The sequence below is a fragment of the Neofelis nebulosa genome, chromosome 17, assembly GCF_028018385.1.
Source record: "Neofelis nebulosa isolate mNeoNeb1 chromosome 17, mNeoNeb1.pri, whole genome shotgun sequence".
In the NCBI taxonomy this organism is placed as follows: domain Eukaryota; kingdom Metazoa; phylum Chordata; class Mammalia; order Carnivora; family Felidae; genus Neofelis; species Neofelis nebulosa.
This window is the reverse complement of record NC_080798.1, coordinates 59,656,277-59,939,814: the sequence shown is the minus strand read 5'-3', so window position 1 is coordinate 59,939,814 and position 283,538 is coordinate 59,656,277. Positions and strand designations below refer to the sequence as shown.

Here is a 283,538-nt window from a genome sequence, read left to right as displayed (position 1 = left end):
CGTGATCCAGCCACTCTCTGGACTCTTCAGGGAACCTTCAAAACTTTGCCGTGTTCTCATTTTGGAAAAATCTGAAGACATTTGAAAGCAGGACCACTCGGCTCTGCCCCCTGGCTGGCCCCGGGCTGTGCCTGCTCCCCGCTCGGAACCACCTGCCTGGCCCTCCAAACCTTACTCCACCACAATTTATTTTTTTACCGAGGGGAAATGTTTAGCATAATAAATCATGCGGTTCCAGCATTCCCTGAACCGTTTCCACGAAAAGGGGCTCCTTCGCCAGTCTTTGGATCAGTACCCACTGTCGGCAGAAGCACCGGGCTGCCGTGGTGGCTCGCGGAGAAGGTCTTGCCTGGGGCTTCCCAAAGTCAGCGGAACCAAACAGGCACATCTGCTCTGATGAACTAGGAAAAGACTCAGGGACGGAGTGGTGGGGGCGGTTCCAAACCGTGTTACAGATGTTTTAACAGTGATTTTGAAAGAGAATTCATATAACCCTGGCAATTTAGATGTTAAAGTCTCAAGGCTCTAATGGGCCTAAAATAAATACGTACATATTTTCCACCAATTTAAAACATAATAATCCTAAACCCGGAACTCCGTTAGTCTCGTTTCTTGAGTTGGTTTGCTTCCTTACCAAATCCGAGTAGATTTAAAGAAGCAGGTCAGAGGACAGAAAACAGCCCCCAGCTCCCCACTTGAGCCAGGCCCTTTGACCTTCCACTTGAGGTGGATTCTAAACAAAGGTTTAGCTACTTTAGAAACCAGTTAAGTCACAACATCCTCTGGAAATGTACAAACCTGACAGTGTCTTATCCCCTCCCTTCCCCGCCCCGCCCCGCCCCCCCCAGAGACGACGTAAGTAGTGAGACAGTCCCGAAGGCTTGGCTTGGGACCTTTGGAATTACAGTCTGGGAATGGGCTAAGGACTTCCCAGTCCTAGTATTCTCAAGCTCCCTTATTGACACAAGCCTCCATGAGCCCCATCGGGCTTGGCTTAAACCCAGGTGAGGCTGGACACTGTCCTTTGTTGACCGACCTACCTCTGGGTCTCCAGGGAGATGCCAGTGAAACAGGCAGAAGATGCACAGCCTCTTCCCAGGTCCCCCGAGACCCGACTTGTGATGCTGTGTCTCCTGGGCGTCTTGCATCATCTGCGTTGTCTGGGTTTGTGTGCAGAAGCCCCAGTGCATGCAGAGCTTGGACAGAGGTTTCAGCGAAGTGACGAGGCCGGCCCTGGCTAGGGAGGAAGGCGGCCCCCAGTTGGAGTCCCAGCTGTGCCTCTTGTTATCTCTGTGAGCTGGGACGCAGCACAAAGAGGGACAGTGACAATAATCAGAGCTGTCATCCTGTATCTTCTGTTATCTGTGAATCAGGTGGAAACGTTTTCGTATCACTCAGGAAAGGCAGAGATTCAATTCAGAGGGTCGGGGGCACTCAAAGCTGTTGGAGAACGAGAGGAGCAAGGGTCACATTGTCGCTCATGTCCACGTTTGCCGCCGATGTGTGGCAAACCAAGAGGTCGCAGGAACCTCGGGGAATCGCCACGGGTGGCCTCAGCCCACGCAGCCCCAAGGTGGGTGTTTGGCGGGAACCCCAGGCAGCGGCTGCAGGAGCTTGTCAGTGCCGAATCCCACGTGTCTGCCCACTAGTGCCCAGGGAGCAGTGCCCCCAGGCTGTCCCGTAGGGGGTGGGTGCGTGGGGGGCTCTCATTAGTGGAAAAGTCGTCCCCAGCCCTCCAGCCCCTGCAGGGTGAGGGCTGGGCGCCGAGTGGCCATCACCTATGGTCCTGAGCAATTAGCTTGACCACTGGCATTTGAAAACAAACCATAGAGCCACACGAGCAGGACCACAGTGGAGACTCCGAATGGCTGGAAATGGGCTTCAGAGGCTTCGACATCACATGTCAAAGTGCTGTTGGCGGTCAGAGACGTTGGCAGTCGGGCTTCGAGGCCAGCTTTGGGACCGGGAAAGTGCGGGAGCTGCGGTGGGCCCGCGGAAAGAGGACCTGTCTCATCTGGGGCTCAGACGCCCCCCTGACCCTGCTCAGCAGAGCCCCGCCCTGGATCCCCTTCCTCCTCCGAGTTCCCTTTCCACACTTTGAACCGCACGCGAGCTCCTTTGCTGATGGTTTACCCTATAAAGTATCTTTTTCATAAAAAAAAAAAAAAAGAAATTTTTAACGTTTATTAATTTTTGAGAGACACAGACAGAGCATGAGCGGGGAAGGGACAGAGAGAGGAGGAGACACAGAATCCGAAGCAGCTCCAGGCTCTGAGCTGTCAGCACAGAGCCCGACGTGGGGCTCGAACCCACAAACCAGGAGATCATGACCTGAGCCGAAGTCGGACGCTTAACCGACTGAGCCACCCAGGCGCCGCTAAAGTATCTTTTTCCTCGATAGGGTTTTTAGCTTTTGAGGGTAGGCAACATGTCCTCAAATCTTCAGACCCCACAAAGAGACGTTTCTTTAACGTAATGTGAGAATAGGCATTTACCAGAAATAACAGGAAGGACAGGGAAGCACAAAGAACACAAAATCTTCCATAACCCCACCTCCCAGAGTAATGTGCTGCTGGCACTTTGGTGGCCAGAACTCTGCATTTCCCCAGTACTCACACACATATAAATGTGGGATTATGTTAACGCATTAATAGCCAGTAACTGGTCATCTGATGCCTGCGAGGCACTGGCCGTGTTCTTCGTTTTTTATAACAATCATAAAGATACTGATAGACCGTGGGGACATGTATCACTGGATCTTCCTCGTGGTCAGGCTCGGCACATCCCCTCCTCCTCTGAGGGACTCAACAGAGCAGGAAGCACCCCTTCCTGGCCCTCCATGCCAGGACCCATATTGGGACAGATTCTCCCCACCCCCACCCTAAGGGGACTTGTGGTTTTGCTCATTGGGTGAATCTGTGCAATTAGCCTCTCCATAAACCAGCCGAGCTAGAACATGTTCCCCAGTGAGCTTTATCAATAGTAAAATGGTCTGTCCACACATGCTGATCTCTGTATGGTCCACGCGTGGGGTCTGGAGACAGGGGCTTGTGTCCTGACCCCTGGACACCTTGCTAAGTCTTCACACACCTTCTCTAATTAATCCTTGAGTAACAGAACGGTTGGCATTAAATAGGCATTCTTTTTGGGGATAAAGCTAACGCACAGAGAGGTTAGTCACCTGCCCTCAATCACACAGCCGGTACCTGGTGAAGTTGGGTTTCCCCAGCTCTGCCTTTCTTTCTTTCTTCTTCTTCTTTTCTGTTTCTTTTCCTTTTTTTTTTTTTAACAGCCTTTTGAGCTGTAATTCACATACCACGCAGTCACTCATTTGACTGGTATGAGTTAGTGTTTTTGGCGTACTCACGGATAGGTGCAACCATAACCACGGCCACTTTTAGAACATTTTCATCACCTCAGAGGAAGCCCTTTCTCCCTCTTTTCCCTTTCTTCCTCCCCACCCCCAGCCTTAAGCGTGACTAATCGGCGTTCTGACTCCATGGATTTGCCTGCTCCGGACCCTTCATGTCAGGCCATGCATGGTCTCTGTGTCTGGCATCTGTCCCCGAACATGATGTTTGCAAGGCCCATCTATGTTGTGGCCCAAATAGCTCTTCATTCCTTTTGTGGACGAATAGTATTCCGTTGTGCGGATTTCCACGTTTTGTTTATCCGTTTCTCAGCGGATGGACATCTGGGCTGTTTTCACCTTTTGTCTAGGGTGCATAGCTCTGCCTTTCTGGAAAGACTTCCCTGCGCCCTTCTAGTGGGTTGGTGGCTTCGAGTAAGGGCAACCCGGATGGCAGGGAGCCTGGGCCGCTCCTGCCTTCGCAGACAGGCCGATGACAGTCACTTCCCCAACCTGCAAGTTAGGTTCAGGCCAGAGAGGGGCGCGGCTGGGCCCCTGGAACCAGATGGCCAGGGCAGCCTCAGTTCAGCTGAAGTCGTTACTCCGTCCAGGAGGGGGAGGAGGGGGGAGCTCAGAAGCAATAAAAATAGATGTCACAGTCCTCTCCTCCTCCAGGAAACCCAACTTGGAGGTGCAGGGCTGTTGCCACAAGGGACAGGTCCCAAGTGATACTGTGCGGTGACATGGACCACAAGACAAGAGCTCTGGTTCCCTGTGAGTTCTGAGCACCTGAGCGGCAGAAGGTCCTGGATGGGTTGGGGGAGGGGAGAAGACTTTCCCTCCCACCCCAAAGAGACATTAGTGCCTGCCGGGACCAATGATCCCAGAGAGAGGGGCCCTGGTGGGGAGCCTGACCCGGTATCCTGGGCCTTGAGGTTGAGCTGGAATTGGCGGCCGGTGTCCCAGAGGGGCTCTGGCCTCCACACGGGATCTGTGTGTTCCTGGAGTCTGTGGTGAATGGGAATTAGGGACCCATGTCGCCACTGTGACCCGTGTCGCCGGCGGGGCTTGCTGTGCTCAGCAGCGGGGGTGGCCAGGCAGGCTGTTTCTGGAAAAGTCACCCTGCTCATTACGGGCTTTGGGGGGGGGGTGCTCCCAAGGGTCATCGTGGGTTTGTTTGCCTGTCTTAGGAGTTGAGGACAATGTGGCCCTTTTGCTGCTGGTTCAGCAAAAGAGAATCTCCGAGATGCTGTCGAGATGCTGCCAGGGGCAGTAGCAGATGTAGAAGCGGCAACCCAGGGTGGAGAAGGGACCGAGAACGCGGGCTGGAGAGGAGGAGGGCTCGGGTCTCCTGTGTGTGGGGACCGAGAACCTGGGCTGGAGAGGAGGAGGGCCCGGGTCTCCTGTGTGTGGGGACCGAGAACGCGGGCTGGAGAGGAGGAGGGCCCGGGTGTCCTGTGTGTGGGGACTGAGAACCTGGGCTGGAGAGGAGGAGGGCCCGGGTCTCCTGTGTGTGGGGACCGAGAACCTGGGCTGGAGAGGAGGAGGGCCCGGGTGTCCTGTGTGTGGGGACTGAGAACCTGGGCTGGAGAGGAGGAGGGCCCGGGTCTCCTGTGTGTGGGGACCGAGAACCTGGGCTGGAGAGGAGGAGGGCCCGGGTCTCCTGTGTGTGGGGACCGAGAACGCGGGCTGGAGAGGAGGAGGGCCCGGGTCTCCTGTGTGTGGGGACCGAGAACGCGGGCTGCAGAGGAGGAGGGCCCGGGTCTCCTGTGTGTGGATGTAGCTTGTGAACACAGAGGAACCAATCTGGCTGAAGTACCAGCACCACTGGCTGCCAGGTGGTTCTACCTCTTCTCACACAGGGAGAGTGGAGACGAGAGCGCTTAAGTGACCTGCTGGAGGTCACACAGTTGGTGGCAGAGGGTAGCTGAGAGCTCAGGCTGCTGGCCCACATGCCAGCTTCTGACCAAGGCATTCCCCTGCAGTCGGGCTCCCGGCCCTGGCCAGGAACTCGTGCACTTGAGGGTTCAGGGAGGTGTAGGCGGGGAGGGCTCCCATGTTCCTCTGCTCCCCAAATACCTTTTGTTCTTCTTTTTTAAAAAATGGGGGTAAAACACACATAACACGCAATTTTCCATGATAGCCATTTTGAAGTGTGCAGCTCAGGGGCATGAAGTACACTCGTGTTGTGCGGCCATTCCCGCCATATGCCTCCAGAAGGCTTCCACCCTCCCAAACTGGAGCTCCGTCCCTCTCGGCCGCCCAGCCCCTGTCCCCAGCCCCTGGCATCCACCGTCTACTGTCTGTCCTGGTGAACTCGACTCTTCCAGTAAGTGGAGTCGTGTAGTATTTGTTGTTTCTGACAGACTTATTTCACTGAGCATGATGATGTCCTCAGGGTTCATCCATGTTGTGGCTGGTGTCAGAATTTCCTTTCTTCAGGCCGAAAGATACTCCACTGTGTGTAGAGACCACACTTTGCTCACCCGGTCATTACCCCAAAGGTTTTCCGTGTCTCTGTCCCAGACCACTTCAGTGAGCTGGGCAGACTGTGGTGTGTCTGCCAAAGAATCGTGTGGTTGTCTTTGAGCTATAGACACAATAAGGCCCCTGAACTCGTCTCTGTCCTAAGCCCAAAGCCTGTGAAAATGTGACTTAACGTGGTAAAAGGCACTTCTCAAATGTGATCCCTTTGGATCTTGGGATGGGGGACGATCCTGGATGATCCAGGCGGGACCAGTGTGATCACAGGGTCCTTGCAAGGAGGGAGGGGGTGAGGAAAGAAGGGGATGGGGTCTGGAAGCACAGGTCAGAGTGCCGCCCTTGCTGGAGAAACCGCCAACGAGGGACCTGGGCGCCTCTAGAGGCTAGCAGGGCAAGCTCCAGAAGGAGCACAGTGCTGTTGACACCCAGACTTTAGGACCTGTGACCTCCAGACCTGGGGGGTGACTTTAGGACTTGTGACCCCACAGGTGGAGAGTGACTTTAGGACCTGTGGCCCCCAGAGCTGTGGGTGACTTTAGGACCTGTGACCCCCAGGGCTGTGGATGACTTTAGGACCTGTGACCCCCAGACCTGGGGGGTGACTTTAGGACTTGTGACTCCACAGGTGGAGAGTGACTTTAGGACCTGTGGCCCCCAGAGCTGTGGGTGACTTTAGGACCTGTGGCCCCCAAAGCTGTGGGTGACTTTAGTACCTGTGGCCCCCAGAGCTGTGGGTGACTTTAGGACCTGTGACCCCCAGAACTGGGGGGTGACTTTAGGACCTGTGACCCCCAGAACTGGGGGTTGACTTTAGGACCTGTGACCCCCAGAGCTGGGGGGTGACTTTAGGACCTGTGACCCCCAGGGCTGTGGGGTGACAAATATGTTTTAAGCCACACAGTTTGTGGTCATTTCTTACAGCAGCTGCGGGAACCGCATAGGCTCCTAAGTCTGCACAGTACATGCCCAGGCTTCCGGAAGCCTTCCTGAATGCCCATTAGGGGATCCCAGGGTGGGAACCACACACGGAGGGCAGTGTGTGGCCCTGCAGCCTGCGGCATACGACATACACCCTCCTTTGCCTTCAGCGGCACGGGGCTCAGTGGGGTGGCAGCCGTGTGACGAAAGCACACGGGGCGCGTCCAGGGTCTGGTCCTCAGGAAGTCTCCTTCGGCCAGAGGGGGCCATTTATACTTCTAAGTAAACTTCCCAATTTCATTTACCCTTTCGAACTTGAGTGAGAAAGTTGTATGAAGGGGAAAAAACCATAAAAGTTGTATGTAGGACTCTGTAAAGACTTAAAATCTCCCTGTGGATGTGATTTCCCTTTTCTGCCCTCAACGCTTTTTATTTCTGTGTTCCCTTCTCTTTCATTGGTGATACTCGCCAGGGGTTCTTGTCTGTTTTCTTGTCCCTAACCGAGGAATCCAGAGGAATTCTTCCTTCCCAGTCTCAAGATGACTCATTAGAAACAAATAGAATCTCAACACGTGTTTTAATTAGGTTTGGGTTCTGTTTTTGGTGACCTGGGACTCCGCGGTGAAAAGGCTCTCCTCTGCTGCTGCTTTCCTTCACCAAACCCGATGGCGGACAGTGCGTTTCAAGCAGGGCGTGTGGGCGTGAAGCCCCAGCTTTTGTGCTTGCGTATGTTTGTCGGTTACCCTGTTCGGGGAAGTTGAGATGGTGATGATGCATCAGCCTGGGAGGGATCCGGCGCTCTGGTCCCGAGATGGCGTGGACCAGCTCGCGCTGCCCTCTGAGATGGAAGTTCAGAAGCCCAGGCTCCCAGAAGCCACTGTTGGCTGGGGTGCTGGGTTGATTTTCCCGGCCGGGGGTGATGGCACTGCTGTGTCTCCCCAGGTGGCTGGAGAGATGTGGCTGTGGCTCTCTGAGCCCGGCAGGAGCCGATGGGCTGACGCTGAGGAGGAGCGGGCTCCGTGTCCGGGAGATGGAGGAGCAACCGTGTGGCATCCAGAAGCTTCCACCGGCACCTCGCCCCAGCCTTGGTGTCTCATCCACGTCACACACTTGGTGTGTTCCCTGTCCGTGTTCCCTGGGCAGGGTGCTGGAGTTGAGGTGAAGGCCCCAACAACTCGCGTGTAAACAGTCAGCTGCTGGTGCCCCAGAGGGCAGAGAGGGCAGTCCTTGCCTACCCTTGGGAGAGGATTTCCAGGGGGTGCAGCTGGTTCTGGCACAGGCCGAATTTGGGCTCGAAATGCTCGGAGGCATGTTCAGCAAGACCGCCACAAAGGGCACTGGCCGAAAAGGCAAACTGAGGCAGGCATTCAGAGGCCACCTCCTGACCCGCAGCTGTCCTGGTGGTCAGGGGACCTGGAATGTGGGAGGGACAGCTCACCGAGGCTGGCGGGAGGGCCCTGGGTGCATGAAAGCCCCTGGCCTGCTCTCAGATGTCCCTGGGGCTGGCCTCAGGGCCAGGTCCCTGCTGGGTGTGAACTCTCCATGTCACCGGGGGTTGGGGTTGGTGGTTGGGGAGAGCAGACCTCCCTGTGGGGTCTGGAACTCAGCCTTGGCCCACCTCTGTCCTGGAGGCTGGCCCACTGGGAGCAGCCGTGAAGCAACGCCGCGATGGGGGTGGTTCTGACCCCTGAGTGACCTGAGCTCCGACCCAGGAAGGGAGGCTGTCCTCTCTGGCTGTCCCCCTCGGCCCCCTGGTGCAGCCCAGTCTTGCAGACTCCTGTCTGCCTTGGTCCCCAGGCTCCCTGGCGGGAATCAAGAGGCCAAAGGTGTCAGATCTTCTGAGACCAGTTTCTGCCTCTAGAAAAGGAGGGCTGTTGTGGGGGCTGAGTGGGCCTGTTGCCCCGAGGGTTCCCTCTGAGACACAGAGGCTTGAACAAGCTTCTCTGATAATGAAAATAAGCAGCCCCATTCCTGCTGTGGTTGAGAGGGGCCCAGTGTCTCTCTCCACACTGCAATGACCAGACTGCACCTCAACCGACTTGGGTCCTGGCAGTGGTCCCAGAGCACGAGCCCGTTCGTGGCAGAGTGGATCCCGGCCCGGGAGGTTGTTTTAGGGAAGATCTTTTGGGTCCCTTTCTCCAGGACAGCTCGCTGAAGCCCACGGTGAGGGAGGGTGTGCGAGGACCCCCCAGAGGTGACCTCATCTGGCGATAGGACTTGGCAGATGCGATTGAGTTCAGGATCTTGAGACGGGGCTGATCCTGGAGGACCCAGATGCAATCATGGGTGTCATGGATGGAGGGAGAGGGACAATGATTTGGTGGGGTGGGGAGACTGGAGGATGTGGCCGCCAGCTGAGGGGCTGGAAGGGGCGGGAAATGGATCTGCCCGGAGCCTCTGGAAGGAACCAGCCCCGTCAACACCTTGACTCTGACCCAGGGAGACTTGCTTTGAACTCCTGGCTTGCAGAACCGCAGGGTGTTGTGAAGCCATTCGGTCTGTGGTGATTTGTCATAGCAGCCATGGGAGGTGAGCCCCAGGGGACAGGCGGCCTTCGTGGGTGGGAGCAGGGAAGAGCAGGGCTGAGGAGACACACAAGGCGCTCAGGGAGACCCTCTGAGCTAGTGTGGCCACCCTTCTCCCCCTGGGGAAACAGGCTTGGGCAGAAGCAGCTTGCCCAAGATCGCACACCTGCTTGGGGACCAAACCCGCATTACCTTGTTAGTGCCCGACCCTATGTTTCCTCCACCCCCTAAAGAAAACACATGCGACAGTCTGTGAGGGGCTCTTTGTCTAGAATCTTCCCCAGTGTCCTTCTCGGATCCTCAAGAACAGGGTCCGGCTTCCAGAGTTCATAGCCTCGGGGACGCAGAAAAGGAGAAAGAGCCTCTGTCACCGCTCGCCCCAGAGCAGCCGGGCCACGTCACACCCTGACACCCATCTGCAAACCTCACTGGGCCGTGGGTCCCAGGGTGGGGCCCGGAGTGAGGCCAGAGAGGCACCCGGAACACAAATCGAACGTGGGCCCACTCACAGGCGCTGACTCACATTGCGTGGCCCCGAGGGTGGCAGCGGCCTCGCTCCCCTCACCTCGTCGGCCCAGTTGGCTGCTCCCCCTGCAGCCAGTCCCACTGGGTGTGAGCAGACCCTTTGGATCCTGTCAGTGGACTGGGTCGCCCCCGTTCTGAGCCTGCTTCTGCACAGATCCTCTGGCCGTTCTCCCTCTAGGCTTCCGCATGGCCCTGCGCTGTTGACGGAGTGCTGAGCACTGGCGTGGTCCAGTCAAGAGGGAGGGAGGCTGGACCGGGATAGGTCAATGGGAGGTGGAGGGGAAGGAGAGAGGACCGCGGAGGAGGCCCTGCAGACATCTGGTGCCCGCAGGCTTCAGCATGGCACGATGGTGGTGCTGAGGACAGAGTGGGGCCTGGGAGGACCTGGCGCAGGTGCAGCGATGGGGCAGGGCCAGCCCTTTGGCTTGCGCGGTGCTGGACGGAGGAGGCAGAGGAGGCAGGTGCTGGGTAAGGCACTCATGAGAGTGCCCGCGATACATCTGAGCGCAGGGACCCTCACGTCATGCTGTGCTGCGGTGGGTGACACTTGGGCCAGCCTCTCTGGGGAGATTTTTCTGGAAATGACAGATGGCACACCCTATTCTCAGCCATCCCCCTTGGCCTATTATCCCGGGACTGGATTTGTGCACGTCGTGGGTGTCACGTGGTCGTCTGCAGCCTTACAGGATGGGAAGCAGCCAGGGCGTCAGTTGAAAGCACTGTTGAATCATGATCTGTCCGCACAGCGGAGGAACATGCAGCTTGGGACGAGAGAGGGCATCCCTTGTGTCCTGACTCGGGAGGGCTGGGTGACGGTGGCCGTGGTGGCGACAAACGTGGCATCCCGCCACATGCTACCCTCTTCACGTGTGGAGACTCACTTCTCTGAGATGCGCCGTAAAGTGGGAAAACCTCGATGTGGAATTATTCCTGGATGACCAGCTACCTTTTGGTAGAAAAGGACTTTCCAGAATGGAGGTGGGAACAACTGGGGTGATTGGGGACCGGTGGGGAGAGAGTTTGCTGCTGGGTGCTTGGCTCTTTCTGCGTTTTCTATCATGTAAGTAAGACTTGAACCTGCTCAAAACTAGTTAAAAGAGAGAAATCAAGTAAGGACCATTGAATGCACTATTGCCTTGGAGGGAACCACGTGAGAAGCAGCTCAGGAAGCTGTGAGCCCAGCAGCCACTTTCCCATCCAAGCAGACTGTTTTCCCTTGAGTGGGATTAGCTGATGTTTGAAAAGGAAGGAGAAAGACACACACAGAGACAGAGACAGAGACAGAGACAGAGAAGAAGAGAGGAAGGAGGAGAGAGGCAGAACATCCTTCGTGCACTCCATACGGCACATAAGTCTCCAGCCCTCTGTTTTCCTGAGGACTTTTTAATGGGCTGTAACATGACATTTAACAGCGAGAGACTTGGTGCCAGAATTGTGAGCACTGGTATGACAGAAATACAGAGGGAATCCCTGCGGGCACGTGCTTCACTAACCGTGGCAGAAGGCACACCGTGGTAGCTGAGACACGGGGCTGTGGATGCTGGTTCCAATAGACTCACCAGCCGTGTGACCTTAGACCAGTCGCTTGACGGGCCTGGTGCCCTGTCTCTTCATTGGCAATGGGAACAATAATAGTACCATTCTCGGGGTTGCAGAGGGCGCGTGGCCGCCGATGCTGACGATGATGCTCTCGTCAGACCCACCGCAGTGCTCACTCCGTGTCCCTGCGACTGCGCTTCTGCACCTGCACCCAGTGCCCCTTGGAGACAGTGTGAGAAGGGACACTCTGGCCTTGAGGCTCTCGTTGGGAGCTCAGTGCTTGCTGGTGGCCTCCTGTTGTGCGCACACAGTCCTGCCCAGAACGACGGCCCTTTCCCTGGCCCTCAGCTCACTTAGCACCTTGTTTGCTTCTCTCTGGGTTCTTCACAGCTATGCTTGTGCGCACGTTCTAAATATTTGCCTGGTGGAGCCCAAATTCTCTTGCCCTCTATCCCGGCTTACTCCTGGACGATCGCACAAGGGAGCTAATTAGCACCACATTTAATGGTAGCCTCCTCCTTGAACATGGGCCCACCCGAGCATGGAATCCTTTTGGGGCTGGGCTGTGTTCACTTCACTGATGGACACCAGAATAGATCTCGGGTTCACTTTACATCTGCAGCCCCACTGTTTCCATCCACACGGAGGGAGTTCTAGGGGATCCTGCTGCGAATGTTTTGTGTAGAAACGAAAAAAAAAAAATCTTCAAACTTGAAAGAGCAAATTGACGTTAACAGTGGGTGATTTTTTTTACTTTTTATTCATTTATTTTTTTTCACTTAAATTCCAGCTAGTTAACATATAGTGTAATATTAGTTTCAGGCCTACAATATAGTGATTCAACACGTCCGAATGGCACTAGGTGATCACCATGACAGATGCCCTCCTTTGTCCCCATCACCTGTGTCCCCTGTCCCCCCACCCCACCTCCCCTCTGGTGACCATCAGTGTGTTCTCTGGAGTTAGGAGTCTGCTTCTTGGTTTGTCTCTCTTTTTTTTCCCCCCGTTGCTCATTTGTTTCTTAAATTCCATGTGTGAGTGAGATCATATGGTATTGGTCTTTCTCTGACTTATTTCACTTCCGTGTTGTTGCAAATGGCAAGATTTCATTCTTTTTTATGACTGAGTCATATTCCATTCTTTATACACCACATCTTCTTTATCCATTCATTAGTCAGTGCACACAGGCTGCTTCCATAATGTGGCTGTTGTCGATAATGCTGCTGTAAACGTTGGGGTGCATGTATCCCTTCAAATGAGTATCTTTGTATTCTTCGGGTAGACACCCAGTAGTATGATTACTGGATCATAGGGTAGTTCTATTTTTAAATGTCTGAGGAACCTCCACACTTTTCTACAGAGCAGCTGTCCCGGTTTGCATTCCCACTAACAGCACAAGAAGGTTCCCCTTTCTCCTCATCCTCACCAACACTTGTTGTTTCTTGGTGATTTTCTTTTCAATGTTTAGAATATTATGTTCACCGACATACTATTTCTGTGGGTCAAGGAGCCCCAGGCATGTCTGTGGAACTGAGATTTTTCTAGAGATTCCACATCTCCGGCACTGAAGGGGAAAACTGCCCTCCCTCTCCCCCCCCCATCCCCATTGCAGCAGCCAGATGTGTTGGTTATCTATTGCTGCGTGACAAATTATCCCTAAAGCAGAGCCACTTAATACAACCCCAAACATTTCCCATCTCCCACAGTTTCCAAGGGAATTCGGAGCAGCTCAGCTCCTCCTCTGGTGCCTCCGGTTCAGGGTCTCTCAGGAGATGGTAATCGGGATGGTCGTCAGGGTGTCTGTGTCATGTGAAGGCCCAACCAGGGCTGGAGTCTGCTTCTGAGACAGCTTCTCGTGTGGCTGTGGGCAGGAAGCCTCAGTTCATTGCCACGTGAGTGCGGGCCCCTCCACGGTGCTGCGCTTTTTAGATTATTATCTAAAAATAATATTGTATTATAGCGAATGCAGATTTGGAATTACATTTCAGATAATGGTTTATTTTATTTTGTTTTAGTAGTTTGGTTGGACTTTAGTATTTTACTTTAGTAGTTTGCTTGGACTTCAGTTCTGAAACCTGTCTTCCCAGCCATGTGCGGCTGTCTCTGCTCAGACCTACTCAGTTCTGTTTGAATTTGCAGCCTGGCCTCCCGTGACCCCTGGTGTCTGTCTGCACAGCTGGTGGGCAGCTGGTGCACGTGGCCGAGGGTGTGCACGAATTGTGTGCGGGGGGGGGGGCGGGGTGTCTGTGGCAGCATGTGCACAGTGCAGGCCTCAAGATGCCTTTGCTTTCACCATCCTCTGGGCTTCGTGGTTCTATTTCCCGGACAGGCAGGGACGAGGGGAAATCCTAACCTTCTGCTCCACTCTCATTTCCAGAATCCCCATTCAGCTTCTGGCCACGGAGCTGCTCATCCCCCGCCCTGAGACCACAGCCCCCGGCCACTGGAGCCAGGGCTCCCCTGCAGGCTTGTGGCTCATGGCCATTAGCTGACCCCACCCCCAAATTGGATGTGCTGCCTGGTTTCCAAAGCCACACGCCTTGCCCATCAAGGGTTGGGGGGACGTCGAAGACTGAACCTGCCTTAGAGTGCGTACGAGTGCCCTGGGGCTGTCGTGGTAGGTGGCCACAGACCGGAGGCTTCCAGCAGAGCTGGCTGCAGGGGTCGGCTTTTCTCCGCTCTGTCTCTGTGCTGCGATGGTCGCTCATCGTGGCTGACAACGGTAGTGGCCTCTTACTGTCGCCTCTGTTTGCTTGGCCTGATTTTGTACTTGTACGAACGACTCTGAACTTTGGTGAACCATCTTCCGGTTTTCCAACTCGCTGCCGTGGCCCCGCTGGCTAGGATAGCTGTGGGGTGGGAACCCTGTGGGAGAGGCCCCCTCCATTTGGGCAGAACACACATGGGAGGCTTTCTCCCCTGGACGCCTCTGCCCCTGTCCTGCACATACTGGGTGCTTGACAGCATTTTCTTGAATGCTTGAAAGTTCAGAAGGCCAGAAAATGTAAACTTCAAGAATAAGTGTGGCCCCAGCTACAACCATTACAGGATCACCAGGATAAGGGTTCAGACATGTCAGTGCAAATAAGTAGAAAGTCCTGTATTTAAGTTGAAAGGACCAGTTGCCACAGTATTAGATCAGGGTGAGTGGGCTCAATTGTGGAACAAGCTGCAAACTACAAACGAATCAACAGCCAAGTTGCTGGAATATTGCAATAGCCCTGATCACACTGGTAATGGTGGAGACCACTCTGGCTAGAGCATCATTCTCCAAAGTGTGTATTTGGTCTCCAAGGTGCTTGTGATAACAAGTCCCAAGGTTAAATCAGCAGAGAAAATATGACATCCCTGTGCCCCTCTTGGTGGTTCAAACCCATGGTGCTTGTTGGCACGGTAAAGTCACTGAGAAGTCCCACAGAAAACACTGGTAGATTTGTTTAGCCCCATGTTTGCCAAATGATTTGACCTTGGAGTCCTTCAGTAGGTGTGATGCCCACAGACATTCTGTAGGACACTTTCCTATGGAACCCACTCTGGAGAATGCCTATCCGTAGGGAGGAGTCTTTGACGAGAGGTGTGGACCCAGTTGAAATGGTGGTTTGGGACCAGGGTGTCCAGAGCCCAAAAGGCGGGGTAGGTTGGGACGCCTGAATGTAAGGTGGGAGCCTTGCGGGGATTTTGAGAAGGGAATCCGTGTCACCAAGTGGCTACAGGGCTTGGGTGTGAATTGGGGCCACACGAGAGAGTCGAGGGCCTCCCAGGGGGATCCGTGCCTGGTCCGTGCCTCATATGGCCAGTGATGCTGTGAAGCGCTCGTCACTCCCAGTTACCTCCAGGTCCTGTGTCTGTGTCTGCCTGAGTCCTAGCGAGGGAACAGCTGGGAGATGAGTGTATGCTCGGGGCTGCCCGAGGTGGAGCGGGGTGAGGCCCAGAGGAAGCTGGAAAGTCCAGAGGCCAGGCCAGAGAGAGGCTCACTGCTCACACCCTCCGTCCTCGCTGGCAGGGACCCTGTAAACACCTTTGGGCCTGGCCCTTTGCAGTCAGGATGAGTACTGTGTGGACGCCTCCACCCAGCCCTCCATGCTGGGCCCGCGGCGGGGCATGGAACGTGCGTGTTTTGGGAAGCAGCAGGGGCCTGTGACTTCCCCAGGGTCCCGGCGAGGGGCATGTCAGAGCCTGTGTGATGAAGGGCGGCCTGCAGGCCCCAGTCCCTGCTCAGCCAGAGCCCGAGTAAACATGGCTCCAGTGATCCCAGAGCAAACTAGCTGGAAAGAAGCCTAGAGAATGCTTCTAGCGCCAACTTCCTCGGTTGGACAGTGGGGAAACTGAGGCTCAGAGTGGGGAAGGGATCTCTGGCAGCCGAGGTAGTTCTGGGACCCTGGGTCTGGGCCTTGATTCCGGGACTCCCTTGCCCGCCCCCAGGGTGCTCCAGAAGCCCAGCCCCCTGGGAGCAGAGTACCAGGAACCACAGCCTCCTTATGCCCGTGGGGTGATTTATGTTGTTGGGGGGAGGAAGGACAAGAGTTGTGTCACTTAGAATTCCCTCAGCTTAGAAAAGGAAAACACATCACTTCTTTCCTTCCAGAGTCTTTAAAACACAAAACTTGATTCTTCTAGAACCGTGATTACCTTGTGTGATTTTCATTGTTCTGGCTTGGCCAGTAGACAGTTTATTTTTTTTTAAATTTTTTTTTTTTTTTCAACATTTTTTATTTATTTTTGGGACAGAGAGAGACAGAGCATGAACGGGGGAGGGGCAGAGAGAGAGGGAGACACAGAATCGGAAACAGGCTCCAGGCTCCGAGCCGTCAGCCCAGAGCCTGACGCGGGGCTCGAACTCACGGACCGCGAGATCGTGACCTGGCTGAAGTCGGACGCTTAACCGACTGCGCCACCCAGGCGCCCCTTTTTTTGTTTTTTTTTTTTAAATTTTTTTTTTTTTTTCAACATTTTTTATTTATTTTTGGGACAGAGAGAGACAGAGCATGAACGGGGGAGGGGCAGAGAGAGAGGGAGACACAGAATCGGAAACAGGCTCCAGGCTCCGAGCCGTCAGTAGTAGACAGTTTAAAGGAAAAGAAGAGCTACTTAAAGTGTTTTGTTAATTAAAAAAGGTTAGCATTTCAAAATGTTTTATTACAGGCAATTCCACGTGTCTGCAAAAGTAGGAGGATGTTCTGGGAGCCTCTGCTACCCAACCGTGGCTACAACCAGCATTGACGTTACTTCCTCTGCCCTCGCACTCGCTCCGCCAGCCCCAGCGGGGGCTGTCTGTTTCTTTGTGTCTTTGTTTGCTTGCTTGCTTGCTTGCTTGCTTATTTATTTATTTATTTATTTATTTATTTATTTATTTATTTATTTTTGAGAAAGAGGGCGCAAGCGAGTGAGGGGCAGAGAGAGAGAGAGAGAGGTAGAGAGAGAGAGAAGCGGGGCTCACCTGAAGTGGGGCTCGAGATCACCAGATGTGGGACTCGAACTCCCAAACTGTGAGATCGTGATCTGAGCTGAAGTCAGATGCTTAACTATGAGCCACCCAGGCACCTGCTGCCGGGCTTATTTTGAAACAAATTCCCGATACTGTATCTTTTCATCTCTCACTAGGTCAGTATGTGTCTCTGAAAGATACATACCTATTTTTTAAATAAAAATTTTATGTTGAGATAGTTGTAGATTTGCACACCTTGCAAGATATAAAACGAAGAGATGCCTTACACACTCGTGATCTCTTCTGTTAGACACAGCCTTGGTGTCATCATACCCAAAATGTTTAGCAGTCACTACTCGATTTCATCCAGTATGCACACAATGTTTACATCTCCTGAATGGCCTAGCGTCTCTCTTTTTAAGTGTTCGATTGGTTAACTTCAGTTAGCTAGTTGTCCAAGTTTGTCACGTACATCCAGTCTGTCCCCAGTGTCTAGTTAGTTAATGAATTGAAAGAGTTAACAGCTTTTATTGAGATATAATTGTCATACTACAGGATTCACCCATTTGAAGTGTACAATTCAGTGACTGTTTAAGTAGCTCTTAATTTAAGATGTGATAAGATCTCCACCCATTGTGGAAAATGCAGACAGTGCTAGCTTGTACAGTGTTGGCATGAAAGCTTTGAGCCACCTTTCTCCAGTGAATCCCTCCTTTTGTTATGTTAGTTTAGCAACAATTAAAAATAAGACACGTGCAGAAGACAGAGGCCAGAGAGGAGGAAACGTTTATCCTGTACCCTGCATCTAGGCCAGACCACCAAATCTAGTTCAAATTCTTCCCCATTCCCGGAGGTATTCTTTTAATTTAAAAAAAAAAAAAAGTATGAAATTTTGAATATTTAGCACTTCGCAAACGCTAGCCCCAAAATGGCTGAAGACTCATTGCCAAATGCTCTTTGCTATCTCTGTGAGCGGGACCCAAATGGCATCCAGGAACCTTATGAGGCCCCTGGGGCCCCCAACCAAGGTGTCCGTGGACAGAGCTCAGGGGACCCACAGACTGGATGGAAAAATATCGTGTCTTTATTTTCCCCAACTGCTAACTGAAATTTAGCATTTCCTTCCATTGTGGATAAAGGGAACAAGCCAGTAGCGCTGACAGAGTCTGAGACTTGGTCATGAGCAAAATCACAGACATTTCCTCCTCATGGGACGGTCTTGGCTGCTCAACTATAATCTGAGCTCAGGGCTACTTTGAGTTAAAGGAGCCGTTAGGCTGTGAGATCTGTGTTCCTGACAAAGCACGTATGTGACTATATCACGATTGAAAATAGTTTGATCGCTGTATTTCAGCATAATTGTTTCCTTTGTAATCCTGCACACTTGATGTATTTAAAAACATTCTGAGAAGGGGCTCATTGGTTTTATAAGACTTCCAAAGGGGTCTTGAGTTCCCCCAAAGGTTAAGAACCTCCAGATTGGAAAGAAACTTTTTTTCTGAGTCACTGATGATTTACTCTCAAGTTTTAATGTTTAAAAACTCAGGACCCCTTTACAGAGCTCAGTTGCCTCCTGCTTCCCGGCCAAGCCTGTTCTCATTTTTCAGGGCCAAACGTGAACCCGGCGCCAGGGTCCGGGGGAGAGAGGCAGCGGGAAGACAGATACTGGGATGTCTCTGTCGTGCGGGGAGCCGGGCAGGGCTGTTTCCAGTGGCTTCCTGCCCTTCCCTCAGCTGCCTCTCCCAGTGCCGAACCCGCCCTCCCAGAGGGACGGTTTCAGGAGACGGTCTGTCTCCCTGTCCATGTGTCCTGGTGTCCTCGGAGGTGGGCTGGATGGAGGGGGGCGCAGCCCCCGGATGGGACGGAGGAGGCCCCGGCTCCCCCATGTTCTGGAAGTGATTTGCCCACCTCTTTGCTGCTGGGCAGGAGGCACTGTGGGTGCTGGGGGCTTCTAGGGCAGCAGGTCAGTTCAGCACAGAGGGACAGGTGGTGCGGTGTCCGCGTCCCGTGTCCGCCTCCCGTGTCCACGTCCCACGTCCACGTCCCGTGTCCGCCTCCCGTGTCCGCCTCCCGTGTCCGCATCCCGTGTCCGCCTCCCACGTCCTGTGTCCACGTCCCGTGTCCGCGTCCCGTGTCCGCCTCCCGTGTCCGCCTCCCGTGTCCGCGTCCTGTGTCCACCTCTCATGTCCGCCTCCCGTGTCTGCATCCTGTGTCCGCCTCCCGTGTCCGCCTCCTGTGTCCGTGTCCCGTGTCCGCCTCCTGTGTCCGCATCCCGTGTCCGCCTCCCGTGTCCACCTCCCGTGTCTGCCTCCCGTGTCCGCGTCCTGTGTCCACCTCTCATGTCCGCCTCCCGTGTCCGCATCCCGTGTCCACCTCCCGTGTCCGCCTCCCGTGTCCGCGTCCCGTGTCCACCTCCCACGTCCTGTGTGTGTCCTGTGTCCGCCTCCCGTGTCCGCCTCCCGTGTCCGCCTCCTGTGTCCGCATCCCGTGTCCGCCTCCCGTGTCCATGTCCCATGTCTGCCTCCCGTGTCTGCCTCCCGTGTCTGCGTCCTGTGTCCACCTCTCATGTCCGCCTCCTGTGTCCGCATCCCGTGTCCACGTCCCGTGTCCGCCTCCCGTGTCTGCGTCCCATGTCCGCCTCCCGTGTCCGCGTCCCGTGTCCGCGTCCCGTGTCCACCTCCCGTGTCCACGTCCCGTGTCCGCCTCCCGTGTCCGCCTCCTGTGTCTACCTACTGTGTCCGCGTCCCGTGTCCACCTCCTGTGTCTACCTACCGTGTCCGCGTCCTGTGTCCGCCTACCCTGTCCGCGTCCTGTGTCCGCCTCCCGTGTCTGCCTCCTGTGTCCGCGTCCTGTGTCCGCCTCCTGTGTCCGCCTCCCGTGTCCGCCTCCCGTGTCTGCCTCCCGTGTCCGCGTCCTGTGTCCACCTCTCATGTCCGCCTCCCGTGTCCGCATCCTGTGTCCACCTCCCGTGTCCGCCTCCCGTGTCCGCGTCCCGTGTCCACCTCCCATGTCCTGTGTCTGTGTCCTGTGTCCGCCTCCCGTGTCCGCCTCCCGTGTCCGCGTCCCGTGTCCGCCTCCTGTGTCCGCATCCCGTGTCCGCCTCCCGTGTCCGTGTCCCATGTCTGCCTCCCGTGTCTGCCTCCCGTGTCTGCGTCCTGTGTCCACCTCTCATGTCCGCCTCCTGTGTCCGCATCCCGTGTCCACGTCCCGTGTCCGCCTCCCGTGTCTGCGTCCCATGTCCACGTCCCGTGTCCGCCTCCCGTGTCCGCGTCCCATGTCCGCCTCCCGTGTCCGCGTCCCGTGTCCGCGTCCCGTGTCCGCGTCCCGTGTCCACCTCCCGTGTCCACGTCCCGTGTCCGCCTCTCGTGTCCGCCTCCTGTGTCTACCTACTGTGTCCGCGTCCCGTGTCCGCCTCCTGTGTCTACCTACCGTGTCCGCGTCCTGTGTCCGCCTACCCTGTCCGCGTCCTGTGTCCGCCTCCCGTGTCTGCCTCCTGTGTCCGCGTCCTGTGTCCGCCTCCTGTGTCCACCTCCCATGTCCACGTCCTGTCTCTGCCTCCTGTGTCCGCCTCCTGTGTCCGCATCCTGTGTCCGCCTCCTGTGTCCACCTCCCATGTCCACGTCCTGTCTCTGCCTCCTGTGTCTACCTACTGTGTCCGCGTCCCATGTCCGCCTCCTGTGTCTACCTACCGTGTCTGTGTCCTGTGTCCGCCTACCCTGTCCGCGTCCTGTGTCCGCCTCCCGTGTCTGCCTCCTGTGTCCGCGTCCTGTGTCCGCCTCCTGTGTCCGCCTCCCGTGTCCGCCTCCCATGTCCACCTCCTGTGTCTGCCTCCCGTGTCTGCCTCCCGTGTCTGCCTCCCGTGTCTGCCTCCTGTGTCCGCCTCCCGTGTCCACGTCCCGTGTCTGCATCCCGTGTCCGCCTCCCGTGTCCGTGTCCCGTCACCGCCTCCCGTGTCCGTGTCCCGTCACCGCCTCCCGTGTCCGTGTCCTGTCTCCGCCTCCTGTATCTGCGTCCTGTGTCAGCCTCCCATGTCTGCGTCCTGTGTCCGCCTCCTGTGTCCCCCTCCCGTGTCCGCATCCTGTGTCCACCTCCCGTGTCCGCCTCCTGTGTCTGCCTCCCGTGTCCGCATCCTGTGTCCGCCTCCTGTGTCCACCTCCCATGTCCACGTCCTGTCTCTGCCTCCTGTGTCCACCTCCCGTGTCCGCGTCCTGTGTCCACCTCCTGTGTCCGCGTCCTGTGTCCACCTCCTGTGTCCGCGTCCTGTGTCCACGTCCTGTGTCTGCCTCCTGTGTGCCCCCCATGGGGTCTCAGCAGCATAGCCAAGGGCACATGCAAGTTGGTACAGGCGAAAGCTGTCCCCCAGGCCTCCTGCCACGGGCCCCCAGTCCACGGTTTTTCTGTTACAGCATGACTGTTGATGTGCAAAAGGCTCTCTTTGAAGCAGGGACTTAAGGAAGCCAAATTTATTTATTCATTTGCCAAATACTGAGCCTCAGGACATGGTGTCCAGCGCCAGGAATGTGTGGGTGAGAGAAGCAGGGGAGGCGCCTGTCTGGAGGAATGTGAAGTGAGTGGGAAGATCGACTATTGGAAAAGAAACGTCGCCATCAGAGGTGACGAGGCCCCAGAGGACAGGGCACCCTGCTGGAAATTACTGGAAGGGAGCTGGCACAGCCTGGAAAACCTCTCTGAGCAGGTGACATCTGAGCTGTACTGGAGGGTGACAAGGACCCAGACACGAAGGGGAGAAGGAGGGATGAACATTGCAGATGGAGGGCAAAGCTTCTAGAAGGGCCCAAAGGTGAGAAAGGGACTCTGTGTGGGGAAAGGCCAGCACAGCTGCAGTGCAACGAGGGAGGTGGGCCGGGGTCAGGGGCCAAAGGTCACGGGAGCTGGGCTTTGGAGGCTGGGGCCGAGTTTGCATTTCTCGGCTAAGTTCCAAGCAGGGTTGTGGCATCATCGCACGGCGTGCTGCCATGTGGGCATGGCCTGAGCTTCGGGATTCTTGGTGGTGCCGGCACCAGGCCTGCCGAGAGAGAGATGCCGCTAGGCACGGTTTTGCCTGGAATTACGCTGGGTGGAACCACCCACCGTCCGTACTCTCGTTCTGCAGCTCCCGCTGGCTGGGTAGCCTCCACCCTGCCTTCATACCCTTGATGCTCACCTTCCCGGGGCGTGCTGGTGACCGTCTGCAAGGACCCCACATTTCCCACCCGGCGGCCCCTCTCAGCCCGCCAGGGCACACCGGAGATGCTGGGGGTCCTTAGTGGGCGAGGGATGGGACTGGAGAATAGATAGCCCAGACTCCTCCGCCCGGCTCGGGGGTGGGCCCGGGCTGGTTCTGAGCCGTGTCCCCGAGGTCCCCGGCAGGACTGAGCCGCTCAAAGGTAAAACAGGATTTCAAGATGCAGCAGCAGAGCATTAAACCGCGTACCGTCCGGACACCCGTGCAGGATGCCCTGGGATCCCCTCCATCTTTTCATATAACAATTCTGCTTTCTTGTTTGTTTTTACCATTTTGCTTATTTTCGTTTTCATTCTTCTTAGCCTAAGGGAGTTGCCTCTGTGGTTTTTGTCAGGCGCCCCCAGAAACGCTGACGGGGCAGGTGTCCTGGGTTCGGAGGGCCCTCTCCCGGGCAGGTTTCTTCCGTGTCATTAGCGCTGCTTGGGGGTGACGCGGGGTCACCCTGATGGCAGAACCCTCAGGAAGGTCCAGCTCAAGGGGTGGGTGTCGGTGAACCGCCCTCCTCCACCAGCTCTGTTTGGCGGGAGAGTCTGCCTGTCCTGGCGCCGGCCGTCCCGCCTCCGCACGGCTACATCTTGGTTCCTGGGTTTGAGCGAGGCTTACACATGCCTTTCTGATGGAAGGAAGTGGCTCACAGTGAAGGCAGCTTTTGGCCCAAGAGCCCAAGGCTGGAAACCCTCAGACACAGTTGGCACGTCCAGGGTTCCAACCACGTAATTCAGAGAAGACAACGTGATCCTCGGAAAGTGTTACTATAGCGCCCGCGGCCCGGTTTGGGGCTGTGCAGGAGGCCACGGAGCCGTGCGTGGCAGCCCAGAGGATGGAAGATCGTGACCAAAAGTAACGTCGGAGGGAATTAGGAGGGGAAAAACAGATCACCTGAGCAGAGCAGACGTAGCAAATGGGTTTCTCCTCACGCACGAACGCGGATGGATTGGTAGCCCTATGGAGACGGACTGTGATGCGGGAGGAGAGTGGATGGCCAGTGGTCACCACTCCTGAAAGCGGTTTTATCCCTCCCCAGTGAGCTTCTCCCGGCCTCTTCTGGGGCTGGAATGGCGGCCAGGCTGGTTTCACAGGAGAGCTTTGACTACCGGGTGACAAAGACACCAGAAACCGTGTCATGCCCCAGCCTCCTGCTTTGGTCTTTAGCCGCCCCGTTTAGCTCTGCTCTTGGCTCTGGCATATCCTCCCCGGACGCTTGTGTCCCTTGCTGCCTGTTGCCTGTGTCACGGTCAGTCCTGCCTCCTCCTTGACACCCCTGCTGGTGGCCTTTGCCGACTGCTCAGGAGCCTTCCCTTGTGCAAAGAGGCCATTCATGCGTGGTGCCGGGACTCACTCCCACGTGCCTGTCTCGCCTGTGATGTCCTTCACTCGGCGACGCTGCACCTCGAAGCGTGCAGCTGCATCACATCCTCTCGGGTTCTGCACCCCTCTGCCCACCAAAGGGAGACCCAGAGGTCGCCCGTCGTGTGCTGGTGCGACCTCAGGGACAACCGCTGTGCCTGACCCCCGAGGAGGGGAGGCCGAGGAGAGGGGCACAACGTGAGGGCTCTGAGCTGAGGAGTGGAAGGGGTTTGTGAGTTTTTTTAAGGAAGAGGCAGCAGGGGCTTGGGAGCAGACGTGCTTGGATTCAGATTCTGTCCGTCTGTCTGTCTTCCCATCTATGAAAGGGGGCTAACAGCAGCACCTTCCTCTGTGTCTGCAGGACTGAAGGAGAAGGAGGGCTGGCGTCACAGTGCCAGGCACGGAGCAGGTGCCTTACATACCCCCTGCGCCCGGCGGTTACGTGGTGCTTGTGCTTCACGTGTGGCGAATGCCCAGTAAATTGCAGTAGTAACAATTATATTAATTACCAGTGATAGATGGAGTATTTGCAGTTTGGCCTGCCCTGGGAAGTCTGGGTGAATGGTCCCGTGGCTCACCCCCATTTTGAGGTTAATTCCTGGGGAGCAGGGACCGATGAGGAGGAAGTGACAGAAGTGAGCCCAGCCCGCCAGTCCCCGCAAAACCGCCTCAGTGACAGGGGCTCTTCAGCCTGGTGGGGAGGCCTCGGCCCGGGGAGCGTTTCCTTCCATTCGTCTCTCGGAGACATTGCTTGCCAATCAGGGCGTTGGGAAGGCGGGTGGGGAACAATGGAACGCGTTGTCCTGCCGCCCGGCAGAGTTCACTCAGCGTGCAATCCTTGAGGCACGCGGAGCCCGCGGCACGGCCGCCAAGTGGGGAGGATCAATGGCCCCCTGTGTCAGGGAATTGGAAACAGATTGCGGGACGGGCCCTGGACAGGCACCCTGCCGTCGCCCTCCCACGTCCCTGCTGCCGGGCCGGCAAGGCCTGCGGGGGTCAGATGGGCTCACCCAGGCGGGCGTGGGCACCGCCAGCGTGGCGTCCTTTCCCTCTCGTCCACTTCCATGTTCCGATGCTTATGTACCAGAGGCTGCTTCCCGTGGCACAGGGTTCAGCTTGGAGCCAGGGGCCAGCAGGTAGGGGTCGGGGGGCAGTGAGCCTCGTCATTGACCCACGATGTGCTTTGGCCCGGGTCTTAGGTCCTTACCTACGATTTGGAATGAGGCATGGAGGCTGCCTTGTGCTGCGTTGCAGAGATAGCGCGGGGCTGTCTCCCGAGAGGAGGCAGGGGGCCGGGGTGCTCGAAGGGAACAAATTCAGAGCAACTGTGGTCCGGTAGCCGCTGCACAGCTCAGTCACCCAGGAGTTCAAGTACCACTTCCCGGGCTCCCTGAGGGCCGCTCAGACTGGTGGGGGGCCGGGGGCTGAGGATGGAATGCAGACACCCTCCCTTGGTGATACCCGAGGCAGAGTGAGTTTGAGGGGCCGGATCGGCCTTTCGCTGCAGAGCTGAACTGTTGTAATGGTGTCAGCACGATTGTGTTTGCTCTGTGCGCTCCCTGCACTGTCCCCTTCCCTCCTTCCTCTTGGCTGTCCATGTCGGGTGTGACTACAGGCTCATGCTGAGTAGGACCCCATCCTGCAGGTGACTCCCGTCCTACAGGTGACCTCAGTGCTACCAGTGACCCCTGTCCTACAGGTGCCCCCATCCTACAGGTGACCGCCGTGTCTTACAGATGACCCGCATCCTACATTGGCCTCCCTGCCTCAGACTCTTCACCTGTCACCGAGGGGAGTTAGCAGGCTTGCTTACGGGCTGGCTCTGTGACTGAGGAGTGAATGTGTACAGCCCTGTGCATCACACCCCCCCATGGTTTTCCTGGTGCTGCTGTCCTTCCTTGGTGTCTGCTGGGCTCAGAAGCTCTGGGCAGACATTTTAACAGAGTTGTAAAGACAGATTCAGAGAGACAGGTCCTGGAGCCCTGGCTCCTCACTTTGAGAAGCCTGTAGGGTGGCAAGGTGGGCACGATGGAGGCAGAGAGGGGAACGCATGGGTGTCTGCTTCCTCAGGAGTGGGACCCTCTGGGACACGGATGGGGTGGCCCCCCGTGGCTGTAGGAAGTTGGTTCCCAGGTCCCTCACTTTTCAGAAGAGGAGTCAGCTTTTCTGCTATGGAGTTTTAGACTGGCACACTCCATTTGTGATTAGCAGGAATTACTAGCATTTAATAGTGACGACGACAGGGCTGCTTATGGGATGTGCTGGGCTCCAGGCGGATATTTCTGCAGGGCTGGGGTCTTAGTAAGCCATCCGAATGACCCCAAGTCAGGCTGTCAACACCATCCTGGTGGCCCAGTCACATGCAGTCCTGCGTGAGATGTACTGGCAACATCAGTGGTGCAGGCTTGGCCGTAGAACCCCGGGACGGCCCACAGGGGCAAGTCCCCGCGCTCCTGAGAGTGTCTGGCCGACCTCCGATGTGGAGGGTGGAGGGAGGGGGGAATGAGGTCCGAGGCTCAAGTGGACCCCCTCCTGGCTTGTGGTGGCCCGCTTGGATGGCACTGCCTACCTGGCTGGTCCCAGGTGCTGGAGGGAATTTGGAAGATGTGGGGGAAGGGGCCCCCTGAGGTTGGGCCCTGGGGTAAGGGCCCTGCTCGTCCAGGTCTAAGTGATAAGATGTTATATGAGTTATACAATTATAACAGTTTTAATTAGAACTCTGATGTTTATGACAGTAAGTAATATTCTTGTTATTGATTGGGCATGGTACCAGTTGGGAGTGGAGTCAGCCAAGAGCGGTAGAGACTGGAAAAATAGTGCCTAACGACAATGGACGTTGATTTCTCTTCTGCGTCTCAGGAGTCCCGGCATGGGCTGTGGGGGGCTGGTGGGCACGGCCACCGCACAGTCTTGGGGATCCAGGCCCTTCTGGCTTACCTCTCTGCCCTCCCGGGACGTGGCCCCTATGGACCAGGGTGGTGGCCATCACGTCCGAGTTCCAGGCCCTGGGGTGGAGGGGGTTGCTCTTTAGTTCCTCTGCCAGAGGGGCACCCTCCACATGGCTCTTAATTAGAAGGCCAGTTCACCTCGGTCAGGTCCGCTCTGTGGGGCCCAGGGTCTGTGGGACTGCTTCATCCCGGGACGCAGGTGACTCTGAGCCCCTCACTCCTGGCGCCAGCCAGCGCCCTCGGCCAGCACAGAGCTGTCTCCGCCGTTCCCACGCTCCTGGCCGGCCTCCCTCTCCCTCTCTGTGACTCAGGCTCTTCTCTCCCTCACCTTCTCCCTCTCTCTCTGGTGTTTATGATTTGCTCTGCTGGAAAGTAGTGGCCCTGACCCTTCCCCACAGGGAAGAGGAGAGATCGGCGGGGGTTGGGGAGAGGGCCCTGCTAGAGGGAGAGGTGACCACCCACCAGACAGGAAGGAATGTCCCTCCTCAGCCCCGGACTTGCTCTCTCTCCTGCGATGTGATGCGTGTACATTTGGTTATTTTCCTGAAGGGTGTGTGAGTCATGCTCGAAGCTCACCTTTGCCCCCTCCTCTGCCGGCCCCCTGCTGCCTGGAGGTCCAGCTCAGTTCAGCTGAGTGACTGTTTATTCAGCCCTTTCCACGTGAAGTATTTGGGACTATTTCCCTGGGAGAGTTTGCCAGAACAAATTAGGGGTCCAGAATGTCCAAGGGTTGTCAAGGTTCTTGAGACTGGTGGCCAATTTGCTTTCTGTTTTCATGGGGAGGGCAGGAGGCTGCTGTTTTTACCACATCCTCACCAGCACTGGGTATTCTGTCTTCATGTTTTACAAGATGTACCCTTTGGAGACCAGTTTGTCTCAGTTATCCTCCAAGATGAGGGGGCCGGGCTCTCCTAGGTCTTGGGCTGAGCAGGGCTCCTTGAAGGAAGGCAGGGGCGCTGAAGGGAAGGAAGGAGGGAAGATGGGGACTCTGTGCTCTGCTGGACAAAGTATAAATCGGTACAGACCTTTGGGAGCTCAAGCCGGTTCTTTCTGCTTGGACGGGTCAATCCTGTGCATCCTTGCACTCAGCACACCCTCCCCTGACATGTCCGTCAGTCCCCAGAACCTATGAGTGTGTTACCCTACACAAAAGGGACCATTCAGATGTGGTTGAGTGAAGGACCCTGAGGTGGGGACTTGGTCCTGGATGACCCCGGCCCCATGTCATCATGAGGGTCGCTGTAAGACATGCACCCAGGGGTCAGAGTTGGAGAAGGACTGTGGTGTCAGAGGCAGAGTTGGAACGAAGGATGTGGCGTCTCTGGAAGCTGGAAGAGGCGAGAAGCAGGTTCTGGAGCCTGGAGCCTCCGGAACGGAGCAGCCCTGCCCCCACCCTGACTTGAGCCCACTGAGGCCTGCTGTGCACCTGTGCGCTCCAGAGGAGGTTGGGGGCGTCAGGTTGTGCCATCTTGGTCACTGAGTGTGAGACCATGTGTTGCAGCCGCCGCAGGAATGGAATGTAGCCAGCAGCCTGTTTCCCTGCGTTTGCTGAGGTCAAACGGGGTGCTCGTGGTGGAGGGGGGGCTGGGGAGAGTGGTGAGACCCCGGAGGTGGGAGGGCGTGGCGTGGAGCAGGCGGCAGGGCCGGGAGACGGCAGACTGGCTGTGCATGGGGCGCTGTGGTGGGGGGAGCCCCAGTGCTGAGCAGGAGGACGAGGCGACACTGCGGCCCGTGATGAGGGCGGTGCACTTGGAGGGGAGGTGGAGTGGTGCCTGCAGGGGCCTGCGGCTTGGCTGCTGCTGGCGCTCGGTGCTTCAGCCCAGGTGCTGCTTCCCCGGCCGCGGCCCGTGTACCATGCGCTCAGGGTGGGTGCGCTTCTCCGTACGAATGTTGTCCTTCAATCAAAACGTTTACACATTTTTTTACAATCCACACGCACAAAACCGCGACATGCACATTTCAAGAACAGCTTCAAGTCTGCAGATAACATGAAGCGCAGTCGAGTGCAGCCCGTGATGGAGGCCAGGAGCCGGGCGCAGGGACAGAGGGCGTTCGTGACTCCAGATCCAGGATGGTGTTGCACCAGGGACTGGGGGTGGGGGCTGTCAGGTCCAGAGTGCGGCGGAGGGATGCTGCCCGCCCTTCCGTCCCAGAACCTTCAGGTTTGGCTACAAACACTCAGAGTACAGGGAGGAAGGCTCCGCATAGGGCGCAATGCTGTGGGTGTGGCTGGAGCTTGCCCCAGAAACCCCTCCCTGTCATGGGGACGGTGACCTGGCCTGAGTCCCTTGTCCCAGAGGGTCCGAAAGGGCCCCTTGAAGTCTTTAGCACCAGCCGAGTGCCAGAGAAGGGTCTGGGTTCCCTGCATAAGAGGTTTGTGTTGTGTCGGACGTGTTAGAGGCCTGGGCTATAGCAGGCAGACCGGAGCAGAGGAGCCCAGGGTGTCCGGGCCCCCACGTTGATGAGCCGGCCCCAGGCAGCTGGGTCCAGGTGGCCGCCACCTTCCCGGGATTGCTGTGAGCTCAGGCCGGAGGCTCCAGGTCCAGTGTCCCCAGCCCCTGCTTTACCCTTGCCACGGCCACCTGCAGAGAGGGGCCGGGCCTCGTGCTCGGAAGATGACACCCTAGCCCACTCCAAACCGCCAGCCTCAGCACCGCCTGGGCCAGCCTTCCAGATAAACACAGCAGTGTTTCAAGACTCCGCGGGGAGGTGTTTGGGCCTGGAGTGGGGGAAGGTTTCGGGTCGCCCTCTGAGCCCAGCCAGGACCCTCCCGCTCCTGGGACAAAGTAAAGCCACAGACTCCCCTGCATCTTCCTGCTGTTTCCGGGTCTCGCAGGCGGAAGGCGGCTCGGCCCCATGGAGGCCCTGGTCCCCTCCTGGAATGCGGGGTGTTGTGGAGAAATCGAGCCCCGAAGTGCTCACCGAGGGAACGCCAGAGTGCCCCTGGAAGGCAGCCGGTTCCATCGGCTCCCCCTTCCCACCCTCCTACTCCCCAACTTCTCTTTTCCCTCAAAAGAAAGAAATATCAAAGCCAGAGAGAACCCTACTTAGTCGAGAAAAATGACAGACCCATAAGGGCGTAGGACCACCAGGACCTTTACAGGCGCTCGTCTGTTTGCTGGTTAAAAGAAAGGCGGTCCCTGTGCTGAGGACCACACACAAGCACGTTTTAAGCGGTTGACTTTTGAGTACCTACAATTTACCAGATTTTTTTTTTTTTTTAACTGAGGCACAGCTTAAATATAATCAAGTGCTGTTGTGTGAAGCGTGCCGCCCGGTGAGTCACCGCATGGTGTGCCCCTGAGACACACAGAACTTGCCAGCACCCGCGGTGGGTCGGGGAGCCCTCGTCCCCCTTCCTGGTCCACACCCCTACCCCAGCTTACCACCGTCCCGACTGCTAGGCCCGTCGCTTTGCTGCCCGCGAACTTCATATCCGTGGAATCACACAGTGCTTCCTGTTCTCGTCGGCTTCTTCCACGTGTCCTAAGTCCGACATCCATCCGTGTGGCGGGGCGTGGCGGGTCTGCCCTTATATTTTGCTGGACAGAACTCTGTTGTGAGAGCATGCCCCAGTGTGTTTGCATGTCCCCCTGCTGCCACACATTGGGGTTACTTCCACTTTTTTGGACACTTTGAATAGAGCCTCCGCCAGCCTTCTTGTTCAGGTCCTTCATTGTGTCAGTGCTATGGGAGCCCCATGGCATGCGTACAGTTGTTAACAGCCCTGTGTCATGGGTGGGGAAACCGAGGCACGACACACTTTAGTGCCTTGTCCAGAATCCCAAAGTAAGGAGCGGGGTTGGGATTCCAGCCAGACCCATGTGCTGGAGAGCCAAGCTCTTTGCAAAGGCACAGCGTTTCGGGAGCAAAGTGGCCAGAGACTCAGAGTCCAGGGTTGTGAAGCATGGGCAGTTTATCTGTGCTGAGGGTCCCCCTCCTCCTCCTTGGCAGAGGGACGTCTGGCCCACTCCTCACTCTGCATCCTGTCTGTCCCCACCCAAGCCCAGCTGTGCCCCCGACAGCTGTATTCGATGTTCCGGGGAAATTCAGGCTCTCTCTCAGCTGCTGGGGAAAAGCCTTGCAAATCCTGTGACAAACAGCTCTGATCCCGTGTTTAATGTGGAGCCTGATGTCGGCAGTGGCGAGCGAGGGCGCTGGCTTTGGGAAACACGATCGGTGCCAAGCCTGGAGCGTGCATCTGGCCCTCGCCAGGCAGCCAGCCCGCTGGTCCCCAGCTGAGCATGGCTGGAGGCTGAACAGCTTCACGGTGGCCTCCAGGCCGGGTTTGCTGACCCTGGGTGGACGTGAGCAGTAATGAGATGGGCACGTGAAACGCCAGCACGGCCCCCCTGAATGCGAGCCGGCTTGTTGTTTTCCGTTGTTCACAACTGGGGCTCATGGCCTGAGCCGTCTGCCCCACAGGTCCCTTATCTGAGTCCCTTATCTGAGACCCTGGGGGCTGTATCTGTTTCAGAATTCAGGATTTGTGGGATTTTAGAATGTTAAATCATTGCTTACATTGTATATCATTAACAGCCCTGTGGGACTCTGGGCATTCTGGGTAACGAAACTCCCTCACTTTCTGTAGCACACTGTGTGGGTTTGCAGCTGTGACCAGCCTCCCTACTCCTGTCAGGGACGGCCCTGTTTCTGAGTGGGTGTGCTGCAAACTGGGGAGGAGACTTGTGTGATTTCGGAGCTGGTGGTAGGGGTTGGGCCATGGCTTCTGACCACTGTGACCTGGAGGGGCTTATCTGTGCGAAGGGCTCAGAGCAAATACAGGGGACACACAGTCCATAATCACAGTGTGTGTGTGTGTGTGTGTGTGGGGGGGGTTGTCATTTGATTTTCTTGTTATTTTGATCTGGTTTTTGCTCAGGTGTCTGCAGCTCGGGGAGGGCTCTGTGGGGACCGCTCACGTGGCGTGGGGACCACTGGGGAGGCTCGAGAGCTACAGGTATTGATGGCTGGGTTCTGGGGTCACCCTCGGGCTGGCTCTCCCATGTGTCTGGGGGGGTAAAGCTGGCCGTTAACGGGGGGCCTCCGCTGGGCTCTGTTAGCCCTGCCCCTGCACTGGGCCTTCCCTGTGGCTGCTTGGCCCTCCCAGCACGGGGGCAGCACACTAGCCATACGACGTGGAGGTGAGTGACTCCTGGTCTCGGTGGCCGTTTCCACCGTGCTTTATGGGTGGAGACGGTCCCAGAGTTCCCCCCAGGCTCAAGAGGAGGGGGCATCCCAGCACGGGGTGGGAGGAGTGTCAGCATCGCGTCCATGAGAGGAACGTGGGATCAGTTGTGGTGGTCGTCTTAGAAAAATACGTGCCTGCCACACGACGCCCTCTGGGTCTCTCAGGTCCCTGCAGTCTGGACACCCCTCCTGCTGAGGCACAGACCAGCAGTGCTGCCTGGGAGCCCATGGCCACCTCCGGTCTCGGGAGCCTGGAGGCTAGAGACGCTTGCTGGTATCCTTATTATGGTGATCTTGAAAGTATTTAGCTTTATATTTATAAACAAATATTAACTTTATATACTTTGTTTATTATGTACTTACAACACTTCCATATCTATGTTATATGTGTATGTTTTATTTATTTAAAATGCATTTATTTTACACAATTAATGTATTTTTATTAATTATATACAACAGTTTTTATATTCTGCATATACCATATTATATATAATAAACTTAGTCAAATTTATGCACATAAAATATATTTGCTTATACATAAACATTTGGTAATGATTATAAAATTTGCCACCTTAATTAGAGGTGATCCTCTAGTAAAGGCTAGAAATTTATGATCATACTGGGAATGTCTGTCAAAATGTTGTTTTTTCACAAGTAGTTTCAGGAGGAATCACACCTCTTCCAGGAGGAAAGATTTTCTGGGAGTAATTTTAGGGGCTATTTCTGGGGATATTTCAGCAGAAGTGGGAAGAGTTGCTGGCAGTGAAGTCTCCAGCTAGTGGGTTATTCTAGGTTAGAATGGTTAAGGAACACAAAAAAACAAAACAAAAACTTTTTGTTTAGGCTCGTAGGTTGCCTAAATGCAAGGGAATGGACCGTCGAAGTTAAGTTTTTAAGAAGGCTGTGGGTACCCAGAGCTGAGGGGGGCTTGGGGATCAGGTGAGCGTGTGCCTCTTAAGTCGGGGTGCACATCACCCCGAGGGTACACAGAACGGGAGAGAGAGTTACAACGTAAACACATTGGGCTTCGGTTTCTCCTAGATGCCAAGTATGTAACACATTTTCAATATTCAAACAAACATGGATATATTTTGGAGCAGAATATAGAATCTGTAATTTTTTAGAATAAAACAGAAGACTTCAAAGAAATTCCATCCTGGCAGCAGCCTGGCTTGGGGGAAAATCACGGATACCTCCCTTCCACCCCCTCCAAGGTCCTTGCTTGCTCTCTGCCATGGCGGCGGGGCGGGGGGGGGTGCGGCTTGCGGGAAAAGCAGGAGAAGCCATGTGCTAGCTGGCAGTTCCTGCTGTGCGTGAGCGCTCTGCAGTGCTGGTTCCTGGAGCTGGATGTGCTGAGGGAAGGGAGGGAGGGAGGAAGGAAGGAAGGAAGAAGGAAGGAAAGGGAAGGGAAGGGAGGGAGGAAGGAAAGAGAGAAGGGAGGAGGAAGGAGATGAGAGGAGGGGGCTGCTGCCTATCAGTCTCCCCGAGGAGCGGGAGCTCCCCCCACCTGGCCTCCACCCCCCAGCAGCACGTGGCCGCTGACCAGAACTCCGAGTGTAGACACACGGTGCCTTTCGAAGACTCACCGTGTTCTTTCTTCTCAAAGAAAAATTCAGACTATCTCATTAATAATGTCTACTGATTATGACAATATCTTGGGTATACAGTGTTGGATTAAATACATGCATTTCATTTATTTCTCTCTATTTCTTTAACACGTCCAGTAAAAAGCTCAGAATTATTTATGTGGCTTGCATTACTTTTTTACTGGGTGTGTTGGCTGGAGTATAAGGTAATAGGCCTGACATAATGGACCACGGAACCCTGTCCTTCCTAAAACATCTGGAGTGACTAGTTTTGGGCACAACAGGCTACTGATAAGGTGTTGTAGGTAAAGTCTGTCTCTTTACTCACCTCCAAGCCAACATGGGCTCTCCCACACCTCCGCCCTCTGGCTGGCTCCATCCTGCTGGGAGCGCCCCCTTCCCTTGGCGCTCCAAGGCAGCCCACCCTTCAGCACACAGCTCAGGTCTCTTTCCTGTCAAAACCATTCTTTGTCCCGCGTCCTCCACCCAGCTCCACAGAGGATCGTTGGAGGCCTTAGAAAGCTTGCTGTCTCAGTAATTAACGTGACAGATCAATAATCCACCCCTCCGCATTCTTGATTGTCTTTTCTTACGTGCTTAAAAGCATCGGCATGATGTGTTGTTTATGGGGAGACTGCTCAAAGCCTCTCATTGTTCAGGGGAGGCTCAGAGGGCCAGGTGCTCGCCCAGGCTCACGGGGGAAGTGAGCAGGGAGGCCAGACCCCGACGGAGGAGGCAGTGAGTGTGCCACACTCCTTCCCCACACCCTGTTCATTCAGCGCACGGGGCAGGAGAGCCCCGTCTTTTCACCACCGCACCACACCCCGTAGCAGAAACTACTGCTTAGCTGTGTCACCGTCCCCGCCAGTGCCTTTCTCCAGCTGCAAAGGCCCGCAGGGGCCAGATAGGTGCTTCCTCTGCCTCCCTTGAAGCCGGCGGTGGGTGGGTGGGGGAGTGATTCCATTCTGGTCAAGAAGCTGGAGGGAAGCCAGCAGAGAATTTCAGGGAAGAATTTTATTCTTTGATAAAAGAAAAGAAGTCATGTGAAGGGTCATGAGAAGAGATTGTTTTCTTCACTGTCCCGGCCCTGCCGCTGAATGCGGTTGAGGGTGACTGGCGTTGCAGCAGCCATCTAGGGACCAAGAGGTGATAATGTGAGGGAGAAAAGTTGAGGGCGCTGGAGCAGAGAGACGCAAAGGGCCTGGGCAAGGATGACATTATTGTGTTGCCAAGACAACCTCAGGACCACCTACTTAGGGACTTTTAAAAATATGATACAATTACGTGTTTGTATTACTTAAACCATCTTTATTTGAGCATTCTTTTCCTTGCACCAGAGTGCCTCCTAACTGATGAGTCACAGAGAAAAAGAACCCACACAAGAAACAAAATACGTAGTATAAATTAATGCCTCCAGTAAAACAGAAAGTGACAGTCTCACCTTCCCAAGCACTGACCAAGCACTGAAGTCCTACAGCTACAGCTTCCTGAGGCCAGGCCTGGTGGCACTGGACCAGCAGTGTCTCATTTAAGTGTCTTGACAACTCTGTGAGGTAGGCATGGAACCACCTTTACAGAAGAGAGAACCACGGCTCTGAGGGGCAAGGCCGTGTGTCCAGATCACGTGGCAGATATTGAGTGGTGGGAGCTGAGCTGGAGCCCCGACGGCCACAGCTGACCTATCATGCTTCTGTGACCCGCTTTTCTTGTATGTCTGTTGTTTGTAATGAAGCTGGCATATACTCTCAGCCTAGTATTTCTCAAGGTAATACCAGCGAGGATGTGGAGGAAAAAAAGAAAGAAAGTGGGGGGAGAGAAAGGAGGGAGGGAGGAAGAGAGAAAGAAAGAGAAAAAGAGGAAAGAGAAGGAAAGAAAAAGGGAGGAAAGAAAGAAAGAAAGAAAGAAAGAAAGAAAGAAAGAAAGAAAGAAAGAAAGAAAGAAAAAAGGAAAGAGAAAGAAAGGGAGAAAAGGAGAAGAAAGAAAGAGAAAAAGAAACAGAGAAGGAAAGAAAGAAAGGGAGGAAAGAAAGAAGAAAGAGGAAAGAAGAAAGAAAGGGAGGAAAGAAAGAGAAGGAAGAAAGAAAAGAAAAGAAAAAGAAAAGAAAGAGAGCAAGAAGGAAGAGAGGAGACCTAACTTGCCCTCCGTCGAAGGACACGCCGGCCGCCCGCTCCCAGGCAGGCTACTTACTGTTTATTTGGGGCTGCGTTAAAGATGTCAGCTGTTGTAAGTTTTTCTTTCCTGCAGGTAGGCATTTTCTAAATGGACACATCACAGTCTTGATCTCAAAATAACACATGAAAGACATAAGAAAGAAAACACGTTCAGCGGGTTTATAGTCTTTGCCTTATGCCAATAAACAGAGGAGGCAAGAATGTAACCATAAAGACAAGGTGACCAACCTCCACACACAAAACGTGCTCATCAGAGGAGCAGAAGAGTGCTCGTGAGAAGGAATTTGGTTCTGCTCAAATTTAGTCTGGGAGAAACTTGTGGAATGAATCAGTCTTCTTGCCAGAGCGGAGATGGATTTGCTCTTCTGAGAATCCCCTAATCTTGCACAGCCTGTGGTCTCTGTAGAGACAGCGTTTTAGTGTTTTTTCCCCTGTGGGTACAGATGTGCCAAGAGCTACCTTCCCCAACATCTTTTGTCCCAAGTAGAATTACAGATGAATTTCTTCTAAACTCTCAAAACAAGAACAAACAAAAAGAGCCATGTATATAAAACATAAGAAATAGTTTGAGTTTTCTGTATTGTAGAATGAACATGACCTGATGCCAAAGTTCAGTGACGCTAAGGATGTTAAGCATTTTTAAGCTGTCACTGTGACGTGCGTTGCATCCTTGCAAAAACCGTGTAAGTTGGTTCCAACGTTATGGCCATTTTACAGATGAGGAGAATAAAGTTAAATCCCCTGCTTGAGGTCACAGAGCCAGGATTGGAAACACTTGCATTTAGTCTGAGGTCTGTCTGACTCTGGAGCCCTTTCCCTGACTGCTGGTTGCCTCAGAAATGAGGTTGTCTTGTGTTGGAGTCCCACAGGAGCAGACCCAGGACAGGGGTCAGGGACGCGGGTGCCTTCGTTTCTCACGCACACCCCCAGGAATAGGATCGTTCACGGGTGGCCGCGTATTGCGTTTTGTAGAAATCGACAGGCAGGTAACTGGAATGGGGGCACCATACATTCCCATGGTGCCGTGTTTCCATGGCAGTTGACGTCATCCGTCTTTTTGGACTTTAGCCATTCTGGTGGACGTGCGGTGTTATCTCAGTATTCACGTTTTCTCAGTGGAAAGTCATGTTCAGCACTTTTTCATATGCTTGTTGACCATTTACATCCTTTGCAAGTTGCCTCTTCGAGGTTTTTGCTTGTTTTTTTTAATTGACTACTTTGTCTTTTTTTTTTAATTGATTTGTAGTTCTTTATATATTGAGTTCTTTCTCAGATACGTGTATTGCACACATACCCTCCCGTCTGTGGCTTATGGTTCTTCTTGTAAAGTTGTTACCTTTGCATGAACAGAGGTTTTAATTTTGATGAAGTTCAACTTATCAGTCTTCCTTTTTGGTTAGTGCTTTTTGTGTCCTGTGTAAGAAATCTTGGCTTCTGCACTGATATTTAAAGCAGCAGTCTGCGTTTTCCTTGAGGGTGTGAGTTCAGCTGTCATCCATGAAGGACAGAAGAGCTTGCTTATTCCCTGGCCCCGCATTCCCTCCTGGATTCTGTATTCGCTTCCTCAGAGGGAGAGCCACATAATGTGGGGCTCTGGGAAGGAGGCCTGTGTTTGTGGCTTTTGGATGAGTGGGTGAGGTTCCCACCTCCACTAGAAAGTAGATCCATGTGGATGAAAATTCCTTTGAAGGAAGGTTTTGCTTCATTTTCAGATATAAAAGTGGAAGGTAGTTTGGTTTCACTGGAAAAGTGTGTCTTTGAGCTCCTGGACTTTTCAGACACTGTGTCTCTGTTTGTAAAATAAACAGTGAAACAAGGAAAGGAGAGAATGAATTTTAATGGGATCGTCGCTGGGAGGGGCAACGAGTCTTTGTATTTCCCGCTGCGCAGAAGGGAGGGAAGGACGCGTCCAGCTGCCATCTTAGGAAACCAGCGGTCGATTTTGGATGGGAGCCGGCCCAAGACCCATTCCAGTGACAGCTTTTCCAAGAGAAAAGTTTGCGACATGAGAACCCAACATTCTTTAATCATAGAGATAAAGATAGTAAAGGACACGAAACAATTCCCTTCTGGCTACAGAAGTGGCCATTTTTCCTTCTTAGTGACCTCGCCCTTACCCTTCAAAAGGGAAGACAGAAAATCGGGAAGGAGACGGTAGAAACCTTAGAGGCAATTCGCGTCTTTCCTTTCTGCCCTCCCTCCTTATTTCCCCCTTGTTTTGCCTTCCCTGCCTGCCCTGTTCTCTCTGGGTTACCTCCTTGGGCCTCCACGTCTCGGCTCACTGCTCCTTAAAGTGGGGGTAACAGTGGAGCCATCTCCTGGGGCTGTTGGAGGGCTGGGTGAGCCGTCCTGGTGCTGTCCTTCCTGCTCCGCGCTTGCCCCAGGAGGGCTGGACCCTGCTGTGTCCTCTCTTCAGATGCCTTTTCAAGCTACACACCTTCACTGTTGGATTTGTGGGGAGCAGATTGATCCTTTGTCTTCGGGTTTTGCGGCTAGTCGTGAGGCTGACGTGTGACCTGACATTCTTCTGTCTGATTCTCTGAGCTGCTTTTGATCTTTGGCGATGAACCAAAGCCAGCTGCTTATGACTCTTGCCAGCAGTCAAACTGCCCTCCAAGAAATACCAATTTCCAAAGACGGGAAAAGTATTGAGAAGTGGCCGGGAGGTGGATGTCAACACCGTGTAGCCAGAGGTGTGAGTAGGATTCACATTTAGGAAGTTAAGCAGATAACAAAAATACTGTGTCTTTTCAGCTGCACTTTTGTGAAATGCTGTTAAAAAAAAACAAAACAAAACAAAAACAAAACAGTGAAAAAGAAATGACAAATCTGGCCAGAGCGTTTGTCTCAAATGCTTTGTATCTGTGGCCCTTCTTGAGTACCAGTATTAATATTTTGAGTTTATAGATGAGGAAACTGAGCTCAGAAGTCGTGTGACTTTCCTGAAGGAGCCACAGCCACATTAGTATGGTGAGAAGGTGCTAAAATATGTTATGATTTACTGAAATAAATCTAGAAACGAGATCTTTTGTAGTGTGACGTTTTCCGACCTACAAGCTCCCAGGATTAGACGTGGTCAGTCGGCTCCTTCCGCTCCTAGGAGTTTCAGGTTATCGTTGGGCTGGGGCAAGACCAGAGGCCAGAGCTGGGGCTGTGCAGATCTGTTGGGGCCCCACCGCTGTTCATATTTGGCCAATGACATCCTGATTTTCCCAGGGAGACCCTTTCCTGCAGTTGGGTTGGGCTGGCCGTCCTCCATCACGTACCAGGTCTGAACACTTTCCCAAGACCTGTCAGTGACCACTGTTTACACCTGAGCATACGGGTCAGCTGGGGGATGGTCACACGACCCAGGTCATCAGTCACAGCTGGCGTTATTGGGGATGTCATCGGCACAGAAGGGCAGAGCCACAGACAGTGGAAAAGACGGGGTCTCCACACCATGTAAGGCTCTGTCACTGACAGAGTCCTGGCCAACCCAGAGTTTGACTTGGATGGTGGAACTGAGGGTTGAAAGAACACCACTCAGACACTCGTGTCGCTCTTCACCCTGTAATGACAGAGTTATTAAAATGAAACTTAAAGTGTTCAGATAATGCCACACTTCAGAGAAGATCCGGACAGCTACCACCCCGGGAGTCCCGGCCGTGACTGTGGGAGAGCCCACTGGGGCCCCGGTCTGGCTGTCCATTCCCTGGACGAGGGTCCAGTCCCCTTTCCGAAGCTGATTCTCAGCTGTGAAATGCAGACCACAGCACCGTGTGGAAAAAGCGCGAGGAATCTGGTGGCCCCGAGAGCTGTCCAGATATTCGTGGGACCGATGACCCAGGGCCCAAGAGGCCTGACTGATATCACTGCCAGTGAAATAGTAGCAGTAACAGCACCTGCTACCAATGATCGATCACTTGCCTTATCAATGAGATCTGAGTGCATAACAGACCTCTGCCAGTGGAACAGTTTCAAACACCACCATTTACTTTCTCGTGATTCTACAGCAGCTCGGGCTGGGCTCAGCTGGGAGGTCCTTCTGATCCTGGAGGGGCTCGTTCAGCGTCTCTGGTTGTCTGCCGCATCGGCACGGGGTCCCTCGTCCTTCCGCAGGCCAGCCGGGCTGGCCCACTGGCGGTGAAGGTTCTGGGGGCAGGGCGCAAGACCCTTTGAGGGCTGCATTCAAAACTCCAGCACCCCTATTTCAGGTGCTCTCTGGGCCAAAGCCAGTTGCCGAGCAGCCTGAATTCAAGGGCAGGGAAGCAGACTCCTCCTCACCGTGGAAAGCCGGGGCCATTCCTCCAGTGTACTGCTGCCCTCCATGCTTGTGGTGCACCTGAACTCATTCAGTCCTGCCACAGCCCTCGCAGGCGGTTATATCACCTTGTCGTCGTTATCGCCCCATGGTGATAGGGTGGGGTGTGACGTAGCTGTGAGGTCTCAGGGTTTTTAGGCGAGCACTGGGAAGAAGGGGCCGAGACATGAGCTCTATTACGATAGCTGAGCCTTGCACCCCTCCAGCCTGTGACATCCTGTGAATGGCCAGCAGCCGTGATGGGCTGAGGGCTCGCTGTGACTCCTCACAACAGCGTCCCCAGTGCTGTGAAGGTGCCGTCTCCATTTGCCAGAAGAGCAGACCGAGGCACAGACGGGCAGGTGGAGTGTCAGGGGCACACATCTAGGAGGAGACAAGGGTGAGACCGTCTGTGCTGAGTGTCTTTTGTGCGCCCTTGGGACCCGCCTCCACCTCCCTGCCCTGTTCCGGGGATCAGAGGCTGATTGGGTGGGCCGTACCAGTGGCTTCCTTACTCTCCACCTTCGGCTTGGGTTGGGCCACCAGGAGGCATGGCAGGGGCGGGGTGGGGGGGGCGGTGGGAGGAGAGAGGTTGGGATATTTGTTCCCTCAGTTTTCTTCTGCGAAGCTCCTACCCCAGGCCCTGGCTCCCGTCAGGGGGCCCTCACTGTGCTGCTCCCTTCCCTGGGTTCTGGTACCTGCTCCCTCCCTTCCCTGCATGCCTGCTGCCTGGGGCTTCTGCACCACCCCCCTGGCTTCCTTCGATCCTGCCTACACCTTCTGCAGTTCCTTTGTTCAACTTTACTCAAGTTGCCTCTTTTTAATGTGCCTTCTGATTCTTGCTGGGACCCTGAGTGAAACACCACCTGACTCAGCACTCTCTCTATTTAATATTTATTGGAAGGATGGAAAGACTGGAATACTAACAACAAAAGTGCTAGGTGATACCCCAAGCTGAGCTCCTTGAACGATGGGATCATGCCGGCCGGAGGCGGGACGGGCTGTTTCTGTCTGGAAGGACACCAAGCTTTGAATGCTATTTCTGTGTCATTTCCAAAGAGCTTGGATTGCATTTTAATTAATTTGCCTTGAAATTAAGATGCCTCACTTTTTTCTTGAGCTATAGGCTCAAAATTTCCGGCATATCGTATTGCAAGGAAATGCTTCCATAAATCAAAGTGAATGTGGCATTGGAGACTGAGAGAGGTAGATATTTATATGTGGGTGTTTTATATTCTACTCTTGTGCAAAACTGTAGATGTGTATTTTGCAAGAGGCAGTTTTCCAGACTGGCAGCCACTAAGTCCTGAGGACGTTCTGAGTGTGCTCCCTCTACCTCCAAGTGATGTGCTGGCAGCCAGGCACCCCCGTTCACGCTGGGCTGTGGGTGGAGGAGATGGAAGTCCGGTCAGACCTGGGGTCCTCCATCTACTAGCTGTGTGACCGTGGGTGTGTTATCTAACCTGTGAGCCCGTGTGCTCAGGTGTGAGCCGAACCGAAGCCTCACAGGGGCATCAGTCCTCAGGCACCCCCTTCCCACTCCAGCCACCACTGGATGGTTCCTGGTTGGGATCTTGGCTGCTCTGGGGACCCCCAGACTCTCAGATCTGCACTTCTCCTGGGAGGAGCTGGAATAGCTCAGGGCCCCCTGCAGAGCCGGATCGTCTTGTGGAACCGGTCGGGAAGTCGAATTTGCAGAGAGGATGTCTAGTGGAGGAGTATGTTCGAACTCGGGTTCGAATCCTGACTCCCTGTCTTGTTAGCGAAGGACCAGTGGGGATGCTTCCTTCCCCGGATGGTGGTTTGGGAACAGAAGTAGGTCTCTCAGAGTGGTGTTCGCCATGCCCCTGAAGCCCACAGCTGTTGTCAGCCCCGGAAGTGCTCCGAGCAGGCGCAGAAGCCAAACAAAAGGAGAAAAACGTGTGCTCACGCACTCAGTGAATAGTTGCTGTGCTGCTGCGTAGTGTGTTATGTGCTGTATTGAGCAAACAATAGAGTGATGAATGACGTGAGCAGAGCCTCTGCCTTAGAAGAAAGACGTTTTACCAATGACACAGGCAGCTACAGTTACAGTTTTTAGTAAGGCTGAAAAGGAAACAAATAAGAAAGAGAATCAAGGGAAGGTTCCTCGTTTAGGGAGGGAGCGACCCAGAAAGGAAGTGGCATTTACGTAGGAGGCTGTGTTAGTTAAGGTGACGGCAGCTGCTACGCAGATGCCCCCGACCTCGGTGCCTAACACAGCACGTGTCTGTGCGTTGCTCACGTGCACTTGACCGTGGACTCAGCAGGCATTCCCCACGTGGCTGTTCAGGAACACAGGCTCCTTTGATCTTGGGCTCAGCCATAATCATAATAAAGAGTTTGGCAAGGTTGTAGAATACAAGTTCAATATACAAAAATCAACCGTGTGTTCATACACGAGCAATGAAGAATCTGAAAATGGAATTAAGAAAACAATTCCACTGATGACAGCATCAGAAAGGATATAATACTTAGGACTGGGGTGAGCTAAGGAGTGCAAACCTCGTACCACGGAAACTGCAGAATATTGTCGAAAGATATTAAAGAGGACCAGAACACGTGGAAGGACACCCTGGGTTTATGTCCCGAACACGTATGAACAGACTCGCCAGGTCATGGGATAACGTGGGGGATATTCAGCAACACGGTGTGTGTCTGATCATACGTACGCAGTGAGTGCATATGAAAACTACTTCTTCTGAGGTCATACGACAGCTTGGACGGATCAATGGTGCAATTATATCTGAACATATAGAAATTTTATATTTTTGTATTTTATATTATTAAAATGTATTTGTATTTTGCATTCCATATAACTGTTATGTGCATGAAAGCTTCCTAAATCATACGAAGATGGGGGTTCCGTGATACAGTTTGTATCTGACCGTGTAAATTCAGTGTATATGTATGAACACTGTGTCCTACATTAAAAGACAGCTGGGGTTTCCATAATACAACGTGTGTGCGCGTATGAACGTGTGTATACAGTGTTTCTGTACGAACGCTCCTTGCCTAGATCTTAGGCCAGTGGGGCTGCAGTTTTTGGACATGTGTACGTAATGTATGTGCATAGATACTTCCCAGATCTGGAGAGCAGAGGGGTTCAGCGACTGCGTGTCTGTGAACCGCACAGCATAGGGCACATAAAGTGTATCACTGAGACATAGCGTTATCTCGTGCAAAGTTCCCTCTCCCTGAATTTCTGACTGTTTTATTACCAGTGGACAGTGAGCGCTGTGTGGTGCTCTCCCAAGCTTTCTACATGTGTTATCCCAGTTAAGCTTTTCCAAGAAACCTTTTTAGCTGTTCTTGTAGCACTCAAAGCCTCTGAAAGGGTAGGTAAGTTGCCTAAGGTCACACAGCTAGTCATTGGCTGAAACTTGAACAAAATTTGTCGGACCTGTGAGCCCTTGGCGCCACTAGCTGGAAGGCCAGAGATGCTGTCACTGTGCTCCCCGCTCCCTGCTTGAGCCCCAGGGGAAGGGGGAGGGCCTGGCTGCATCTGCTTTATCTGTGGGGCCCAGACCCTGCACCCCCCTGCCGCTCCCTGACTGGCCACATAGGAGGTATCGGGCTGGGCCAGCAGGGTCTGTGCCGCTGGCTGGGTCCCAAGTGCTGGTGAAGCGCCAGGGCGGCCTGCAGGGTAACATCCTGGGACCACCGTGCAGACCTGGGCTTTTCCTCGGGCCACAGGGTGTCTGGGAAATGCTTTCTGTGAGCTTCCCCGGGGAGGACCATCTTCACAGACTCTCATGTGCGGAGGGAGAGGTGTGTTAAAACAAAACGGGACCAAACCAAAAACAAGAACCGAACTCCAAACAAGCATGGAGTTTCTTCCCGGCGTTCCTTCCTGTGAGTTCAACTCAGGAGGAGGGGACCCTGGTGCCCCACCTCCCAAAGGTGCCGTTAGAAGGGGCAGAAGGTGGCACAGCACTCCGGGGTCCCCTCCTCCCGGTCGGCGGGTCTCACAGCCCCGCCTGCGTGCGCGGCCCTGGGGGTCAGAGACACCTGACTGTGCATCTGGCTCCGCCACCGTCCTGGCGGGTAACCTGGCAAACCTCGTGGCACCCACGAACCCAAGCATCGCCATCCGTGGCGTGGGGCTAACGGCTATTAGACGTGACAGCTGTCAGGAGCATCTAAGAGAATTCTGGGGTGACCTGGGGGGTTGGCACAAGGAGGATATTTGCTTCATAAATGCCTTCCCTTCTGAGTGGTTCGTAAATCTGCAAGAATAAATGTAAATGAACTTGGGGCCACGGGCCAGCCTCTCTGGGCTCCCTGTGTGGTGTTCTAGAATGGGGATTCTCCACCGGGGTTCTTTCCACGCAGCACTCAGCATTCCGTGGCAGTGTGGAGGGGTCGAGAGAATGGAGGAGTGGGTCTGTGGGCTCAGGGCTCCTCACTCCCAGCAGACCAGCTCTGTTTTAAAGATGGGCTTCATACCCTAGGAGAGATTTTATGGAAAACACGACCCTGCCCTGGGTGCTAGACGGAGGCTGCCGAGTTCACGTGTTTTGTGAGCGCTGAGTCTCTGAGGTCAGCCAGTGAACCGGGTGCAGGGTCTGGGTCACACCGAGGAGGAAGATCCGGTATTTGGATCTGGGCATGATGTCCAGTTTGCATCCTGTCTGCGAGCAGGCAGGGCCTTCAGAAGTTCAGCGTGTGATGCTGCCTTTGCAGCAGGGTCCGCTGGAGTGAACAGTTCGGGAGTCCAGTGCATAGTGAGAGGTGGGGTGGGTATTCCTCAGGATCAACCTGTTAGGAAGGAAAAAGGAGTGTGAAGCTGAGGGAACTCGAGACAATGCAGGAGGCCTGGCAGGTGCTCCCTTACTGTGTCCCTGCTGGGTATTCCAGCTAAGGAAATCGGCTACGGGTGGCCAGTGGGTGTGGGGGTCACCCCGCCCTGAAGGGCACGTTGAACGGTGTCTGCGGGGAGTCTCAGGGCAGAGTCCTCCCAGGGATCTCTCAGCATACAGTGTACCCGGGTATGGGGTTAGTTCTGTGAGGCAGCGTGGAGAGCGTCTCTGCTGGGTGCTGATGGGTCCCTAACAAGTCCCCAACATGTGGTGACGTCTCCTTTTTAACAGGGAGAGCCTCAGCTCAGAGTCATAAGAAGGCAAACATAGCTGACTTTGAAAAGTTCTATTTCTGTTATCTGGCTTTAAAGAAAAATGATGTTGGTGTTTCCTTTATGGCAGAGGTGTGGTATTTCCTCTTAATTAAGCAAAAAGTGGGACTATTCAGAGAAAACCTCAAGTTTTCAGGCTAACGGCCTCGATGGTGAGTCTCTGGGGAACAGGCATTGGCACTGCAGACAGCCTCCTAATTACAGGGGAAGGAAGGGGTGCATTTATGGTGGAGAATCCAGGGGGCCCCCACCTTAGCCAAGTGGTCAAAACTCACATCACTGTCCCTGGTCCCCCGGTGCGATGTCCTGAGGGCACAGCACCACTTCTGGGCTGTTCCTGCCCCAAACGCATAGCCTGGGTCAGATAGCAAGGAAACGTCAGACTGACCCAAACTGAGGGAAGTTTGACCAGACGGTTGGCTCATACCCTCCCAGAATGCCCGTGTCATGGGAAACGGGAAGAGGGTGGGATGTCTCCGATTCAAAGAGGCTGAACAGACAGGTCAGCGGGTGGAGAACATCCCCCCAGCCTGGGGAACGCCGCAGCAACGAGGTCAGGGGACCTGTGGGCCAACCTGAGTCTGCCTCGTGCGCTGCAGGGCAGCACGGTACTTGTCCCGTGGCGGTGTCCGAGACTGTCGCCGTGGTGAGGACGTGTGCCAAAGCAGGCTTGGCAGCTGCCGTGGCATCCGCAACATTCTCTCAAGAGTCTCGGCGGCCATGGAAGCGAGCGTGCGGCCGTGTGTGGGTGAGTGTTGTGTGCACCAGGGTGTGCGTGTGTGGCCGTGTGTGAATGCGAAGAGGGCAACGCGGTAAAAGGGGAATCTAGGTGAAAAGCCACTTTACTTGCAACAATTTTCCAAACTAAAATCTTTTTAAAGACAAAGCAAGTACCTCGCGGTTCAGCGTACGTGTGACGCGCTGGTGTGAGGTGGCCGCACACTCGTCAGTCCGAGGTCTGCAGCGGGCGGTCGGGGGGGGGGGCGGGAAGGGAGTGAACACGTCTCTGAGGAGTCCCCCCACCCGCCGCCTTCACTGCTGAGGGCGCCATCCCCCCAGCGAATAAACTGTGTCCATACCCTGCACCAGATAAAGGAACGTGGATAATTTAGCTGGGAAAACCAAACAAACCACGAGATTCGGCAAGTATCGTACAGGGGCCCATAAAGGTGCGCGTTCCTCTCGTAAAGAGCGCACATGGAAACACATGTTGACTTCCTCCGTCACCAAATGCTCTTGCAACTCAGAAACCGATCTGACCGAGTCTTTCTTCGTTCCCCGCCCCCTTCCCCTGGCGAGGTTTACTAGTGAGTTCTGTTTGGTTCTTGCTGTTTTGCAGTCAGGGTTTCTCCAAGTGCCCATTGTTCCTCCCGGCTGCCTAATTGTTATTTCTTGTGCAGAATAAACAGCCCCCACAGGCATCTGTTTAGTTTCCAAGGGGGTCCTGGTGAAAGGCAGAGGCCCCGGCCCCAGCCTGCAACCTTAGACAGCCAGACAGCCCCAGAGCAAAATAAAACCTGTGCCCTGGGCCTCGCGTCGAAGCCTGAACACGTATCCTCTGCAACAAGAGCCCCCAAATGCTGGCCCTTGCTGCTCCCAAGTCCAGCAGAGAGACCAGCTGTCCCTGGAGGGTGTCGTCAGCCCAGGACGTGCCACCTTGTTGCAAGTGGGCTTCGGGAACTGGCTGCGTATGTGGAGATAGATGCCTGAGGAAGAGGCCCAGGTTCCAGGGCTGTAGATCTGGGAGGGTGGGGGATCAGCATCCGGATCCTTCTCTCGACTGCACCAGCCTTCAGCTGTTCCTTCCTCAGCCCTGGCTTCCCAGCCCCTCTTCAGTGCCCAGGCCTGCTGAGTACTTAGGCACCTGGGCAGGCCCTACCTCTGCTTCTCAGGTGATGGGCGTGTTTGCGGGGAAGCTGGGAGTCTGAGCGGTATGTTCTTAGGGGTATTTGCCAAGGAGAATGGGCTTGAGGTTTTTCCAGCTTAGCCATTTGTTCTGTGCCCTTGGACAAGCCACCTGCTCTCTCTGGCCTCTGTGAACAAATGGGGTTGAATTGGACTGATGGCTTATCCAGTGTGTCCCGTGGAACAAGGTGGGTGTCACAGCACAGGATGTCACAAACACATAATAGGACGTAGTACAGAAGCTCTGGTTCCTCAGGGGCACATGGGGCTTTCTGGAAGTTACCTGAATATAGGTAGTTTAAGGGAGTGAGCTTTCATGGAATTGAATTTTGCCTGTCTTCCTCTTTTCTTTCCTCTGTTCACCTTCTCCTTCACAATGCACTTCTATTTTATCAAATAAAAGCATAAAATCTTAGTATGATAAATTACCTCATGGTTTATGACAAAAGGGGCCTTTGAGAGTCCATGTTCTTTAAGGGTGATCCTCAGGAGAGAAAACCAAAGAGAACTTCCCTAAGATATTTTAAAGCCTTTTTTTATCCAGGTGACAAAATCAAGGTCAAGTATATCCCTTGCCTGTCTATTCATCTGTCCATCCATCATCCATCCATCCATCCATCCACCCATCTATCCATTGATTATCCATCCATGATATATCCATCCATCATCCGTCCATCCATCATCTATCCATCTGTCCATCCGTCATCTATCCATCAATCCAATCATCCATCCATCCATCCATCCATCATCCAACATCCATTATCTAATATCCATGTATCCATCATCCATCCATCCACCCATCTATCCATCGATTATCCATCTACAATGTATCCATCCATCATCCATCCACCCATCATCCATCCATCCATCCATCCGTCATCTATCCATCCATCAATCCCACCATCCATCCATCATTCACCCATCCATCCATCCATCCATCCATCCATCCATCATCCAACATCCATTATCCAATATCCATCCATCATCCATCTGTCCATCATCCATCCATCCATCCATCCATCATCCATCCATCCATCCATCCATCCATCCATCCATCCATCTATCCATCCAAACACCCATCCATTATGCATCCATCCATCCTTCTTCATTCCTATTTAACTAATCATCTGTCTTCTCTCTACCTTAGAATTTCAATATAAAGTGATTGTCTTTGGAAGCATCTATTAACACATTTGAATGGACAAAAAGAAGACAATTTTTTTAAGTGAAAGTACAACTGATTTGGATGGTTGATTTATTGAGGAATAGCTCTATACTTAGGTTATATGGGAGCATTTCACTTAAATTGAATGGGCTCCATAAATTTGCAGCTTCAAGGTTTGGATCAAAAGGTACAGTGTGCACTATGCCATACAGATGTGGGTGGGACACAGAGGTGTTTTTGATGACTCTGTCATTGACGATGTGTTTTTCTGACATGGTGATCAGCCTTGAGAAAGTTCGTCATAGATATAACACAACCTTCCTTCCTGTGACGTACACGGTAGTCATATTCCTGAGAAATTAAACGCATATTGAAGCATTTTATTCCTGTGCAAAATAAGATGGACTCAGATAATTATGAATAGGATTTAAAATTTTATGAGTGTCCAGGGTGCATCTGAAAGTCCTGTGGGATACAGGACAATTTACCTATATAAGCTGCGAATTTGCTGGTAATTAGTTTTGCAGCAATGCGAACGAGAACACACGTCATGAGATGTGACTCTGAAGCAGAAAGTTATCAGAGGAACTGAATGCTCCTGGATGCCTTTTGCCAGGTGGGTGAGAAGCAGAGTTTGGCGAGGCTGAGGAATCTGCTCCTGCTCGTGCAGAAAAACGGTCAGAGGGTCCAGGTTTGAGCTCAGCCCCACTCCTGCCCTGTGTGTGCTCTCCAGAGGTGCTTCTCAAACCACCGCGGACAGGGCTCACCTGGGGACCAAGTTTAAATGCAGATTCTGATCCCAAAAGACCTAAGTTTCGCATTTCTAACAGGCTCCCACCCTGCATTTTACGTGCCATGCAACCCTCTTCTGGCCTGTTATGGGGAAACCTGTTTCCAGCACAAACCTGGATTTCCTTGGAGTTGTAAAACCCACTTTTATTGGTTTACAGTTTTATTGAGATATAACTGACACAGAACACTGTGTAAGTTTAATTTTACAATGTGATGATTTGGTATGTGTATGTATCGTGTAGTGATCCCCGTGATAAGGTTGGTTAACACCCATTACCTCGCGTAGTTTGTGTGTGTGTGTGTGCGTGTGGTGAGAACACTTAATATCTACTGTGTTGGCAGCTTGCGGTTACACACTGCAGCGTCATTAGCTGTGGCCCCCATGCCGCACCCTAGACCCCCCTCCCCAGAACTTACTCGTCTTATAACTGGAAGTCCGTACCCTTCTCCTGGTGTATCGCCAGCCCCCACCCCAGCCCCTGGCAACCTCTGTTCCACTTTCTGTTTCTGTGAGTTTGGTAAAACCCACTTCTGAGACGGGAGGCCCAGGGCCTGAGGGAGATGCCATTTTCACACACCCCACACGTTTTGCCGCAAAACGGAGCTACTGAGTTCGTGATGGGGCCCCACACTGAGTTCAGTCAAACCCACTGATTCCATCCAGGCAAGGTGGGGGCTCCCTGAGATGGGAAGGGAGGATGCTTTGTCGGTGATGATACGCTGCAGACAGACAGGACCCCGCGCAGGGTGCCGTGTTTGCAGGGACTGTCTCCAAAGTGCCCACACCGTCTGTGTGTTTGCTGCTCCTGGAGGCCGAGGTGCTGGGGACTTTGCTGTCCTGGGTGCTGGTGGGATTTGCCGTGTTCCTCACACGCGTGTTGTGAGAGAGAGCCTCACACGGCGGCTGTGTGCACCTTCTGGGGCCCTTCTAAGTGGTGCCATGCCACTTTCCGTTGAGGCAAGGGTCTTCTGTGGAATAGCAGATGCTTTGGAAGGCACACCGGCTGGACACTGGTTGTGACAAGGGCCTTCCCTACGAGGGTCTTGTCCAGAGACAGTCCTGATGTAGAGAAATCGGAAGCCTCATACACTGCTGGTGGGGGTGTAAAATGGTGCCGTCTGGAAGTTCCTCAGTAAGTGAAACACAGAGTTTACCCTCCGACCCAGCAATTCCACACCCGGGTGTCTGCCCAAGGGAAATGAAGACAGGAGCTCACACAGAAACTTGTCCAGGGACGTCCTTAGCAGCGCTATTCGTCACAGGCAAGAGGTGGAAACAGCCCAAATGTCCATCAACAGGCGCTGGCCAGACATATGTGGTCTGTCTACACGACAGAGTGCTACTCCACCATGAAAACGGATGAAATGCTGTCACGCAGCACAGCGTGAGTGCCCTTAGGAACATTTCACTAAGTAGAAAATGCCAGTCAGCAAGGCCACATGTTGTGGGTTTCCAGGTACAGTAGGTGTCCAGAGCAGGTAAACCTGGGGACAGAAAGAAGGGGAGGGGTTGCTGGGGGCTGAGGAGGGGATGGGCGTGGCTGCTGACAGGTACAGTCTCCTTTTGGGAGGTGAAATGTTCTGGAACTTGGCAGTGGTGATGGCGGCAAAACAGCCCCAACTGCTGGGTCTTATGGGCGTTTTGCCACATTAAAAATTGTTTTGAACAAATAATTCTAATCACAGTGGGAACCACAAAGGAGCATTTTTTGTTCACAGATGCATGATTGGGACTTGCTTGTCCTGGGCATCCTGTTGACAGTTGGGCTCCTTAGACTTACAGGCACCCAAATGAACAGAGGGAGCACCGGTCACAGGAGTGAACGCACACTGCTGCACCCCACGTGCGGTTCTCAGCGTTCACAAGCATTATTGCTCTTAATGCACACAACCGCCCCAGAAGGGAGGTTCGTGTTTTGTTTTTGCTTTACGTCTAAGGAACCCAAGGCAGAGAGAAAGTATCATACGCCACCCTAGGTCGTAGAGGAACTGGGCTGCTCTGCTGGGATTTGAACCACAAGTCCACCACAGAGATCTGTTCCTAAGGGAGTGAATGCCTGGCAGGGTCTATATCTGGGGCTTCCAGGGCTCACTGTCACTGGCAGGAAGATGCCCCTTTCGGAATTACCAGAACATGTTGCAACTGTCACGTGGAAGGAACCACACATATGGACTCCCTTGACTTTAGTGTCTTCTGGGAGGTGGAAAGCCTAGACCCAAGAGCCAGTGACCAAGATGGCAGCCCTGGGACAAGGACAGGCCGGGGAGGGGAGGTGACAGGTTCTCTTCAGCAGATGGACAGGGAAGCACTGTTGTTGTTCCCAGTCGGGACGTTAGGGATAGAAGCTTGGAGGGGCCACACGGACCGCAGACTCCATGCTGATGGAGGTGGGAGCACCTGCCCCATGCACCAAAAAATGTCGCTCCAAGCCAGTGACATTTTGTGTCCTGTTCCTTATACACTCGAGTTGAAGACTGAAAACAGACAGAAAGGAAAACCACACAGAATAAAATAGAAATCACTCACTGTTATTGTTCCAAGAAATCTGCCATCACCCCTTTGATACACTGCCTGCGATTTTTGTCTGCGCACGAACACATATTTGTATATCCTTACAGAATTAGGGTCATGCTAAATATAAGTTGTTTCATGCTTTTTATTTAATATTTTGTTTATTTTTTCTATTGACTGATCATGAGAAAACTTGAACTTTAATGTCTGCAGAGTCTTCCAACATCTGGATCTTTTGGGATGTAATTATCTCACTAACAATGGGTGTGTAGGTGGTTTTATAATTATTGATCTTAAAATCAACACTGTTATGATGGTCCTTCAACATACACGTTGTGAGGGGCGCCTGGGTGGCTCAGTCAGTTAAGCGTCTGACTTTGTCTCAGGTCGTGATCTCACAGTTCGTGAATTTGAGCCCTGTGTTGGGCTTTCTGCTGTCCGTGCAGAGCCTGCTTGAGATCCTCTCTCTGCTCCTCCCCCTTCTCCAAAATAAACATTTACATTTTAAAAAATAAATAACGCATTGTGAGTATTTGGCATGTAGCAGGTACACAGTTGATAATTATGAATTAATTAATGATGGATGAATGAATGCATTTCTTCAGGGTGGGTCCTTGATGTTGACTTGCTTGGTCTCACGTGGGCTTGCCCATATAGTTGTTGTCCTGATCCAGTGAGCACAAGTGGTATGAATCTCTTTGAGGCTCTTCATGCAATTGCTAAATTGCCACGCAGATGTGTCGTTCACACCCAATCTGTAGCATATCCCTAAGAGATGAGGGCTTGATGGAAATAGGCATGCTGAGAAGTTTGGGAGATAGAGTTACCCTTGTGAGAGTGGAATTAGCTGTGTGAAACTCAGAAATGTCTAAAGTCCTTTTCCCCCTTAAATCTCACATTCTTAGAATCCACACTGGTCACATGTAGAGCTTATAATTTATTATTTATCAGCATTTCGGATGGGAACAGTCATGGTCCTGAAGCTATTTGGCTTTGAATCCTAGCTGTCACTTTCCAGTAGCTGTGAAACTTGGAACAAGTCCCATGACTGAGTCTCAAGTTTCTTCCTGTGCAAAATGGAAATGCATGTACCCGCGTCTCAGAGAGTTGTAAGGATTAGACATCAGTATCCAGACCAGGAAAGCCGATTTCGTGGACTCGGTTCAAATGCGGTCTTTTGCCCTAACAAGCCATCCACCCCAGTAATTGAGCAGTGACGCCTGGCGCTTCCCGGCTTTCCACACACACATTAGCAGTTCATTCTTATAACATTCCAAGCTGGTCCTGGAGCCTGGAGGGACTTCCCTGCTGAGTTAGCTTGTTGGAGGGCCAGTTGGGTGCGTGCATGGCAGTGGTGAAAGGCTCCTGGCTTCAGCGCATCCCAGGTGCAGATTGTCACCCTGAATCCCAGTCTTCCAGGGGGTTAGCCCAGTAAGTTACGGCCAAGAGGACGACATGTTAAGGACATGGCTGCCCTGGGGATTGTGGCACAGCACACCCTGTGACTGACTTATCCTGTGGCCAACTGAATGTGACATTTAGGGAGCTGTGGTCACTTCTCCTTCCTCATGCTAGCAGGGCAGTAGGCTTGGGAAATAGTCCAGTTATGATCAACAGGAGAGGTGAGTTTTGAAATAGTCTCTTGGCAAGCCTTCAGATGCTGGACAGAGGAGTTGCTGGTACGGAGTACTTCCTGGGTCAAAAGGGAGGGCTTAAAGGGCTCCTACTGCAGCCAGAAACAGGCGTTTTAACAATTTAAGTGGAATGAATTGAACCCTGGCGTTGGATTTCTCTTGTATATGATGGTACCTAACACTGAAAGGAAGAGGGCTGAGTAAACACCAGAGTGCATCTGGCTATGATGCAAACATTCTGACGTGACCTTCGGAACATTCTAGCAAAACCCAGACTGGGGCCAAAGCAACTTCGAGGACAGAATCCTCAGCTGCCTGGATTTTCCAGCTTCCACTCACCTGGAGTGAAACCTGGCCAAGTTCTTTCTGTTATGACACGGGGGGAAAAATTACCTTGGCAATTGGATGGGGTGGGTGTCTTCTACTCCAAAAGATAATCACGAAAACACAGTTTCATGGAGTCTTCGTGTTCCTAAAACCAAACAGGGAGAGTGTGGTGAAAGTGTGTCTTCACCTTCTCTCCCACTCCTCCCCCAGGGCGACGAGACGATGTTGCTCCAGAGCGACTGAGTCTAGAGAAAAGGCTTTGCATGTAAATTTGACCCCAGGTGAGAGCCAGAGCTGTAGCGCCAGCCGTGTCCTGCACGGTAAGCCTCTCTCTTCCTGAAGAGCTCACTGAAGACCAAACCTATAGTCACGTTCCTCAAGCTTGTGCTTCACAGGACCTAAATATTTCCACATTCTTTCAAACCTTCTCCACTTGCTCAAAAACAACTTCATTTGCAAGAGTTGGATTTGTCTCCTACTTCGTAGAAGAAATAGAAGCTCCTTAACTTGTCCTCCCAAAGATGTCCTGGTAGATTATATTATTGTGACACAGATGCCCGTGTCCCACTCCCCAGCCCCCACCTCCCTGTCCAGTGACTTTGAACTTGGCCAGGCGACCTGCTTTGACCAAAGGAATGTGGGCAGAAATGATGGCACGGTTCCAAGAAGAGGCCTTGAGCGTCATGAAACCTTGCTCCACCTTTTTTTTTTTGTTTTTTTTTTTTGTTTGTTTTTTTGTTTTGCTCCTGCCACCTGCATGAGAAAAACAAGCCAAGTATGTGTTGCTCCTTGGAATCAGGGACATTGGGAGAAGACTCCAAACTGAGCCCAACTGAGCTCAGCCAAGCCACAGGCTCACAAATGAGGAATCAAAGTCTGCTAGTATAAGCTACTGAGATGATGGAGTTGTTTGTTCTGCTGATTACCCCAGAAGAGCTCGACTAATACAGAGGCCAATTTCCAAACGCCATTGTTCCATTGGTGATTGTGCCCGTTGCAGTGAAGAATGGCCTGTTTTCATACCTGACACCCATCCTTCCACCTGACTTTGCAGCTCATCTTCTCAGAAACCTTAATGGTCAACGTTTCTCTCTCTTCTATCCTCTTAACTGGATCCGTGCCATTGAAAACATGATCAGCTCATTCTGGCTTTCACTAGGATATGGGGGTGGGGTTGGGGCGGGGAACTGAGGAATAAGAGAAAATCTTAAAGGCAGGCAGAGAAAAAGGACACATTATATACAGAACAGCGATGAGAGTGACAGCAGACTTCTCCTTAGAAACTATGCAAGCCAGAAGACAATGGAATGATATCTTCAGAGAAATAAAAGGGGGGAAAAATGATCAACCCCGAATTCCATTCCCAGTGGAAAATATCTTTCAAAAATGAAGGATAAGTAAAGATTTTTTTTCAGACAAGCAAAAAGTGACAGGATTTATTGCCAGCAAACTTGCACTGCAAGAAATGTTAGAAGAAACTCTTGAGGCAGAAGCTCTATGAAGCCAGGCAGAATCTTGAATCCACATAAAGAAAATGAAAAGTTCTGGGCACAGTAAAAATGAAGATAAATACAAAGTTTATTTTTCTTGCACTTAACTGCTCTAAAGATATTTGACTGTCACAGTGGATAGTGCGTTTATATCATATGGGAGGGTGAAAGGTGTAAAAAAAAGCAAAAACAAAATGAGGGTGGAATTGGAAGTATAGTCTTGTAAGAATCTTAAACTCCCTGTGAGTCCACATGATAGTATTTGAAGGTGGACTGTGGTCAGATAGAGATCTATATTTCAAATCGCAGGTAACAACTAATGTTTTGTGTGTGATTTTTTTAAGTTTATTTATTCTTGAGCAAGAGAGACAACAAGTGAGTGGGGAAGAGGCAGAGAGAGAGGGCAAGAGAGAATCCCAAGCAGGCTCTGCACTGTTAGCACAGAGCCTGACGCAGGGCTCGATCTCATGAACCGTGAGATCACACCTTGAACGGAAGTCAAGAGTTGGATGCTTGACTGAGTGAGTCACCCAGGTGTCCCAAGTGATTTTTTAAAAAGGTGTATAAACATGGCCAATTCTCTCACGTTAGGAAAAAACAAACATTATTCACCCCACACCATCCTCTGGCTACCACACGATTCCTCTTCTCTCCTTTCACGCTGTGTCTCTCAGGAGTGTTGTCGATACCTGTTGTTTCCATCTGTTCCCCTCTCGACTCTGCAGACTAGTGCAATCTGTCTTCCGCTTTCACCGTCCCACTCAGACAGCTTTGCCAAAGTCGCCAGTGACCTTGACACCACTCCATCCAACTAGACAGTTTTCACACCTGACTTCAGACCATGGGTGGCTTTTACCATGTGGCGACCCCATCCTCCCTGAACGCTGCCTCTCTTGGCTCTCGTGGCCTGCACCTCCTGGCCTGCCTTCTGCATCTCTGGATGTGTCTGCTGTGTTCTCCTTGCACACTAAGTTCTCCTCTGTTTGACCACGAGATGTTGGGATTCCTCGGATGTCTTTCCTAGGCCCACTTTATTGCATGCTTGACACTTTCTCCCCAAGCAAACCCATCTGTACCCACACTTCTGTGGTTTCCTTTAGCCAGAAGATATACCCATCCTGGAACCCTCCTCTGAGCTTTGGTCCATATTCTCCACTCCTGTGTGCATCTCAAAGGCAACTCAAATCTCAACATGTCTGAGAAAAAGGTCACCATTTCTTCTCTTAACTTGATTCTTCTCTGAGGATTCTGTCTCAGAAGATGGCCCTCCCACCATCATTGCCACCATCATTCACCGTCTTTGAAAACCGTTCATTGAGCACCTACTCTGTGCCAGAGACCGGAGATATGATGAATAGTGGACCAGGTCCCTGTGGTCATGGAGTCGATGCTCCAGGGGTGGAGACAAACATGAAACCAGCAAAGAAACAAACATACCGCATAATTTCAGGAAAGGGTACGTGCCACGAACGGAGTGAGGGCTGGGCAGGGAGAGACTGATGGGTGGCATCAGTGGGGGTGGCCGTATCAGCCAGAGGCATCGGGAAACCTTGTCAAGGTGACACTGAGCGGGCGGTTGGATGACAGGATGGAGCCCGCAAGAGCCAGGAGGAAGAGGTGAGGGCAGGGCGATTGCCAAGTCAGCGAGAAACCTGGGGATTGTCCTTCACTGCCAGCTCCGGAAGCCCTGCTCACTCTGTCTCTCGGGTCCCATCCCTGAGCCAGGCTCCCTCATTTCCGTCTCAGGCTGTGGTCCCAGCCGCCTCCCTGGCCTCCCTGTGCCTGGCCTTCATGCGGCAACCCAGTCATCTTTCCAGAGGCGAATCGAAACACCCTATTCTGCATCCTTCCTTCACGCTTTTCTACTGTGGTGGATTTAAAACATAAGGTGGAATCTTTCCTCTCTTTGAACACGGGCCGGTCCTCATGATGTGCTCAGTGGAAAGACTGTGGCAGAAATGATGTCTTCAGACTGTAGACCAGGGGAGGTGGCTTCTGGCGGGTTCTCCCTCCTGGGACACAAGTCCCTGGAATGCACCACGGTCTGGTCAGGAGGCCTTGGACGTGTGGAGAAGCCACTGGACGTGTCCTGATGAGCAGCCCCAGGCCCCCAGCCTTCCAGACACACCCTCCCCCTGACCCCCCAACCTGATGCAGTGGAGACGAGCTGCTTAGATTGCAGATTCACGTGCAAAATAACCCTCATTGATTTAAATCACTAAAGTTTGGGATGGTTTGTTTCACAGCGAAATGGAAACAGAATGTCTGCTCATCAGTTAAAAATATATTTATAACCTGGCCTTCTTCCACCAAATGCAAATCTGATTATGTGTCACTCCCCCCCCCCCCCCCCCCCCCCCCCCGGCCACCCCTGGCTCTTCCAGTCCCCTGTGCAGGTTACAGATTCTGACCAGCCCACCCGGGCCATCCTGCTAACCCTCGCCCACACGCGGCCCTACAGGGACCCTTCTGTGACCTGACCTGATGTGCCTGTGGTTACTCATGATGTGCCCTCCCTGCTCAGTGAGCTCATAAACCTAACTTGGGTGCCTGCAGCTGTGTTTCTGATGGCCTTGGGCTTGGGGCTTGAATGTGATAATGTGCAAAACGATTAATGTGGGTGGTAAGAGTTCCTGTGCTCTGCCCCGTTTCTCTTCCAGCCACACCTGCAGCCACACTTGTGCTGACTTCCTTTGCTTCCTCTGTTGGGTCCTCAAACCTGCCGTGCTCTGTCCCTCCTACCCCCTGAGCTCGCATGGGGCTCTGTGCTCGTGACGCCCCGGGTTTTGAATAGTTGCTAAGTCCTACCATGTGTCCTTTCTGTGTCACTTTGCACCCCACCCCTTCCCCCATGTTGCTTCCTTGGCAGGGAAGCCATCTGGATTTCTCAGGCCAGGTCAGCTCCGTGTCAGGCTTCACGGTGCCCCATCCGCCCAATTTCCTGACACTCATCACAGCTAGAACTTCTCTTCCGTGTGATGAGTTTAGCAGTGTCTGTTTCTGCCACTGGACAGGCTTCCAGGAGGGCCAGAGATGGGTCTGCTTTTGCTGACCGGTGTGCAGCAGGTGGTGCCGTGTGTACGTCCCCGTGGCCTGCCGCCACAGGAGAGTGGCACAGGAGAGTGGCAGAGGCCTTGCTTGGTGGGCGACAAGTGGGCAGGTGTGCCGGGAGCCAGCTCACGGATTGGCTCGAGGGTTTGGAGGCGGATGACAGGGCCTGATCAGAGGTGTCCTCAGAAGGGCACTCTGGCCACGTCCTCCATGGGTGAGATGTGGGGAGACAGATGAACACGTGCCCGGGAGTGCAGCGCCTCATCCACGAGCCCCGTTTGGCCACCGGGACCTTCCACACGTAACTGGGAAGGGAACGAGAGCCAGCACCGATCAGAGGGGGCAACGCATTCTTCCTTTGGGCTCAGACATGATGTGGGGATGGGGCTGGTTCAGATGGATGAAGATATAACAGATGGGCAGGCCCTTGAGCTAACATGGGGAGAGATGGTCGCTCACACATGGCTGTGGCGGCGACAATTGCTGCAGGTTGGCGAGGGCGAAGGCCGTTGTTCTGGAAATTTGAAATGCACATAAAATCCGACCCTGCATCCAACTTGGAGGAATTGAACTGCCAGATGGAGAGCAGCAGGGTGTGTGGACCCCCTGGAGAAGGGCTCTGCCACGGGGCGTGGAGGGCACAGCAGCTGAACCCCTGGAGTCTTTGTCAGTGGGTGGCCCCGGGTGGATTAGGGCGCATCCGAGGTGCCAGAGGCCGGCTCTGCTGGTACAACGGGGGCGGCGCACCTGTGCCCCTAGTCAGTGAGTCAGTCGGCAAAGTGTGGAGGACCTTCAGAAACAAGAAGCCGTGGGCGTGCCTGCAGGGGGTCTGATCAGCCAGGGGTAAGTGTGCGGGGGTTCTCGGTCAAAGGGGAGTTGGGGAAGTAGACAGAAATGTTGCTAGCTGCGGGGGGGAGAGGCAGACAAGTACTTCCTCTTAGAAAAAGAAAGGAGAATCCCCCAAATTATACTAGGGCGAAGTTCGTTTATTGTTGATCACAGTCATGTGGCTGAGAATCTGGAGGGGAAGGGTTCACTGGGCAAGAGGAGAATTGGATTCTGTGCGGGTCTCCCGTGTCCGTTCCGACCGGCCCGGGCCCCAGGCTGCCCTGCCACCTGCTCACACCCGTGGGCGTCCCGGGCCTTCTCTGGCTACGTGGGTGGACTGCGGCTGCCCTTCTGCCTGACCACTGCGGGGCGAAGTTTGGGGTCTGCCGGCCACTGTTCGGACACGGTTTTGTTTGTACCATGTTGTCCATTTCTGGGCCTGGGGTTTTCCATCTGTGAATTCCCTCCCGATGCTGGAGCGTTTGGTGTGCTTTTCGTTTGTTTGTGGTGGTGGCTATTTTTAGTCCTGTGGTTCTGGTGGGGCTCTGGAGACTGGGGGAGAGGGACCAAATGCGAAACTTCGCACCGCCTGCCAGGGTGGGCTGGTTTTCATCCTCACAACCCGAGATGCTTAAAACAGCGAACCACCAGAGCTCCCAGGGCCACCCGGCTCAGGCTCCAGCCTGCGTCAAGGGGGTAGGGGTGTGCAATTTGGATTTTGTCCTCCCTTGGGTGCCCATCTGCAAGGCCAGGCTGCATTCTGTGTGAGCATACTCGTTGCATCACTGTTGATGATGGCGAAAAAGAAAGAGAAGGTGTGGAGAAACGTCGACATTCTGACAGTAGGGCAGGGTGCACGGGGTCCTGGCCAGGGCAGATGGTCTGGCTGGCACCAGAGCTGGCATGAGGCCCTGGAACACCCCCCAGAGGGCCTCACAGGGCCGTCTGCAAACCTAGAACCCCCTGTCCTGGGCGCGCAGAGGAAGGCCTGCAGGGACAGGAGGGGGCCCTTCCTGAGGAGCCCGATTCTGGCCCCAGCAAGGCTTACGGGTGTCTGAGGCTCTGTGCCGCCGTGACCGTGGGGCCCCATCACCACCAACTACTTGGGAGATGACTGTGGGTCAGGAGAAGAAAACCATCTATTTGCCTCTGATTTATATTTCTTTGTCCTTTGCAATTTTCCCTTCTTTATTACCGAAGCAGTGAGAACACCGAACACCGTGGAAGGGAAAAGAGTTCTCAGTAATCTTACCACCAAAACAGCATTACTGAGGCAAGGTTATGCATTTTGGTGTATTTCTTCCCAGACTCTATGTAAGTGTCAGTCTATTTTACACAATTAAAAAAAATTTTTTAATGTTTATTCTCGAGAGAGACAGAGTGTGAGCGGGGGAGGGGCAGAGAGAGAGAGAGAGAGAGAGCATGAGAGGGAGAGGGCAGACAGAGGGAGACGCAGAATCGGAAGCTGGTTCCAGGGTCTGAGCTGTCAGCACAGAGCCCGACGTGGGGCTTGAACTCACAAACCGTGAGATTATGACCTCAGCTGAAGTCAGATGCTCCAGCGGAGTGAGGCCCCCCCCCAATTTTGCATAAATTTGCACACATTTTATACTGTAGGCACTTTCTTATTCTTATGCTGGGTTTCCCATTGAAGAGACCACATGCAGTCAGGTCAGGATGAAAGCCCAGTGGGGTCCCCGGGGGACCAGGCAGAGGGGGAGGGGGAGGGATTTCGAGACCCCAGGGCAGGAGTAGTGCTTCTTGCCGAGGACATGGCCTCGGTGGGACGGTTTCTCTCTGCCTGGTGCCACACAAGCCCCAGAACCCCGATGTTAGTTAGGATCCCATTTTACAGACGGAAAAGCTAAGGCTGCCCCAGGTCAGGCAGTGCGCCCCAGGCGAGTGGAGGAACAGGAGTGTTTCTGCCCCCGCGGCCTGTGTGCCCACCCCGCCTGTTTGCACACCTTCTCAGTGCTTGTGCTGGGCATTCCTGTCCTCTCATGGGAGCGTCCGTGCGGGGGGGTTGCGGCCTCCGGGACAGCCTGCTCCGGGCTCTGTGGGAGAGGGCAGCTCTGGGAGACCCTTCCCAGGCGAGACCCCACACCGGCACCCACGCAGGACAGCAGCCGCACAGGGCTCGGGGCCCGCGAGCCCACCCGTGTCCGTCTCCTCCTCCTCCAGCCCTTGTCCGTGGCGCTCCTGTTCCTAAGTCAGTTCTGGTGGGGACACGGGTGCTCGCTGTCCTGGCGCTGGGGTTACCTAGCGGGAGGCAGCCCCTCGGTGGCCGGCTGACAGGTGGCTGGTGGAGACGGGCCGGGCTGCGGGCTCCCGGGTCAGCCACTTACCAGCAGCACAGCGACTGCGTGCCGCCCTCTGACCTGGGAAACGGGCCGGGGCCTGGCGGACGTGCCCCTAAGCGTCGGCTCCGACAATTAGTACTTGATTATGGTCAGTACTAACTGAGTTCACCTTTAAGTTAAGAAGTGCCATAAACACATCTGCGGCTCGGTCTAGAAAATCACTGAGGAAGGGCGGGGATGGACGGACGGGGCGCCTGTCCCGGCTGAAGATCGAATATTAACTCACCTTTTTTGGGGGGAGCTCATGTTTTCTGCTGGGTATCCTCTACCCGCCTGCCCTCCCAACCCCAGGGTGGGTAGGTGTAATTTCAAGGGTAGGGCGCCTGGGGCCAGATGCTTGGACAGTGGCTGCCCCTGTCGGGGCCGGCGGGGGCAGGAGACAGCCTGCGATTTGGGCTGCTGGGTCCTCCGAGCCCCCTTCCTCGGGATGTCAGAGACGGGACGTGTTCCCCATGCTGGAGATCAGATGGCACGGTGGGACCACGCAGACCTGAAGCTGGTGGCAGGGTTGTATTCCTGGTTTCCCCCTGGGCATGGTATTCGAGACCCCAGGAGCCCTCATAAAAACCTCCCACAGAGGAGCCAAAGGGCCAGAACCTGAGTTTGTTCCATCTGGCCTGGTAGCGGCCCCGCAGCTGCAGGAGGACCCAGAGGGTGTGATGGTGTTAGGGGGTGGGGGGGGCTGTGTGCACTGTCACTGTGGCCGAGGCTGCAGATACCAGCTCCCCGCGAGCACGCCGGGTGGACGGCCAGCCCTCTCTCTTTCCCTTGTCTCCCTCAGGAGGGACAGGGCCCATCCCTCGGCAGAGGCTGGTGTTGAGGCCCCCCGTTGAGGCGGGAGGCTGCCCAGGCCAACCACCCCCTTGGAGTCTACACCCCGGGGCGGTTTCCCCTCCAGCACCTGTGCCAGGTTTGCGGCCTCGAGGGCGGGCTCAGTGGGCAGGGCCAGAATCCTTCCCCTAATCCCAGTTGACAGGCTGACAGGCTGACATTCGTTTGTCAGCCAACTGCAAACGGAAAGCAGGATTTTGGTGTATTTATGGTGATCCTGTCATTACACTCAGCGCGATGAGACGTTGGTGTAAAAATAAAACATAAATGGGCACACGGTTGAAATTAGCCTGGCTCCGACCCAGCCCAGGACGGCCCCCAAACGGGCGGCCGAAATGGCTGTGCATTGGTGGGATTTTTCTGTTTTGTTTTGAATGTTTCTACTTTCTGAAAATCCTGTCCCAGGAAATACCAAACGGGAAGAGAGCAGGCAAAGAACATTCCTTCTGTCACTTCAGCAATGAGGTTCTTTTATTAGTAGACTTCTGGTTTGAGAGTGGTTTTAGGTTTGCGTAGAAATAGAGTGGAAAGCCCGAGTCCCCACCTCTGTCCTGCCTCACCACCTCAGTTTTCCGGGTTACCGACCCAGCATGTGGGTGTGGCACCCCCAGTTCCTGTGGACACGCCATCATCAGGTAAAGCCCATACTGTACGTGAGGGTCATTCCTGGTGGTGGACATTCTGGGGGTTTTGGCAAACGTACGCACCATCTCAGAGTCACATGGAGGAATCTCACTGCCCTAAATATCCCCTGCAGCGATGAAACGTGAGAGCACCTTTTAGAGAAACAGGGCTGTCCCCACTGGCAGGGACCTGGAGAGCCAGGAGGGGCTAGAGCATGGCTCTGGGAGGAGTGAGGATTATATGGGCGCACAAACGTAAACATGATGTTGGTGCACGCACTTAGTTTACGTTTAAAAAGAAAGGCACAAAGGGGCGCCTGGGGGGCTCAGTCGGTTAAGCGTCCGACTGGGGCTCAGGTCATGATCTCACGGTCCGCGGGTTGGAGTCCCGCGTCGGGCTCTGTGCTGTCAGCTCGGAGCCTGGAGCCTGCTTTGGATTCTGTGTCTCCCTCTCTCTCTGGCCCTCCCCTACTCTCTGTCCCTGTCTCTGTGTCCCTCCCCCTCTCTTTCAAAAATAAATAAACATAAAACAAATTTAAAAAGAAAGGCACGGCCTTGGGGAGTGTGCTCCAGCCCGCTGGGTAGGCCTACATCTTCCTCTTGGCTTTAGGAGGGTGATTTGGGGGGCGCTGGGCTTGCTGATTCTGGTTTACAGAACATTTGCTGTCAACAGGTTGCCACGTGGGGGATGGTGCCACACACAAGGCCAGCTCTGAGCTGGGAATGCGACAGGAGACAGTGTTCCCCTGTGCGTGTTCTTGCTGACACGTGTGGGGCTGACACGTGTCCTCCCTCCCGTGTGCCTGCCCTGTGTGAGCACACACCTGCCAGCAGCCTTTGCCTCTGGGATCCAGAGATAATAAAGCTCTCCTGCTTTTGGGGGGTTCAAGCCCAGTGAGCTGGGGGGCCTGGCCGTGTCGCGTGGGCCAAGCATGTTCTCAGGTCCCCACGGCGTGGCCCACCAACCTGGCCACTCGCCACCGTGGTGCATCAGTCAGGAGAGGTAGGAAGCCTCGCTTTGCGCTGGCCTCTTCCTGAACTAGACCCTCCTAGCCCCCACTTCCAGAGTCGAGGGCCCCTGGAGGTGTTTGCAAATAATGGACACCTTGTCACGTCTGCATGCGCTCGACTTGTTTGCTGTAATTCTTGCATAGACTTCTCTTCCGCGAGGTGGGCGCTCTGAGATTCCTGGATGGTGATGGCATTCCTTTCCCACCCAGGGTCGGGCAGGGTCACTCTCCGGAAGCCCTGTTTGCCCCAAGGAGTGCCCTTTGCCGGTTTCCCTTCTTGCACTCCCTGGCTTTGGCATTAGAGGAGGTGAAAAAGTACGGGCTTATAATTCATTCCTGAGAGCGTGCGGTGGCACATTGCTGGCCACTCAGCTGAGATCCAGCATCAGGAACGCGGGATCTTTGTGGGAACTGCTGTTGTCCGCCAGAATGGGTCTAAATGTAGTCAAAGTAGCTGAACTTACTATGCTTCCTGCATTTATCCTTTTAGCTGAAATTTCCCTGACTTTTCTTTTCCTTTTCATTTTATTAGGTTAATAAAACTTGGTTTTTGAGTGTTTCGCCACCCCAGGAGGACCGTGGGCTCCCCGTCCAATTCATCAAGTGCCTAATGAGCGGCCCCGGAGGTCCCGGCCCATCCATTCCAGAAGCTCTCTCTGCCTTGTAAAGGTGAGGCCCACGGGCTGCACTGTATATTTTGTCTGTTGGTTTCCCAAATTCTCCTGCCTGCTTGACTGTCACTTCTGGGGATTTATACGAGGCAGCGGCACCGCGGGCAGCCCCCCCTCTGCAGGAGGACCCCTCCTTTGCCTGCTTTTCACACACACCACACTCTCCGTGCCATAAAATAACGTTTCTGTAATAAAATGGAGTAGAAATGTGTCGATGCTAGCATTTTAGAACATTCCAGCTCCAGTGCTGTGGGAAATCCCTACGTTTACATTAAGGAGGGAAGCTCTGTGAGAGTAGGGGCTAAAACAGTGTGGGGAAAAAAAAAGGCCCTTAGTAAGAAGACATAGTCTGGGCTTTAAATAAATGACACCAAGAAGGTGTGTGTGTGCGTGTGTGTATGTATGCAGCCCGCACGCTGTTTTTACACATGTGTTCCCGCTGCCCCTGGTTTATTGTTTGTGTTTCAGAGAAAGACCAGTAGAAGAGTGTGTGGATGCTGCCTGCATTCTGGCCCAGAGTCTGGACTCTGTCCTCTTCTAGAACATTCTTCCTCTTCCTCCCCCTGTAGGCTCTCTTGCCTTCGCCAGCTTGTCAGGATGCTGCCAGCTCCGGGCATGGGGCTGTGTCTGCCCCAGCGTGGTGGAGAGCTGGAATCTGAGCACTCGAGCTCGGGGACAGGTCAGCTCGGGGAATGGAGACACGGCCATGGGAGGTACGAGGGCGGGGCGGCCCCGGGGCTGTGGGGGCCTCCAGCCACAGGGCCCCTGACTGTGCTCACTGCGTGGCCTTGTCAGTATTTGTGGTTAGCGTCCCCAGCTCCCCTGGTCTGGTTGAGCTTCTAGTAAACGCACGGCCTCTAATTGACTGCACTCTCGAGGGCGTTCATGATTGCTAATAAATTACCCCATCCGACTGTAACTTTCTTCCCTTCCTTGCAGCTGCCCACCTTGAGCCCACAAGAGGAAGGAGCACGGGGAGGAGGTTATGCTTGTGGGGGGTGCAGAACAAGGGAAAACAGAGAAGCCGGCTTGGAGCATCTCTTGCGATGTGCCCTCTGCATTATCACCCGCTGGCCCTGATGCCAGCTGACAGACCTCATCCAAACACTTGGCTGGGCTTTGGGGACTTCTTTTAACGCCTGGTACGTGGGCAGTGGTGAGGAGGTCTGTCCCTCTTCTGTGGTCTCTGTGCACTTGAGGAGGAGGGGTCTTGAGGGTCTCTGAGGTCAAGGGGAATATCCATGGGGAGACAGGCATCACTCAACACCTCCATTCTCCGACGTGGGGAAGACACAATTGTGTGGCTCTCAGCAGTGACCTCAGAGTGTCCACATGTCCCGGAACATGTGTCCTAGGTGTGTGCATCCTCCTGGTTCCTGGTGGCCATGTGTCAGTGGCTCAGAGTCCACACACGGAGGCCACAAGTGGCTGTTCTGATGGGGCTTAGAGGGAGTGGGCCCGGCTTATGCCTGCCCCGTATAGCCTCTCAACCGAGGGCTGGCCTTTCTCAGTTTCCCGTTGCCTGTCGAGGGGCCTAGAGCTAGGCTCTGGTGCAAAATTTCCCACAAGCACCTGGCCCTTCTCCCCGCCTACCCTTCTTACCGTGCACTCCCTGGGCACTCGATGATCTGAAATCCACTTGGAAGGGTTTTTGTTTTGTTTTGTTTTCCCTCCTTGACACCTTGGAATGCAGTGGGCCGTCTCTTTCTGCTGAAGGATTTCCCATTACCCTGTGGGCTCGAAGGGGGACCCCAGGCCCAGAGCACGGAGGTAGCGTACGTGGTTCTCATCATGGGTTTAGTCCTGTCTTAACTGCCCCGGGGATGCTGCCCTATTTGCCCCCCTCTCTGTACCGAGTCCCCCCGACAGCAGCGCCCCGCCCCCTCAGGCCAGCCCACCTCCAGCCTCTCTGACTGAAAGGAACGTTCATGCCTGGGCCATCTGTTTGTTTAAACTCACCCCGTGCCAGTCCATGTTAAATGCAACAGAATGGAGAAAAATGTCATTCTTTGTCGGCTTCTGATCAAAGAGAGGACATAAAAAAAATTCAAGATGGATTTCTGAAGGACAATGTTGTACACATTCCTGTGCTTCCGAGCTGCGGTGGTTAGTTGATTTTGGGCGGAAAAAATCTTTTTTCCCCCCTTTTGATCCCGGGGAGAAAACACTCACACAAACACATCTTGGCACCACAAACATTGCAAGGTGGGCCCTTGTCTGTGGCCTCCCCGGCTGGCTGGCTGGCGGGTAGAAGGTGCTGGCTTCTCATTTATCAACAACACGAGAGAATTTGGAATACAACTCACTGCAGCGTGCAGACCCTTTCCTCCTTCCGTGGGCATTCAAGGCGAGGTCACTGTCATCTGGGGTGACTCAGGACCCAGGATGCTCCCCCCGTGCCCAGAAACTGCCAGCCCGGCTGCCCCCTCCGTCTCCTTCACCCCCAGCCATTAAGAGTACGTTTCTCCCTCGCTCCTCCAGCCGTGGAGCAAATGCAAATAAAAAGCACTTAAAATGGTTAACATTTCCTGTCACTGAAGGCATTCGTTAGGGGCGGGGGTCGCTGAGTTTTCAGTGTATTTTCATAGGAAAACTCATTTCAGATCTGCGGCAGGAACTCGGACAACTCACACAGCGGGCCTCGGGGTTTGCCGGGAGCCCGAGCCCTGAGTCAGCCGGGTGACCCTTTATGTCATGTGGGTACAGGAGAGCAAATACCCGGCTTCACACTGAGGCCAACCTGGGGCCCAGCTCCGGTCACGGGAAAAAATAAAATAGGCTCCTGCCCACCCCCTCTCCCCTTGACGCATTTTCTTTTCCTTTATGGGAGAAACCCTCTCTCCCCAAATTTGGTAATTTATTTTGTTGTGTTTCTCTATTGATCGTTTAGCTAGTGAGTTTGCTGGCTTCCTGGATGCTCATTTCTGGTTCTGCACAAAAGAGCCACATTTCCTTTTGGAACCGGGACCAGGAGACAGACAGCAACAGACATTGGAAATTGTGAGTACTCTTCCTCCAGCGCCTCTCTGCCCCCGTCCGTCCGTCCGTCCTGCCTCCCCTTTCTTTCTCTACCAGCACACTGTCTGTAGGGCTCCTCCGTGAACCCCTCTGGCAGCCGTCGGCACCACCCTGGCTTTTGGAAAAGGAACCTCTACAGTTTCTGCACAAACATCCATGGGGAGGGGAGGGGTGGGGAGGGTGCTTACCAGCGTGACTCCCTCCACTTCTCATTTGGAGGCTCCGAAAGATGGCGAAAGTACACAGAAGGAGGCTGGCTTATTTCAGGGCGAGCAGTGAGTCCCCGCTGAATTTACCTAATAAAATGAATTTTAAAATTTTCATTTTCTCATTTTGTTCCAGCAGAAAATGAGCTTGCCTTTATAATGTCCAGATCTTTCAAACTGAGTGAGAAATTAAGTTACAAAATGTAAATACTTTGGTATACATGCACGCGCGCGCGCGCGCGCCACACACACACACACACACACACACACACACACACACACACACATATATATGAAATGAAGTAATCCCTGACGGTAACGCAATAGCAAGCCTGACTTTAGGCTCCTAGGACACTTAAAAAAATTTTTATGACGTGCAATAAAGAAAAGTAAGGTTCAGTAAAAATGTTTCTCTTTAAAAATGGATGCTTTGTGATACTTAATAAATTTAATTGTAATTTTCATTTAACATGAGTTGCTTATTTCTTAAAAATCTTCTGAACGTCTTTGTGAAATATTGGGAGGATTGTAAGAATGTTAATATTCTAGTCTACAATTTACTTCTTTTCACGAAACTATTCCAGGGAGTCAGGGCAGTTTTGAAAGGACACAGTTCTCCGATGAAAAGAATACCCTGCGCTTAATTACGAAGAGAAAGTAATTAATGCTCAAATTTCAAGGCAAATCCAGCGAGCGGTTAGGAGCAGGGAGAATGAGAAAAGCAAGCCAGTTATTTGCGTAAGAAAATCCAGAAATTGACATCATTCGGATGGATAATCGGAATGTGATTATATTTTTAGGGAAGAGTTACACAAACTTCAAAAATGGTAGTTGTTTTGCTTAAGTGCCTGGAAAGGGGATTCAGAATAATATTTGGGTTATCCTAGTTTTGTGCTCTCTCGTGTTCGTGAAGCCTTGTCAGGTTAAAGAACCCCAGGGTGGGTGTGAGCACGGGTGTGTGTGTGTGTGTGTGTGTGTGTGTGTGTGTGTGTACCCCCTTGCCCCCAGCCCGGGGGGAGTGTGGGGAGGAAAAGGTGGGTGCCGACCACTGGGAAAATAAATCTTCACCCCAGAAATTCATAACTCATCTAAAACTCTTAGAAATTAAACATAGCAACGCTCTCACTCTCTTTAACCTTCTCTTTGGGGGTGACAGGAGAGGGCAAGGGGCTAGAGTGTTTTCGAAATTGCTGCAGACCAGAGGCATGTCAAAAGGCTGTGGCCACTTTCCTGCGCGTCTGCCTGGAGTACCCCGTCCTTGCCCTCCTGGCTATGAGACCACGGCACAGGGCGACTGAAACACATTTTTGAAGCTTTCTAATTGGATCGCCAGAGCAGAAACCTTGGCCTTCTGGCGCGGCTGCCTCGCTGCCCGGCAGATGGCGCTGTGACTTCTGGAGTGGCCCGAGGGGGTGGGGGTGGGGACGACACTGAGATTCAGCCCGACATCCCATCAGGTCCCCCCATCAGGTCCCCCTTCACCTCCCCCGGAGTGCGTCCAGTCAGCTATAAACGTAAGAAGTAAAGAGTTTTTGAGGCCTCACTTGAAACACGCCGAGCTGTCAAAGTATTTAAAGTCTTTAAGCCAAATGCTAATTAGCAAATGTGTCGCCCTCCTGGAATGGTCCGAGACGGCTCCCAGCTAGCGTTCAAAGAAGTATCTCCCAGAGATGTTTGCGATAAAAATGGAAGAAGCTTAGTAGCTATTTCAAGATCTGATCTATGGCCTGTTTATATTATACAGGAAAAAAGATACCCTTACGATACTCCCGTAATAATCACGCAGAGTGTACATGGCCATAGCACTGCGTGGAATTTTATGTGCAGACAAATGGCCAAGGAAAATCAGGCATGTGCAGATAGTGATGGGATCAGAGTGTCACCCTCTCAAAAACGGCTTTTCCATACGTGTGGGAATACGCGCCCTGGACCTTGGCTTTTATTCTGCCGGCACCTGCTAAAATGGAGCTGCCAGATTCTTAAGGCTTCTACCCTTCCTCTCCCAGGAGTGCTTTCAGGATGACTGTGTCCTCCTCCTCCACTGGGAAGACTGTCTACTTTATTTCAAAAGTAAACAAATATTTTTTGTCCCTGTCTTTTGCCAGGGAGAATCCCAAAATATGGTGAGCACATCCTTCAATATATTTAATGTTAAAATTAAAATTAAGACAATTTTGGATGATTCCAATGTTTTTGTTCTTCACGGGACAACAGGATTCCTTAATTTGTTTTAGGTAATAATTTGCCACATTGTTTTTTTAATTTGAAAAAAAAAAAAAAAGCATGCATGTTGAAACTACTTGAAATGCATACCAAGAGAAAGGTTTATTTCTTTTCCTAAAAATGATGTTATCGTTTGTTTTTGGGGAAGAAAAAGATGGTAAGGGAATTAATTTGACTCCAAATGTGAAATAATATTTAAGGACATAGATATGAGTACATGTAATATAGTAGAATGCCTTCATTGCGTCTAGTAGTGATAAAATATTGTTCTTTAAAAATTTAATCGAATGATGTGCTGGCTTTTTTTTTTTTTTTTTTTACCTGTATGTATTTACAAACTGCAAGTTACCTACTGTTCGTAAGTCTGCGTATTAACAAGATGATCGTGCAAGAAACCCAGCTGTTTAAATAAATTCTGTTCTGCTTTAAAGATTTTGCCCTTTGGGGGGAAAGTCATTTAAGTATTGAGTGGCAGTGACCAGCTAACAATAGTTAAAATGAAAATAAATCTTCCCGAAACTTAGTTCTAATTTTCTTGAGCAAGATACTAACCCATAAAAAATAAACATTGTTTATTGAGCCACATTTGTATCAAGTGAACCTTTGTAAATTGATACGGAGAAAATATGAACTTGTATGTCCCAAATACTTTGGTCTGCTAGCAGAACAGAGAGAGCTATTTGATATGTAGAAACTGAAGAAAATAACATTAGTGATTCTGGAGAGAGATCCTTTCAGATTTGTGCAGACCCAGGGAGGTGATCGTATTAGAATTAACACAAAAATTTTTGTGTCACTGGGCACCGTGGCTTAAGGGATAATTTAATGACACCAGATATTAATGCTGACTTACATTTCTGCTCCGGCCAACCTTCTTACCATCTTGTTTATTTCCAGAAATCACATTCGTGACAGTTCTAATAGGCCATTCAACAGCGAACATTTTCTCATTTAGCCGAAAATATTTCAGGTTTCAAAAACCCAGCAAGGAAAAGCGCTTTCAGACTTCATGTATATGAATAAGCTTGTTTGGGGCAAGACTTTTGTGGAAAATGAACTCAACCAGACTATTTGCCCAATTTCAGTCTAAAATATTTTTATGTTTCCATTTGCCGACCGACCAGGCTGCTGGGACCTGAGTCGATGCAGGGGTGATTGTCTCTTCTCTTCTGGGCTTTTACTGTTTTAATTTTTACTTCTTAAATACCTTTTTTATACTTTAGTCTTTACTGTTTTATTTTGGTGAAAGGGTGGAAAGTGGCCCGGGTGCCACGTTTGCCTGTGGGTTTCCAGAGACGCAGAGGCCTGGGTGGCCCGCAGGGAGGACAGGCCGCACAAATCCCTGGCTGGGAGGAGGTGCGCCATTGCAGAGTCTGAGTCCTGTGTTTGTAAACTTTCCACTTTTTGTTTTTTGAGAAAGTCACGTCTGATCTCTGCCAGCAGAGGTGGGGAGGCGTAGTTACTTCCCTCCTAACAGCTGAATGCAATCAGAGCTCTTACTCTGTGTTGTGTTTTAGTTAAAAGGTAAAAGAAAAGAGAAAAAAGATACCCAAACAAACCAGAAGACACATTCAGCATCCAGTCTCGGACCGTGAATGGATAGAGCCGTCAGTGGGGGGACAAAGCCCACAGGACACAATGCGTTTGGCTCCTCCTCCTTCCCTCCCGTGAAATTCTCTCAGAAGGAGATGGGGAATCGTGGGATTCCATTCAGGGGTCAGCGAACACGTTTAGGCTGCATGTCAGGAGAAAGAAGGCTGAGATCCTTTGTGCAAACAAGTGCCAGAAGCTCAAATCCCTGCCTGTCTCTCAGAAATGCTCTGAGTGTCTCTGAGCGGTTTGGGGAAACAAGCCTTGCGTGCCACCTTTCTCAGTGGCCCTGCCACGGCCGCCTCCAAGGTGCCCAGCAGGAGCCGTGCCAGGGCCCCAAAGTTCCACGCTGACATTCCCCTGGAGGGGGTCTGGACACGCAGGCGCACCCCCAGGCTGCGGCTGGGCTTGCCCTGCCGGGGACAGAGCCACGTTCCCAATGGGAGCCCTCGGATCACCCGGCCTCGCGGCACGAGCACCTGTGGCCACGGACCCGGCCTGGACAGGGGCTCAGACAACAATGCCATGTTGCCGTTCTGTGATGGCTGCTCTCGCTGACCACCCCGGTGCCCCACCTTCTTGGAACCCTAATCTTGGACACTCAGCCACTTAACAAATCACTGTGTTTTCGTTTGCTGGTTGACTGTCTCCCCTGCCTAGAATCTAAGCATTGGGATTGTTGCAGACTTACGACAAGGGTGGGTGTTAATCCAGAGGTGGCCATGTGCCAGGCATGGCCTGGGACAACTGGATACTGCCTGCCAGGGTAGGGACTGCTGTTCCCCTCGTCTGACGGTGGAGGAAACTGAGTCCCGGGGAGGCCGAGTGAGACCCTCGAGGCCTCACAGCTGCTGTGGACTCGAATCCAGGCCAGGGGATCACAGACCCCACGTTGTGCAGCAGGGCCTGAGCACTGTGCTCAGTCAGTATTTGTCGAGTGAGGTGTCACTCCTGGAGCAGGAGATTGGGGCTCACGTGGGGCTCTGCCCTCACTCGCTGCTGACCGTGGGGGATTCCTTAAATTTCCTGAGCCTCGGTTTTCTCCTGCATAAAATGGAGCTGACAATCTTCCTTTTCCAGGTTGTGAAGATTTGAGACTGTGAATGCAAAGGCGGGGCCCATAGAACGTGCTGGATAAAGGTCTCTGGGCCAGTCCCTGGAGCCCCGAAATAAACGGGCAGAGGGGGCTGCCTGGCATCGCGTCTTGGCCACCTACCAGCCGGACACCCCAGGTGAGTCTCTTGCACTTGCTGGATCTTGGTTTTCTCTCCTGTTCCTGCTTCAGAGGCTCACAGAAGGAGGGAGAGTGGAGGCCACGGTCTTTACGAAGGCATTCGCACACCCTGTGACCCTCCCATGCCAGTGCCTTGTGGTGGGAAGCGTGGCCCACAGACCAACGGTGTCGGCGCCGCCTGGGGGTTGGTTAGAAATGTGGAGTCTCAGGCCCCACCGAGACCTCCCACATCAGACTCCGGGTGTGTGTGCCCTGTCCTGGCCGCTGGAGAAGCACTGCTCTGGAGCACACGGGGGACGGAGGGGCAGATGCCCCATAGCTGGCCCTCTGGGGGCCCTCGGCCCTCGGTTCCTCCCCTCTTCCCGTCCTTGTCCGTCCTGTGCTGCAGGGCCCTGAGCGGCTGCCTGCACAGCCTCCCGCGTCCCTGCTTTCGGCTTGTCTCGGGGGGAGGCGGGAGCCACAGGGCATTCAGCCCATGGTGTTGCTTGCAGGGACAGGCCCTTGCCTGCCCTCCCGTCCCGCAGTCCGGGGATGCTCGCTGCTCCCTGTGCCTGCGTGTCCCCTGGGCCCCACTCTGGTGGGCCTTTTCCGTCCCCGCAGCAACCGGTTCCAGGTATTGAATTCGCTCGTTTGAAGTGCTCCGCGAAGTTTCTGCTTTTCTTGGTGGGATCTAGTACCAGCCACGTGGGGCAGGGGTCTTGAGGTCAGAAGGTCCGGGCAGGGATTGCAGCTCTCCCACTGGCGTGTGCCATAGCCCTGGAAAAGTCAGCCCCCCCCCCCTCCTCCCCCTGCCCCCACCTGCGGCAGGTGAAATGCATAAATGGTCCTCTGCTGAGGATTTGCAGCTCCTTCTACCGAGAGGCAGGTGGGTTTCCTCGCCCCTGGATCCAGGTCTTGCCGTCCGACTTGCTTCGGTCAGTGGGATGTTAGCAAACTTCACACAAGCAGAAGCCTGGAGACACACGTCCCTGTTTCCACCAGCACTCTAGCCGCCCTGCTGCCAGCATGAGACGTGGCTGTGCCGGCCTGAGGAAGGACGAAGAACGCGCAGCCCGCTCGCCCGGTCAGCGCCTTGGAGCTCCTGCACATGTAAGTCAGCCTAGCCAGTGTCGGCGGGGACGCCCAGCTGACTGCCCAGGCGCAGGGCCAGTAAATGGTGCGCTCGCGTGTCGCGAGGCTTCGTTGTGCAGCCTGCTGTGGGGAAAGCTGTTACCCAGTTGCCAGTGTGACGAGCCGCTCGCGTGGTCTAAGATGGCCCTTGAGAACACGGTCGTGCGGCCAGGCCGACGGAGACTGGGATTCCGGCTCAGCCATTTCCGAATGGCCGTCCTGGGGGAAGTCGGTTTCTTTCTCTGGGCCGGGGTGTTGTCCTCTGCAGAGTGGGGATGACAGTAGGACCCACCTCAGGGGGCTTGTGGGAATTGAGGTGATATGTGTAAGGCACAGCAGGTAATAACTGTCGCCGTTGTTCTGAGCAGGATTAGTGATAATATTGTTACAAAAGCCAACAACCACGATCCAGCCTTCACTCTCCTCTCTCTGATCCCTGACACGTGCCCTTGAGGTTTCAGCCATGCTCACGACTGCCTGCTCCTCAAAGGCTCCATGCTGCCTCGTGCCTCAGTGCCTTTGCACATGCTGCTCCTGCCCCTGGGGTGCTGAGACTAGCGAGTCTCTTTTCTTCAAGACCCCACTTAAGTGCAGTGAAAAACTCAGGGTGGTTATCTGAATATTTCCCGTCTTCGTCCTGTCCTGTCCCGGCCGTCATATGCACGAGCATATTCTCAATTCAACTCTGGGGTCCCCCTGAGTTAGCCAGATGCCCTCACTCATTCATCTAGCCGAGAAGCTACTGTGCACGGGGTGCTTGGACGGCTCTGGTCTCCGGCTGCGAACAGCATGTCTGTCGGGGCCCATAGTCCCCTGGGAAGGCAGACACGTGCGTGGGCAGCCACAGGCTTTGCAGGCAGGGTTTGATGGGGCCGGAGGTGCACAGAGTTTCAGGGAAGCTGTCCAGATGGGCATCCGAATGGAGGTGTGAGAGGTCAGCCTGATGTGGGTGCAGAGGAATCCGGGCCTCTGGGTGAGGGATCCTGGGAGGGGCACGGGGCTCTCCTGTGGGCCCCAGTGGGGAGGGGACTGTGAGGGCTGGTGTGGCCTGAGACCCGGGAGGAGGTCAGGGTGCAGGGGGCTGCTCTAGCTTCATGCCACTTGTCCCCAACCGGGCAGGCGGGGTGTGGCCACCCTGGTTTGCAGATGCAGACGCTGAGGTCCCTCCTGGGAGGGAATCCCTGTCACTCACCACCCAGGGTGGGGGGGAAATCAGCTCTGGGCATCATATTTATGTCTCGGGAAACTGGGAGGCTGGTTTCACTGCAGGAACAGATAAGATAAAACAAACAAACAAAACACTTGTTTCAGGGCATGGAGGGAGCCTGCCATTCCATGCCCCCAGGAAGCCAAGAACATAGCGACTGGATGGCGTGCCTTTCGACCGTCTCAGACGGGCGAGGGGGGATGCGGCTTCCATGGGGGCCACCTGGCTGCGTTCTGGTGTCCCCTCGTGCAGGAGTGGTGGGGCCGCAGCCCTTCACGCTCAGCGAGCGCGTCAGCTGGGACCACGTTGGCGGGCAGTGACGGGATCGGGCTGTCTGAGGCCCCGGGCGGCTGGAGGAGGGCAGTCTGGGTGGGGGCCCGGCTCCCCCGTCTTTGGGGCCCAGAGCCCGTCGGCTCTCGGTCACGAGATGTACCCCGCACCCGTGAGGCTCAGGGCCGCACCAGCTAGAGGCGCGCTGTCCTGTCGTGGCGGAAGGGTTCTCTTGGGCAGCTTACCTCCGTCATCCTGGCTGCGACGCCGTCACCTGACCACTCTCGCTGCAAAGGAGTCTGGGAAACTGCATATTTTTAGTCGGGTCCACTGCCAAGCCAAATAACACCAGAATCCTGTCAACAAGGAGGGGTGGGGTGGCGAGCAGATGTGGTCAGGCAGCCAGCAGAGGGCTGGGAGCGCGGCGTGGGTCATCGGTGACTGCTTCGGACGCCCTCCCAGTTCGAAGGTGAGGGACACGTTTCTCTTTGCAAAAACCCTTCTGGCGAGACGTTTATTTCCTCGCATTCTGGAGATTTCACTCATGAAAAACAAAATGAATTAACATGTTTCTACCGGTTGGGAAAATACGGGGTTGGGTCTTGGCCAAGACTTCCCCTGAAGTGGGTGGCATCTTTTTGGACGGTTGTTCCACGGAGAAGGAAATGGGGGCACCGAGAGGTTGGGGGTTCACCCAGTGGTTGGTGACAGAGTGGGCTTCAAATGGCAAACCCCCGCCTGGCCCCACGGTCCCGGCCGCAGCCCCTGAGGGTGTCTCTGGGCCTGCGCAAAGTCTGGGGCCTGCAGGGGCCTGGGGTTGGGGTCGTGCTGGGGATGAGGGCTCCCCCTTCTCAACCACACCCTGGGAGGTGCCACTGCCTCCCTGGTCCTGCTGTAGCCCCCACAACCCTCAGGCTCCTGGGTGACCCGGGGGTTTTTGCCAGCGGGCTCTCTGAGCTCAGAGCCTGGCCCTGGGAGTGAGCTCTCTCTGCTTCTGGCTGACAGCCTCCTCCTGACCTCGTTGCACCCTGTGGGGCCAGAAAGGGCTCTGGGGTGGCAGCTGGTGGGACTGGGGTTCCTGGTGGGGAGCTCAGGAAGTCTGCTGGCCGCCTGTGTTCACACACCCTGAGACGCTGGGCACGGCGCTGCTCCCCGCACCCCTCCTGGGCTCTGAGGTGCTGGGCAGGGCACTACCCCCTTCCCCTGCTCTCGTGGCTGGTTCCTCTTGAGAGTAGGCAGCTGGGTCCCTGCCGGGGCTGCTGAGAAGAGTGTGAGCAGGGTGGTGCTGGTGCCTGGGAAGAGCATGGGAGCAGTGGTTGTCCTGGCAACTCGACCCGGGTACCAGCCCTTGGGTGCCACAGGGACACTGCTCAAGGGGAGCGGGACACGGGTCCCATTCTCATGCTGTCACTGAGCCCTCCTCAGCCTCGGACTCCTGGCCCGTTCTTTGGGAACATTCCCCAGGTTTCCCTCCCAGGGTTGCCGTGAGTTTTAGAAAGAAAAACATTTCAATGGTTAGCGTTTACGGAGCACGGATCACCGGCCAGGCCCTGTGCTAATCCGCTCACGGGACCGTGTTTCTGGTGCGCAGCTGGGTGTCCGAGCACACTCAGAGTGAGGATCAAATGTGTGCCCTGCTTCTCCAGCCCGTCCTGTGCCAGGTGACCCTGAGCCGGGTTCCCCTGCCCATCACAGAGCAGGAGGGCCCTGATGAAGGTTTTGTGGCTTCCGTCGCAGGGTGTGAATGAGCAGAGGCAGCCCCGCATCTCCCTGTGGCCCTTCCTGGGAACCTCGTTGCAAGACAAGTGATAAAGGAGATGGGGAAACACGGTGCGGAAATGACGTACGGTCAAGCTGTGTTCCCCAAACGGGGGCTCTTATCAGGGGTGAACACCCTGCCCCCCCTTGAATCAGAGAACACTTGTACCCAGTAAAAGTAGGCGGTTACAGACACGTCTGTGTCCCACGGACCCTGCCACGACACCTATCCAAGTTGACACTTCTGTGTGTCGCACTTAGCTTTTGTGTCTTCGGTTCACGTCGGGGTTCGGTAAACATGTGGTTAACAACCCGTCTCTCTCTTTAGAGTGCTGAGGGGCTTTAGGGCATTCTGTGGGGGGAAACCGTTTCTTGAGAGCCTTGCTCAAGGAGGTCTGGTCTTACTGCACCTTCCTTTCTGGGAAGAGGCCCGGAGCCACTCAGAATTTGTCTTTGGACCCGGTAGTGCGGTCATAGGCGGGCATCTTCCTCTCTCGCAAGAAGGGTTCCGAGATGCAGGCTTGCCTGGCTGACACGGATGCCAATTGGGAAGGCGTTGGGCTTCCAAGTCACGAGTGGCCCAGCCTGAAGTGGCTGCACCACGCACAGGGTCCCTCCGGCCACGTGAGGAGGCTGTCTGGCTGCTGGTGCTCGTGCGCTTGCTCTGTGCGGACAAGCCAGCATCTCAGGCAGCTTGCATCCACACCCCGTGGCTGCTGTGGCAGCTGACCACCGGCCCGGTGGCTCCAGTCTTCAGTCCGGAGGTCAGAAGTCCGAAGTCAAGGTTTCGGCAGGGATGAGTCCTTCTGGAAGCACCGGGGGTGAATCATTGCCCTTCTCAGCTTCTAGGGGCGCTGGCACCCCTCGACTCAGGGGCCCCCTGTCCCTTCGCCCAAGCCGGCGGTGTGGTGTCTTTCCACCTCCCTTCCGGTCACATCTGCCCCCTACTGTCTTCTTCTGCTGTAAGGACTTGTAAGGACCCCAGTGGCTACACTGGGCCACTCAGATGTTGCACGGTACTCTCCCTCTGTTAAGGGCAGCTGATGAGAGACTCTTCATTTCACGTGCAGCCCTACTTCCCCGTTGCCACGGAAGGTAACGTTTTCACAGGTTCTGGGGACTAGGATGTGGACAGTTCTGGGGGCCCATCGTTCTTTCTCCTACATTGCCATGACCTGTCCCATTATGGTCTCAAGATAGCTGCTGCATCACCAGACATCACGTCGGCATTCAGAAGAGGAAGGAAGAAGGGCTCCAGGACTGCGACAGCTGGGTCTGTGTCATTTAATCAGGAAAGCAAACTGTTTCCCAGGAGTGTTCCAAAAGATTCTATTTACAGGCGGCCAGGGAGAAGTGGGTAGGAAGACCCCGGCAAGTGCACACGTCCGTGGTGACGGCTACAGTCCCCTTTCCAAGTTCCTGAATGCGTTTCGGCAGGTCTTGGTGGACCCACGGCAGGAAGCGGGACATGGTGGCTTCCAGAGCGCGTCTCCAAAGTTTTCCGTGGGCTCGTGATGGCAGCTGTAAAATGAACTCGAGGACCTGCCCCCGGATCAGTGGGGCAGGTTCTGGGCTTTACTGGTGATTTCTCCCCCAAAACACACTGACTCTGCCTGGACTCATTCAGCTAACCTGGAGGTGAGGACACACATCCCACGGGCAGCGTGGGTCCCTGGTGGTGGCAGGAGCTACTGAGGACCCACTAGGCCACCCCTCCCCCACCGACGCCCGTGTGCCCCAGCAGCATGGCGCTCCCCCAGACACCGCGTGCTCACAACATACCTGGGAAATAGCTGACACTTTCGAACCCTCGAAGGCTGGTTCTCCCAGGGAGCTGGCGTCTTGTGGGAACCACAGAGAGGGACAAGGCGAGACCCCTGCCCTCCACAGGGACACAGCTCCCAAGTGTCGGGCCCCTGCACTGTGCAGGCTGTGTACTACTCTGATTGCGGCTGGGTGACACTGGGCAGGTGACTTGACCTCTCTGAATCTCATTCCCTGGCCTGTGAGGGCCACGGGGAGGATCACGCGTGGAAGGGGCGTGGGAGGGTCCGGGCACACACAGCACACCGAGCACCAGCTTTTACCTGCTTGTCACCCTTTCCGAGGCACGCAGGCCGCACCAAGGCTCAGTGTCTGGAGCTGACCCTGCGGGGGCGCCACACACAGCAGGGGTGGAGGGTGAGTCAGTTGGAGCCGCGTTCTTCGCTCACGCTCTCAGAACGAGCCTCGCGCGACGCCGCTGAGGGTGGCCTCTGGGTCCCAGCCTAACGCCCACCCCCCCCACCCCCCACCCCCCGGCTCCGTCCCACGTCTTCTCCGCGAGTGTCTGTCTCTGGATGGAAGCCACGAAAGGGGCCCACGAGCCGCACCTGCTGGGCCTGGCTGGGAGGGCTGACGGGGCAGAGCAGTGGGTGCCGTGGCCGCCGGGACCCTCCGTGCGCACCAGCTGCTTCTCTGCACGCGCGACCGCAGCGAGCCCCAGGACTAGGCTGGGAGGTGGTGTCCACCTGCAGCAGCCCAGTTCGCAGGTGGGGAGACTGAGGCCCCGAGCAGCAAAACCGCTTGCCCAGGGCCCCACAGCCAGTTTGAAAGTCAGCCTGAGGCCTGATGTCAGGGAGGACCACCGGGCACCGGACGGACCCAACGGACCTGTGGCCCCTCCCCCCAGGTCCTGTCCCGGAGCTTTGAGGGGAGGCTGGGGGGCCGAGGCAGCTTCCCTGCGGTGCGGTGCTTAGGGGCACCTTTCTCATGTTCCCCCAAGCCCCGGCAGCCCCACCGTCCCCAGGGGGAGGTGAGAACCTGGGAATTCTCTTATCTCTGCCCAGCAGGATGCGTCCTGTGTTGTGGCCCCACCAAGGTTTCCAAGCTCCGTGATGAGCTTGCAGATTTCTGCCTGCGATTGCTTGGCTGCCCTGTGGCCGGGCTCCCCGTGGCCCTGGCCTTTTCAGCTGCTCCTGGCCCTTGGATCCTCTGGCAGGCCGGTCCCATCGGACAGCGGTGTGAAATGCAGGGGTGAATTCCTGCCCTCAGCGTTTCCGCCCATTCTTTGCGCGGAGGCAGCCTGTGGGTTCCCTGCCAGGGCCGGGGGGCCTGTGGTGGACGCAGTGCCCTGCGTGGCCCTCGGGGGCGCTGTGCAGGCAGGCGAGGGCAGGACAGGCCTGCCTGCCTGGGCTGGGCTGGGTTTCCGTCCCTCCTTTCCCATCAGTGCCACTTCTGAGAGGCGCTGTCATCCAGCTGGGAGAGGATGGAAAGCGTGTAATTAATGCAGTTCTGTGCTGCAGTGTGGCCGGTGGTCTCAAGCCCACCTCCAGGGATGGCTGTTTGAAAATGCAGATTCTCATGGGGCGCCTGGGTGGCTCGGTCGGCTGAGCGTCCGACTTCGGCTCAGGTCATGATCTCATGGTCCGTGAGTTCGAGCCCCACGTCTGGCTCTGTGCTGACAGCTCGGAGCCTGGAGCCTGCCTTGGATTCTGTGTTTCCTCTCTCTCTGCCTCTCCCTTGCTCGCACTCTGTCTCTCTCAAAAATAAATAATCATAGGGGCACCCGGGTGGCTCGGTCCGTTAAGCATCTGACTTCGGCTCAGGTCATGATCTCACCGTTCATGAGTTTCAGCCCCGTGTCGGGTTCTGAGCTGACAGCTCGGAGCCTGGAGCCTGCTTCGGATTCTGTGTCTCCCTCTCTTTCTGTCCCTCCCCTGCTCATGCTCTTACTCTCTCTCTCAAAAATAAACATTAAAAAAATACTTTAGGGGCACATGGGTGGCTCAGTCAGTTAAGCGTCCGACTTCGGCTCAGGTCATGGTCTTGCGGTCTGTGAGTTCGAGCCCCGCGTCAGGCCGTGTGCTGACAGCTCAGAGCCTGGAAGCCACTTCGGATTCTGTGTCTTCCTCTCTCTCTGCCCCTCCCCCACTTGCACTCTGTCTCTCTCAGAAATAAATATTAAAAATTTTAAAAAAAGCAGATTCTCAGGCCCATGGTTCAGAGTCAGGCTAGTTAGGCCTGGGGTCCCAGGAGGGACTGTTCATACCAGGCCCCAGGTCATTCTTGTGAGCAGGCTCGTCGGGAAATGCTGGCTGGCAGCTTGGTCGGCTCTGGAGTCAGGCTGAGTCTCAGCTTCGCTGCGCCTCCTGGTCTCTGCTTGTCCTAGAGCCTCTCAGAACCTCAGTCTCCTCCTCTACTGACTGGGGGTGATGTCACCTCTTACAGGGTTGTTGGGACAAAAGATTAATTCTTAATCATAATGATGTTCAAAGACATGGCCTTCCTGGCAAAGTTTCTGATTGTCACGAGCACCGGACAGACCCCACCCAAGCGAGTCCAAAGCAGAGACCTTGAGCGTTCGGAGCCTCCTCTGAAGCCTCATTGTGGGACCAGTGCTATTTGCACTGCAAGTTCCCAGATGTTGGCAATAAAGAAGGGACTCAACTTCTTTGCTGTCCCCTGGGGTCCAGGAGCCCTGAATTGGGACACACTGCGTAGTCCTGGGGTTCTCAGGGCTGAGGGCCGACTCTTCTCAGGACAGTGCAGGCAAAGGGCGGGAGGGGCAAACACTCGCGTGTCCCACGAGGAGGCTGCGCGACACTGAGCTCCCCTCCGGAAGCGCCCGCTGAGGTCGCGTCAGGCTGGGCTGCAGAGACAGTGCACACCAGTCCTCAGTTCCCTCCTGCGTAGGGTGGGGTGCTACAGCTCCCACTTACCCTCCCTGGAGGGCTCGGGCTGACGTGCACTATTTGAGGGTCAGTTGGCGGTCGAGGTGGTGGACACGCGCCCTCTTTCCCGGGCGAGAAAGCCGGAGGGGCCGGGAGGGACTGCTCACCTGGACCAGCACCCCTGGCTTTGAATTTGGGCCTGTCAAGAGAGCCTCACCCCTGTCAAATCGGCAGGGAGGTGGCTGCAAAATTGTGGAAGAGACCTGAGTGGGTGGTGGGGGTGGTGGTGGGGGTGGGGCTCAGGTAGGTCCACTGTTTGTCAGCTCCATGGTACTTTTTTTTTTTTTTTTATTGTTTTAAATGTTTACTCATTTTTGGGAGAGAGACGGAGAGAGAGTGCAAGCAGGGGAGGGGCAGAGAGAGAGGGAGACGCAGAATCCGAAGCAGGCTCCAGACTCTGAGCCGTCAGCATAGAGCCTGACATGGGGCTCGAACTCATGAATCTTGAGATCATGACCTGAGCCACCCAGGCGCCCTGTCCCACGTTCCTTTCTCAGAGTTGGTGTGAAGGGGAGCCCGGGGGGGGGGTCCTCAGAGTTTTGGGGTCCTTGTCTTCTGTGAATTTTCGACTGTGTCACAGGGAATCCCCAAGTGCGATTCAGGGTTTCTGTTGACCCAAGGCAGGAAACTGCAGGCTTGGGTCTGGCTTTATGTTTATTGGCTTATGTTTTCCCAAAGCAGGGGCACAGTCCATTGCGGACTATGGTGGCCAGACCGAATGGCCTCGTGCTGTCTTCCTGAGGCTTTCTGGGGGGAGGAACACACACACACCTACACACATTCACACACGTTGATTCACATGCACACATAACACACGAGTGCACACACGTGCATGCACAGATCAGTTCACACGTATACCTACACACGCAAGCACACACACGTGCACACACACATTTACACCCACCTACGCAGACATTCACACACATGCACACACACACACACACACACACACACACACTCAGTAGGAGACCAACTTGGGTCTTAGAAACCAAGGCGTCCACCTCCCACCCCTCCGTCCCATGCTCCTTCCTTCCTCGTCTTGGGGACAGGGGTATCGTGGGTGTCCTCCAGGCCGGTTCCTGTTCAGATTCAAGCTCTGCCACCGTGTGATCTGGGCCATGTTGCCGGCTGTCTCTGACCCTCAGTTTCTCGTCTACAAAGGGGCACTGTAACAGAACCCACCTCAAGGCTGGGTGCAGACTGGGCATGGGAGGTGTCTGGGGGAACGTGGGCGGGCCGCCAGGCTCGCAAAGCCGCGAGCCCTTCCAGGCTGCATGGCCACTACCGTCCCCTGCCCAGCTCTCTTCCGACGCCTGCGGTCAGGCGTCACCAGCCTGGCATTCTGTCCGCCTTTCCCGGGAGCATGTCACTGTGTCCTTCTGGGGAAACTAACACGTGTTACCTGTTACTACATGTCTCGTTTCAACTTAGGGGTAAACGGGGGCCCTGCTCTCAGAGGCAGGTCTGTAGACAATGTCTTCTTGAGGAACTAGTGTGCCTTATTCACTCCCAACCTGATGGAGCCCACTGCAGCCAGCCGGGCACTGGGTAGACCCAAGCCCCGCCCACCAGGGCCACGTGATGATGGGGAGGATGAGGACATGAGGCGGTGAGCAAGGAGGTGTGTGGGAAGCATCTGTGGTCACCAAGCACTGTGGGCCACGTGCCCTCCTGGACATGGGGACAGAAGGGTGAACGGGAAGTCTCCAGCGCCCCAGCGGGGAGGGTGCAGAGTGACCCCTGTAGTGAGGAGCTGTTGTCCTCCAGGCAGACGCGGGAGAAAGAGGGGCCCACGCTAAGGCTCAGAGGCAAGAGCTTCCTGAGCGTCCGGGGCCGCAGGTGCCGTGGCTTTAGCGGAGCTCCGTGGACGGCAAGGTGGGTCAGCCCGTGATCTCCCAGCTGAACACTGGACTGGCTGGAGCTTCTAAGACAGGTGGGTTTCTTGTAAGCATCTAATTACAGGTGGCTTCTGGGTCCTGGAATTGTCACCAGGAACCCCCAGCTCATACTGAAATGGAGCCATCACATGCTGGATGATGTCACCACTGGAATGAATTACTTGTGTATTTAAGGCCTTGTTCCTTAGGATGTTCTAGCACTGAATTGTTAACAGAATAGGCTGCCTTCCCCGGGAGTGGGGACCAAGAGGGAAACCTGCCTAAGGATGGCCTTCTTGGGCATCTCTTCACATTAAAAGTCTATGCCATCATTGCTTTGCATTCTGTAGTATACGCAGAGGGACTTCAGAAAGCCATTGTGTCCCTCCCATTACGTTAGCACAAATGATGATGTTTCTATACTTCATGTTTATCTTGGGCCTTCTTACAGTCTCCTTATTTGAAAAGTCAAGTTGGCCTTAAGGTGATAGATGACAACCTGAAACACAGTCCCTCTTCCTAAATGTCAGTCATTCACACCTTAGTAAGAATGGCAACACAATCTTAAGAGTAGGTTTTCAGTGACAACCTAAGGTGAGACCATTACAACCCAGGATCTCCATGAGGGTCAAGAAGAGGGAACAGTGATGTCCCCCAAAGAGTCAAATATAATGAGGAGATTGGAACAAAGACATCTCGCCAGTTTCCCCATTGGGTCTTACTCTCCCATGGTTTTCTGGTTTGTGGTCTGCTCTAACCAGGCCCTGGCAGAGATCAGGGACAAGATTCTCCTATGGAAACTTCTCCCCCTGGCCAAGAGCTCAAGTGTCTTGTTCCTTCCTCCATCAGCCAGTGTTGCAATCCATTGCAGAGAAGGCTTCTGACTGTTCTGGTCTCTGTGTCTTTCCCTTTTCTTCAGATCGCCAGGGCACTGAGAATATCAGTGCGCAGGCTGTGCTGGGAACATTTGGCATTTTCCAAACCCTTGTGCAAATCCTTAAACTTTGTTCAATACATATAACATGTTATCTTGTGTGCATATCATGTTTTTAATTAGTTAAATAATTAAGTAACTTAACCTTTCTGCACCATGGTTCTCTAATCTACAAATGGGAGATAAAAACAGCACCTAGGCTGTGTGAGGATTCAATTAGTGAATTTGTGTCAAGCCCTAGGAAAGGTGCATCGTGTGTACATGTGAGCTCCATAACTGGTAAAGGACTTTGCCCCGTGCTGGGAAGGACCAATTTGACTTTTTCAGAACAGACAGTAGGATGTGATCCTTTGCAGCGTGAGATCGTTTCTTCTCTGTGCCGACAGCTTCGCGGGGAGTTTCTCTGGCTTGTTTACATGCAGAGGGCCTGGGCAGCTCTGTGGCAGCAGGGTGATCCCCATGTTGGGGTGCCCACCTGTTGGTGCTGATGGGGGAGGCAGGACTAGAAACACTTCCTCCCGGGTGGGCTGCCCCGGGGCAGACGGCCCCCGGACAGCAGCCTTGGAGGTAGTCGGTGAGGTCTGAGCCTCCGGTTTGCTGGGATCTGGCTCCTGGAAGAGTCCGCCCGAGTTCTCGGGGCTGCTGAGCCCCCCAGATGCACTCTTGGATCTCTCAGGGCGTCTGTGATTTCCCCGGGTCGGCCTCTGGGGGCCTGTGCATGGGGGCCCTTCCGTGTGTGGGGGGACACATGCCATTTGTCAGTGGCATGGGGTGACTCACTGGGCACCCCTCGAAGATTGCTTACAGAGTTCAAGGCTGGTCGCCCGGGCACTCATTATCAGATCTAATTGTGGGCTCGGATTTCACAAACCGGGGGGCTGTGCAGGTGGAGGATGGGCTGCAAAGGTCATGCCTAAAAGCTTATTAAACCACTGGTGTGAAAGGTAAGACCATCTGGATGCCATTTGACAACTTAAGCGGTAATTACACCATTTGGCGCAGGAATTAGAGAGAGTGGTGGCTTGCACTGCGGCGGGGACGGCCTGGCTCCGAGGGGGTGCTTCCTTTGGGGCGAGCCCGTCCTGGCATCTGCGGGTCCCCGTCCTCTCTGTGGCTCCTGGGTTCTCGGCCGAGCCCCTCCCCCGCCGGTGGAGCGCAGGGCGGGGTGCGGCTGGCCGTGCTCCCCTGCTGCCCCGCGGCCCCCTGGGATAACCAGGAGCACCTGCTTCCCAGCGGCCGCCCGGGGAGGGAGGCGGGGGCGGCTTCCAGCAGAGCTCCACCCCCAGCAATATGGAAGCGTTTAGCAGGCTTTGCACCAGGCAGGGTAGCTGAGACCTGAACCTTCAAATTACAGCCATTCCCGGCCGAGGAAAAGTAAATAAACAGTTCACAGCTGCAGCCAACTCAGCCCAGGACTGGCTATCTCTTCTGATTGCGGGACGAGTAATTAAGTGGGAAATGTGAGCCCTCAGCGTCAGGGAGAGATGATAAAGGTCTGGGGGCAGTAAATCCCCCCAGCTCCAGAGATCTTCCGATTAACCCGCGCAGGGCCGGCGGGGGCGAAGCCGGAGCAGGAGCGCCTGTAGAGCGATTGTCAGTGACTAACTGAAAGCTGCCATCTCACTGTGCCTTGTTAGGGGACAGGATTTGTGTGACTGTGGATTCCCCACCAGCGCGCCCTAGAAAACACCTCAGAACGGGTGCTGTCTGCTTTAACCCATTGTCCTGGACCGAATCGTGTCCCTGAAAAGTTCACGTTGCAGTCTCAACCCCCGGGACCTCGGGATGAGACTGTGCTTGGAGACAAGGCCTTTGAAAAGGTGCTTAAGGAAACCAAGTCAGTGGGGTGGGCCCTGGTGCCCTTAGGACAGAAGAGATGGGGACACAGACACGCACAGAGGGAGGGCCATGGAGGATGGAGGGGCACGGCCACGTGCACGCCCAGCAGAGAGGCCTCGGGAGAAGCCAGCCCTGCCCACGCCTGGATCTCAGACTTCCAGCCTCCTGGGCTGGGGGCGTAAGTCCCTCAGCCGCCCGGCCTGTCGTGCTTTGTTTGGGCAGCCGGAGAAAACAGTGCCCCGATCTCTGCACCGAGAGCAGCATGTGCCTTAGAGCGAGAGCTGATGGGTGGGGGGCGACCCAGCCGGTGCCAGACCCCTGCAGGCGCGCAGTCACCACGGCAATGGCGTCTCCAGTCGCGCATGTGGACGCAGAGGGCTGGGGAGGCTAAGCCAGGAGCCCAGGCCACACAGCTGGGACCCGTGGGGGAACCCGCCGCCGAGAGTTGGGGTTCTCAAACCTGGCTGCATGGAGTGGCCTGGCAAGTCTTAGAAAGCAGGGGTTCCTGGGCCCCACCCCAGACAGAGAGGTGCTGGACCTGGGTAGCGGTTTCCAAGGTACCCCGGGGGATTTTCACGTGTGGCCAGGGTTCAGGGCCGTTGGTTCACACCTAACCTTGCTGGAGTTCCTTTGTCAAAAGCAGCGGCACAGCAGGGGCTCACGTCCTGTCTTTATTCCCATTTTTCTGTGAAAGATGTGGGGTCCTCCTCCATGGTCAGCCGGCTTGTCTTTACTACCAGCGCTATCTCTGGAGCCCAAGTGCCTGGGTTCAGATCCCAACTCGATAGCTTAGGTGTAGCTGTGTGACCTGAGGCAAGTCACTTGACCTCTCTGGGCCTCAGTTTTCTCATCTGTAAAATGTGTCTAATAAGAGTAACTACCTCCTAGGGTCGTTATCAACCACCTTAATGTTTGCAAAGCACCTGCACGTGGACAGTGCTAGTAAAACGTTTGTTACGAACAAACTGTCTCATATATTTGCCCCTGGATGGTAGGATGCTGAAGAGTGGGGGTAGGAATAGGAGACAGAAACCTAGTATGATCAGTTCTATGTCTCTCCCAGGGCACCAAGGGGGCTTCAGGGAATCTTGGTGGGAGGGGACAGGGCACCATCTGTCCAAGGTGTCCACCACCTGCCCTCACCCCACCCACAGTGTGAGGGGCATTGTGACAGCTGTCTCGTTCTGTTCGTGTGGGAACCATGATTTTCAGGGTCCAGAGGCCATAGAGGGATGCACACACGAAATCTGTGATGTCACCAAAATGTGGTTTCTCTGCAGACGTTGAGGTCCGATCCCAGAGCAGGGTGGGCCTTGCCTGGTGCGAGTGCCGACCAGGTTCCAGACAACGCTGGTGGCTCGTGTTCTCTGCGTCGCATACCCTTTCACCTTCTGTACCGAATGCCTATCCCTTTTGTAATAAAACATTTTTAAGAATTTGTTTTTGATGTTTTATTTTTGAGAGAGAGAGAGAGAGAGACAGAGCACGAGCCGGGGGCGGGGGGCAGCGAGAGAGGGAGACAACAGAATCGGAAGCAGGCTCCAGGCTCCGAGCCGTTGGCACAGAGCCTGACGCGGGGCTCAGACTCCCAGACCATGAGATCGTGGCCTGAGACCTTGTCTTGGCGGCTGATTACCCCCCCTTCCGTAGTAGTAGAATGTCAAACCAGGTCCCTCGCCACTCAGAAGAAAGCCCGTGTCCCCAGCCTCCCCTGCCGCTGTGGTGTGCGTGCCCCAAGCCCTGGCCCAGGAGCCGTGAAGTCTCCAGAGCGGGCCTGTAAGGTGAGGGGCAGGCTGTCCTTTTGCCCCTTTGTCCCCGCCCAGTGGCTGGATGTGTCGCCATGTGGATGGACCCACAACGTACGGGAAGGAGGAGCCCTGGTGATTTTGGAGAATAGATCTCAAGACCTTGTGTGAGAAGAGTGCATGTACCAACACCTCGTTTCAGCCGCTGACACTCGGTTTCTCTTAAGCGCAGTGGAAGGCGCTTTCATGGTGGGGCTAGAGCAGTGGCCAGGAATCCCCACCAGAGCTGCTCTCTGGCATAATCTGGGGAGTCAGTCCTGGGCGTTCAGCCTCTAACCCTGCTGCTGGCGCTCCCAGAGATAATGCAAGCCATCCTCCGAGGTGGCTCGCCCTGAGTTCAGCCAGGTGAACTTCAGTTACGTGGGAATAATGCCCTTGTCTACAGCCTGATAGGTCATGGGACAAACTCTGACGTTTTCCTGGAGAGCCACAGGCAGCCCGGTTTGAGGACTGGTCTGCAGTCACACGGGCAGGACATTCAGGACCAGGGCTCGGAAGCAAGTGCACGGGCCGGACCTTCTCTCTGGGAGTTCTCGTCTACGCTGAGGAATGGCGTGGGTCTGGAGAGACGCTGCAGCCAAGGTGTAGACCTCTAACCTCTCCCCCGTCCTACCAGCCACCTGGGGGAATTTGCACCCTGGGGGAGCCCCGCTGTGGTTTTTCCGGCCCTGGGAGCTTGGGCAGTCTCTCGGGTCCCGGGGCAGCTGCGGGTCTCGTGGAAAAAGGCTTCTCCCCTTCTTAGCGCCGTGGGGGTGTGTCTCTGGACTTCCCCGGGACATCGTCACAGTTCTGGATTGGGGCCCGGGGGTGGGCAAGGGCCAGGGACCGGCCCTGACAGGCACCGCCGTGCTGTCCCATCGTTCCCTGGACCCTGGCGCATCCCAGACGCAGCAAAGCCAGTTTCCATCGGGGTTTCTGTTGCTCGCCACTGTGGCGTCTTAGCTGGGGGGTTGGCGTGTGCGTTCGCCACCTGCACGTCTCCTCTGCAGGAGTGCTGTCAGGATTCTCAGAGCTGTCACTTCTCTGCACCCTCCTGACTCTGACTTCCATCAGCCTTTGCTTCTAGAAGGCTCCATCTGCTTGTGCACGAGACACGTTTTCTTCTGTTTCTGATGCTACCCACAGTGAACAGGATGGAATCGGGTTGCTTTTCATTCCAAAGGGGGTCTCTCATCATCGCTGGGGTCATGCAGATGGGGAGTCCCTCACTCCTGGATCTGGGAGCTCCAGTTCCCCATCCTGCAGAGGCCAGCCCCTCCCAGGGTCCCAGAGAGCCCCCCCCTGCTAGTGGAGCCGGGGTGTCCCCGTGCCCTCTTTGCCTCAGCTCCTGCCCCCTGATGCCCCTTTCTCTTCCGGGGAAATGGTCCAGTCCCTCCCTTCTCCACGTCTCTCTTGGTGACACTGAGCTGTGTTGAGACCCCACTCAGGCTTTTCCGGCTCCTCCTCGACCCTCGTGGGAGCAAAAAAAGACAAGTTTGCATCTGGTCCTTGAGTCGGCTTCTTACGAGCGGTGAGGGCTCAGGAACGCTGCTTACAATCCCTGCACCCCACTTCCCATGTTTGCAAAACAAGGATCAAAACTAGTCTCCCAAACTGGGGTCGTTTTGAGGGTCTCACGAGATCTTGGCTGACAGGAGGTCCTGTGGGAGGTCAGCGATGGGGCAGGACCAGGTGAGGTGAGGGAGCCCCAGCTGAGTGATCTTGGAGGTTCGAGGTCCAGGGCAAGACGAGATGGGGGCCTTGCTGAGACGTTGTGACGAATTCCAAGTTGCCCCCAGCAGAGCATTGGACCGAGTGCAGGGTCCTTCTGAGCGTGGGCCCCTGCACCTTCTCACACACGCCAGATCCCGACCTGCAAAGGCTTAGGAAGTGGCTGGCGAGAAGCAATTGTTCGTTCACTCTGGAACCTTTGCTTGTCAATCCAGGACCCAAGGGCAGCCGTGTCCAGACATCGCTCTCCAGTGCCGGAGGCCCGCCTGGTGCCTGAGAGATGCTCCATGTAGGGAAGGGGCACGCCCGTGGGACAGTCTCCCCTTGAGTCCTGACCAGGGACTGGCCCAAGGGTCGCAACCCCTTGTAACTGGAAACAGCTGACTCCCGGCTCCGGCTTCCAAAGTGGGCGGCCCGCCCGGCAGGAGGGCCTCGCACAGACAGACCCGTGGACGTCATTGCGGAGGGGATTTTTATGCAAGCGGGTGCAGGGCCATGAAGCTGTCAGGGCGGACCCCGCTCTGTCGCCCCCTTCCTGCCGGTCCCTGTCGTCTTGCCCTGACAATGCCCAGCCTCCCTGGGCTCTGCGGTGACCTCTTTTGCGCCCACGGGCAAGGCCGGGGCACAGCGGGCACACTCCGCTGGTCACATCTTGCCACTTGGTGCCAACAGTGCTTCCAGGTTAAGCACCTCATTAGGGTAATAAATGGGGTGAAAAAACAGTATTTCAGTGTATTTTTTCCTGGGGTATCATGACAGATTGAGGGCCTGTGGCTTGAGTCACCGGGACGATCCCAGCTCCTGTGACCCCGAGCCCGGGGAGCAAATGGCCAGGCTGCAGACTTCCCCGCTTGGCCCTGCCTCCTCTCCCTGGCCGTCCTGCCAGCGGCACCTGTGGGAACGTCGGGCCCGCAGGAGCCAGGCCCCGAGAGCGTGTGGGGGCCTCGTAGATCCCAGGGGAGCCCGGCCCACGGCCGGCCGAGCTGTGTGGGGATGGGCCTCTTCCTCCGGCACCTGGACAGGAAGGAGCGCCGACAGGGGTGTCTTGGAGCCTGGCGCCTCACCGGTCCTTCTGGAAGAGTGGCCGCATGGCTGCCGTGTGAGGGACGGCAAAATAAGACGGACGTTATACCTGTGTCTGCTCTCCACCCACCCACGGTCCACGTTCAGAAGTCAAATCAGCCCAGGAGCCAGGACGCTTGTCACTGTAAGCACTGACACCAGCACTCACTCTCGGAGCGCTTTTCCTAACAGCTCCGCGTAATCACAATGGTGAAAACACCTCCCGCTACGTGCCTGCCAGGGCCTGCATAGAGCCACTCTTTAAACCCTAAACAGCAACCCTACAGGGGAGGCACTGTTGTATCATCCCAGTTTTCAAACAAGGAAATGAGGTCCAGAGAGGTGAAGTGACTTGCCCAAGGTCACACGGGTAGTAAGTGTCTAGGCCTAGAATTTTCCTTGGTGAGTCTCCCTCTGCAGCCCATGCTTTCAACCACTAACACACTATGTCTGCAGCATTCAAGCAATATTTGGGGTAAGAATGTACCGTCAATCATATCACTAGAGGCCGGTGCTCAGAAGGGAAAGGAGCAGGTTCTCCAGGGGGCTTTCTGGGGCAACCCATGAGCCCGGCCTCTAGACTTTGGCAAAAACAAGTAAAATTAAATAAATTAACAAATAAAAAATAATCCAATAATCTTCTAGTAAGACGATTAGGTGGCATTTGTGGATTTATGTTCTACAGCTCATCTGGGACTTACTCTGTATACTTACTCTGCGCTCTGCTGCCCCGGGGCCTTTGCATATACTGTTCCTTGTGCTCGGCACACTCCCTTAAATCCTCCCCCTCCCCTGGGGCTTTAGTGCTCATGCTTTGGATCACTGCTGAAGTGCTCCTCCCTCAGAGCCCCCGCTGTAGGGTTCAGTCACCCCATTTTATGCCCCACAGCACCGGGCACGTCTGTGATTTGTAAGGTCCTGGAACACGAGGACCGTGGCTGCCCAGTCTGTTGATGTGTCCCTCTCCTGTGGACCCGTGGGTGTGTAATCTGTATTTGTTAGGTGCTTAATAAGTCAGTGAATAAAGACAGGAATTGTGCTTGTCCTAAGGGTAGCCCCAGTTTGCAGCTGGAGTAGAGCGGTGGGTGTTCTTGGGCCTGGGGCTGTTTTCATCAGGCCCAGACACACAGCCCCCCAGGAACCCCCCGGGCGGCCACATGGGGCTTGCTCTGTAGCAGGATCTATCGCTGTGAGACACAGTGCCGTGGGGCTTAGGGGCTCCGGGTCCAAGTCCACGTGACCGAGTCCTGCACCAGAACCTGTCTGTGTCATTTCCGTGTCCCAGCGAGGCGTGTGCCTGTCTGCACGTGAAACCGAGCAGAGTGTCACATCTCCTTAAGGCCCAGAGCCCCACTGCTGCCTCCCCTCACACCCACGCATCCGTGCAGTCGTTGATGAGGACGCATGTTCTAGTGTGTCCTTCCTCCCTTGGGATTCTTAGCCACCTGCTGGCAGAGCACAATCGGTCGCCGTCGGGTGGAGACACGGTGATCGTGAGGACAGCTGCCCGCCGGCGGCCCATGCGTGCTGTCCCAGCGTCCGCCTCCACGAACACAGCCACAGCCACAGTGAGGGCTCCCAGGTGAGGGGGGGTCGCTCCCGTGTCACAGACGGGGGGACACGGACTCAGGGACCACAAGTAGCTTGCCCCAACTCACACAGCCACTCAGTGGGCGATTTAAGTCAGATCCAGCCGCAGGCTGGATGCTTACACATTAGGGAGAATGTTTCATAAAACAGAACTATAAAATATCTGGCATTTTTCATAGCATTCTGCTGAAAAGCCTTACTTTCTGTGTTAGCTTGGGCGGCTGTAACAGAGCATCACGGCCTGGGTGGGGCGCGCACACACACACACACACACACGCACGCACACACACACACGCACGCACACACACACGCACGCACACACACACGCGCACACACACGCGCACACACACACACACACACACACACACCAGCGTTTCCCAAGATGTGTTTGAAGCCCATCCTGTGAAAGGAACCAATATGTGTCTCACGGAGGAAGAAGGTTTTGTTTAAAAAGTCAAATAAAATATGCTTGTGAAATAGCGTGTTAAACAAGTGGAGTAGGTTTCCTCGGGGCAGGATTTCCTGGAGCCACGAATGTGCTGATGTGATTTGTCAACCTCTAAGGCGGTCTTAGAGCAGGCGGGGGTCAGCAGACTTCGTCTACAAAGAGCTGCTGACAAGTACTCTAGGTTTTGTGGGTCACGTGGTCTTTGTGGTTGCAGCCTAAAGCGGCAGTGAGTGGGTGTGGCCCTGTTCCAATAAAACTTTATTTACAAAAACAATGGTGAGCCGTTTGGCCCCTGGGCCGTAGTTTGCTGTGGAGCATGAAGTATTTCCCAAACGTTTTGGAACGTGCCCTTCTTTCAAGGAGCGTTTACGGCCCGCGGAACAGCCCCTTCACCCAAAGCCCTCAACCGGTGTCCTCGGGCACCTTCTCCCTGTTCCATGTCCGTTGCTCCTGCCAATGCTGTTGGACAGCGGGATACTGTTCCCTGGACCGGGACAAATCATCTGCATTCCCGTTCAGACTTTACCCAAGTGGTCCAAACCACTCTGGGCTGGGCCGTCGTGTGAGTTTTCAGTGCTTCTTGGGTTCAGCAGAACTTGAGACGCACTCTGACGCACGTTATCGCAGTGTATTGAGTAACTCCGGGGAAATCACACGGTGCGGGAAGACTACTCTTTCTTCTTTCAGATTAGCGCTTTCCACCTGTCCCTCTGGTGTGTGTGCGCACGTGCGTGTGTGTTTGACAAGGGTGAAGGGGGAGGTGGGTAGAAGGGTTCCAGTGCACGAGGGGGCGTTTAATGAAGGTTCACATTCGTCAGCTACTTTCACGTACGTGTAAAAGGTGTTTAGTCTTCGTGTTCAAGCCGATGGCTCTAATTCATTTTGGATGGAGAGTTTTGGAAAAGGGGGACTGTTTGTATTAAGGTGCACGTGGATATAGTCTTTCAAGGTCCAAAATCTGTGCTGACTTGGTCCAAAACACAACCGCATCTGCTTATGTCTGGTTTTGACTCCTCCAAAAATGTCCCGAATTCCAGACAACCTCTTGGGCTTAGAAATAAAAGTCATTAATCCTGCATTTGAATTTAATATTTGAAATTTTATCCTAATCTTTTTTTCTTCCACATGAATTAACTTTTGAAAAGTTGGAAAGAAACATTAAGAGGTTTTTTTTTTTTCCCTTTTTTTTTTCTTTTTTAAGGGAACATTCTTAACAAAAGGGTATAAAATTAAACTGGGCTTGACCTTTGGGGTTTAGCAGATTTTCCACCTGGTCTGAGCAGGAAATGAACTTCGCGGTGGGAAGGCCTGCTCTCCCACTTCTGGAAAGGGATGTGGCGTTCGCTCTGGAGGTGGAGGGCTCCTGGCAGAGCAGGAGCAAGGGCTCCTCCCTGACCGTTCATTGATACGTGCTGAGATGGGGCGTCCGGGAGACAGCCCGTTCAGAGAAGGGCTCCAGCCAGCCCATTCGCATCATCTGAAATATTTAAGCCACCCCCCACCCCAACAAAATCACACATAATTGTGCAGGAATCTTGGGCATGGGTGGGTGGCTCTATTGAGTTTCATCAGCCCAGGGCAAGCTTCTTTCTGGCATGAGGGCTGTGAGCCTGGGGAACAGGCCAGCCACCCAGGTATTCCAAATGATCTTGTGGAAGAGAACGAATCTGGGAAGGGAAGGGTCTGGGAGCCTGCTGGTGGGTGGGACGTGGGGTGCTGGAGGGGAGAGAAGAGAGAGGAGGGCTTGGGATGTGGGTGCTCTTGGAGCCGGGATTTGGGGAGTACGTTTTGGCTTCTGTCACAGAGAGTTGGGGGCAGAGAATGGGTCCCCTTGGGGTTCCTGCCTGTCGGCCACAACGTGGCTCAGAGGGTCTGTGAATTCCAGAAGCCTGGGCTTGGATCCTGGCCCCACTTTTTATGGAGTGAGAGACTTTGGGCAAGTCTCAATACCTCTCCTAGCTTCAGTCTCCTCATGTGTAAAATGGGAATAAAATAGCACCTTCCTCGGAGGGCTTCCGTGAGATGACACATTTCCTTGTCAGCGTGTGGGGGGCGGGCACCAGGGATGTGCTTGGAAAGCAACCCCCTCCCATAACTCGAGAATGTTTCTATTCTTGAGAGGACCGTGCTGGCCATGGCAAAGGAGGGGCTGGCCCCATCCCCTTCCACCCCCCTCTGCCCTTTCTGTGACTCACTTTTCCTTTCAAGGGCGGTCTCTGCTCCTTGCCCTGTGATGTCACTGCCTGACAATGCGGGGCGCAGGCAAGGGGAGGCAGAAGAGGCGCTCGCCGTGATCTCTCCGTGGCCAGGCTCGAGCTCCCCAGGGGCAGCGCCGGCTCAGCTCAGAGCCGCAGGCTCCCTCCCGGCGGAATTTACGATTCCCTTGGCCAGCACCGCTTTGCTCCTCCAGAAATGAGACAAAGCCAGCCGCAGCAGAAGCTGAGGAAAGCCCTGGCTTCCCTCCTTGTTTCCTCTTTTCCTTCCAATGGATGATCCGCCCGGCTGCGGATGGGGGGCGGGGGCCGCCCGACCGTGTGGGGCCTCTGTTTCTTCAGTGGGGCGGGAAGGGGTCTGGACCAGCAGACTTGCAAAAGCTCGTGGCTGAGTGCGTGTTAGGCAGGTGAAATGAGTGTGTCCCAGAGCATGAGGACACGGAGAGCTGTCCACACGGAGGTGGCGCCCACAAGGCTTTAAACCTTTATTTTGTGGAGCACACGGGCTGGGGCAGGTAAGGCCCTTGCAGGTTGGAAGGGAGCAGGGAACAAACTGCACCCATCAAGATAAATAATAACTTGAATGCAGCATTTAAAAAACTGAAACCCCCAAAACTTGGATGATGAACAAAGGATCAGAGTTTGAAGCGAAGGCAGGAGGTTCAGTGAGGTTTTCTTGTGCCTCAGGCCCCCGGGGCTGCTTGCATATGCGATCTTGCGAACATTTCCAACAACCCAAACCCACGGGTTTGCAGATGCTACTGCCTGGAGAATGGCCACCGTGGAGGTGAAGTGAGTTTATTAGAAGAGACAAGGAAAGGCTGTCCCGTGTGTGTGGGGAGGGGCGTGTAGCTCTCTCTCGAGAGGATGAATGGGGATAGATAAGAGCCGTTTACAGGGAACACTGTGAGCTGGGGGGGGTGTGTGTGACCCTTGAACACCTGCCCCCACTCCATGCCTGGAGTGCCTAGCTTTTGCTGTGAGCATCTGTCCCTTTGGCACAGTGGCCTGGTCCCAGAGGCCCCCTGACCTGGGCTGGGGCCATCAGAGCCTCCGGGACCCAGGCCGACTGGGGTCCTCACCAGGGGAGATGTCCCACTTGCGTCCCAGGTGTGGTCCTGCTTTGCTCTGGGGACAGAGGACAGGCAGTGCTGGCTTGCGGAGAGATGACCCAGATACAGAAGCAGCAGGGAAGGGTCCCGGGACAGCCCTGCCCTTGACTTCCACAGACATCCTGTGTCTTTATCATTAACTGCCCCCCCCCACCCGCCCCCCTTTGGCATAAACTAGTTGTATTGAGCTTCTTTTAACATGAAATAGTCCTGGGGCGCCTGGGTGGCTCAATTGGTTGAGCGTCCCTCTTGATTTCAGCTCTGGTCACAATACCAGGGTGATAGGATCGAGTCCCAATTGGGCTCTGTGCTGAGTGTGGAGCCTCCTTAGGATTCTCTCTCTCTCTCTCTCTCTCTCTCTCTCTCTCTCTCTCTCTCTCTCCCTCCCTCTCTCCCTCTCTCTCTCTCCCTCCCTCCCCCTTTCTCCCCATCTCCCTCACTTGTGCTCTCTCTCTAAAAAAATAAAAATTAAAAAATAAAATGAAATCGTCCCAACCAATGTGACAAGAAAGGAAAAGATAGTGATGTGGGACTTACACTTGAACCCGGTGGTTCTCAGGCCTGGCTGCACATTAGAAACATCAAAGGGATCTGTAAAAATACAGACATCTGGGCTCCATCCTGCCCTGGCTGGGTCAGACCCGCTGGGGGGCAGGCCCAGGCAGCTCAGGTGCCCTCACCAGGTGGTGTAACTGCTGCCCTTGCAGACTGACAGCCCCCCTCAGCCGGGTGCAAACATCCCTGCTCTCTCTAGAAAGTTCCCTGACATTTACATGGGCCTGTCCACGTCGAATAATAAATGTTAAGTGTTGGTTTTCCCATCAAGTGTATTGAACACCTACTATGTGTACCAGGGATTCAGCAGGAACAAAATGGGCACAAATCCCCCCCCACCCTTGCAGAAGAAGCAGAGCCTGAGACGAGGGTTCCGATCTCAGGGAAGGGGTCCCAGGATGTTCCGTCGGGGTGGGCAGTCCAGGCAGGACAGGGGAGGTACGGGCGCACACTGATGAGCATGCCGTGGCTGTGGGCAGCAGGACTCACCCTTGGGGGGACTTGTGGGGGCCGCAGAGAACCCACTTTGTGCCGTGGCACCGGCAGAGCCCTGCCTCGTTGCTGGTCACAGAGGGGCGTCCCGGCTCCCAGGCGCCGTGGCCAGCCTTCTTTTCCAGGCTATCGGTGGAGCTGTCCCCGGGGGTGGACGTCTGCCTGTGGTTTGGGGAGTAAATGCCTGTGGATGGAGATGTTTGCAAGCCGATAGCGCTGGTTAGCCGCCAGAATTCCGTAGGAGCAGAGCGGGCGGCCCGCGGGGCGCTGCGGTGTTGCAGACCCTCCCATACCTCCCATGTCTGCAGAACGCCCTGGTTCCCGCCTCCGAGTTCGCGGGTCTTCTCTCCGCCTGGAGGATGTGGAAACCAATCTTTCCCTAGGGAGGTCCGGCCTGGGGGGCGCGTCCTGGCTCTTCGGCTTCCGTAGGGTTCTCTCACCTCCCCTCCGGTTGCTTCAGGGCGACCGCAGCCGGGACGTGCTGTTCTTTCTGGGCCGTCTCTTCCACCGCTCACCCACTGGAAGCCCTCCAGACCTGGAAGGTGGGCCTCAAGACCCCTGTGGGGCTGAGGCCGTCCCTCATCTTGCCTGGAACATCGCCCTTCTTCCACACGAGCTATCCGGAGTCCATGCACGGGTTTTCCCGGAAGCTCTTGGAGTGTTCCGTCCTTCCTCGGGTCCGATTTTTCTCAGACTCTCCACATTCAGAGGGGATTCGCTGCCGCTGGTCTGGCAGGGGGCCCTCTGGTTGTGACAGGGTGACCTTGTCCCTGTGGGGCGGAGAGCATTTGCTCGGCCTCACCTCCTTTGGGGAGTCCACAGTATTCCGCAGTCACCTGTGTAAGGCTGGCCCCGCTTCCTGGCCTGTGGGTGGCTGTGACCCAGTCCTGGCCGCTCTGAGTTCTCCATGGAACACCCCCCCCCCCAACGCCCTCCCCCAGTGATGGATGCAGAGGTGGACGTGTTGCCATCCCGAGCTGACCCGGGTCTTCCCCAGGCCGCTCCCGGGGCTCCCTTCTCCTGGTCTCATGTTCTCTGGAGCAGGATGACCTGGGACTGCTGAGGACCGTTTGCCCTTGAGAGCACACAGATGAGCAGCGTCAGGAGATGGAGAGAGACAGATTCCTGGCAGCTTCATGGGATCCCCGGACCCAGGCACAGCCGAGGCCAGACCCACCCCGTCAGTTTTCCAGTTGAGGGAAGAACCAATGCATTTCTGGTGCAGGCGGGTTAAGACAGGTTTCTAGCCCTTGCAGCGAGGAGTCCGGCTGACTTTCCAGCAGCAAGTAAGCAACAAGAACCCAGAACAAGGGCTCTCAGAGAGCACTGGGGGCCAGTGGATCCAAAGGAGAGCTAGACATTCAGACTGAGCAGGGGGGACCAGCCAGAACCGGGCGTCTGGGCACCAGGAACCCCGGGATCTAGGTCCTCGGCGACCCCCGTCCACGTGCTGGCTCCTGTGGATTTCCGCTCCAACTCGGTATTCCAGGAAGAAACAATGCCCGTGGCTCGGCTTGGGTCCCGTGCCCGACTGGCAGCTGGGGGGCTGGATGGACGGCCCCTCTGGGCCCTCACGTGACGAGGTAGTGGTCGCTGCCCCCAGCGGGAGGTGTTCTGGGGCACAGAGAAGGCTGAGCAGTCACATGCCCAGATGCCACTGTAGCTTGGGAAACGGCACACAACCCCGAGTCAGTTTCTCTCCAGCTGGATTCAAATACCCTTGAGGGCTTTTGCTCGATGGCTTGGCAGAGGGGCTGGCCTGTGGCAGAAGGGATGTGGGCTTGGGGTGAATGCAGCCCTCCCCAGGTCCTTGCTTGGACGCAGTGTGCCGTTGGGTTTTCTCCCAATGACCAGACGGTAGCAAGGTTGCCCTCTCAGAGCGCGTGGGGCCGCCGAGAGAGCGTGGGGCTCCGCCGGCTCGCTGCAAATCATGCGTCAGCCCTTTCCGGACAAGGGCCGCGTCTATCTTGCAGGAGTGCCACTCGTGAGCACCTGTCCCATCGTGGTGGCCTCACGGCCACCGTGGGTCAGGCTAACGTGCCGCATGAACATGTCCTTCTGATGACGGACTTTCAGCCCAACCTCGAGTTGTAAGGCCTGGGCTCCCCTTGGAGAAGGTCAAAGACGCCAGTCTCTCCTTGGAAATTTACTGGAATTCAGATACTACGATCAGAAACGGGGCCCAGAGGGTCTTCGCCTTCAAGCTGCACCTGACGGCTTGGGGATCCCAATGCGCAATCACGTTTCTGAATTAGTCTATAATGATTCAAAAAAATAATGTCTGACTAAAAAAGTATAGAAGATTTCTCTCGATTTTTAAGCATGGGGAGTGATGGGGGCTGGCTCTCCTGGCTTGGAGGCTGCACTCTGTCCCCACCAGTTACTCTCTGAGTAACTGCGGGTAAGCCCCTTTACCTCCTGAGCCTCAGTTTCCCCGTCTGTAAAATGGGAATACTAATAGTCTGCCTCGTGACGTTAAATGAGTTAATGCATTTAGAGCTCTTGGAATAGCTTGGCACATAGGAAGTATGAAGTAAACCTTAGCAATTATTACTGCCCCCAATTAGTTAAGATTTGGACACACGTCTAGCACTGTAAATGCCTGCATTGTGTGTGCTCTCTCTGGAATAGGCTCCATCCTGAATATAAATAGTCCCCGTGCCTAGTTCTGAAGCCATTTATAGCAACTCCTGTTTTCCACTGTGGATTTCAGTTTTGCTGATACGGAGGGAAAATTTCAAGCCCTCTGCTGTATAAATTGAGTTAACATTTTATTGCTCGTGACTCTTTTATCACGTGACTTTTGTTTCTCATTAAGTCAGTGAATGAGATTCACTAATAAGCCAAGTGAAATCTAATTAGGGCAGGGGCCTTTTCCTGAAGAATTAATTCTCCTGTGGACCCACAGATGTTAGGCATTCAGGGCGAGGAGCGCGGCGTGTACCCTCGCTGCTCGGAAACGCATTTAGCACAAAAACTGGTATAATTTTCATGGATTTGTTTCCTGAAAATGAATATTAGTTGCCTCCAGGGTCAAACCCAAAAATAGACGGGAAGGACAATGGAATTGCCCTGGCCATGAAGTACATTGATTAAACGCGACTTTGCTGTTCCTACTTGGCGGGGCCATTATGAAAATAAGAAGAGATGTTTGGATCAACGTCAGGGTTTGTATTTCCTCTCTGGTTATTTGAACGTTCTGCTTCCAAGGCATGAGGGAAGTTAATTTCTCTCAATGAAGTGGCACCATTCTGCATGCACCTGGCCAGGTGCATCCACGTGCGTGTACGTGCCTGTTGGCATTGAAATTACTGTTGGTGTTTCCAGAGTTTGTCTTTCTCCTGCCCTTCTAGGAGAGTTTTGACTTTTTCCTTGAAATGTCGTCTCTCCCTCTTTCCATCCTGTTTTTGCTGTTAGGGGCTGTTAGTGCTTAAAAGCGTTTCCATTAATTCATTGGGGGCTGCAAAACAGCGATGTTCTATCATTTTGTTCTCATCTGTCGGCCGGAGGAAGTTCATACAGAGACGCTTCTCCTAGCCTGCCATTTGGTTACCTGTGGCGCAGTCGGGGGCTGGAGGGACGGCTTCTCCGGGCAGGAGAGCCTTTCTCTGTATTTACTGCGTTCTCGAGATGACAGATTGATTCCGTATCAGTCCATTGGTTTTCCACTTAAGTCATTAAGAACTTGTAGCCTCAAACGTAGTGAATGAGTGTCTGTCTGTTGGGGTTCATGGTTGTGTGGGGTGGGGGGCTGTTGAGAATTTGAGAAGATTCAAATCTAGGCTGCCTCTCATCCTTGTTTCCCTGTAATAAAACATGGCAGAATGAACCCCCTCAGGAAGGGACCAGCCCCCCACCCTCCCCCGAATCTTCCAGTTCTGGTCCAGGGGCAAAGCCGGAAGGTGCGGGGGAGCGGCCGGCGAGCTGCAGAGCCAGTGGGCCTCGGTGCACCCCCACCTCCCTAGCGTTGCTTTGGGACTTTGGGCGGGTCACTCCCCTTGTCCCGTCATCTCTAGAACTGGAGAAGGTGTGAGGTTGGGTGGCAAGTGTGGGAGCACCTGCCCTTTCACCCGGTCACCCCGAGGGGCCAGCATCTCGAGACCGTCATATTCCATCTGAGATGCATGGCCGTCCCAGGCCGCACTGGGATTCCACTCCAGCCTATTGTCTCCCTGTCCAAGCCCCTGAGGTGTGAGCTTCGTCCTGGACTTTCCAGAAGGATGAAGGAAGCGGGTGGGGTGGTGAGAGTTCGGCACCCACATGCCAGCGCTGTCTGAGGCCACGTGCCCTCTGGCAGTGGGCACGGTTTCTACCTAGAGCCACCAATGTCATCCCTGGATCCGTTGTGTTCGACGATCCTTCCCTTGTTCCCTTTCTAACCTGATCATCAGAATCTGTTTGTGTGCAAGATGACCAAGTCTGTTAGAACTGTGTGTAGACTAAGAGTTAATAAGCACAGACTGAGTATCGGTGTTCCACCGGCAGAGGAGATCCGGGTGTTCAAGTTCTGGATCACTGCAGACCTGGTAAGTCGACGGTGATACGCTGGACGTCCCTGAGGACACGCGGACAATAACGTAGTCTGTTGCGGAGAGGAGAATTGCACCTCAGAATCACAGTCAGGACAACTGGAAACTTGTGTTTACAGACAAAGACAACAATTCCTTTCTCTGAGGCAGGACCGTGCTGCTGCCTTCCGGCAGTGCCCTTGGTTGCGATGCTGGATTGCCTGGTTCAGGTGGCCCGGGGGCCTGGACTTGCTCTATCACTGGCCAGCGTCCACACGCCCATGCTCGGCTGGATGGCAGGTTGCGGTGCGCCAGGCCGGCCAAGCGCAAAACGCAAAAGCACCTTCCCTCCTGTCGCCACTCCTGGGGGCCTGTTTGTGAAGGGACTGCACACGAGGGAAAGAGCCCGAGCCCCTCTCTCCCTCTCCCAGGCAATTAAGAAGTGGACAGACTCTTCCTGAGTCACCCTGGATCTCTGTTCCAGCCTGTGGTCGTGCACGTGGTCCGTGGGCCTAGGACTCAGGTGCCCTGTTTATAGGACAGGGGCCAGGGACCCCGTTCTGGAGTCGACACTCACATACGACGCCTCAGTTTTCACTTCTGTTAAGTGGGAATGCTGAGACCCATCTTCTCACAGTACCGTTTTTAATGTGGCAAAATGTCTGCGAGTCTAACAAGATTCCTGGCATATAGTAAGTGCTTCGTAAATACGCACTTTTTTGTCATTATCATCACTGAGATACACAGGTTCCTTCCCCCCCCCCCACCCCTTTAGAGCAGTTATTCATGGAGTGTTGTTTTATTGTCTTTCTTTCCTACTAAGTGGTCATTCCCATGGGGCCCTTCTGACCCTTGCTCAGCAGAACAACACCCCCAGGACATCCACGTCCCAGTCCTGGACCTGTCACTATGTGACCTCACGTGGCAAAAGGGACTTTGCCTGAGATTAAGCTCAGGCTCTTGAGGTGGGGAGTGATCCTGGATGGGCCAGGCAGGCCCACGTATAAATAATTCCATATGTGAGCAAGTCCAGGGGAACACAGTCATACAGAGGGTGGAACAAGGGGTTTAGCCCAGCTGAGGGTCTGGCCAGGCAGCCTTGAGAGATTGGGGTGAGGCCTGCAGGATGCTGGGGTCAGTCCTGAGAGCAGGGAAGGAGGGACGTGCCAGTTTACTTCTCAGACAGCTGGACGAGGTGGCCTTGGTTCCTCGTAGCACAGACGGGACAACGTGGCTCAGAAAGGTGGCTCTCGGCACCACGGGACCTTCCCCGGAGCCCGGCCCCACTTCCTGCCCTGAGAGCCGTGGAAAGACGCGCTGCGGGTTCACCAGCACCGTTTCTGGCCGACCAGGACCCAGGCATACCGGGGGCCCCCGAGCGCCCTCACCTCTGAGCCCACCCCGGCCCCGTGTCACTGCCGCAGCTGTGCTGCAGAGCTCCATAGCGAGCCCAGGAGAGGATGTGCCCCCCCCACCCCCGACCACTCCAGCCCTGAGAGGCGTTTGCCCCGTACATTTTCCTGGCTGTCACTGAAATCCTCTGGCTCACGTTCAAGGCCGGTGCTAGGCCGAGTTTTGTTAAAACCTTGGGTCCGGATTGTTCACCTTGGGTCCGGATTGTTCACCGAGCAGCTTTCAGGTTTGTGGCCGGTGTGCGGTCAGAGGCCCCCCGGCAAAGCCTGGCAGCCGGACTCACGCCTCCTCCCGACACTCAGCACACTTTGTTCTGCTCCATACGAGCAGCCGTCAGAAAAGCCTCATTGATGGTATTGCTCAGGCTTCCTGTTACTTTAAACCCTCAGCGTTCCTGGCCGCACCCTGCATTCTGGCCCGCACCGCTTCCTCCCCCCACCCCCCTGTCCACACGCTGCCCCCCCCCCCGCCACCGCCCCTGCCCGCGCCACCCTTCCACCTCCTCTGCCCGTACCACCCCCCCTCCACCTCCCCTGCCCGTTCCTCCTCCCTGGCCACGCGCCGCCCCCCACCCCCACCCCTGCCCGCTCCGGCTCCCGCTTACATAACGTCAGCCGCGGAGTAATGGACTTTCCAGGACTTCCAGGCGTCCCGTTCTGCATTCCGCCTTTTCTAAAAAATTGAGGTTAAATCCACATCATGTAAAGCGAACCATTTTAAGCCAAAGAGTCCAGGGGCAGCGGAGTACATGTAGCAAAACCACACTTCTAAGTGCAGAGCGTTTTCACCCCAGGAGGAGACCCCATGCCCGCCACCACTCGCCCCTTCCCCACCCTTGGCAACCACTCTTCTGACTGTAGACATGCTTATTCTGGAACGTTCTTGTGAGTGGAGCCACACGGTAGACTGGCTTCTTCCATTTAGCACGATTTCGCTCGCCTGCACCCAACCACGTGTCAGTACTCAACTCCTGTTGGCGGCTGAATACTATTCTGTTACGTGGCTGTGCTACAGTGTGGTTACCCATTCACCCACGGATGGGCGGGCGCCTGGGCTGGTTCTGCATTTTTCCTTACCGTGCGTGACAGTAGCACTGTGAACACCTGCTGGGAAGCTTTGCTGGAGAACCTGCGTTCACCTGTCTCGGGTCTGCACCCAGAAGTGCAATTGTGGGGTCCCGTGCTGATTCCATGTTGGACTTTTTGAGGCACGGCAGGCTGTGCAGGCTGGGGACAGTTTCCCGGGCAGGTGAGGTTTCAGTGAGGACCCTGGGGGACAGCAGGGACCGGAGTCTGTGTGGTTGGACAGCACAGGGGAAGTGGCAAAACCAGGTCCTGGAGGCTTGCCCTCACCTCCCACCTGCCTTCCTCACAGCACCCTCCACGGCCCCTCGGGGCGGGGAGGGGGGGGGAGGCGGGGCATCCCTGAGCAAGGAGGGATTTCCCCTGCTGTGGGCTGCTGGCTGCTGGCCAGGCGCGGCCGTCTGAGCAGACGGGGGCTTCTGCTCTTCTGTGCGTCCCACATTGGAGGGGCCACTTCCTCCACTGTGCAGCTTCGAGCTCGCCTCTCCGCCACTCTGACCCTCGGCGTCACCATCTAGAAAATGAAGAAGATTGGGGCGCCTGGGTGGCGCAGTCGGTTAAGCGTCCGACTTCAGCCAGGTCACGATCTCGCGGTCCGTGAGTTCGAGCCCCGCGTCAGGCTCTGGGCTGATGGCTCGGAGCCTGGAGCCTGTTTCCGATTCTGTGTCTCCCTCTCTCTCTGCCCCTCCCCCGTTCATGCTCTGTCTCTCTCTGTCCCAAAAATAAATAAAAAACGTTGAAAAAAAAAAAAAAAAAAAAAAAAAAAGAAAATGAAGAAGATTCCCGGCCCAAGCAGTGAGAGCTCACTGTCTCACCATGACTTTCTGTCCCCGGCTCGACGAGATGGGTGCTGTTACCCCATGTCACAGATGAGGAAGCCAGGGAACAGAGAGGTCAGGGTGTTTGTCCAAGGCCACAGCCTTTGGTAAATGGCAAAGCTGGGCCCTGAGCCCTTGGACCCCTAACTCTGAGGCTGCATGGCCCCATCATGACCGTCACTATCGGATGGGATAGTTTCTTATGAAATTTCCACTGGCAGGTGGGCAGATCGGGTTGATAAACCTGCTTGTCACCCCCCGAGCCCCAGAAATGCTCCTTGCTCAGTGAGTCCCACCCCTCACACAGGCCTGGCTGCTTCTCCCTGACATGGTGTATTTCATAGGTGTCTCTGGAAGGTAAGAGTTCACCTTCCCCTCTGCACTGTGTGCTTTGAACATCCAACACTTCAAGCTCAGGCCTGGCCCAGCGAACGGTTTCGGAGTGCTTGCTGCAAGGGCGAGCAGGTGGTGTGCGATGAGCTGCCTTGCCGGAAACTTGTGCTTTCCGTGGACCCCGTGTGGGAGTCACTGTGCCTGGGAAAGCCGTGACTTCCCCGGGAAGGCAGGCCTGGAATCCCTCAGTGGAAGCAGCTGACAGTTGATGACTCGGATAAGCGCTCACAAGCCTCAATGCAAAATACCGCATGTTTATGCAGGGCCTTGTGTCCAGCTCAGAGGCCCTGCAGACGGGGCTTGGGAGGCCGAGGTGTGGACAGCCGGCCACCCACCTCTCCTAGCCCGTCACAGGCTGCGTGTGGTGCGGGTGGCGGGTAGGGGTCCCCGTGCCTGCAGGGACGGGCTTCTACCCGCGTGCCACGGTGGTCTGCACAAACCGGGTCCCCATGTGCCGGGTCCCCTGCCCCAAGGCGCCTCTGAACCTGCAGGCAAGGACGACCCTGAGGGATGAAGTGGGTCTTTGGAGCCCACGTGCCTGCCTTGCCCGGTTCTGTGAGCTCCTGTGGTCCCGTGTGCAACCAAAAGTCTTGGCTGCCGGCTCGGGTGTGGGTCTCTTGGCCGGCTCAGTCCCCCTTGCTCCTGTCCTCGTCTGGCCCAGTTCTCTGACCAGCTCGGTTCGGGACGTGACATCCAAATTCCCAACAGAGATAAAGGTTAGGATTCAGGAACAGCAGATCAGAATTTCTGAAAAATCGCCAAGAGTTCCTGAGTTGTAAGTTACTCTACATTTTCCACAGCACTTCATGTGATTTAAAAAGAATGAGAGGCCTCGATCAATTCCGTGATAGGATTATGTGGGAAGTTCAGAGGTTTTTTTGTTTTTCAATGCATGGTTTATCATTGCTTTACATCAATGTATTTTGACATTATGTGATTCAATAATTGATAGCATTTCACATTCATTTGTACCTGATTCAGATGTTTGAGGACAGAAAATCTTAAAAGAAAAACACATCAACACAAATGTCAGATAAAAATTATTTAAAAAATTGAAGTACCACAAATATTTAGTGATTAAAATTTATTAGTCTTAACAAGGACATATTTTTTAATGTCTTATTTATTTATTTATTTATTCATTCATTCATTCATTCATTCATTCATTTACGTCCAAGTTAGCATCTAGTGCAACGATGATTTCAGGAGTAGATTCCTTAGTGCCCCTGACCCATTTCGCCCATCCCCCCTCCCACAACCCCTCCCGTAGCCCTCAGTTTGTTCTCCATATTTATGAGTCTCTTCTGTTTTGTCCCCCTCCCTGTTTTTATATTATTTTTGTTTCCCTTCCCTTATGTTCATCTGTTTTGTCTCTTAAAGTCCTCATATGAGTGAAGTCATATGATTTTTGTCTTTCGCTGACTAATTTCACTTAGCATGATACCCTCCAGTTCCATCCACGTGGTTGCAAATGGCAAGATTTCCTTCTTTGTGATTGCCGAGTAGTATTCCATTCTGTATATATAACACATTTCCTTTATCCATTCATCAGGCCATGGACATTTGGGCTCTTTCCGTACTCTGGCTATTGTTGATAGTGCTGCTATAAACGTGGGGGTGCATTAACAAGGACATTTTAAATTTTTTTTTTTTCAACATTTTTTTATTTATTTTTGGGACAGAGAGAGACAGAGCATGAACGGGGGAGGGGCAGAGAGAGAGGGAGACACAGAATCGGAAACAGGCTCCAGGCTCCGAGCCATCAGCCCAGAGCCTGACGCGGGGCTCGAACTCACGGACCGCGAGATCGTGACCTGGCTGAAGTCGGACGCTTAACCGACTGCGCCACCCAGGCGCCCAACAAGGACGTTTTAAAACACAGTTCATTCAAAGACCTCTCGGAAGGTCCTGATACCTCCTAACAAATAATCCAGAGGGAGACAAATCGCGTTACGTTGGTTGGACCATCAAGTGCATCCCATCCGTGCACAGCCTGGGTGTTGGGTGCATCTGGTTTCGGGCAAGCTCTGTCCTTTTTTAAAGTTTTTAAAAAATGTTTACTTACTTTTGACAGAGAGACAGAGCATGAGTGGGGGAGGGGCAGAGAGCGAGGGAGACACAGAATCGGAAACAGGCTCCAGGCTCCGAGCTGTCGGCACGCAGCCGGACACGGGGCTCGAACCCGTGAACAGTGAGATCATGACCTGAGCTGAAGTTGGACGCTTCACTGACTGAGCCACGCAGGTGTCCCAAGCTCTGTCCTTTTTTAATAGTGGAAAGCTTTTGTGTGCTGCCCTTTCTAAGGTTGTTGGTGTTGAAATTGGCTTTTGCGGGGCGCCCGGGTGGCTCAGTTGGTTAACTGTCCAACTTCAGCTCGGGTCATGATCTCACAGTTCATGAGTTTGAGCCCCGCGTCGGGCTCTGTGCTGACAGCTCGGAGCCTGGAGCCTGCTTCGGATTCTGTGCCTCCCTCTCTGTCTTCCCCTTCCCCACTCCACTCTGTCTCTCTCTGTCTCCCAAAAATAAATAAACGTTAATAAAAAAAAATTTTAAAAAAGGAAATTGGCTTTTGCAAACTTAGATGGAAGATGGTCTCACCTGGAGCATTCTACAGTGATGTCGACTGCTTCTGTTTGTACTTCTGTTGGCGTGTTCACGAAGATCGGCGCCCAGAGTGAGTATTCGCGCCCCGGAAATCGTGCTGAGCTTACATCTTCTAGAAATGTGAACAGCACGACACAGAATCACATGTCGACACTACCAACTTCGGGACTTCTTTGCTTCCACAAATCGTTATTTCTTGGCTTAGCACTCTCAGGATTTGAACAGAGTACCCTATGTGTATGGACTTACTGGTATTTATTTTATTGCAAGAATGACTCTCTCCAGGTGGCGGGCCATAGGGCACACAGTTATACATGGCAGCAGCTACAGGCCAGAGTGGCTGGTGGGCTCCCCTTCTGTCCTCGGGGCTCCTGCCCCAGTCCCCGATATGGGACTTTACCCCTGTGCTAGTGTGTAACGTTGGCTCGCCCCCGGGTTAACACGAGAGCCTCCTAACTGTCGGCCCCTCTGCCTTCCACCCCTGTCCCCCACCCCACCCCCACCCCCAGTCCTGCAGGGTCAGGGGCTCCCGTCAGAGACAGAAGAGCAGTGACTAGGTGATCCGGTGGAACCGTCTTTAGGGGTGGAGACTCCCTCCCTCCGTCCCTCTCCTCCTTCTTTGTAAAGTATTCGATCTTGTTTTCTAGAGAAGCATCTGGGTTTCAGGAAGGGGGGGCACTGGCATCTGCAATAAGGTTGTCATAATTTTCGGTGCAAACAGAGATGAGCTAAAGAGACAAAACCATCTGTGGTTACAGCGGGGGCTGGGTATTTGTTTCAGTTGCCCATGCTCCCTAACAAGCCCCCCTCCCCCATATTTAGTGGCGGTAACCAGTGATTCGTGTCTCTTACGGCCCTGGGCTTCCGGCATGGTGGTGTGGCTCGCAGCTCCGAGGGTCCTCTCCCTGCTCTCCGCCCTCCGTGCCGCTCCTGGACCATCTCCCAGTGGATCTCCTCTGCCTCCTACAGCAGGGCCACACCCCGGCCTGCAAACGCTCAAGCCTTCACTTCCGTCACATTAGCTGATGTCCCACTGACCACGGCAAGTCGTGGGGCTGAGTCCAGACTCAGCTTGGGAAGGGACAGTCCAGGCTGTGGGTGCCCCAGGCCACTGACGTGACTGCTGCAACTCCAGGCACCAGGACGTGCCCGGAGGTGGGGCCTCTTCTCTCCCTGAGCAAGATTGGTGCAGAACCTGTGAGCTGGGGTCTGTGTGGGGTCTCTGTCGCCAGATCTGCCTCCCAGGCCTCCCCCAGTCTCGCCAGGAAGAAAGAGGTTGAGCTTGGACCCTCTCCTGGGAAAAGGTGCAGCCCCAAGCCAAAGCGTGTGATGCTGGTGACAGTCCTCGCCCTGTCGACAGTGGCTTTCACCAGGTTTTGTGGCTACTGGCCAGCTCTCTCCTGGTACTGGTTGCCACCCCTCCGCCTGTCCCTCACCATCCACAGGAGCCACTGAACTCAGTGGCTTTCAAGTGGTATTTCACTGAAGCTTCCCGGCCACCCTGCTTCACCTGCTCTGGAGAGGACGGTCTGGGGCCGCATGTGAACAGGTGCTGGGGCTTGGCCAGCCCCTGGTCCGTGAGCCGGCACCCCAACACTGTACTCGTCCCTTCACATGGCCGTGTGCAGTGGTCTCTGGTCTGTGGCACTCCCGGGAACCCCTCCTCTCCTCTCCTGGGCTCATCCAACACCGTGAGAGGACACACAGGAAATATTTTAGTCTCTGTGACCCGCATACACGTGGTCCCACATTCTTATGTTTTGCTTCTTGCATTTAAAAACCGTAAAAAGCATACTTAGGTCCTAGTAAAACTGGCTCAAGAACTGTGCGGGCCACCCTAGTTTGCCTGTACCACTGGCTTCCAGCCGACCCTGGGCTGGCAGTGACCAGGACCACGTTCCTGGTGCAGAACAGCTCCTGGTGCAGACCAGAGCCGCCACCAGTATTGGGCGGTGGGGACTTTCCCTGACTTTACTCGGCGTCCGACGTGTCTGAGGGCATCTGACCGATGGCAGGTGGGCCCTCAGGACCTGGCCTCCAGACGCCCCCGGAAGGGAGCAGACAGTGACCAGCAGAAGCCAGGCCACGCCAAGCGGGGCCCAGCGGCGGGGCCTTGGTCACCGTGGACTCTGGAGGAGAAGGTGGAGCTCATGTTAGTCCTGGAGGCGAGGTTTATGGGTAAACACAAGGCAGCGATTCGGTGGAATCTGGTGCCTGGGGGCTCTGTGAACCCCTCACAGCTCACGATGCGACAGGGAGGGGCCGTCTCCCACCTCCCCACGTGGCTCCCGGTCCCGAAGCACCGCCTTCTGTGGGCAGTGGTGGCTCCCAGAGTAGTGACCTCGCCTGGCGGCCATCTCGGACATGCTTGGTAGACAGTTTGCAGCCCTGGCGGGTGGGGCAGGCCACCCCTGGAGGACAGGGCCCTCTGTCTCAGTCTGGCAGGTGGCGCTTGGGGCCAGCTCGTCGGGGCGCCCCCACCGGAGGGCCTGCAGGGTGACGGCCTCGTCTCCGACACGACTCTGCGGCCCCACCTCTGTTGGTCTCGGGGCGGCCTCGAGGCTGCTGGGAGACACGCGGCAGGTGCACAGAGCCCATCTTGGGGTGCGTTGTTGTGGGTCCCCACGTCAGGACAGGTGAGGGCTCGCCTCACCTCCGCCTTGCACCCTGCAAGCCTGTTTCTCATTTGGGCGCCGGCCGCCCAGGCTGGGCCAAGTCCGGGTTCTTACACCCTGTTAGTCAAAGGCATGTCCGCCATCTGCCGGGACGGGGGCGCTCGTCACCCTGACAGCTGGAGTCCTGGGGAACACGGGGAAGGAATCCACAGATCAAAGGGCTTCTTCCTGTCTGAGGGTGAAGACATTGGCAAGAGAAGAAAGTCTTTGTTTAAAAAGGAGTGTCAAGGATGATGTCAGGTAGGCATCAGGTTGTTAGAGAAATACTAGCTCATTGTTTCATGTGCTGGCGCAGAGAGGCCCTGGGCCCCGGTTTCCTCCTGCTCCCACCGGGGCCGTCTTCTGCACCTGAGCTCCTGGCTGGGGGCTATCCCGCTGCCGGGGGGCAGGGGGTGACCCAGGATGTGCCACCGTGTGGGTGTCCAACAGGACTAAGAAGCACTGGGATTCACCTGTGTCCACCGTTCACCAACTGTTGTCACTGTAAACAGGTTTGGTCACCCCCCTGAACCTCCGTTTCCTCACCTGGGAACTGGGGATACACACAGCACCTACCTTGTATGGTGCCTGGGACCTTTCCCTCAGACTCCAAGTTCTGGGGGGCAAGGCTCCCCTCTTGGCATTCGGTTCTGTATTCCCAGCGCAATAGCGGTTCAGCAGACAGAAGAACGGCATGATGGGAAGTTGGCGCTCCATGCGCATCATCGCGTCGTTACCGCTTTTATTGTTTCTTCGTTCGCGGGGGACCTTAGAACCGTCACAAACGTATGAAGCCCAGTTGGTGTTGGAGGGCAGGGGTCAGCAAACCACAGCCTGCTGGCCGTGTCTGGCCCACCGCTTGCTTTTGTAAATAAAGCTTTATTGGGACCCGGCCACGCCCATTCGTTTGTGCAGTGTCTGTGGTGGTACTGTGCCACAGTGGCCGAGTTGAGCACTTAGACGGGGACCACGGCACTCACGGTCTAAACTGTTCGCTCTCTGGCTCCTCCGCGAAGGCGTTTGCTTACCCTGGTCTGGGGCCTCCTGCCAGGAAGTGATGGCAGCAAGCCGCGTTTTTGACCCTGTCTTCCTGGGAACAGTGTTTAGCCCCGAAGCCCTGGGAGGCAGGGAAAGGGCGAGGGCAAGACAGCCTCACACAGCTGCCTGCAAGTGTCTCAGGCTCCACCAGGATCGTTGTCATCAGGACAGGACTGCAGCGTGGGTTGCGGGAGGTATGGGGAGGGGACCGCAGGGCTGCAGGAGAGCCCCACTCCTTGTCCCAGCCCCTCCATGCCCTCCCTCCCTCATGGCCGAAGCCAGAGGCCCCAGAGTGGCCGGGGGGGGGGGTGCTGTCTGTGAGATCGGTCCCCACCCTGACCTGTGACCTTCCCCCCTCTGCTCTGCACCCCGGCCCTGCCTTGCTTTCCTGTTTAGCACTTTCCTCTGTCTGACATGCTGGGTATTTACAGGATTGCTTATTGATTATCTTATTTTGAAGTTTCTCTGTCCCTGGGCCAGAATATAAATTCCACCTTTTTACTGCACCAATCCCAGTGCCGGACACATAGTAGGTGCCGGGTGGCGATTTGTGGGACGGAGGAATGCAGTGAGCTCCCTTCAGCCTCTCTCCGGGCTTCCCGCCCCAGCTAGCGAGCTGGACAGCTTCCTCTGTCTCCCAGCTTCAGGTGGAATATTAGGAAGGGGGCCTGGCTGGCGTGTTACCTGGCAGGGGACAGGGGCAGGGGAGGAGTGGCTCCGATGTCCCAGCCTGGCTCGTGTCCTCCTGCCAGCTGCTCCAGAGCCACGGCTGCCTCAGTTTACCAGTCTGTGTCCTTTACTCTTCAGCCCGAGGGGACTGGATCTGTGCTTGCTGGCTTCGCCCTGGGTTTTCCTTGCTCTTGGTCTCTCCCTCCTGCAAGCCCTCAACTCTGCGCCTAGCCTGCCAAGCAGAGTGCTGCTCCTGGCCTTCTGGGAGGGAGGTCAGCTTTGCCTCTGGCCACTTCGCAGACCCCTGTCTCCGCCGAGCCACCCACAACGATTCCAGCGCACGGGAGCTCAGGAGTGTCACATAAAGTGAGAAGTATAAGCCGCAGTGACCTTTTCTCCAGAGGAGGCAGGCAGACAAAGCCCGCAGCTCAGGAAGCGAGAGCCAATGCTGTTTCCAGGCGGAGTCTCATGGGCCACGTTTGTTTGAGGTGCTCAGCCGAGGGGGAGTCCTGGGGGGCGGGGCGGGCAGCGAGCCTGGGGGCGTGCTTGTGCGCTGGGTTGGGAAGAATGTGAGGGCGTGGCTGTCGTGGTGAGACGGGGTGGTTAAGGGCTGTCGAAAGGCATGTGGGCGGACGAGTCGGGGGCTGTGTCTCCCCAGCTGAGAATCCCGGGCGTGGGGGAGCCGAGGCCCTCCCGTCTCCCTGGTGCCGGCATTTCCCCGCAGAAGCCACTCGTGGCTCACTCGGGCTCCCAGTAGCCACAGAAATACGTGGAGTCTGTAATGGCCAAGGGGGTGTAGGAGGCATGAACGTAATGGAAAGAACACTAGGCTGGTAGTGAGGAACACTGAGTTCAAATTCTGCTGAAACAACTGAGGCTCAGAGAGGGTCACTGTCTTGTTTAATGTCACACAGCATATGAGCTGGCAAGGGAGATTTGAACTCAGACGGACTTCTGGGATTAAATGACACTCCTAAAAGCAAAGCACATCAAAAGAGCCCTCACCCTCAAGGGTCTCTGGGCCCCGACACCTCTGGCACCCCACTTGGGGGAGGGAAGGGCCTGGATTTCTCACCATCTCTTGCTCGGACTGAGCAGGAAAGGTCGAGTTTCTCATGGACTGAGGGGATGCAAACTGTGAGTTCCCACAGTGGTAAACAAGCGTCGCTGGGAATTTTTAAAAACAGCTTTACAGAGGTACAGATTTACATATCCTAACATTCCACCATTTCGATGCATGATTCAATGGCGTCACTAACTTGACTGAAACGAGCGTCGTAACCGTCAACGTGGATGAGACATTTTTGTAACTTCACAAAACTTTTACAATCTGCTTGGCAATTTCTGTAAAAAAAAAAAAAAAAAAAAAAACACGCCTAATGAAATTTTGATGGGAATTGCATTGAATCTGTTGATCGGTTTGGGAAAACTGCTCTTTTAATAATGAGCCTTCCCGTCTGCGCACACGGACTGTGCCTGTGTTTCTTTAGATCTTTGCTTTCCTTCTGCAGAGTTTAGTGATGTTTCCTCCCCAGATCTTGTACTTTTTGTTCCTAAGTATTGATTCCTAAGTATTTTATTCTTGTGATGCTATTATGAACGGGATTACATTCTTAGCTTTGTGTTTGGACTGTTCCTTCTGGTGCACAGAGACCTAACTGGCTTCTGTGTGTTGATCTTGTGTCCTGGGACCTTGTGTATTAGTTCTCGTAGTTGTGTGTGTGTGTGTGTGTGTGTGTGTGTGAGCCTTAGGATCACATCATCTGCGGGTAAAGTTAAATTTACTTCCTCTTTCCCAAGGTGATGCCTTTTACCTTCCCTGCCTGACTGCCTCATGGCATGCCTCTGGGCGTTAGGTCACACCAGGTGTGAGCACTCTGGCTTCTCCTCCTCCTCCTCCTCCTCCTCCTCCTCCTCCTCCTCCTCCTCCTCCAACTTGAGAGGCAAGGCTTCCAGCCACCCCCAAAGCCTAGTGGTCAGGGCTGGGGGTGTGCCACGGCCAGACTGCTGGGGTCGCCTCCTGGCTTCACCCTTTACTCGCTGTGTGGCCTCAGAATGGTTGCCAACCTCTCTGTGTTTCAGCCTCCTTGTCTCTTCAGAGAGGAGATGACCACACCATCCACACGCTGCACCAGCGCCTGAGGCAAAGTCATCCCCATACCTGTGGGTTCACACACGCTGGGAGCATGATGGGAGCAGTGCGGCGTCCGTGCAGGCACTCGTGGTGGGGTATGCGAGGAGGCGGGTGTAGTCTGGCCGTGTGACCACCCTGTTCCACTGTGCCGCTCATCTAGCTCCTGAACGGAGGAGGAGCTGGTTCCTCTGACCTTGAGGGATCTTCTGCACATCAGGGCCCATCTCAGCTAAGGCAGGGGGCCCCAGACTCCACGGGCCCACCTTGTGTTTTCTTCAGTATTTAAAGGGACACATATTAAGTTGTGAGTCTGAGTTGGGTGTGTCCGTGATGAAAGGCAAGGACAAAGAGAGGGGCACAGGCGCCCCTGAACTGAGAACCTGGGCGTCAGCAGTGCCGTGGGAGGGCTTCCTGCAGGAGGTGTCACCGTGGCCCTGCCATGAAGGATGGGTAGAGGGGGGCCGAGGGGAGGGGAGAGCCTTTCAGGAGGCTCAGAATGAGCAAAGGCCTGGAGGTGAACCAGTGGGCGTGCCGAGGGAGATTTCACGGATGGCACTCGGGGTTTCCGTGGCCCTTGGAGGGAGGACTGGCTGGAAGCGGTGGGCAAGTCCAGGTCACGAGCTTCGCCTCATGTGCTGGCGGGGGGGTGGGGGGGTGGGCGGAGGTGACCTGGGGCCTCCCGACGCAGTTCATTCCCCAGGTAGAAACTAGCTCTGGGGGTCATCATCTGCCCCCTGCAGTGAAAGTTCCCAGAGGCAGGGAATGAACCAGAAGGCGTGAAGGGAGGCCCGATGCCTGGAGTCCTGGGCCTGCCCGTGTGCGTCTGCGCTGCTGGCTTCTCTCTGTCCGCCCGTCTCTGGGAAGACCACGGCATCAGCCGATAGGAGTGTGCGTGTGTGCGAGTGTGCGTGCAAGAGTGTGTGAGTGTGAGCAAGTGTGTGTGAATGTGTGTGCACACGCACGTGTGTGAGCATGCACGCACATATGTGTATGACAAATGTGTGTGTGGATGTGTGTGCGTGTGTGCAAATGTGAGTGTGCGTACGTGTGAATGTGAGTATGCTCCCACTTGTGTGTGCATACGCATGCATGTGCGTGTGTGTGCACACGTGCATGTGTGTGTGGATGTGTGTGCACATGTACCTGTGTGCGTGTGTTTGTGCACCTGTGTGATGGAGCAGAGAGCCTCTCAGCATGTTCACTGCAGGAGACACCCTGGGCTGCTCACCCACGCCCCCCTCCGCGGCCCTTCAGTGCCCCCCCCCCCGTGGCCCCCTTGTGGGCCCCCAGCCCCCTTCCTTGCTGGCTGGAGCTGCGCTGCCTGAACTGGGAGTAGGATGATGACAGTGACAGAGGAAAGCAAGATGTGGAGGAGTGGGGGAGAGAGGGGCGGGCCCACCACGAGGAGGCAGGAGACCCCTGGGGACCAGCCTTAGCTCTCCCAGGGAAGGGGGCAGAGTGCGGGGAAGGTGGAAGCTTGTGCCGGGTGGAGAGTTTCTGGCCTGGCACTTTCTGAGACCCGCTTGTCAGGGAGAGGACGCTGGAGGCTGGCTGAAACCAGAGCCCGTACAGCTGCAATGGTGTGGCTTTGGACACACGGGCCCCTCGGTGCCAAATGTGTCCCCACCGTGCTGCAGCCTGGCAGGCCTGGGCCGGGCATGCTCGGGTGGGGGCGGCTGGGAAGGAGATGGCTGACAAAATGTCACTTTTGGAAGGGGTGGGGCTGCCCCCGTGGTGTCTGAGGCGTGGAGAGGGTATTGTGCAGGGAAGGGTGACACAGGATTGCCTGCAAGGTGGCCGGACGCTCCTGCTGCCTGTGCAGGCTCCGTCACACGGCCTGACTCCAACCTGTCACGGCTGCTTTTCTCCTGGGGAGATCCAGAGGCAGGGCCCCCAGCCCCCTGCCAACCTCGCTGGGACCCCAGACCTCGCTACTCTGGCTCAAGCTGGGTCCCTGAGCCCAGCAGCTGGACAGAAATGCGCCCAAGGACGGGGGAGTCCCTCCCCCATGGGGGCTCTGTGGCTGTGGCCTCTTCCGGGCAGGACGGAAGTGCGAGCAGAGGGGACCCAGGCCCGTGGCGCTGGCTGCCGCGGGGGAAGGGGTCGCAGGGCTGCACCAGGACTTCTGTGCCCCATGGGCCGGGCCTCTGTGCCTGAGGTCCTCCTCCAGCATCAGGAGCCTGTTTGCACAGGGTGGCCATAGGTGGACAAGAATTCACACCTGGAGCAGCCCCACCAAGGTCCCCCAGCCACCTGCTCCCACGAGGGGACATCCCCAGATGCAGATTCTACTCAGGGGCACAGGAAGAATGATGGCCCCCGCAGATGTCCCCGGCTTGAGCCCTGGAACTTGTGAATACGTTACCTCCTTGGCCCAGGGGAGGGGGCTGCAGATGGAAGTAAGGTTGCTAACGAGCCGGCCTTCAGTACGGAGGTTATTCTGGGTTGTCTGGACGCCCCCCCCCCCCCATGTGATTACTAGGGCCCTTAAAAGTGGCAGAGGGAGGCAGGGGCAGAGAGCAGAGGGAGGCCGCCCGAGAGAGATGCCAGCCGTCCCTACTGGCTCAAAAGGGGGAGGAGGGTCTGCGGCCAAGGAATTTGGGTGCTCCCAGAAGCTGGAAGAGCAAGGACCAGATTCTCCTGTGGAGCTGCCACCATGTTGGACTTCTCCCTGCAGGACTGGGAGGTACGAGGTCGGTGTTGTTGGAGCGACAGATTGGGGGTGAGTTGTCCCAGCAGCAACAGGAAACCCGTTACACCCCCAGTTCCCCGAAGGAGTGAGCCCCAGCCCCATGGTGGGGTAAAACAGCTCCCTGCTGGCTCTTGGTTTTCTCCACATCACCTCCCCGCGCCGGCCACCTCCCACGTGACCGCCTCCGTCTCTAATGCCCGTCCCGGAGCCGGCTTCTGGGGCCCGGGCTCCGCCGGCTGCTTCCGTGTTGGCCCAGTTGTGTCCCTGCACCAGCACGGCAGCCGGTGCCAGGATGGCCGTGGTCACACGCTCACTGTGCGCGCGGTCGCCATTCTGACTCACCTGCTCCATCAAGGAGGAGATGTCGGGAAGCCACTCGCGTCACCAGACCCGCAGAGGTGACCGTGACCACTGGCAGCCTGAGCTGCCGCGTCATTGTCCCCCAGCCCTGGGAGGAGTCCCCACTACCGGCAGTGTCCTGTCGTACAGACGAGGACCCGGAGGCATGGAGAAATGAGGGCCCCGGGGCGCAGGCTGCCTGCCAGGATGCGGCAGCCGTGGCATCGGGGCCGGAGGCTCAGGCTGGGCAGTGCCGACTGGCCGCACATCTTCCCACGGCCGTCTGACCATCTTACAGGACGGCTGTGCAGGGGAGGGGCCGAGCGGTGACGGCTGTTATTTAATAAAAGGCTACATTGTTTCCTTTGATTGTGTGGTATTTGTTGTATCTGTAGTTTGAAACTTCGAGTCAGTTTTGTTTTCTACTTTCAGTACGTTACATTGTACTAAATTTGGCCATGGTGTGTGTGTGTGTGTGTGTGTGTGTGTGTGTGTGTGGGCACACGCGCGCGCAAATGATGATCCTCCAAGCTGTATGAACTTAAGTGAGCGCAAAACTTGGATTTGCACCTGAATCCCTTCCCTGGCGCACAGCGAGGTGGATGGAGCAGGAAGTTTGACAGAAGGGTTAGTGCAACCGCCCGGCAGGGAGGACACGGCAGTGAGGACACAGCAGCAAGGACACGGCGGTGAGGACACAGGAGCAAGGATGCGACAGTGACGATAGCACAGCGGCGACGCCACCACACTAACAACCCAACAACAACCCAAGGACACACGTGGCCACGACGTGGCACTCACACCGTCATCACCACCAGCGCAGCCACGTGACAACACGCAGCCGTGGCCGGGCCACCCCTCGTGGGCTGACACTGGACAAAGGGAGGGAACGCGTCCCCTCCCGGTAACTACATCATCAGTGGCTGCAGGGTCACGTCTCCCAGTCCTGATGGACGGATGATGCCGGGCGTGCTTGGGGGTCCACGCGCTGAGCGGAGACACACACGTGTCACACAGCGGCCACCGCGAGCAGGCCGGCTCCCCCTCTGCCAGCTCACGGTCCCCACTTTTCTGTGGTGAGAACCTTTCGGACCCTCTCGGCCGCACGGGACTCCTCTCGTGCTGTCAGCTGCCGTCCCTGTGCCGCTGGTTCCGCTCCTGCCTGCGCGCTCCTGGCCTTGACCCCCGCGCCCCCCCCACCCTCCAGCCCCCCGAGACGCCCCCCCGGCCGGCTGAGCCTCCACACACGAGTGAGGTCGTGCGGGATGTGTCCCTCTGTGTGTGACCTGGCACGCGCCCTCGGGGGCCACCGCGTTGTCACCTTCTCTGTCGTGGCTGGTACTTCTCTGCACGTGTGCGTCTCTACCCTGCCTTCATCCGCTCCCCTCCTGCGGACACAGCCTCCCCGTCTCGGCTGCTGCGAACTGTGTTGCCGGGAACGCGGGAGGGCGGGCATCGTTTTGACATCCTGATTTCATTTCTCTTGGAGACGCCAGGTGGGTTCCCGCTTTCCGTCTATGAAGTTCATCATGGATGGAGCTCTCAGCGTTCCATGCGAGCCGTCTCAAACACCAGCTCGAGGGTCTCACTTGTAGATTAAATTAAAAAGAAAAAAAAAAAAAGACAAACTCCAAGGTTGCTAAATCTTAAGCATGTTCTTTGCCAAGTAACAGCCTCTCGGGGCCAGGGGCCAGATCACTTACCCTTTCCCTATGCTCTTTTATTGGAAAAAGAAAAAATATTAAGAAACAGGACTCAGAAACGCCTAGTGGATTCCATGCTAGCAATTTAATGTCCGATGTGAAGCCTCCAGCCCGTGGACTGTCGGGTCTGCCTTGACGCTCTCCCTCCAGGGGTAAGGGCAGGACAGCTCCGAGCAGAGGCGGACAGCACCTTCCCGGCCACCTCCCTCTGGCGACCCTCGGCTTGCCTGTGGCAGGCGGTCTGTTGAGGTCCAGTGACCCTTGGCGAGGTGCTCCCCTCACGTGTGCGGCCAAGGAGAAGTTTGCTCTGTGACATTCACTGCAGGGCCTGATAGCTCAGGGCCTGGGCTGTAGGAGCTGTCTCGTGTTGCCTAAAAGGATGCGGCCAGCAGCTGTCCCTTAGATGCCAGGACCGCGACGCAGAGCGTCCAGTGGGGAGACTGAGGTGGGCACAGCGGCACGGGATCGCAGGGCTCGGTCGGACCCGCCGTCTGAAGCTCTGGGGACCGCCCAGCCGCCGCTCTGTGCCATCCTGGTGACGGTCTTGCTCCGGTCCCTCCCCGGTCGACGGGTATCTGGTGGGCACTATTGTGTGCCACAGCCATCAGCCTTGCTCTGCACGTGTTCACCTGACCAACAACACCGCAGGGCGGTTACTGTTGACTGGGCTTTACAGAGGGGGAAACCGAGGCCCAGAGACGCCGAGGTGTGTGCGTGCCCGGGTTACACGGTCGGCCGGCGGTGGGGCTGAGGTTCTGACGCGAGCCCGTGGCCCTCCCCGCCATGAGGAGCCACCTTGGCCGCTTGACCGGACACGTCCCTCGGGGGCCGCGTCCACCGCAGCGGTGGGGGCAGGGCGAGCAGACGCCTTTACCCCAAGGACGGATCACGGCTGGTGGGCGGGCTGTCAACCTCCTGCACTCCAAAGGGGCTGGGACGCGCCTGACTAAAATCCATTTAAGAAAATTAACCCTGGGGCGCTCGCCCTGCCTGGAGCTCGAGGGCGGCAGGAGCTGCGAGCCCTTAAAAGGTGTGAGGGCAGATTAATGGAGTCCATATGCCTGGAGTCGAGAATATCTGTGTTCTGGGTGGGCTTATCGTCAAGCCTCTTAGGATAACAAAGGGAGGGACAGTTCAAAGCACCGGGCCTCTGGACGCCGGGCTTGCAGGAGCTCTGCACCGAGCCCGCTGAACAAATATTGTGGGCTTGCTCCTCTGCCTGGGAACCAGGCCTTTGTCTTCACGGCTTTTTCTTTTCCTTTTTACTCTTTGACAACAGAGCGGGTGTCCTGTGGGAACCGGCCCCGCAAAGGACTGATTTGTAACCCCATTTGGGAGTGAAGCGGTCTTTGATGGTCCGTACCTGGGCCTGTGGGGGGGCTCAAGGGGATGGGCAGGGCGGGGGCCCGTCCAGCCTGACAGCTCCGGGAGGGCAGCCTGCCCCTCGTCTACGCAGCCTGCCGGGGAGGATGTCTGCAGGGTGGGCCAGCAGCTGGATGCGAGGCTCGCGTGACACTGCTGTTCACGGGCCTGTTCCGGGAGCGGCTCGGCAGCCCGTGTTGTGCAGACGCCCCAGGGCGGGACGTGCTTGTCCGGGCTGGGTGTCTACACGGCCTCAAAGATCAGACAGCTGCCCCTCTCTGCTTCACTGCCGCCGACCTGCGTTGGGGGGTGACTGTTTCCTGACAGTGCGCTTGAGTTTCGGGTCCCCCAGGCTTGGGAAAGGAGCATTTGGAGAGTCCTGGTGATCCGGGATTCAACCGGAAACGAACTAGGACTCACAGAACCCATCCAGGCACAGGGATCTTCACCAGCTTGGGGGGTAATCGTGACGTTGCATATTTGCACGGGATTCTGATAAAGCTTCCATGTCTGGAATCGTCCACCTCCTCCGGGAAGTCTTCTCGGAGTAGGCTGGTCTCAGAGTCCGCTTTTCTCTCCTGCTGTGGCTGCTTCTCCCAGAACATGTTTTGGGTGGGTGGAAAGTTGCCTAGTTCGGAGGAAGGAGGGCGCCTCTCTGAGCCTCGGTTTCCAGATTTGGAAAATCAAGGAAGTAATAGAAAGCCTTTGCAAGGAAGCTTAGAGAAGCGATGAGGAGTCTGGGTGGGGGATGGTTCTGGCCCAGGAGGGGCCCAGTGAGGGGCGGCTTTCATCACCGGCCAGTTTGCTGTCACTTCTCTGTGGAGCAGTGTTTGCTTTTCTATGTTTTATTTCCTGGGTCTGTTGCAAACCCTTTCAGAGATCTCCTCCCCGTATCTCTCTCCCTCTGCTCTGATCCCTGATCCCTGTAATACATTCCTGTCTTATGCTGGGCTCCCCACAACCTGCACCCTTGGGAGCTGGTGGTTTACTGGGGAGGTGATGTGGGGCGCGGGAGTGAGGGAGGGCGGGAGGTGAAGGCTGTGTGATTGAGGTCACTGGGGGCGGCGGGGGCTTGGTCCTCCTGCGACCTCCCCAGAAGCTCACGGAACCCCTTCGAGAGCTGGGTCCCGCACACGTGTCGATATCTGATCTCCCCCACCGAGCAGTCTGTGCCCCAAGCAAGGCATCCTATCTCATCCAGCCATCTTTTTTCTCAGCTCTTCCCCGGCAGCCGGGCCATGCTTAGCTGTGCCACGGTAACAAACAGGCTCCCAGCCTCCGCGCGGTGGTGGGTGGGGACGCCCTGCTCGCGCCAAGCCTGCAACAGGTCCAGGCAAGCTTCCGAGCGGCTGTCCTGCATGTGGTGATGCCGCAGCGGGCCCAGTTCCATCTCACGGCCCCATCGTCTCCGCGTGAGGCTTTCACATTTGCCGCGTGGCTGCAAGCGTAAGAGAGGCCCCACCTCTCCTTACCGATTCCGCCCGGGCGTTCCCATGTTGCTCTGGTTCACGACCAGAGAACCAGGCACAAGCTGCCCTCCCCAGCGGCCGGAGGGCTGGGGAACATAGCCTTCCTTGTGTCCAGGACAGAGAGAAGCTTCGTCTGTGCCCACAGATGGTGCCTACCACACCCACTTGCCTCGCCCTCGCCTGCACCCCACTCTGGCAAGGAGCTCGATGTCCTGCACTGGAAGGAGCCCCCAACACATGCACGCACCAGTGGACGGATGCAGGGTGACCTCGCCCTGTCTCTGGAATTCAGGGCCCTCACAGCTGGAACCACTTACTGGGCATTTGCACACATGCTGAATTGGCAGAGCTCTCGGAATGTCGTGTGTGGTTCCAATCTAGAACCGGCCTGTGTCCCAGGACACGCTCCGTGAAAAGGTGTTTCCTTGCCCAAGTAACCAGGGAAGCCAGCAATCCTGTCTATTTCTCAGAGATTCACGATGCACGTAAGCATATTTAAGGCTCTGAAAATCCTGCACTTAAGATAAAGTAAATGCAGCACTCTGCTTAAATTTCCTCCCCCCAGCATTTGCCAAACTTCCGCCCACCTTATGGGGTTGCAGCTTCATTGTGATGAGGGCTAGGTGTCGAGTGGGTGAAGGCCAGTGTCATTAACTCTCTCAGCCTCGCCTTTCCCACCTTGCAGCAGGACAGTTAGATCTGTGCTCCCTGGGACCTGTCGCCTCCCGACATCTGTGGCACGTCCAGCGGTGTTTCCGTGGCTCAGGACTGGGTCAGTCTGGGGCCATGGGCCTGTTGCTCAGCTGTTTGTATTCTCTTCCCTTGTGAGGCCAGGTCTGGAAGATGATGTTTGAATTAGGCTCACAATTTCAGTTGTAAAGGGACTCACTCTGTGTGCTTTCCTTCCTGGGTCTCTTTCTTCTCGTGCCTAACATTGCCATTCCATGATCACTAACATCCTTCTGTTTCTAAAAGTTAGGATGTCGTGATGCTATTCAGCAGCATCTAGCCATTTTGGTTTCTGGATCATCAGCAAAACTCCCTGTTCCCATTCTGAATTCTCTCTGCTGCTTCCCCATCCGTCTTGAGCCTCAACACTCGTTAGAAATTAGGTCCCTGGAGGAATACGTATTGTCTAAAATTCTTGCTAAAGCATAAGTCACTGATAGGTGAAAAAATGCATCAGAGAACTGTGTGAGGGGGAGCAAAGGGTCTGAGTGAAGCAATAGCAGGTCCTGGGCAAGGGGAGAGGCCACTGAAATGCTAGAAGTGGAGGTTGGCTGGGTCACTTAAAATCAGTGTAGTTTACTTCATTGGGGGATGGAATGGTAAGAGAAAATTTAGCCTTGGCAATTGGGAGTATAGAGCCAGGAGTGGCCAGCTTGGCGATCCATTACCTGTTACATGGTGCCTCAGTGCCTCATCTGTAAAATGGGGTTATAATAATGCCTAGCTTGTAGGATTGTTGTGCATATTAACAGAGTTAATGCATACCAAGCACTCGGAACTAGGCCTGGTATGTTCTGCAAGCACCTTCACTGTAGAACAATTAGAAAACAAAAGTCACCTTGACTCTGCCACCGCTGACACCGAATATGTATCTTTGCAGTTCTGTTTTACCTGGTTGCTGTAGAAATAGGGTGCTGTATGTGGTTGCACAGGCTGTGCACTGCACAGCTCTGGATGCCATTCCAGAGGCGAGGGTAAGACGGCTCCCCCTAGAGGACGTGCAGCCGTGATGACACTCCTCGTGACGGCATTTCTCCCCTTGTTTTAGCCGGGGTATTAATTATCCCATAGCTCATAGAACACACGTGAGGTTCTGCCCTGCTGGGCACCGCTGGGGCTGTTCTAGGCCCTGCCACCTCAGTCACCTCCGGGCAGGGCTCTGGACGGGCAGAGCTGAAAGGATTTGTTATTACTCTGCCCAATTAGCCTCTGATTAAAGGTTTAAAAGGCATAAAAGGACAGGCTTGAGAGGGGGCGGGAGGAAGTGGAGGGAGTCTCGGCTGTGTTTACGAAGCAACAAAAGGAACATTATGCTTCGAGCCTCTGCTGACCGTCTCCACAGAAGCCGGCCTCCTTGCCAGCTAATTCAGGCCGTAATAAATACTAATCCCGCAAAGGGGGCCCCCGCAAGCCATCAGAAAGCCCTATCTCCCTGTAATCGGAGCTCCATTAATCTCCCGTCTCCCTGCACTCAGAGTCCCAGCCCCTCGGCCGGGGCCCCACACTCGGGATGTCACAGCCGCGGAGCCGGCCCGGCTGGCCGGCCTCGTCCCCCCTTCCTCCTCGGCTTCACCTGCCCCTGCTCTGTGGGCCACCCCGTCTCTGGGCGGCCTTGCAAGGCCTCTGCCTCTGTCACTGGCAAACTCCTGTCCTAGACTGGGTGGCCGGGGTGCCACAGGAGGCCCTGTAGAGCACTGGCCCGCTCCGGGAGATGCGCTAAGCCCCTTGTGTGTGTGTCGCTCATTTCACCCCTGCCCCTGGGCCGTGAATCTGCATTGTACAACCGAGGCCCTGAGGCTGGGCACGCATGAGCCACCTGCTCCCGCGGGAAGTGATGGAGTGGGTTTGGACCTTTGACCTCTCAACTACCTGCCCTGGAAGCCCCTGTTTGGGAGTGCCAGTGCCCCCCAGCTGCACGTGCACCCCACAGTGTTACATCGAAGTGTGTATCTTCTACCCCACAATACCCGGCTAAGTAGCTTCCCTGTAGTGCAGGGGTCTGGAGGACCACCTGGTGGTGTGACGGGCTCATTGTGCAGGCCACTTATTCACTGCGTGCCTCAGTTTCCCCAGCGTTGAGAGGGAGCTGGCAGCCACAGGGTCGCTGTGAACGTTAACAGAGAGGGCAAATAAAAAGTCCCAGTGAACGCTGGCTCCCTGTCCCCAGGCCTTGGCTGGCTGGTGTCTTCCAAAGTGCCCCTTTGTCACACATCTGCATGACCTCTCCTTCTCTCCCTCCATCCTCTTTGGCAGAGCCCCTCCCCCCAGCCATCCTGGGCCACACTGAAGCCGTGGCCTAATCACGCGGCCCTCAAGGCTAAAAATAGCACAGGGGCATCTTGGGGTCTCCTGATGACCTTCATGGCTCCGGTCAAGTGTACGTGGCCTTCCTAAGCTAATAAGCCCCAGCCTCTGACCCCTACACATCTGTATTTAGGTTCCAGGGGGCAGACGAGGTCCTGCTCCCTAAACAGCCAGGCAAATGCCGTGGTCGGATGCCGTATCCCATCGTCTGCCTCGCTGCCGGGGGCACCGCCTGGGAGCCCCCGGGTCTGGGGCTCTGGAGCAGCCGCAGCCATTGCAAAGGCAGAAAGCACAGTCTTCTCCAGGCCTCACAGGGAGGAGACGCCCCAAGCCTCACCGTTCCCCTGCCCCTTCCACTTGGCATCTTTGGACATCTTGCCGCAGCCGCACTCACCTGGCTATTGTTGCCTCTCCGGGGCAGGAAGAGTCTGCCTGGGTAGATGGCGGTTGCCACGGCATTGACGCTGCGGGCCAGGCTAAGTTAGAGCCCGGTGAGCAGTCCGGGGGCACCGCACCCGCCTCCTGGGGCTGTGGCAACACGCTCTCACGGCCTGGGGGCTTACAACGACAGGCGTGTTGTGTCCCCCGGTCCCGGTCCCGGGGGCCGCGGGTCACAATCACGTGGGCAGGGTTTCTGGTGCCTCTTCCAGCCTCCAGTGGCTCCAGGCATCCCTTGGCTTGTGGCTGCGCCCCTCCACCTCTGCTTCCATGCTCACGTGGCCTCGTCTGCCCTCTCTGTGTCTCTGTCTTCGCGTGCCTTTTTTTAGGGCCACCATCATCCAATGTGACCTTATCTTACCTAATCACATCTGCGAAGACGCTGTTTCCAAGTAGCCTCAGCGGCCAGTCTGTCTGATGCTGCCGGTGCCCAGGGCACGTGGCGAGTAGCCAACGGCACAGGGAGGCTTCCAGCCACCACCTCCAGGTCTGGGGGCGCGGAGACCTGGTTCCTCCACACCTTCAAGCAACCGCACTTACCCGGCCCCCCGCCCAAGCGCCTGTGGCGCACCGTGGGCCGCTGCCCCTCTCCGCCACGTTGCTGGCGTTTCAAGAGACATGTCAGAAAACCTCCGAGTCAAGGACAAGCACCTCTGTGGGGCAGCCGGGTCACCTCCCTGCCTCCCTGTCGGTAACCAGCCCACATTCCACAGGAAGGAGGTCTTTCTGCCCAGGGTGATTTATTGCCTGAGCAATTTGTAACGAATTAGCCAACGTGCAGCGATCAGAAGCTTGCATAATAATTGCAGGTAATTGCTTCTTGACACGAGGACACATTCCACTGACCACTGACCAGAATGTCCCTCCAAACCCACACCAGTGGCTGTGGGAGCCCTTGCTGGGTGGAGAGGGGGAGGTGAGGGCGCTATGTCCTGGTTATGCTCTCGGGCAAGGTCCTGCTGGGCATGATGGAGTGGGTGGGTACCAGCCCCGACTGCGACCTCGGCCTTTCCTCAATTGGTCCAGACACAGCCAGTGTCCCCCCACTTCTATAAACAGCTTGTCCAGTCTGGGCACCACCCACAAAGGTGAGCTGCTCTGCCGGCCAGTGGGCCTGTGCACAGGGCAGACCTCGAACCCTTCAGGCATCTGGAGGCCACCCCCCATGGCTGCTCCTGGCCCCTTCCTCACAGGGTACCCCCGAATCCCCAGTCTGGACCCCCGGCCCCTTTCTCACGGGGTACCCCCAAATCCTCAGTCTGGACCCCTGGCCCCTTTCTCACAGGGCACCCCCAAATCCCCAGTCTGGACCTGGCCCCTTCCTCACGGGGCACCTCTGAACCCCCCACTCTGGACCCTGGACCCTTCCTCATGGGGCACCCCCAAATCCCCAGTCTGGACCCCCGGCCCCTTCCTCACAGGGCACCCCCGAATCCCCAGTCTGGACCCCAGCTCCTTCCTCACGGGGCACCCCCGAACCCCCACTCTGGACCCTGGCCCCTTCCTCATGGGGCACTCCCAAATCCCCAGTCTGGACCCCTGGCCCCTTCCTCACGGGGCACCCCCGAATCCCCAGTCTGGGCTTCACTTCCCACACAGCCCAAAGTTTATCTTTTGAGCTGCCTTTGGGTGTTTTCTCTCCATCTGGGAGCAGGGGGATTCATCCTGTGCCCCAGGAGAACAGAAGCCGCATTCAGGACCCTGCCCCAGGGTCCACAGCCGTGCTGCACAAACACTGGTCATGGGAGAATTGCCCCTCGGGGAAAGCGCTGGGGTGCCAGGGTCCAGGACTTGGGCTTGCGGGCAACATTCTGGCTCTTTCTCAGGCCCGGGGGCTTCCCCCAAGGGCTCCAGCCGCCAGTCTCTGTGCTCGGAGGCCACAGTGTGGGGCAGGAACCGAGGTCAGGCCCATGGGTGTCTGAGCAATGAGGTTTTGGGACGCAGACTTCCCATTCCCTGCTGGCTTCCACTTCGCTTTCTAGATGGGGCTTTAAAGCCAGCCAGGGCCTGGGTGCCACATGTGGCAAAGATCAACCCTGGAACCTGCTTTTGTAGCGATCATTTGTAACGGGTGGCTTCCCTCACTTTTCTGCAGTGGTTGGACTCAGCCCTGCACAGTGGTGGTGGTGGTGGTGGGGGGTGGTGGGGAGGCCCTCTCCCCTTCCCTCGCCCATCAAATGCATGCATCTATAGATACGTCAGGACAGTTGTGAAAGAGGTGGATTTTGTTCCCCAGCAATATCCCTATCGGTCTGTCACCAGAAAATTCACGACTGGCTTTTATGGGCAGGTTCCCCAGCCAAGCGTCCAGCACCCTATGACCCGGGGCTGAGGGCACGGCTCACGGCCAGACTGGTGGGCTCAGACCGCAGCTCTGCCCCTTACTAGCTGCGTGGCTTGGAGCAAATTGCTTACCACCTCTGTGCCTCAATTTCCCTACCAGTGAAAGGAGAATAGAAAACAGAATGTTTGTAAGTGGTGATTGTAATGTTAGGTAGGTAGCAAGCCCTCAGTGGTTGCTTGTTGTTACTGGTTAGACAGTGAAATTTCGCGGAATGTGCAGGAGCCCGTGTGCATTGGGCTCATCTGGAACCCGGCAGGCCACGCAGGGAGTGGGTGAGACAGGTAGAGATGGGGACGGGCAAGAGTTTCTGAAGATGGACCTTTTAAACTCAGAACCATGTAAATGCATTTGTTACTAACGGCTGTAAGAACATGTAAACCCTCTGCCATGTAAGTCTATTCTAGGCTGAAGCTGTTTTACGTATTTTCTGTTGAAGGAGACGCATTCAGGGAGGAGCGCACATCTTACCCGTACCGCTCGCTGGATTTTTCCACACTGTGCACACCCACGAGAGCGCGGCCCAGACCGGCATTTCCGGCCCCCAGTAGCACCCTGTGCCCCTCCAGTCAATACCACCCCCTTCCTCGGTGAGGAGCCTTCTCTCTGATCTCCCCACATGGATTGAGCTCCTTTCTCAGTTCTGGAATTGCCCATAACGAGGCCACGCAGAGGGGTCTCTTCTGTGTCCATCTGTGAGAACCGTCCCCCCGTCGTTGTGTTATTTGAGGGTACAAAGACTGCAAGGGCTTTAAAGGACTTTTGTTGGGGGGGATCTGTAAAAATTGTTTGACTCTTAATATTTCACTTTGTGAAACTTATAAGAGAAACGTATTTGTAATTATTTTTTTTTAGCGTTTATTTATTTTTGAAAGAGAGAAAGAGAGCACGAACAGGGGAGGGGCAGAGAGAGAGAGAGAGAGGGAGACACAGAATCCATGAGGCAGGCTCCAGGCTTGGAACCATCAGCACAGAGCCTGATGCGGGGCTCGAACCCATGAACCATGAGATCATGACCTGAGCCGAAGTCGGACGCTTAACCGACGGACCCCCCACCCCCGGCACCCCTGAGGGAAACATATTTTTAAAAAATCCACTTCTCGGTGCCAGGAACAGTGTTAGGCTCTTTTGTGAGATCCCTGTAATATTAAATCCCCTGATTGTCGTGAATATGCACATTTATGGTACATCCCAAAGAAACGAGCTACCCAGATGGACTGGAAAGTAAGAAAGTGACACCGAGCCAAAACACGCTGACGAATAGCACGTGTGGAGGCTGAACAACACCCGTGGGGAAGCAGAGAATCGTCCGCCCGTGGTGGGGGTGTTCAGACCCGGAGGCGGATCGCCATCCACACCTGTTGACTGAGCACCTACTACACACGTACCGACATGGTTAGGTCCCAGCGTCCCCGTGGCAAGCAGGTTGTCACTTTAGACAGGGGGTGTCCAGCTGCAGGATGTCACGGTGATGTGCTGCACCCGCTCCTTAGATGGCGTTCAACCCTGCAGCTGCCCCGTCTAACTGGCCCTCTGCTTGCTGTGAAGTTTCTCTTCTCTTTCCTTCTGCATCTCCAACAAATGCTCGGAAGGTTCTGTGATCCTATCAGTCGGGCTTCCCAGAGAAACGGAACCAGCAGGATCAACCCACATCTATCTGTCTATCTCTGTCTTTATCTCTAAAATTCGTTCATTTTTTCATTCAAAGGAATTGGGCCATGTGATTGTGGAGGCTGTCCAAGTCCAAAATCTGCAGGGCAGGCCAGCAGACTGGAGACCCAGGGAAGAGCTGTCTTGAGTGTGAAAGCTGTCAGTGGGGGAAGTGAGTCTTTCCTCTAGTAGGCTTTCACCTGATTATGTGAGGCCCACCCACGTGATGGAGAGCAATCTGCTTTAGTCAAAGTCTGTTGAATTCAATGTCTGCTTTACAGACTGCTCCATGGAGCCCCAGAGAGCCCATAAAAGGCCATGAAGAAGGCAGGGTGAGAGTCAGGAGGGCAAACTTTGGGCCCCTCATCCCTCTGAGAGCAGTTCTCGTCCCTGCATGGCCCCACCAGCCTCTGCTCAAGCCCCAGACCACACTTAAGGAAGCCCCGGATGGATGGCTTTGCTCCCCAGCCTTGCCTCTGAACTGCATCCTATTCTCCACCCCCTGGGCTTCCGGATGACCACTGCCACAGCCTCACATTTCTAGAAGTCACTTAACACTCGGGGGCTTTTCTCCAAGTGCTGGGATCCCCTAGGTCCCCCTGTTCCTCCCTCCTGGATGGTTCACTCAGCTCAGGATCCCACTTTCCCACCTGCCGTCCCACGGCCCCCGGCCTCACCCGTCCACGTGGAGGGAGAGAGCCTGCGAGCTGGAAGCCACGTGGAAGTTGACGGGTAACCCCTGTACAGATTATGTGGGTCCCCAGGGATTGACCCCCGAGACCCGGAGGAAGGGATCCTTTGGTACGAAGGTGTGTGCGCTCGTGCAGCCTGGGGAAGAGCTTACCTGGGAACAGGTGTTGTGGCGAGTGAGGATTTTACGGGCCGGATTCTTCAAGCTTCTTTTGAAGATTTGTGTGTATGTACCTATAGGACCTGTATATCCTTGTGTCTAGATCTGTACATACATTTTCACACAGTGAACACACCCCGAAGGGGATTACCATCAGCCCCTCGAGGCCCCCCACCTTCAGGTAACCACTCTCCTGAGTCCTACCACCAGAGGTGAGTGTACCCGTCGTGAGCACAGTACAAGGGACCACACACAGGCACCGTCGTGCGGGGCTCTTTTCACCCACGCTGCTCGTGAAAAGCCGTCTGCCTTGTTTTAGGTAGCGACGCCTCGTTCCTTCTCTCGGCGGGCCTCCCATTGTGACGACCACACAACTGACTTGTGGCCTCCCTGGGGACCGGCCTTGGGCAGTGGCAGGCTGGGTACTAATGAGCACCCCTGTCCCTGTTCTGGGGGACACGCGGACCCGGGCTGGTGGGGGTTTACCTGGGAGTGGGGTGGCTGGGCTTTGGGGCACACGCAGGCCCAGAGACATAGCACTGCTTTGAAAACGTGTTTCGTCTCATTGTCGGTGTTTACCCAGGAGGAGTCGTGTGCAGGCGGGTGAACGTGGTTGGCCAGGTTCACTCTCCTAAGTCTGCGGGGCTGGGTTCGATCTCAGGAAGTCAGACCGCAGTCTCCAAGGCTGAACTTTTAACCACCTCGGTACGCGGGGACAGACTCCCTGGCCCCACTTAGAGGGGAGGCCCGGGTCACTCTGACTCTGAAGGCATTGATCTGTATCTTAAATTCACAGCTTCCTCTCATGAAGGGGTCAGTCTCTAAGGACACGGCTCTTTTGTAGGAGAAGAAAGTATTTTTAGCACACCCGGGATCAAATTTTGGCTCAGTGACCTAGTAGCTGTGTGACCCTGGACAACTTCGTGAGAGCGGACGAATACATAAACCACACATTGAGAGGCTTAACGCAATGTCTCCCTTTAATACTCTTCTCAGATCTCCAAATGAAGAAATCCTACTTACGATTAAGGGAAAGTTCCTGAACCGTGGGAAGCAAGCCAAGATCTGTCATCCCTTTCTTGGGATTTATTTGGGAAGATGGTCCCTGTAGGAGCCACACATTAATCCCAGAGCACAACACGGGCATAGCAGAGCCCGGTGTTAACCGATCTTTTTAACGTGCCTCCCACGTTTGTGCGTTTCGGTGGCCCGACACCATCAACCATGTCCCTTCTCCCTCGCAGAAGGATTAATATTTAATTGGACAAAAAACCAAACAAGACGCAGCAGAGTTTGTTGTAGAGATGCTAGTTTTGCGGGTAACTTTCCACGAGTAGGCCTTAACGCTTGATCCCACACCGGGTGATGCTGTTGCTTGTCCACCGGCCCTGGGGGTGCAGGCTCCGAGGGGGCAGGTGGGATGCGGACAGGCAGAGGTGAGAAAGAACAAAGGCAGTGACGGAAACGAGAGGACGCGTGTCTGTCAGACGGCAGCCACTAAGAGGATTAAAAGCCGGTCAGCCTGGCGACGTGTGCACTTTGAGGTGGGGCGGGGGTCAGTGTGGAGAGGACGAGGCTGGCCAGGTGAGCGGGGACCAGACCAGAGAGGCTCTGACGTGTGTACTAGGGGCAGGGATGTGGCCCCTGGAGATCGTCGGGGGGCAGGACACGGACGCACCGGCTCCGGGATCCCTTCCTGCTCCTGCCGCCTTCAGACAGACGTCACAGCGGACGTGCCACCTTGTTGGCTGTGTCCCTCAGTGTGGAGCTGTCCCTGAACGGAGCGGGCGTGCTCTCAGGGCCCCCTTCTGGGGCCTCCTGTTTTACCCTGCTTCCTGCCTCCCCTGGCCTTGCACAGGCCCTCTGTCCTCTGCTCGAACCGCCCAGAGACTGCCAAACAGCTGGGCCGGATGGCTGATGGCCACAATGAAGCCCACGGTGACAGCCGTGTTCGTGGCGCCCTTGTCTTGCGCCAGGCACCGTGGTGTCTACTCCCGACACCTTCGGTGAGAGCTAGACGCGACATTCTCTACCAAGGACGAGGACGCGTAGCTCCGAGGCGCGAGGGGCTTGGCACGCCCACCCCGGGTCAGCGGCAGAGGTTCACGTGGACGCACGCTCTTGGCCGGTACACCGTGTGCTCCCCCCTCACCCCACGGTGGGAGCGACAGCTGTGGACGCGGGCTGGCCTGTGACCGTCAACTGTGATTGGGGTGGGGCCAGGTCCGGGTGAGTCTTTGCCCCTCAGTGAAGGTGGTGAGTCTGTCCAGAGTCGGGATTGCTCCCGGCGGACGTGTGTCGGCAGGAGGGAATGTGGCCCGCCACCCTCTGGGACCGGACAGGGCTCCCGGCTGCCGTGGACGTGGGTCCCGACGAGGGGTTGCTGTGGGTGGCAGGAAGGCTGACGGGGTGGGCCTGCTCGCGGGGAATGGCCTGGCCTGCCCAGGTCTCAAGGGAAGGGACCTCTCTGAGCCAGCCCTACCACACAAACGTCCCCCGTGTCCGGCTGGGCCGACGCCTCCTCACGCTGTCGGCTCTGCTTATGGGAAAGTCCCAGATCCTTCCTGCCTCTTCCAGCTCCCAGAGGGCCTCTGGATTGTGGCCCTGTCCCCCCAGTGTCTGCCTCCGTCCCCACCTAGCCCCACCTCCGCGTCTTGTACCTTCCTCTTCTTATTAGGACACCCGTCATTGTGGATTTAGGGCTTGTCCTAACAAGTGGGACCTGATCTTAACTGGTTACACGTCTAAAGGCCCTACTCGCAAGTGACGTCACATTCACGGGGACCTGGGCTTCAGACACGGCAGTATCTTTTCTGGGGACGCGACTCCACCCGTTAACACGGTCTTGGTGAAGTTCTGCGGGTGTGTGGCTGCCCAGGGCCCTGCTGACACTGTCCTCACCGTGTGGCCCCAGACCACTGGCCACCCTCCGTGGGTGCTCATATTCCTGAGCTCGGCTCAGGGTTCCCCCAGGTGTCCATCCACGTCCCTTGCAGGGTGTTTGAAATGCGCCAGTGCCTGGCCCCCGCCTCCCCCAGACCCCGTGATGTGGAGAGCTTGGAGCTGGGGCGCTGCGATCCTGTGTCGGTCCCGGTGTGACTCTCGCAGGCGGGGCCGGACCTCTGTACAGCTCTTGTCTGGGACCGTCTTCCCGCCCAGGTGTGGAGCGATTCTGATTCCGTGGCTCGAGCGCGTCTCTGCAGGGCAGGCGGTGGGTTTAAGTCCTGAGGCTGCGTAACCGGCCCGCCCGGGACTGCCCGGGGCCCTTAGTCCAGAGATCTTTAACACAACGCTGGACTCTCGCCAGGAAGCACACACGTCAGTCCCATCATCAAGGGATTTTCATGGTGACCTGAAAGCAAAAATTTGCTTAAATTTCAATTTTGGGGGTGCAAGCCACCGAAAGGATGTTAGACATATTTCTTCAAGTGAACAGACCAGAGGATGTAAAAGTGCCACCGAGTCACTCAGGTGTGGCTAGAGTTTGGCTCCCGTGCTAAAATGATAGTGGTTGACCCCGAAGATGCTGATCATGAGAAAGCATATTTCCTGTCTTTCTGCAAATGTAGAATTGTTTTATTCTAACCATCGGGATGTCACAAGAATACGTAGGTATTGAACGGCTCCTTTCCAAGAAGGGGTGCCTGTCCAGAGGACGGCCCCCGACAGCCTGGCCGTGCGGCGGGGGCCGGCTCTCAGAGCCACATCTGTTTTGGCTCTGCGACCAATCCGTCTTTCCCACGTCAGGCTCTCGTGATGGATGGAACCACGTGTCCACCCGTCAGTCATCAGACAGCCGTAGGCCCGCACGGTGACTCCAACTGGGTCATCCTGCGGCTCCGGGTAATTTACCGTGTCTGGCCCTCTCCTCCATCAATACCAAGTGGAAAAACAATTTGCAGCGGGCCAGTTGCTTGGCGGACGCCTCGGTGGACACCCGGACGCGTCTGTGTGATGGAGAAGACACGTAGGGGCACACGGAGACTCCACGCAGAGACTGCCACGCCACCGCCGTGACATCCATTTCACTCCACGGCACACATCGGGATCCCCGTGTCAGCAGAACTTCTGAAGCGTCTGTTCTCCTAGGACGTTCGTGGCTTTGCGTTAACAGTGTGGAGCCGGGCCCTTTCCCGTGTCAAGCCCTAACCTCGAATGTGATGGCACTCGGAGGAAGGGCCGCGGGGAGGTGATCAGGGTTGGATGAGGTCACGAGGGGTCAGCGTCCTTACGCAAAGTGGGGGAGGCACAAGGGTGCTCTCTCCGAGCACACGCGTCGGGAAGATGGCTCTCACCAGCACACAGTGGTGCTGGCCCCGTCAGCATGGACTTCCCGGCCCCTACAGCTGTGAGAGCACAAGTGTCTGTGGATGCTCCCCCCTAGTTCCCTGCCCCGCGTCCCCCGGTCTCTGTCTCAGGAACTTTGTTACAGCAGCACGGGCAGACCAGGAACTGTTCCTCTAAGATAAAAACTCAGTTGATGGAGTGCCTGGGTGGTTCAGTCGGTTGAGCGACCGACTTTCGCTCAGGTCATGATCTCACGGTTCGTGGGTTCGAGCCCCGCGTCGGGCTCTGTGCTGACAGCTCGGAGCCTGGATCCTGCTTCGGATTCTGTGTCCCCTCCCTCTCTCCCCCTCCCCTGCTTGCGTTGTGCCTCTCTCTCTGTCTCTCAAAAATAAATAAATATAAAAAGAAAACTCAGCTGAGGATGTGAGGGCCCTCTGGCTGTGACGCACCTGTCACCCCCCCCATCCATCGCCAGGGTTGATCAGGCAGATCCGGACGGCTGTGCGGGGGTCCCCTCCCTCCCTGCTCCGTGTGTGTCCCTCCCGAAGCTGTGTGCGCCGTCTAAGGGGACGACCTTCTGCGACAGAGGAGGACCGTTCCTGGGTCAAGCGTACACGGGTAGCCCATGCTGCCGATAGAAGCTCCAGACAAGCTCTCGAGGTCTGTCTGTAGGAGGACGTGGGGTAGTCAGGCTACCTGCCTGCCTCATCCAGGCACCAGGCACGTACCGGTGAGCTGATGCACGTGGCCGTTGGCCTTTCAAAAAATGAAAAGAAAAGGGAAAAGAAAAGAAATGAAATGAAAATGAAATGGGATAAAACAAAACAAACCAGTCGAGTAAGTGAGCCGCTGCTCCCAGGTTTGCTGCCCAGTGGAACCAGCGGGATGTGCCACAGCGGCACCGACATCGGGCCCCGTCCCTGGGGATCTGGTTCACCTGATCTTGCCGACAAGGCCCTGGTTCCCCAGGTGACTTCAGTGTGTGTTCAGAGCAGGAGATCACCAAGCCCTTCCATACGGATGCCTGTTATGTACGTCCCTGGCATCCATCCGTCCTTCTTCGGATGACATTCTGGAGGAGCCAGGGCCACCCGATCCGGGGCTCCGCCAATCAGCCCTGCCTGGCCAGCCTGCTCGGTGCAAGTCCTCGGTGAGGACTGACAGGGGCCAGCCCGGCCGGGGGATGCCTGGGGCCCGCACAGGGAGCACTGGGCTGGAGGCACTTCCTCTCTCCTGCTGGGCTTGAATCCAGACAGGTGTGGCCCTGGGAGCTGCTGGAGGCCATGTGAGACCAGAAGAGGTCTGAGCATTGGATCCGGAATGGATCTGACACGCGGAGAGAGAAGAACCCCTCTGGGCTGACACCGTTTCTGCCCCCCCGGGGGGTCCAGCTGTCCCTCAAGTGGCCCCATCCAGGGCTGTCAGTTATGTGAGCCTGGTGTCTCTGCAGGTCTTAGGGCCTTCGAGTTTCCTTGATTTATCACTTTCAGTCCCTTTCTGATGGGTTCACCCTTTGTCTACAGCGAAGGAAGGGGAGGTTCAGAGAGGCTCGTTCACTTTCCCACGTTCATACAGCTGGTTAGTGGGAGAGTCCTGGAGAGCCCCTTGTTTGGGGGTGGGGGTAATTCCCAACATCATAACAAAAGAACTCAGCTACCAAACACCAAAGGGGGACGTGGTATAGGGCAGGCAAATCCTGGCTCTGTTGTTCGCCAGCTGGGGTCTTCTCTGAACCTCGGGATCCTCCTCCTGGTCAGAGCAGGATTTTTATATGGGCTACATGGCTTACGGATCCAAGCTCCTTGAGGGCAGAGGAAAACGTCTTCCCTTCTTCACATGACCCCCGCGTCTTGCTCCATGGAAAGACGACTTCGTATTTGTTGGATCCGTGAATGCACGAGTGTGTGCCCAGCACTGGCATGTCATAGCGCTCAGGTTTATTAAAACAGCACTGAAGCCATTCGTCTCCCGATGATGGGTTTCCAGACAAAGGAGACAGCAGGATGTGCCGAAAAGGACACAGGCTCTGGAGTCAGAGGGCGGTCAGCCGAATCCTCACTCTGCCTTTGGGCAAAATGTCTCTGAGCCCTAGTTTCCTGGTCAGCAAAATGGGTTTCCTCACCTTGGAAAGCAGGGAAGAGCTTCAAAGTAGATCCCAAAGGCTGTGTGGTAAGTGCCCCACAAATGGTATTTACTGCTATTTGTTAAAAGAGGTTTTCTAGGTACAGGGCTTCATAAATCTGAGTGCCAAAATCACATTTTAGTTTTTGTCCTTAGCAGTGGTACCCGCTCTTGTTATCTGTGCCAGTTGTGAAGCATTTTTTTGCACCCCTTATAGGCACATGTAATAGGCTGAAAAACGTCCCCCCCAAAAAAAACAAACCTCCCCCCGACATCCATATCAAAGCCCTAGAACCTATGGTGAAGTCCAGAAATAGAGAGGGAAGTCGGTTTCTGGAGGCATTGTTTGCGCCCTGGAGCAAGCCATGCCTGAAACCCCAAACTACCATTGGGCTGGTTTATTATATAAAGCCAGTAAGTTCCTTTTACAGAGGAGCAAGAAAAGAGTGTCATTATCACCCCCAAATGTGTGGAAGGACAGAGCCCAGCGCACAGGCTGGACACCTAGAGCTGGGTTCTGAGGCTCGCGCACCTCCTCATGGCTAACTCCCCACCTGGCTAACTCCTGTGCCGTCGCTTGCAACTGACTCCCCTCTGTGGAATCTTGCCCACCCTGGGGGTGCACCCCAGATTGGAATCGGCAGCAAAGCTCTTTGCCAGGCCCCGTCCTGAAGCCTCGGGGTGTGGGCCGGGGGATGCCGGCGCTGCTTTCCAATCAGACAAGGCGCTGAGGGTTGCAGACGCCGCCCCCTGTCACGGGGCACGTCCGGGTTAGGTTTCACGGGCCGGACACGTTTATAGCGGCGCAGTCTCTGTGCAGAGAGCGGAGGGGGTGGGCAGGGGCTGGTGGGAGATTTATCACCGTAATAGTGGCTTGGACAGGTCTTGGAGTGAGATGTCATGGGTCCACGGGAGGGGGGGGGCATGAGTGGGGCTGGGGCCAGGGCTGGTCTGGAACATAAATTTGGGGAGAGCAGCTGTGGGACAGCCGGGCCCACCTCTGTGGAGCCGCACGCTACCCTCGGGAGTAATATTAAGAGCTGACGTTTCTTGAGGCACCGTGAGAAGCATGTTATGTGTGTTAATCCACTTGATCCCCAGCAACCCTAAGTGGTTGGCTACTTCCGTGCCTGTTTTACCAGCGAGGAAACCAAGGCACAGAGAGGTTAAGTTACTTACCCGAGGCCACACAGCTAGTCGGTGGCAGAGCTGGGACTGGACCGTGGTCCTGCTGCATTCTGAGCCATTCCTGAATCCATCGCAGGAAGGCTGCAGCGGCCCTGCTAGGGTGTTCCGGGACCGTCTAACCGCCCAGCACTGGCAATCTTGCTTTCCCCGGGGGCAGTGTTGTCTGGGGAGCAGGCTGTGGAATTGGAGAGGCCCAGGTTTGAATCCTGCCCCCGGTTCTCCCCACCCCTGGCTAGCTGTGTTGCCTTGAGTGAGTGAATTTGCCTCTCTGAATCTTAGAGCCCACCTGGAGAGAGTGGAGACAACCTTCCATGCACCATTTAGGGTTGGGGGTGAAAACCTGACAGACGTGGAAAACTAGCAGAAAACTCACAGGCCAAGTTCAGCTCTAGGGACACTGGCCTCCACTGTGCAGATTCCAGCGCAGTCCCTGGGCTTGGCTTTGCAAAGACAGCCTGTAGCTGAGGACAGGGCAGAAATCAGGAGGAGGGGACCTCAGTCCCAGGCTGCCTCTGCCACCAGGTGACCTTGGACGTCCCGTTTTCTGGGGCCTTAGTTTCCCCACATCCATCGGACGAGGGTAGCAGTTCACGTGGCGTCCCCGTGGATACCCTGCTTCAGCTGATGGGGGATGGGACAGGGATCGGATGTGCCGTTAAAAAAAAATTTTTTTTTTGGGGGCGCCTGGGTGGCGCAGTCGGTTAAGCGTCCGACTTCAGCCAGGTCACGGTCTCGCGGTCCGTGAGTTCGAGCCCCGCGTCAGGCTCTGGGCTGATGGCTCGGAGCCTGGAGCCCGTTTCCGATTCTGTGTCTCCCTCTCTCTCTGCCCCTCCCCCGTTCATGCTATGTCTCTCTCTGTCCCAAAAATAAATAAAAAACGTTGAAAAAAAAAATTAAAAAAAAATAAAAAAAAATTTTTTTTTTGAAGTTTATTCATTTTTGAGAAAGAGACAGAATGTGAGTGGGTTAGGGGCAGAGAGAGAGGGAGACACAGAATCGGAAGCAGGCTCCAGGCTCCGAGCTGTCAGCGCAGAGCCCGACGCGGGGCTCGGACCCACGAACCGTGAGATCAGGACCTGAGTCGAAGTCGGACACTCAACCGACTGAGCCACCGTGTGCCCCTGGATGTGCCATTTTAAATCAGGGGTTGAGTTGTGTCCCCCCAAAATGATGTTGTGGACCTGACCCCGGGGACTATGAATGTGACCTTATACGGAAATGAGGTCTTTGCAGGAGGACACCCAGTTAAGACGAGGTCCTCAGAGTGGACCTGCTCCACCGATGCGGCGGGTGTCCTCATAAAACGGGGAATGTGGACACAGACGCACTCCCAGGGAGATGCCGTTTGAGATGCGACGGATGCGTCTACGAGCCAGGGCCGCTTGCAAACCTGCAGAGGTTGGGGAGAGGCCTCAGAGGGAACCCGCCCTGCCTGCACCCTGACCCCGGACGTCCGGCCTCCGGTGAATTCCTCTTGTGTTGGCCACCCGGCTCGTGGTCTTTGGTCACAGCGGCCCCAGGACGCACACACCAGGTGGTTCCAACTTGCTGGGCCCCGGAATAGAAAGCAGCCAAGATTCCCTCCTCACTCGCAGACGCACATCCCTGGGGCTCTCTCTCTCTCGGAATGTGGGGGAGTAGTTAAATGCGAAGCGGCACAGGTCTCTTTTCCAGGCTCACCCTGTTTGGGGCGACCCTCTGGCAGGGTCCGCGTGGAGGCAGAGGGCCTCGGTCTCGGGCGCAGACAAATGGGCATGGGAAAGGTCACCATGCCTTCACCTTGTGTGGCGGATGCCGTGGCTGCCTGCTGATAACCACCGTATGGGGACAGAGGGGACAGGAGGTAATAGTGGTCAAAACACTCAGATAAGGCAAAGCAAACAGGGCCTGGCTATCATTTCTGGCAGGCCATCAAAGCCCATCACCCACTAAGGCAGCGGGTGTTCCGGAAACCTCTCCTGGCTGGCAGCTGGTCACACAGCTACCACACGGTCCGCTTGGCTCCCTTTGTCCCCACCCGTGCAGGGCCACTGGACATGGAAGGGATGGTCAGGGGTCCCTCGAGTGGCTGCAGACAGAGGGTGGGTTGGGGTAGAAAACAGGCCCGAGCTGGAAGGCACGGGGGTCCAGGACTGAGGCCGGGGACGATGGCGCACGCACACACACACACACACACACACACACTCCCCTGTTGTAGGGGTGAGAAGCCAGAGTCATGGGGCAGGTAGCCTGCTGAGGCCCCAGGGCTGGCTGGTAGCAGACGAGGATGAGGAGGTGACCCCTTTGGGACCCAGTGATGAGGGGCTATGTGGGGAGCGCCCAGGCCCAGTGCATGTGGCCCCTCCTAGCCCCACCCCAGCCGAGGGAGGCACTCTGGTCCCCACCCCTGTGGGGCTCCAGGTCTGAGCGCTGGCACGGGCCTGTGGGCTGCCCCCTTGGACAGGGGTTCGGCTGGACTGACTGCCCCCCGCAGGGGACGGTGGGCGACGTGTGCAGGTGGGGCTGGTTGCTCTAACCAGGCAGGGGGTGACACTGGTACCTGGTGGGCACAGGCGAGGGATGCCGTCAGCCCTCCGGGATGCCCAGGATGGCCCCACCGTGGAGAACTGTCCGGCCCTGAGTGTCAGCAGTGCTGAGCTGGAGAACCCGTGTTCTTGACCAAACTTCCCGTTTTAGAGGGTGCTCCAAGAGGAAGCTGCTCACTGGTGGCTTTGGGTGCAGGTGGGGATCGTGCTGTCCACTCCTTCAGGGTTAAGTGGGCAGGGGTGACTCCACGTGCTTCTGGGCCGGCTGAGCGCAGTCTGCGGGAATCTCCCACCTCACGGGGAGAGATGAGGTACCAGGTCCGGGAGCAGGGTTCCCGCGCTGCCCAGAACAGAACCACACGCCGTGCTTCCCACCTGCCCAGAGCCTCCCTACAGCTCCCTGCTTATTCTGCTTGGACTCTACTGTCCACTCCCCATCCAGAGTGATCCCCTTAAAGGCAAATTCACCTCTACCACTGATTGCTGGAACCCTGCCAGCAGCTTCCGTGAATAGTTTGAGAAAATTCCAGAACCCTCCCTGGGCCTCCGGGGCCCTGCATTATCTGCCTCATCATCTCTCTGACCCCGCTTGACCTCCTTGCTGCTCCACAAACACTCCCAAGTGCACATCTACCCCCGGGCCTTTGCACGGCAGTTCCCTCTCCTGCAAGAACCCTGTTTTCAGGACCCACATCTTGACCTCTGCAGCTCTGTCATGAGTGTTCTATCTAAAATGGCCCTCTTCCTGCTTTATTCTCTGTCCCACATCCCTGCTATATTTGTCTTCAAAGCGTTTTGTCACCACATGGCATATTTATTTACCCATTTATTCTCGGGTTTGTTTACTGTCTGACTCCCTCACTGGCCAGGCCTCAGTCGGTGATGGTTCTTGCTGCATCAGCAGCTCTGAGAACAGGGCGGGTGGTGACCAGGACCAAGTTCTCCCGAGAGTGCAGGGTTGGGGGGGGGGGGCGGCCAGTGCTGAGACTAGAGCCCCTGCCCCTGCCGGCTCTGTGCCTCCCCAGGGCCAGCCTGGCCGGGTGATGGTCCTTCATGCACTTGGTCAGAAGAAAGAAGAAAACACTGTAGAGGTTTGAATGTTGTCCCCTGAAAAGGTACGTCCACATCCTTGTCCCCAGAACCTGTGAACGTGACCTTATTTGGAAATAGGATCTTTGCAGATGTGATGAACCTCGCGTCTTGGGACGAGACCAGCCTGGATTACTGACCAGGCCCTAAACCCCATGACGGGTGTCTTATGAGAGACACAGGGAGAGACACCCATGGGGAGAGACAATGTGAGGGCTGGAGGCAGAGAAATGAGGGATGTGGCCACAGCCAGGGGACGCCTGGAGCTCCCAGGAGCTGGAAGAGGCCGGAAGGATCCTCCCCTGGAGCCTCTGAAGGGAGCGTAGTGACCTTGATGACACCTTGACTGTGGACTTTTGGCCTCCGGAACAGTGAGGGAATAAATTCCTGTTGTGTTAAGCCCCCCTCCCTCAGTTCGTGGTGATTTGGCCCTCACATCTCACCTATTTAGAGGTCCAGAATTCTGACCGTCTCTCGGAATTGCACCGTGGTTCGTGAGTTGCACACGTGAGGCAGAATGTTGGCTCATCGTCTGCTGTCTGCGAGAAGCGAGGGAGTTGCTGAGAAATCAGCCAGCATCACATTCCTGCAGTTGAGGGCAAGGAGAGTTGAAGGGTTGAGATGGGGAACAGATTTCCTTGTAATCAAATCCAGAAGCCACCTCGTAAACCTTAATCCGAGAGACCCTCCGGGTCCTGAGTGTGGGCAGCGAAATGTGGGTCTGATTCCTGCACGCAGGCAGATTCCTGGGATCTGGCCGTCCGGTGATTCCGACCGAGGAGCGTGGGGGCCGGTTCTAAGAGTGTCACTCGAGCCGCTCTGGTCTGTGTGGGGGACAGAGTGAGCAGTTTCCTGCCGCCATCCCCACTAACCTGTGGCTCTGGGGCAGCCCCTGGGTGCTGAGTGCATGGGGGGCTCCACTGGAAGCCGTGTCCGTGTGCCTTCAGCACGAAGGCCGAGTAGGGCAGGGAGCCGGTCCTCAGGCAGCCATGGGGAGAAGTTGGAAAGGGGGTGTGGCCGTGAATCCGCTTCTCGGCTCGGACTGTGCAAAGCGGGGCGTGCTCTCCCCGTGAGACTTGGGCCAGAATTGCCAGATGCAGCTGACTCCCTGGGTATGGCAGGACGGATACCGTAGTCAGCACCATCCGGCTTGGGTCCCTGCCCGTGCCCGACGGCCTGGGGCCCGGGACTGGGCCTGCCGGCTTCCCTCTCTGAGCCTCAGTTTCCCCATCTCATGGGGGGGGTTCTGCTGTGACAGTAAGGAAGGTCATAGCCCAGGCTCCGTTCTTGTTTGAATTGGGCTCTGCCACAACCTGTGGCTCCCGGCAGCTCTGAGGACATCACCTGAGCCTTGCGAACTCGGGTAAGACAGAGGTCATAGAAACACCTGCCAGGAGGGTCGTCATGAGGTTCAGTGAGGAAATGGACAGAAAGCTGTTCACGTGCGACAGGAGCCTCATCAAAAGGAGGGGAGTTTTGGGGCGCCTGGGTGGCTCGTTCAGTTGAGCGTCCGACTTCAGCTCAGGTCACGATCTCACGGTTTGTGAGTTCGAGCCCCGAGTCGGACTCTGTGCCGATGGCTCGGAGCCTGGAGCCTGCTTGGGAATCTGTGACTCCCTCTCTCTCTGCCCCTCCCCTGCTCGTGTTCTGTCTCTCACTGTCTCTCAAGAATAAATAAAAACGCTTAACAAGTTTTTTAAAAAATACAGAAAGAGGACAGCATCTTCGAGGCCCCATTGCAGGAGGAACACGTCGGACTGCAAGACAGTCATTGCTGCTTTCCGCTGTGGTGCTTTGTCTAGTTTACGCCCCCTCTCTGGGCTTCCGTTCCCCTCTGTCTGTAACGTGGCCATCAGAGGGCCCCCCTGGCGGTCTGGATGCAAGGATGAAATGAGGACTCGGGCTGGCCCGTGCCTGGTGCGCAGGGGGCCGCTCGCACCTGCCTGCGTGGAGAGCTGCCTCCGGCCTCCACGCCAGCAGGTGTCGCCGGGCTCCAGGGGAGGCGGCTGAAGGGACCCTTCATCTGGCGCCTCTCCCCCCAGTGTGCTCTGCCCGGCACTACGGGCCAGACTGCCCCCGGGCCCTACCTGCCAGGGAGGGAGGCAGTTGAGGGGAACGCGAATGAGCAGCGATGTGATTTTGCAGACCGTTGCCACAGGGGTGCTGGCAACTGCCTCTCACGGTGTCCTAGCTCCGCGAGGTCCTGTCCCCCGCCACCTCATCCAGCACCCTTCCCACCAGTCGTAGCAAGTGGACAGTGTTACCGTTCACTGCTTCACTTACGGGCACACCGAGGCACAGAGAGGTCAACTCAGCTACCCCAGGTCACGTGGCAGGGCGGGAGAGTCCTGTCTCCCAGTCACCTCGCTGAAGTGTGGTGTGTGCGTGAGTGTGCACACGCCTGTCTCCGTGCACACACGGCTGTGTGTGCCTGTGCTCACGTGCACCCCTGCATGTGTGCACAAATGTACACATTCGCGGCTGTGATGTCGGGGGCACCTCCGTAGAGTGTGTGACGGGGGAGGCTTGTCAGGGCAGGCGATGTCTGGGCTACGATGAAGTGGGACAAGCAGAGCGAGGCCCAGGCTGAGGGACTGGCTGGGGCCCTGGGGCTTTTCAGGAGAGACGGGCCACAGTCCCGCAGCAGCCTTTGCACACGTGTGTGTTTCAGAGCCCTCTCCCTCACACTTGTGGAACCCTTGCCCGAGGGCGGGGCGCACAGACCGGGATGGGGAGCCTGTCCTCCCCAGGGCAGCAGGGCCACTGCCTGCTTAGCACCGGCTTTCGGAGCGAAGGTGGCCCCGGAAGCCGCTTCCTGCCAGCCACGTGCCCCCTTTTCCATGGCTCACGGTGGAAACCAAGGACTGAGTTTCTGAGGCTGCGTCCCACGCCTCCCTCTTCCCAGCTGCATCCCCTCTAGGTGCTCTGTCCACCCTGTTCCCAGAGCCACGTCTTGGCCCCCCCCCACACACACACATCCCCCGGCCCCGTGGGGGACGCAGGGCTGGGCAGGAGCCCTCTCCCCGCCAGGCCACCTGGCCTCCGTGGCCCCCGTCTGTCAGGACAGATCTCCCGGCTGTTGGACAGCCGCTCCAGGACTGATGTGTTTTACATCCACCGCCCTTCTCACAGGGAATAGCTGTCTCCGAACGCTGAATATGAGACGCGTTTTTCAAATTCTTTGACAGAATGCTTTTAACAGGGCTGAGGGGCTGATAAATCTTCCCCGCGTCCCGCCCGGCTGGGCCTCCGCGATGGGAGAGAGCAGGCGAGGGGTGGCTCCCGTTTGCCGCCAGGCTGACAGGCGGGCTGGCTCAGGACGGCCACGTCCCCTTCTTGGAAGGCGGCTGGCCTCTGCAGAGCGGAACCGAGGCCAGGCTGGGGGTGGTCCTGATCCTGGGGGGCCCTGGTTGGGCTGGGGACACAGCCTGTGGTCTTCCGCATGCGCGGGAAGGCATGAGGGCACGCGCTACCATGCGGGGGGCGTGGCCCCATTAGGGGCAGACCTCGGTGGGGGCAGAGAATGAAAATACATTCGTGAGAGTGACACTAACGCCAAAGAGGCTCGGGGCCACCTCCACCCTGCGTGTCTGAACGTGACCTGCGCGCATCACGTGCACGCTTGGGTGGCCCAGTCACTGGGCTGCGGCTTAGACAGGTGTGTCTTGCCCTGGGCGTGCTTTACCGCCATCACGAGTTGCAAAGCGTTTGTCACCCAGAATGTTGCCCTCGGACCGACCCTGCAAATGTGTGTTGTTTCTGGGTGTTCGCGGCAAACCCCACAGAGCCGTGGTTTCTCCTCCGAGCCCCCACCTCCCGCTTTTGTTTTCACGACGAACCGTGCCGTGCCGTGCCGTGCCGAGTCTTTCAGGACGCGTCTCTGTGTTCTCGCCTCGCGTCCGGGCACGGCTTCCTATCAGAGCAGTGGGCCGACAGATTGGCGTCCTCGGGCAGGGTCTCCCATCAAATGCACACGGACGGCCTCGTCTCTGTGGCGTTCCACAGTGGACGAGCCTGGGACCTTCCGTGGTGGGGAAGAGGCCCGGCGAGAACAGGCTGATGTCGTCGGTCAGTGCACGGGAGGGAGGAGGGCCACGGGGCCAGGCTCGTCCTCGCTGAGCTGACTTTCCCACGTGGCTGCCCGTCCTCCAGGGAGGGGCGGCCCCAGGGGCGGGCGGGCGTGCGGGCGGCTCGTGCTGCGAAGATAGAAGTCTGAGCCGCCACGTTCCAGGAGTTTGCATCCGGTGCCAGCTGCAGTGGGTGCTGACGTCCCGCCCCACTCCTGGGTGTTCCGGTGAGGAGACGGGCTCGCGGGGGCTGACTGCCTGCTGGATCCAGGTGGTCGGGGAGGGGCTGGGTCACACGAGGCTTGGCATCTCTCCTCCGCGTGTTAAGAGCCCCAGGGCCCGTGGTGTTCCCTCGTCTGCGTGAAGTTTGGTGACGGCTGAATGCCACTCTTCCATCGTGTTCCGAGACTCGGGCACTCGCTCGGGGCCAGGGGCCCGCTGTGCTGGCATTTCTGGCCTGTTACCTCTCACCCTCACAGCCCCCTCTGGGAAGTCGGCATCGTTACCCTGATTCACGCGGAGACAGAGGATGAGGCCCGTTGCGGGGCTGGCTCGGGGCCACACGACAGCACGGAGCCGGGCCGCCAGCTCAGCTTCTGTGCCCTGGTGCTTTTGGTTGTGTCCCTGCGGCTGGCCGTGTCCCCTCCACTCGCCTCCTCTTTCGAGTCTGTTATGGGCCAAGAAACCTTCAACCAAACCGACAGAACTACTGGATTTTCCACTCGGAAAGGACCATCTTCCGGTCCGTCTAGTTGCCTCCTTGCACAGAAGGGGAAACGGGAGCTCAGAGACCTGCAGTGACTTTCCCAGGGGAGTGTGGGCCCTGGCAGGACTATATGCCACCCCTCTGGGTTACAGGCCCGAGGCCACGCCCGCCACGCCAGCGCTACCACTGAAAACCCGGAAGGGTCATGCACGTGCCGAAGCTGTGAGTCCCTGGTCCCCGCGTGAGACGCCTGTGGCTGCTTTGCTGTCACCTCTGAGGCCTCAGAGGTCTGCACTTTCCTACTGGAAGGTTTTCAAACCCCGTTCCCTGAACACGTGAGCCTCTGGCGTTCACGGTGCGGACGACGGCAATGGGGGCGGTACAAGCAAAGCCGAGGGGAGCTCCGTGGTCACCCGTCAGGAGTTATCGAGGGGGTTGTGCAAGGGCTCCTCGCGGATGGAGCGGGATGGCGGGAGGGGCTAGGGCCCCCGTCTGGACTCTAGCTTCGCCCTGTTGCAGGAGGCCACTCGGACCCCTGGCTCCCTCAACCCACCCACTCGTCCGCGCTGACCTCCCTGTAGCTGCATATTTCCCGATTGTTCAATGGAAGAAAAAATGTTGAGCCGTTAGGAGCAGAATCCTGTATTCTAACCCGTATCGTGCTTAATTTGGAGGGCTGGGTAGATGCCGTTTTGGCTCATGGGCTCACGGCAAGGACCCTCTCCCTCTCCTTCCTCCGCACGATTGCATTATCGAGGGGGGAGGCACAATCAGACGAGCCTGTCCGCGTCCTGGCAGTTGCGGGCGGTTGTGCCCTCGGACAGCCTGCTCGGCATCCCTGGGTCTCCTCTCTGGAGGGGAGTTCTAATAATTCCTAACCCTCACGATGGCGGGAGGAACAGAAAATCCCTCGTGTCTGTTGGGCTCCTAGCTTCCTTCCCTTCCTTCCTTCTCAGAGGCTCTTATGGATTCAAGTGGCGCCGTGAGCTGCCGTTACGGCCGTGGTTGCCGAGCCCGTGGACCGGGAAGCGTGGCTTCGGTCCCCCCGCGGGGTGGGAACGGCCGTCCCTTGTGCCGGGGGAGCAGGTGCCTCCGCTCGGAGCCCTGGGGCTCGCCGCCCGCTGCCCGAGCGTCTTCGGGGGGCTGTCCAGGGCGGGACTGCACCCACGGGGAGGCCGCCTGCGCGCAGCCCGGCGTCACAGACACCATGCAGCAGCTCCGAGCCCCGGTCAGACGGCAGTCTGGACGTGGGGACATCTGTCGCCACAGGGGGCCATTTCTTCTGCCCCTTAACGCTAGAATTATGAATGGCTCCACTGTGCTTTGCCAACACCGAAAACAGCCCTCCACATGTCGCCCGTCAAGAGCGGTGTGTTTTTAGCAGCGGCCCACACTGGGGAGGCCCAAACCCTGCACTCGGAGGCCCGGGCGTGGCCTCGCGGCTGTCTGCAGGGAGCACTCAGACGGCCTGGGTTTGGGGGTGGGTCAGAGGGGAGACGGGGGCCAGCTGGAGGTCAGAGGACAGGTCACATTTGTTTCTCAGGGTGGGACATGGGGGCCCAGTCTCTGGGTGGCCTCTACTTAGGAGCTGGAGGCCCTGCTGCCTCTGTCCCTGTCCATCCACTGCCCACCCCCCGCCCCGGGCCGGCCTGGGACCACGGAGCCCAGGGGGTGGGCTGGCGGACGCAGGGCTGTCCGCGAGGCCTGGCCTGGGTGTCCCTGGGAGCACCTTGCCCCCTGCCGCGTGCGGGGCTGACCTGGCTGGCCTCCTCTGCCGCTCCTGGCCTGGGGGCTCCCCGGTGCCGGGCTGCAGAGGGAGATGGGCCCCAGGGCGGGCCTGTGAGGCCCATTCCTCTGTCTGTGGGGGACCAGGCAGCGGCTGGGCTGGCGCACGGGCTCAGACCAAGAAACCGGCCCACGCACACGCCTCCGGAACACCTTTTCCCCCTGGCGTCAGGGGCTCGAATTAAGGAAATAATCAGTGTTACGCTTCTGAAATCAAAGCAACTATTTTTTCTATAAAAACGTGATAGATGCTCATTAAGAAATTCTCGTTTTGATACTATAGAACAGTCTAAAGGAAAAAAAAAATGAACTGACCCTACTGATCAGAGAAAACTACCCTCCCACAGTGTAGCTGTATTGTTCCAGACCTTTCTGTATCTCATCATTTCGTTATTTATTTTGTTATTTTTAGGTGTGTGTATTTTTTAAAAATAGGCCCAAACTGCAATCCTAGGCAGTGCTGTCCTCTTTGCTGCCTTGTTCCTGCTGGCCCGGCTCATTTCTCCCCTCCCACACGTCCCCCATTGGAATTTAGGCCTAAATTCTCCGAGCGAGCCACCGCCCGGAGGATTCTGGGAGAGAGGCAGGCAGCGGGGGAGGGTCAGCAGCGGGACAATGGGGCCTTGTTTCCTACGTGGGCAAAACTCCGCCGGACCCTGCTGGCGAGCGCACAGGCTCCTTGCGAAGTCAGCAATCTGTCCTGAGCGAGTGCGGGCTAATTAAGAGGGGCTCGCTCCAGCCCGGGCCCTGGCTGCACGTCAGAGGTCCCACGGTGATGACTGTTGTGGTCAGGAAGCTGGGGACATTGTCACGGGGAAGGACAAACCGGGGCACCAGAGGTGCCGGCTGCCGCCCCCCCCACCCCCAGCTCCTGCCCTTTATCAGTTTCCTCCTCCCTCTGGCTGCAAACAAAAGGCCGCCGGTACCTGGGGGCCGGTGGGGAGGGGGGGACGCTATGACACAGGATGTTCCCAGCATTTTGGATATTTCCTCCGCCGTCTGACTGATACGTCCTAGAGAACGCGCTGGGATTCTCCAGGGAGCGTGGGGCTGTAAAAACTCCAAAACACAGTAATAACAAAGCCATAAATCTGGGCCTGCCAGAGCAGGGCGTCAGGCTCAGGCCTCACCGTGCGGCCATGAAAGGCCCAGGAGTGCAAAAGCGGTCAGAATCCCAGGCGACAGAAGGTGGCCCAGAATAGCAGTCGGGGCTGGCTTTTGTCAGGTGGGGGAGCACAGACAGCTCATGCCCTCCTGGGAGGCAGCAGAAGGGAGCTGGCAGGCCCGGGGATTTGGGGCCGCAGCAGGGCACAGGGGCAAGAGCTCCGGATTTGTCACCAAGAAGAGTGAGGTTTGAGTCTCTGCTCTCTCTCAGTTGGGCAAGTTGCTTAGACCTACCGAGTTGACTTTCCCCCTCCGTAAAGCGTGGCCAAGGAGAGTGCCTGCCCGCGAGGTTCCGTTGCAAGGGTGCGGTGAGCCGACGGATGTCTGTGAGGCACGCGGTGAGATGCCAAGGAGGCGGTTTGCACTCACCGAGGTCCACATTCTCTACCACCCGTTTTTCCCCTGAGCACTGTGTCCCTTCTGCACAACAGGAGCCACTCTGGGTACAGAGATGTGGTTTTATAGGTGGCGAGCGTGTGCAAACATCAAGTGGGGGTCGTGGGGAGCCACGAGGGTTAGCAAGAGTAGAGAAGCAGCAGCACTCCTGGGGCCGGAGGGGCACGGAACCCAGGAGCCACGGCCACCTGGTGGAGGCTGACACCTCGGTGGTCCTCTACGGTGGGAGCAGGGACCACGGAGGGAGGCGCATTCCCACAGGAGCTAGAGCCGTGGAGGAGACACGTGGAGAGAGGGAAGGAGCAGTGCCCCCGCCTTTCCCCTCCTCCCCCCCTGCACTTGTCTGCCAATGCCTCCCGTTGTTGGCTGAGCTTGCCCAGAAGGAGCTGGGAAATGTAGTGCCCCGACGTACAAAGCCGTGGGAGGTGGGTGGGGACAGTCCCAGACCAGCCCAGACCAAAGATTGTGGTGACCAGTGATGGGGGTTCTGGGGAGAGATTTCCCGGCCTTGAATCCTACCTTCCTCTCATTAGCTGAGTGACTTCGGGTGAATTATGGAACTTCTCTTGGTCTTGCTTTCCTCATCCGCACGTTGAACATTTTAACTTACTGGGTTGTTACGAAGAGCAAACCTGGTAATGTGTATGAAGCCGTTAGCCAAAGGCTTGGCCCCGAGCACACCCCCAACAAGTGTCAACCATTACATATTTCAAAAAACCGGATTCAAGCAGAGGTCAGATCAAGGCCCGAGTGCTCCGGCGAACATCGTCCAGCTCTCGAGTGGAGCTTGGCTTATCTGGGCTTGGGTCCCTTTTCAGAGAAACAGGTATAACAACCACTTCCTTGGGCAGGCACCACTCGTAAAAACTTGCCACGTCCTCTGCCAAGAATGACATAAGTTCCATGCTGAAGGTGGCTTTTGGAGGGAAGGCAAACAGGTTGAGGGCATCTCTCCCGTCATAAACATTCTTCAGGGATTAGAAAATCTTTAGCTGCTGCCGCAATGGAGACATTCAGCAATGACCACCGGTCATCGGAAATGTGGGTATATCCCTGCCTCCCATCCCCATGCTTGGGATCTAAACGGTCCTGACACCCTGGCACAGCCTGTTGGCTGGCGCGGGTTCTCATCCTGGTTGAGGACACACTGAGCTCACAAGTGGGAAGAAAATGTTCCATTTCTGGACAGGAGCCTCCGTAGTGACTTCTTCACTTCCTGGCGCGGGTCTCAGAGGAGGCCGCAAAGTGAGTAATTCTTACCACACCCTGGCTCGGCTGGCCGGTTGGGGATCCTCATTGTGGAGACGGGGAAAGGGTGGTGTTGCTAAAATCCACCCACCTGCCCCAGACTGCATGGCGGGACCCCGAGGAATGGGAGCACACAGGGTGCTGGCTGTTCTCTGGGCCTCCTGTCTGGAGGCCTGTCTCTGGGCCTGTCTCTGGGCCTGACTCTGGGCCTCCTCGTGCTATTGTCCAAGTGAGTTAGCTAAGTTGAACAGGCTCGTGCAGCTGGGGAAGCCAGATTTCAGATGTGCTTTGGGTTGCTTCACGACTGGCCCTAAACTGAGGCTGTAGTGGCTGCCGTGAGACTAAGTCTTTTGGCAAAGCATCTACAGAAGAAATGATGGTGATGGTGATGATGACGGTGATGATGGTGATGATGATCAGTGTCTTTTCTTGAGTGTTTGCTATCACCCAGGCATAGTGCTAAGTGCCCTATACGTTCTATTTAATTCCCCAGTACGCGTGATGATATTTCCCATTTTCAAGATGAGGAAACAGGCTTGGAGGAATGAAGTGAGGCCACCTGGGAGACACCACCAGTAGGTGGCCAGGTAGTGACTGTGGGTCTGTCTGGTGCCCAAGCCCACATGCTCCTATAGTACGTGCTGGCCTCGTGCCAGGCTCAGTCCTAGACCCTGGGGTTGCTGTGGTCACTGAGGTGCAGAGAAATGAGTCTTGGAACAGGAGGCCCCAGTTCGGTGAGGTGGGAAAGCCACCAGGGCTGCCATATGCTGAGGACCAACCCCACCCACAAGCGGAGAGCACAGACCCCCATCTTAGGAGAATGTGAGAGGGTCAGGGCTGTGTCCGAAAAGGTGGGGACACCTTTTCCCCACACATCTCCCCACACGTTGTCACGGGGTGGTCAGGTGATCAGCTGCGGCTGGGGCCGGCAGGGAAAGGGGGAGGAGAAAGCACACCAGTGTGGATGTGTGTTGGGACCTGCATTTGCGGATTGAAAGGAGCAAAGAGACGGAGCCCTGACTCTGTGGCTAGCTCATTGGGGGGGGGAGGGGGGGTGCACGCAGACATGCATACGGGGCCTTGAAGACACAGGATTCCAGAATCTTCTGTCCTTAGTCCCAGGACTTTGGACGAGAGACTTTGCCTCTCCCAGTCTTGGTTTCCTCATCTGTCCCCAGGGACTGACAGAGTCACCCTTGCTAGAGTTACTGAAGGCATGAATGAGCCAGGGCACGCACAGCACAGGCTATCTGTGCGGGAGCCACGCTCGGGCAAGCTCTGTGGAGCTTCTGTGGCCGCCGGTCACCTCACGGCGAGGGCCTTGCCCCCATGTGCCAGATCAGGAGAGCTTGGAGAGGCCAGGTCCGGGTGTCAGGGCTGGGCTGACAACTCCAGACCGCGGAGGCCTGACTCCAGGCTCAGGGACAAGGCTGGGTGGCTTTCCTGTCCCTGAGTTCTTGTGCTCGGTCACTGCTGTCCCTGACTCCAGCACCACCTCCTGTTTTACATGGAAAACATAGGCATCCTGTATTTATGATTGATTTTAATATCATTTATGTAAAGCGAGACGAGTTCCGTTTCAGTCTGGGAACCGCCAGACGCCCCGTGAGATGGTTGGGGGCACGCTGGCCGAAACGCCCGTATGTTCTCGAAGAAACGTTTGGCTTTGAGGAAGAGAGAGAGAAGCTCTTCCCGAGAGTTCCTTAGAAGATCGTCACGGCCTCGTAACAGTCAGGAAAATGGTAGGGGAGCCGCCTGGTTGCCTACCCTCTCCAGAACCACAGCAAGAGGAGCGGGCGCTCCCGGGACCACCGGCGGGCAGGGGGGGTCCTCACTCACCGTGTCGCCGAGCCCTTCCGGGGCCCCCTCGTGTGGACACAGGTCTTGCCGTCTCCCCTTTACAGCTGGGCGAGGGCCGCCCAGGAGGATAACCGGCCACGTCACCTGCGGGGGGCTGGGGCTCCCCTCCTGCTCTGAGTCCTGGGCCCCGGGCGCAAGTCCGGGCTGCCGTGCGCAAGATAAGACTCCTGAGCTGCGTATTCCAGCTCATCCTGTGGGTTAGGAAGGAAGGACTCCAGACATAATTAGAAGTGTTTCAGAGCAAGTGGAAAGTTCTCAGGAAATGTATTATCATTAGAGCTGGCCTCTTGCCTCCCAGAGAGAGTGCATGTGTGTTTATTGTGCATATGCATTCACCTCCCAACTTCCTATATGAAATCCTTTTCATCAGAAATGAAGCAAAAAATCAGGGTTGCTTCCCTGTGTGAACTTTCCTTTCTGACTCGTGTTAGAGAGGTCCCAGGGGCCGTCAGCCCCAGGGAGAAAGACCTGGGTCCACCTGGTTTAAGGGGCTTTCTGATCACCCTGTGGATTCAGGAACGCCCCCTAACTGCTCTGTGCCTCAGTTTCCCCATCTGCACATGGCTTGAGCGCAGAGAGGAGGGTATTGTGTGGAGGACCCCCAAGGTCCTGTCCGGGCCCCAAGACTCTGTTCAGGGGCTCCAAGGGAAGCTGTGGGCCCTAAGGGCTGGACCGCGATCGCTGGGTATTGCTGTGGCCACAGTTCACTGGTGTGGCCCCGGGAACACCTGCCCTGTCGTGGCTCCTTCTGCCTCTTGTGCCCTTGATGTTTCGGGCTAACTCTTGTCCGTGTCCGTGTGGTGGTGGTAGGGGTGAGATGCGAACTCTGTGCCTCGGGTCACTGGTGTGTGACCGCAGCCGGTCTCGGTGACAGCTTCCAGTGTGACAGTGTGCCCAGCCCGGTCTGCAAATGGGGCAGCTGAGGTCCTGCTGCAGACCCTGTCTCTCATCAAAGGTTCTCCTGGAATGTTGTGTCCTGAATGGGTGTGCTGGGCGCCTGCTGCCATGTGGCTTCCCTCAAGGACACTTGGGCAACATGGGAGGGGAAATCTGAAATAAACTCCAGGAAGAAAAGCCCTTTTCTCCCACTTTCCCAGAACCCAAGGGCTTCCACACGTTGGGAATGTGTTGATTTTGAACCTGAGCCCGTCGTGGCCCTGGACGTCGATCAAAGAGGGTGTATTGTTTTTCCTGAAAGTGTTGGGACAGATCAGGTCAGCAGAACTCAGGTGCCATGACTCAGCGTTTCCCTGTTGCTGGCACCTTCCCTGCCCGCCCAGTGAGGTGCCATCCGGGCCTCTCCCCCGGGAGGCGCCCTGTGTCCCGGAGGAGGTCGTGGGACTTGGAATCAGACAAAAGTGGGCTTAGGTGTGCCGTCTACCCCCGCTAGAGAGGACCGTGGGCAAAGCCCTCTGCCACCCGTGTCTCAGTGTCTCGTATCTGAGGTGGGGGTGGCAGTGAGGTCACACTCCTCCTAAATGGGCATGCTCAAGATGAAGTGCACGCACAGTTCCTAGCGGAGAACTGGCCCCGAACAGATGCGCATAGCAAACCTGTTACATCACCCTCTCTGTCTCTCCAGAGGTCGCCTAACCCTTGGGTGGATGAGTCTGCTGCACCGTCACAGCTTTCCCCCTTAAGCACCAGCTACTCTCCACCCGGGAGGGTTCTTGGTTCCCAGTTGGGTCCATGCAGGGCGTCGGTGCCCCCAGAGCAGCCCCGCACCAGTGACAGATGGGAGCGGGTAGCATACGGCCAGCTCCTGTCCTGCAGGAAGAGAGTCCCACGTGTCTCCCCTTGGCTCCATGGGGGTCCCAACAGGGTCCACCCCGACTACCCCAGCCGTGACCTCTCCATGAAAGCCCCCGGGGGCCAGCCTCCTCTGTTCCCAGCCTCCTCCACCTGCTCCCCTCGCGGTGCTTCCTGAACTCACCTCCAAAATAGCTCCCCTGACCCGCCTCCAGATTTTGTCTCCTGTGTCCCCACATGTGCCTTCGGGGGCCCCAGCAGGAGGGCACGCACTAAATATTAGCTGTTATTCAAACGGGATGGATGCAGAATGAGAATAAGTTAACAGGCCCCATTTGCCTCCCGGGTTCCATTTCTCTATTTCTCTTTATCAGCAGATAAGTGGTCTTATCTGTGCAATGCCAGATGGCCAGTTTGGAAACACCCATTTATTTACTGTGCAGACTTAATAGAACAGCTATTAGGTGTCCGGTGCCGGATGAGGACCGGAGGATGTGGAGACCCACGGGCGGCACGGAGATCTGCGATTTGCCTCGGTGCTGCGGGTGCCAGGTGTCTGGGTCGCAGGAGGCGGTAGATACCATCAGGCTTGAGTTTTGGCATCAGGGTCTGGAATCTGGATATCACAGTGTTATCTGGACTTTCCCATCGTTCTTCAAGGAGAGTGCATCTCTTTTGTAATACGGAAAAAATATATTTTGAAGCCCAAAGAGCAGGGCGACTGGGTGCTGTGTGTAGGCTGGCACGTGGGGTGGGCCAGCTCAGGACAGCAAGGCTCAGAATCTGGAGTAGGGATTCCTATGAGCAGCCGTGAAGCTGAGTGACTTTGGCCCCAGGGAGTGGAAATGGACTTCTGCATCCAAATCAAGTGGGCCCACAGAGCCACTAAAAGCCGGAAGTGGACCCAGCCTAAGGGCCGCTCAATTAGGAAGAGTCTTCTAGCAAGAGATCGGGGGGCTTCAGAGCTCAGCGCTGGGCTGCCCCGATGCCCAGGAGGGAAACCGTCTCCCCACAAAGGGAACACCCGTGTGAGGAGGCATTTCTCATGAAAATGTGTGGGTGCCCGTGGAGGCCACATGGATATAGACCTTCACCGCAGGTGGCTTCCGCTTTCCCTGGCGCTGAACCCAACACCCCAGATTTAGATTCGGAGCGAGCATTAGAACCCAGGGACGTTTGCACGCACGAAAGTGGCCATTGGCAACGGCTGGTGGAGAGACCGGCCCTCCGTTCCCAAGGCTGGCGCGGGCCAGAAGTCTGTCCCTGCTCCCTGGGCCGCCGGGCCTTGCTTCAATGACACAGATTGTCTTGTGCACGAATGCTCACAGGATTTGCACGTCTGCTATTGATTTTCAAACTGCAAACAAAAATGTATTCATTCGCCGGGCTTTGCCGTAGCCTTACATTATCCACTTAGAGTCACATTACAAAAATAGCTTTAAACCGTTTTGCTTGAAATATTGGACACATCCACTCACTGACAGGGAGGTTTTGTTCGGTTGTCTAGCTCGGCTTCGGGGCATAACTTTTCACGCTGACGGAGTACACACCCGTCACTTTGACACAAGCGGGGATGTCGGTATTTATTTTTGCCTCGAGAAAATGATGGGGGGAATGGGCAAAACACAAAGAATTTGCGGAAGGGCCCGTGCCAAACTCTCGCCACATCTCTGCAGGCACGGACGTTTTCCCTGGGCCCTTGAATTCCTTTGGCTTGAGGGAACAGTCCCCTTTCCAGCCCTCCAAGAACGAGACCCAGCTGGAAACATGGGCTTCTCCTGCCCCCGGCTGCCCCCGTGACACCATCTGCAGAGCTCTTACAAAATGCCAGTGTTGAGCCCACGCAAGGCCGGTGAGGGCTTCTCCCGCCAGGGATGCTGACAGCAGCCGCGGTGCAGGGGCCCTGCCTTCCCTGTCCTTGCTCTGGATGGAGGCTAAGGTCCTCACAGCGGCTGGTCACTGCTTTCCGGGGGCCACCGCGGGTCCCCGTCTCTCCTGCAGCCACCCGCACCGGGGCTCCACCTTCTCCCACCCGGTGACCCAACTGCCTTGAATTTGAGTAATTAATGATTCGTTTTTGTGACATTCAGTTCACTTTTATTGAAGACCTTCTTGCTTTGAAAGAATGGGCAGGTGTGCATGCAGCTGTAAGAAACAGCACAGGGACGTCTCCGTCCCCGTCACCCGGTCTCGCCTGGGGGTACGCACGTCACTAGCGCCACGGCACAGACAGGAATGGACACCGAGGCCGTCCCTCACTCCGCGCAGACTTCGTCAGTTCACACGCACGCACGCGTCTGTGTATTCTGTCCAATGCATGTTGATCACGTGGGTACATTCGTGTGGCCACAACCACCCGTCACGGGGATCCCTGCTGCCTCCTTTCTGTGGCCGCGGCCACCCACCTGCGACCCGGCCAGCCACGAATCTGCCCTCCGACTCTGCCATTTTGTCGTGTCGGGAGCGCCGAGTGGGGTCATACAGCGTGGAGCCTCGTCAGCCGGGCTCGCCCCACTCGGCGTGGCTGTCCTGGGGCAGCCGTACCGTGGGCCCCCTGGTGCAGCGGTCCGTGACTTGTTTGGCTGCTCATCTGCGGTGGTTTCCAGCTTTCATGTGATAAATAAAGCCTCTGTGAACATTCACGGACAGGATTTTGTGTGAACGTACGTTTTCACTGAAATGGAAATTTCCGTGGGCTTCGGCGAACGTGTGTGCTCACCCCGTCTTCCAGCTGGTCTTCCTGCCCCGTCTGGCGTCCCTTCCGGCCCACGTCCCAGGAAAGGTTCCGTTCACCATGCGAGGCTGAGCCTGCCACCACCATACTTCTCAGACAACATGGGAGGACGCTACCATGGCCTCCGGGTCTGGTGTGCGCCTGGCCAGCCTCCCCGTTTAAAGGCGGGCCACTTGCAGCCCCAACGCGGACGCCCGTCGCCTGGGCGCAAGTCTGCCCCGCGCTCCCTAGCCGGTGGCCCCTGTGCTGGGTGCGGAGCTCCCCGCCTGGCTCACGGCCCACATGGCAGCCTCTTGGCCCCACCCTCTCCGAGCTCACGCCCCACCCCCTGCTCTTTGCGGGGTGCCCTTCTTCCCTCTCTTTCCCTGGTTAATGGCGCTTCCTCCAGGAAGCCTTCCCTGACTCACTGGCCAGGTCAGGGGCCCCTGACGTTCGTCACAGCACCTGCTTTTTCCTCAGGTCGCTTACCACAATTGCTGACCCTCTGTGTGTTTTTCGAGAATGTAGCTTCTACGAGGGCAGGCGTCGGACCTTCCTTGCCCGTAGAGTTCTCCCCGCAGCATGTAGTAGGTGCTTGCTTACAACGTGTCGCACGAGCGAGCGAGTGAGTGAATCTCACGACTGGCAATGCCGTTCGCACCCTCACGACACTACCTTTCAGCCACTTGTCCTTCGCCCCATCTTTGGGCAGAGCTGCATGGTCCTCACCCATAAGCCAGGCAGCTGTCATCTGCTGAAAACCAGCTCGGACTCTCCTCTTTGCTTTCTGCCAACATCGTGAGTCTGCCCCTGCAGCTGAGCTGACCGGCCTCCTGGCTGTGGCTCTGTGTTCCCCACCGCGTGGACTTTGCCTGTTCGTGCCCTCGAGACCCTGCTCTCCCTCCTCCAGCAGAGAGATGTTCACACTGTATATCTGTCTGTGTATATCACCCTCTTCCCTTTCCTTGTTTCTGTTTTGCTAACAGGGTCATGTGCTAATACGTAGTGGGGGGTTGTGGGGTCATGTGCTAATACGTGGGGGGGGTTGCGGGGTTGTGCTAATATGTGTGTGGGGGTGTGCGGGGTCATATGCTAATATGTACGGGTGGGTTGCAGGGTCATGTGCTAATACATGGGGGGTTTCAGGGTCATGTCCTAATACGTAGTGCAGGGTTGCAGGGTCATGTGCTAATACGTAGGAGGAGTTGTGGGGTCATGCGCTAATATGTGGGGGGGGAGTGCAGGGTCATGTGCTAATACGTAGTGGGGGGTTGCGGGGTCATGTGCTAATACGTGGGGGGGTTGCGGGGTTGTGCTAATATGTGTGTGGGGGTGTGCAGGGTCATATGCTAATATGTACGGGTGGGTTGCAGGGTATGTGCTAATACATGGGGGGTTTCAGGGTCATGTGCTAATACGTAGGAGGAATTGTGGGGTCATGCGCTAATATGTGGGGGGGTTGCAGGGTCATGTGCTAATATGTAGTGGGGGGTTGCAGGGTCTGTGCTAATACTTGGGGGGGTTGCGGGGTCATGTGCTAATACGTGGGGGGGTTGCGGGGTCATGTGCTAATACGTGGGGGGGTTGTGGGGTCATGTGCTAATACGTGGGGGGGGTTGCAGGGTCATGTGCTAATATGTGGGGGGGTGCGGGGTCATGTGCTAATATGCACGGGTGGGTTGTGGGGTCACGTGCTAATCGTGTGTTTCAGTTTGGAGGCACCAGGCTGCTTCCCGTGGGCCACCCCGTGCTGTGTGCCCACTCCTTTGGTTTATATTTCCCACCTGGCTTCACCCAAACATGCCTGCTCCAGTAGCACCCAACCCGTGGCCCCGGACTCTGGTAGTCCTCTCTGCACTGGCCGCCTCACCCCTGCTTCCCACTGCTCGCCTTGCTTCCTCACCGATGTACAAACCATGAGCGGACACGGAAGGGCAGGCTACCTTGGATGGCACCAACGCCTCTGGGGAAGTCGCCCGGCTGTTCTGAGTCTCGGTCTCCGTCTGCAAAGTGGGGATGATGCAGCGTCCCACCCACCATGGGGTTGTCGTGGGGATTAAGTGACCTGTTATGTGGCAAATACTGGCACCTGTGAGTGCTCGGCAAGACGCAGTGACCATCAGCTTTGATTATTCCATGAAAATCCACCTTGGGCACAGAAGACGTGCCGGGCATGGCCCCTGACCCTAAAGGCCTTCTAATCTAGTCAGAGAGAAGAGACTGAACCACAAGGTCACAGCCCTGGAAGGGACCCGTGTTCACGTACAAGAACAGACAGGAGATGGAAGGAGGCTGGGTCTTACGGTACAGAGTAAAATTGAGCTATTGGAGGAGGACTTAGGGTTCGCTAGTTTCTGGTAATGTGGAGAACTGGCACCGAGGCAGGACCTGATCATGTGCCTTAACCAATTGTTTCCTCCCAACACTGCTGTAAAGATAGCTGTTATTATCCCATTTGGCTGACAGGTAAACTGAGGCTCCCAGAGGGAAGGATATAGACAAGTAGTAGCAGCAGGAATCAAACCCAAGTCCCCCTGGCTCCGCACAGTACTCCTCATACTCTGAGTTCTTTCTTACAGGCCTTTCATCCCCAGACCGCCTCCTGCCCCTCCATGCTCCACGGGGACCCCTCTTCCCACAGATGGCCGTGGCAGGGCTGTGAATCTCCTGGGCCCTCACGGTTCACTTGGGCTGCCGGACACACTCCAGCCCCCAGACGGTGTTTGTTTTTGCCCTCCCATGAGTGCTTCCATTTGCTTTGGATGGAAAAACAAGCCTTTCTGTTGTTGTGAACATTTCAAAGGGACCCGCCGGGCCACAAGATATCCGCTGGGCCACGGTACCAGGAACGGCACGTTGTTTCAGATGCGTTGATTTTTATCAGCTTTTGACCCCCATTATTTATGAAAAATATCGGGCTCCCAAATATGCTGGCTTTGAAGGCACCAGCGATAAGGGACCGAATGTGTCCAACAAGAGATCAGGATCTTGCCTGCCCACTCCCGGTAAGGCAAGGCTTCTCCTGGAACACGGACCTGTGTCGGGAATTTACTGGAATCAGAGCCTTCCTCTTCCACCCAGCATCGATCCGGATGGAGCTGGGGTGTGGAGGCCACTTTGGAGTCTGTGATGCCCTTGAGTGCTCTTTAAAGAAAGGGTCTAAGGTCAGTGTGAGGAGACTCGGGCTCCACGACACAGAAGCGAGCTCAGTCTAGGTCCTTGTGAACCAGGAGGGTGTCTTCTGCATCTGGGAAATTATTAGTGAGAGCATGGCCAGACATTCGTGATCCAGGGCAAGGATCGCCCCCCTGAACTTACAAGGGGAGCCATCGGGGGGTCCCAGAAGCAGAGGATCCCCCCACTCCAGTGTCTTCAGGCAAGACACCCTCTCCGTGCATCCCTACGGTGAGGGGTGGGACAGCACCTCTGCCCAGTTTATAACCTTATTGGCAACGGAGTTCCTATATGCAGAAAATACCACTAGTGCCAACATATGTGAACTCTTTCACTAGTTCCCAGACAAAGTTCTAGAATGTTCTTGGGCAGCACACCCACCTCCCCGATCCCTTTCCCGGGGCTTTCTTGACACCCAAGAATATCTGAAGCACAGGGCAGTACCCTCACCTCCAAGGTAGCTCAGGAGACTTAGTAATGAGAGCACAGCACCAGTTTCGAAGCAAAATCTACTGAAGATCAATAAAATGCGGTCCATCCACACAGTGGAATATTATTCAACCATAAGAGGGAATGAGGTCCTGCCCCAGGCCGCAGCGTGGGTGGACCTTGAGGGCACCACACTGCGTGAAGGAAGCCAGACACAAAAGGCTGCATATCATAGGCATCCTGGACAAAGGTGGATTCGTGGTTGATGGCGTTGAAGGAGGTGGCGGACTGGGCGGGTGGTGGCTAAGCGTTGCTGAGTTTCTTCTGGGGGCGATGAAGATGTCCTGAGATGGATGGAGTCTGGTGACGGTTGCACAGTCTGTCAGCACAGTGCACTAGACCCCACTGACCCACGCGCTTTAAATGGGTGAACCGTTTGGTGTGTGAGTGACCGCTCACTAAGGCCGCTCAAGCTCCCCAACTCATGAGTCTGTGCCCGTGTGTGTGAGTGTGTGTTGCGGGACCCCCGCCAGGGTCTGCTGTCCCGAGACACACACTTCGGGGGCCCCAGGGAGGTGACGTGGGGAGGTGACCTGGCCGACCACTTCTCATCTCAGAGGCTTTGTCCTCAAGGGCCCTGTGGTGCGTGTGGAGCCACAGTCACGCATCTGCTGACTTGCCACTCAGGTGGCCGGGTGGCCCGGTGGCCGGGTAGCCCGCTGATCCGGTGGCCAGCTCGCGGGGCCGGCCCAGCACGCAGCCTGCAGCCCCCTCCCTGGGTTTCGGCCGCTCAGAGAAACGGCCCCGTTTCCTGTCTTTGCTCACAGACCCCACGTAGACCGCCCACTTCCTCATTCCCCTTACTTGAAGCCCAGTCTCTGATAACCCGTGACCCAGAACGAATCAGTCTGCGATGACCATCGGAACTCCTCTAAGTCCCGAAATTGTAACTGAGACTTTCCCGTTGCCCCCGAGAGCAGGAGAGCAGGCCGTGCCGAGCCTTCTCTGCCTGTCCCGGTGTGCGTGGGGGGCCCTTGAGCTGGAAGCAGCTGCCTTGTTTCCCCTTCCCTCGAGGACTCGCGTGACGTGGCCGTGAGCCGGCCCCTGCCCTCGTGTGCTGACTTGGAGCGCGGAACCAGGCCGGTGGGGTGGACCAGCTCCCCGGCTCGGGACTCCACTTACCGGCCTGCGGCCTGGGCAGCACCCTCCCCCTGGGTGGCCGGGGCAAGCACGAAAGGGCTGGTGTGAACACAATGACTGGTCCCTAAAACGTTTCTGACAAGCGGCTTGAACGCTCGCCTCTTCTGGCGATAAACGCCGTGTATCCAATTTCTTAAATCATGTAATTGTACCAAGTGTCTAGAAAATGACAGATAACTGCGCACTTGCCATCGGGAGTTGTAAACTTTTTTTAAAGAAAACGTTCGATTGAAGTGTGAGATTCAGTCCGAAAAGTGTGCGCATCCTGAGGGTACCGGCCGCAGAGTCGTCACACGGTGAAGCCCCCTCGTCACCAGCCCCAGCACCTGGAGGGAGGGACAGAACAGGGACGGAACATGACCCCAGGGCCCCTCCTGCCCCAAGGCCGCTTGCTCACAGCCCATCTCCAACGTGCAGATACGTGGTGCCTGGGCTTGGGCTTTGTAGATCTCAAACCGTTAGGGAATGTGCACAAGTGGAGTCAAAGGTGTACTTTTCCGTGCCCGGCTTCTTCTGGTCCCCGCCAGGCACCGCCGCCGCTGTGGGGAGCTGCGCCCTGAGTTCTCGGGGCGCGGTCACCTCCCGCCGTGGACAGGCCACACTTTATCGTCTGGCTGCCGTTGAGGGGCCTGGGCTGCCTCTGGGTTTTGTCGTGAGAGGTGCCACCGTGTGTTCCCCGGGCCGAGCTGCGGGGGCTCCGGCGTGCTCCTCCCCGCGACTGGCTCTGGCAAACGTCGCTCGTGGCTCTGGCGCTCACCGTGCTCGCCGTGGCTCCACGCGTCCGCTCTGCCCGCTTGAGACACTAGGGGCCGACGCCCCTTCTTTCTCCTTCCCGCCTCCCCTCCCAGAGGCAACCTCGAGCACAAGCTGGGCTGCTGCTTCCCGTGCTCACTCGCCTACTTTACTGCACGCGCAGGACGGTTCCTAACTCAGTGTGTGCGCCTCACGCATATGTCACGGTCACGTGCACAACCAGGTCGTTCCTAGCACAGTACACGTGCCTCCCGGTCACACGTAAGTTACCGTTCCAACTGTTACCGTGAACGCTCAGCTCTGCCTTCCTTTTAGCGGTTGCCGCTCACCGGTGCCCCGGCTTCCTGTGCAGAGATGTTCCCACCACCTCACGCCACACTCAACAGCATACGCACACTCTCCCTCACGACACGCCCCCCCCCCCCCCCCCACGCTCACGCCACATTCACACCACGCCCTGCGGTCCTTCCAGCTGAAGTTTCCGTGTTGAAACCCTGATGCTGCAGGTGACGGTCAGGAAGCAGGATCTTTGGAAGGCGACTGGGTCATTAGGATGGTGTCCCGTGAGTGGGGTTTGTGCCTTACGAAGGAGGTCCCGGCCAGCTCCTCTGGCCCGTCCTTCGTGTGGGGACCCAGCAAGAAGGCTGACACCGGAAGAGCAGCACCCGCAGCCCGTCCTGCCAGCACCCTGATCTCGACCCCCAGCCTCCAGAAGTGTAGGGGGCAAACAGCTGTGGCTTACAAGCCCTGGCCTCTGGTATTTTTGTCATGGCCGCACAAGCAGACGAGGACATTAGCCCACACTTCCGCGACTTCATTCGATCTTCACAGAGCCCAATACCGAGTTCGCTTAAGAGGTGTGTTAGGTGCAGCTCGGGGAGGCCAGACGTCTGGCCTAAGTGCACACGGCCAGCAAGCATCAAGGAGAATTCGGCCAGGACTGACCCTGAGCGCATGCTTTTGTCCCCAGCGGGAGGGACGTGCCAACACGGGCCGTTTCCAGCAGTCCCAGGCTCCTCCCTCCAACTAGTGACACGCACAGGCCTGCTGGGATGAGACACAGCTGCTGACCTGGCCGTTGTGCGGCCAGCAAGCGGGGCAGGGGGGCGGTGTCTTAGATATGAGCCGATCCTTTCGATGCCTCAAAACGTGCTTCTAACCCTCCTTGGGAGACAGTGCAGAGCATGAATTCCCGACTGTTCTTGGCTGCTCCTTAGGCACTGGCCCTCGCATGAGTTTATCTTTATGTAACGCAGACTTTCCAAACGGTTCAACGTTGCTATGAAAGTCCAGATCGCTTCTGGCAATTAAAGACCTGGTTCACCCATTGTTCCTGCTCACTGTCATTTTAGGAAATTCCTCCAAATGGGGCTCCTGTGCGTTCAGGCAAATGGGCCTTCCAGTGACCTCAACGCCATGTGCCAGGTCACCCCTCGCCTGTGAGAGGGGCGTACTTTCCAGATTTTATCCACACAACCTGCTTCTCGCCTCCTAGCCTTTCCTGGACTCGCCGGTTCCGGGATTCACCCTCACTCTTTCCCAAATTTTTCAGTTTCTGTCACTTTATTATTTTTGGATTAATGCAAATGAAAGCTGCCTTTGGCTGTCTAAATGGATGAAAGGGCTGCTAGGGTCACCAGCTTCAGTTGGCTTTGATGGAGAAAAACCAGTAGTAGACTCTACAGCATTTCAACCTCACCTTTCCTCAGTCTGAGAGGAGGAGGAAGAGGAGGGGAGGATGGGAAGAAGGAGAGGAAGGGGAGGAGGAGGGGGGAAGAAGAGGAGGAGGGGGGAGACAGGGGAGGATGGAGAGGAAGAGGGGAAGAAGGAGAGGAGGAGGAGGGAAGGAAGGGGAGGAGGAGGGGGGAGGAAGGGGAGGAGGGGGAAGAAGGGGAGGATGGAGAGGAAGAGGAAGGAAGGAAGGGGAGGAGGAGGGGGGAGGAAGGGGAGGAGGGGGAAGAAGGGGAGGAGGGGGAGATAGGGGAGGATGGAGAGGAGGAAGGGGAAGAAGGAGAGGAGGAGGGAAGGAAGGGGAGGAGGAGGGGGGAGGAAGGGGAGGAGGGGGAAGAAGGGGAGGATGGAGAGGAAGAGGAGGGAAGGAAGGGGAGGAGGAGGGGGGAGTAAGGGGAGGATGGAGAGGAAGGGGAGGAGGGGGGAAGAAGGGGAGGAGGGGGAGATAGGGGAGGATGGAGAGGAAGAAGGGGAAGAAGGAGAGGAGGAGGAGGGAAGGAAGGGGAGGAGGAGGGGGAGGAAGGGGAGGATGGGGGAGGAAGGGGAGGAAGGGGGAGGAAGGGGAGGATGGAGAGGAAGAGGAGGGAAGGAAGGGGAGGAGGAGGGGGGAGGAAGGGGAGGATGGAGAGGAAGGGGAGGAGGGGGAAGAAGGGGAAGAGGGGGAGATAGGGGAGGATGGAGAGGAAGAGGGGGAAGAAGGAGAGGAGGAGGAGGGAAGGAAGGGAGGAGGAGGGGGAGGAAGGGGGAGGGGGAGGAAGGGGAGGAGGGGGGAAGAAGGGGAGGAGGGGGAGATAGGGGAGGATGGAGAGGAAGAGGGGGAAGAAGGAGAGGAGGAAGGGGGAGGAAGGGGAGTAGGGGGGAGGCAGGAGGGGGGGAGGATGGAGAGGAAGAGGAGGAAGAAGGAGAGGAGGAGGAGGGAAGGAGGAGGAGGGGGGAGAAAGGGGAGGAGGGGGAGGAAGGGGAGGATGGAGAGGAAGAGGGGGAAGAAGGAGAGGAAGAGGAGGGAAGGAAGGGGAGGAAGAGGAAGGAAGGAAGGGGGGAGGGGGAGGAGGGGGAGGAAGGGGAGGAGGGGGAGGATGGAGAGGAAGAGCAGGAGGAGGGAGAGGGAGAGCAGGAGGAGGGAGAGGGAGAAGCGGGGGAAGGGGGGAAATGCAGAGGTGCTCCCTTCGTCACATCTGCCTCCTGACAGCAGGATAGAGGCAGGGGAGAGGCAGCAGTCTCTGGAGCTGGACATCGTGTTCACTCCCACCGCACCGGCCAGAACGGAGACACAGAGTCACGTGCACTGGGGACCTTGCACTTTTAGTAAGGGTGGAGTGTGAGATGCGAAGCTCTTGGGGAGGACCGTCACGTATCTAGTTACAGTCAGTATTGCCACCTAAGAAGGGGGATGGGTATCGAACACAAGTAGCCGTTTCTGGCTGTGACAGCGATCACGCTGGTTTTAATTTGGGGGCAGATATTCTGTTGAGAAACCGAAGGAAGTCAGTGCATGCAGAGCTGTCCATGCAGTGTGCTGCCTGGACAGATGTCCTCGTCCTGCTCTCTCTGCGCTGCCAGCTGTGACCTCCCAGTGTCTCCGTCCGGACCCCACGCAGGCTGGTGTCAAGCGTGAGTGTGAGGGGTCCTCGGGGGAGGGGACCTCAGGAGGCACTGGGGGGAGGTGGTGGGGCAGACGGAAAGAGAAGGAGCCAGTTCAGGGTGACCACTCTGGGCTCACTTCCTCTGGGGACTCTGGGGGCTGTGTGGATCAGCCTCAGTTTTTCCGGGAGCTGGAACGTTGCCCGCCAGCTCTCGCGTCACTGGCCGAGGGCCACTCCCGAGGACGGCAGCCCCCGGCACGTGTGGCCTGCCCGCGTGAGCCAGCCACGCCGTTGCCCACAGTGGAGAAAGCTCTGGTGCTTGCTGGGGACTTGCTGTGTTCCAGCAGTGCCTGCCCTGCCCAGTGTAGGCAGGACGCCGACGGCAACACTCCAGCCGTGGTTTGAGCTGGGAAAAAAGTCCCCGTGTCCCCACGGAGCCGCTGCATACCCCCCAGCTGCAGCTGCTGGCCCCACAGCTTTGTGACTTCGAAGACTGCAGAGGAGCCCTGGGTTGCCGACATCTGAGGCTCTGCTAAAGAGCACCGGGGGTGGGGGGTGGTCTCGTTAGCATTTGGGGGAGGCCTCTTATCTGAGGGTCTCAGGCACTCATCCTCGTGGCCCCGTCCTTGGGGAACATGGGCTGTGTAGCCTGCGGTGGCTGCTCTAACAAAGTACGCCAGGGCCGGGGTCTCAACAAGGATTTACTGTCCCCCAGCCTGGAGGTCAGAAGTCCGAGACCCCGGTGCCGGCAGGGCTGGCACCTCCCGAGGCCGCTCCCCCCGCTCTCGGGGGTTTGTTGGCATCTTCGACGTTCCTCGGCCGGTGGACGTATCACCCTGAGCCTGCCTGTGTCTCCACACGGTGCTCTTCCTGTGTGTGTGTTTATGTGCTCACTTCCCCCTTTTATAAGGACACGGTCATGTTGGATGGGAGGCCCGTGCCAGGATGACTTCATCGTCGCTCATAACATCTTCAAGGATCCTACTTCCAAATAAGGTCACGTTCTGAGGCCCTGGGAGTAGGACGTCCACGGTTCCGCCACAACGGGGTGCGAGGAGGAGGCCGGGGCGGCTGCCACGTGACCTGCGAGGTAGCGGGACTCACGAGGGCACAGCCCAGTGGGCGGGTGCAGGTGTGCCTCTAGGCCAGCTGCGAGGCCGGGACACCGGTGAGAGTCTCACGTGAGACACTTGGTGTTTGAACTCAGGCTCCAGGGTGGTGGCCACGTGGAAGGGGTTTCGATCGGGCTTCCTTCCTTCCGTGCGCCGCGTCGCTCACCACGGCTTGGCTTTTGGCTGAGAACGCACCGAGGGCCACTTTGCAGCTCTTCGGTCTTGACCCGCGTTACTAGCCATCCTCCTTCCCCCGGGGAACAATCCATTTAAAACTTCTGAGCTGTCTAGACTTGTTATCTGGCCCCTAATTCCTGAGAGCCCCGAGCGGGCAGCAGCGGGACAGTCGAGATAGCAAGAGGGTGAAGTCATTGGCGTAAATCCTGAGGCAGGAAGTCGGTCCCAGGGACGATGGATGAGTGTGGGGCTGGTGCCCGCACGGGGGGCAAGATAACGCGTCTAGACTCCGCTGGCCATTTCCTCCTCTTCCTCTGGCTGTCCTATCGGCCGCCCCCCTGCCTTCCTGCTCGTTCTTCCGGGCCTCGCACGAGAAAGCCCCTCAGGAAGACCTCACTCCATCTCCAGGGCGAGGGGCTGCCCGGGGCTCCCGGCTGCGCGGCCGGGCACGGGTGCTGTCTCTCGGCCACGGCGGTGGCGGGGGGCCGAGGCCTTGCCGGAAAGGCCGCGCTGGCCTCTGTCACTTCCTCGTTCTCGAGGGTTCAGTGGGTTAGGGCAAAGGATGACGTTTTCTCTCACCGGCCTCCACAGGTCGGCAGAAGGTCATTGGTGGGACCTGGGAGAACACAAGCTGATGTCAGACAGACCCAGAGATTTCCACAAGCCCTGGGGGGAAAGCCCGGGCGAGCCTTATCTGAGACCGCCCTGGGGAGCGGTAAGACTGCTGGATAAGCTCGCATTTCCGGAAGGAGGAGCCGATTTCACTGGCCCGAGTGCACGCTGGGTGATCCTGAATCCCGGAGCGAGGGGTGGGAGAGAGGTCACAAGGTCATTTGGTGCAATCCCCCGCCTCCAGGCAGGCCTGCCCAGCAAAGTCCTCGTGTGTGTGCGAGGACACAGGTGAGGACGGGGAGAGGAAGCAGGCCGGGAGCACCTGGAGGGAATGATGAAGTGGTAAGCCCCGCCTCTGCCCTGGGCCTGCGAGCCGGGCGGCTGCTGCGGGCTGCGAACATTCGCGCCGCGGTGTGTGGGGCCACGTGCACAGGGGAGCCCTGCGGGTCGAGAGAACAGCCACCCACACCACGAGGTCAGTGACCGCGGTAACAGCGAAGACGTCTTGAGCCGTGGGCTCTGGGTGGGGGGGGGGGGGGGTACTGTTGCTACAGTTTGTCCCCGAAGTGAGGCTGGGAGGAAAGGGATCTACCTGGGGGCGCCTGACACTAGGAAGTGGGGCTTGGATGTGGCCGCGGGCGGCACTGACTTTCCCGCTGAGGAGCGGATGGCGGGGGCTCTGGCTCCTCCTGCTGTGTGTGCTCGCGCTGGCCCGGAGGCGGTGGGAGAAGGAGGCCCAGGTCACACAGCTAATAAACAGGGTCAGGCTGCCCACCCACGTCTTTAGGCCCCCAGTCCTCCCTTGAGCCCCTCCTGTTCCTCCGTGTGCAGTGCCCTCGGGCAAACCTAAACGCGCTTCGCGGTCCACGGTGGACTGACTTTCCCCACCCTCCCGTCACCGAGCACGATCTGGCACCTGCTGTGTTCCCGTCAGACATACAAGAGAAGCTATGCTGTGTGTGTGACAGGTCAGGTCAGCAAGAGCACTGCTTCTCAGCGGGACCTGGGGTATCACCCAGCCACACGGAGCCTCAGGCCAGAGCTGGACCGCAGAAAAGGCAGCGCAGGGACTGTGAGCGGGGAAAAAGGAGGGACAGGCCCTGAGAGTGACTGGGAGTCCCAGATGGCCACGGTGGGGATGCCTAATAAGTGAATCCACGGAAAGGTGACGTGTGTCCTTAAGGGCCTATCAGTAGGGGGCCGTTTGAGGAAATAGTACACGGCCATGAAAAAGAACCTAAGTGCTCCTTGTGTAACAACACAGAATGAGCGCCAAGAGAGATTAACAAAAAACAGCAAGGTGCAAATGGCGTGTGATGTGCTTCCGCTGGTGGAGAAGGGGGCCTGTTCTCGAGTGACTTTGCATGTGTGCGCTTGTGTGGATAGCACGAGCACTCACGGACGCACCCGTGTACGATTATATGCTCATGTGCCTAACAGCTCTGCGGATACCAGCACCCCTGGGAAGGTGGCTGTGGGGAAAGGCGAGAGGCAGTAGGTTCCTTAATGTGCCTGGAGTTTCTAACCATGTGAATATGTGGCCTTAAAAAGAAAAACGAAGGCTCCATCCTGCTATCTGCTTGGCTGCTGTCTTGAATCACAAGCGACCCCCCTTGTGCCAGGGGTCTCCGCCTGTGGCGTTGCTCAGCCGTGGTGCCGAGATGCACGCCCCCAGATGGATTGTGCAGCACCACCGTTCTAGAACCCGCACCAGAGCCTGGCGGCCCTCGGTCCCAGCAGGGCCTGAGCAGATTCCTGTGGGTTTAGCAAGAGAGTTCTTTTAGGAAAGTCAGACACCTTCTCCCAGGCAGGAGGCCGGAATCCTGGGAGGCCGACGCCCAAGGATTTATTGGCCTCCCCAGTGCTCGGACTTTTTGACTCACCCATTGAGAGAGGCAGGGGTCAGGGGTTATCTCCGGGTGGGCAGTTGGGGGCCGCCTGTGGCCCCTCCCCGCCCACAGCATCTGCTAGAACCATTAAGGGGTCCCCCCTTCTCAGCAACAGTGGGTGTCTAGCTCAGGTTACCGACCTCTGAGCTTCCCATACGCTGTGCGGACCCTGGGCAGGGCCGAGAGGGTGTTTCACGTGTCCGGTAAAGAGGGGCGGTGGCCGGAGGGCCGGACAGGAAGAGGAACAAAGGAGGACAGTCCCCCGCTGGACCAGATCTGAGGCCACTTGAATGTGGCGTGCTGTGGGGACAACGGGAGGGCGGGAGGGGGACGTTTGTTCTTGCCGCGGCCGGTTCGGGAGGTGGTCCTGACAAATGGCAGCACGCAGGCCTTGTGGGAGGCCCCGGGTCAGAATGTAAGAAGTCACAGAGAGGGACCGCAGGGTTTGGAGTTGGTAGTTCAGGCTGCCAGAAGGCAGTGCGGTGAGGCCCGGGCGCTGCTCGCTGTGGGACTTGGGAGGAGTGAGGCCATGTTCTGGGCCTCTGTTTACACACCTGTAAAGTGGGACTGATCATTCCTCTCTCTTGAGGATGTGCGGCTTAAGGGAGACGGTGCAGAACAGATGCATGGCAACAACAGCAGCCCTTCCAGGGATCCTGAGCCCATGGCGACGCGGCCAGTCCCCACAAGACCGCCATGGCGGGGGCGGGGGGATTCCCTCTTGATCCCCATTTTACAAAGATACTGAAGCCAAGAGAAACTGAGAAACTGGCCCAGTGTCTCAGAGCTAGTGAGAGGCAGGCCTGGATTTGAACCCAAGCCCGTGCCAGTGTCTCCATCCATCACCCTGTCTGCAGACTGGTGGCTTTCCCCTTGTTACCGACCACCGGCTCCTGTGTGCGCAGGTGAGCTGTGATTTAATGTCTGCGCCGTTTCCCAGACCCCATTTAACCTGGAGGGTGCCCTTTCTCAAGGCCCAGCAAGGGAGGAATCCGTCCCCTGCGCGATCTCCAGAGAGATTTATGCAGTTTGGCAGGCTGGCCGTGCATTATTACATTTCCTTCTCCTTCATTAATCTTGTGGCGGTGCTCGCTCCCCCTGACAGCCGGGAGCTGCAGCCTGCGAGCCAGAAATCTTGCCACAGATTAGGATGCGGGCAAGCAGGCGGGCGCTTATCTTTGGAGAGGCCTCAGCGCTGCCTGGAGGAAAGCACAGTGGGCCGCCCCCACCCCCCACCCCCTGCCCCGGGAAGGAAGCCCCCTCCCCTGCCCAGAAGCCAGGTGCTGACGGAACCACTCGGCACAGGGGAGAAGCAAACGCTGAATTAGCGGGGACATTTGCTCCAACCGGACTCATGCAGGGGACAGAAGTAATCAGTTTCTTCTTGTTGGTTTTCTTACTATTTCTTGAGAGTGCACAGTGACCCAGGTGCTGTGCCAAGCACTTTACTTCTGTTACTTTGTATTTATGTGTCTCCGTGTCCTCTGAGAGACGTACAGCTCATCACCCCTGTCTATAGGAGGGAAGAGTGGTCCAGGAGGCCGGAGGACAAGGCCCCACATTGGCAAGCAGCACGCTTAGGGCTCTAAACACGGGTGGGTTCCAGGCCAACACGGCGCTGGGGCACATCCACGGCCACCCGTGACAGGGCGTGGGATTCTGTTCTTCATTCACTCCTTTCTGAAATTTTTTAAAAAAATCTTTATTTTTGAGAGACAGAGAGACGAGTAGGGGAGGGGCAGAGAGAGAGGGAGACCCAGAATCGGAGGCAGGCTCCAGGCCCCGAGCTGTCAGCACAGAGCCCGACACGGGGCTCGAACTCACGAACGGCGAGATCATGACCTGAGCCCGAGTGGGACGCCCAACCGACTGAGCCCCCCAGGCGCCCCTTCGTTCATTCCTTTTGTAACGACCGTGTCAAGGGATCATCAGCATGCAACACGTTTCGCCCATTTGAAACCTAGAATCCAGTGGTTTTTAGAGTATTCATCCTGATAAATTCCAGAACTGTCTGTCACCCCACAAGGAACCCCTCACACCCTTCAGCTGCCGCCCTTAAAGCCCCCATTCCCAAAGCCCTGAGCACTTGCCTCTCCGCTCTGTCTCAGAGGTGCACATGCGGTTACCAGAGAGCTGCTGAGTCGATGCCAGCCGCCAGCCCCTTGTGGCTCCTCTGTCCCAGTGCTGAGTCACCACTGCCTCCAAGGTGCCTCAGGGCCTCAGGGTGCTCCTTGCCTGGCGAGCCAGCGAACCCAGCTGGGGTGTGCGTCTCAGCCCTGGGGGCTGCCCGTAGTGCCGTCTGGTTGGAGCTGCTGGTGTGGCGGGGTGAGTGCCCCTTGGGACCCTGGAATCACCAAGGGGGCCATAACCCTCAGGGAGCTTAAGGCCCAGTGGGAGGGGATGGTGGGGGCAGCAGAGTCCTGGGGGATTCCGGCGGGGATCCCGGCGGGGCCACGGACAGGCGGTGAGGGAAGGGAGCCACCAGGCACATGGCGTGCACTGAGGTGAAGCAGAAGGCGTAAGTCGGAGTTGTGGTCCCAGTGAGGGAGGGGGAGGCAGGGGCTTCGGGAGGGGAAATGGAGTCCGCAGAGATGAGGAAGTAGGAGAACGGGGTCCCTCTAGGAACTTTGGGGAAGTCAGCACAAAGCCCAAGAGAACCAGCGGGGGCCCAGAGCAGGACCTGGAACTGGGATGCTGGAGGTCAGCAGGGAGGGGCTCGCGGGGCACTGCCCCCCCCCCCACCAGCAGTGCATCGTCTCCTTGAAGTCAGATATGCCTCCGTTTTCCTGTGTTTCCAGCTCCCCAGGCAGCTGACCTGGGGGGCCTGACTGCAGAGCATTATGACAGCCCCCAGGGCACAGTTGCCCCCGAGACCCAGCCTGTCCAGCATCTTGTCTGAGCAGGGAACAGGTGCCCCCGATCTTGGCCGGCCGCATGAGGCAGATTATCTGGTTACGTTTCCTACTGGCCTGCTGTGCTGCGAGGCATTTTCCAACCGAGGCCGTGGTGGGACCGCGGACGAGCGCTGGCGTCCGGTGGTCACTTCCTGTTTTGAAAGGTAGAGAGCACCGAAGGGCCAAGAGGCAGAGCGGCCCCCAGAGATGGGATGTGCTTGTTGGTGGTGACAGCGGACGGGGTCCCCCTAGGGCTGGAGGCGTCTCTATGGGCACGGACCCAGTCTGGAGGCTCCACCGTCCGTCCGCGTGCCGGACCCTGGAGCCTCTGTGCCGCCGCTGTGAGCCGCTCACCGCCGAGAAGCTCGGGAGCTCAGAAAGCACTGCCTTTTACCCTCGAACTCAGAGATGCTCTGGGCCGTTCTGTAAACAAGTCTCTTCCACTCCCTCACATTCCGAAATGTCTGCTTGAGGGGGAGACAAAGTTGGAGGCACAGCTCCCCGTGCGGACTCGCGCAAAACCATCCCTCCGCTGGCCGAGGCCCCCTCGCCCGGGTCTGGACGGGGGCGGGGACGGGGGCTTCTGTGATGCCACTGGAGGGGCCGATCTGCCTGCCTCCTCTCCCGGCCTCACGCCGGCCGGTACCATCTCTTACGTTCTAGTGGCTTCTCCGTGCTGACTCATCAGAACCCGCCTGGAAACCCGGGTCCTTGCTTCCTTCTAGCGTCGGAAGGCCTGACCACACGCAGCCCCGAGTCCGTCCCCACAACCACCAGAGCCTGAACTCTGAGTGGCACACCTGTGATGCTCCCTGTCACCTCGACCAGAGGCCGTGGGTCACGTGCGTCTCCCACTGTGTCACGTCACCTGCTGCCTCCAGGAGACCCCGGCACCCTCTCATCCTTCATTTAAAATTTTTTTTTAATGTTTTTATTTATTTTTGCGACAGAGAGAGACAGAGCATGAGCAAGGGAGGGGCAGAGAGAGAGGGAGACACAGAATCGGAAGCAGGCCTCAGGCGCTGAGCCGTCAGCCCAGAGCCCGACGCGGGGCTCGAACCCACAGACCGTGAGATCATGACCTGAGCCGAAGTCGGACGCTCAACCGACCGAGCCCCCCAGGCGCCCCTTCATCCTTCATTTTAAAGTGTTTAAAGTTTAACGAGGTTCTTGCCGGCTAGATGGCACGTCGTGCGACACACAAAACCGCAGCTATTCTGGGTGGACTGATGGCCCAAAGGTGCGCCCTCTGGGCCAACGGGGTCCGAAAAGGAGCCCTTCCTCGGGGGGTCGATGCTGGGTGCAGGCGGGTGAGTGGAGCCCGTGTGGGCCGCGCGGGGCCCCGTCCGCCTTAGCCCCGTGTTTGACGGCAATGGAGCCCAGGAGCCTAGCCGAAACCGGACGGCCGCCGGCACTTATCGAGCCCCTCCGGTTTAATCCTGTCTGTGAGGGCCAAGTGATGGGGCTGCAGCCTGGTTGCCGTCCGGCATTCCTGTGCGGATCCGGGAGAGGTAACAAATGCCCCGTATATCCTCTCGCGGGCTGGATTTCCTGCCTGGCGCTGGAGAGCCGGGGAGGGGGGCAGGGGTGGCTTGTGAGGTTTCCTCTGCACACACAACCCCCCCCCCCTCCCCGCCCCCCAGCTCCCAGACCATCCATCAGTCCACGGCTCACCTGTGAAACCCAAGGCTGGGAACCGCAGCGCTATTCCGTTACAAAATCAAGATTTATCGGAACATGACAGGCCTGCAGGGCTTTTATGACATGCGTGGCGCCGATCCCTTCTGTTAACCTGCCCGTCCCCGGGGGGGGTGGGGGCGTTTTACGACTGCCGACACCACCCCATCTGCTCCTGAGCTTGCGGCCTTCTGACAGTGAGGACAAAACGCCCAGCTTTGTCCAGGCCCCGTGGGCTGGATTATCACGTCAGCACTTGAGAGCTCGGCCTGCCTCCCCCTGGAGCGGGACCCCCCCCCCCCCCGGGCTCCACAGCCCCCTCCCCGCCTCTGCCTGGTGTGAATGACATTCAGATCACGCTCCGACAGTCCCATGAATTATCTGTTTTCGGGCCTGCCTTCCCTTCTCTTTCATCTCCGCGGCAGAAGCCACGTCGGGGTGTAAAGAGGGGGCTTCCTTCTCGTGAAATAATCCATCGACGTCTCTACAAAGGCCCCCGTGACGCCCAAATTGCCTGTGTCTCATGGAAGAAAGACATGATTGGGGACCATTTGGAACCTCTTAAAAAAGGAGGTCAGTGCCTCCTGGAGGCGGCCAGGGAGCTGCCATTCGGGTGGGTGGGGAGGGACGCTGGGCCAAGTCTCTCGAAGGTCTAGTTAAAAAGTGAAGGCATTCTTGGGCTCAACGGAACCCATCAGGAAGCGGGATGCTCTCTGCTGTGCTGTGGGTTCTGCCCCGTCCAGAGCACCCCGCTGGCGTCCGTTCTGGCCAGAGGGGCTTGGGGGGGCTTTTATGGGACTCAGTGATGACTCCTGCCCTCTGTCTGCCTGATGAGCTCCCGACGCTCACCGAGGCCTGGCCGCGGGGTTGGGAAGCCGCGAGATGTTTGCTGTTCAGAGAAGGGGGTGAAAGGGGCTTCTCATGGGTGTGTGCTGAGGGCAGCTCCCCTTCTTCCCCTCGAGAAGGGTCCTGGCCGGGGCGGGGTGGGGGGCGAGCGATGCCTGCCTCTACCCGCTGCGACCAGCACGGGGAGACAGAGTAAAAATAATGGCGGCTTGCGTTCTAGCGGCCCTCTGCCGGGGCCCTGGGCTGGGTGTTTCTGGAAGCCTGTGGAGAAGGCACTTTATGATTTCAGTCTTGCTGGAGAGACAGTCGAGCCGCCCACTTGCCAGCGAAACGGAGATGGTCCGGGAAGGGCCGCGGTGGCAGCCACACTCACGTTCCCACGTGGGAAGAACTGGGCTTGCTGCTGAGCAGACCCTGCTCGGGTGCCCTGGCTCGTGCACAGCGCCTACACATTGGGGCGGTGACCTCTGCCTCACCGAGCTGCAGCCTCAGCACGGATGCCTGTGTACACGTACGCGGCATGCAGTAGGCACTCCGTAGTTGCTCATGGGCTGCGGTGTGCTGGGAGCCCGCTTGGTGCACTCAGCCGCTGCGGGGTCTCGGGCAGGTCACAGACCTGCTTCAAGCGCCAGGGTTCGTGTCTGTGAAGCGGGGAGATGCCCGAGTCACGGGCAGCCTGGAGGGTCACGAGATACCAGCGACGAGCCCACTGAGGCGGGCAGTTCGCGTCCGCCGCCACGGCTTTCCATTCGGCAGGCCTCCCCGTCCCCCCTCAGCCGTGACCCCGGGGAAGTGACTCCCACATCCTAAAGTGCTGAGCGAGGCCCCGGGGGCAGGCTCAGGCCTCACCTGGACGTGGCTGCCTCCCGCCCCGGGATTTGCAGGCGCTCCTGTGGCCTGGGCCCCTCCGGGGCCGCCTTATACCCAGCTGCAGCGTGCAGCCAGCTGGGGAGGAAGCGCTGTTTGCTGGCCTTGGATGGGCTGGGTATTTTTATTTGCAAATGAGGAATAAGAAACAGTAGCCCAAGCCGGAGCAGCATGATTGCATCTTCAGAGCCCCCTGCAGCCTCCCCACCGGGAGACCAGTGGGACACGTATTCCTGCAGATGTTCAAATAACGGAACTGCCCGTGCCCCGAGAAGCTGGACTGGTGTGGTTGCCGGAGGGGCACTGGACTCCATCTCTGTGGGGAGCTCCTCACCAGGCTGTACCACCCAGGAAGGAACAGGATTGGGGGGGTGGCTGGCTCAGCCAGGACAGCAACCGTGTGCAGGGAAACACCGCATCGAGCTCCGCCTGTATACCTGGCCCTACTCTATGCATTTCATCGGGGAGGCACTACTCACAGTGTAGTGGTGGGAAGGCAAGATGTGCGGCCACTTTGGAAGGCAGTTTGGTGGTTTCTTACAAAGCTAAACATACTCTTACCGTGTGATCCAGCAATCACGCTCCTTGGTATTTACCCCAAGGAGTTGAAAACTTATGTCCACACCACGGTTTGCACACAGATGTTTACAGCAGCTTTATTTATAACTGCCAAAACTTGGAAGCAACCGAGTTGTCCTTCAGTAGGTGATGGGTAAATCTACCGTGGCCCACCCAGACAGTGGGGTATTATTCAGTGCTAAGAGGACATGAGCTCTCAAGCCATGAAAACACATGGAGGCATCTTAAATGCCTGTCAGTATGTGACAGAGGTCAGGTCTGAAAGGGCTACGCATGACATGATTCCGACTCGAGGACATTCTGGAGAAGGCACAACCACGGAGACCGTAAGATCAGTGGTTGCAGGTGCGTGTGAGTGTGTGTGTGTGTGTGTGTGTGTGTGTGTGTGTGTGTGTGTGTGTATGGGGTAAACAGGCAGAGCACAGAGGATGTTTAGAGCAGTGAAACTATCGGGCCCGACACTAAGACAGTAGATACGTGTCATTATACATTTGTCAAACCCATAAAATGCCCACCACCAAGAGTGAACCCTGAAGTAAACTATGACCTCGAGTGACAAAAATGTATCGATCTGGGTTCATCGACTGTAATTAAATATAGCAGAAGATGTTAATAACAGGGAATCTGTGCATAAGGGACAGAGAGGGACAGGGGGGGACTCTGAACTTCCTTGCTCAAATTTTCTGTAAACCTACAGCTGGTCTAAAAAGTTAAGTGTATTAATTTTATAATAACAATAATAATGAAGATAACAATAAAACTACCAGAGTGCGGACTCTGGAGCCAGACTCCCAGGTTCGAACCCGCCTCGGCTGCCACGATGTGTCAGCTTGACGAGGCCGCCGAGCCCAGCTCTGCGATCAAACGACCGTCTGTGTGCTGCGGGGAACGTGTCCTGCAGACATGACTGCAGCCCGGGAGCAGGTGACTCTCAGTAAGGAGACGGTTCTAGACGATCTGTGTGGCCCTGGTTCATTCAGCCGGAAGCCCCGAGAACAGCTGAGGCTGCCCTGGAGGAGGCCGCAGCCGGGCACCTGCAGATCCTGCCCACCCCCCGGCCGGCCGGCCCCGCCATCGCTAAGCCAAGAAATTCATCTCTTACCATCTCTCCTGATGATTCTGTTTCTCCGGTGGGAGCCTGACCGCACAGCCACATATCAGCTGCATTCACAGCCCCTCCGCTTGCAGGCATTTGTGATGCCGTTTGAAGCCGGAAGGGTTTAGATAACTTGGATTTTCAGTTCTAACCATGCTTTCTGCAAAAGAGGAAACTGAGGCTGGCAGAGGTTAGCCCACCACATAGTTGTGACCTCCCTCCAGAGTCTGGGAGTCCTCAAGGTCAGGGGAGGGGCCAGGTCCGCACGGCCAGGCCAGCAGACGGAGGTTTGAGGAGCCCAAGGAGGGGCTGGCCACGGCGGTCTGAACTGGACCACCTCCTGCCCCGACCTCGGATGGGGTCCTGGCGTCCGCCTCCTAGAGCAGATGGATGCCCCTCGTTTTCCCAGGGGACGGCCGAGAACTTCCAATGGGTTTTTATTAGAAACAACTGGAGCGTCCGGCTGCTCCTCAGACGTTTCGGGTGGCACGCGTTTTGCATTCCGCCTCCACCTGGCCCTGCTTGGACGCTGCCATTTCAAAAATAATAATAATAATAATTCTGGTATTTCAAATTTAAAAAAATCACAGCCTTCCTTTCCTTGACTCATTTCCTGTGGTGTTTCCCTGGCCTAATCGAAACCTGACAGGCTGGGTGGCACAGGAAGCCAGGCTCCCCCTGCATCGGGGCAGAGTTCAGCATGGAGAACGGTGTTTCAGCTCAGGGAGGGTGGGAAGGAGCAGAGGACAGGGGGGCTTCCCCTGCTGAAAACGAAAAGCAAAGAGAAGGGCCAGGAGGAGGGCATCCGCTATGCAGCGTGCAAGCCAGCCCTTTGAGTGCAGAGAAGGGGCAAGCTGGTGGCGCTGGGAGGTAGGACATCTCCTCGTGGTCCCGTTCTCCGGCTCTGCAAGGACACCAGAGCTCTCAGAAGTGATGTCCTCACAGACGCTCCTACCGGGGCCAGAGGAGCAAATGTCTCACCCCACACAGCTGGATAAAACAAACTATTAGCCACAATACGTACCTCAGCAAAGCCTGCCACCAGGCATTCTGGAGGAGAGCAGACATCCACGGGGTGCCCACACCCACACACAGAGGAGCAACTAAATCGGTCAACACCTTCCTTCCCAGTGTCTTATGTCAACGACAGCAATCCTAGCTAGCTCGTGTCCAGCGTTCGTGGCGGAGCGGGCGCGTTACACCCGTCACCTCATTTTGGCCTCAAAACAATGCCAGTGGCTGGATGAGGTGGAAAACACGATTGCCGCCATCACTTAATGGAGGAAGCGCTTGGAGAAGTGAAGCATCTGATAAAGAAATATCACACAGCCACGAAGGAAGCCACATGACCAGACCACTGATTTGAGTCGCTAGGCTCTGCTCATTTCAGGGGTGGCAGGTAGAGGAGGGTTTCACAGAGAAGCTCCTTGGGATGCTCGGCAAATGTTGACAAGTAGGCACTGAGGGCCGTGAAAAAGCAAGAGGACACTGGCCTTAAACTGTGCGATTATAGCCGAGGGATTATAAATGGCATGATTAGTATATACTTTGGGAAACAGTGTGGCTGTATCTTCTAAGGCTAAACATTCACCTATCCCGTGACCTGCCATATATACCCAAGAAAAAGGTATCTGTACATCCACCAAAGATCTGAGGGACGACAATGGTGTGGCAGCTTTATTCACAGTACGACCAAACTACGAAATACGAAATGTGCACCAATTATACAATGGGTAAATGAGGGGACGTGTGCTCATATGACGGACTGTATTTCACAGCAATAAAAAAGAACGGAACTCTGCTGCACACAGCGTGAATGAGTCTCACAGGCTGATTGATGGGTGAAGGGAGCAGAATCCCAAGAGCAGAGCACACCCTGTGGGATCCCTGTCATACGGAGCTCGAGAGTGGGCAGCACTGACCTGTGGTGAGGGCTCAGGGTAGGGGGCACCCGTGGGAGACATTGACTGGAAGAGACACAGAGAGCCTTCTGGGGGACTGGAAATGTTCCGTATCTTGAGCCGGGTGGCAGCTACACCAGGGTGTCCTGATGTAAAGATTCATTAGGCTGTACACTCAATGGTTGTGCCCTTTGCCGTGTGTTCATAGGGTCAATTAAAAGTGGGGCGCCTGGGTGGCGCAGTCGGTTAAGCGTCCGACTTCAGCCAGGTCACGATCTCACGGTCCGTGAGTTCGAGCCCCGCGTCAGGCTCTGGGCTGATGGCTCGGAGCCTGGAGCCTGTTTCAGATTCTGTGTCTCCCTCTCTCTCTGTCCCTCCCCCGTTCATGCTCTGTCTCTCTCTGTCCCAAAAATAAATAAACGTTGAAAAAAAAAAAAAAAATTAAAACTGAGGGAAAGGCACGGCCCTGCCCCCAACTGACCTACAGCACAGGGGGCGGGGGCAGGGGCGGTGACTGGCGCACTCTAGGGGGTTCAGAGTTCAGCAGAAGGGCTGCTTCAGTAGAGACGGGTGTGGCAGGAAGGTGACGTGGCATTGTAAGTTAGACAGCCTTAGAGTCTCTTTGAGACCCCTGCTCGTGAAGGCATCTCTGCTTTCACGAATTGTTTCCAGCGTCCACGTCAGTGGAAGTGAATTTGCGTGAATCTCCGTCCTCCCCCATACGCGTGTGTGTCTGATTTGAGGTTTTGTGTACCTGCACCAAATATGACAGGCTCAGACGAACAGTTTCATCGGCGTTGTTGTTATCCATAGTCTGAGTATGTGAGGCAGGTATCTGGGGGTTCTGGTTTTCCCTAAATACTTGATTCCCCCACTCAGTGCATATTTAGACAAAGGGCAGAGAATTGAACTTCCACGTGGCGTGGGTGGGCGTTGGAGCAGGTAGACTCAGGGTGCGGTCGCTCGGACATTCACACCAGTTTTCACATGAGTGTGCAGCAAGGGCCATCAGGAGGGGACTGAGGTACTGTCCCCCAGAAGTCACCCCTCCCAGCTTGATATCTCAGAGCCCTTTGTAAAATAACAAAACCAAATATCGCTGCTGAGAAGGGCGTGTTGTGGACAGGTCACTTGCCAGCCTTGGAATGGTCCTTCAACATGCGGAGCAAGTCAGACAAGACACATAAAGCTCTTAAGTGTGGAAGATACTCAATAAGGCAATAATAAGAGAAGATGACTTCCGTTTTCTCTCTCGCTCTTGCCGCATTAATGTTCTGAGCACGTCTAAACGTAAGATCGATTCTTGAGTAAAGGTGGTCACTACTGGAGAGTCTGCATGAAGCTCATGTCACCCCATTTGGGCTGGAAAGAAGTTGCTCCCCCCTGGTTAATAGAGTCACCACGTAGAACCTATACAGACCACTGATATTCCAAAAACTCAGTCAAATCAAAGCTAATCAAGTCAACCTACAGCTAGAGAGCCTGCTGTGTCCCATGTCCTGTGTTTAGCACTGCAGGCCATGAAGGGAAAGGACCCTGTCCATGCCCTCCTGGAACCTATGGCTTTCTGTCTCAGTCCTTCTTCCCAGAAAGAAGTGATGGCTGATTCACAGTGCAGTTGGGCATGTGGTCGTTCTTCTGAGTCAGGACTATGAATGTCAATCCCTCTGTACTATATACACACAGAAGAGCCAGCTAAGGGAGTTTCTGATTGTCAAGAGGTAACAAGTTCACACACATGAACTTCTGGATGGATGTTATGTTAATGAATGGATATCATTGTAAAGGCTGGAATTCATATACATAATTCAGGGACTGTTTTAGAGACAAAGTTGGTTACTTATTCCTTTGTGCCCCAGGTGTACCTTTGGTCTACTGAATTATGGTAATGACATTACAGAATTACATTATATTTATTAATATTCATGACTCTATTCAACTGAATGGTTAAACCCTTGGAAGTGAGAACTGTGGTTTAATCAGGGTCTAGATCCCCAGTACCTGGTACCTAGTAGATGCTTAATAAATATTTGTTGAAAGAGTTAATGAATGAATGGAGAGTAGTATGAATGATTGAATGAGCATTTTTAAGATTTATTTTTTTATCTGGGAGATAAGGCTAATGCGGACACTACTTCATTGTGAGGGTTGGGTGGGGTATTCAAGTTGAGCGCTAAGCAGTTGTGTGCTGACACACAGTAAGTGTTTCTTTTGGGGTTGGGTGATGATGGTGATGGTGGTGATGATGATGATGGTGATGGTGATGATGGTGGATGATGATGGTGATGATGGTGATGGTGGTGGCGATGATGATGGTGGTGGTGATGACAGTGGTGGTGATGATGGTGATGATGGTGGGTGATGATGGTGATGATGGTGGTGATGATGATGATGGTGATGATGGTGATGATGATGGTGGTGGTGATGATGATGATGATGGTGGTGGTGACAATGACGGTGATGATGGTGGATGATGACAGTGATGATGGTGGTGGTGATGATGATGATGATGATGATGGTGATGATTGTGGGAATGTCAGCAGTGACAACAGTGGAGGAGGAGAATAGGCAGGAAAAGAAAGAAAGGAATTTACTTTGCTAATTGTCACTAACAAATCTGTGTTAAGGTTGGAATTCCTTGTTCAGCCCTAACTTTAGAGCAGTTTCTCTAGAAGCAGAGACAGATGAGGGCTCTGCCTTGGAACTCCGTGTGAACTCACCCTAGTGGGTTGGGGTCAAACTCTGGGCAATGGATTGGCTCATTAAACAAATGACCTAATTTACTACTTAAGACACCCAAAATTTACTATACTAATTTGTTAAGTCATCCAGAACAACCAAAGCACAAACAGTTGGCCTAGTAGGTTTTAATGGAATTATAGACAAAATTCAGATTAACCACTCAGTAAAAGGTTCAGTTAAACCAGAGCTGACCATTTAGTCTAGGAGCACTGAGAAGAATTTTATGGGCCGGTATAAATCTTCTGGCTAATTCTTTCATCTTGTCCTTTCCATTTTTAGCACCTCTCAAGGAGAATGGTTTATGCAACTGGGGAGCAGGAAGCAGGAAGTAGGAAACAGGAAGTAGGAGGGTTCTATTTTGGATGTGGCAACTGATAAGCATGTTAAGGCTCGGTTTCCTTGGGGAGCAGCTGTGGAAGGGGGTCGTCCTCTTTGCTAGCTCTCGGTGAGGACGGAGTGAACGAAGCTCGTGCATCAGTGATCAGCGTCCGACGTCGACTACAGAAATACAAAAATATTGACTGAAGTATGGCTACCGTAGGATGTGTGCTCTCACATCTGAATCTCTAGTCGCAGCTCCCTCGATAACGGAGCTGGTCTTTGGCATTTGCCTGCAGAGCAGCCCCTGAGGGTTCACTGCTCCGGGGAGGTAGAAAAAGTTAGTAAGGCAGCATTGAGGGGCGCTCTCCTCCGTCAGATCACCTGGCCAGCTGTCCACTTGCATGGTGAGAATCGCAAAGCTTCCCGTTCAGGATCCATCTGGTTCTCACATCAGGCGAAGCCACAGCCTTAGGAGGGAGCCGAAACACTCCCGGGACACGCGAAAATGTAGGAACGAGCGTGTTTATATTGTATTTGCATTAATGCTTCCTCGAGTTTATTTTCAAAGTGAAGAAGGAACAATGCATAGTAGGCCATTGAACCCAAACATAATCAGTTTACAGTTAGGGGCGTGCTCCTGAGAATGTTTTCCTCCAGTTTCTCGAAGGGTCCAGTTGAGCAGGGAGTGGGGGTGGGGGACGGGCCGCGGCGAGCTCTCCCCGGGCTTGGGCCTGCCCCTGGGCCACTGCTGTTTGTCATATGGAGCGGATTAGCCTCTCTCACACTGTCAACTTGGGTGTTCTGCGTGCAGCCTGTTTTTGCTGGGGTCTTGGTTTTGCTTTTTATAACGGCAGGAAGTGCCCCTCTCGGACCACATGTGCAATCGTGTGGGAACGGCGGGGAGGGGGAAGTGGGGTGTGGACATGAGAAAGCCTCCCCTCAGATGGACGGGAGTGGGGGGAGGCAGGGCGGGAGGGAGGCATGCGTGCTGGCCGAGCTAACTTTTCCGGGGCCCGGCTGGCAGGAGGACGGGGAGGCGGAGGCCTTCTTGATGGAACCCGCCTGTCCCTAGATCTGCCCTCGTATTTCAGTGCCGCGCAGAATCGTGGCGTGGCCGTTAAAGCATGAGGGACCGCAGCTGCTGCTTAATTTGTTCTAAATTTCCTGCCGGCCTCGCCAGACGTGTACAGGAAATGGGCGGTAAATGTTTAATAGGTCATACCTAACCAGACAATTAACAGGTGCTGTCATTTAGAAAATCCCACCCTGTGTGTGTGTGTGTGTGTGTGTGTGTATACCCAGAACTGGACCAAGCCTGCCGTTTTGTTTCGTTTGCTCCTTTGGAATAAAGGCGGGCGTGATGCCATAGGGCGTGGGCACCCAGCAGAGGATTTGATAGAGTAAAACTGAAAGGTGGTGGTGCCCACCTCAGTCTCACTTGGGTCAGTCCTGCCTCTCCGTGTCCGGGAACGCTGCCCTGCGGAGGCCCAGCGGGTACCTACAGCACAGCCAGTGCGTGCTGGGAGCCGGGAGCGCCCAGGCTCACGGAGAAGTGACTTCCTCACCTGTGGCTCCTTCGCCCACCTGTTCCCTCAGCAGGGGGTGTCCAGGTAGAGACCCAGAGGATGGCAAAGGCCCTTCTACGGCCTGGGAGCATATGTGTGTGTGCGCACCCCTGTGTATACACGTTTGCCTGGGCAGGGTCGGGGAGCCGGGTCACAGCCATGCCGGGCTTATGCTCGCAGTGAGTCCCTGCGGCCGTGTCCCCCCAAGTCCCCAGGGCCTCAGTTCTGCTACAGCATCTTACCAGACCCAAGCCCCTGGCCTAGGAGGTTGCTGTGGTCTCACTTGCACATTTATGAAGGGGAAACTGAGGCACCCATGGGCTCAGAACCTTGCCCAGGGCGACAGAACTAGCTGGTAGCAAGCAGGGCTGGGAATTGAACCTGGAGATCTTGACTTCAGTACCCTGCATCGGACAGTGTCACCAAAGGACAGAGCAGAAGATGAGACACCGTGGCCCCCTCCCCAGCAACCAGCCTCTGAAGATGGAGATACAACTTCCTTGAGCCTTCTCTGGAATTTTGTTTTTTTAAACAAAATCAGTGGTATGTTCGCTAAGGAGTTGTGCAACCTTGCGCTTACAATTACTGCTATATGGTGATTCCTTTCTGTTGTTCACACGCGGAAATACGGTTTTTACTGGCGGCAAATATTCCATGTGATAGATAACGCGTTAAATCCTTCAATCCCTTCTTTCGACATTTAGGCTACTTCTGATTTTTCTTATTTATAAAGCATGCGTATCTTTGCACATATCCCTGATTACTTTAATGCTTTTACCGTTGGAGCGAAGGAAGCTTACAAAGTCGTCAAGTCAGCGGTGAGGACGGGGTGTGGAGGAGGTGGGAGCATGGGGAATTAGGATCTCCGGGCGGCATATGGAGGGGTCCGATTTCCGCTTGCGTCCTCGGTCGGCTCCGACGGACAAGGTCTAGGTAGGGTCCCCCAGACACGTCCACACCATCTTGCGTTCATGGCCAATCTTGGGCAAGGAGAGGGTGTGAGACTCAGGGCTGGCGGGGCGGTGACTCAGCTGCCCTGGGACTGAGGTCTTCCGGAACGCGGGCTTTCCGTGATGGACAAGGAAGGGCTCCGGCAAACTGGATGTTGGTTGCCCTAGCCACGAGACCCCTTCAGAGGAAATTACTGAGGCCTGAAGATGCCGGGGGGGGCCCGGAGTTTCCGCAGCTGGTCTGAGGCTGGATGGAGCGTGTCCCCCGGGTCTCCCGGCCCCCGCGCACTGCGCCTCAACAATCCCATGCAAACATCTGGATGGAAACCGTTGCACTGGCTACCAGGCGGCCCTCAGCTGCCTTCCGCCCTGTTCCTTACTACCTGCGTGAAGTTCAAGTCTACTGGAGTTCAAAAGATGGCTTGAGAGCAACATCTGAAAAGCCTTCTAATAGTTCATGACTAATGGGCTGGACTTGGCGGTCCAATAAATTGTCTACTCCGTGCGGCAGTTACGCTGACGACCCTCAGGCACTCTTATCAGCACTTGATGCTCGTGTAAACCAACCCTCACTAATGACAGGATAAAGGCGGTGACGCTGTGCAGGCCTCCGCCTGCTGTCCTCGCCGTGCTTTGAAGTCCAGCTGCTAATCGCGCCGCCGACCCCGCACATAAAAACGGGTGGCAGACGTGCCTGATTTCAAACAGTTGGTGCTGCTTGTCACTTCTGCTCTTGCTGGTCATGGCAGAGCAGGCTCACGGGCACAGTGACGTCCTGCACGAGCGATCTTTATGTTTTGGGGCTGAGCTCAGTCCGTCCGTTGATGGGTTTGAATTTTCACAAGTTGCTCAGATGCTTAAAAATGGGATATTTTCATTTGAAAACCTAGATCTCCTGCTTTCCTTAAATTGTTTTAATGGGTATTCATTTTTGAGACGCAGAGAGGGAGAGAGAGGGAGAATGAGCGGGGGAGGGGCAGAGAGAGGGAGACACAGAATCGGAAGCAGGCTCCAGGCTCCGAGCTGTCAGCACAGGGCCCGACGCGGGGCTCGAACTCATGGAGTGTGAGATCATGACCCGAGCTGAAGTCGGATGCTCAACGACTGAGCCACCCAGGTGTCCCTGTCCCCTCTTTTCTTGATAAATTGGAAGACCTCCCCACACATAGCTGGACGTTTCGTGTGTTGATGGCTGGCTGGATGTGGGCAGGGCTGTCCCCAGTCCACGCGTGCCCTGTCGTCCCGCACCGGCCCTCTGGGTCTGTAAGTCCCACACCTGTCTGCTGTGGATGTTGGAATGTGGAGCCGGGTTCAGGGTCTCTCAGTAGGAGAAAAGAGACGGGTAGGTCGGTACGAGGGGTGGGGAAAGAACTCGCAGCTGGAAGTCATGTCAGGCTCTGTGTCTGGGCTCCACTGTGGACATTGAGTAGGCATTGCCGGCCCCCCTGATGCCTGGCCTCCTCCCTTGTGTGAGTTCGAGGTGAGAACGGCCTCCAGGGTCCTTGCAATGCTTAGCCCCTCTTTTCTCTGCCATAAAGTTTGGACTTTTCTGTTCCTCACCTCCCTCCCAGGGTGTGGAAATTTACACCAACAGAAAACAACGGAAGAAAAGGTGACTCGAGGGGTTCTGGATCTGGTGGCACCCATGTAGGACTCAGAACAAGCCACCAAGCCTTTCTGGGCCTCAGTTGACAAAGCGAGAGGGTTGGGACAGTCCGTCCACGTGAACCTGGAGTCCTTGGAGATGCCTTCCCCTCATCCAGTTGACACAGCCAGTGTTCAGAGACTGCAAAGTCTGGAGGTGTCCCCGTGGCCTCAGGAGGAGACAAAGCATTCAGTGTGGTGGGGAGAACGGGAGCTGGGATGTGCTCACTGGGATTTCCACCGCAGCCCCTCACCTCCCGGCTGGGCGATCTCAGGCAAGCTGTTCCCCTCTCTGGTGTCCAGTCTCTTTATCTGTCAGATGGGGTAACAGGACTAAGCTTGGAAAAGTTCTTGGTGAAATGTGATCCCAGATGAAAAGGACTTGTGGCCTGGTTGCCATAGTCACCAGGAGTCCCCAAGGATGCGAGGCCCTAGTTCTGTCCCAGAGATGTGTGCACAGCAGCCAGACAGGAAAACCCCACACAGATCCTACGAGTTACCTATGGTTGATGGGGAGGAACCATTGCCCGCACAAACCCAGTCGCCTCTACTCTACATGAAGTCCCTGTGGGCCGAGCATGAGCCCGGCACTGAGTGGTCTGCATGGTCACGGCCTTCAGAAAACGAACTCTTGCCAGAGCCTTGGGGGAGAGAGGAAAAGAGAAAAAGGAAGGAAGGAAGTGGGTTTTGGAGGGGAGAGGTGGTTATGTGAGCTCTCCTCTCTCTGACGGAGGTGAAAGGTGGCCTGCAGAGAGAGGGTGCTCGAGGGCAGGTGTGAAGTGTGTTGTAGGAGTTGAAAAGCTAGCTGCCTTGGGACTGAGAGAGTTTGAAGGTGGTGTTGGCTTGGAAATGCGGGGCTAAGGCAGAGGAGTCATAAACGATGCTGGAAGTTTCTGTGCAGGAAGAGGAGGGATGGTGTTGACACGAAGCAGATTGTTGGAGCCGTCAGTTTGGGCTGGGCGGAGGGGCGAGCCAAGTGCGTGAGACTGGGGGACATTTGGCTGGAGAGTCTGGTCCAGTTTCCTTTGGGAGCCCTGGTTGCCCTGGGTCTGTGTCAAAAGACATCAACCCTTTTGTTTGGGTCCAAGTCACCCCGGAATTTGGAGTAGGTGCTCAGCAAGTATTTGCGGGTGCAGTGAGTGAGTCACTGAGTCCCTCTGTGGGACCTGCTTGGGGATGTCGCCGTCGTCACACCCCGATTCAGCATGGTGAGAGGATGGCTGGGACTGTATCTGCTACCTCAGTGGCCTTGGGTGCCGCGAACAAAGGCTGGATTCGGGCTCTGGGAACGTGTTTTAATAAGGACATCAAAAGGGAGGGGATGTCGTGTGGCGATCTGGGTAAGGAGCGGGACTACGATTCCAGTGCAGGGAACAGCCCTTGTTTCGAGTCTGTGGACACAGCCCCTCGGGCAATGACGTGGTGGGAACGAGATGTTGGAGGACCAGGTGGCATGACACCTGGCTGCACACGAGGCTCACCTGGGGAGCCTGGAAAAGCCCTGTGCCCCACCCAGGGTGCGGCCTGCGTGGACGGCTAGGGCCGTAAGTGATCGCAATGCTTGTGTTGTCATTGCTGGATTGTCGGTCTACGTCCTCCACCTACAAATTCTGTCTTGTCCTCTCCTCTCGCAGGCGTGGCTTAGGGTCCAGCCCCGACGAGGCCTTTGGTAGTATTTATCGAGTGTGTGAGTGAATGAGTGGTGGGTGGACTTTGTCCCCAGCCAGCTCTCGTCCTGGGGAGGAGTAGCTGGAAATGATGAGGTGAGATGACGCTCCCAGGGCGGCTGGGGGCTCAGTCGGTCATGCGTCCGGCTCGTGAACTCGGCTCATGTCGAACCGTGAGATCACGGTTCGTGAATTCCAGCCCTGCCCCGGGCTCTGTGCTGGCAGCGCAGAGCCTGCTTGGGATTCTCTCTCTCTGCCTCTCTCTCTGCCCCTCCCCCGTTCTCTCCCTCCCTCTCTCTGCCCCTCCCCCACTCCCTCTCCCTCCCTCTCTCTGCCCCTCCCTTGCTCGCACGCATGCTCTCACTCTCTCTCAATAAATAAATAAACTTAAAAACAAGAAGAGAAGACGGTCCTTCTAGTCTTGGTTCTGCCCTTTGGGGGACCAGCCACTTCACAGCCCCGGGGCCCCACGCTCTCCAAGGCCTTGGGTCCCTGCCCGCACTCGCTTCCCCGCGGCATCTGTGGTTGCCACAGCCTCCCATTCGCAGGGCGTGATGTGCTGGCATCCTCCTCCCGGTTTTCCTCTGACTCTCACGGCAAGTGGTCCTCTCCCAGGCGTGGGTGGTCCACTGACACCGGCGACCTCAGGGAGCACGGGCTCTCACACGGCTCTGGCCTCACCTCAGGAAGACAATTCCCGGGTGAAAAGAGGGCCCACACTCGGGCTTCCGGCCACTTCGGTAACCGCACCTTCACGCGAGTGTGGCCGGGCCTGACCCAGGTCTCAAAGGTCGGTCCCCTCCTGCCTCTCCTCCCCGCGTCGTCGGCACCCGGCGACGTCGGCCCCGCCCTTAGGGTCTCGGGGTCAGGGCTGCACGTGCTGGGCTCGCACACGCACAGCCTCGGCCGCTAGCGGCCCCCGTCTCCTCTCCGCCCTTCCCTTTGCGGTCGGTGGGGCTCCGTGCACGGCTGAACACGCAGGGGTGGGCGAACATGCAGGGGTGTGCGGGCAAAGACGGTGGCTCTGGGGGTCCCGGCCGGGCCGGAGGGCACAGGCGCCAGGAGTCTCGCTGGAGAGCTGGTGGATCGCAGCCCTCAACTGCGCTTTTTCCAACGCGAGAGGTTTGGAAAGGCTTTCAGATGAACGTCCAACACCCTGGACTCAGGTCCCGGCTCAACCCGAAAGCACGGCCCGCCCACTCCGGCAGGACTTTTCCGGGCCCACAGAGCATCTTGGGTGAGCTTGCTCGGGGGCTGGGCTGGGCCTCAGACGAGGCAGAGCCTGGAGCCTTTGATGGCCGCTCACACCGTTCCAGGCCTTTCATTCAGGAGGGACTTGCAAGCAGCCGCCAGCTGGATTTGAGTTGGGACGGCTGCCTGCGGCCGTGGAGGAGTACACAGTTGCACAGGCGGGCCACCCGGTCTGGGGCTGGCCGGAGGCGGAAACGGTCGCCAGGCCAGGAGGTTGGACACGCAAGCCATCTGATGCTTTTCCGTCCCGAGGGTCAGGTGACTTGGGGAGTGACGAGAAGGCGGCCAGGGTGCCATGTTCCTCCAGAGCCCAGTGTCTTCTGAACGCTCTCGTGTCACACGGGGCCGAGGACACAGGCGAGGAAGAGAAAAGGGAAAAGGCAGATTGTGCTTTAGCCACCAGACGAGCAGGGTGCCCATGGGCAGCCCTGGGCGTGCACACCTCTCATCGTTTCTCTGTGCTGCGCGTGTGGGAGAAGGGGGGGTGGGGAGAGAGAGCAGGAGGGAGCATGGATGCGTACGTGAAACAAAGCTCAGAAGAACACATACGGTGCAGTCACCCGTTCAACAGACTGTTTTTTGAGCGTCTAACCTATGCAAGAAAAGGGTGTTGGGTCCGTGGCGGATGGAAGGAAAGAAGCAGTTCTTTCCTTCACGAGTGTTGCAGAATATAGCATATGGATATGAGTTGGGTTTCAGACACGGATGTGTGGGTCCTGGGGCAGGTAATCCGACCTCTCTGAGCCCCAGTTTCCTCCTCATGGAGGTGTTCCCGAGGGTCCAGGGACCGGATCGTAGGGACTGGCCAGCAGGGGCTGGCACGCGGGGAGCCCTGGAGCAGTGGCAGTGGCTGCTGCCTGGCGGGGCATGTAACGCACACGCACGCGTGCACCTCTGAGGCGACTCGGGCGCTTCTGTTCCCACGTCGCCTGTTCCTACCTACGTCGTGGCGTTTCCCACGCACGGTGACTACTGGGTCCCATGTTGGATGTCCCCCGGATGACCTAGGAGCTCACGTTGTTCACACTGGAACCCTCAGCCTCACGCAGAGAGGTGACACGTGGTAAGTCCGTGTGCGCACCGTACCCCCGCCGTCCTGTGCTCCCTAGCGTGCCGCACAATTCACCTCTTCACCGCCGTCACTATCCCTCTCTCTCCACTAGAGTGTCAGCTCTAGGAGAGCAGGACTCTGGGGTTTTTGATCCCCAGTGTATCCCCAGTGCCTAGATGCATCCCTTGTCCTAAACACCTGCAGTGCCTGACTCACAGGAGCTGGCAGATAAACGTCAAACGGGTTAATGCATAATGTAGTGATTCTTTGTGTAACGGGGCCGAGCAGACTAGCTCCAGGCAGGGAAGGCCGTTGAGAGAGAAGCGTGTCGAGCACAGAGGACAAACGCGCCCGGCACTCAGGCCAAGGGAGCCCCAGTGTGCATCCGTCTGCGTCCCACCTGTGGGGATTCCGAGGTTACTCAGCCTCTCGGAGCCTCTGCTAACACAGGAGCAGCGTGGGAGCAATAATCGGGCCCCTGGGGAGATGAGGGAGAATGAACTGGGATGATAGGCCAGAATCGCTCAGCCCCCTGCCTGCCACTGGGGTGTGATGATGACGTCGGCCGTTGGTGCAGCCACACTGTGCCCCGAAGCAGGTGGCCCGGGAAGAGCTGTGTCCTGTGCTTCCTCCGGAACAGCGACACCTTGTCCTCCTGTTGTAACCCTGGTTACTTTCCGTGTCGGGGTCAGGGGCAAGTGTCCTTCACATGGGTGACAGCTGCAGAACCCCAGTCCGCTTATGCTGCGAGCAGTGCGGCTTTCATCGATTCCTCCGCAGCGAAATCCCGGTGACCCATCCCCGTCCCTCTGTCCCCAGGCTGCCCACGGAGATCCGGCTCCAACCGCAAGCCATCTTTCTGAGGGCATGGTGTGCACACGGAGGGATGGGCTCTGGCCTGAGTTCAAATCCCGGGATCCCAGTTCTGCTGCCCAGGCACGTATTTATGGAGCACCTACTGTTTGCGTGGTGGCTCGGCTTGCTGTGCCCACCGTCCTCCGGCCTGGGACGGCCTGGAGGAGCCCCCACCCCTCTACCTGCCGCATCTGGGACTCATTGGTGCCGTCACGACAGTTTGTTTACGTGTAATTTCTGGCTAAGACTTGAAAGGTGAACCAGCGCCCCTTTGTCTAAACAGTCACTACTGTTATACAAAAAACAGGCCGTCTCCCGGCGTGGATGTGGGACCAGAATATCTATTCCTGGTGCACCTCGTGAGAGAAATCAAAGGGCTTTGTTTATTCCCGAATAAAAATTTGCAAAGTTCAGGGTCCCACGGGACTGGCTGTCTCCCTGGGAGGAAAATGCCTCCTCAGAGGCTCGCGGTAAGGCCCACGGGTTTGTTTATGGAGACGGTCCTCCCTGGTGAGGGGCCAGACGTCCTGAAACTGTGGGCAGGCGGGGGCGGGGCCTTCCGGCTAGGGGACAGGACCCTGCCCACACCGCAGGGTCGGTGGGTTCCCCTGTGGCCCATCCCACAGCCAGAACCTCTCTGTTTCCATGTTCTCCTCCCTCCTTCCTCCAGAGGCGGGGCAGGGTGGGTTCCCAGAGAAAGTCTCCTTTGTTTCTCCTGCAAATGTTTTCATTAGAAAGGGGCTTCTCCTGTGTGCATCGTGTCTGACCTCTCGAAGCCCCGGTCATCGGGTTTCAGGACCACGATTTGGACAGCTGCACACGCTGAGTTGACAGGTGTGTGAGCAGGACTGCGGCTCGCTGTGTTCAGGGAGGCCCGGGCCCGGCCCCGTCCCTCCTGCGGGCGTGCACCCCTCCGTGGCCAGCTGTCCATCAAAACAGGTCCAGTGGCTCCTTCACGGGTGTCCCACCTTATAATTTATTTCATTGTACCTTGGAGGGGCGACAGGGAGGGGGCCTTGGGGGCCGTCTGATCTGACTTCCATCTCTTTTTCTTGAGGGTGGCAGGGTCCCGAGGACTTTGGCCTGTCACAGTTCTCGGGGCTGGGGATGGCGAGTTGTTGGAGGGCCTAACAAACAGCGCCGCTGTTCCCAGAATGAGGCCAGGGACCCCCTCAATGCCACGGCGTCTTGTAGAGTGCGGGTGCCAGCTCTGTCCTTACAGAGTCTGACGACTTTTCTGTGAGCTGCAGTGAGGTTCCTGCAGCTGCCCACACAAAATGCCACAAACTGAGCACTTCAAACCACAGAAAGTTAGTGTCCCCAGTTCTGGAGGCCAGGGGTCCGACATCAGGGCATCGGCAGGGCTGTGCTCCCTCCAGCTGCCCTGGGGAGGCTCCTTCCTGCCTCTCTCCCTGCTTGCGGTGAGACCGGCAACCCTTGGCTTGTGGCCACATCCCTCCTGTGTCTACCTGTGTCTTCCCTCTGTGTATGTCTGTGCCAGATTTCTCCCTTGATTAGGGCACCAGGCGTTGGTTTAGGGCCCACCCTGATCCAGCATGACCTCGTTGTAACTTGATGATGTGTGCAAAGCCCCTATTTTCTAATAAGGCCACATCCACAGGTCCGGGACTCAGGGCTTAAACACACCTTTCCAGGGGACACAGTTCTACCCAGTACAGAGCTATTCTTAGCAAGGGCCCATTTTACTTTGATATCTCCATTTTCTCACCTGTAAAATGGGTAACAGTCCTGCCTTCTTCACTGGGCTGATGTGGGGAGAAGTTGGTCGAGAGATATGGCGGGCGTGCACAAAGCTTGGTGCACAGTGAGCGAGACCCAAAGGGTTCTGTTCTTACCATTATGAGCCACGGGGCTCCAAAAACAACGCGGAAGGAAAGAGGGCCGGGGTCAGATGCACGTTACACTTTAGCGGCCTCCGGTCAGCCCCAGACCTCATCCTGCCCTCCAGGCTGGCCATGTGGGCCTCTCTCCCCGCCCCCCCCCCTCCCCCCCGCCATGGCCACTGGCTGCTGCCTTGGGACTTTCTCCACACCGGTCCCCCATCCCACTGCCTGGAAGGCTGTTCTCGAGCTCTATGACGGCCATGCTGCTTCTCAGCTTCCCGTCCACCCCACGGCCAGGTGGTGCTCCAGGACAGCATCCTGTCCCCCGGCTCTCTGTACCGCTAACATGGTGTGTTATTTTCTGTCACAGTGTAAGCTTAGGCTCATTATCCGAAGTGTCTAGAATGTAAACCCACGAGGACAGGAGCTGCCTGCTTCCTGCCTCTCGGTGTGTGCCTGGCACTGCGGGCCCACCGGCGTCCCGAGCGGACGGCCAGACGAGGAGGTCAGACCATCTGGGCCCTTCCAGGAGCAGACGCCGTCTTGTTGGGGGCCTCCATCCGGCCGCCCACGGGGAAGAGCGAGCTTAGTTTGGCTCACCCGGCCTCGTGTTTTCCTGTCCTCGTTCCTGTTGAAGTTTTTCCTTTGAAAAGAACTGGGGCCCACCCACAGAAAAACTCCCAGAAGTTACGATGAACTGTCACGTTGTCACCCCCTGGATTCACCTGTTTGTCAACATTTAGCTGTATCTGCACTTTTCGGCTCCCTCGCGGTCACTTCATGGTTGTCGCTTGTGTCTTTATTTTTGCTGAACTCATCGGAAGTAACCTGTGGGATGTGTCCCTTTTTGCCCCTGAAGACATTAGCATTGTCCCCTGGGAACAAGGACATTGTCCTGCACAACCACGACATCACAGTGCTTCTGCAAGTGCTCGTGTGCCTTGGTCACCGTGTGTCCCCATATTCTTTCAGCCCCCCATCCAGGCTTCAGCCTGGACTCAACGTCACCGTCGATGTCCTGCGTCCCTGGTCTCCTCAAACCTGGGAAGCTCCTCAGCCTGTCTTCATTCCCCTGGCCCCTCGAGAGAGTGCGGACCTGCCCTTGTCTCTGTCCGGGTGTGTCTGACAGGACTTCACTGAGCTTACGCATTCTGGGAAACTCAAGGTTTTTAGAAATGAGGGACTTTTCCATTATACAAAAAGACTCACGTTAGAAAAAATTAATAAATGTAGCAACATTGGGCCGAAATTCCACATGGCATGTTGTGCACAGTGTCTCCCCTCCCCCCCTCCAGCCCCAGCCTCCATCCAGTCTCAGGGGCGAAGAGTGTCCGACCCTTGCCGTCACAGTGTCAGGGAGCTGCTCCTAAGTCCCCGTGTGACCCTGGACACACCCTCGCCGCCGTGGTCTCCGAGAACAGTAACAGAGAAAACGTTTGGCCAGACAGCGCCTCGCAAGCAGTGGGGCCCAGAAGACGCGATCATTTCCCTCCAAGTCCACAAAAGGTTTGGACGGATGCTTCCTGCCAGAGGGAGGGGCGCGGGGCACCGCAAAGGAGACACCCCCGAGGGAGGGCAGCGGGCGCGCCGTGCGGGTTTGTGCAGAAGAAACAGGCGATGAGCTCGCTGTCCAGAAGTGGCCCGTAACTCACGCACCGAGGGCGTATCAGCCGCGGAGATCTTTCTCAGGAACTCCGACGCTGACAGCTGTCTGCAGTGAGAACGTCAGTGTCAAAGACAAGGAAAGTCATGCCTGCCTGCGTGGGCCGCCGTGGGCCTGGGCCAGGACAAACCGCCACCCCAGCCGTGCCTTGCTAGGACCTCACTTAACCCCTCAGTCAGAGCCGCAACCCCCCGAGTGCAGACAAGTTCCTGCTCAGTGCTGACGGCCCAGCAGCTGAGACACTCCCCTATGTTGTATAAATGCACCAATTATTGAATAAATGCAAAGTGACTGTCTTGTTCTTCTCAATTGACTCTTCGGCTCATCCTTCAAGCAAGTGCTTCTCAACTGTGTTGAATGATATCCTGAGAAGCACAGACACATGTCCTGTTTTACAGCTGATTTGCATGTCCAACTCCCCCCAACCACCACCACCAAAGGTCTGTGGAGAGTAAGTTCTGGTTAGTAATCATGATCCCCACTAAAAATCTCCATGGACCAAAACTATGTTCCAAGTTACATATTTCCAAGTTATGTTGAAAAGGCGTCCCCCCCCCACCCCATACCTTATATAATATCGTGAAGTGGAATTCTGTTTTCTGTTCTACTACATCTCTAGAGGTTATGACTCCCCATCCTGACCACCCATGCTCTGGGGAGACCTGTCTGGGGGTGCATGGGACATCTCTCCCTGGAGCATCTCTGACCTAAAGGTTTAGGACAGAGAATGTCCCATGGGGCACTGCTCTGGAGTCTTCACCAGGAGGCTGGTCTCAGGGTCTAAAGGAGCTGGTCTTCTCATAGGATCTGCTCCGTTGGGTCCCCTCACAGCCCCAGACCCCCTCCCCCCGGCTCTGCGTCCCCATTCCTCTCCCACATGGAGGAGATACTGACTGACCCGTGGACAGAAAGCCAAGAGAGCAAAGCCACCAAACACGCCCAACTCCAAATGGAATCACGCATGTTCTTAAAAAACAAACAACAAACAAGGCATCTGGGGTGCGCTGGGCTGTTTATCTCCATATCCGCAGTGTGTTTGTTGATAAAGATCTTCCCTGGAAACTTTCTTTCACAAGGATTAGGACAAATTTTCCAGCTAATAATTATAGGTATTAGAATACGGTCAGCTGATCTGGCCAGGAGACAAGACAGGAAGGGTTTTCTCTTCATGTTTAGCCATAGTAATAACAGCTTCAACCAGTTCCAAACAAGATCAAATAGAATACCTGATTCGAATTATCCAACATAATGGTCCAATGTGCTAAATTAACTGTGAAATCTTCTAATTGTATTCAGACGTATAAATAAAGTTTTTATGCCTAAGTGCCTCCGGCGGCGTGTTTTCAACTAGTTGTAAACAGGCTTCAGCCCAGCCTCAAGCAAGTTACTTGCTCTCTCTGTGCTTCATTTTGCTTCTCTGAACAATGGGGGTGAAGATCATCGTAGCCCAGGTTGGAGCCGACATCGTCATGCCCACACCACGCAAGACGAAATGATGTTCAGGGAGTTTATGTGGCTCACCTCAGTTTGCACAACTGGACTCAAGAGGGTCCCCCAACTTCGATGTTCTGGCGAACGCTGCCCATGAAGCTACGTCTCTCCCACCTCTGCGGGGAGCAGGGGCTTTGCTCAGTAGGACGGCCCCCAAAAACCCACGCACCCGGCTACAAGTGAGGTTGGCCACCATGCTGTCTGTGTTAGGATGACCAGGTGAAGCGACAGCTGATGGCTGACCCATTTGCTCAGCCTTTATGACAGGCGCAGTAAACTGATGTGTTTGAAATGGTGCAGAGACCTCATTTCAGGCAGAAACAGAGGGGCAGTTATTATATGAAAGAAAGAGCTCTGGATGGAGTTCTGGGACGGAAGCCAGGGATTCTCCCCCGGTCCCAGCTCGAGGCTCAAGGGCCTTGGCCCAGACCACACAGCCAGACTATGATGGGCCACACTGACTGCAGGACCCGTTTGACCCAAGGCTCATGCTCTTAGCTGCTTCCTCACCCCGCCTTCCTCCACCAGCTTCAGTTAGCTTCGAAGGGAACCAGTGGCTCGAGACACAAAGTCAAGATGATATGTCATGAACAGTGATTGTTAGATGCTGGCGATTAATGTTGGCCTTGGGATGACCAATTCTACATATTTGTGTCATAACTCATGTCTTTCCAGTAAGGATGAACTGCTTGATTTACCAGTGAGAAGATGAGTGTTCCGATACCACCTCCAGTCTCAGCTCGAGGCTTTGCTTACTTTACTGAGGGCTCTGTCCTAAACAACAATGGCTCCTAACACATGTTGCTTCATGAGACTCATTGTTAACTTGTCTTCTCGTGATGCTCTTTGATTATTCTGAGGGCCCCTAATAAGATCAGGTAGTTTTCAGTTACATATCTTTCATTTATTTCACTCCGATCTGTCTGCGGCCTCCTCCTGCGAAAGGGTCAGTAGTCCCTTTAAAGGAACAAACCAGTAGGTAGACATCCCCAGCCCACAAAGGCACCATCAACATTAGATTGGTCCTTGACATGTGAGACTTTGAGATCCACCCAGGGGTTATAAAATCCAGTTGTGAAATTAGTTTCATTTCTTCACTTGGAACATAAGCCATGCTTGCTAGACCAGTGAGTCACCAGAACTGGCTCTGGAATATTTTGGCTATTCTGAAGTTCACACTAACTTCTAAAGATAAAAGTTTGCTATCCCTAAAGATGATCAAAGATAAGGGCCACACACAAATATTTTTGAAGTGACAAGGGTGGGCAGTTTTCAAAGGCCCTTTCTAGAAGCATGTTGGGGACTGGCAACACCATTAAAGCCCGGGGCTAGCTTCCCTCTAAAGGGCCAGTGCCCTAGTGGTGACAGTAGTACATTTAAACAAGAACAAAAACGTAAATAAAACTACCACTTACTAAGGACGTATGGTTCACATTTGGGCCACATCTTGACTTACATATTGCTCAATCTTCGCATCAACCTGGCCCATTAGCTGCTGTTACTTCTACCCTACAGATGAGAAAGCAGGTTGCGAGGGTGCAGAAGTCCACATGACTCCGATCACACAGCCAGCAAGGGCTCGAGTCAGGATCCGAGCCAGGTGTCGGCCTCTGAAGTGTGGGCCATGGTTAATCTATGCTTGTGCCTTGTGTCCTTCCCCCCCACCCCCCATCTTATCTGACTTTTACTCCAATGGGTTCTGGACTCTGGCTGTCCATTGAATCTCTGTGGGAGCCTTTAAGAAATGTAGGTGATGGAGTCCACCCAGATCAATGCAATCATAATGTATAGGGCTAGGACACCCCCATAAATGTCAGGAAGTTTCCCACGGTGGAGTTCTGCTGTGCCGCCGGGGTTGAAATCCCCTGGGGTCGATCATGAAAGGCCATGTTGGCCGTTAGTATAAGGATTCCTAATTTAGTCTATTTTGATATACTCTCTTTTACAACTTTACTGCCAGGGAATTTGCTTTGTTCTTCCCCAAGGCTGAAAGCAGTGGGGTACCCTGCAGAGAAAAGGGCAGGGTGCAGGACTGTGGGGCTGAGTGACATCTGACAATGTCTTCCCGGTCAACCTGAGAAACAGCATAAACAAGCCATGAAGTTTTGCTTCGCCTCCGCCTGGGGGCTCTTGGTTGGCTGCCATGGAATTGTCAGCCTCTTAGAAAGTGTCTATCTGCTCTAGAAAGGCCATGGGGACACCACACACACACACACACACACACACACACAGCCCCAGCCCAGAGCCATCATACACCAGAGCCAGCAGCCCAGAACAGCAGCCCCTACTGTCAGCCATCTGGTCAACCAGCAGTCCTCCCTGGAGCCCTGGCTCCAACCTGAAGGCTGGGTGGGGTCCAGTTAGAGCTGCAAACTGTTCTTTATGAGTTTCCCTGGGAGGTAACAATCAGCGGGGTGGGGGGAAATCCCACATCTCCAAAGCAGTGGGTTCCTGTTCTCTAATCTGGTTAGTCTTCCCCCTTGTTAATCAACAAACTTAATTAACACCGAAGAGATGCTTCCCACTGAGATTGCTGTCCCCACAGAAACGTACTTCCCCTAGAGAAACGAGCTCTTTCTCTCCTCCTCCCAGGGGGCCCCTCTTCCCTAGAAGAGGCTTTTCACCACAGGCTGAGGTGTTTGGGGGTCTCTTCCAAAACAAGGTTCCCCATAACTTCATTATTGGGCTTTCGGGAAAGTAAAAACACCACCAAAATATAAATCTGGTCACTGGATATTCAAAGTAATGAAATTAAAGAAGCCCACAAGTATCATTTCTGTACTTCCCATATTAACCTGTGACATGCTAAACATTAACATTCAGTGCTTCTTTGGTTGTGGCGAAACCAGAGCTTTCACTGAATTTTCGATAGCCTCGTAAATTGTATGCAACATGAATGTTAATACAGGGAAATAACAAAGCACTGCAAAAAATGTTCATTCTCTGTAGTCAACTAATTCAATTTTTAAGATTTTATACCAGGGAAAGTTGACATTGAAAGTTAAAAGTCAACTGTACAAAGACGTTTGCTGCTGGATTGTCTAACCGCCAATACCTGGAAAATATCGAAATGTCCTAGAATAGGGCTTGGTGAACTCTTTCTTAAAGGACCAGATCATAAATATTTTGGGTCTGTGGGCCACATACATATGGTCTGTGTCACGACTCGGCTCTGCCATGACAGTGCAGAAGCAGCCACCGGCAATACGAAAGCAAATGAGCGTTGACTGTGCACCAATAAAACTTTATTTACAAAATCAGGCAGCAGGTAGGATTTGGCTCCCAGGCCACAGTTTGCTGACCCCTGTTCTATAATAAGGAATATGCTCGGGGCGCCTGGGTGATTCAGTCAGTTGAGCTACTGACTTCAGCTCAGGTCACGATCTCGCGGTCTGTGAGTTCGAGCCCCGCGTCGGGCTCTGTGCTGACGGCTCAGAGCCTGGAGCCCGCTTCGGATTCTGTGTCTCCCTTTCTCTCTGCCCCTCCCCCACTCATGGTCTGTCTCTTTCTCTCTGTCAAAAATAAATAAACATTAAAAAAAAAAAAAGGAATATGCTTATGATGCTCTGAAGCAATAAAATATGGTTATTTAGCAGTTAATTTAAGATCCTACAGAAACTTGGAAAAATGTAAATGATGGAACGTTTATATCAAAAGCAGAAAACACGCACACACTTCCATCACAGAAAGTGTGTCTACAGAGGGAAAATGGTGGAAGGAAGGGGTATAAATGGCCAAGGCGTGCAGACCACAGGGTGATGCGTGTGCTTTGAAAATTCCTTACGTGGCAGACTTTGGCTGTCAGACTGTGGGTCGTAAACCGACACATGAAGAAGACAGAAGGGTATCGTGGTGCCATCCACGGCCAGCGGGCTGCTGCTGCCACGTACCCATCGACAGTGCCCACAACATAGCATTCTCCACTGCTGTGAATTTATTACAAAGAGTTTATGGGGCGCCTGGGGGGCTCAGTCAGTTAAGTGTCTGCCTTCGGCTGAGGTCATGATCTCACCGTTCGTGAGATCGAGCCCTGCACTGGGCTCTGTGCTGACAGTGTGGGGCCTCCTTGGGATTCTCTCTCTCCTCTCTCTCTGCCCCTACCCTGCTTGTGCTCTCTTTCTCAAAATAGATAAATAAGCTTAAAAAAAATAAAAAAATAAAAAAATAAACCAAAGGGTCCTGCCTTGGGAAAGTTCTGTTCAGGTGGGACAAGACGAGGACAGGTCAGCAGGAGTCAGCCCGGCCATCCTGGGATGAGTCAACTCTTCACTGTCAAGCAATGGGTGGCCCCTGAAAAGCTGGGGCACGAGCGCTCTCCCGGATTTGAGCCCGGCCGTCTGGGGCTGCAAACTAGCAGGAAAGGTGACGGCCTAAGTCCACCTGTGCCCAGCTGGGACAGGCCAGCCCTAAAACTAGGGAGAGGAGGAGCTTGGCCACAGCCCACGAGAACATGCTTCTCCAGAGCTGGTGGGACCCACGTCCCCAGCGTCCCCACCGCGTGCCTCACCTTACATGGGTGCCCTCGTCTTGTGGATGTGGGGACGACGCGGGGCGGGTCTGTCTAACCTGTCCGTAAAGCATGCCGGGGGCTCGGGACAGGTTCAGATTTATGTCTGAGCATGCACGAGGAGCCGTGAGCATAAAACTCCAGATGTTCACGTGCAATTGGGAATTTGGGAACGCTCAAAATAGCACTTGCCCATAAAGTTGCCTGAAACGCAGTCCAAATGTGTCCGTAAAAGGTAACCAAATAGCTATTTATTGTTATTGGTTCATGTTCTCGGAGCTTCCATGCAGGGCAGGGCGTTGATCTAGTCGGGTGCCGGGCACGTTTGGGGTGACCTCGGAGGTGCCTCCCCGATGCCGCGGGTTCTGGCTTGCAGAGCGAAGCCGGCTGTCGGCAGATTCTCCCCCTCAGCCCTGACGTCCAAACAGGACACCTGGAGAAAGCCTCAGCGGGCCTTTCTTAGACGTTCTCCTCGAGGTAAATTCCTGAAAACCTCGATGGGGGTCCAAGCCTGTTCATACATAGGCCGGCAGACAGAACAAAGGCGCGGGTGACAACACAGCTGTCATCAGGCAGGGCCCCCACGGGCCATCGCTTTTGTCCTGATTGTGGTGACATACACCTAGTGTGAAGGCCACCACGTTAACCACGTTGAAGCCAGCGTTTCTGTGGCATGTAGTACATTCGCGATGTTGTATAACCACCACCTCCGTCTGATTCCAGAACATTTCCATTACCCCGAGAGGAAACCCCATCCCCACCAGCAGTCACTCCCCACTGGGGATCGTAGGCAGGAGCGTACAACGGGGCCGCTGCCCTGGAATGCAGTCGCTGCTTTTGAACAGTACTGAATTGAAACCACTGGGTTTCTTCAGATGGAAGGAGCCCCAGCTGCTCCATGTAGTGACCACGTGGCCTTACATTTCCCTGACCTTGGTGAGTCTTCACTCCTCATCACTTACCTCCCCTAATTCTGGGAGGCTCAAGTCAATGGTGCATGTGCCGGCAAATGGCCTCCATGCTGTGTCCCCTGCAGCCTCTTGTCTCTTGTTTTCTTTCTAGAACTCTCCCCCTTGCTCACTACTCCCTACACTGGCGGGCTGGCTCTCTGTTTCTCAGCAGGCATAATCCACCCCAGGGCCTTTGCACTTGCAGTTCCCACCTGAAACCTGGGTTCTTCTCTCACTTCTTGGAACTCTTATTGAAATGCCACATTTTCAGTGACACCAATGTAGAGGGCCGTCTTCATAAGGGCAATCCCTCTCCTGCCCCTGGGCTCCCTCCATCGCACTGGCAGAATAAGGCCTATTTATTTATTTATTTATTTATTTATTTATCTATCTATCTATCAATCAAGCTGGCTAACATAGCGTATACACTGTGCTCTTGGGGGTAGAATCCCGTGATTCGTCGCTTACATACAACACCCAGTGCTTATTCCAACAAGGGCCCTCCTCGATGCCCATCACCCACTTTCCCCTCCCTCCCACCCCCTATCAACCCTCAGTTTGTTCTCAGTATTTAGAGTCTCTTATGGTTTGCCTCCCTCCCTCTCTGGAACTTTTTTTTCCCCCTTCTCCTCCCCCACGGTTCTCTGTTAAGTTTCTCAGGATCCACATATGGGTGAAAACGTATGGTATCTGTCTTTCTCTGTCTGACTTATTTCACTCAGAATAATACCCTCCAGTTCTATCCACGTTGCTGCAAATGGCCAGATTTCATTCTTTCTCATTGCCAAGTAGTAGTCCATTGTATAGATAAACCACATCTTTATCCTTTCATCAGTTGATGGACATTTGGGCTCTTTCCATACTTTGGCTATTGTCGATAGTCCTGCTATAAACATTGGGTGCATGCGCCCCTTTGAAACAGCATACCTGTATCCTGTATCCCTTGGATAAATTCCTAGTAGTGCAATTGCTGGGTTGTAGGGTAGTTCTATTTCTAATTTTTTTGAGGAACCTCCATACTGTTTTCCAGAGTGGCTGCACCAGTTTGCATTCCCACCAGCAAAGTAAGAGTGTTCCGTTCCTCCACATCCTTGCCAACATCTGTTTTTTCCTGAGCTGTGAATTTTAGTCATTCGGACAGGTGTGAGGTGGTATCTCAGTGTGGTTTTGATTTGTATTTCCCTGATGATGAGTGATGTTGAACATTTTTTCATGTGTTGGTTGGCCCTCTGGATGTCTTCTTTAGAGAAGTGTCTATTCATGTCTTTTGCCCATTTCTTCACTGGATTATTTGGTTTTTAGGTGTTGAGTTTGGTAAGTTCTTTATAGATTTTGGATACTAGCCCTTTATCTGATATGTCATTTGCAAATATCTTTTCCCATTCTGTCAGTTGCCTTTCAGTTTTGTTGATTGTTTCCTTTGCAGTACAGAAGCTTTTTATCTTGATGAGGTCCCAATAATTCATTTTTGCTTCTAATTCCCTTGCCTTTGGAAACGTGTCGAGTAAGACCAATACCTCATTTTTATTTTGGGGGTTTATGAAGTCGCTCCTCTCCCAACAGAACATAAACCCCACAAGAGCTAAGAGTTTGCCTGTTTGCTCGCTGCTGTGTCCCCGGCACAAGCTGAGTGCCTCGTGCACAGAGGTGCTCAAAGGGCCTGTGGCATCAGCAGACAGGCATCCTGGTGAAGCACGTGTGCAAGCCAGGCTTCCCCGAGCACATGGAGGTCAGGGTGCTCTGCCAGGACACCCTCGTCCCCTTCCCCGCATGCAGCCCTGTGCTCCCACACTGGTGGGATGGAGGGCAGGGGGATGGGCTGAGTGAGGACGAGGAGCCCACGACCTGAGCCAGGCTCTTGCTGGCAGGGGGCACAGACCGAGGCTGCAGACAAACAAGGGGCACCTGTGAGAGCCGTAGTGGCGCTGGACGAGTCGATGGGCCCGGCCAGGTCCCGGGAAGATGCAGGAGCTCTCTGTCTCCCTCCCCTCCTTCCCCGTCCCTCTCTGTCTTGCCCGCACCGCGCCCCCCCCAAACACCCTTCTGCCCCTTTGCTCTCAATCTTGTGTTTGCCTTCATTGTTCAGCCCATTCCCTCTGCTCCTGGGAAACATCTTCACAACAGTACGTACCCGGCGGAATAACGCAGACGGATCCTTTCGAACCCAGTTCCAAATTCTGGGGAGGGATTCTGACTTCTTGGCCCGGTTCGAGTCAGGGGCTTCCTGGAGCACATGTGCTGTGGCTGGGAGCATGGGGGTTGGGCACGTCGTGTATAAGGGCTTCAGAGGCAGGCGTGGGCACTCCGGGGGCGACGGGTGGAAAGGAAAGCTGCTGTGCTCAGGGAGGCCATCGTGGAGCCGTCCCCACGGGAAACTCAGGAGAGTGCACCCTGCAGGTGCCTTGTTTCTTCCTTACCCGTCTGTTCATTCACGACAGGCTTATTGAGCTCCCGTTGTGTGCCAGGCACCATTCTAGGGCCTGGAGGTACGTCAGTGCACAAAATAAAGGAAATCCTCACCTTCGGTAAGCCTGTCGCCCAGTAGAGAAAGGGCTCCATTAGCAAGGGAGCAGAGCCGTTCCTGAAGGCTGGCAAGACGCAGGTGCCCTGAAGAGGTTTCAGCCAGCTAAGGACACGGACGGTGGTGGCGGTGGGCGTCACGATTTTGGCCCGGGTGGGCGGGAAGGCCCCTCGGGAGCACGTGGGCAGCGATCTAGCAGGAAGGAGCCGGCAGCCCTGGAGGCAGGTGGCAGGCAGGTGTGTGTGCTGGAAGACGAGAAGGCCGGCGGGACTGGGCAGGGGCCGGAGGGGCCGGTGGTGGGCACAGGTCTTGCAGGCCGTGCACTTGGGAGTCTAGGCCTTTCCGCCGGCATTGCCCACGCGCACTGTGAGACAGCTCCTGGGAGCAGCGGGCTTCTCAGGGGACTCTGGACTGAGACAGGGCTTGTGGTGTGGACCCAGAGTCCCAGGCCAGCGGTCCCCGTCTGCAGGGTGGCGCTAAGAGCTCCTCCCAGCCAGCCGGTGAGCGTCCCCTGTGACCTCGCGTGGGGAGATGGGCAGCGTGGCCCGGGCCTCCCCCACCGCCGTGTGCCATGCTTGGCTCTCGGGCTGGCCCTCCGGCGGGCAAGCGGCCGCGGGGAAACACGAGGCCACGGTTGTGTGCTCACTGACAGCACAGATCACAGGGCTCATTTCTCCCGGATCTGCGGTGACGGTCCCAGCCGGCGGTTGGGGGAGCCGAGGCCACACCCCGACCCATGGCTCACAGCCTTGTCCCCCACCGTCAGGGAGCCCCAGGGATGACAGATGACGTTCCCGGGCGGCGACGTGTGCGCCTGATGGAAGGACGGAGTCGGCTCCGAGGATGACTTCATGGCAGCCACGCGGGTGGACGGGCCCTGCTGCTCGCGGCCCGTCTGCTGTGTCCCAAGAAGGAGGTAGGCGTCCTTGACAGGACAGCCTGAGAGATTGGTCCCCGTGGGACCGTCCTGATAATCTGTTGGGGGGCCTCTAGCCCCAGAAAAGGCCAGAGCCCTGGTGGAGGCCTCGCCCCGAGGGCCCCGGGGGCCCTGTCAATCAGGGCCAAGGCAGCAGCGCTCAGACGGGTCAGGCCGGCTCTAAAGAAAGCCCTGCATTGTTTGTAAAGGGCAATCCCTCCGCATCTTGGGTTTCATGGGGAAGTGTGTGTGGCCACGCCGGTGGGAGCTGGGTGAGACAGGCCTGAGGAACGGCCCTCTGGGGCGTAGGTAGCGGTCTGGTCGTGCTGGGGGGCCGAGGAGGGGAAAGGGCACATTTTTAGCCCATATTTGGTGATGCGGTGGGCTTCGAGTCCTCCTTCTCCCGTTTGTCGGGATCTTAATGAGAAAGCCCGGAAGGACTCAGAAATTCCCTTTCCCAAGGACAGGAAATAAATGGGACGGTGCGAGGGAATTAGGGGAAAAGCCACCACGGGAGAGACAGTGTGGCCTTTGTTGTCTACGTGTGAGAGTGTGTGGGTGTGTGGGGTGCGTGGGTGTGCGAGCGTGTCACCGTGTGAGTGTGTGGGTGTGAGTGTGCGAGCGTGTGTCACCAGGGGAACGTGTGGGTGTGTGAGCGTGTCGCCATGTGGCGTGCGGGTGTGCAAGCATGTGTCGCTGGGAGTGAGCGTGCGAGTGTGCGTACATCAGCGACAGGAGAGCCCTGGCGCTCAGGCCCCCGCTCGGGAGGCTCATGGGTGTGAGCGCCCGGAGCCCCCTCAGGACAAGCACTCGTTGTTTGACGTTCTCGGCTGTGAGTAAACGGTCTGTCTCTCATTAGCCGCGTGGAGGCGAGTGAGCGAGTGTGGAAATGCCAATTAGACCGTAACAGCATGAGGAAGAAAGATTCCACGGGCCAAAGATACGGTGATCTGCTTCTTCTGCGTGCCACGCGTGTCTGGGGTGGAGGAGGAGGCGGAGGCTGAACACAGGGAACCTTCTGGCCTCCGAGCGAACTGGCTGTGCGTCCTCCGGAGCTGCCTCACTCCACAGCGCATCTGTCCCAGACGCGAGGGGCCCGTGTTGCCCCGAACCTGGCCGCTCGCTGCGGCCGAGAGCCCTGCACAGTCACCGCTCGAAGTGAAGGACGTTTCAGAGCAGAGACGCCTCTGGCAAAGCCCAACCACCAACCCCTGTGCGGACGTCACACTCATCACCAGAGAGCGGCTCCCCAGGGCGGCCGGCTCTGCGTCCTCAAGGACTGCCCAGGGGGACAGAGGTAACCGCTCTGGGCCCAGCCGCCGGCCTGCCGCCTTCGCGGGCCAGCTGACCTCGGACGGGTCGCGTCACATCCCCGAGCCGCAGGCTCCTGAGCTGGGGGGCGGGGTGCGTTTAGCATCTCATCCCACGGGTGCTGGTCGGCACCTGCCGTGTGCCCTGCGCTGGGCTGCGAGCCGCGGCCACATCCGCGAGCACGGGCGGAGCCGGGAGCCTCGCACCGCAGTGACCGGGGCTCACGGTCTCCACGAGTGACCAGAGCCGCAGCAAACCCCCAGCAGGGAAGGACGTGAGGGTGCGTGCACGGCCCGCCTCCCTCGGCACCGCTCGGCTTCCTGGGCGTCCTCTTGCTGGATCTGAGTGCGGGCGCGGAACGTCCCCTCCGTCTGCGTTTCCGCCCTTGCCCTGCTGGCACTCGGCGGTCTGTCCAGGAATCCGTCCTGTCGTGTGTTGGCGATGCCTGCTTCTTACCTGGCTGTGCGCTGCTCCACGTGTGGACATGCCCGCATTTCTGCCACCCGTCCCCTCGTACTGGACATCTGGGTTGTTTCAGGCCTGTGCTACTGTGACCAAGGCTGTGACAAAACTTTTGTCTTTGTGCAGATGCCTGATTAGATCCACCAGGCAAATCTGTGCAAGTGGAAATTATCGGCAAAGAGCCGTGCGTTCGAGGGTTTGATGAAGACTGTCCAGATGCTTTTGGAAAGAGCTAGTGCCAGAGTTACACGGCCCGGCGTGGCCCTTCCTCGTGGCCCGTCACGTCGGCACCACGCCCACCTCCCCAAGCCCCCGAGGACCCGTGCGGATGCACACTAACACAGTGAGGACCGTGGCCGGTGAGGTTCCACGGCCAAATGGTTTCACGCCCCAGGTTGGTCCAAACCTCTCCTCTGATGACTGCAAACCTGAGGCCCAGGGAGGGTGAGACGCTCCAGGCCACACACTCAGCGGTGACGGAAGCCAGGCCTCACCCAAGCGTCCCTCAACCTTGGGATACCAGCTGTCCTTGAATGTCCCCGGTCTCTGCCAAAAGCAGGGCAGAAGCAGACACACGTGGCCTGTGACACCTTTTCTCCACGTTTTCTCAGACTTCTCTCAAACGACACGGGGGACGTTGTGTTCCAGTCCTTGGATGGCCTGGGTAGCGTCGTCCCCATGGCACCATTCCTGTCTCAACAGCAGGAAGGGGATCTGGGCCACTCCATGCTGCCAGGTCACCAGGCGGCGGGCTCCGCTGTTGGGGTTCCCCGCGGGGCCCCCCGCCTGCAGGCAGCACGGAGCCCCGGGCAGAGTGGAGGCGGGGCGGGGGAGGAGGGAGGGAGGCCGCGGGCTCTGGTTGTGGTTGCCTCCTGCACTTCTGGGGTCTTCGGCGAATGTGCCCTTGTCAGCTCAAAGCAACGAGTGCGGAGTTCTGCTGAGATGTGGGAACACGGGCCAGGGAAAGGGCCACTTGGTGGAGGCTGTGGGGTCCTTGCCGGGATCCTTCTGGGCCTTCGGCCTGCCCAGACAGGGGCTGCTGGCTGCTGTCCGTGGTCCCCGTGCGTCACTGGCCAGAGGCGAAGTCTCAGGAGCACCCGTGCCAGACTCGGGGCGGGGGAGGGGTGCTCCCCTGGTAAGGCCTGCACAGGGTGGGGGGGACCCCAGCACCAGGCGGAGTGGATGCGTTCTCAGAGGTGGAGCGGAGGCAGGGTCCCTGGCACACACGTCTGTCAGCGCCCTGAAGACAGAGGCCTGAACTTGCGTTCGCCTGGGTCCCTCTTGGCCCCAGCTCCTGGGGGTTCCTGCTCATTGACGCTTGCTGACTGAGGAAGGCAGGAAGGGTGAGCGGGCGGGCTCCACCCTGGCTTTCCTCCTCCCCTGGGGCCTGGTGCTGCTGTGGGCACAGTGGGGACCCTTGAGATGGCAGGGGTGTGAACTGAGGGGCTGGGGCGGGTAGGGGTGGATACAGAAGTTTGGCTGAAACGCACTTAATACCATTGAACACGGGTGTCACTCCAACGGGAATTCAGCTCTAACGTCGACACATAGGTCCCCAGTTAAGAAGAGTATAGAAACCACGCAATCATGTGTAGGTGGCGGGGCTCTGCGTGGGGTTGGGGGCGGCCACTGGCCTGCGTGCAGGGGTCGTGATGTGCACCGGCAAGCGGGGCCTCCCGCTGCCGGGCGCCGAGGGGTGAGGCCCCGGGCTCTGAGCGGCGCAGTGGGCAAAACGGCCCTCGGTTTCCCAACCCTTCTTTCTCCGTCTCTGCTTCTGTCCCTCCTGTTAGACACCATGTGCATGAAGTAATTTCGTGTGGGGAAAATTACCCCTGTCCCAGTAGAAAGCCGCTTCTCAGTTCCGCCAGCCGTGGCCACCGTGAGATGTGGGGCTGGGGTGGCCAAAGTGTCTTGTATTTTAAGAGAAGCCAAAAGTGTGAAACTGTGGGTGAAATCCCTCATTCTTGGGAATTGTGGCTCCAATTGAAAATGAAAATGAAACCAAACAAGTGATGTGGCAGAGGGTGATGGGTGGGATCTGGGGTGTGACCTCTGGAGGACAGGCTCTCCCCTGGGGAGGGTTCTGGCAGAAGCTCGTCCCTTCCAGGAAGGGGCCGTGGCTCCCCCCAAAACTGGGCCCAGAACGGGCCTCTCCCTTGCCCCATCTGTCACCCTTACCCTCCCCTTTGACACGAAGGGCAGAGGACCTCGGCCGCCCGGTCTCCAGATGCCATCGACTGCCTCGGCCATTAGCATCAGGACACAGTGAGCCTCGGACGCTGGAGGGTGGGCGGTCTGTGGGCGGTGCTGTGGGGGGTGCAATGCTCCTGTGGCCAGAGCGGATCATCCCGGCTGTGGACTTGAGATGTCCCGAGGCTGGCAGGTGGCTTCCCTTGCATTTGCTCTGTCTTTATCTTCTGCAGTGGGCGTCCCCTGAACGCATCGGCCACCACAAAACAGTGCCTCAGCAGAGCGGGACCCGCACAGGAGTGGGGGGGGAGACTTCCACGTCACCCTCGCTGGGGCGGCCCTTCGTTAAAGGATCTAAATCCCAGCACCCAAGGGTCGGCACATTCGTTGCCGCACATCTGTAACCGACCCCAGTCTGGGAAGACCCCACGATGCACAGCACAGCCTGTTTGCAGAATGGAGCCCGAAGCAGCAACAAGAAGAGTGATCCACGAATGAGTACTGTGCTGTGCAGAATCGGCCTGACACGAAGGGCCCCTGCCATCGCAGTTCACAGGTGGAGGGTCCAGAGGCAGGCACACCCAGCCCAGGTGTGGCCTTCTCTCAGCCAGGCACTGGGGTCCAAACAGAACGGGTGCCTGCCGCAGGGGAACACGGGTGCTGAATGGAGGCCAGATAGCAAGAAAGGAGGGTAAAGTGCACAGACACACGGGGAGAAAAATACGAGGGCAGGCGGGCGTGGGGAGTGCAGGTGTATTGTAAACAGAGAGGTCGCCGAGAGAAGGGAGGGTGTTTGAGACTTTGCCAGGTGGTCACGACGCCCCTTTGTCTATGCAGACCCGGGCCCAGCAGCCAGCTCCCCAGGAGCCTCTGCAGCGGGCGGACCCCCACTCTGCTTTGCCTGTGCTTCCTGCCCTGTTTTGAAAACCGTTATTATCTTGTCATCAAAGAGACACAATCGGCACTTGTGTGTCAACGCAGATATGAGCCCTCCCCGTAGGTCCCATTTCAATGTTGGAGTCACAAACCAGATACGTTTTGAAACACAGAATGTGTCTGGCCCGATAGCTGACTCCACCCGCAGTGGGAAAAGCCATAAGTAAACACTGAGCGGGGGTGACAAATGCACCATCCACGGGCACAGCCAGGGCGAGAGCCAGGGAGGGAAGGGTGCACGGCCCTGCCATGCACACGGTGCTCGGGGGGGTTTCTGCAGCGGCCACGGGGCCGGGGTCCCCCGCCACAGACACTGCCCTCCCCGGGTGCCGCGGATGTCCGCGCCCAGGGCAGACGACTCCCCAGTTCTCTGAGAACCCCGCCCTCGCTGTTGTCTGTTTGTCTGAGAACCACCGCCCATGGGCAACCTGCATCTTCCAACTTTGGTTTTTCTGTCTAGTTTTTTGTCCTGTTATCAAGGGTGGTGAGTCTCCCTCAGACGCTCTACAGGAGGAGTTTGGAAGATGACTTCGGTCTGGGCAACAAGAAGTTACAGCAATACCGAAGGCATAATACGGTCACCTAGTGATCAGAGAATTTTTGTCCTGATTTCACAGCAGGAAAGTGATGACCCCAGAGCCAGGAAGCTGGCACTGGTCCTGCACAGTAGCTCCCGTCTCCAGCTGGCCGGGTGCTGTCTTCCTAATTGTACCATCTGTGGTTACGATTTTGATTAACGTTTTCTTGGAATCAGCTTTGAACTGACACCTTCCTCTTTGTCTTTTAACACAACTCGTCCCAGACAATGTAATTATTCGTGTTGGTTATGTAAGTTTCTTTCTTCTTAAAACACATTACTACAAGCACAGACCACTTAGCATGCATCAAACGTGTCCCCTGTGCACCACAGGAAGCGATTCGTGGACCCGGCAAAGCATACGCCGTGGACCCCGGCAAAGCGTACAGGAGCTGGTGCCCTGTGCGGACGCCACAGTGTTGATGACCCTCGGGCCTTGAGGTGGAGTGGCCCTATTCCCCCTCCTCCAGGGAGTACCCCTGGACCCGCTGTCACACTTTTATTTGGAATATGGATTGCCTGAAGTGAGTCGAACATGTTACCGACATAAACACATGCACGGAAAAGAAAAGCCCCGCCTCCGCGTGTGTCCACGTGGGTTCTGTGATGACAGGGGTCTGTTTTGCTCACTGCTGTCTTCTCAGTGCCCAGAACAGTGCCGGGCACACAGTAGGTCCTCAGTAAATAATATTGAATACATGCGCGGATGAGTAGAAGGAGGAAACAGACTCTCTCCTTCTGGCCTTGTTTTCTTTTTCTATCTCCAAACCTCAGTGGGGCTAAAGTGATCCTTTAATGTGCAATGTGATTTTGTCACCGGCTCCTTAGACTATCTTGTGACCCGTCCTGGTTTGCATGAGTCTGTAGAATCGTGCCCTCACCCAGTTCCAGTGTCGAAGCCCTGACCCCCCAGTGTGATGGTGTTTGGAGAGGGGCCCTTGAGAGGTAATTAGATGGGGTCATGAGGGTGGGCCTCAAGATGGGATCACTTCCCTATCAGAGGAGAAAGAGGGGCCAAGTGAGGACACAGGGCAGAAGGTGGTTGTCTACAAGCCAGGACGAGGGACCTCACCAGCAGCCAGACTGGCAGGCACCTGGACCTCATACTTCAGGCTCCAGAGTTGCGGGAAATACGAGTCTGTCCGTTAAAGCCGCCCCGTCTGTGGTACAGTTATGGCAGCCTGAGCTGACGTAAGACATGTGACGGAGGCCAAACCCCTTAGGAGGATATTCAGGGTCCCATCTGCCTTTACTTAGAAGTCACACCTGCACCTCCAGTCCCTTCATGCTGGACCCGTCTGTGTGTTCTTAGATGCGCTAAGTTGTCTTCTCTGCAGCTTTTCCCCATGCTGTTCCCTCTGCCTGGAATGCTCTTCCTCCACTGTCCCCTGGGAAGCTCCTCAAGGACTCGGCGTCCTTCTCACATCCAAGAGATGCCTTTGCCGACCACCTTCTCCTCCGTCCACCCTTCCCTGTGTCCCAAAGTGCATGTGATTGATTTCCCCTTCGTATCAGCCAGGACAGGCAAGTAACAAATTGATCCTGAAGCCTCAGTGATTTACACAGTCAAGGTCTGTTTCTCGCTTGGGTTCACATGTTCAGAAACGTTCAGTGGGGTCCCCCTTCCCCCATCATCACTTAGGGACTCAGGCTGTTGGAGGCTCCCCTTCTGGGCACAGATAGGGGCAGAGAGTGTCCAGAACTCACTCTTGCCCCTTAACTACCCTGAACTGAAGTGCTCCATGTCACTGCTCACCATCCATTGGCCAGAGCTAGTCACCTGCCACCAACCTAATGGGAGAGAGGTGGGAAAATGTATGAATTTCTCTTGTGCGCCCAGGACAAGGAAACTAAAACAGAATCGTGTCTGCCATACCCCGTCATAGAACATTCTACATGACTTGCAACTGCCTGTTTATTTTCTGCTCATTCCCCTCCCTGACCGAAGTTCCTCTGGTCCCCAGACTTCAGTTTTTCCCCAGTTTTACCCTCGGCAGCTAGCATAGTGCTGTCCTGAGGGGCCACGGGGGTTTGAGAGGGTCCCCACGGCCCGCCCAGCCTCGTGCTCTGAGAAGGCCACCTGCTCTCCCAGGCGTGGCCCTCATCTCTCTGATGCCCTACGTGCATGTGCTGCCCGCCGTGAGCCGCTTCTTCGTCCGTCTCCTCTCACTGTCTCCCAGGACGTCAGAAGATGCTGACACTGATGGAAAATCCTCAGGCCGCTCCATCTGTCTTGTCTGGTTTTCATTGTGTATCTGCGCTGTTATCTTTTTTTTTTTTTTTTTTTTTTTGTCCAATAAACAAGAAAAAAGCAATGAAGTAAACAGTGTGAGGTTTAAAGGATTTTCAAAAAATGAACAATACCCGTGTTCTGTTTGGGGAATGTGAGTCCTTAGTTTACACGGACGGCTGACTACACAGCATTTGGGCGACAGCCAGCTTTCCAGGGTGAATAAGCACCTCAAAAGAGACAAATATTTTTCGCACACTGTCAGCGAAATAGAGGCTCAAATCCTTAGAAATAAATATATAGAAAGGGAAGAAAGAAAGAAAAGTCAAGGAGACCCTGACGACCTCCATCTCCAAAAGAGCTAAAGACAAGTTTTGTAGTACTCTTCGTTATACTGAAAAGAGTTTTATTCTAACTCCCCTGTGGCGCTGCTCCCAGGTGAATTTTTCTAAAGTATCTCTCTTGAGATTGAACCGGGGACTTCACTCCTTAGGCCTGTTTCCTCATCTGTACGATGGAGGTAACTACAGGTCCTCATCCACAGGGTAGTTATGAGAACTAAATGGGTTGATCTATGCAGAGATCCTAGACTAGGGCCTGGTACCTGTGGGTTCCATGTGCTGTTCATTGTCACCACCGTCACCACCACCATCCCCAACCCCATCATCACCCCTATCACCACCATCATCATCATCCCCATCCCCATCAGCAGCACCGTCGCCACCATTACCATCATCACTGTCACCATCACCATTACTATCGTCATCGCCGTCGTCGCCATCAACACCAGCAGCAGCAGCATTACCATCAGTAGGTACAAACTTCATCTGACGGAGGCAATGAAAGTAGGTCTCAGGGAACCACCCTCTGGTTAGTGTTAGTGGCCGTTCAGTGGGAGATAAGCTTGACTGCTGAGCATAGGCCTAAAATTTCAGGACCTTGCTGTTTACCTGGCTTTCACCCCAGTGAGGCACAGCCATGGAAGGCCATGCACCCCATACACACATGCATTTGACTTCTTTCTTGAAAACTCCCTGATTCTATTCTGCTGTAAGGACCATGACATAAATGTGGTGCTTGGCTGGACAATTCTCAAGAATTCAAGCAGTATCAGACTGGATCCTCTATTACCAGGGTTGCAGAAGAGCAAACGCCGGAATGTCAACAGTGGCCACCACCCCTGAGAGCAATATTAAAAATAAGGTGCCCGCATGTCTCGGTTGGCCCCGGTCAGCCTTGGTTTATGCCTAGCATCTGGCGTCGTTATTCACAGTGCCCCCTCCCATTGCCAAAATGTCTCAGTTTGGATAATAAATTATATGAGCACCATAATTTTGAGTGATTTCTATGTTCTTTTGGCTCATTGTTATTTTCTAAGCTTTCAACAGGAAACTTTTGTCATTGAGTACAACAACACAAGTGACACAGTCCCAGCCCAGGTGCCACTTTCCCCAGAAAGAGCTCCCTGTGCCCCCAGCATGGATCACTCGAGACAGGATGCTTGAGTCCCCGGCTGTGTTCCTTGCCAGACACATGGCAGGTGGGCATTGAATACTGGCTGTCCAAGAGCAGGTTGGGAAGCCTCACCCTCAGCTTTTGGGTAACGGCTGTCCTACTGGCAATGGTGAGAAATGGAAACAGTCCTAATGTAGACATAACACACAGCCTTCTCCCAGAATGCTGTCCCATTTGCTGGGAGGTGTAAGGCGAGGCTTGCTCATGCCCCCCGAGAACTTTGGCTCGCTCTGTCTGCCTGGTGCTTCCATCCAGTGGAGGCTCTTGATGCGGGAGCAGAAAAAAATTAGCCCAGGAACCACGCCCAGGACTGAACTGCTGTGTCTGCACCTTTATACTCTGTGGGGTTTTAATAAACTCCTGCCTGCTTTTGTAGGCATTTTTTTTCCACCCGCCTTTGAACTACCTTAGAACAATAACGTGCTCTCTTTCGACAGGTTGGCCCGGTGGGAAGATTGACCTTATTTCCATTCTCCTACTGAAAGTGACAATGCAGCCAAGTGCCACTTCTGGGCCAGGGGGACGCTGTGATCAGATGAGAGACAGGTTCACGCCGCTGCAGTGACCCTCTGGAAAAGGAAGCAACCGGGCATTTCCTCTGCACATTGTCTTTCTGCAAAATTACGAGTAAGGAATATTTGGACTGGATTGATTTTCCTTCCTTGCATGCCAGCAAAAACTTGCTAAGTTTAAGAGAAATGGAGAAAAAGTCTGCATTATTACATTTTAATGGGCAATCATGTTCAAGCAAACCAAAGTGCCTGATGACTTCCCCAGTCCCACATCTGCCCAGGGGCCATAACCACCCACACACCTAGAGGCCTGAGCTGTTCCGGGTCGCCGACTTTAGGTAAGTTGACTCTCACGCAGTGGTTTTGTAGCCGGCCGCCCCTGGGGGCCCCCCCCTTCACTTGCTGCCGTGTCTCCCCGGACGGCTCCTCCTAAGGTTTGGCTTGGTTGTGACTTTCCGGGACACCTCCCCTTGCCACCCCCAGTGCTCTGGCCACAGCCTTTAATGGTGCCTCCTGCTGTTTGACTTGTCCATTTGCTGAGTCTCCGTTTTCCCCTCTAAGGAAAACTCCGTGAGGGCTGGGACTCGTAGTACTCATCACTGTAGATTCATTTCTGAGTGAGTGAATGCATGAATGAATGAATGAATGAATGAATAGTGGACGGATTACAGCTTGAAATGCCCGGTTCTCAAAGGCACAGTGCTTGTTGCTTTGCAGGGGGCCGGGCTGGGCCGTCTCCCAAGTTTCCTTCCAGTTTGTGATTCCAACACCACCCAAGGCCCTTTCTCTCCCCCAACAGAATCCACGACATCGGCTCAAATCCACCCCCTGTGGAAACTCTCCCCAAGCCCTCTCCTATCATGCACTCAGCACACAAACATGGACTGAGCGCCAGCCGAATGCGAGCACAGCGCTTGGAGGGGGTTCCCTGTGGACAGCACGTGGAGGGGAGCAGGCTGTCCTGGGGAACAGAGGTGCGGACGCAAGGAGCGGGGGACACGTGGGCTCTGTGGGTGAGGGATCTTCCCTCCACCACCCAGTCTCCTGTGCTAGACTGAGTTGGGGGTCTTCTGACGGAACCAAAGCATCTTAGTTGTGCAGATTTCCTCGTGTTTAAGACACTGTGCTCCATGCCAACTGGAGCCCCACAGACACTCTCCGAGGCCTTTTCTCTACTCAGCGTGGGAGCCACACGGCTTAAATGGTCAACAGCTCCATCCAGCACGAGGGCAGGGAAGACTGCTGGGTCACAGCTCCCTTCAAGGAGGGCCCTGAAGAGCAGGCGGCAAGTAGATGCTTAGGAGGGAGGCCCACTAGGAAATGAGGGAGGGAACATCCATGGTGTACGTTTCTTCTTGCACTCATGGGCTATTGACCAAGGGCACGGACAGGCAGTGTTCGTAGAGATATCGGTGCTCCGAGTCAATGCCTAATACCCTGCCGGAGAGACCCATCTTCTGACTTCCTGACCCAGAACATTGTGCACACTCACACACCCACACGGTCACACACCCACATGCACACATGTGCCCACACATCCACACACTTGCACACACCCACATGCACACTTTTGCAAGCACACGCTCACACCCCCCCACAGTCCACACGCCACCCCATAGACTCACACACTTTTATAAGCACTCACACAGATACACCGACACTCACATACCACTCACATATTTTCACCCACACGCATTCACACACAAACACAATTCACACACCTGCACAAAGTCTCTCTCTCTGTCTCGCCCACTCTCTCTCTCTCATACACACACACACACACACACACACACACACACACACTCCAAGAGATATTATCAAACCTAAGTCATCCCCCTCTCCCTCTTTTTTCAGAAAAATCTCTAAAAAGCTGCGTTACCAACAACCTAAGTCATCCCCCTCTCCCTCTTTTTTCAGAAAAATCTCTAAAAAGCTGCGTTACCAACATAAGCAAAACATGGGAGGTATGGAACGCACCTTGCTGAAGGGCTGGGTTTCATTGGCCAACCGGTAAATCAAAACACATGGAAAAGTGCTACATTTAGGAACACACTGCGACTGTATTACTCCTCGTTTTACTGGTTCATCTCTAATCGGAACCAGCTGGTAATAAAGACTAGAGGTCACAGGAACCCACCCTTTGTTGAAAGCTGGGCCGGGGTGGATGCTGGAAGCTGACGAGCACAATGCAAACAGCTGTAATTGACTTGTGAGGTCAGGCTCTGGGTAGGACTCGGGGACAGAGGTGACGGTACAGCTGGTGCCTAAAATGCTGGGCTCCTGGTTACCTGTGACTGTGTAAGGAGGAGCCAAAGAGAAAGGCTCTGGTTTACGAGGTTCCCCGCTGTGCCTGCCCCTGTTGACATGTCTCAGGCAGCTTTAGAATTGCACGCTCCGGGCTACCCCTTGATATTAATTACAGTCATCGTAATGATGACGCCCTTAATGATAATGATGGTGATGGTGCTGCTGTGGCTGATGGTGATGATGGTGATGGCGATGGTGGTGTTGATGGTGGTGACGATGGTGTTGATGGTGGTGACAGTGACGGTGATGGTGGTGATGCTGGTAATGATGATGGGGATGATGGGGATGATGATAATGATGGAGGTGGTGATGATGGCGAGGACGATGGTGACGGTGGTGGTGATGGCGAGGACGATGACGACGACGGTGATAATGACAGCAACAGTTAGTGGCACAAACGCATGGAGCATCTCCTCATCAAAGTGCTGCAACGTTCATGCTGTGAGAGTTGTGAGCCTGACATCATAAATGCAATAACCTTCCCTTTTCCCTTGTGATTTATCGATTTTAAACATTTTCCCCCCAAACAAGGAAACTGACTTCTGAATTGTGAATTCTAGAAATGGAACATACATACTTGCCACCCCAGTTCCCCTTCCTGCCTCTAATCAGCTCGATGGGTCCACCCTTTGGAAAATTGTGAAACATCAGGAGGGTCTGTGGCATATTTTTAGCAGCTGACTCCATTCTACCCCTTCCTCTTCCCGCAGGGTTGTGAGATATGTACCTTGTGTAACACGCATCCTTTAACTTTATACACAGATTTCAAAAAGAATTCTGTTAGTTTGAGATCTTCTGGAGGGTTCAGCGTCGTAGGTGGCACTGCTAGTCTAGACCTGGGACCAAGACACCATCTAGTCGTTTGCCGTGTCTTCTCCAGGCCCTGGGCGGGCCTTAGTAACCTTCTCACACAGAATCTGCAGCTACAGTCACATTTCTTCTTAACGCAGGGTATCTGGGATTCAGGACTGACTGCTGGAAGTCGGTGACATGAAATGGATCTGTCATTCCGGGAGATGTTGTAAAAGAAATAACACCAGGTCCTTCCATTTAAAGCTCAATCCCTTGACTTCCACTGAGCCTGTAGTGAAAGTGTGGAGTTGATTAGAATGCACTGCATTTCTACATCATGAACGTAGAAAGATTGAACCGCTTTGGTGGTGAGTACTCTGTACTCAGCTCATTCCATCCGTTCAGGAAAACTACAGTTTGCAGTCAGACAGCTGATTCACTTTAGCTGTCAAGGTGGCCATGTGTCCGCCCTGCTTACAGCCCCTTACTGAGAAAAATGCCCCCTTCAGAGCACTGCCCCACCCCCGGCACTGTGCTCCACACCACTTTGCTGTTGGAATGTAAGCTCCACGAGGGCAGGGACTTAATCTGTCTCATTCCCTGCTGTGCCTCATTGTCTTGAACTATACCTGGTGCAAAGATGTTCAGTATATTTGTTGAATCAGTGAATGAGTGAGGGGCACCTATAGATTTCTGAGTCCCTGGATAGAAGGGTGACATTCTCTTGGGGAAAATGTCCAGCTGTGGTGTCCCCTTGGCTATCTCCTTGAATTTGGAGAGAACAGCAAGGAGAGGAAGCCCCAACTTGTATTTCCAATAAGAAATGCATGATTTTTACGTTTGTTTTTGCGACCACGGGAGCCCCCTTGTGATGAGTCACCTGCCAGCAGAGGTGCAGCTCTGGAAATCGGGGGGGCCCCTGACTGCAGTACGCATTTCCCGCCATTTTTGGAGCTGGTGCCTATGAAGGGGACACACGAGGGCTTCACGAGTGAACCCGACAGAGTGTGGGCCTGGGGGTCTGACTTGCTTTCCTGGCATGTTCCTCCTGCGTTGCTAAGGCAACGACAGGGTTCGAGCTCCTCTCTCACGAATCAGGCCTCTTGGCCTTTCCTGGCTCCGATTTCGGCCCCGTGTTGGGACCTGCCTCCACGGCAGGCTGGAAAGGGAGGGAACAGAGCTGTGTGTGTCTTTGGGGCAACAGGACAGGGATGTAAGAGTCTGAGGCTTCCAGACAGAAGAGCAACCCCCGCCCCCCCCCCCCCCCCAACTGCTGGATGTGGGCAACTGCTGGAGACCTACTTTGCAACATCTCTGGGAAGACTTTCCAAGACCTGAGGACGATAGTGGGTTTCCTTGGTGTGTCTGATGGACTCCAAAGCTGTGCATTTGCCCTATTGAAGCTTCCTTGAAGTGACAAGGGCTGTCTTCTCTCAATGAACAGGATGCGCTGGGAGATGAGAATCTCCTTCTCGTTAGGCATGATCCTTAATGCCTTAGAGGACCCATGTTGGCGAGGAATTTAGAGGGAGCATGGATCCCGAACGAGGGAAGTCTAATGAATGAAAACAGTCCTTTCCACACCCCTCACCCCTCCACCGAGCTGGTAAGGTGTCCGGGTGGATCACTGCCAAGAATTTGGACCCTCACTCTGGAATGAAAAGGACTGAGAAATTTCTCTTGCCTTCAGAAAAGACACAGCTCTCCTTCTCTCTATCCCTGGCCTTCCCTCCAGATGCGCCTTGTAATATTGTGGTCCCCACAGGGAGCGTGAGACCACGACCTAGCTCACGAAGGCCCTCAGTGGGGAAGGCTGGGCCGTAATGACGTTAGTGCAAACCGGCATCATTTTTTTCAATGTCAAAAGGAGTGTCAACACCAGCGATCTCACCTTCCTTTGTCCTAAAAGAACACAGATTTTGTGCAAAAAGGCAAAATGCCCAGCTGTCGCACTGTCACTCCCAGCCTCCCTCACCACTGTGGGGTCCAGAGCGGCCACCACCATCGCCTTCATTAACATGGTCTCGGTGAGGACGGAGGGACAGTGGGTGGTGCCGAAGGAGCCCTGAAGCCACCCGTTGGTGCCGAAACTGATAGAGAGACATCTGTGACCAAAAGTGACAGCCGCGGAGCCTGGGTTCAAATCCCAACAGGCCCAAGGTGTGCGTCCCAGGACAAGTTACTCTTTCCGTGCTTCAGTTTCTTCCCTGTCTGCAAAGCGGGGGTGATAATGGCACGTGATGGAGGGGTGACGGGAGGGGCAGAAGACTGGGGGGGGGGGGCGCTCTGCTACTGAAGGTGTCGTTATTGCCCCGATCGCCACTAGGAATCACAAAACCGCTTGATCTGCCCTTCCCAGGACTTCCTGGTGTTGCTGGCGGTCATTCCGTGTCTTTTCTCGAGTATGTCCTCGCCGTAAATCCAAGAAGACGCTGTGGAGACACTCATTTGCTTGGCACAGACCAGGGTGGGTGCCCAGGTGCAAACGAAAGAAGTCGGGCTGTTCTGGAAAAGAGGAGGACTGGCCGAGGGTGGGGGGGCGGAAGCCGGGGAACACCCTCCGTGCACGTGGGCCACGCGTCTTCCTCAGCGCGCGCATGCACACACACACCTGCCACCTGGCCTGTGGTCTGCCCGCTCTTTCTCCCGAAATGCCCCGTGCCCCCTCTGCCAAGTCAGCCCCCCGCTAATACGGGAGCAGTAGACTGCCACTGTGTGCCTAGGCGGTGTTTCATTTACTTTTCGCGACGCCTCTGCAAAGCAAGGTAGCCACATCGCCTCCATTTTACAGATGAGGAAAGTGAGGGGTAGAGAAGGGAGTTCATGGTGCCCAAAGTCACCCAACCAGTGTTCAGCAGACACCCCAGTCCCTTCTCCCCACTGGCTCCTTGAGGCGTCTTGGGGTTCCTTGGAACCTCGTTTGAAGACCACGGCCCTAGCCACTCTGTCCCGGGTCTGTCCAGTCTGCAGCGTGGTTACCAACAGGGCTTTGGTCATCTTTTGTCGTGCCGAGGTGCTAAGGGGCAAAAAATGCAGCATGCGCTGTGCCCAGCGGGGATCACCAGGTGCTTTGACGGCGAAATGCTTTCCTTCCTAAATCTGGAAGTGGCTGGTCTTCCCCACAGGCACATTCTTGCCCACCCACAAAGCCTGGGACCTAAAGTTCTCTGGTTAACAAGCCCCCGAGGGCGCCGCGCTGAGGCGAGCAGGTACTTTTCAGGCAGCTGGTTGGAGCCCGACGCGAACTTTCCGCTGGCGCGTCCCAAGGGGCGGCTTGGCTCGGTCTCCATGGCGACAGCATCAACAGGAAAAGGAGCAGGGGCCTCTGCCGTCCTTGGCGGGACGGTTCCCCATTTCCCTTTAGGTCTGGCGCTGCCTCACCGATGGAATAAAAATGGAACGCGGGATATATTTACACTTGCCGAGTTAGCAGCTGAAAAGCTCATGTGTTTGCTGAAACGTGCACGAAAATGAAATCTCAACTCTGCCACTGGCCCTGCTCCCACTCACCACAGGGTGTCTCCTGATTATTAAATGTGTGTTTGATAGAAGTTTTGACAGCTACCTGGTCTCAGGTGTGGAGATACAAGTTAATTCGGAGTCCCAGGCGATACCTTCATAGGTGTCTGTCGTCGGTTAGTGGTGACGGCCCGTCTCCCCTGGAGGAAGAGGTCCCTTCCTCACGCAGGAGGTGTAGAAAAGGTATTTGCTTGGAGACACTGGGGGTGGTCCTCCTGGGCTCCCCCTGCTTCAGGTGCCGGGGGAAGCTGGGCATTGGCCAAACCAAAGAGACTTCCAAGATGGGACTTGGGCAGCCTTCCAGGATACCCCAAGTCCCGGGGCACGGAGGAGAGCTGAAGACACGTGCACGAGAAGTAGCCAGACCCAGCTTTCCGACTGTCCTTTAATTTGCCAAAGTCTATGCTCCGAGGTGGGGTGGGAGGCATTTATTGGAACTTTTACCAGCTGTCCGTAAGCTAAGGCTCACCCAGGAAGCTGTAAGATGTGGCTCTGTCCTCCCAACTGCTGGTAAAATGTGAGATTCTTCTCCCAGCCCCTAGGCTCTGAGTCATCTGCACCAAAAAGGGGTTCAGGAATCTACATGTTCATAATATCTGGCATTTCTGATACGGCTGTGAGTGAGTCACATGTTGAAAAACAAGCCGTTGAGCTGAGGTTCTCAAACTCTAGCACACCCTGGACCCCTGCAGGTCATGTGAAAACACAGGTGTCCAACCCTCCCCGCAGCCTCTGACACAGCAGTTCTTAGATGGAGCTCTAGAATCTGTACTTTAAAATTTTTTTTTTTTTTTTTTTTAGTTTTTAAGCAAGCTCTCCACCCAGCGTGGGGCTGGAACCCACAACCCCGAGATCAAGAGTCGCACGCCCCACCGACTGAGCCAGCCGGGAGCCCCTAGAATCTGCGTTTCTTTTTTTTCTCTTTTTTTAAATGTTTATTTATATTTGAGAGACAGAGAGTGCAGGTGGGGAAAGGGCAGAGAGAGAGGGAGACACAGAATCTGAAGCGGGCTCCAGGCCCTGAGCTGTCGGCACAGAGCCCGACGCGGGGCTCGAACTCCCGAGACGTGAGATCATGACCTGAGCCCAAGTCGGACGCCCAACCGACTGAGCCACCCAGGCGCCCCTGAGAATCTGCATTTGTAACAAGTTCTCAGGTGAGGCTTTGCTGGTGTCCCTGGGACCCCACTTTGAGAAAAAAAAAATCTTTTCCTGTCTTGGCAAAAAAAAAATCAGCTGGGTCATGTGAGAGCCTCGAAGGAAAGACTACTATCCTTCCTCATGTTTGTATCCTCCAGCAAGGATGAGTGAGCTCATTCTAGGCTAATTAAATTCAGCTTGAGAACTTTTAGAAAGTTCCAGTGACGTTCTAATCTGGGTGGTTGGGGGAGGTTCCCAGCGTCAGTGTGTTTCAAACAAGCTGTCCTCCCCCAGGTGCAGCCAGAACCGAGAGCCCACACCTCAATATCCTTCACACTGAAACGAATTTCAGGTTTTATGTCGGTTCTTTGTTGAGTGCCCATTGTCTGCTTTCACTGGACACTTCTGGATAGTTACTGATGGTTATCACGTCATCAAGTGCCTACTGTCTTCCAAGTACTGTGCGAGAGGGGCAGGGCGTGACAACCTTCCGGAAAAAGGCAGAATCCGAGCTGAACGGTGCGGGCAGAGGCAAGAAGCCCATTCCAGGCTGACGCGACAGCCTCCCGGTGCTCAACCCTGGAACGGCGTAGAATATTCAGGAAACCTTAGCAGGCTCGTGTTGCTGGAGCATGGAGGGTGACGGAAGGAGAGACGTTTAGAAGCCTTTGGAGCATCAGACTGTAGTTAATTTCCCCCAGATGGGAGCTGGAGGTGTGGCCACCAGCCCTGTTGTGGCCACAGGGTGGGATGGGGCCTCACCCCTGGGGGCCAGGAAGCCGGCCCTTTGAGTTGCTTTCCTTTGAAAAGCACGGACTCTGATCTTTTCCCGTGAACCTTTGGCCAGGGTCGCTGTTAGAGCCCCGGCGTCCTTTTCTGAGAAACGAGCGGGAAGATGGACAGCTTGCTGGGAGACTTGGTCCCTGATCGCCTTCCTGTCTCGCGTGCGGGTCCCGCTGTCGGTGAAGTGACCTTGGGCGGGAAACCTGAAGGCCTCTCTAGCTCTCTCTTCAGAAAGTCATCTTCAGGGAAACCCTGGAGGCCACAGCTTTCCGCGGCTCTTCTCGGGAGCGCTTGGCGTCTCCCTGACTCTCAAGCAGCCCGCCTCCTCACCACTCCCCCCCGACCCCCCTCCCCGGACACCCTGTTGCAGAGGGAGGCGCCGGCCAGTGGGGTGGGCAAAGTCAGACTCGAAAGGAGGAACTCAGAACATCTTGGGTGTGGGGGTCCTTGGGGGGCTGGCTTGAGAAGGGACAGTGGCCGAGCAGAGCCTTGGACCCCCGAGGCCAGGACGGGGTTCTGGGCTGTGCGTTCATCTGTGGGCCGCCTCGCTGTCCTCTGGTTGGCGTCCTGTCCCATCACTTGGGCAGCCAGTGCCCTGCATTAATTCCTCTGTTTTCAATATTCAGTGCGTTTTCAACTCTCCTGTTTGGACTCTAACTTACACAGATGGCAAGTGGGTTTCCTCTTGTGTTGTGACAGGAAGAAAGGGGACACTCGGGGACCTGCAGTTTGTTCAGAGTATCCGGGAAGAGTGGCAGGGCCCGTAAGCCTCGTGGAGGACCGTGGCCGTGATCTGAGGGCCGTGGGCAGCCCCTGCCATGCTTCCAGAGGGTTTGGGGGGTGGTGTGGCATGATCAGACAGTCCCCATTGGGGGAAGCAGGAGAGCCAGAAGCGCACGGCAGATGCCGGGAGTGTCCTGAAATGAAGACCCGACTCTCACAGGCCAGCACGTGCCAGGGGCCCAGAGAAATGGGATCCCAGGGAGCTCGTGGGCACAGGCTCCCAGATTTCAAAGGCCAGTCTCCTTGGGGGCTCTTCTCACCCCTCCTGTGAAACGGAACAGTGTATCAGGGCCTGGGTGTCGAGGGGAGAGGACTCCAGGAGCCAGTGAGAGGCGGAGGGGGACGGGGGGCTACTGCAGAGCCAGCAACAAAGAGCCCAGTGACCCAGCGAAGCCTGAAGCAGCCCAGACATGAAAGGAATATGCTGGAAAAATTAACTCAGTGTTTGCTTTGGGAACCAGTCTGACGGCTCTTAATCCAGTGGGTGTGTGTGTGTGTTGCAGCTCACGGGACGTCCCAGCTCCCCGGCAGGGCGACAAAGAGCCGTTTGTGAGGTTTACATCCACACCCCAGCGGCCAGGACCACGCCCCTGCCACTGAACAGTGGTCCTGCCTGGTGGGTTTCCAGCGCTCTCCAAGTGGCCTGCTCTGAGGCTGCCTGTTTGTTGGTTCTTCCTCCTCTTCCCGCATTGATGTTCCCACCTTGGAAAGATGAATGGCCAGAGCGTGTCCATTAGATGGGGGGGGGGGGGGGGGGGAGGGATGGGGGCAGGGAGGGCTGGTGTAAATGGGGGGGATGGGGGCGGGGATGCCCTCTGGTCCGTCAGCCCTGCTGTCCAGCGGCATCATAGAGCACACGCACGCACGCGTTTCTGGGACCGGAATCTGATTACACGTGTTTGAAAAGAAGTCATGTTTCGAATTCCTTTCCCCTGTTTTAACCAGACCAGCCCCAGGGAAAGGGCCACAGCCAAAATTCATAGACAAACACAAGAAGTGACTTCTTAGATTTTCGAGCTTTCTGAGCACTCCAGTCCTACCTTTTGAGGGCGAGTTTGATGGCTTTCCAGAGTACCCTTGGCTCTTGTTTTACTGACTGAATTTAGCAGTGACCCCACTCTGTATGTTGACCCACAGACATACTGTGTATGAAGCCTCCACCTTATGGTCCAGTCTTGTGGGCAACGTAGTCATTTAGAGAAGCCAAGTTGGGCGACCAGAGCAAATTTCAAATTTAATTTTAAATTTAATTTTAAATCTAATTTTTATTTTTAAAATTTTTTAATGTTTATTTTTGAGACAGAGAGAGACAGAGCATGAACGGGGGAGGGGCAGAGAGAGAGGGAGACACAGAATGGGAAGCAGGCTCCGGGCTCCGAGCTGTCAGCACCGAGCCCGACGCGGGGCTCGACCCTACGAACCGCGAGATCATGACCTGAGCTGAAGTTGGACGTTCAACCGACTGAGCCACCCAGGTGCCCCTAAATTAAAATTAAAATTTTAAATGTTAACCCCAGTGCTAGCTCACACCTATCAGCCGACGTGAGGAGCGTAAGCGGGTCAAAGCAATCTGCCTCAGTGTCTGTCCCCTTTGCTCTCCCGTCCATCCCCCAGCTTCACTACAGACGCTCCCCTGCCTCTCTCCCAAAACAGAAAGGAGACCTGCCTCTCTCTCTGTTGATGACTGAAATGCTAGTCTGGGGAGTCAGCCTGCCGGGGGATAAAGCCAGTTGGATGCTGAATTCCCTTCGTCGGGTGTATGTGCCTCAGGGTTAGCACGAACAATCATCATCCTCCGTGCGTATCTGTCGCCGTCACCAAAAAAGAGGACACATGAAGGACACCTGTCGGGTTTTCCTTTCTCCTGACCCTCAGTCTGTGGCGGGCGCTTCCTGCTCAGGCACCGTCAGTGGGCGAACCTCATCCCGGCCCTTCGGTCTAATGTCCCGGGTGAGCCTTTGGACTCTCCTCTCCAGCCAGGCAGGACGTGCCTCGGCCCCGCTCTTGCCTGTGGGTCCCCACGCCCCCCAAGCATGTCTTTCACTCCTGCTCCCCTGTGTGCGCCCGGGTTCAAACTCCTCCATCCTGCTCGGAAACCTGGGAGCTGCCCAGGCGGGGAGAGAGAGGAGACCCTCGATTCCTGTACTCCCCTTTCATGGAAGGCTTCGGTTACCGGTGGCTCAGTGCGGTTCTAACTGAGAAGATCAGTTATGATTATCGCCTTAATATAAAAATAATACTTGGGGGCACCTGGGTGGCTCAGTCGGTTAAGTGTCTGACTCTTGGTTTCAGCTCAGGTCATGATCGCATGGTTTATGAGTTCGAGCCCCACGTCGGCCTCTGCACTGACGGTGTGGAGCCTGCTTAGGATTCTCTCTCTCCCCTGCCTCTCTCTCTGCCCCTCCCCTGCTTGCACACGCTCTCTCTCTCTCTCAGAATAAATAAATAAACTAAAACAAAATAATAATACTGGTAACAACTCACTGGAGGCCAACAGGTGCTCTGGGAGTAAGTGTCTTCATGCTCTCGGGAGCCCTGTCCCTGGCCTACCATGTCCCTCCTGGCCTGCACGGCCCACAGCGAGAAGCCAGGTGTGGTGGGCACCACGGCACGTGCACCCCGTTCAGCCCCTCCCCTGCTCTGCCATCCCGTCTCTCGATGGGATGAGCATCCTGGGTCCCCACCCAGAACTGCCTGGTGTCGTAGGGAACTGAGGCCTGGCAGTGACCTGGGTCCCCTTGGGCGCTTGGCTGCTGGTGGGCCCAGTGCCCTGCACACGTTCTTGGACCTCTTTGGGCGTCCCTGACTGCCTTCATGCATCGAGGGGGTGAAGCAGGGGCGCTCCACCTGAGACGCAAGCTCATTGGGGCCCTCGGAGGGGTGTGGCGATGAACGGGGGCTTTGTGGTCAGAGGGAGTTAGGTTCGAATCGCAACAGTACTGTTCACTTGAACTCAGGAAGGCCGCGTAACTTCTTCCATTTCTGCAGCCGTGAAGTTGTCTCTCTGGAACTGGTCTGTAAAGAAAGAAGGATAAGGGCACCACCTGCGACAACGGGAGTTGAGTTAGGTCTCCAGGGCCGCCGTGGCAAATTGCCACAACCCGGGTGGCCCACGTGACAGAGCCGTATTCCCTGACAGCTCTGGGGACCACACGTCTGAAGTGGGGGTGTCGGCAGGGTTGGCTCCTTTTGCAGGTCGTGAGGGTCACCCGGCTTCTGGTGCCTTCTGGTGTTCCCCCGGCTCATAGATGCGTCCAGCCTGTCTCTACCCTGGCTTCCCACCATGTGTGACCGTCTCCGGGTCCAAATTCCCCCTTTTTACAAGGACACCGGTCAGATTGGATCAGGGCCCACCCCGATGACCTCGTCCTAGCTCGATCGCCTGCAAAGACCCTGTCTCCAGGGTCGCATCCACAGATGCGGCGCGTTAGGACTCCGGCATCTGTGATGGGGCGAGGGACACAGTTCAGCCCGTAGCAGGAGCCGACTGAGAAAATGCATGTGGAGAAAGCCCTCTCCCGCAGCACCCGCAGACACTCGTTAGCATCGCTAACGCTGCTGTCGCGGGGCTGTCTTCCTTCATGACGCGTCACGAGACGAGCTGCCCCAGGTTTACGCTGACAGGAGCAGAGCAGTGCCCAGCCCCATTCCAGGACTTCCGTCCTGAGGGTTCAGCTGACTGTCAGTGGCCAGCCTCGGCGTCCGTTCGCGCCCTCCTGTGATCAGAGCTGGCTGCCTGGGAGCTGGAACCGACTCCTCACGGCCACCAGCTGGACAGACAGACCCAGTCAAGGGGTCAGAAGTTCCAAATCTCCCCGAATTCCTCCAGCCTCGAGGTTTTCTTTTCTTTTTTTTTTTTTTTTACCACGGAATGAAATTCATTCAAAAGCATCTTCATTTTCCATAGAATTTGCCAGCAGCAGGGAGGCGAGGCAGAAAAGCGTGGCTGGAGATTCTAGCTCCTTCCGTCCCCAGCCCTGGCTTTCTTGAAATCGGACCTTGTCTTCTCCTTCGTTCTCTCCCTCTCCTGCTGTCCGTGGCGGAGAAATGAAAATACACACCGCGTTCATCCGCGGTCCCCGGCGCGGGGTTACGTGCTCTCTGAGAGGTGCTGCGCGCGTCCCGGGTGAGGGGGACAGCAGGTGACGACTGACCGCGGGTGAGCCGAGAGCGTCCGGGCAGTTTTCTCGCTGGGATTCTCCCACTGCCCCTGATCAGTAAATCATCTTCAAAGTGAGACCAGCCTCCGCACGGCTGAGTGGTGACCTAAAAAATTAACGCTGATAGGAGATGGGAAACACACCCGCCTCTGAGTAATCAGTTCTAGTTTTTTTTTTCAAATCTGAGTGGAATCCGTGTGAAATTCCTTCCCTCGAATTATAAACAGAAACCACTGTGCTTTTCGGTTGGGCTTTTCTTTTTTTGTGAGGTTTTTCCCACAGACAAAAGGGATTTTCACTTTCGGGAGAAGGGACTGCCAGAGGCAGGAGGGTTTTAGGCGGACGTGGACCAGGCGCCCCCGCTTGTGACCCGGCCCGGGACCTGTCTCCACTCCTGTGATACCAGCTGGCTTCTCTGGCGCTGGTGCTCCAAACTGGCGGCTAGTGTGGCTTTGCACTCCGAGTCTGAATACTGCACAGTATGCAGGGAGAGAGAGAGGGGAAGAGAGAGAGAGAGAGAGAGAGAGAGCGAGCACACGTCTGCCGCTCTCAGAAGCCGGATGGAAAATCGGTAGAGATGGAGAGGGGAGGAAGTGCCCCATGCTGGAGGAGACGGGCCGCAGGCTCTGCCACGGGGCAAAGAACCCAGGCCAGTGGAGACTGGAGGTGCGGGATGTGCCTGAAAGGCTGACAGTCCCTAACAACGCAGACCTGTGATAGCTTTTTGGCAATGCCAACATCCAGAAAGCTGAAAACCTAAGTTGTAAAAACCCTCAATTGGCAACAGAATAGTTCCTGAACAGACACGTGGCTATTCCTCATCTCCATTTAACCGAATGCCCAAACCCGCTGGGGAAATGCCGTGGTGTGGGGTGTATACGCCGCATCTGAAATCCATAGAAGTTCTGACTTCTGCATACATCCGCCCCCGACGGTGTCAGTAGAAGGGACTGGGGACCTGTCACCAGCAAGCAGGTGTCCCCATGCAGTGCATCAGGGGTCGCAGATGGGCAGCTTGCCGGGAGACCTGGAGGGATTTCCCTTTGGGGACCGCCATGTTTCAAACACTCCCCTATTTCAGTGTCTTTGGTTGGGAGCAAAGTCACACCTCAACGTTTGCTGTTTCTTCCCTTTGGGTCACCTGCCTGTCCCTGCAGACGTCCAGGCTGACAACCTGCCACAGGATCATCCTCCTGAAACAGTGTCCTTGTAAGAAGAGGAGTGGTGACAGACACAGACTGTCCAGCTTGCTAGATACGCATTCATTCATTCGCTCGCTCGCTCATACATTCATTCGCCAAGTGACGGTGGACCCATGCTCCCTTACGACATTGTCGGTGACAGGGACGGTTGAGTGTGTAGGTGACAGTGTGTAGGGTTCTCCAGAAGCAAAACCAATAGGATACTGGACACATAGATGCGTAAGAGGAGATTTGTGATCGGAATTGGCTCACGTAGTTTCGGAGGCCGAGACGTCCTATGGTGTGCCGCCTGCAGGCTGGAGAGCCGGGAAAGCTGGGGTGCAATGCAGTCCGAGTGTGAAGGCCGGAGGGGGATGGCTGAGGGTGGGAGTCACCACGTGAGTCCAAATGCCTGGGAACCGGGAGCGTCAGCTGCGCAAGGACAGGAGAAGATGGTGTCCCAGCTCCTGTGGAGTCCAAATTCACCTTCCTCCACTGTTTTGTTCTGTTCCTCCCTCAGTGGACTGGGTGAGGCCCCCGCTGTCTGCGATTCCGGTGCTAACCTCCTCCAGAAACACCCTCCCACACTCCCCAGAAATAACATCTCTCCTGCTATCTGGGCCCCCGGAGGCCGGTCAGGTTGACACACAGGCTTAACCATCGCGGGGAGTAAGAACCAGGAGGCCCCGTTACTTGCACAGCTGAGACCATCCCTTAGCTGGTGTTTGCTGAGCCCTCTCTCTGGGGCGGGCTGTGGGTTGTGCCTCAGGTTTGCGTTTGGTATTCAGAGCTGCCCAGTGACGGGCCACCGCTGTTAGCCCCATGTCACAGATGGGTAAGCTGAGGCTCAAAGGTGTCTCGTCACTTGTCCCGGATTCTACAGCCAGAAAAGCACAGATCCCCACCTGGCCATCTGTCCTCGGCCCCTTCACGGCCCGTGTGTACTAATGATGCTCGAGGAGGTCACTTTATTATCAGTGCCCCATGGAAGATCTCCAGATGGCAAATGTGTCATCTGCACTTATGACACTTCTGGACGGACGCGGACGACAGAAAAGGATTCTCTCCGATCGGACCCTTCTGTCCTCCTGGAACTTAACATCCACCGGAGTGAACCAGATAGGAAGGAAGCAACAGAGGAAACAAAGGAGCTCATTTCGGGCCGTGAGGAGCAGGAACGATCAAGGTGAACGAGGAAGGCAGCAGGGCTCCTTTACGTGGGGAGGCCCGGGGAGGCCCCAGAACTCAGCACGTGACCTGAAAGGTGAGAAGGTCCTGCGGGTGGGGGTGGGGCAGCGCACGCGGAGGCCTGGGGCTCACGGGGCGCCCTCGTCCAGCTGGACACGGACATTTAGTCCCAGTCTGTATCATCTCTGCCAGGTGGGCAGGACGGGTATTATCCGTGGAACGGCCAGGCTACTCTTTCCTTGGTACTATGGCCGGGAAATTGAAAGGAAACATTGCAAGAACTTTCCAGTAGAGTCCAAACGCTGGAATGAAGACAGTGAGGCCTCTAGCCCTGTTCTGCTGCCTACTAACCAGTTTAGTAACCTGCTCACTAACTATGGCCTTGGACAAACCCCATGTGCATACAGACATACGGGTCTGTTTTCTCTCCTGTAAAGCAGACGCTGACCCTCCTTGCTGGGGTCCTCGTGAGACTAACTTCATGATGAAAGACGTTCATAAGCTGTCTCAAGTGCAAGGTGGACAGTCCTCTCAATGTTAATACTATTGTTGTCATAGATGGTGGCACCTTGAACTGTGGAAACAGTGATAAGTGTTTTCTAGAAGCCGCAGCAGTGATGAGATCGGATGACAAGCCTGAGCACCAGCTATGTGTCCATCTGACTAACACGACTGAAGGTTCCTGCGGAAAAGACAGATTTCCAGTCAACACTTTGCCGTCCAGATTTCATGGCGACTTCGGGCAAGATGCAAATGTCCTGGGGTTTCAGTGGTCTTCTCCGGGCACGTGAGAACGTCTGAAGGACCTGTGCCCGCGGTCCTGGCCTCCATGACACCTGCCGGCCTGCAGCTCAGGGTTGTCCCCAGCCGTGCCCCCGAGCCCCCTCCCTGTCTCTGAACCCCCCAGGCTCCCAGGGGACCAGCTCATGAGGCCAAGTCCTCCTCATCGCCGTGGACAGGAACGCTGACGGCCCCCTTGCCCAGCTATTCTAGGTGGACTCTTCCTTGAGGAAGGTGCCAGATCTCATAAACCCAGCTCCTTCTCTCCTGACCCTCTGCCCTTCTTCAAACGGGCTTTTAGACCCTTAAAAACCATGTGGTTTCACTTTCAACTGTATCCGAGCTTAGAGCATGTTGTTTTGGCTCAAGGACAGAGGCTGGGTGGGGGGGCTCGAGATCCCAGATGTGAGCTCAGTGATGTTAATGAGCGAGCCTCTGGCAAAGGCCCCCAGAGCTGCGATCCACCCTCCGAGCCGCGGTGGTCTGGCCGCGTCCGTCCGCCACGGCTCTGAGCCTCCTGCACGACAGCCTTTCTACTTGCCGATGGTCTTACCCCAAGGGCCCCAGGCTGGGCTAGATGTACAGAGGTATGTTCCTGCCCCCATCTGCTGACTCCAGTTTATTGGGTTCAAACCTTATACGATTTGGAGATGCTTCTTTAAGGAAAATAACTCAAGGAGAGCCTGGGTGGCTCAGTTGGTCAAGGGTCCAACTTCGGCTCAGGTCATGATCTCACGGTTTGTGAGCTTGAGCCCTGCGTCGGGCTCTGTGCTGACAGCTCGGAGCCTGGAGCCTGCTTCCCATTCTGTGTCTCCCTCTCTCTCTGCCCCTCGCCTGCTCGTGCTCTCTCTCTCAAAAATAAAAGCATTAAGAAAATAATAAAAAAATAAAAAGCATCACTGAGTCCACATTAACGTAATAGTTTTACTAATTAATAGCCCGACACACATCTGTAATACTTCTTTTTTCCGGTCTTTTCTGGGGCTGCCTTTGACCTCCTCTTATGTGACGCCAAGTTGGTCACATCATTGTCTCCAGAGGGAGAAGGAAGGTGGGTGTTTCCTTTGGCGGATCAGTCACGGTGTATTTCTGTGTGTTTTCTGGCAGTTGAGGCATACGTCGCTTCTCCCCATGATGCCCTAACTTACTTCCACCTGGGTCGTAGACCCCACCTGCAAGTGTTGCCAGAAACTCCAAGACTATTATCAACTTTAGGGAAATTCCTGTGGAATTTCTTTCATATAGGAGCTTTCGTTACGATCTGGATGTTTTGTTCTAACTCAACGTCGGGATGTTGATCTCCTGTCTCGTGAGTGTCGCTCTCTATCTCCATCTGTCCCTTGATTCTTTAATAAAGGAATTTAAACAACGACCCCACACAGGGTACCCTTCAGATATGTCCAAATTAGGAATCTGTAATTTCTCACTTGCTTTATTGAAATATCCCAAAATGCCTTTCCAAATTCCAGTGATAATGGCAAACTTAATCAAATCTACCGTTCCCACCAAGAACGACTTAAAAGGTTGTGGTGCACGCATCGTCCTGTCCACCGCGCTGTCCACGCATTCCTGGTGGAAATGGATTTCCATTTGACTGTGACCCCAAGGAAATCAAGTCCTGCGTTTACGACCCTGTTTACGATCTGTTGCATGGAATTTTCCACAGACTGGTGGCGGGTCTGTGCACCCCACAGGCATCGCGGGCATCTTTGTCTTCCGTGAAGGTTCTGCACCTTCAGTTTGCGGTGGCCGGTGAGGCAGCACCGAGCGGCCTGCGTGGCCCGGAAGACCTGCCTCCACCAGGAAGCCGGCTGTGTCCCAACCGTCCCGAGAGATGCCAGCGCCTCTGTCTGTCCTTCACAGCCCAGACCCCGCTCATCCACTTGGCCACATGCCGAGACTGCTGTGCTACCCAACAGCAGTGACAGAGGGCTGGTCAGAGTGGAAGGCAGAGAAGTCTTAGCCAATTGCAATAAAAATATCTTGCTCATGCACATTTCCTAAAAACATACGACCTTGCGAACTCACTAGAAGGGCAAGTTAGGCCCTGAAGCTTAAATTGCATTAGCACCATGAGAAACTGCCTCTGAGTGGCTCCAAGATCCCAGAGAACACACTTACGGACCCAGCTGGCAAACGGGTGTGCCCCAGGCCTGATTCCAAGTCATAGGGTCAAAGCCCTCTTTGACCCACATGTGAATTTCTCGGAACCATGCCCAACATCTGTCACTAACTTGCCTTGACAGCTGTCTAATGGGAATCCTTGCCACGAGATGGTGTCAGCCCTTTCCAAGTGCCAAGGTCACCAGAGAGAGGACAATGCCACCCATCAAGTTGTGCAGTGCCCAACCTACACAGCCACACATGGCATCCAGCCACCTCTCTTCCCAATCCATCCTTCCCACTGAGGCCAGAGTGACGTTTTGGAAATGGAGACCTGACAACACCACTTCCTACTTCAAACAAACAAACAAACAAACAAACATCCCCTCTAGGTATCCCCACTGCTCCCAGCGCAAAGCCTAAACTTTGTAACAGAGACTCCAGGCCCTTCCCTACCTGTCCAACCTCATCTGTCACCGTCCTCTCAACTCCAGTTTAGGAGGCAGAGTTCCTCACTGCTCCACACTCTCCACTCTGCCTAGAACACTCTTGCCCACTTCTACGTGACAGACCCCAGCTCATCTTTCAGCTTGCCCATCACCTCCTCCAGGAAGCCTTCCCTGACCTGCGCATCCCCCACACTTGGTCGGCAATCCCTTTTATCTGCTTCCACTGGATCCTGGCCTTGCCAAAGGCTTTGAGCAAAAGCCTATCCCAGCTTGTTAACAGGGGCAATCTGTGCACGTTGGAGATGCCCTCCACCGCCGCAGCCTTCCTCCTGATGTCATAGGGTAGTCAGGAGAGCAGCACCAGGTGCCCAGTAACGTCATCTCGTGGGTAGGATGCGTCCAGGCTGGGCGGCACTGGCTGGAACTTCTCGGGGCCTCCGTTGGGAGCTGTCAGGCCGGTGGTGCCCAGTGGGCATCTGCTGGCTGTGTTCACGGGCGAAATCAGCCACACCGCCCTGCCCTGTCCGCTTGGGAAGTCCTGTCAGCTCCCCTCCTGCCCCAGGGACTGCGGCGAAAATGTAGCTTTCGGCTCCCGAAGTAGGAAGAGCTGGACAAGCCCCGACCTTCTGGTCGCCCGGCTTGGGTTCTGTCCGGCGGCCACCCTGTGTTCGTCTCCGAGAGGGAGAGAAACATCCCGAAGATGAAGGGAAGGCAGGGCGGTGGGAAGGTGTGGCCGGGAACAGGGGCGGGAGGGGCCCAGGTGGTGGGACAGTAGACGCCCTTTCCTGCTCGTGCAAAGTCTTGTGTCACATGAAAAAACATGCTCCTGGCGGCCGCAAGATATCTGATTTCTGATTCTCTAAGTGGATGTGTTAGTGCTCGCGGAGGACTTTTTCCTTCTTCCTTCATAGAAGATGCAGGGCTAATCCGCTGACTGCGCCCACGGGGTGTGGCGCTGACACGGCTGTGTTCCTGAGCCGCTGTCGTGAGGTCCGGGGACGCCCTCCCCAGGCTGGAGCCAGGCCGAGGCCTTCCTGCCGAGCGGGTTTGCCTCACGTGCCTGGTTTTGTTGGGAGTCGGCAGGGGCCATCACCAGGGCCAGGGCACCGAGCACGGGGCTCGTTCTGGTGTCGGCTGGCTGGCGTCGGCCAGGTCCCCGCCGCGAGTGGAGGCAGGTGCCGTGTGGCCAGCCTGCCTGGGAAGAGGGGGAGGCTGAGAGAGAGGGCCGTTGCCTCTGGCACGTGCACCGTGGCTCGGGCAGGGCTGAGCAGGCATTCGCAGAGCGTCGTATTCCCAACGAAGACGGTGCTCCAGCCGTTCTTGGGGTCATCGTGCTGCTGGTGAGGAAGGGAGAGCATCACTAATGTCTGGCCAAACTGAAGCAAAATCATTCGGAGGCGAAGCCATCAGGCAGCTGGTCTGCAGAAAGCCCTTCCCGGCTAGGAGACGGCCGTCACCCTCGCTGTCCCCACTCGGCAATGGTAATGAGACCTCTGCTGCACACGTTGCTTTATTTCCATTTTCCGGTTGGGGAGGGGCTCCCCCAAGATGCTCACACGGTGGAGAGGTTGGAGAAGGAGCATCAACCCGACCCGAGAACGTGCCTCCCCGCCAGGCCCCGCCATTCCACAGGAGCATGGCTCTCTGGCGGTGGACGGGGAGCCGCAGACAGCACTCGGGGGCCCTGGGGCTGCATGCTGCGGTTCGGGGGCTGGGAGACGCCGGGGAGGAGGGGGCCTGCCTGCCCCCTGCACTTGCAGGTTCGAGAGCCTTCGATGTCACAGGGCAGTGGAGGACATCCGGACACGCGTCCAGCTACCTGGCCAGGAAAATCCCCAGCGGAGCGCGCCCTGTGCGCATGATGACCTGATGCTGTATTCCCCTGGGCCGAGCTTGCTGCTGGGCACTGGCTGGGGCTCAGACCCGGCCTGGCCCAGCTGTGCCCCCTCGCAGCTGGGGAGCCTGGGGGTGGTGCTGGGGTGTTTGGCCCTCCTGGGGTCCCCGTGTGTCGTGCACAGAACGCACTGCCTGTAGTGAGCATCAAACCAGCAGCATCCAAGCGTCCCCGGTCTCTTCGTGTCCCGCTCCTGAGGGGCACGTCTCCCAACGCTGCCGCGGGAGGCTGAGGTGTGTGAGGCACCTGCCTCGGAAGGAAGCAGCCTGGGAGGTGGGCCGGGCTGGGGCAGCGGCGGCCTACTTTCCATCCCTGCCGTCTGGCACTGGCCTCCGAGTCCCGATACCATCTCCTGGAGACGTCAGAGGCGAGCTGGGCATCGAAGCTGGCCACGGGGCCTCCAGGCCCGATCCTGGCCCTCCCGGCGCACGGGAGAGAGATCCGCAGACGAACTTCCCTTCTGCACAGCTTCTGAGGTGAGCTCTGTTGTCTGCGGCCATCAGCCGTGACTCAGGCGCTGTCTCCCAGGGTTGTTCCAAGGACCGGACGGGATGGTGATTGGACACTGCTCAGCGTGACACACAGCGCACAGTAGGCACTCGGTGTGCAACTGCTGAGCGAATGAAAGAATGATTTCACGGCACACGCGACAAGGGGTTTCGCACTAACATCCACTGGCTGGCAACTAGTATTTAAACCAGCACTAATGTGACCGTGAAAATAGCCACCCACCTGTGTGCATCCGGGAAGCCGCAGAAAACGAGAGGGGATCTGCTGCTCGCGGGGTCGGGCCCCAGCTTCCAGGCGCGTCCAGAAATACGTCTCTGCGTCTTTGAGGTGAGGCCAAAGGTGCACACTTACCTGTGTGCAGAAGTGATGTATCTTCTGGCTGGAAGCTGTGAAATCCGGGGTACAGGTTTCCGAGGCTCCTTCTGCCCAAGCCATGGAGGCTGGTAACAAAGGTGGTGGGGGGCTCCTAGCCAACCCCCCGGAGGTTACACCACTGGGAAGAGAAGCAAGCCTTTATTGTCTGACGCCACTGGGCTGTGCTATCGCAGCACCCCTAGTCCGTCCCGACGGACGGAGAGACCAGAAAGGCAGCCAGCACGTCAGCTGGAGGGGCGCAAGCCTTGTCCACAACCTGCTTTCCCGTGCCTCTGGTCTACGTGGGTTTTGAACGGGAATCTGTTTCCCGTTTGCCTCTAGCTTGATGTCTGTGTTCTCTCTGATGAGCAGGATGAATGCTGGGGGGACATCCCTGGCGACAGCAAAGCCCTAAGCCGGCTTGGCCGGTCTGCCTCTCACAGCCCCTAGAAAGCTCCCACGATAAACCTTCTTCTGCTGTGTCCATCTTTTTTCATCTGCAAAGAGGGTTTTTTGTGGCTTGTGTGACGCTCAGGGCAGCACCAAGGAGGGCCGGTGTCCCTTTAACCTACTCGTGTTATTTTTGGGGTGTGTGTAAGGATTTGCTCGTGAGAAACAGAACTATTGAAAACAGGTGGTGCAGATAAGTGAGCTGCTGTCTCCACTGGGTGCTTTGGGCACATTCCAAAGCGTTGTGTTGTAAACAAACAGGGTGTTCCGTCCCGCACCGGGGACTGTGTGGGCAGTGGGGTGGCGGCTTTTGCCATTGCCGGGCAGAGACTTTGCAAGGCGATGTCGTATGGATGCTGGCAGGGCCATTTGTGACTGTCACTCGCCATGGACAAGGTTCCCGTGGGGAGAGCGGGACTCAATGAGCATGTTGGTCAGTCTGTTCACTTCGGGCCTCGGAGGCGCCATGACCAGACTGGCCATGAGTAATGGTGAGGGCTCCGACCGGGTGCATTTATCGAATGGCCGTAGGGATCTGAGGAACTGGATGTCAACCTCATCTGGGAAAACGTTTGGAAATTCTCCAGACAAACCCCATGGCCAGTGGGCAATTGCCTTCATTGTGCTACGGCCCCTGAAGCCTGAGAGTGGGTCCGAGGCAGAAATCTCATTATCAAAGGTAGAGAACGTACCCTGGCCGATGGAAGAGCCTGTCACCTCCTGTCAGCACCCGTATCCGCGTCCGTCTGGTTTCTCCCGCCCACCTGCCCCAGCCCAGTCTTTCTCCTCTTAGAAAATAGCACCTTCCCTCCTCCCGCTGTGTCAGGAGCCCTTCAGACTCCGCCTGGAACGCTCGCGTCTCGTCACCGACGCCGCCACACCTGGATCAAGGCCACCCACGTCCCCTGGGCTGTTGCCGTCACCTCCTCACTGACTCTCTGGCCCCGTTTAACCTCCTCCTCCCCTGCATTCCCGCCTGGCAGCAAGAGATCGTGGGAGAACGCTAGGTAGGTCCTGGTCCCGCTCTCTTTTCAGTCCCTCAAAGACACCACCTTGCAGAGTCAGCCCCAGCTGCCTACGTGGTCTACGCCAGGGGGTCCCGTGTGCCTCCCCCAGGGCGCATGGCAATGTCTAGGGACGTTTTCGGTTGTCACACCGGGCAGAACTGCTACTGGCATCTCGTGGGCGGAGGCCAGAGATGCTGCTTAAGATCTCGCCACGCACAGGACGACCCCCCATAGAACCATTCACCCCCGCATCACAAGCGCCAAGCCTGAGAAACCTCGGCACACGAGAACATTGACGTCCCTGCTGTTTGCTGTCTGCCTGGAATAGCGAAGGGGGCAGGGCACTTTTGTATCGTGAGAAAGATGACACGAACGTGGCCACTTAGCTGGTCTTGTCTCTGCCATCGGGTCGGAGGGGCCCACGTAGGCCACAGCTCTCCGTTAGGCGTGCAAATCTGTGTTCACACGCATTCCTTTGTTGGGTTGTTTCCCGCACGAATGTCTGCAGGTGGGTACCCCGGGGCCATAGTCCTAACCTCAGAATGCTGTCGTGGTGCCGGGCACGTGGGTCTTCCTGTCCTGCCACCCTTTGTGAGTGACCGTCATCACCGCTGTCACTGCGCGGCTCCTGAAATTTCCAGGCATCCGGAAAGGAAAATGGTGGCTTGAAAGGCCCTTCTTTTTTTTTTTTTTTTTTTTTTTTTTTACAATTTTTAAACATTTTCTTCACGTTTATTTATTTTTGAGACAGAGAGACAGAGCATGAGCAGGGGAGGGGCAGAGAGAGAGGGAGACACAGAATCCGAAACAGGCTCCAGGCTCTGAGCGGTCAGCACAGAGCCTGACGCGGGGCTCGAACTCACGGACCGCGAGATCGTGACCCGAGCCGAAGTCGGACGCTTAACCGACTGAGCCACCAGGCGCCCCTGACTGTGCACTTATAACAGGCAGAGGTTATGCCGAGTGAATTCTACCTCAATAGAGATGCTTTTAAAAGCATCTCCCCTTGAGATTTTTGTCTCTGGGCCAAATTTGGCGATTGCCCAGACAACCCAGGCTGTTCAGCTCATTTGGTCTCACACGGCAACACTCGCACCCCAGGCTCGGAGCTCCGCCCGTCTCTCCCCCGTCAACAGGGACTCGGCCATCGCGTCTCTGAGCCCCTCCCCCCGCCCCACACCTGTCGGCCTCACGCAGTACTTGGGGGCAGTGCTGGAGGCACCCAAGCAGCAGTCTCCCAGCCTTGCCACTCAGAATGTGGTCCCCAGACTGGCAGTTCCAGCATCCCTGAAGGGTGTCGGGAACACAGAACTCAGGCCCCACCTGAGATGTACTGAGTCAGGATCTGCATTTTAACCAGATCCCCAGGCGGTCAGAGACTGGGATCGAAGGTGCCCAGGTGATTCTGATGTGCGGCCAAGGCTGAGAAGCCCGGGTCCCGTGACATAGAGGCTCTGCTTCATGTGGCTGTTTGTCCAGAGCCAAACTGGTCCATCGGTCCACACTTTGTCCCTAGCTGCCGAGGCCCAGCCTGATAATCCCGAGGTGGACCTCCCTCGTTCGCGGCGCTGGCCTTGCCGATTCTGTTTCATCCTTAGCGAGCCGTCGCTGCGGTCTCTGTGGCCCTCGTTAAACTTGGCCCCGACCACGCTGGGGCTCGCAGCGATTGTCCAAACACTGAACTTCAAACAAACAGAGAGAAAATAACATCTGCTTAATCCTTTGTGATAAGCCGCCTTTATCAGACCCCACTGCTCTCAGCTGGCATCGGCCTGTCAGATGGCCCCCTTTTACACGCTGTAAATAAACATCACCTGTTTGTGCAGGGTGACACGGGGGCAGCTCCTGCTACTGGTGTTATCGGGGAGGAAGCACTAGGTTGGGCGTGTGAGTGTCTGGACGTGAACTGCCAGAGGATAATCACCGCCGCGCGGGACGGGCTCCGGGGTAACCAGATGGCAGCCGAGGCCGGCTTTGTTGAGACCTGCGTGGTTATTGCTTCCTGGAAGGTGCACTGCTGAGAAAGGGGACTTTCACCTCTTCCTGCCTCGGTGGCCCCCTTGTCAGCGTCTAGACTTCGTGCTCACAATGGCAGGGGCTTCCGGATCCCGCCGTCTGTCTGTTGCCAGTTTCCAAGGCCGCCTATCTAAATCGGGATTTCCTGGATTCCCAGAGTCTTAGGGTTGGAAGGGCCCAGAGTGCAGCAAGGCCGGCCTTCTCTCTCTCTACAGAAGGGAGGACAAAAGGGCAGGTCAGGACGTGCCAGGCCAGCATTGTTCTAGACCGAGCTGCCCCCCGCCCCCCGTCCTGCTGGATGTGAGCAGGGGCCCTGCATCCCGGGTCGGGTCTGATATCAGGGTGCGTCTCATGAGCAGTGTGGACAGTGGCGGCCGGGCTCTCGCCTTGACTCTGGTTTCCGTGCAGACCTAGCTGTGAGTCCTCTAAGTGCGGAATCCGGCACGGTCTTTCTCGTGCCTGATGGTGCATCCGTGTCCCCCGAGGGTCTTGTTAAAATGCTGCTCCTGGTTCACCGGGTCTGGGAGGCTCATTTCTAACCAGTCTGCAATCGATGCGGACCTTTCCGCCACAGGGCTGGTAGTTTGAGTAGGGGCCCCCAAATCCATTGTGTTGAGGCCAGAGAGTGAAAGGTGGGGGGGTAGTGTGTCCTTTTCCCCCACTGAGCCCACAACGCTGGCCTGAGGCGACCGATGCTCTTGTCTGGGCTCCAGCCAACAGGTGGACAGGAGGGCCACCTTGATGGTGCCCTACGTGGGGGACACACAAAGCCACACCTGCAGAGCTCCACAGCCCTGTCCGTCCCCTCTCCTTCAGCCTTGGCTGGGACTGTGGCCACCTGAGCTAAAAGAAGGTGGAAGGGGGGCTGTGGCCATCGTGGGCCTGCCAACTTATCCTTCTCACCACCGGGAGCCCAGAGCTGGCACAGAAGAGGTCCGACCACCTGCTGGAGGGTCACATGGAGAGAGGTACGGCCATCCCAGCGTCCCGGTCGTGGAAAGCCACCACCGTGCAAATGTCACCACACAGATGACCACCCTCAAGAGAGCAGACAGCTCCCAGCTGAGCCCAGCCCAGCTCGCAGAATTGTGTGCAAATACGACAGTGGCTGGGCTTGGCCACCGCGTTTGGGCTGGTTTGTTCTGCCGTGACAGATGACTGAAACGGCGGCCATATAATTTATCGTGCAACCAGGATATTGTGAGAGGTAAAGGGCACCACGGCCATACCACGTCTGCCCCCAGAAAGCGAAGGTGCCTGGTCGCTCTGGTGACAAACAGCCCCATGACCAATCAGTGAGCACTTCCTACGTGAGGGGTGTCCCCGAGATTCTTACTGATGCAAGTGGTAGAAACCAAACTCTTGACAGTTTAAGGCACGATGACTGTCTGTGGACTCAGAAAGCCCCAGGCGGTGCTCACACTGTGTCCAGGGGCTCACTTTCTCTTCATCTCTGCCTTGCTTTTTTCTTTTTAATTACATAATTTTATTTAATGTTTTATTTTTGAGAGAAAGAGACAGAGCATAAGTGTCACTTTAGTTTTAAATGTGTCTTGAGACTTCTTGGCCCGCAAGTGACCTAGAAAAGCTGGGTCTACGAGGACTCCCTGGGGGGCACACGTGTTCAGAACCCAATGGCCATGAGGCAGGGAGTGTGGACCAGCTGGCCACTCAGCTGAGCCCCTCCCCCACCCACCCGACAATGGGTCACTCAGCCATGTGATTGGGCCCCGGATGGCCCACACTCGCCCCTGTGACTGAGCCCCCGACGGCCCACACTCACCCCTGTGACTGAGCCCCCGACGGCCCACACTCACCCCTGTGACTGAGCCCCCGACGGCCCACACTCACCCCTGTGACTGAGCCCCCGACGGCCCACACTCACCCCTGTGACTGAGCCCCCGACGGCCCACACTCACCCCTGTGACTGAGCCCCCGACGGCCCACACTCAGCCGTGTTACCGAGGACCCCGGACGGCCGCAGTTGAGGCCTCAGGCCACACAGCCCCAGCCACGCTGGCCGCAATCCTGAGCCACGCAGCTGAACGCAGCCCATCTCCAGAGCCAAGGTCGTAGTCAGGTGCTGCTTTAAGCAGCTGAGTTAACCACTAAGCGATGCAACAAGGAACGGAAGCAGGAGTGGAGACCCGCACGTGGGGCCAGTGAGAATCATTCAGTTGAAGGGGACGGCGAGGGGGTCGGCGAGGGACGCCGAGGGCACGTCCCAGAGCCTCCGTGGGCCAAGGGCAGCCGGCCTGACTGGAGCACGGGGGCCAGGAGAAGGCCCCTGCGAACGAAACACCACTCATTCTACTATAAAGCAGCAAAATTAGGGGCAGAAGCTCGCCGTTCCGATGCCTCAACATGGTGCCTGGGCCAAATGCCTCAGCGGGTGGGAACATGACACCCGGCAGGGCTGCAGGCCCGAGTGAGTGCCTCCTGGCCGTCGTGGGCCCCCTCCCCTTGCCCCAGGAGGGCCTCGGGACTTCCCCTGTACGTCCGTGGGGAGCTTGAGAACCCAGTCAGCTACCCCTCGGGTCTGGGCTCTGAGTGAGGCTGGGGTCAGCTTTGCACTAGAAGGTGTCAGGACACAGCTTCTAAAGGTCATTTCTCCCTCTTCTGATTCGGTGACGCTCCGGCGATGACAGTCTCCCTTCCAAGTAGCCCCACCGTGAGCTGCTTTCCAGCCGGGCCCCAACGGTGTGCTGGCACGTTAGGACCTTCCCCAGAACCATCTATGGGCCTACGGCCACGTCCACGGCTGGGGTCCTCGTAGAAATTCTGCAGGAATAGTCTATTCGCCGAAATGCAGCCACACGGGACTCGGGATGGGGGCCCTCTGCACCCGCACCACCTCCATTCCTGTGTTCCAGAACACAGCCCAGGTTCTCCTCGGTGGCCCCCTCTCTGCCCTAAAGGGAAGGATGGAGTTGGCCCCACCCTGATGTGAGGTGTCCTTGAGACTCAGGTCTGGCCCAGCAGGGTATCACCGTTCCTGCCAGAGTGATTGGTTCATGGCACGTGCCCAACGTGGCCGATCGGTGCCACAGCACAGACTCCACTCCGTCCCAGGCCTTTGGGAGAGCTCAGTGTTGCTAGGGGTTCGCCTTGCTGCTTCTGGGGAGAGCCGGAAAAAGAAGGAAACCCAAAGAAGCAAAGCAGAGGGGCGCCTGGGTGGCTCAGTCGGTGAAGCGTCCGACTTTGGCTCAGGTCACGATCTCGTGGTCCGTGAGTTCGAGCCCCGCGTCGGGACCTGTGCTGACAGCTCAGAGTCTGGAGCCTGTTTCGGATTCTGTGTCTCCCTCTGTCTCTGGCCCTCCCCTGTTCATGCTCTCTCTCTGTCTCAAAAATAAATAAAAATGTTAAAAATAATTTTTTAAACTACAGTGACCTAAGTGCGAATGGAAACACACCTTATCCGAAAGGGTGGAGGCGGGGAGACCAGTGCCTGCAGGACAGGAGTGGAGGCTGAGGCTTCAGAGAGAAAGGGCCAACAGCAGCCACCCAGCTCCCACCTTGGGAAACCAGCCAAGGAGGAGGAATTCAGGCCTAAAGCAACTAGAAGAAAATGAGTAATTTAAAAAAGTTGAGCAGAAATCCATGAGATTTAAAAGGGGAAGACAAGAGAGAAAATCAGCAAGACCTAAAAAAAAAAAAAAAAAAAAAAAAAAAAAGGCTGGTCCTGTCAGCAGCTGGGTATGATCTGCAAGCCCGGAGCCAGGTTACCCAAGAAAGCAAGAGGGAGAACAGAAATGCCCGACATCTGAGAGGAGAGCACTGCTCCTTCGGACTCCGGTGGACGTTAAGAGGAGAAAAAAGGGACTCTGAGCCACGCTGGGCTCACCGGCTTGGTGACTGGGATGCACTGGGCCCATCGCTTGACAGAGTGCGGCTGCCAGAGGAAGCGGAGAGGGCGGGGTTAGGAGGAGCTCCACCCCCATGGCTCTGCGGGTCAGGGCGCTCACAGGGCCCGCCCAGGCTCCAGGAGGGGAGCTCCGTGAATGTTTCTTCCAGGAGGAGCCTGTGGGATGGGTGCTGCTGTTGAGCCCTGGGAAATGCAGCCTGCTGCACTCCATGCCACCTCTTCCGGGAAGGCTTCCTTGTCACCCCCCTAGACAGCCCCACCTTGGTGCACAGAGGGGTTTAGTTAGTACCTATGAAATCCTCATTTCTCAACCCTGGCTGCAGAGCAGTGTCATCTGGGAAGCTTGTGACAAACAGCCAGCTCTGGGCCCCAGAGGTTTGGACTTGAGTGGTCTGTGCTGGGGCCTGGGTATCTTTTGGAGTGTCTTCTGGGTGATTCTACTCACAGCAGGGCTGAGAACCGCTGTGGAGAATGAATGAATTTCCAAGTGATTTGTCGGGATGAAGTGTTCTGGCTAAACAGTACAAGACCAGCAATTATTTAGAAACTAAATATTGATAGAGCAGCATAGCAAAGAGAAGCAAACGGGAAAACATGAGTATAAAAGAGATTAAAAACATGGAAGAAGGGGGAGGGAGGAGGGAAGCAGTGGGGGTGGGGGGCGTGTGGTCAGCTGGGATGATTGACGTGAGCACCCAGCGTGGGGTGTCCGAGCCCCCGGTGCAGACCTGAGGCCAGGTGAGAGTAAGGAGGGAAAGCGTTTGCCTGGCGGAAGTTGGGCCCAGGCTCCCGATTCTTCCTGTCACTCAGGTTTCGGAACAGACACAGGACCATGCATGCTCAACCAAGTTTGTTTTTTTTTCCCTTCTCCTAACTCAGTTGTCGTTTTGTTTTTTTTCCCCTTCTACTAATTCAGCACTTGAAAAGTGTTTCAAGGAGCACCCGGGTGGCTCAGTCGGTTAAGTGACTTCAGCTCAGGTCACGATCTCACGGTTCGTGAGTTCAAGCCTCGCATCAGGCTCTGTGCTGACAGTGTGGAGCTTGCTTGGGATTCTCGCTCTCTCCTCTCTCTCTGGCCTCCCCCGCTCGTGCTGCCTCTCTCTCAAAATAAGTAAACTTAAAAAAAATGTTTTTCTAAATAAATAAAAATGTTGTGGGATGTTTCAAGGTATTTTTCTTCCTGGACTGACCGTTTAAAACTCGGGCTACATTTCTGTGTGTGAAAAGTCATGTGCACAGACACATACAAGTGCACACACGTGCACACATTCAAATAGGACGGCAAAGTTACTGTGGAGAGAAGTCTCTAGAGGCCTGCCACAGGGCTCTGCACTTAGCCCTGCCCTACTCGCCGTTCTTTTCTGTTGTGGTAAAAAGCACACACCATGAAATCCATTTTATCCATTTTAAATGCACAGTCCAGTGATGCTAACCATGTGTACATTGTTGTGCGGCAGACCCACTCATTATTTTTATGTATACTTGGCTGAAGACCATTTCGTCAGACCGTGGGGTTCACAAAGCTCAGAAATAATTCTCATGAGATGCTTCAGGAAGTAATAGTTCAAAAGATAGTAGACAGTTATGTCCAGAGCATCTCTAAAACCTCTCAACTTAGGACCTGGCATTTAGCAGGTGCTTAAAGAAATGTCTGTGAACTAAATTAATGGTAGGCAGTTGGAATGAAGGACCCAAAGTGATGATATTCAACAGAAGCATGTAAAATCCTCGTGTAGATGTAAAACCAGAAAGATCTAGAATCTAAAGTCTGGCTCAGGAAGCAAGAAATGTTGCCCAGCCTTTTAAAAATTTGAAATACCATGGGGTGTCCAGGTGGCTCCGCCGGTTAAGCGTCCGCCTTCGGCTCAGGTCATGATCTCACGGTCCGTGAGTTCAAGCCCCGCATTGGTCTCTGTGCTGACGGCTCAGAGCCTGGAGCCTGCTTCCGATCCTGTGTCTCCCTCTCTCTCTGCCCCTCCCCGTCTCATGCTCTGTCTCTGTCTCTCAAAAGTAAATAAACATTAAAAATTTTTTTTAATAAAAATAAACAAATAAATAAACATTTGAAATACTTCGAGCCTCCGGGTGAGTGCAGAGAAGAAAGAAACCAATAACAATGTACTGACGACCCAGGCTTAACCCACATGAGCATTTCTCATTGCATATCTGGATGCTATTTTCATGAAAGAAAATGTTACGGATGCCCTGGAATCTTCCACGTACCTGTCCCTGGTCCACTCACTCCATGTTCCTTCTCTAGACTTGGCCCCCACCTCGATGTTGGCATTTGTCATTCCCAGGCATGTTTTTGTATCTGGCTGCACATGGATTCATCCAGGACACAACACAAAGGTGGCTTCGCATGTCCTTACGCTGCGTATAAATGGTTTCCTATTGGACGTTTCCTTCTGCAAGTTGCTTTGCTGGCTGCACACGAGGCTTCGAGATTCTTCTGTGGCAATGATGGAGCTGTCTCGTTTGAGGTGGCCGCTGTGGAGCGCGTTCCCGGATGAGTGTCCTCCCCGCTGAGGGACGGGCACGTCCTTGCAGAGCATTGGTGACTCTCCCGCCGGGTGAAGGTCCATACGGACGAGAGCCAGCCGGTGCTCCCGGTGACTCATCTACTCGAATCTCTGCCATTGAGGGTTGGAGGCCACTGGTGGTTTGTTTGGCCTTTGTGGGTCAAGCTCCCTCTGGATAAAATTTTTATTATTTTTTTGGTTAGAATATGATTTTATCAAATGACTGATTTGGTTGACTCATTTCTTTTTTTAAACTTTTTAAATGTTTATTTATTTTTGAGATAGAGACAGAGAGCAAGCGGGGGAGGGGCAGAGAGGAAGGGAGACACAGAATCCGAAGCAGGCTCCAGGCTCTGAGCTGTCAGCACAGACCCCGACGTGGGGCTCGAACCCCAACCGCGAGGTCAGGACCTGAGCCACAGTCGGACGCTGAACCGACGGAGACGCCCGGGCGCCCCTGGTTGACTCATTTCTCCCTGACTTGAACAGGCAAGTTGGTTGACCTGAGTCATTGATTAACCGGCTACTTCTCAGTCGTGGCTGCGCCTCAGAATGACCCACGAAGCTTCCAGCAGACACCACGGCCTGCCTCCCGTGCCCAGATCCGCCCCCGTGTCTCCGGGATGGGGCCTGGATGTGGTGCCTTTTCAAAACCTCCCCAGGTGCTTTTCGAGTGAGACAAGCCGGGGTGGAAGACGACTGCCTTGGCCTGAACAGCTGCCACGGGGGGGTGAGCAGTGTGCCGGGGGCAGCGTTTGGCTCTGACTGTTCCAGGGCCATTTGGTCTTCTCAGCGAGGAGAAGGGTCGGCTGCCACAGTTGTTGAGTGTGACGTGGGCGAAGCCACTGATGGATTGGGCCATTTGCAGTGGGTCAGATGCTCCAGCCTGGGGCAGGGCAGCTGCGCTGAGACACTGGCAGGGTGAGACAGGGCGGATGCTCACGGAAGCCCCAGGGCGCCCGACAACAGAGGGACCCTTCTCAAAGGCCCGATCAGGGCAGAGCCTCAGTGCACGTCGTCAGGGGCGCACAGCACTTAGCAGACTGCCTGCTTTCCTGGACTGTCTCAGCTGGTCTTTGTCCCCAAGGAGAGGGGCTGTGAGGTTGGAAAGCCTATACTCATGTTGCTCGTGACGGAACGGGAGCTCCGGGTGAAGCGGGTCCAGCAATGCGTCACCGTTAGCAAGCAGCATGTGGACGAGAACACACTTATCTGCTCAAGATCCCACGTGCTGGACATCCAGATCCGACTTGCCAAACAGTCTGGAAACCAAAGCCAATTCTGGCCTGTTCTCACCCCGAATGGCCACCGTCACCTTCCTGCCTCCCCTCGTCTGTTTCCATTTTCTCTGCTGGGACGGATCAATGGGGGTGGCGGGGGGAGGGGAACAAAAGAAAAAGGAACCCAAGCCTCTCTGATGGCTCCTCTTTGCAAATTCCACCCCGAGCACGCCAGGAGAGAGGTGAGATTTTAGATCAGAGTTTCCCGTCCTTTTCACGTACGACGTCAAAACGTGCCGCAGACCTCTCCGGTAGCCCTCGTCCTTTTAATATCAGCGCGTTAAGGAATACACTCCTACCAACAATGCCGCTTGTGAATTTGTAGCACTCTTAATTTAGAAAATCCATCATTGCAATAACATGCACTTTGACAAATACTGGTCCAATTCATATGGGCAAGATATTTTCTGTAAAGATGCTTTTGCTATTATCCTAAGGAAGCACCTGCGTTTTTTAGAGGTGCATAATTATGTAGGAAAGCAGTGGCCCAAAGTCAGGGGTGCGTGGTGGGGTCACACACCATGGAACGTACTTGGTAGGTGTACAGGAGCTCGTCAGACTGTTTGCCTACTGCCATACGTAAATTTTCGTAACACAATGAAAGTAAAGAGCATAGTTGGCCCAGTATGAATTTGCAGACCCCTTAAAATAATTTTGTCCCTTCCTTACTCTAACATCAGTAGCCGGTGGATCGGAACCAGTGGTTTCAGATTACTGGTGAATCCTGTCAACCAGGCTTCGGTTTCGTTTTGTTCTTCATCTCTTAGGTCAAAAAGGCACAGAGCGATGATGGTGCCCGTATTTGCTCACAAACCCAGATTTTCCCGTTCCGTTCTGCATGGACCGATCGATCCCTACCACTTGTTAGGCTCTGGGGTGGGGTTAGTGAGATCCAGAGACGCAGTCCCTCCTCCAGCAGGGCCACATCACACGGGACATGGGTGCTGAACAGGTCAAACAGGTGGTTAATAAAGTCGTTGGGAGAATACAGAACGTTGGAAGAAAAGGAGCAGGTTCCGCCTGAGGGTGCATGATGGGGGAGTCTCATCTGGCCCCGGGCAGGGAGGCTTCCTGGAAGAAGTGACATTTCAGTTGAGAACTGAACGGCCAGTAGGAGCTTGTCAAGCCCAGAGAGCCCTGCATTCCAGAGAGCCCCAGGCTCCCCGCTCCCTGCTGTCCGTGGCCCAGGCGCTAGGGTGGAGGAACTCACCGCTCAGCATAATCCGCCAGCCCCCGGAGAACAGCAGGAATCCCTGCCCGCCGCCCTCCACCCTTCCTTGTCAACAGCTGGCCCCTAACAAGTGACTAATCTTTAGCATGTTTGATACAAAGCGGGACAGCCAAAATAATCACCTGTCAGGGATTCTCTCTTCGTAAAGACACGGCAACGATCAGGTTTCAGAGTGCGCGGGCAGCGTGAACCCCGGGAGCTCACCCTTCAAACAGGGCATTGACCTTCCCCGACTGCCTGGGATGGGCCGCATCGAGCCACAGCTCATATTTCCTGGGCCTTTCGTTGTGAGATGAAATGCAAGGAGGCCGACAGTGATAAAAAGATAGCGCTGAGCGGGCTGCGTGGTGCGGAGCCCTGCCCGCCGCAAGGTGTTCCGGAACCGGCCAGGGAGTTCATGTGTTTGAGAATTTTCTAGGTGCCAGGCACCACGCTCTGCACTCTGTCTGTGTCGTCAGCTTGACTCCTTCAGATTCTTGGATTTGGAGATTTCTCACGTCGAAGCCTGAACTCTGGATCCCCCGCCCCAACGTCCGCTCTCCCTGCATTCTTGCCAAATCACTTGGGCCGATACCGCGGTGGCCGCCTCCAGAGCTCGCTCGACCCTCCCAGCCCTCACCCAGTCTGTGAGCAAATCCCGTGGATGTGCATCCACTCCTGGGTGGGCGGCTACCACGCTGGACCCAACCTACGCCACCCCTCCCCCGCCTTGTTGCCTTCATCTCCCCTGCTGGCTTCCTGGTGCCCGCCCACACCCGCCACAGCCTGCTTCCAGCCCAGAAGTCGGTGGCGCTGCCCACAGCAGCAGCGTGGTCTCTCCAGGGTCCACAGGGCCCTCCTCCTCTCCTTCAATCCTACCTCAGCTCGTCCGTACCCCTGCCCCCTTTCCTTCTAGATTTTTCTCCATAGTCATATTGTTGGGTTATGTAATCAGTAGCTCAGTGCTTGTTTTCCTCTCTGGCTCCTGTGTTTTGCCTGTGTCGCCCTTTGCTGAGAGCGCAGTGCTAGGCCCTCGACTACGACCTGGAACAGAAGGACTGTGGCTCCAAGCCAGACCACCTGGGTTTGCGCTCCAGTGCTGCCACTTCCTGGCTGGGGAATCCTCGCCAAAAGCTTCCTGGTGTTTTATGCGGGAGGCTGGCTGGCCCACGGTATCCAATACCCGTGACCCCACTTTCCTAGCACACCCCAGCACCACCCCCGTGGCCTTCAGGGCGCCAGGCACAGGTGGGTTCTGGCCGAGGGGGTTCGGGCAGAGACGACGTGGCCAGCGCGGGCGGGAGCCAATGACCCCGGCGATCTGCAGCGGCCACGCTCAGAGATGGTGAGATTCAAGGCAAGCAGAGCCACCCGGCCCTGAGCACGAATCCCCAGGACTCACCATCGGGGACCTGGACCCAGAGACTTAAATCTCTGTCCCCTGGATCCAGTAATTCTGCCTCTAGGGGCTGAGCCCGGAAACTATCTGAGATCCACACAGAGGTTTGTGCACGAACGTGGGCTGTTTCTCACCGCAGTTATGACGAGGGTAAACTTAGGGGTAATGTCAGTGTCTGAAATGAGGGGATCTGATCATAAGTTGTGAATGAAAAGCCAAGCGAGGGAAAGTTGTGCAGCCGTTGACTGGAATTTGCCTCGTGAGGACCCTGAAGACCGCCCCCCCCCCCACCTCTCAGCAGCTGTGAACAGCGTTCCATGTGCTATTCCAGGAATGTGTGCTCTGTACGTGTGTGCAGAGGGTGAGACTCCCGTGTAATTTAAAAATAGATCAAACTATGCAGTGGTCACACCTTAGCAGTGACCTCACTGGTGATTCCTATTTTCTACGTATTGTGCATTTTCCACATTTTCTAACGTAACAAGCTCATTACTTTTGTAATTGATAGATAATACTTACCACTTTGTGCCCTCTGCGAGACATGGGTCACTGTGGCTCAAACGCAGCAAGTTCAACCAGCCCTCTTATCTGGTATCTCCCAAGAGCCTTGAAAGGCATGATTATGTCACCTTTTAATTTTTTTTTTTTTTCAACGTTTTTAGTTTATTTTTGGGACAGAGAGAGACAGAGCATGAACGGGGGAGGGGCAGAGAGAGAGGGAGACACAGAATCGGAAACAGGCTCCAGGCTCCGAGCCATCAGCCCAGAGCCTGACGCGGGGCTCGAACTCACGGACTGCGAGATCGTGACCTGGCTGAAGTCGGACGCTTAACCGACTGCGCCACCCAGGCGCCCCTATGTCACCTTTTAAAGTAACCCCATGGGGCGCCCGGGTGGCTCAGTCGGTTGAGCGGCCAACTTCAGCTCAGGTCATGATCTCGCGGTCCGTGAGTCCGAGCCCCGCGTCGGGCTCTGTGCTGACGGCTCAGAGCCTGGAGCCTGTTTCAGATTCTGTGTCTCCCTCTCTCTCTGACCCTCCCCCGTTGATGCTCTGTCTCTCTCTGTCTCAAAAATAAATAAATGGTAAAAAAAAATTAAAAAAAAAATAACCCCATGGATGGACGAGACCCACTGACATGTTGAATGACAGTTCTTTTTAATGTTTGTTTTTGAGAGACAAGGAGACAGAGAGCGAGTGGGGAGGGGCAGAGAGAGAGAGGGAGACACGGCATCCAAAGCAGGTTCCAGGCTCTGAGCTGTCAGCACAGAGCCCGATGCGGGGCTCGAACTCGGGAACAGCAAGATCATGACCTGAGCTGAAGTTGGACGCTTAACCCACTGAGCCACCCAGGCGCCCCTAATGACAGCTCTTTAGCAAATGACTCATGCCTGGGGTTCCCGAGAGGAGAGTAGGAATAAACACGTGAGCAAAGGAACGAGCTACAACAAAGAGCTCTTGGGGGCAGAGGTCCTCCTTCAAGATTGGCTGCGACCCCAGCTTGGGCTAGTGGGCCAGGAAGGATGCACCCCACTGCCTTCACCGTGGAAATGTTAAAAGGGGCCCTCGGAGAGGTGAGGCCACTCACCCAGAATCACTCGTCTTGTAAGTGGCATCTTCCTGGGCCCTTGAATCTGTGCCTTCCTGGGACATCACACCCCAGGGTGGGTATTGACTGGGGAGAGAGGGGTGTTGCCAGCCAGAGGGGCAGCAGGGGTAGGGGGTGCCCGAGCACTGGGAAAGCCGGGATTTGCAAAAGTGAGGTTGCGAGCCCTCCCGTGATGGGGGTGCTGTGTCCTGGCACGCCCCAGAGCTCCAGGGGGGCTGACCAGACACTCTCAGTGGCTCCCTCAGAGACGTCACTCCTGCTCAGCCCGACGCCCCCACTCTGAGCCCTCCCGTGCCCCCCTGCCAGCACAGCGGGCCCTCCTGTCTATGCTGCCACCTCCTTGGCCTCTCGACTCCCGTTGGCACGGCCACCACGTGCAGGACATTCTGCCTGCAGACCGGGTCTAAGCGGATGGCACCAGGTCACGCATATCCCACCGTCTGTGCCAGGTGACGCCAGCTGATGGCTCTGGCTGATGCCAGTGTGTGCGCCCAGGGCCCACCTCCACAGCCCAAATTGCTTATCATTCCCAGTGCCGGTTCCCCTCCTATGGAATCAATTGTTACCCGCCCCCCACCCCCCACACACATAGGTTCATAGGTAGAAGCTCCAACCAACAATGAGACCGTTATTTTGAGTCGGGGCCTTTAAGTAGGTGATTCAGGGTAAGTGACGTCATAGAGGTGGGGCCCTTTCTGATGAAGTCGGCGTCCCCCAAGCAGAGGGGGAGACACCTGAGAGCTCTCTCTGTCTCTGAGTGTATGCACAGAGGAAAAGCCACGTAAAGCCCAGCGAGCAGGGAGCCTATCTCCAAGCCAAGGAGAGAGGCCTCACCAGGAAGTACCTTGCTGACATCTGTACCTTGGATTTGGGGTCTCCAGAATTGTGAGAAAAGAAATGTCTGTGATCCTCGGTGGCATTGTTGTCACGGCAGCCTGAGCAGACTCGGGCATCCCCTGTGGCCAACGGGGGGGCATGTCACGTACCCTCAGGGGCCTCCCCCCCCCCCCCCCCCCGACAAGCTCTGTCCTGCCCGGATTTCAGATCAGTGTTGCGTGACCCTCTGGCTAGAAATGGCTGACGCTCCCTCACTCGACAGCCGGTGTCTGAGGACAGGCCGCCCACCGGCCCCTCGGGCTGTGGGGCTTCCCCACCACTCTGGGGCCTGTTCTAAAACTCCTTTCGAGCCCATGGGCGACCCCACAACAATGGATGCATTCCTTTTTTCCTTGAGTTAGAGGTGTTTTCACTGCAGTGAAAAAAACCCCAGGTAATGGAACGGCATTCTTATCTTTCCTGGTGTTGGAGTAGTTTGGCCCTTAAGATGGCAAAATGCTTTTGCTCTTCCTGTGTCTGGATGAGAGAAGCAGCGACACATGGGGGTCCCCCAAGTGTTACTTTTCGCCTTTTACCCCCCCCCCCGCCCCCCTTCGCTCATGGAGATGGGAAGAGAAGTGGGGGAACGATTCATTCTCCAGCTTAGCCTGGTTCCAGCCTCAATGGCAAATGCATGGATCTTATCCAAAACGAGATGAACGGGAGGGCCTCGCGTTTGGGAGGCGGCCAGAAACGCTGTTGGAATGGGGCCCTTCTGCCACTGTCCCTGGGTTGTGGGGAAATGACCATCGTTTTTATTTTGCCAAGGGCCGGTCGCTTATCGCAAGGGCTGGAGGGCCAGGGGAAGTTCATTCCTCGTTGCCGTTTTGCTCTGCGGTGCTAAATTAGTAATGGAACAGCTTGGTCCGAAGGGTTTCTTCCCAGGATTTAATAAAAGGCACAGGTGTGGCTGAAAGGCACTCAGCCATGTGCAGCCGGGGGCAGCAGGAGAGCCGGCTCCAAGAGCTCCTATCTAGGTGCAATCAGCCTTGTTCTGATTTAGGGTGAGCTCGTTGCCAGGGAGCAAAACACAAGGAACCCCTTTCTTTTGCAGTTTGGATGCTTTCTCGGGCTATGCGTGTGTGTTGCTTCCCAGTAAAGGTCTAGTCGAATCCTCACTCCAAAACCTCTGGCCAAACCTAAGAGAAGGAGTTGACGTGGGGAAAAGAAAAAGTAGGCCCAGTTTTGGCATCCATACACTCCCATTACGATCGTTAAAGGTTGCTTCCCAGAAGAGAAATAAATGAAGGAAGGGATCTGGGGTGCCAAGAGAGTTTCAGGAATCACCACGCTCACCAGTGACATCGCCGCCATCATCAACGCCATCACCATCATGATTACCGTCATCATCACCATCATCATCACCATCATCACCACCACCATCAACGCCATCGTCATCATCACTAACTTTATTTGACCACTTATGTGCCAGGAACCCTGCTCATGCCTCAATGTCTTTGGCACCTCCCTCTTATTTTTTTTCCGTGCGCTCTATTCAGTTTTTCTTCATGGCGCTTACCTCTCCTGGGCATTACGTCATAGATTTATTTGTTGACGTGTGTTTCCTCTGCCCTCTTTTGCCCAGAATGTGAACTCCACAAGGGCTTTTGTTTTATTGGCAATGGGACTCCCAGGATCTAGCCCGGGGCTTGTGACGTGATAGGCGACCAGTAAATAGTAGTTGAATGAAAGGACATTAAGGACACTTCTGTGAGCTGATGCTGTCACACTGTCACCACAGAAGTGAGGGGAGTCAAGCTCACTGCAGCTACGTAGCTTGCCCGAGCGCGTCGGTATAGAATTAGAATTCAGCATCTCAGGTAGTGACCACAACCTCAGGTTCTTTAACCTCTAGAACAAGCTGTACCTTACTCTTTGCCCGCGAATTAATGGCACATAGATCCTTTAAGACTTTTAAATCCCTACATCTCTGGTTATTTTTTCTAAAGCAAATGAAATGCATCTCCGTTCCCCAAAAGGAGGAAAAAGCGTTCTCTAGGAGTGGACAACCACCCACATCTGCTTCTCTGCGTGACATAAAAACCTGAGCTTGTGTTCTCCAAAAGACTTAATTAATGAGTTGACCAAGTCAGAACCATTTGCCCAAACCAAGGCAGGGATAAAAGTTGATTGACAAGGGTCTAATTAACCCCCCATTTATAATCTAACAGCCTGAGATCTTTCAGGTCGTAAAGGACTTTGATCCTAGAAATTGTGCTAATCATAGTCCCCCACCCCCACCTCCTCCATTTCTGTCTGGCTTCCCTAACTTGAGGGTGGGTGCTGCAGAGGCAGGGCTTCAGGCCTTGTTGAAAAGAAATTAGTTCCCTGCAGTGGCCGAATGAGCTGTCTGTAAAAATAACAACAACCCCACATGGGGTCTTGAGATAGCAATCTGGCCATGGGCTCCCTCAGTGGGGACATCGTTTGCATAGTGATGCATGCCAGATGGTTCTGAGACAAATTCCAGTATCTGTGATGATGGAGGAGCTGCCACTCCTTGGGGTGGGCTCGTGGGGGTGGGGTGCGCTGCTCTTGTGGGACTCAGGGAATGACCCTCGTTAGTGGTGTGTGGGGCGGGGATCCAAGTTAAACACTGGTGACAGACAATAGGGCGGAAATGATGCAGCGTGGTTGGAGAAGTGGGTTCTGAGAATGGTGTGGGCGTCGTCGAGGGGCCAACAGGCAACACCCCGGGGTGTCCTCTCCCTGCTCCGCCTGAGAGGTCCAGAGAAGTGGGTCCAGATTTGGTGATTCCGGAGACCAGGGCATACTTTGTTTTGAATCAGGTGTATTGACATAGGCTTACCGACTTTTATTGTGTCTGTTAAGTTACTTACAAAACAAGGGAACAAAGAGGTTGACAGAAGCAGCAAAAATCCCTACGACCTACCTCCAAAACCAATTAACTTTTTTGAAAAGAACATCTTAACACCCACAAAAAGTGGGAAGAATGTCGTCACAGATGCAACATAGGCCTTCTCAAGGAAGGGCGGTAGACGACCACGGGCAAATTTGTACATACTCACATCGCCCTTATTTCTCTCATTCATCCTTTGGTGAAAATTGGTTGCAGATCCACCGAGCCCAAGGCCTGGTGTTTGTAGGGTGACAGTAAGTCCCTTTGGTCTGGGACAGTTAGGTTGAGGCGATTGCTAATTAATTAATGTTTACTAATTGGTTTTAATGTTTCCTCTCCCTCTCAAATGGGCTCCAGTTTATACGGTCACCCTGAGACTTTGGGGGCCTCTAGTGCAGACAGGGATCAAGACTTTAATTCTGCTCCATGACCCTGGGGACATATTTTTAGTGCTCTTTGAAAATGCTTTCCTTGTGTATTTTAGTGAAGGAAGGGAAAACCTGATACGCTAAAATTTGTTCTTTCCCTCTCTCTCTCTCTCTCTCAACAGCTTTGTTGAGACATCACTAACACGTAGAAAGTATAGATATTTATAGTGTATAACTTGATCTTTTGATATACGTATACATTGTGAAATTTCTTCCCCCTTCCTTTTCTTATTCTACATGATGGTCTGAAATGTCCTTGTGTAGATGAGCAAGCAGTGGAAGAGAGATTTTAATGAAACACGATGCATATAATTCTGTCCAAATTAGTCATGTGACTTAGAAAAGAGGAAGATCTCGAACTTTCCCCACTTGCCTGCCATTGTGCTGGAAACTCACTGGATACTTAGCACCTCATCTCAGCAAATGGGGACACAGCACCAACAGACAACAGGATGTGGCCAAAACAGGGCATCTACTTGTCTCTTCCCCGACTGAATTTTATTACTTACATGTTGCGTCTTGCTTACAGAGTCTAAATGACGGAAGAGACGCCTCGTTCCATCACCATCTCCCACGCTGCTCGTAGTCTGTGTGTACCCGTGTGCTAATGGAGAAGGGATGGGGACTTTGATGCAAAGGGGGGTTGTCAAGACGAAAACCCAAATAGTCACCATTGAACACAATCTTTATGTTCACGGAGTGAGAGATGGTGTGTCCCCTCGAAAGGGACCATGAACCATCCTGAACGTTAGCTACATCTAAATGTCCCCAAGTGCTAGGTGATGACAGTGCTGGGGCTGCTGGCAACAACTGAGGCAGCCTCCCGAGCGCCTGCAGGCATCCCTGCCTGAGCAGCTCCATCTCCCCTGCACACTGGGTCCACACACTGTCCAGGAGAGTGAAGGAAGCAGACACGGGCTGGTGCCCATCCCCCCACCCCCAGTAACCCACTTGACTCTAAAAATATTGGGTTTGATGGGGATTTTCGAGATTTTCTGGTCCAGGCTACTCACCTACAGATGAGAAAATTCTGCAAGGCCCAAGAAGGGGCGCCCCAGGCACTCGTGTTCTTGCCCAAGACTGTAGGTATTCAGTAATTTTTTTTTAACCTAGGGTGGTCCTTGGGTTTGGCCAATCAAACGAGTTCCCCAGTGATGTGTTCTTCATCCCCCTCTGCCCTGCTCTGCCCTGCATGGGGTTGGGACTCAGTATGCCTGCCTCAAGCTGAGCGAAGCCTGTCCTCTGCCAGAACGTTACGTGGGCCAGGCCTTTGGCCTCGGGACCCCCATGGCGGCCACTGGTGCTGGGTGGTTGGTGGAGTCAGGCCCTCCTCAAGGGAAACATCTGGGCGCACAGGCCTGAATTCTCCTTTCTGAGTGACCAGATTGTTGAACAAAAACAAATACCTGCTTTGTGCATATTTCTTTCCTTTTGGGGGGTTCAAGAAGAGTTGACGTTGGAGCCACAGTCAAAGACGTTGCCAAAACAATCAGAAGCTCTCTGAAGGAAAGGGTAGCCAGTTGCCAGCATTGAAAGCAGCAGCCAAGATTTAGGAAGCTTAAATACCTAACCTGCCTTGATTTAGAACCCTTTTAGGCTGACATTTAATATCGACTTGCCTGGTGGGCAGGTTTCTCGCAGTGTTTGGGGAAGGCTAAATGGGACTGGAACAGTGATGACCTCACCCAGAGCTCGGCGCCCCTCGGGTCTGGTGCCTTTTTGAGCTCAGAGCGGCTCAGTCTGTGGAGCTCCCAGGCTGGCCCCACGTTCCCGGTGGGATTTGGAAAGCCCTGTGTTTATCCCTAGGGCGGAAGGGGGTGCTTTTGGTGGGGGGGACGGTGCAGGCCCACCAAGGGAGATCGATGCAGACTACACAGCAGTCGTTGGTCTGATCATGGAGAAGGCAGATGCAGGCCAGCTAGAGGCAGACCCAGGACCGAGGGGTGGATATTCTGGGGAGTCACCTTCCATGTATTGTTTGAATGATGACAGCCATCCAAAATGGAATACCCTGGTTAAAGAAAGGTCTGTCCCCACGGGAATCGTTCTGAGGCTTAGATGACCACTTGGCTGGAAACATTGTTAAAGGGTTTCAAAGGCTGGAAAGGGCGGGTGTGGGCTAAATGAAGTCTAAGGTCTGACAGCCAATCAATCCGCGAGAAAGAGGACATACTCACCAGCTTCTATTTAGGGGTCTCTGGTATATAGGAATCCCTCACTTAACTGGGGTTTCAAATAGGGATCTTAGCTAGCTGAAAAGCAACCAGGATCAGCAAGGAAATACCAAATGAGAATTGGGGACCTGTTGCTGCAGACGTTTGCATGGTTTCTAAGAGGGCACACAGGGTCTCATTTGTGACCCGGTGACTCCTACTTTAGACACAACTCTAACAGACTCGGTGGATTCCTCAGCAGTAGCTGGTAGAGAGAAGTACATTGAGGAAACTGGGAAGAACATACTTTTGAATACCAAGAGAAAAGGAATCAGAAGTATGGCAAAGTGAGGCCATTTAATGAGAAGGCAAACATTTGGACAAACTTTGGGAGCACACAAAGAAGGGCCAGGCTGTGGGTCATCGATAAGAAGGTAAATTGTGTTCGATGGCCTCTGTGAAAGAAGACGGAGTAATCTACACCATATTTTATGGAGATGGGTAATAGAAGATTGAGAGGTAGCTCCGTACCTGGGAATTTGCAATACACGTGGCGGAGGATGTATGAGTAAGAGGCACATTATGAAATTATGTCTCCGTATCCGTATGAAAGTATAAACGACTTAAAAAAACGAGCATGGGGGCGCCTGGGTGGCTCAGTCGGCTGAGCGTCCGACTTCAGCTCAGGTCACGATCTCACGGTTCGAGAGTTCGAGCCCCGCGTTGATGGGGCTGACGGCTCAGAGCCTGGAGCCTGCTTCCGATTCTGTGTCTCCTTCTCTCTCTGCCCCTCCCCCATTCATGCTCTGTCTCTCTCTGTCTCAAAAATAAATAAACATTAAAAAAAATTTTAAAAATGAGCATGGGACAGGACATAAGCATTTCACAGAAACACTGTACACATGGCCAATCTACATGCAAAATGTGCCGACCGTCATTAGTAATCAAACACAGGCGCACGGTTGAAAAAGGAGACTTGATTTTTGTCTGCCAGACTGTCCAAGATTTAGAAGATATTCCAAGTTAGTTGGGGTGTCGGGACGAAGATTGGTATGCGTTTTGAAGAGCCAGTCTGGCACTTTTTATCACATTGTCATCTTATCCATTTATCGGTTTTACCTAGAAATTCCACTCCCAGCAATTGCCACCCCCCCACCACCACCAAAATGAATCTGAAGATATGTGTTCAGGGATCATCATTGAATCTAGAATTACAAGATGTTGGAAACAGCCTGGAGTCCAGTGATCTTGTGGAATACTCATGCGGTGAAATATTAAGAAAACATCTACAAATGACATATGCTTGTGAAATGATGAGGACAATAGATTGTGAATAAGATAGTGTGGGTGAAATGTACCGTTAAGGAACAAAGAAAGCTGTAGAACTGTATACGAAATATGATCCTTTTGGTATAAAAAATTATCATTATTGTTTAAACCATATTTATACCGAACTCTGAAGCTATTCGTGGGTCTTTCAGCTTGGAAAACTGGTCATTTCCTTTGGGTCAGGCACTCTGCTGGACTCTTATGAAGATGATCTAATTAAATCTTCACCAACATCCTCTAAAGTTGAGCCTCCTCACCCAAGGCTCAGATCATTGTGGAATCTATCACCAGTTAGTAAAGTCAGTGGCTCAATCAGGATTCAAATCCAGATCCGTGTGCCCTCGGAATGTAGGCTCTCAGGAATTTACCCATCCGTCTGTCCATCCAGCCATCCGGCCAGCCAGTATTTACTGAGGGTCTTTTTTGAGCCACAGTATGCTACACGCTTTTGTTCGAAGCCGTGACTAAGGGTAGAGAATTTGTATGGGGAGCACACGTAGAATGCACAGGAACCAGTTCCTATTTGAATATTCACAGGGATAAATAATGAAAACTCTATTTACCAAACCATAGACATGGAACTGTTGTGCCTTTCTGACATCTGTTTCATAATGTAGGGAAAGTCCTAGGATTGAAAACAATCAGGAAATGGAAATCCAAACTGGGGGTGGGGAGGGGCTCAGAGGGCTTTGCCATCACTGAGAAGCCTAGATGGCATGGAGGAAGGTCAGCACGAAGGTCTGAAAGAAGCTAGGGGAGCCAGGGGGGCGCCAGGGGCCTTTGGGTGGGGACAGGGGACCGATTCAGGGGGTGGGGAAGGGACCGGTCTGGGAGTGGGGCAGGGGGAGGGGGTGTCGGGGGCCCAGGGCTTTACTTGTAGACCCAGAGGACAGAGAGCTGTGCTCCCCACTGGGGCGCTGCTCAGAGGCCAGGTGACCAGAGGGCCTGGGACTTGTCTTCGGCCCAGAGCAAACCCTTGTTGGAGCTCTCTGGGTCACTGGTCAGCCTGTACCCCATCGTGGCCACCAGGCTCGTGGGGAACTCTTGAGAAGGACCAGTGTGTAAACGCCAGCTCCAAGTGGTTCTGCCTCGATCCATCTGGAAAGAGGACAGGCACCTCCTTCGTTTTATTTATTTATTTTTTCTTTAAAGCCCTCCAGGTAATTCCAAGGTGCAGGCAGGAGGAGAAACGAGTCTGAAATACAACCCTTTTAAATACAATTACCCATTCACCCATCTTGCAGTCCTGGGTGCCCATTTCTCAGGTGGGGTGCCATTGGGGAAACCCTGTATGATGGGGGTTGTCTCTGGGCCTCAGGAAACAAGATGCTCATCCAGACACAGCTGCACACTTGGGTGTGATCTCGGCTGAGTCACTGTCCTCCCCGGACCCGCGTGCTGTCCCGGGAGGACTTTGAATTGCTCACCCCTGATATCGCACCCAGTGACCTCACCAATAGCATTGAGTGCTTGTGGAACGAACGAACGAACGAACGAACGAACGAACGATGTGAGGGCTATTTCAAATAACCTAACTTAATCCTGGAAAGGCAATATCCCTGCCCACTCTCACCCTTTACAGCTCTAAGTATTTAAATCCAGACTCCCTAGAAGGTCTATGCCTCCACCCTTCCCATTTCCTAGGGCTGCGATAGGGTTAGAGGGTCAGAATGTGCTGCTGCCATATTTCCAAAACTCTATTTCATTTGCAAAAACCTCAGAATTTACAACCCTAAAGCCACCCTTTTCACCACTGGCTTGGAACATCACCAACCCGCCTGTGTCAACCCCTATTTAACCCGCCGGTTAGACCAGCACACAACAGTAGACATCTCCAAAAGGTCGGCCTTCCCAGACCGGCGACCCTTCTGCTGTTTTGCAATTTTGCAAGGGACCTGGGGCCTGACCAAGTCACAAACTGTCTGATTTGAGCTTTTTCCCACTAATTAAATTCAAACCATTAATCAGATGAGAGACTGTTTTCTTTTTGCCTTCGACCTCAAGCAGCTTTTGTCCTTTGGATCTGTCACTCTGGGAATTTTACCCCTTCAAGAGGATTCGCTCGAGCTTTTGAAGTTGGCGGGGGGAAAGAGAAGGCAAAGGAGGCATGTGAGACTTGCTTTATGCAAAGTGGCCACGAGGCATGCCTGTAGAGCCGGCTGACCTAGATCCGTTATCCCCGAAGCCAAAGAGATGGGATGCTGCTGTCCTATTTTGTTTGCTTAGCTGCACGGTTTTCGTGTCACGTGCCCGAGGATGGGTGTAATCGGTCTTTTAAAAAAGCATGTTACAGGGGCGCCTGGGTGGCTCAGTCGGTTAAGCGTCCGACTTCGGCTCAGGTCACGATCTCGCGGTCCGTGAGTTCGAGCCCCGCGTCAGGCTCTGGGCTGCTGGCTCGGAGCCTGGAGCCCGCTTCCGATTCTGTGTCTCCCTCTCTCTCTGCCCTTCCCCCGTTCATGCTCCATCTCTCTCTGTCCCAAAAATAAAAACAAATAAAAAATACTCTGGAGGGGCGCCTGGGTGGCGCCGTCGGTGAAGCGTCCGACCTCAGCCAGGTCACGATCTCGCGGTCCGTGGGTTCGAGCCCCGCGTCAGGCTCTGGGCTGACGGCCCGGAGCCTGGAGCCTGCTTCCGATTCTGTGTCTCCCTCTCTCTCTGCCCTTCCCCCGTTCATGCTCTGTCTCTCTCTGTCCCAAAAATAAATAAACATTAAAAAAGCATGTTACTCCGCACTTCACACCCCTGACTCTCTTACCCTGACTGGTGTTTTCTCTGGGGAAAAAAAAAAAATCCTGGAAAGAGTTAAGTACTGTTCGTTCCTTCCTTTAAGATCAAGTTTTGCGAAGTAAACTGGAAACGACAACAGGAAAATAAATAGCAGCCACTTGCACTGTGTCCTCTGTCTTGCTGAAAGGTGACCCTGGCCTTAAGGGGACGAGGCAGAGTGGAGGTTAGACTGTGTGCCACCACAAAGTGAAAAAAGAAAAATCTAGAACAAGAATCAGCCTGTGGGATTTGAGCCCAGGGACTGGGGAGAGGTCAGGCCACAACCTGCCGCTTGACATTGCTGTGTAATGATCTACGGCGTCTGGTTTCCAGAACGTCATGGTCGTCAACCACTGCGGCTTACGCGGATTAACTTCTGAACGCCAAGGCCGGTCCCGTTACTTGGGTTTGCTCTGTTTGCTGATGCATCAGGAAGTGGCTGGAGCCCGTACCCAGTGGCAGATGTTTCCACTCTGGCGAGTGCAGTCTTTTTCTACGGCGAGAGGACCCCGCCCTAGTCCGGCCCCTTCTGCACCCGTGTGGGTTCCGGGTTCGGGCCTCTCTGGAGGGAGAGCCCGTTAGCTCATTAACCCGGCAGCCGACCGACGGTTCCCACCTCACGAGAGCTCCAGGCTGGTGACCCTGGTCACTCTGAGAGTGGAGGCCCCGTCACCAACGTTCCCTGAACCATATGCTGTTGGAGGTGCTGAAATGTGGTCCCTGACCTCAAGGGGTCATCTCTAATTGACTTTGTTTTGGTCCCGAGTATCAAATGAGCAGAAACAAAGCGATATCTTGAGGGGGGTGTGCTGGTCGGCTAAGGGGATTTCACGGAGGTGCCCGAGTTTGAGGGCCAGTGATCTCAGCAGGAGCTTCGTGAATGCTCCCACAGTCAGAGCATCACCCCTGTATCACCTTCGCCAGGTGAGTCTGTGTCGAGAACGGTGCTTTAGGTCGAAGGCGTCAACCTCGGAAAGTTAATGACCGTATCGTCTGGCACACAAAGGGCAGGGGCCACCTCCTCGTTCGTGAATGAGGGAAGCCACCACGGGGAAGGGCCAGACGCGGGAATGCTGAGCTCTTTGGCGGGTGGGCCGGCTGGCAGCCAGGCCCAAACCCTACTCGCACAGCCACGGACACGCTCCTCACAAATCGGGAAGACCACCTCCCTCGTGACCTTGAACTCCACTTGCATTTGGCGAGGGTCAGGGACAGCCTCCTGGAATGAGGCACAGACCAGGCAAAGGTGTAGCGGTTGGACGCTCTTGGGCCCAGCTAGAAGGCGCCACTGGGCAGGCCACATGCCTGTATTTTGCCCAGCACCGAAGGCCACCCTTCATGGGGGAAGAGGGGCTGTAGTCCATGCGTAGAGAGAAATCACTTCATTTCCTGTGACTTTAGTACAGGACCTTCAACGGCAGCAGGCTGCTTCTCCTTTTTTTTTTTTTTCCTTTTTTTGGCCCGTGATGCTTTGAAAATGGGACATTTCACGTATAAATGCTGGTATCCTGTGGCTTTTGATAAACTCAGCAGATCTGGCCACCCTGGGCCCGTGTTCCTGTGTATAAATGAGGGTCTGGAGCTCAGCCACGACTGTCGCTTCGGGCAAGGTCTGGGCTCTCAGTTTGCCGCAGACCCCACCACCCCCTATTGCCTGCTCCTTAGCCGCTTCACGAGTGCACAGCGTCCGCCTGGGTCCTGGGGGCCACGCGTTTGCAATGCTTCCGAGGGTTGGGGAAAATGCGTCCCCTGTGACAGAGTCACAAATGATGTTGAGTAAAGTCATGCACAGTTGAAATTCCTTGCAGAGAGACTGGAGCAGGTCACTGATGGGGGAAGCCGATAGCCAGTCACAGGTTAACGAGCCTTCTGCTCTGGGGAGGATATATAAATATACCCCAGAGGGGATCTGAACTTTCCCCCACCTATCTGATCTGTCTCTAATTGTTACCAATTGGTATTCCCTTACGCCCATGCTTTCTTTGTAATAGAGACCTTGTTCTCATTCCCCCGCTGAGAGTGACCCTGTTTTCCAGCTGCCCGTCCACAGGGGTCACTGATTTCCTGGGACAAGAATTTGGGGGGTTTTGGTGTTTAAAACATCCAATTTTCTTTCTTCCCTAAACTGGTTCCATTTATCTTAAATCATTAAGCGCACTGGCGTCCTTGAAAGCTGCTCTCACTGGATTCATATCACTAAGCAAAGTGACAAGAATTTTACCAGGCGTGAGACACGCTTTTTACATTGTTTATGCTTTTCTTAAAAAACAAAACAGAACAGAACGACACTTTAGCAGACGTGCGTGGAGGCTGGCTCCTGTCTTGGCTGGCCTCTCAGCCCGCACGGTGCGCAGTTGTCTGTGGGATTGTGAGCCGGGGGTTGCTCTAAGTCCCGTGCCGTGCCCTCCGACCTCGGATGCGGTGAACACGTCGTGGGTGAGGCTGAGTTCGCCGCCCGGGACTGTCCTGAAGTCTGGGCTGGAGCGAGGGTCTGAGGCACGACTGCTCCCAGACGGAGATGTGGCCCCGGGTCGGAGCGGGTCGGAGCCCTCCTCCCTGGTGCCTCTTGGCCCGCGGGTCCAGGGGGAGCGGGTGGCGGGTGTGGGGGGCCTGCGGAGGGGAGCGCCAGCGGTGAATGTGCGTGATGCCCCTGGATCACACACCCTTATGGCCAAAAAGGCAAATTTTATGGCGTGGATATTTTACCACAGTGACAAAAAAGGCAATGGGAAGGAAAAAAAGACTCTTCGATGAGAAACCTTTAAAATGAAAAACAACCATGAGGGGCCCAGAAAGACGAGGGAAAACCTCGTGTTCGTGAAACAAGGTCGTGGCCTGTGTCGCTTTCCTCGTGGGGGACAACTGTGTGCGTTCTCATACACACTCTTACACACGAGTGTGTCTGAGACACATGCACGCTCATACACTCTTGTACACACGTCTCACACACATACACACAGACATGCACACACACTCACCTACACACACGCACACACACGTGTCTGTCACACACATGTGCCGGTCTCACACACACTCCTGCATACACTCGCACACATTGCCCATCTCTCACACACACACACACACACACTCACACACGTATCTGTCTCTCACACACACACAGTGACACACACACTTGTCTATCTCACACAGACATACACTCATTTGTACACACTCACACATCTGTCTCACACACACACACCTACATACTGTCGCACACATACACACAGATGTGCACACACACATACATGCATAGCAATCACACACGTCTGTCTCATACACACACTCACACATTCACCTGCCTACACACTCACAGACAAACTCATCTGTCTTACACCCACTTGTACACACTCACCTGCACACTGTCACACACAGGTGTGCACACTCATGCACACGTGTGCTCGTCTCTCACACGTGCAGGCGTGCTCACACCTGCACACACCCTGGAACCTTTGAGCCCATGTATTGTAACCATTGCTGCCAGCTTGTCACCAAGCCACGGACATCCTGGTGAGACCCGGACCCCCCACGGCTTCGGGGAGCGCTGAGCCGGTGTGTTAGTGTGCGAGCAGCACAAACCCGCCGTCTGAGACAACACACGCTCGCAGTCTCACGTTCCGGAAGCCGGGAATCGAGGTGCCGGCAGGGCCATCCATCCCTGTCTCTGTGTCTCTGTCCTCCCCAGCAGCCCCCCGCATATGGACCCCAGTCGTATTCGATTAGGGTCCGCCCTGCCCCCGTGTGACCTCATCCTAACTAATAACATCTGTAACGACTCTGTTTCCAAGAACGTGTGCGTTCTGAGGTACCCATCCGGCACCTAATGCCCCGAGTCCCTCCTGCCCCAGCACCCCTGAGAACCTCTCGATTCCTTCTGGAAACCCACGACTGTTTCTCCCGAGCATCTGTGACTCGGAAGGGGCCGCTCCAAAGCCCCGGCTGTCACGGTTTAAAGGGAGCGAACGTTGCAGCCATGGTTTTAATTAAGGGTTGATGGGCCATGTCATGACATCATCAATAAAATGAGCATAATAAAAGAAATAATTTGGTAGGAGGCATGGGAGGGCAGCCCAGACCTCGTCACGAGCCTGCACTCTGCAGCAGTGAAAGGCCATCCCGGCGCTGGCACGCCTCGGGCTGCCCAGGGCGACCCTTGTCCGCTAAGCAGTTCCGCTCGTGCCCGTCGACTCTGCGTGGCCCCGCCAGCCCGAGGGCTGCCTACGGGTGTCGACTCCGCTCTGCTGCCGAGCTGGGTGAACCGAGCCGGTTAACTGCCAGCTGCTGGCTCAAATCCTGTCTTCTGGAAATGGCGTGCCAGGGTTGCGGTGTTTCTGCAGCGGGGGGCTCTGGGGGGACTGGGTCTTCGTGGAGCTGTGTGTCGCTGTGCGGCCAGCCTGGGAAGCTGGCCGGAGCCTCCAGAACAGAAGCCAGAAGGGGGTGCCGGGGTTTAGAATTAAGCTCAGCCTTAAGTGCAGGGTCAGGGACGTCCTTGGCTGGATTTGTCCACGGCTGTCGTTTCCTTAAAGCACACAGATGAACCAGAGTCTCGTATGATTTTTAAACTCCGTGTCCCTGTCCCTGTGGTTTAGAAAACTTGCTTCCTTGGGAACTGGGAAGATTTTGAGCATTACACTACTTCTAGGTGTTGCTATTTGAATGAGGAACGTTGATGAACGGAATGAGCCCGGAGATCACAGGGGGCAGGTGACTGTGGGGCCTCTGCTCAGGGCTGTACCCAGGTGAGTACTTGACCAGGGCGCCGGGCCAGGGGGGGCCGATGCCAGCCTGGGACCACTGCGTCTGGAATGGGGTGACTTTCCGCAACTTGCCCACCCAGAGGAGGTGTTGTCTTACCGAATTTACATGAAGACGCCTCGCTCGGTAGCGGGGCTCTGGCCGGAAGAATTCGAGCATCCGTTTCAAGAGGAGAACGGACACACTCCTTTCAAACTGAAGTCCTCCGTCAGTGCGTGCGGCAGATGTCTTGTCGTGCACCTGTGACGCTCCGGATGCTCTTCCATCTGTGGGGGAGGAGGGTGGGGACGGAAGCGTCTCTGGGTCTGAGGACACAAATTGAACCGACGGGTAGACGTCACACGGAGGCTGATTGCAGCACAGAGATGGAGATATGCTGACCAGGGTGGCTCTCGGAGAAGCGGTTTTGAACTGTCCAGATGTGGAAGCTGGGCTCATCCTGTGACTGGGTCCCTCGGTTCCTAGGTGTGTCCCAGCAGCATTGTGTCTAAGTGCCCCGAGCTGGAACAGTAACACGAGGCGATGGCACTGGCACCATCTTATGAGAGTGAAGCTGGTGAACACAGAAGCTAGCGCTGAGCGAAAGGAGCCAGTCCCAAAAACAGATGCGCCAACACTGTGCTCTGGTGGAGTTCAAAAGCCGGCAGGACCTCCTTACTCGTGGCCGTACCAACGCGTGCCAGGTGCAGAGAGGAGCCGGCCACGGTCAGCTCCCGGGCTGAGAGGACGCCGCGTGGGGGGAGCTAGGGCTGGGGGCTTGGGGCGCCACCGTATTGATGACCCCGGCGCTTGCCTCCGGGAGCAGCCCGGACCCGCCCTGAGACCACCTGCACCTTTGCTTCCTGAGGGAAGTGTCTGTGAAGTCAGGTGCCTCTTGGCTTTCTCGAGTCTGTCCCGTCTTCTGTAAAGGGGAATAACAGACCCACTGGACAAGGGTGTAGAAAAGCCCACGTGCAGCCTGGTGGTGTGACCCGGGCACAGATGGGCATCTGGGGGGTGCTCCCGGGCACTGCAACAGCGCTTCGGGTGACACAGGCGTGCTCTTAAACCTGCACTGACTCCCAGCCGTGTGGCAGGCGTCAGATGCCTTCAAAGAAGGACTTAGGCTGAGACAGAGAGAGACGCACAGAGACAGAGACAGACAGGTGGAGAGAGGGAGAGGGGGTCCCGCCGCGCATGGATGACACCGCTCTGGCCCGGGGACTTACGGCTGTCAGAGGCCACTTCCTGTCCACCCGTCCGGTGAACCCCAGACTAGCTTAGCCAGTCCTCACAGTTACGGAAGCCAGTTCCCAAGTCCTTGCAATAAATCCCCTTACAAAGCCATACTTACCCCCCACTTATCAATTAGATCATCTCGGGCCCATCATTCAGCCTCCCAGACTGGAAATATCGCTTCACGGAGAATTAAATGAGAGGATATAGTATAAACTTCTCAGCCCTTGGCTGTTTCCATTAAAAAATCTCCCAGAAATGTTAGGTATTCTCTTCATTACCCTTGCTCATCACAGGAGTTCTGCAGAACGCTCTGATCCTGTGGGAGGGTGTGGCAGAGCTCCGGGCAGAGGGCTGTGCCCTCCCGCACACCCCGGGAAAGGGCGAGGGGGCCAGGGGCAACCGCAGCTGGGGGCAGGTCAGTGGGGGCCAGGCGGTATTTCCAAAGGAATTAGTTTTCACCTGACACGACAGATCACGCTGAAAATGCAAAATGTCCTGAGGAGGGGGACACGCTGGCACATTCCATCTTCCTTTTTTTTTTTTTTAAGTTTATTAATTTATTTCGAGAGAGAGCGCATGAGTGGGGAGTGGGCAGAGAGAGAGAGGGAGAGAGAGAATCCCAAGCAGGCTCCATGCTGTCAGCACAGAGCTCGACGCGGGAGTCGATCTCACCACTGTGACAAAATGACCTGAGCCAACACCAAGAGTCGGACGCCTGATCGACTACCCCCGAGGTGCCCCGTCGTCTTCCTTTTCAGACAGACTGGGCCATGGCGTGCCTCCCTCCCGCACGCTCCTCCCGCAGAGCGGCGCCTGCTATCCCGGTCCCCCTGCTCCTGAGCCTGGGCTGGCCTGGGTGCCGCACCTGACCAGTGGACGGCTGCAGGAGTGACCTGTGGTTCACGAGAATAGGTCACAGGGGAGCTGGTGCTTCCTCCTGGGTCTCCGAGGACGCTCCCCCGTGGGAGGCGCCCCCCACGCAGCACAGAGTCCCGGCCGCACGGACGGGCCGCGTGCAGGCTCCCAAGCACAGCCCTGCCGAGGTTCCAGGTGACACCGTGTGCGTGTGACATCTTGGGCGCCCGTCCGCCAGCTGTGGACATTTGACGGCATCCAGAGGAGAGCCCCTAGCGAGAACCACCCGGCTGAGCCCTTCCTAAATTCCTGGCCCACGAAATCCTGCCCCCGCTGCATGTGCCGCCCCCAGAAGCAGAGCTGGCCGGAACGGGGGGTGGGGGGCTCCGGGCGATGTTCAGGAGGGGTGCACGGGTGGTGTCCCGCCCCCTCGGCTCCCTAGGTGAGGACCCTAGGCAAGTTGTTTATCTCATCTGTTTACAGTTTCAGTAACAGTGGCCGCGTCTACTGGGGCTGCCCTGAGGCACGAACGTGGAAATGCAGAGCCCTCACCGGCTGAGCCTCCAGCGATCTGTGGACGCAGGGCAGACACGGGGGCCGGTGATGTGGCAGGAAAGTCTGAAGCTGCCTCCTTGGCTTTTCACACAAGGGAGGGCCCTTGGCCAGCCTGGTCAGGGACAGGCAGGGCTGTGACTCACAGTGTCCTTCTCTTCAGCCTGGCTTGGGAAGGGAAAGTGTGACGCCATTGCAATCCGGGGAATTTTCTGCTGCGTCCAGACCCGGGCTTCCTCATGTCTGTCCGGGGGTGGGGAAGGGGACCACGTGGAACAAAGGAGGATTCAGATGGGAGGAAGGGGGGTGGGAGAGGGGCAGAGCCGTGGCCGACGCGCCCGCTCCTCCGCGTCCCCAAGAAGAGAAAACTCACACAGAAGACGCTCTGTTCTGGTCCCGACGTCCCATGTGAACCCACAGCCTGGACCAACTTGCACGGTTGGTCCGGCGAGCCCCCTCCTCCCGAGAGTCCTTCCTTACCTGCAGCCCAAGCCCACTGCTCCAAAGATGTTCCTGGAGATGGTGAGCACAACAGACGCACAGACCAGGCCCCCGACGCACGCGACGCGGACAGCACCCGGGAGCCCTGGGACCCGAGTGCATCACTTCGCGAGCACCCACGGTTATTCGCTGACAGCAAGGTGTGATAAACCTCCAAACACCTTCTCTCACCGAGCCTTCGTCGTGCCTCAAGTCCACTCTCACTTGGGGCATTGGAGTCTTGAAGCCCCCAACCGGAAATGAATACCCCGCGGTGGAGTCACGGCCACCATCCCTCCGAGGTAATCCAAGATGGTGGCTGACATTTATACGGTGTCCGTGGCCAGGCTCCCTCTAGAGTGCTTTGTGTATTCCAGCTTTGTGTATCCGTGCTGTCCTCAAAATCATCTATGAGATGATGGATGCTAGATGCCGTTCAACAGACGGGGAAACTGAGGTACAAGGCCCTCAGGGAGTCTGGTCACGGTCACAGATGGGACTGGAACCCAGGCCTCTGACTGCAGGATCCGGGCTGTGAACAACTATGCCATCATCCTGGTGAGGCTCAACAGCTACAGCCTGGCAGCCATGGTGGCCACCTACATCTAAATAGATGAAGATCAAACAATTAAAATTCAGTTCCTCGGTTGCGCTAGCTCGTTCGGGCCCAGCAGGCGGGGGTGGCTTCCCTGAGGTGGCGACACGGGGGTGATGCCTGAATGGCAAGTGTGAGCCACTTCTGTGAATCACGCTGGAAGAGTGAGTGGCCAGCATTTTTGGAAACCCGCGGCTGGAAAGGAGCTGGGGGGGTGGGTGGTGGTGGTGGGGGTCAGAGTCAGGCCACGCAGGTGGACAGGACCAGGCCCCAGAGGGCATGTGGGCTGCAGGGAGAAGCGTCACATTTATTCCAAGTGCAAAGGCAAGGTGCGTTTGTCTCGCTAGCAGTGAGTGCGTGGGAGACACTGTTCTTTCCCCCTCCTTTTCCAGGTCCAAGCGGGGCCACAGGTAAGCGCTCTAGACAAACACAATCAAAGATGCTGCGGCCCTGTCTACCAGCTCCTTCTCTGGGACGTGGGGAGGTCCCGTGGGGTCTGAGCCCTTCACCGGCCTCGGTCCTCGGAGCGGGGCTCGGGTTCCAGACAGAGTGTGAGGGGGACGCGGGCACGGGTGTCTCTTTAAGACAGGCGGGAACATCCCCAGGAAGGTGGTTCAGTGCAGACGGCTGGGGTACCCTCTGGCCCCGTCCGGGCCACACGCGGCACGTACACCCGAGCGTATCAGCTGCTTTTATGTGTGCGGGCTCACTTTGCAAGGAGCCCCAGAAAGTGGGGGCTGCGTCCATCTCCTCAAAGGGAAACTGGGTGGCTGGGCGACAGTTTGTCACTGAAGGCTGTTTTGTGCCTTGGACGCTCTGCTCTGGGTGCGTGTGTTACCTATTCGAAACACAGGTAAAGAGAAACCAAGTCGTTTTGGGTAGAGGCTGGCGGGCGTCTCGAATGGGGTCCGCCTCCGTGGGAATGTGCCGTTTCATGGTGAGACTGTGTAATCTCAGAGGCTCCTGTATCTAAAAGAGAATGTTAAAGGTCTGGCCCAACCCCCACAGCACAGAGAAACGCGCCGAGACCCACGGCCACACAGCTGCCTTGGGGCGTCTGGCTCTTTTGTGACCTGCCTCCTGCCCCCCAGGAGATGCTCTCTTGGGCCGGACCCTCTCCCTGGAAACCACCATTTCTACATTTTTTATAATCCTGTGGTGCAAGAGAAAACTCTGCCCACGTGGTGGCTTCTATGTTTTCCAAAGGAACTTTATCATCCGACTGGGGGCTGTGGGCGGGCTCGGCACACCGGAAGCCCGGGGACTCTGTGCTCTGACGGGTGAGGCGGTGTTGTCTGAGGCCCGGGGATGGTATCTAGCAAGACTGGGGGCGAAGAGGCTTTTTGGCAAATCCCAAACAGCCAAATATGGAAGATTTCATGCAAAATAATGGACTGGGATCTGATGTGTGTCTAATTCAGTGTCTGTGTGTTCATGAGTGCAAAGAGTACAAAGTATTTTCATAATTTGTTCTTATTGAACCTGGCTTCATAGCAGTCACCTTAGGTCAAGACCCATTGTAAGCACTGCACAAACATTAGAAGCACCACCTGACGACATCTCCGAGTGTGCACCTTGGAGTTGTGTACATGCAGCTTTAAGTCCCAGTTCTGCCATCACCAGCTGTGGGACCGAGGCCAAGTTACCGGACTCTGAGGATCGGTGTATTCACCTGCACAATGGGTATGTCTCCAACTATCACAGACCTGTAAGAAATGGACTTCTGTCTTAGTTTGGACCACAGGCGATCACTGACTTTTGACCTGTTTTTACACGCAGCACAGGCAGGCTTCATACGGTTCAAGTGTACAAAGAGCTTAGCCCATGCCAGCCCTCGGAAAGCACTCAATAAATAATCGTTATTTTCTTTCCAATTTCTTTAGCCAGAGAGGGGCTTAGCCTGCAAGAACCTTCCCGCCGGAAAGATCCTGTGTCTCTCCGTTCCCTATCCTGAGGCCTTTGGCTCCCTTGCTCCACACTACTCTTCAGCGGGACTCACTCAGATAACTAAAAGGCTTTTGCTGGGCTCCAGCCTTTTAAAAGAAAGAAAATTGTGATAATGATTCTTTGTCTCCATAAAGTCTTATTTCCAGTGGCCTCAGCATCAGTGCAATACGGTTGCCCCACACAGGCGCCTTGAGGTCAGTTTAAGTAATGAATCCGGGAGCAGAGAGCTCCCAAGGCAGGCTCCCGGCGATGCGAATTCCTCAGCCATATGTCGCCCCTGCAAGGTGGGGGGCCCCATCACAGCTCCTGACAAATGCACGGCTCCTGAGCCAGAGAACCGCAGGAGGTGAGGTTCACATGGGCCGATCGTATCAGAAGATACCCTCACCCGGGGAGGCACCCTTTCTAGTCCCTTTCCTGCCCAAACACCACGGCAACCAACATGGAAATGCTATTCTGCCTCTGGGGTCCGGCCCCTCGGATGTCAGCGCCTTTCTCCAGGAGGGAGGCCAGATGTGTTTGCAAATTGCTAACTCCTCTCCACATGCGAGGTGACCCACAGGCCCAAGTCCCACCGTTCACTTTGTGGAAAAGATGTCAAAGAGCACCGACATGTGGGGCTCTGGAGGGAACCAAACGGGTGGCCACAGGAGCCCAATTACCGCTGGTCAGAAAGGAAATCAGACACCTTCAGCCCCTGCAGAAAACGGCTGTGGGCTGCCATGCCGGGAACCCACCGCTTCGTCATCAGCCCCAATTGTTTCTACGTGTCTCGAGCAACAGCATGGGTCCAAATCATCATCGATGACTTTTTTTAATTTTAAAATGTTTTTATTTATTTCAGAGACAGAGACAGTGAGAGAGAGAGAGAGGGAGGGAGAGCATGAGCAGGGGAGGGGCAGAGAGAGAGAGGGAGACACAGAATCCGAAGCAGGCTCCAGGCTCCCAGCTGTCGGCACAGAGCCCGACGCGGGGCTGGAACGCACGCACCGCGAGATCGTGACCTGAGCTGAAGTCGGACTCTCAACTGACCTAGCCCCCCAGGCGCCCCTTATTTATTGAAACATCCATGCGATGTGGCGACTCCGTTGAGCATGCTGTAGAGACGGTTTAGTGAGTGGAATCCCTAGGCGCTCGTATTTGAGAGCCCAATGAGGAAAACAGCAAGATTGCGTGGCTGTCGCCGAGGCAGTGACCTGGTCAACACACATCAATCACACACTGGCGGAAATGCCTGCACACTCAGCCACCGCCGCCGCCCCCACCCCGCCAACCCCTTGCCGGCCCCAGGGTTACAGGTCCCCCATCACAGGGTGTGTCCACCATGTAGCAATTTATAAAGTGGGTACTTTATAAATAAGCATCATCAGGAAAGAACGTCGCCCAGAAAACAGATGCTTGGTTTTCTTGCAAAGATCCAGCATCAAACACACACTCAGCATGTTGTGGAACAAAACATTCCACATTTCCCTTCGGAAATCAGAATATCCTGGACAGCATTCCCCACTTGCACGAAATCAATGGAAGCATAAAGAAGGCTGGAAAGAAACCCGGTTCAAACTCCTTGGGATGTTGATTCGAAGGCTGGGCAGGCAAGATACAAGAAGAGCCTTGAGTGTCTTGTGGTGCCGGGAAGCGAGAACGTATTGAAACAAAGAGAAATCAAAGGGATGGGCCACACCAAAAGGACACAAGAGCTAATCGGGAAGATCTTCCAGTGGCCAGCCCGGGACACTTTGAACAACAAGATAAGTAACCGGAGTGTTAGGCTATTACCCAAATGATGAAATAAATATCCATGAGCCCATCCTGATATAAACAGGTATGGGGAAGGGATAAATCGTCCTTGCGGAAGAGTTCCACATAATGTACAAGGAATGAGGACGAGGAGAAGTCGCCATTAGTAAGAGTCACTGTGGCGGGATCCAGGGTTGGAGGCTGACGTTAGCAGGCGGAGCTCTGGAGGAGCGGAATGGCCGCAGCGCCTCAGAATCTCTCCCTGGAAAGACTTCCTGGTGCGGGGTGCTGTTGACCTATGCCCACGCGCTCTCCAGTACTGTGTCCCGCGGGGGTACGGCTGAAGGCAGCTGGACGCAGTGACTCCCTTCTGACCAGAGTACAGGAGGGGAGAAACGGGGACCTTCCCACGGAGGATGCTGGCCGCCACCCGCCTAAGTGACCAGGGCTGCCATCGCCCGAGACAGCTGTGTGGGCAGCGTGCGCCCCCTGGTAGGCTGGGGCGAGGGCACGGCACTGCTCTGACCTTGAGCAGACATTAGCCAAACCCAGTTCGAGGTCTGGCTCAAACCGATCAGACTCTTGAGAAGGAAAGTCCGAGAAGCTGTCACGGACGGGGGAGCCTAAGGTGACATGGCACCAAACGTGCTGTGGGACCCTGGATGGGGGCCTGGGGCCAGAGCCGAAGGATGGAATCCAAGCGGGAAATCCAAGCGCAGGCTGTCTCTTGGGCACTGCTGTGGTGGCTCTGGTGGTCTCTCATGGCTGACAGCTGTCCCTGGGTCGGGGACGGCGCCATCGCTAGTGGGCGAGGTGCGTTCAGAAACTCTGTGTCCTGGCCTTGCAACTCTTTGAAAGTCTAAAATCATTTCAAAGTAGGAGGTTTTGAAAAGTTCCGGTTTCCTCGATTTTCTTCCCCTCCTGGCGACTCTCTGTGCCGAGATGGGGTCCGTCACTTTCATGGAAGGGTAGAAAGAGGAGCCAGACCCTCACTCGCTGCTGCTGCTGCTGCTGCTGCTGCTGTGGTACCACTCGGAACAGCCCTGTTGGAAAACAGCTTGGAAAACAGATCGGTTAAACCTAAATATGCAGCTTCCCTGTGGTGCACTAATGCCGCTTCTGTGTACGTACCCGACGAAACTGCCGTGTGTGTGTGTGTGTGTGCGTGCGCGTGTGTGCACCTAATACCACTTCTGGGTACGTACTCGACAGAACCGCCTGTGAGCATGTGTGCACGCATGTACATGTGTGTGTACACACCTATGTGTGTGTACTAGTATGCACGGGCATGTGTGCACACATGTGTGTGCATTGCATGCCTATATGTGTGCGTGCTGTGTATGTGTGTGTGCACATGTGTGTATATGTGTGCGTGTTGTGTGTTCTGTGTGTATGCATGTATATATGTGTGCATGCGCGTGTGTATGTGTGTGCATGTGTGCGTGTGTATGTGTGTGCATGCGTGTATATGATGTATGCCCGTGTGTGCATGCCTGTGTATAGGTGTGCATGCACATAAGTGTGTATATGTGTCTACGGCATGTGCGCATTGCTTGCCTATATGTATATATGTGTGTGTGCTGTGCGTGCGTAAGTGTACACGTGTATTTGTGTGTAGACGTGTGTGCATGTGTGCTCCTGTGTGTGCATGTGCGCGCGCATGTGTATATGTGTGCATGGGCATGTGTGCATGTGCATTGAATGCCTATATGTGTGCTTGCTGTGTGTGCATGTATGTGCGTGCACGTGTGTGCATGTGTATATGTGTGCATGTGTGTGTATGTATACTTTTGTATGCATGCCTGTGTATATGTGTGCATGGGCATGTGTGCATGTGTGTGTGCGTTGCATGCCTATATGTGTATATATATGTGTGCCGTGCATGCATATGTGTGCACATGTGTATTTGTGTGCATCCATGTGTGTGCATGTGTGCCTGTGTGCTCCTGTGTGTGCATGCATGTGTGTGCAGGTGTATATGTGTGTGAGCACCTGTGGGTATACATGTGTGAGCACACGTGTGTGCATGTATGTATGCCTGTGTGTGCATGTCTGTGTATGTGTGTGCATGTGTGTGCATGCGTGTCTATTTGTGTGTGTACCCAAAGTCATATACAAAAATGTCCGTAGCAAATGCACTCATCATAGCCAAAAACTAGGAACAGCCCCCAGGCCCATCAACATGAGCCTGGAGGAAGGGTGATGCACTCCCACGCTGGAACAGTATCCAGCAGCCACTCTCCGAGGGATGTCCAGGCACCGCCAGGGTCCCCGAGCCTCTTTCAGGGGATCTGAGAGATCAAAGCAATGTCTGTAATGTCACCAAGATGCTATTTGCTTTTCCTCTCGTCACATGATCTTCTGGAGGAGAATTCCAGAAGTTACATGACATGACACCGCCACAGACAGAATGAAGGAGCAGATGGGAGCCGCCAGCTCTCCTCCGTTAAGTGAGACACAAAGAGATTTGTAGAAAGGCGAAACAAAGCCACTCCCTTCGTTTAGAACATGTAGTTATTTTTCATTAAAAACATATCGGTCGTAGTGACACGAGTGACTGTATTATCATTCCAAGTGAACCAACAAGCAAGTGCGTTTCTAGATTTCTGTTTTGTTTGGTATTTCGGTAAATACTCATAGAACGAAACAAAGTACGTGAACGAAGCCGTTTGGAGTCCTCAGGAATTTGGGGGGCAGTGGGGATGCTGAGATGCTGGCGTCTGAGGATCAGTGTGACCGCGTCTGAGCCGCCATTCAGGCCGGGTGGGCCTTGCAGACCAATGCATCGAGCAGGCTGGATGGGAGTGGGGGTGTTATCGGAGCCGTGTGCGGATGGCTCGTCCACGGCCAGAACCGTCTCCCTCCTCCATGGGGGTAGCCGCTGGGAGGGGGCACAGGGCAGCTTCTGGGGTCTGGACAAGGTCTAGTGCTCGGGATGGGTAATGACAACAGAGATAGAACTTCTGGTTTCCACACTTCACCCTCTGTCTGTCGTCCTTCCATCAAAAGTTCCCCCAGGACGCTCTTGTCTTGATAGTTAAGGTCCCTGCACCGTTGGACAGTCAGCCCCAGTGTCAGGGTTTGCAACCAGCGGGCCCCGAGTTCAAATTCTGGCTCTGTCACTCACTAACCTTAGCTGCCTTGCTTGTGAAATGGACATGTGCACCTGTCACTACCTGGGAAGGGTTAGGTGCAATCACGTCCATACCCCGCTTAGCACAGGCCTGGCACAGAGTTTGCACGGCCTAAGCGCTTCTGTGGATTTTAAACCCCAGTGTTCACCTCGGCCCCTACGGCACAAGGCAAGCACACCCCGATACAAACAACGCGTCCTCGTGTTCCCCGTGCAAGCCCTGGCTTGTTGTAGATGTGCGCGTGAATACGTGTGCGGGGAGCCAGGCACCTCTCATTGGCATCTGGGTTCTGTGGAGGAGGAAGCTGAGACACAGACCTGCTAAGTCACTGCCCAAGGCCCTGGGCTGGTGAGTGGGCCCGTGGGCGCTGACCACAAGAATGAAATCCTGGCCTCCTGCCCCCCTCACCCTCCGCTCCTTCCTCTACATCGTGAGTAAACATCTTGCCTGTGGCTGTCCCTTAACCGACTGCGGGGACCAGGGTTCCTGTCCCGTCACCTCACCTGATCATGCCAGCCCTTAGCGTCCACGTGTCCAGATTGTCAGGGCTCTTACTGTCCCAGAACAAACTCTGCCTGACTCCCAAGACCTGCATGTAATCAACCGGCCTGGTCCCCTGGATGAACCATGCCCCTCACTTAACCTTGTGCTCGCTGAGTTCAGGAAATGCGCTCCTGGATCTTTTCTCCCCCTTCTTGAAAAATGCCCCAAACCGTCTGTGGGCCCCCCTGCTCCCCTCTCCAGAGGCAGCTCTGGGCACCCCTTCGTGTCAGGAGGGTGCAATCCGCTCATCAGCACACGACAGTCACCTCTCGCTGCTGGGGGTGACGCGGGGGTGCTCAGCCAGGGGCCGTATTTCACGTAGCAATTAATTGACGACAAATAGTAATTAATGGGCCACATTCCTACTTCGGTGAAGTGCAGAATTCCATGCTTCTCAAGCTGGGGATGGGCCACGTTCTTGTTTTCTTTTAATCTGCTTTGAAAGACAGCGCTCTCCCGGGCGGCAGGGATGGCGCCCAGTCCCCCGTGAGCTCATTGGTGTGGCATGTGAGGCCTCACTGCTCAGAGATATGAAGCGCTAACTGTCACCGCGCCTCAGGGCCTCGGGGCGTGGGTGAGGAGCCTAATTAGTCGTGGTCCCCATTAATTAAAAATCATAAATATTCTCGGAGGTAAGGTGGGAGTCGGAGCAGGAAGGAGGCGGCTTCTGGCTGATTTCTGTGTGCGTGTGCCTACGTTTGTGTGCACGTGCCTGTGTGTGTACGTATGTGCGTGAGTGTGCACGTGTGCACGCACATGCGTGTATACGTGGGATTGATTTTCAAAAAGTACGATCGAGCAGGCAAACCCCGCTTGCGGGAGGAGGTGTGGCTGTGGTCCGTGTGTAAGAGCAGGCCTCGGCGTCTCGAGAGAGGGAGACAGACCTGTGTCTTTGCCTTTCCGGGGAGAGGAGCGTCAGAAAAAGTGCTGAACATCACCCTTGTTCACGTGAGCCACTGGGTGGAGGTTCCCCACTGGATTCGCAACCCTGTGCGCAATGCTAGAAACATGGATGGAGCACACAGGGTCCTTGTCACCAAGAAGTGCATAGTCCACCTGGGGACACCGTCGGGGAAATGGACATTTGGGGCCCCGATAATAGAAACAGCAACCGGCACGTTAGGGCCCAGAGCACGTAAACATCGGTGACATGGTGACGCATGCCTTTCCTTACCCACGCGTTCAATAGCGGTCGGCTCCGGTCAGAGCCACCGTAAGCTCAAGTGTGCACCTACAAAATTGCGAGATACCCGTTAACACCTGGGATGTGATCTGAAAATACCTGATTTCTACAGGCTGGAGGTCCCACGGGCGCCACTAATGCTACTGCCCTTTGTCACCTGCGTCTGTGACAGAAGCCAAACCTGTACTTGGGCTAGAAACTCGACTGTCTTTCCCATCCTGGATCGTGACTGTGCTGAGCTCCACGGGGCCCCCCGCGACGCAGGGAGCGCGCTCGGGCGGCCGCGTGTGAGAGCCGCGGGGGGTGGGGGGGACACGCCTGGCTCCCTGAAGCACCCTGTCGGGGGGAGAGCTGCCTGCCCACCTAAGAGAAAAGCGGCTGGACTCCCCGCCTTTGCTCCGCAAGTCCCCAGCTGCACGTGCAACGTGGAAAAGCAAGTCTTAAAATCTCAGCTGAACATAACCAGCTCCCGGTTCTAAACTCAAGCCTGCAGCTAACATTCAAGAGCCTTCCCGCATTCCAAGTGGGTTAGTGTGTCGCGTAGCCGGCCTCAAGGGAGAAATAAAGGCATTGTATTAATATTTCCCAAGGCATGCAATTACTTGAAAAAGCCCCAAACAGTCCAGACTAATGACTATGTTTATCCGTGAGCGGTCTGGAAATCTAATTTCTGATGGTGCGGTTGAAATTGCTTTGAATACAGTAAAGAAGGAAGGAAGGAAGGCAAAACTATTAATTTTTATGGAGTGCCTGAATGTGTTAAATGCTGCCTGTGAGGCTTTTCATACATTCATCTCATTTAGCTAGAAGGCTAAGGATGCTGAGCTCTGGCGCTGTGTGGCCTTAGAATAGCAATTCTGTGAATTAGTTAGGGTACAGGTAGCAGGTATCCAAAGTGGCTTAGACAATAAGGGGAATATATTGCCTCACATAACTGAAAAATCTAGAGATGTTTCTGGATCCTAGGTGGGCTTCAGGCTCAGTTTGTTCCAGCAGGGCTGTGTTTTCCTTTTCTGCCAGGTCTCACAGGGAACTGGGTCCTCCTGCAGAGCTTCTGACTCCATCACCAAGCCAAACTGCTTCCCTGGGAGGTCCAGCCCTCTCCCAGCCCCGTTTCCCCATCTTTCAAATGGGCCGGGATGACTTTATCACCTCCAAGGGCCTTTACTGTTCTGAGGTTCTAGGCTGCTTGGATGTCATCCTTCCTGGGAGTCGGGAATCCTCACCTCTTCTCTAGCTTTCCACGTAACCTTCCGCATCCGTGCCCCTCTGGGTCCCGGCTTCCTGCTGAGGAGGTCAGGAGGGCAGGAGGTGGAGGCTGAGGCTCTCGGGCGCATGCATGGCATATTTGGGGTGCCTTGTTGGCAGGAGGGGAATATCCGCACCCCTTCCCAAGGGCAGGGGTGAGGAAAAGACCCCCCCATCTCAGGAGAGAAGGCCCGGGTCTGACGCGGGAGGGAAGACCAGGTTGCAGGCCGCCCTTGTCTGTGGCCTCCCACACGTGGGTCATTTGGTGGCCCTTTCGGAGACAGGCATCTGAATCAAGTGACCCGGTCACCCGGGGGCCCTGTGGGACAGCTGGCAGCGACCAAACCTGGTAGCTCTTTCTGCGAGAGCATCTGTGTCCCACAGGGGCTGGGCCAACCCACCCGCACCCACGACAAAGCAGAGAATCGCCTTCAGAGCTGGGGACTCTGCTCCCCAGTCACCACAGGCGCCGAAGCCCCGCGCAGACACGCGGCTCAGAGGACTTGGTTACTGTTCAGTCTCTGGAAGAATGTGGGTATGCACTGAACTGTCACCAAAAAGAGCTTTTCAGAGTAGGCTCTGTGGCCCAAGCTCACTCGCCGACAGCCTGGCGGGTCGTCAGACGCGTGTGCAGAGCGGGAGCCGACGGTGACAGCCGGGTTCTGGGGGGTGCTGTGGGTGCTGGCCACCCGCTCCGGGGGCACGGCCGCTCGTCGCTGGGCTGGGAGCCCTCCCGCCGGGGCTGAGCTCAGCCGCCCCCCTCCCCCTGCTCCGCCCGCTGGAAGGACGCGTGCACCTTCGCGTGCACACCGGCCATCGCGGAGGGTGGAGGGGAATGCGGTCAGTGTACCCCCGGCCACGGCCACGCACGGGGACCCTCCCAAGGCACGGGTCGTCCTCGTCAGAGACCAGCGAGGCCTCACAGGTGACCTGCCCGGCCCTCTCCTTCTCCGATGACAAAACCGGGACCCTGGCAGGGACGGAGCTTTTCCAAGGTGTTGAGTCTCATTACCTAATTGTCGCTACTGCAATGCCTCTGTCACGTGCAACCTCAGATGGCGAAAACGAGAAAATGATCTCAGTACCAGCTGCTTGCGTTACGGGAAAAGGCACAGTGTCTGCCGGGAGCCACAGAGACCAGGGGCCGCCTCCTCTGTAGGTCCGTCTGCAAATGCCTTCGCTGTTCGGGAAAGAAAACATGCTCTGAGAATCTGCATTTGACCCTGCGGGGCCGTTCACCCCCTGCCCTTTGCCCTTTCGAAGGTGGGTCGGTGTCTGGCGTGCGCCCAGCCTCCCAGGGTAACACAGTGGTAGGGACGCTGGCCTGGGGGTGAGGAAACATGGGCTCTGGGTCCATCTGGGCCTGAACCTACTGGGGCCCTTGGGCTCGCTGCCTCCCCTGCGGCATTCAGCTTCTTAACATAAAAGTGTCATTTTAGAAGATGTGTTTTGTTTTGCACACAAAGTGATTTATGTCTTTTTTTATAAGTTTATTTATTTTTGAGAGAGAGAGAAAGAAAGAGCACGAGCAGGAGAGGGGCAGACAGAGGGACACACACAGAACCCGAAGCAGACTCCAGGCTCCGCGCTGTCAGCACAGAGTCTGACGCGGGGCTCGAACCCACAAACCGTGAGATCGTGACCTGAGCCGAAGTCGGACGCTCAACCCACAGAGCCCCCCAGGTGCCCCTCTTTTTTTTTTGAAATGCATTTGGGACCTGTGCTCACCTGTCTTCAACTTTCCCCACTCCCCACCACCCCTTATTGTCTTGGGGCTTGTTTACTCGATTTAAATTCTGTGACCGGCACTGGTCCTACAGCTGGGTTGTCACCTTTAGCAAAGTGCGTATCCCTGGGTCCCACGTAGTATTTGGGGTGTAATTGTACAAAAAAAGAAAAGGTATCCATTTTTAACCTGAGATTCAAACGCAACTGGGCATGTTACCTCTTACCTAGAAATTTCAGAGGGCAGGTAGGCAGCGGAGCCCCAGACCAGAGGGTCTCCAGGCAGGTTCTAGTTCTGACTGACACCCATGAATTCATTCGATGGCCTTTACTGGTTGCTGATGGGAGCCCTCAGGAGCCCAGAATTTCTGTGGTTCAGTCTCACAGAAACTGTTGGAACCAAACGTACACAGTATGGTCATCAACGCTAATTTCAGAACAGCTCCAATCCTTTACGTGCATTTCCGCACAACCAGAGGGCTCCGGGCTCCACGTTCCATCATTGTGCCGTAGACGTGGCTGCTGGTCGGCTGAAGACTTCCCTCTAGGAAGAGGAAGGAGTGAATTTTGCAATATTCTGCGGTGGCCCAAAGGGACACAAGAAACACATGGGTATGTCTATGTCCCTACTTTGTGTCCCATCTTCTGAGCATCTGGGAAACCACATTCCCGTCTTTAAGAGAATGCAGCGTGGACACAGGCCACGGGACCCACCGGGACAGCAAGTAG

At 55.5% G+C, this 283,538-nt stretch overlaps 2 long non-coding RNA genes across 2 annotated transcripts; one reads left to right on the top strand and one right to left on the bottom strand.

Moving 5' to 3' along the window:
* Positions 1 to 26,098: 26,098 nt before the first annotated feature.
* LOC131500388 (uncharacterized) lies at positions 26,099 to 30,753 on the bottom strand. The gene is made up of 2 exons (XR_009256268.1): positions 29,692 to 30,753; positions 26,099 to 28,200 (listed from the first exon to the last, which is right to left on the bottom strand). It is a non-coding gene; the product is annotated as an uncharacterized LOC131500388 (long non-coding RNA).
* A 33,554-nt stretch (positions 30,754 to 64,307) lies between these two features.
* Positions 64,308 to 215,592, top strand: LOC131500387 (uncharacterized). Its single transcript, XR_009256267.1, has 6 exons — positions 64,308 to 64,564; positions 64,825 to 65,027; positions 66,776 to 66,885; positions 72,003 to 72,154; positions 73,138 to 73,245; positions 215,055 to 215,592. It is a non-coding gene; the product is annotated as an uncharacterized LOC131500387 (long non-coding RNA).
* The last annotated feature ends 67,946 nt before the right edge of the window (positions 215,593 to 283,538 follow it).